The sequence below is a fragment of the Polyodon spathula genome, chromosome 5 (assembly GCF_017654505.1).
Source record: "Polyodon spathula isolate WHYD16114869_AA chromosome 5, ASM1765450v1, whole genome shotgun sequence".
Taxonomy (NCBI): domain Eukaryota; kingdom Metazoa; phylum Chordata; class Actinopteri; order Acipenseriformes; family Polyodontidae; genus Polyodon; species Polyodon spathula.
Genome location: NC_054538.1, coordinates 29,285,640 through 29,573,997, shown reverse-complemented (window position 1 = coordinate 29,573,997; position 288,358 = coordinate 29,285,640). Strand labels below are relative to the sequence as shown.

At 37.0% G+C, this 288,358-nt stretch overlaps 3 protein-coding genes, 1 non-coding gene and 1 pseudogene across 13 annotated transcripts in view; 1 reads left to right on the top strand and 4 right to left on the bottom strand.

Annotated features, from left to right (window-relative positions):
- The window catches only part of LOC121316393 (receptor-type tyrosine-protein phosphatase kappa-like), a 133,959-nt gene extending 87,558 nt beyond the window's left edge, over positions 1–46,401 (bottom strand). Inside the window, exons 1-2 of the mRNA XM_041251471.1 lie at positions 46,212–46,401; positions 1–71 (exon numbers count right to left, since the gene is read on the bottom strand). The exon at positions 1–71 is cut by the window's left edge and continues 52 nt beyond it. Coding sequence (XP_041107405.1) covers positions 1–71; positions 46,212–46,284 — 144 coding nt within the window. The 5' untranslated portion in view covers positions 46,285–46,401. The remainder of the gene's footprint in view (positions 72–46,211) is intronic.
- Positions 46,402–89,399: 42,998 nt separating this feature from the next.
- LOC121316392 lies at positions 89,400–92,599 on the bottom strand (annotated as a pseudogene).
- Positions 92,600–94,315: 1,716 nt separating this feature from the next.
- On the top strand, positions 94,316–212,804 carry lama2 (laminin, alpha 2). Of its 10 annotated transcripts, none has more exons than XM_041250260.1 (67): positions 94,316–94,484; positions 112,833–113,003; positions 118,118–118,230; positions 124,453–124,695; positions 128,390–128,569; positions 129,591–129,680; positions 129,801–129,918; positions 130,317–130,495; positions 130,681–130,780; positions 131,037–131,197; positions 132,638–132,778; positions 133,253–133,426; positions 141,950–142,051; positions 144,585–144,796; positions 145,517–145,628; positions 147,780–147,818; positions 149,073–149,186; positions 153,818–153,945; positions 154,992–155,078; positions 159,169–159,380; positions 160,106–160,212; positions 160,754–161,032; positions 167,179–167,359; positions 167,823–167,959; positions 168,576–168,812; positions 170,403–170,546; positions 172,848–173,027; positions 174,993–175,178; positions 175,261–175,388; positions 176,140–176,257; positions 176,668–176,802; positions 176,927–177,051; positions 177,154–177,240; positions 177,936–177,991; positions 179,918–180,060; positions 181,710–181,808; positions 181,971–182,082; positions 184,066–184,228; positions 186,145–186,355; positions 186,609–186,725; positions 187,264–187,427; positions 188,599–188,737; positions 190,528–190,630; positions 191,053–191,169; positions 191,429–191,611; positions 192,031–192,036; positions 192,442–192,596; positions 192,915–193,058; positions 196,106–196,239; positions 200,124–200,283; positions 200,557–200,681; positions 201,039–201,201; positions 202,035–202,179; positions 203,152–203,290; positions 203,621–203,632; positions 204,074–204,194; positions 204,446–204,622; positions 205,430–205,578; positions 206,293–206,469; positions 206,872–207,061; positions 209,445–209,557; positions 209,811–210,000; positions 210,405–210,563; positions 210,832–210,985; positions 211,093–211,223; positions 211,865–212,087; positions 212,578–212,804. In XM_041250260.1, exons 1-67 carry the CDS (start codon positions 94,418–94,420, stop codon positions 212,730–212,732), a joined length of 9,516 nt encoding a protein of 3,171 aa, XP_041106194.1. In that variant the 5' UTR covers positions 94,316–94,417; the 3' UTR covers positions 212,733–212,804. The 10 variants fall into 10 exon arrangements, with proteins under 10 accessions (XP_041106194.1, XP_041106190.1, XP_041106193.1 ...); XM_041250256.1 differs by having other exon boundaries at positions 177,936–178,129; XM_041250259.1 differs by lacking the exon at positions 147,780–147,818 and having other exon boundaries at positions 177,936–178,129.
- On the bottom strand, positions 104,133–104,241 carry LOC121316468. The gene has a single exon (XR_005950386.1). It is a non-coding gene; the product is annotated as a U6 spliceosomal RNA (small nuclear RNA).
- Positions 212,805–229,040: 16,236 nt separating the features above from the next.
- On the bottom strand, positions 229,041–265,495 carry LOC121315813 (rho GTPase-activating protein 18-like). The gene is made up of 15 exons (XM_041250255.1): positions 265,298–265,495; positions 251,738–251,934; positions 247,832–248,067; positions 246,923–246,992; positions 242,921–243,084; positions 241,954–242,119; positions 241,138–241,229; positions 238,665–238,742; positions 238,113–238,272; positions 237,790–237,872; positions 237,074–237,280; positions 235,645–235,791; positions 232,654–232,778; positions 231,291–231,346; positions 229,041–230,721 (listed from the first exon to the last, which is right to left on the bottom strand). The coding sequence occupies exons 1-15, from the start codon at positions 265,414–265,416 to the stop codon at positions 230,630–230,632; spliced, it is 1,992 nt and encodes a 663-aa protein (XP_041106189.1). The 5' UTR covers positions 265,417–265,495; the 3' UTR covers positions 229,041–230,629.
- Between the last annotated feature and the right edge of the window lie 22,863 nt (positions 265,496–288,358).

Genomic DNA, 288,358 nt, shown 5'->3' with positions numbered 1-288,358 from the left:
CCAGTCGAAGTCATCATACAGATCTTGCTGGTAATCGCATTGAGCAGGGCCATCATCAAAAGTACAGCCTCCTGCAAGACACAATACAATTTTTTTTTCCCATTAAGGATCTTTAAATTGTCCCTATGGAGACCACTTCTGCGCAAGCAGTGTTCATTGTGTTGGTTATAAACAATTCAAAAAAAAAAAAAAAAAAAAAAAAAAGGTTTTGGCCCTGGAGCAGAAATAGCTGTAGCTCTAATCAAAATCCCAGATTAGGTGAAGGTTGACAGGTAATATGCATCATCAAAAAGCCATCATGCTGTGATCTCATCAAGTTGTGTCCCCTGACAGTAGGCTATTATTATACTGTATGGCAGATATACACAACTACTACACAGATTCCCAGCTTTCAGTATTTTCCACAAAGAGTGCAAAGTTCATAAAATGTACATAAAAAGGTCAAAATACAGATTTTTGACAACTCAACCTTTAAATGCCTTTAGGTGGCTGGCATAAATAAAATTGCGATTTGTTTTAAATTGAGAGATTTAACAGACGCATATCCTATTGTAAGTAGTACAGCTTGCAAGCCTACTGTAAGACACAATATTACAAATGTATATGTAAATGCATCCTCCTACTTCACAAAATGTTGTGTATTCTAATCAGGGGTGGGAGGGAAGAGGAAACATCACCCAGTTCAGTGGCAGACAGACAGAGAGGTGTGTCTCTGCAGACCGTAGGCTCCAGCCCTGTCAGTGCGTGCACACCTCCTTTTGTCACGTCATCATTCTACACTACCCGGTCACATGAGAAAGGCGATCAAGCTTTATGTTGTGAACAAGCGTAATATTATTGTTTAACAGATAGGTTGGTGGAGTGAAGTAGGTTGTTGAAGACATTGGTAAGTGATAAATGTTTAAATAAGAAACAAAGCAAGCATATTTGACCATAGCTATTGTTTTGCCTACAATTATGCATGTATTTAGCTATCCAAACATGTATTTCCAATGCTTTTTTGGTTACATTAACAGACATATCTATACATACATTTACAGTGCCTATAGAAAGTCTACACCCCCTTGAACTTTTTTCACATTTTGTTGTGTCAGTGTCTGAGTTTTTCATGCATTTACAGTACATATCACTGTTGAAGGCAGGAGAGCTGCCTACATTAAAATGCGGCTCCTTTTTGTAAGCCATCTATAAACCAAGGGACCAATATAGCGTAAGGCAGCACTTGGACTGTACAGTATTAAGGTTTACTTCATGTTTAAAGTTTTAATTTATATAATATAAATTTCTTATGCTTTCACCTTAGAAGGAAAATAAGTGAAGTTATAATCTCCATTGTGCTAAAGAGACATATTCATTTTGGGACCTAATACAAAGTCTTTGCTATGGGATATGTGGGGAAATGGACAACAGGGAGTTTTGAGGGGTTTCTACAGTGAAGTGGAACACCCTGGCTTCTGTTCAATGGACTGTGTCCCATTTTCATGTTAAATAGCGTCCCCATTAAATACTATACTAGGGTTAGGGGCATGGCGAATAGGCTGATGATGTGACGTCACTACAGAGGTGGTTCATCAGCTGAGGCAAGTGAAGAATGACCTCACCAATAATTCTCAAAGGCTAAATAAATAAATAAATAAAGACAATTTTGTATATTCTTTTTATTTAATTGAGAAATATAAAACACATTTAAGTCCACGGCAGCACTAGTGACATTATTTAAGTCTCAACTCGCTTTCACCAGTAGCGAAAGCTCAACGCCAGAAAGTTGCAACAATAGTGCTGTCGCACTGCTGCATGAGGTACAAACCTTGAGCGCCTCACAAAGCTGCTTGTTACCATGGCAACTCACCACCTGGAGTCCCTTTCTAAAGGCACTGCTATGGTAACCACAGCTTGGTGAGGCACCTACTGGATTTGGAGCTGTTAGAACTTGTGCGATTTTAATTTGTTCAATAATGGCTTTGGTTGAATCAGATATTATATGCCATCTGAGGAAACTAAGTTTTACAGTAAGATCCCAAGAAAAGATGTTCAATTGTTAAGGACAGCAGAACAACATTAGCACTGGAGGTATTGAATAAAGACAGCAAAGCAAACCTGACAAGGAGTTCATAAAATGGAAGCCAGCGTTGTGAACAAAATATTGTTGGCCACATTTCCTTCTTTAAACTAAATAAGGCATGGTTACATCTCTTTTAAATGGACATAAAAACTGTAACTTTCTTGGTAAGTCATTTTTATTAATGATTTTGTGATATTGTATTTGTGTCTTTATAGTGAATGTTTGTAATAAAAAAAAAGTGTGTTCTAGAAAGTTCTAGAAATGCGTTCGAGTTCATCTGTGCCCTTGCCCTATAATAACCCTGTATCTTATATAACTTGTTTTTGTCATGTTTATATAACCTGTTTTTGTTAGAATGTTCTAGGGAAAGGGATGGTTTATTCAGAGGGCCGGGCCTCAAGGGAGTGATCTGGCCAATTACTCTCTCGCATGCAAAAGCCTAACTTGGTAAGTTAAAGGACGGGGTTCTCCCCTGCTCTGATGAGAGTCAGCCGTGAGGATTAGCGCGCAGTCCTGCTCGGTAATTTCTTGGAGACAGCTGCTTTCTCTTACCAGGGTCGAAGGGCTCTCCCGATCCGCTTGGAAGGGTAAGAATTAGTTCAGTTGCGTCTCATGGATTGTATTGATCTGTGATTAATATAATCTTTGTATGTAACCTTGTTGGGTTGTGTCCCGTTAGGGATATCGTTATTCGCAGTATAGCATCTGTGTATGTAACTGCGTGTGTGTGTGTGTGTGTGTGAAATAATAAAGGACCTTTTAAAATTACTCTGTGAAGTAATTGTCTTATTTACTTCCACATCAACTTCCTTTTAAATTTAAAGTAATTAAATTTCACACAACAATGTTCCACGCTGGAGTCACAGTGACTTGGGAGATGGTACGACTGGGATCTAAGGAACACAGTTCACGTGGGTGAAGTTAGACAACAAGAAGCGGAAGGGTTTCAGAGCATAGGCAGCAGTGCTTTACTGAGCAAACAAACTCTGGTGCTTTCAGTTTGGTCTACTGTCAAGGCTGTGGTGGGACTACGTACAAGGTTTTTTTGACAACAGTTGAGAAGCTGAAAGCTTTAAAAAGTTTATACGTCAGGAAATGGTTGGGAGTTTTATGCTGCCTCAGCATAGTAGGATTTATGGTAAAGGAATACTGCAGCTACCAGTCTCTGCTCTAACCGTGGAGTTTAAGGGCGCTAAGGTCCGAATGGAAATTATATTAGTAGTTTAACACAACAAATGTGCAAGGTAGACAGCACCTGTGTTGAAAACTAAAAGAAAGAGGTGTCAAAGAAAGCCGTGGAAGATGCAAAGGCTGCCCTTCGATACAATGATATTATGGGTCAAGTTCAGCATGGAAGAGGGGGTCTTCGTCTCAGTTCAGCTCCTCCTACATGGCACAAGGCAACCCCAGCTCATCGGAGGAAGCTGGCAGTCAATGAGGTGCAAAAGCAGTAGGACAGGATGAGGGGTGTAAAGGCCATTTCCCAGGCCAAGCAGGGAGAATGAATGAGATGGGAGAGTGTGGAACAATGCAAGATCGGCTGCCAAGACTTATGGACAATGGAACAGAACAGGATCAGTTTCCTCATCAGATCAACATATGATGTTCTCCCATCACCACAGCACCTAAAGCTCTGAGTGGGTGAGGATCCCTCATGTCCTTTGTGTTCATCACCTGCAACATTAAGGCACATTTTGACAGGATGCAAGGTGAGTCTTAGCCAAGGCTCGGGATCTCAAGCACATAGAAAAGCTTTGAGACGCTTGTATACAGTGGTGCCGATTGAATATTCTTCTTACCAGACCAAATCGTGAATTGTTTCATAATAATCCAATGACAAAATGATCAGATTATAGCCGTAAACAACCCATTCTACCTCTTTGGGTGCTTGTGCGTTATACAAATTTATGGTACAGTGCTCTACAAATGTTTATGGTGCATACTCTACGTATACAGTGCAAACAATATACTACATTAGCAAATTATCTAACATTAATAACTTGTGTCAACTCAGCACCCCCCCCCCCCCCCCCCACCCACCCCACCCAAGACAGTTTTGATCAGTTTGTTTAATTACATACCAACATGTTTTCATGACTGCATTCAAAACAGAGGCAACACCCTTCGTTCCCACACTTAACTCTCTTTGCCAGTTTACCTTGCTGTTACTTCCTGTTAAATACACTTCCTGTTATATTCCACAAAGTGCACACACATTGTCTGTTTACAATCCAAGGTAATTTGTTTGCTGTGAAACACTGAAGCTCGTCACAACAGACGCTTTTGTCCAAGTATAGAGTTTACCCAGCTATAAAAATGTGTGACAGCAGGACTGAAAACAAGATGCATTATGTTGGACAATATTGAATACAACATAAGTATACAGGGGTTGTTTATCAAATGAACAATCTGTTTTGTTATCTCAGTTGCACATTCCATGTATAGATAAGAGTACTTTGTTTGCAAAGGCAATGGAAAAGGGATGCACATGTTTGTTTACAGTATGCAGTAAAGAGTTCAATCATTATATGAGTGATCCCCAATCCAGTCAGCTTAGAGAGTCCACCAAGGACTAACATACAATAAAATCTGACTGTAAAATTTATGATGGTTGCAGTGCTGCCATGCCCATTTTATTAAGACAAAAATATAACCAGGGCTTGAATTTTTCTGTTTTTATTTTTTATTCAGTTTGGGGGAGGGTTGTCATTTTTTAGTATTTGGCAAAATCTGTTATTAAAAAAAAAAACACATCAACTTTCAGTTTCATACTATAGTGTTAGTCAGGTACAAGGGAAACATGACAGGATTGCAAATACAGGTTTATTGTTTGTGGAAACCAGTATAAAACAACAAATGCCTATATGGGTCAGGGGTCACGCCAAAATAAAAATCAAAGTAGCTTCTGTCTCCATCTCTCAAACACTCTTCTTACTCTATCCCCAACTATTTCACTGTCGTTCCCACTATCCAGACTCTCCTCGGGATCTTCCCAAACACTTCACAGTACAGGCCCCTTTCTCTCTGTCCCTCAGCATCCCTTCAGGTTCAAGTGTTAGCGTGGTTTATCGCTGCAGGGGCTTGCCCCTCCTATTTATAGCCTAGGAGGGGCCCCGCCCATCACCCAGTCAGGCCCATTCCCCGCAACCCTCTGGCTTCCACATTTGTTTTATTTGAAGTTTTAAAAGTTAAATTTCAGTTTTCGTTTGCTTGTTTAGCTACAAAAAGGTACAAATAAACCTCATGTTATTACTTTATGAAAATGTGTCAATGGCTACTGTACTGTGAAGAAACAGCAATGGCAAGGAATGAAAATAAATAAATAAAAATGCAGTGTCAACTTAATGTACCATTGATTTCAGGAATACGCAAAACAATGTTTAAACTATTAGGCAACCTTTGTTCTGTAGTTAATTCACGGGGGTAAAGGAAGTCCTTATTGTAAGGGATTGCTGTAAAGACACACACACATATACAGGGGCCACAGCCATGCCCCCTGCAACTGCTGTTATGCTGTGTTTACCTGTGTTCAGAGCAATATAATGATTTATTACTTTTTGAAAAATGAACAAACACCCAAACAGATATTTAAATTATGAGCGAATATCCGAAAATGAAAATCCCGTGTTCACCCCAGTGCTAATTTAAAACATACAAAATAATTTAGAATCAGGAATATCATGATTAATTCGGTAAATTTGTTATTGGTAAATGTAGTTAGTTTTGTTGATGTAGATTTATTTGCACAAGGCACAGTTTACGGTTTTAATTTAAAAATGAAAAGTTTTAAACTAAGTAAACAGAAACATAATGCACCCTCCTATCGGTTTACCATTTTCCTCAACATTATTGTGATCACAGTCTGTATACAAATTTGTCAGCCAGGGGTCTTTAAACTAAGTGCCATATATGTTCAGTTTTCCTAGTTAAGATTTATGCAGCTCCAGAATTGAAACATTACGGGATCAGTGGAACCTGATCCAGATCCTTGCAGTAAAACACCATCTCATGATTCGGCTCCAGTGATCCTTTGACTTTTACACTGACTAGCGATTATACCAATAAATTACAGTGAAATAAAAGTTTTAGTATTCCTGCAATGTGAGGAGGACATTTACCCCATCATTGAAAAAGTAATTGGGACATGCTCCCCGTGTAAATTAAGTCTATGGTTTCACTAATACATATACAAATGTTAACTGTGTTGACGTGTGGATGTCCACATTAGGATTCTGGCAATGTAGAACTTTGGATACATTTGGAATCGCAGGAAGTAACGGATTTCATTTTATGCCCATCCCACGTACCTATCACACTACAGTCGCTGTACACAAGAAAAACTTGAATATGCATTAGTAGAAGCATAACTGTAAAGCAGTTTTAAATTTACAATAACTTTTTTGTTTAATCACTGAATAAAACTAAAACACCATGTTGCTGGTTTGTTTGGGTCAGTGGTTGGTAAGCCCGTTGCTAAGCAAATGATGCATAGATGCAAATATCACGTATTACATAGTGCACAAAATTGATGATTGGTCAGTTGTAGATGATTAGTAAATGACTGACGTTTAAAATATTGCCAAAACCCACGTTCATCGTTTAAAAAAAAAAATAAAAACAATCTTCTAAAAATAGGCCTTCAGGGATGGTTTTTTTTTTTCGGTTATCAGTTAAAACTGAAAACAATGCCATATCTATAACCTTTTTAAAATAAAAAAGCAGACAGGAGTTTAACCCCGAGTGCCATTCCTATGGAATATCCCTTTCTGGTAGCTTTGCATTACTGTACATAAAAAAAATAAAAAAAAAATTAAAAAAAAGCTTTAGATTTTGGGTACAAAGGGACAGTACAGTTATAAATCAGAACGATTGATAAATAGTTAGATAGACAATAAATCATTTATAAATTCATATTAAGTGCATTGACAGAAGCAAAAATATGCATACTAATACAAAACTGGAGATTTGGGACCCTGTTAATCAAAGATAATTGACTAAGCTTCATTTACATAATTACAGTACTGCTGTTGATCAAGCTCAAGGGCAAAACATATTCCCTAAAATCGTAAGGGGTTAATAATTTGTATTCAAAACAAATTGCAAGACTGGTTTACGTTGCACTTTATATAAAAAGACTGCTTTTGTTAACCCTAACTTGCTTTATGAAATATACAGTCACTATAAAAAGTGGTTGAATTAACCGGATACTAGCACTGTAATAAACCAGTCACTGGTAACAGATCATCAATTCTTCATTCACACCAGTTTGATTTAAATGTTTGTTACGTCAGAAAAAAAATAGTTTCCCCTTTGGTGCCATTTGTTAGCGACATACTTCATACCAAGCCCCATATCTTTTTCCTTATAATGAAATGTGACTCACTAAAGGCATGTGGCTGCCTAAAACCAGCATCTTGAAAAAGCAAGCAAACACTGTGCTGAACCAATACACCACTTTCAATAAATACTATGCTGACAGAGAATTGCAAGAATAAAAGACTAAAAACGCAAGATTTTTTAATTTTTTTTTTATTGTAAATGCAAAAATGGGTCCTTTGAAGCACAAAGGCAATTGGTAATACCTAAACCATCCCTGACACAAAAAAAAAAACAAAAACAAAATCAATAACTGCATTAGTAAAGGTTCCCTGGTGGCAACAAGCGTTTTAAATGGTACCATTCAACCAACATGATTTACAATCTCTAAAACAAGTGCCTTCTGGAAACCCATTAGTCAATTTCATTGTTTACATCCCTTATTTAAACAAATTACCTGTCACTAGCAACCAAACCATTTGGCAAAGAAATGCAGCAGTTACCACCGTCAGGATTGTTCTTCACACAAAATCACGTGACACTCACATAAAATCATGTCAACACTAACCAAGTTTAACCCCTTGTCTGCTGGGGCCCTTTTGATGCTCTGTGCTACAAGATTATTTTTTTTTTTTTTTGTCAGTCTGAACGTTTTATTGCAGACACATTTTTGTGGATGTTTGGTCATGTGGCCACAAAAGTACAGCTATTGTATGTAAAATGCAACTTTTTCATAATGTGTTATACCTATATCATCCTTTGATCCCTAAAATCCTTATGTTTGATTTAAGATTTCAGAGAGTTAAGTTGCTCGATTTGCCAGTGTCTGTAAAAAAAATAAAATAATAATACTGGGTGTATTACATGCTCTAGGCTGAGCTTATACCTGGCCACTTTGACTTTTCCATTTCGAATTATGCAGCCCATGGTGTACATTACCCATTCCAATTTTATGTGCCCAGTATGCCACCAAAGAATGGAGATACCCAGGCAAAAGTACACAGTCACAGACAAAAGTATTTGGCTAGTATAAAAAAAATGAGAAAAACCAAAGTGATTTCTATCATTTCTATTTGTTCTACTGAAAGAAAAGTAGAGATTCAGCTTTATAATAAAACAAATTATTGCATAAAATGAAAAACATGCAAAAACAAAATTTCATACTTTGACAAAAGTATATGGGCCCACCCTTTGCTTCCTTTACAGCTTGGTCTTTTTTTTTGTATTTTGAAATCAGTCCCTGGAGATATTTTGCTCATTCTTCAACACATACAGCTTTGAGTTCTGCAATCTGCTTTGGTTTCCTTTTTGCAACAGCAGCCTCCAAGGTCAATCCTCAACATCCTAGTGGGATTCAAGTCATAATCCATAACTATTCTATTTTTTTTTTTTTTTTTTTTTTTCAGAAATTTCTTTGTAGACTTTGCAGAATGCTTAGAGTCATTATCCTGCTAGAATACAAACTTACGTCCAATAAGTCTACTAGCACTGGGTAACAGAGTGCAAAATGTCTTGATATTTCAGGCTTCTTCAAGTATTCAATGGAAATCGCTTTCTTTTGTGTATTATATTTAACAATGGTTTGCATCTTGGTTTTTGACCATGGACAGGGTTTTGACAGCATTCGCAAAAGAGACATGTGCATCTGTTAGGTTGTAAGAATTAAGTGTCGTTCCTGATCACTAAATTCTGTCTTGTGAAGTGAATACATAACATTGGCATCCACGCAAAGCACTGGGTGGAATTTCTTTATTTTATCTTTTTGGTAAGAAACTATATGTACATATACCTGTTTACACACTAGTTTCTTTTGAAATGTTTATTTTATTATAGATTTTCATTTTTAAGTAGTGCTTTATATGTGACAAGTTAACTGTTCATTTAAATAGTGCTTCGGCTGTGCAGATGTTTGATATGATGTGCTTGAATAAAGCTTTTGAATTGTATTGGATAGTTTGTCTTTCATTAATACTGATGTTTAAAATGTAACTATCATAATGACTGCTGGCAGTGGTTTTAGGTGTGAGTCTAACCATGGCGGGTCTAGTGTTAATCAACTAAAGAGTTGATTGCAGATTATTATTTTTTTTACAATTTAAAATTGTACAGAATTTTATTTTTGTATGTAAAATAAACCAATAGAATATAAGCATTTCCTCCATGGCAGTCCAATCATAAGTGAGCAGAGGCAGGACATACAGTTGAAGGTCTTTAGTAGGTTTAACCAATGGGAGAGTCAAAGATTTGCCCATTGTTATACAGGTGTCCAATCATTAGTGAGCAGAGGCAGGACATAAATATGCCAGGGACGTGGGTAACAGCAGCTGAATTTCGCGCAACATTGCTTATTATAGAGACTGTTATTGAGAATTATATTGAGAACTTGAGTAATATTTAGAATTGCTTTTTACAAATAAAAAAGTATACAGCTGGAACTGTATTTTGTTCAGTACAGAAAAGGTGGTATGGAACAGCACTGGCTACAGCAATCTAGGATGTCTATCAAAGTCAGCACAAAAGCATGAGCATTCTCAAAGTCACTTGTGAGCCACTGTAACACTCAGAACTTCTGGACAAAACCGGATTGATGCTCAACTCAATAAATAGAAGCGTAGGGATACAACACATCACAATGAGCAAGTAAGAAAAACATGCGAAGTTCTTAAACGCTTGACTGATTCTGTTTACCTTGGCAAGCAAAGAACTGGCATTCAGAGAGCACGATGAAGACACCAATTCCTCAAATAGAGGTAATTCTGTGGAATTACTTTCTCTGGTTTCTCACTACGACAGCATGTCAAGCAATCGCTTGTCAATAGCCACAGTGTACACGAGGACTCTAACAATATTCAGAACAAATAAATCTCTTTGGGCGCCTCAGGTTCTGCTAGATGCAGAGTACAGGAAGGAAGCCAAGTACGCAGCTATAAAAATGATAGATTAAACAACCAATGCTGGAAATGCAGCTCAGCTGTCTTGTGTGTTTTCAGGTACTAGTATGTGACAGTGGCCAGAAAGAACTGTGACAATGTGTTACATTTACTAAAATAAAAAATAAATTAATACTTTTAAAGAGACCAAATTCCCATTGGGCTTATTTATTATATTTGTTTCAGATTCTATTGATTTCTTGGTATTACTATGCAGGACAGCTGCTATAATATTGTTACCTTTATTAAAAAAATGTGCACAGATTAATCTAATCTATCAATTAAACTACTAAAGCCCATAAATTAACCAATCAAATTTTAAATCGATTGAGATCCATATTATATATTACATTACACACAGTGCCTATAGAAAGTCTACACCCCCTTTCAAAATGTTCACCTTTTGTTGCCTTGCACCCAGTTCACACTTGCTGTTTAGGCCGGCCCAGGGCCGTCTTATCTCATGTGTGAACTCTCGAAAAATGAAAAGACGGCCCTGGGCCGGGTGAAATTTAGACCAGCTTTTTGATGCGGCCTAAAGTACCAATGCCGCCTCAGGGCTGGCCTTTCTGCCTGTGTGAACCCAACGGAGGCCCTGGGCAGGCTTTAATGCGTCAGTGCGGTGACGAACTTCAAACCACCCCCCTACTAGGTCGAGCGTAGTAGATCAAAACAGTGACGGTTTTAAGGGGTAGCAGCTGGGACGATGCAGAAATTAACCCTTAGCTGTTCTTTTATTCAGTGCTTGTCAGACGCTTCAGGTCCAATTTATTTTCACATGCGCTGTTTTAAATACACCCCCCCCCCCCCCCCCCCCCCCCCCCCAAGAGTAAAGCAAGTTTAAAAGGTATTGAATCTCAAAAGGACAGTCCTACATCTCCAGCCTAGCCCCACCTCTTATTCGCTGTATTTTTCACATACCTCTTTACAGACGTAGATACTCTCCCAATCACTCGTTTTCAATAATGTGATCCAAGGCGTTATTTTATTACTATAACATCTCAAAAAGCTCTAAAAATGTCCGTGATATCTTTAAGCGCTGGATGCAGAAGCAGCTATCTCCTTTATGTCCATGTTATCTCTGGTGAAAACCTGCATGTTTGTCTGAGGTCTCCAGCCCGGAAAATAGCAATGGGGAATGCACTGAATATACAAACACTTTTGACGATGATGATGCTGGGTCAGTCATGAATGGTAAGTATTTCTTCATCGTACAGCTTTCATTAAAACGATAAAGCTTGTGTGCTCTGTGTGTGTGTGTGTACAAACACACATTTCAGATTGTAGCTAAGATTGTAAATCTCAATATTACATAGTCACCATTAATATAATTTGTATTGTGAGTAATGTAATGTACACGTCCTTGTTTGCTGCATTTATGCATGATACAACACGACTGCTTCTTTCCGCAGTAACCGACTGCACTGTCAACACACGCCTTTATCGTATCTTATGCAATAAGGATAGTACCAACAGTGTTGCAAAAAATAAGATTGCCATATTTATGTCTGCAAATTTCCCAGGTCAGTCTCTTATGTTGACTTCCGGGAATGCAGTGTTTACGTTACTGTTTACATTCCCGACAAACACTCAGCTGCAATTTAGGCTTCCTTGAGCCACATATGTGAACGCACTTAGGCCCCCTAAAACTTCAACAGTTAATGGAAAGTTTGAGGCGGCCCAAGACTGACTCAGTAAGTGTGAATGGAGTGTTATAGCCTGGAATTAAAATATAATAAATAGTGGATTTTTTTAAAAAATTTATCTACACATCCTACCCCACAACTTCCAAGTGAAAAAATATTTTAGAAATTTGTAGAAAATTAATTAAATAAAGACTAAAATAGCTTTGTTGGATAAATTTCCACTTCCCTTGTAATAATTCTAAATTAGCTCAGGTGTAACCAATCACCTTTAAAATCACACACATCAAGTTAAGTGGCCTCCACCCATGTTAAATTGTAGTGATTTACATGATTTCAGGATAAATTCAGCAGCTCCTGTAGGTTCTCTCTGCTGGTCAATTTATTTCAAAGCAAAAACTCAACCATGAGCACCAAGGCACTTTCAAAAGAACTCCGGGACAAAGTTGTTGAAAGGCACAGATCAGGGGATGGGTACTAAAAAATATCAAAAGGCCTTGAATATCCCTTGGAGCACGGTCAAGACAATTAAGAAGCAGAAGGTGTATGGCACCACCAAGACCCTGCCTAGATCAGGCCCTCCCTCCAAACTGGATAACCAAGCAAGGAGTAGACTGATCAGAGAGGCTACCAAGAGGCCAATGGCAACTTTGCAAGAAGCCATTACTCAAGAAAGCCCACCTTGATTCACACTTGAAGTATGCAAAAAAACTCAGGAGATTCTGTAAGCAATGTGGCAAAAATGTTTGCAGTCTGACGAAACTAAAATGGAACTTTTTGGCCTAAATCCAAAGCACTGTTTGGCACAAACCCAACACAGTGCATCACCCAAAGAACACCATCCCTACTGTGAAGCGCGGTGGTGGAAGCATCATGTTATAGGGATGTTTCTCATCGGCAGGGACTGGGGCAGTTGTCAGGATAGAAGGGAAAATGAATGGAGCAAAGTACAGAGAAGTCCTTGAGGAAAACCTGCTGCCCTCTGCAAGAAAGCTGAAACTGGGCCGGAAATTCACCTTTCAGCATGACAACGGCCCGAAGCTCACAGCCAAAGCTACACTGGAGTGGCTAAGGAACAAAAAGGTAAATGTCCTTGAGTGGCCCAGTCAGAGCCCCGACCTATATCCAAGAAAATTTGTGGCATGACTTGAAGATTGCTGTCCATCAACGCTCCGCAAGGAACTTGACAGAGCTTGAACAGTTTTGTAAAGAGGAATGGTCAAATATTGCCAAATCTAGGTGTGCAAAGTTGGTAGAGACCTATCCCAACAGACTCACAGCTGTAATTGCTGCTTCCACCAAGCATTAACTCAGGGGGGTGGAGACTTATCCAATTATGCTCTTTCAATTTTGTATTTAATATATATTTTTTTCTCGATAAAAACTTTTTCCCTTTAACAGTGTGGAGTATGGTGTGTAGATAAAATGGGAAAAATTCCTCATTGAAATGCATGCAACTGAGGCACTGACAACAAAATGTGAAAAAAGTTCAAGGGGGTGCAGACTTTCTATAGGCACTGTATATATTAATTTACTGTCAAGAACATAGTCTGTGTTGTTGCTTCTAAAAGTTACTGAGAATATAGGTCTATGAACAAATATAGGATGATGCAGAGATCAACAGTACCCTGCTACATTAATGTATTGTATACATATTTTGTTTTAAAATCAATGTAGCCGTCTGTCTTGAGCTAAACTAATGATATTTAACATTACTACATTTTTATCTTTTAGGTTTTGAAGCAATGCACTATCCGCAACCTTTTTCGGTTTTGATTGCTGCCTATCTAAATGCCACTGGATCGTAGTGATGTGATCCAATGCAAAAAAGTAAAACACATATGTGATCCAATGCAAAAATCTGCTGCAGTAATTACTGTTTCTTTTTTGTTTGTTTGTTTTTTTCATTTTGGACACTCGCAAAATGTTCACTCGCTTAACAATTTCAGTTGAGATCTCCTAGGATACTAAACCCGTCCCGGATGCCCGTATCTACCTACAGTTGCGGAACACTGGAATGGACTGCTGCTTTCACTAGCAGAAGATAGGCAAAATTATTTCCATGTGAAAAGGCCATAATGTTAATGCAGTTTTCAAACCTTGGTTTTTTCCTACTTTGGACAGTGGGGTTGATTTAGTTTTTTTTTCTTTCTTAATTTACCATTTACAGATTTTACACAAAACAATGCAAAGGCTAGTGACAGCAGGAATACAAACATGCATGAATACAAACAAATGCATTTATCAAATATGTCTTAAAATATTGGGATTTGTTTGAATGAGTTTCTAATACCACACTATAGAAAGAGGACTTTTTGTTACTTTAAACTTTTACTGTGAGGGATTTTTATTTATTTAAGTATTTTCACTATCAATTATCGTTAGAATTTGCATGATAATCGATGTCAACATCAGGGTTCGATTTAAGAGAGAGAGGTAAGCTGGTCCCAGCTTCCAGCTTACCTCCACCCACAATCACATTATTCTCTCAGAGAGGTCTTTAAATACAGGAAAACAGCATAGTGTTCACAGGCATACATGTTTATTGTGGCACTGGATACTTCACACACATTATGACAACTGATGCTCACAGACTCAGGTTGTACATACAATGACTTTTATGATACAATCTTACGACTGACTACCTGATACCCTCCTAAAGAAAGACATGGCATTAAATAATCCCCAGCCCCACCTAATAAACATGATTCATTATTCAATAAACACCCATAATCAAAAATAAACTATTGTTTTACACTCATTCCATTCACAACAAACTTTCATACTTTTTACATTACCCATGTTTCTCTCATTTATACATATTTGTTTAACCTGCATGAAAATAGTCTGTTTACAAACACAATTGTTAAACTATTAGATTGTTTACTCATTATTATCATTATCTAGACCCTAACTATTACCAGTAAAGTCCAGTAAACTATTACTGAACATTACCTAACATATGGCTATAACAAAACACTTTTCCTACATGTACAGCTACAGCAATTTCATTAAGGGATGAGCCTTAATCTAAATACAGCAATACACCATCACATATCAAATAAAACACACCTGCGCAACACATAATAAACCACAGCTCTATCGCCAGTAGAACAGTAACAATAACATACATTTGAATAATACAGTGTGGGTCTCGCCCTTACAATATGAAATATGTTTTATTTACCGCCAGTTTAATTCAAGCAGCATATGATATGATGCATATAGAAATGAACTTTGGGTCTGTTCTTGTTCATAATATATGACTTTCCCTAAATATATGAAATATAATTAAATATCCTGACAGCATTTGGTAGCCAGAATTGCCATGTGGGTCAATCTGACCCATGCATTAAAATACATGTGTTTTATATAACGCAATATTGTATTTTTTTTTTTTGTAAATGCAGCAAACACGCCTCCTCCTAGCACACTTTTTTTTTTTTTTTATTCCAAGCCTTTCTTTGTTTGTGACTGACTATGAGACAGGGATTGCTATGACTGTGGAATTGTCAATTGCACCAAGATGCCAACTCAATGAAAGCCTAGTTGCTTATTTTTCAATGTACCTGGAAGACAATCCTTCATTTTTTTCCAGAAATGCAACTGGGAATATATCAGAAGGAAATATTTAATCTTGAAAGTAGCACTTTGATTGCAATACGGCAAGCTGCACTCAGATGCATACAGCAAACTGAAATGACAGGTAGAATATAAAAAATATATATTTCGGTTTTACAGGTTTGTATGTCCCAGTTTGTATTTAACACATGCAAATTCTTTTGATTTCTATAATGCATATTACTTAAACAAAAGTTGTTAATAAAATCTGCTAACAAATAGTTACAAATTACGTGCTACTGGAGCAGGGTATAGTATCCAAAGCATGGGGGGGGGGTACCTATAGTGGTTGTAGTGCTTCAGTAAATTATGTACTGAATATCTAGCGTACAAGACATTGTAAGAGAAGTGCTATGGTAGAATGTTTAAAACATACAAAATATGTGAACACTAATCATTTGCCATCTTGACAGCAAACTGTTGTATAGTGGAAGCTGTATTTAAAGAAATGTCTCTAAACCCCTCTGCTGTTTGGAATTTTTTTTTGTTAAAATGCCCAGACAACCAAAAAAAAAAAAAAGTTGAATGCAAACTGTGCAAGCGACTCGTATCAGACACACATCCAATCTCTGGGGTCACTTGACAAGCGTAAGTTCATAATATTAATATTTTTAGTAGTAGTAAAATGTGACTGATGACACTATGTAACACAATTTTTGTTCCTGGGTAGTAAGTGTTATTTCCTAATTGCTTAGGCCTCAAAAGTATAGAAAATGGCTATTATTCCCCACAAACTTTGCTTTTGTGACCAGGACAGTGATTTCAAAATATCACTATTTCCAATGGGAAAATGGGCAAATGTGTCTTTTCGTTCACATAAAGTCAGAAAAAAACAACATATGAATCCAAATTAACATGTATTTATACTAAAGTAATACAAAAATGACTACAAAAGATTTAGAAGCAAGTAGTTTTTCATTCATTGCACTCCAGGATCTTCTTTATCTGTGGTCCGAAGACTACACCGGCTTTGACCTTTCCCTCAGACAGCTTAGGGAAGAAGTCTTGATGGCACTTGAAGTCTCCCACTTGACGTTGTTCCTCCCCACAGAGAACTCGTCCGTTGTGGCCAGTCCCGCCTGTGGTAGTGTGCCTTGGTGTCCCTGCTGTCCCAAAGGCAAAGATAGCAGGGAAACTTGGTAAAACCACCTTGGAGAACCATCAGGAATGCCACCATTGCAGCCCATTGCCATCTCAGAAAAATGCAGATATGTATCCACTTAGGCAGCTGGAACTAAACTGAACTGGTGGGCTTAAGGCCCCTGTATTTATACTACTATTTATATTACTGGAAAGTTCTAGAAATTACTCCAAGTTTATTCAGCACTGAATCTATCTGGAATGTTCTGGAAAATAGGTAAATTTCAAAATATCACTATCCTGGTCACAAAAGCAAAGTTTGTGGGAAATAGACATTTTCTATACTTTTGAGGCATAAGCAATTGGGAAATAACACTTACTACCCAGGAACCAAAAAAAAAAAAAAAAAAAATGTTCACGGTGTAATCTGCTTGGAACTGTGACTTAAATAAAAAAAAAACTGTCCGCTGCAGTTGGTGCTGATGCAATGCAAATTTACTGTATAGATCGCAAGCAGGCTCAATGACTTGAACATAATTGTATTTTTTCCTTAAATTATAAAAACAGGACTAGTGTTTTATATAATGTATTTTTAAACTACTTGTGAATGTTTTATTCCATTTGTGTGGATTACCTGTAATACGATTTTCAATCAAATATAAACAAGTAGCTATGGTGACGTCATCAATAAATTATACAAATGAGTACCACCAAAGGTTGGAACCTTCGAAGGTCAAAATGTACCCTTCATTGCAGCCCTTGCCGGCACAGATGCATATGCATGGAGTGCCATTTGTGCCAAAACTATCCAGCCGTTAGTTTGTCAATTTGTTTGTCAATTCGTGAATTTGTTAATTTGTCCAGCAATTTGTCCATAAGTTTGTCAGTTCATACAGTAATTCATAAACATTTTTTCATTCATCTAATAATTAATTTGTCAATTCATTAATACAAAAGACTGTACAGACATGCAAATTTCCAATCAACCAGACAAACTTCCAACTGTCAATCTCGCACTGTGCCAAAAACATTGTTTGCAAAATGTCCATACTCAAAAACTAGCTGTAAACCTAGGATGATTCTACCTGGCCTCAGTATGTTGGAGGTACAGTGGATTCTGACATACATGACATGACTGCAAAATCTAGATTAAACCTTCTGCTTCTCTCTTGATCTTTCCCATTTAATGAAATCTGGTTCCACTTACTCCCCTAGCAGACGGTGTGGAAAACCTACCTTATCCACATCCCAACGCTAATGACTCATGGCGATAGGCCCATTCAAACAAAAAACAAGCTTGATCGCTAGGCAACACAAGAGGGCCCACAGCCCTGAAGCTATATTGTATTAATTCCCCAAGTTCCTGACAGGTTCAACTCTGAAAACATTAAGCACAATCCCACTGGGTCTGGATCTGAGATTTTAAAAATAGAATGGAGACCTAGGATTCTGATAGGGCTGCATTCACTAATACATACAGCACTGGCAAGAAAAAAAAAAAAAAATAATAATCATATAGTGCCCTTTGAGTGTTTCTTGTTTAAAACAAAATCCTAGTGGGCTCAATTTTATCCATCTATAAACGACAACAGGTATGTGGCAAGTAATTAAATACAAGTATTATTTTGAGTGCTTGGTTACATTGAAGTCACCACCAACAGATTTTCTTAAACTCCCCAACCGACTTATTTCATGAGTGTAAAATCTGTACACTGAACACACTTACAACTTGCTGGAATAAACTAAACAGTAATTTTAGACAGGTAATCACTATTTCTACTTTGCTACACATGGAAGGAACAGATGTTTGAGCTTGGCTGCAGTCACTTGAGTCGAGAGCTCTTATATAATGTATGTTTCAGTGCCTAATTTCATTACTTGTAAAAGAACTGGCACTGCAAATGTCAGCTAAAAAATTACAAGGCTTCTTCTGTCAACTTGTCTGACAAACACATTAAGTCTAGAACAAACTGAACCCAATTGTGGCTTGACTGCCAAGCCGTTGGTTCACAGGCCTGCCCCACGTTTGGATGAGGGGGCTCATGACAGTATTTGTTGCTGTTTCCTTTTTCACGCTGTAATCGACCCTGCTGTCTCTCAGCTGGTCCAAACAAACACTGCAGAAGCTATAAAAGTTCTGTCACAGCAGAAACAAGTGCTGCAACTGTTAAATCGTACTAAATCAACTTTTGAAATGTATCTCACTATTTCGATGCACAAAAAAAAAAAAAAAAACTAACACTTTAAGCACTTTGCTGTCAGCTAATACAAGCAGTCTCGTAAAGACAAAATCTCCATATACAATGAGATACTTGTTTACTCTATCACATTTCAACAAGTTAAATGTCCATTATGTAGCTAGGGCCAAGTGTTTGCATCCTCTATACATTTAGGAGACTATTCAAAACATAAAAACATAAGTTGTGTGTAATGTTTATATGTATATATGTATATATATATATATATATATATATATATATATATATATATATATATATATATATATATATATATATATATATATATATATAGACACACACACACACACACACACACACACAATTAACCTCAGTTAACGCGACATCCCACGGGATGCCATTTAGTGTTGACTTATCCATGATGTAGAGTTAACCACACGAGCCATGGCATTAACATGCATACAAGTAACAGAACTCACGTTACAAGTTCAATTGTAGTTAAATGTCCTTCTGAAAACTGTTAAACTGCAGTGAACTAATCAACTACAGGATGCAGTACTGTACAAACTCGGTACAACTTAGTTTGACTGAATTAACTACAGCGTTATTTTTATGAAAACAATCCAACCAGAAACTGTTGACTACACTTTTAGGTATTGGCTTGTACCGTCTAATTTGACATCTTAAATAACAGCTAAAAATGTACATTATACAGAATGAACTTGGTGAACAAAAACAATATACAACTAAGTTTCACACAGAAATCAAGCATTGTCGATTGTTTTGCATTCAAAAACACACACTTTGAAAGTTCTGCTGACACGACTGTTATCCTGAATAAACTGAACTTTACAGCCAGTTGAACGAGAATTCATTTTTTGCTTCTCACTCACTGTGAGCTGATACTGTAACTAGCTGCACTTGTAGTTGCGAATGAATGAACGATCCGATTCTAGTCAGAGTTCAGTCACGTGAAATGACAGTATCGAGTTATCCACTAGTCTTGAATAGTTTTTATCCATATGGTAAGTGTGGTGTCGAATAAATTAAGAAGCAGGATGCATATATTTTATATTGAGAAAATCTAGGACTAAAATCGTTGGAGACTGAAGAAATCTTCAACAAGCTAAAAGGCTCTGCCGCTGAAAAACAAGCTTGTAACTAAAGTTTCAGCATCACTGTGTGTCTGAACGGGAGCTGTCTATTGACAAGGGAATGATCTATTAGGGTTCAAAAGGTATATGAAAGATAAGACTAACGTTTGGGATCAAATCTAACATCAGGTACATTTAAAACTGAGATTTACACTGGGGCTGAGAGAGAAGAATTTGGTCTTGTGGGAAAAACTGGTGGTGTGGTTTTACGGATTAGAACGTTGCCGTGCACAGCAAATTTGAACTTTATTTTCTTAACGTAAAAATAACATGTAAATACTACAAATCATGCAAAACAATCTACTACTGCATATAACTTGACTATTTAAATTATTTTTAGATGCGTTAATAGTCAATACATAATTACATTTGTTTACATTAATGGTTATTCAAGACAGACACATCACAATTATTGCAACTCATTCTTCTACTTGAATAATGGTAGTCACCTAACTTGCAGTCAGAATAGTATTACCTCTTAACTGGGAATGCCTTTCCAAACAGGTTCGAAGAAGATGCTTACTTCTTTTCATCTGGGCAATTCAAATAAGTGTTCTTTCCATTAAGCATTTACAGTTGCATCTTATTTGGCTCTGAACATTTTTTTTTTTTTAATCCCAGCTAAAACATCTGGTTTTGGTTTACATTTTTTTCACATTAGCAGACACAGCACTCTCATATCCAAAGCATAGACCTTGTAAGGAGACCTGCACCCCTTACACTCCCGCAATAGGAAACTGAAATACACCCTAACATCAGGCTAACATTAGACTCCTAAATGCATATCTATACACAAAATACAATGACATGTTTATTTTAAACCTTACAATATCTTGCTGACTGAAGTAGACACCTGGAGTGTGTTCAATAGCAGAGCACTGGTGCCCCATAACATATACATTAGCTGATAATGAACAGTCCGTTCGGAGCGAGCAGTTTCACAAGAGCAGGCAATACGTTTGTATTAAAACAGTTACTTTAAGCAAGTTTTGCAATTTTTGTAAATATATTTTAATGTAATTACTATTACTACTGTATTTTGGTAAAGTTGCTGACACTTTTGGTTTAGCATCTTGAGGCACGAGTCACATTTGTCAAGTTAAAATAGTCCATATTTCCATTTCTAATACAATCGTCACGTTAAAACAACATACCATAAATCAGTTTTAAAAAGGCAAAATCACAACAAAAAAATGACTTCACACACGTGTTGGTCATACAAATCCATATTTGACAAGTCAATTTGCAGCCACTGTACTGATAATGCAGGTCGGCCATTTTAACCTTCCAGCGAGACAGCTCTGAACTGGTGTGCTTATAGACTCATGCTATGTAAATACATTATTGTATCAAATTGTATTCTCTTACTGTCTGGAACATTTCACCGATTACAAAAGCAAATGCAAAAATCAGGATTTGTGACTTATCTTGATTTACCATTAAGAAAAATATGCACATATATGCCTGTTACATTATACAGTAGGCTACGTCATACAAAAAAGTTCATAGCTCCTGAAGACTGACTTGCAAGAGAAAGCTATTTTACCCCATGAAAGCCTTCATGATACAGGAGTACATTGAGACCAACACGTAGATGATCGAGCCCGATCCTGCATTTGTTTTAAGAAAGTGGGTACAACCGCAACGCAAAATGATGACTCATCTATCAAAATGACAGTATTGCAAAGACAGAGAAATTCTAAAAATAAGAGTCAAATGTGACTACCACAATCTCTTACAAGTACTAACTTGTAGGCACAAGATACAACCCTTATTTTTTTAATTCACACCATGTCCCTTGAGGGTTTCCATACTATACTGGTATTTCAAAAATACTATATTCTTAACCTAGTTACACATGAAACATTTGAATTCAATAAATACTTGATATGTAGATATAGTAGGTTGACATTCCTCAGTTAACCCTTTGGTGCTGAGCCATTCTAATTTCGGTGTTTAAGCACCAACGACACGCTCTCTCTTCCGAGATATCTCACTGCAAAAGTAAGCCGTGAGGGAAACAAAAATCAGTGTTTCTGAGCCTTGTCATTGAATAAGACTAGGTACTATGAAAAAAAAAAAACTGCATCCCTACACGCAAATTTGCATGATATTTGTCAACAAAGTGACGCACAGGAAACACATCTACGAGCACATATTTTGAAGTTTTTATTGCGTCACACAACTCCGGCCACAACAGAACAGACTCCTGGATCTATGGCTCTTTAAGGTAGTTGTCTCCAAAAATATAATTCAATACACATTTAGATTCAATGCCTAAAATAACAACGAATAGTATTACAATGTTTTTTTTTTTTCTATTTCTTCAGACATTTGAAAAGGAAGGCTGGTGCTGTTGATGGTATGCACACATCTTATTCATTTGTTTTTTATTTATTTGTTTGCTTGGTAAAGTGGTTGCCACATTCATTGCATTTGTATGTTTACTGCTTTATCACCACCATATTGTTTGTTTTTCTATAGACTTTTTTCTGCTGCTGTTGACTTCCTACTTTCTACTTCAAATGTATTTATTGCTTTACATGAAAAAAACCCTTAATAGCTTATTACTTCAAATTTGGCGCTGCTGCGTTTATTTTTAATTGATCAAAAGAACTGCAGCCCTTAAACTAGGGCAGTGATTATACGAGGATGGCCGTTAACAATACCATGCTTTACAAACGCTGGGCGGAGTCTATTAAAAAGCTGATATCTAAGTGAGGCGTTAATTTGAGGGCAGCGCTAATTCGAGGTAATATGGTGTATCTTATCCACGCATACCACACACACACACACCAGTCTCAGCTGACTATGTCCTACAATGAAGCATAAGGAGATTTCTAAACCAAATTTACACTTTAAAGCAAATGTTGCCTGCCAAAGAAATTCACATTGAGAATGCAAGATAAGAACACAAATGTCCACTGTACTTTGGAAAATGCTTTGGAGGGTAATAAACATAATATGACCTAATACAGCCCTGACTCCAGCACTGGAGAGTTTTTTCCTCCTGCACAGCAGTTTTGTTGTTCCTCTGCTGCTGTTGCTTTTATTCAGGTTCAGGCTATAGACGCCATCACAAAGAACTCCCTGGAACAGCAGAAACTAGTTACTGTAACCAGTGTTGGCTTGAATGTCAGTGAGAGAGCAGCCAAGCTGTTGGTTAACCACTGAACTTCTGATAAAGGGCTCTGTGTTTAATCATTTTCCTCTAGAATGCCCAAAATTACTTGTTTGCTTAACCTTTAAATATTAGTAAGCCAGACTCCTACATAACTTATTTAAAAGGCCAAAGGCTTGTATGTATTTGTAATTTTTTTTTTTTTTTTTTTGCTTAATAGAAGCAATAGTACAAAGCAATGGGCTCTGGCTAGTACCTCAGAAATTTCATGGGAAGGTTTACACTATCTCCACAAAACAAACATTTGGCACAATGGAGTTCACAGCTTAGAACTGCTGAGGTAGCTAGATAAAATGTCTACGAGCCTGTTCAACATCTCAAAGTAATTTATTCATTGATTGACTACTGCAGTTACAGTGCACTAATTTCAGTAATTAGGGTGGGAAGTCCATTAATGTGCCATCAGTTAAAAAAGCAATCAGCAACATTGATATCTAATTAAAAAAAAAAACCTGATTTATTCAGTGCACCATTCCTTTCCCGGAGTGCTTCAGAACGAGACTGGTCAAAAATACAGCCCGAGGACAAGCATCTTATTAGCCACAGTAAATGGTACAGACACTGCAGTCCAATTACTACAGTTGATAATACAATTCTTATCCAAATCTTCTGCAGGTGAGCAGGTGCAATTAAAACATACAGACTTACTGTGCAATATCTGGATTCTCACAACTTTTGTAAGGCGAAATAAACAGGATGTTTATTGGTAGTTTTTCACTGTTCAAGGAACATGGCGTCTCACTGACGTAACGTACAACTCACACTGCCTTAAGGCATTGTAGCTTAGCAACACAAGCACTACACACTCAAAACATAAACAGGATGCTGATGAACACTTAAATCGAACAACAGACATATTCCTTTTATACTTCATTTTATTACAAATGTAATGCAGTTTTCTAAAAGTGTGAATATTTCTCTTGAAGGAGTTGTTTATCTTCATTTTTGGAGGTGTAATCTTAACCTGAAGTTATACCAGTGACATCCTTACATTTGTGTGAAGCACGAAGTAGCTAAAAAGAAATTGTGTTATCTGCTTTGATTCTAATGGCTCATAATATAGAACTGTCTACAAAAGTTTAGTGATATTATAAAACATTTATATGAAGGGTGTAATTGGGGAAAGAGAACAAGCCCTGGAGGTAACTTGAGCCATCGTTTTGCTTGAGCAGTATCAGCAGGATTTGAAAATTCTGTGGTGGGAGACCAGGATTGTATCACAATACCCTATTTACACGGCTGGCTCAGTGATCTGACTAAATCTATTTAAGTCTGCACATCACTTTCTATTGGCACCATCTCCTTGAATTATGGCTGCAAGCAGGGTAGTTTACATGCCGATCCTCTATTAAAAAAAAAAAAAAAAAAAAAAAAGTGGGAACCTTGCATCAAGGAAATCCACTTTCACTGCACTATGCATTTTTAAAAAGGCAAACAATTTAGAAAATTATATAAAAAGGTCTTCAGTCAGTCCCAGTCTGAACAAAACAATGTGTTCCTTATATGCTAAAGTGCACAATTTAACAATATAGATTAAAATGAATTTCTGGGGATTAACCAAAATTGTGTTGCCGGAGGACAATTACGTAGCCTTGACAGACACCCTAGACATAAGGGGGAAAATACCAAAAGGGCCAAAAATTCAATCCACAAAGCTGTTTACTCTCCAAGCAATTGTCAGAAATAATTTCTTGTTTTCTTCCCAGAATCACATGCACTGTATTCATTTTGTGCTTGTTTATTTCAATTATTGCAGCAGGAAAGGTTTGTGCAAGTCCAGTGTTCTGTCCTGTCTGACTTTCTGCATTTTTGCATATGACATTGAATGTTGTCAGATCTTCAACCAAAATCCATTAGATAAAAGGGACCCTGAGTGAACAAATAACACAAAATTGATGCTTATTTCATTTATTTATTAAAGAAAGTTATGCAACACCCAATGCCCGCGTGTGAAAAAGTAATCGCCTGTTTACGCCACCTTTAGCAGCAATAACTACAACCAAATGCTTCCTGTAGTTATTGATCAGTCTCTCACAGTGCCGTGGAGGGATTTTGGCCCACTCCTTCATGCAGAACTGCTCAGGTCAGTGACATTTGTGGGTTCAAGCATAAACTGCTCATTTCAGGTCCTGCCACAACATCTCAATGGGGTTTAGTTCCGAACTTTGACTAAGCCATTCCAAAACTTAAAATTTCTTGTTCTTCATCCATTCTGATGTAGACTTGCTTGTGTGTTTTGGTTCATTGTCTTGCTGCGCTTCAGCTCACGAACGGATGGCCTGACATTCTTTTGTAGAATTCTCTGATACAGAGCAGAATTCATGGCTCCTTCAATGAATGCAAGTCATCCAGGTCCTGATGCAGCAAAACATCCCCAAATCATGACACTACCACCACCATGTTTGACCGCCGTTGGTATGAGGTTCTTACTGTGGAATGCAGTGTTTAGTTCTCGCCAGGAACTTTTTGGCAAACTTGAGACTAGCATTCATGTTCTTCTTGGTGAGCAGTGGTTTCCGCCTTGCTACTCTGCCATGAATCCCATTTTTGCCCAGTGTCTTTCTGATGGTGGAGTCATGAATACTGACCTTAACCAAGGCGAGAGAGGCCAGCAGATCTCTGGATGTTGTTCTAAGGTTCTTTGTGATTTCCTGGATGATTTTATGCCTTGCTCTTGGAGAGATTTTGGCAGGATGGCCACTCCTGGGAAGATTCACTACTGTCCCAAACTTTCTCTATTTGGACAATATGGCTCTGACTGTGGTTTGTTGGAACCCCAGAGCCTTAGAAATGGCTTTGTAACCCTTTCCAGACTAGGAAGGCAATAACTTTTTCACACCTAAAGATTGCATGATTGATTATCTTGCACACCAAAGCAAGTCTGTCTAAAATGAGACTGAAAAAAATTAATATAATAACCTGAATCAGGTTTACAGACATGCGTGTTATACAAATAATAAACTTTTACCAGTTTTACTTGACTTGAAAAATATCTTAAACGGTGCCGGCAAATTCCTACTTGGTTTGATTAAATGAGCAAAAAAAGCTTAATCTGAAATATGAAAATAAATTTTAATAAAGAACGACACGTTTAATGAAAGCATTGTAGCGTACTTCACTAAAGTGAAACCATGATTTTGCCTCCCCTGTGCTCTGAGTTAGGTACCTGCAAAAATATTTTTATAGTTTTTCACGATAAAACCCCCCCTCCCCCCCCCCCCCCCCCCCCCCCCCCCCCCCCCCCCCCCCCCCCCCCCCGCTTTTCTGGCAATGGTTAAGCAGTGACGTATATGCCTTCGTTACCAAGTTAGTTACTTAGCAACCACAGAAAATACAAATAAAAACAGTGGAAACAGCCAAGGAAACACAGACATAAAAAACAAAAACAGTAATCAAACATATATTGCAAACCTTTTGAAAGCAACTTTTTCATGACTTTTACAATACTTTTTCCAGGCCTGGAAATCGCCGATTTAAAATTCCTCGTCTTATCCATGATTTCCATGACCGTACAGACTTAACATCATTATTAACCCCCCCCTTACATTGTGTTAGGCACAAAGGACATTAAATGGAACAAACAACCAATCACAGAACTTGCAGTCTGGTAGCCACACCCCCCTGCTCCCGCCACAATTTTGACCGAGAGAGTGCTCTCAGCTGTCAGTCTGGTGCGCAGCAAAACAGCAGAGACTCTGTACAACTTGCTGAAAGAAACGTTATAGCAAGGTTGAGCTATATTTTTTTTTGGGGGGGGGGGGGGCATTGCCTGCTCAGCCTTCTCCCCTCTGTGCGCCACTGATACCAGCCTATCTAAGTAGGGGTTGTCCTTTGCAATATTGTAGTATGCCTGTAGATAAAACAAACAAAAAAATAATATCAGTTATTTGTATTTTTTTTTAGTTATTCTAACTGAAGTGTTTGACACTTAGGATACAAAATCACTAACATAGTAAAGATGTAGCTTGGTAGGTCAGTACCGATTTCAATGCGTCATCTGTAAGATTTACAAAAATGGTATGCTTCAGATAAATATATTGGTTTTGATAAAAACAAATAACAGGTCAAGTAAGTTTCAGCACAGAGTGCTGACCAGGCAAAATACAGCTTCACATGAAACAGCTGATCTGAGCTTTTCAGATTTAAAAGATTAATTTTCTAAATAGTGTTGCAAAGCACAACTGTACTGTAAATTGTCTCTAGGTAATAAAATTAAATGTCTGTTTTATTGCATGTACACCCAGAAGCATCTCCAACAGAACACTTATAATCAAAAAGCTGTTATTGAGGCAAGTTTATAAAATTGCAAGTATTTTTGATGAGCCATGAAACCACATTAGCCGTTACAAGGTTTTTCCATTGCATCGGATTAAAAGCTTACCATCAGGTTGTCAGACTGCAGTTTTTTTGTTTTTGTCCCCCCCCCCCCCAAGTAAAAATGTAAAGGTTAACATTTAGATCAGTTTAAATATTGACAAAATGGGAGAAAAAAGAAAAAAATCCACACACAAAATAGATTTATTCCCAACTTTATGTTCAGTTATCCTCCACTTTGGATTAGGTCGTTTAGTACGTACATTGATTAGATATGGGATGTTCTATTGAGGATGTATAATCATTTCTAAAAGAATCTTACCCCCTCAAGGAGAGAGATTATATGGCGGACTGTTAACCACAGTCCATCAATTGCTGCCTCCAGGACTTAATTTGCAGTAATGACCTAAAGGATAGTACAGCACACCATACCACTCATTATACTGCATTGATAGGTTCAATATTTTGCCAGAGGCAGACTTTGCCGAGACTCATTTTATTTTGGACCAGAGGCAAAGGGGAAGCTATAAACCCTGAAGATAATAAAGATTATGAAAAAAAAAGTCTGCTTACTGTTTACAAAAAGCAGTTTTTAGAGATTGCACACATTTCATAATTATTCATGAATTTGATAAAATATGCCATTTAAAAACCCAGCAATTGTCATGGATTTTTCCCCATCTGAGTTATTAGCCTATGTTACTGGGGTTGGTTTCAGAAAACAGGAATCATAAAACAGAGCAGCAGGTTAACCCCCTGAAATAAGATGGCAGAGTCACTGATCTACAGACATAAACTGGTCTGGAAAATAAATAAGTAAAATAGAATAAAATGTAATATTTTACACCAGGGATTAATGGATTTAAAAGCCACTTTCATGCCACTATCCACTATCACCATGATTTTTGATGTCCAATGAGTTTTCTGTAAAAACGAGAAATAAAATGAACAGCCAAGGGAACAGAACATACCATTATTACACACCTTTCCATTTACTTATTGATTTATTTTAACTGTGATAAATAAGCTCAATACAGTATTATTGATTCACTCATACCAAATATATTATACAATTAGACCATGTAGAAAAAATAAAACTCTACTGGCACACACATTGTTGTCAAGGTCAACTGTAGGTAGCAAATCATTTCTAAGTACAACTGCAGGTCATGGCTTTCGAAACTGCAATTATTTAATCGGTGCGTTGGCTTCAAAATGACAGACGTGTGACAGGATTTTTAAATAGTTTCTAATGAGGAAACACGTCTAATTTGTGACCTAGATTTGTCAGCAAAAAACAAAAGCTAGGACAAAAATAAAGTTTTCATGTAGTATACTAGTTTATCATAGCCCATTACTAGAATACATGACTATGGTAAGGCCCTTACACTTGAAGTAAGTCAATATGCTGATAGTATGCAGCAACAAAGTAAATCAGACAAATTAAACTAATTTCAATACATGCACGTGAATGAAACTACTTGAATTAAAAAAATAAAAACTCAAAGCATAATCTAATTTAAAGCCAGTTGCAGATATTTGTCTGCGGTATCCCTTTTGCTTGCTTTGCAACTTCACAATGGCTTGGGTTATCAACTAATATTTTATTTTCTTTCAGTACTTTTGTATTTGACTCTTAGTCAATTTAGCATCATTAACTGAATCCTGACTGTCTATACTGTAATTTAACAGACGCATGAACAAAATGTTCCAGAAACCTTGAGAACAGCCCTAGATATCTGAACACCCAGGCTAAGTATGAAGCTGCGGTTATCCCTCCTGAGGGCAATCAGGCAAGTCTTGTCATAACTTTGGATTTATGTTGCCCTATTAAAAAGGGACATTAATAGGAACCATCTACACAGAGCGTGCAATAAGCTCCCAAAAATGCCACTGGCTTACTGCAGAGACTGCCGATGATTTTCATCACACAAAAAAAAAAAAAAAAAAACACATAAATCTGTTTCGGTTTGGTTTTATCTTTTGTCACCATTGTTTAGTTTGGACTTTTATGCAAGGGTTAGTTTCAGTTTGCATCCCTAGTCTGGACCTCTGGCTTTATCTATTCCACTGTTCACTATCTTATCCTGCAAATGCCTAAAGTATTGAAAGTATGTCCCGGTGGAAAAGGACATTAAAACATCAAAGGATTGTGAGCTTAAAGAGGCAAGATACACAAGTGATCTCATGAAAGTAGCTACTCAGCAGAGTGAAAAAATCAAACCAGAATTAATTGTAAGACATTCACATAGAATTGAACTGTTTATTATTTATTTCACACATTTTGCGTGTGAAATAACTTTGTGAAACTTGATGAAGTAACTAAGTAATCTACCTCATTGTTATATGAAGAATTTCTTTAAAAGTAAACTTGCCATATACTTAATCTATATGCCATTAATAAGCTTAATGTGATATTCTTAAGATTGTCTGCATTCTCAGATGTACTCTGTGCTTGATGTGGGCAAGTGACTAGCTACATCACAGCCTGCTTGCTGCTGATGTGTTAGAAGACAGGCTGTGTCATATTTCAGTTGCGTGCTAGTCAAGCATGACTGCAGCGAGAGGTTTTGAATTGTGTTTTGTGCTTGGAGACTAAGAGATTTACTTTCTAACTTGTCTGATTTCTGTTTATTATTTGTGTACTTAATAAAATACTACTATTGATTTACCATTCCTTGTGTCTGCACGTGAATGTGTGTTCATAGTAAATCCTCGACCTTTTGAACACGTCAATTTAAATATTGTTAGTAAGAAGTAATCAACAGAGATAAATTATCAACTAGAATTGTTCTTATAAAATTCATACAAAAAGGAGGCAAATACAACTTCTTAGAACTTGAGAATTAAAGTTTAATTCACAGAGATCAAGGGTTCACACCTCAGCATGCAAGTCATAAGAAATTGGCCAGGTCAGCAGCATTTTGTGTGCAACACCATTGGTGCCACTAACAGTCTACATTAGCTTGGGAATTACATTTGAATTTTGGCCTGCTGCAAATGGTAGAGTAGCCAAGGTGAGTTATCCACATTACTTTGACTTTGAACAAAGCATCATCATTTTACAAGGTTACCAGGATTATTATTTGAACCAGGGTGTCATTTCAAAAAGGACCAATGGACCAATCCCTTATGCTTGGGTAGGCAATTTGAGCTTGAACCAAATAAAGCAAGGACATAAAAGTCATTATCCCTGTTAATCTCATTCAAAGTATTACCCCCTCCAGTATATTTTATAGGGACAAAGGGGGTTGTTAGTTATGGCCATACAGTTAGTCTAATTTTTCAGCTCAAGCTGATTAAAATCAGATTTGTTTCTCAAAACAGCATGGAGGTCCACATAAAACCAGATTACTGTTTCATTAAATTCCCTTCCGATTTGATTTGATTCTTCTTTTTCAGCTACTGTCACTGTTGTCTACTTCACTGTTCTGTAGGGTGGGGGGGGGGGGTTGGTTGATTATAGATGGGTGTAGTTTAGATTCACTAACTCCCTCAAAGCAACACAGGCACACAAACACAGGTCTTTAAGCAAATAGAAAAACAGATCTTCAATCCTGTAGGCTAATTACACCATCTGGCTGACTGCTGCAAGCAAAACTGTCATGGCTTATTAACTCCTCAATTCTACCACATGGTCCTACTGTACAAAGGAATGTCCTTGTACACCAGGATCTCAACCCCCAACAGTAAGCAAGAGGGAAGAAGGATCAGGGCAGTATCTCCACTCCTTGCATCATCAAGGACTATTTCAATTTGAGACACTTAAAGTCTATTTAAAAGAAGCAGAAAACTGTACAAAATACAATTCCATCACATTCCAAGTATGTCACATAAATCCCAAACATCAGTCTTTCCAAATTCTCAGCAGCTCCTTGCTTATCTTGACATGGAGTCCATTATCATTCTATGGAATATTGGAATAGCTTGCAGGTGTGAAGTTCATGCATACTTTTCCCACCATTTATTTGGCATTTAATATTTGACTAATATTTATAATCCCACTCAAATTTTGATATTTGCAGCAAGACATTCTTTTGCATGTATTTTCAGTGTCAACTTTAGAATCAATTTAGTGGGCTCAGGAGACACTGTGTAGCATCATACAATGCTCACTATCAATCTTGCTCCAGTACATGCATTAAAATCATCTAATAGAGAGGATACAAAAACTGAAAACAAACCAACATGAAAGGACTTGGTGTAACCCCCGCCCCCACCCAACACTGGTGACCTTGCTTCACATGGATTTTTTTAAAAAGGATCCCAAGACCAGCTCAAGTACTGTCTTTTTTTTTAAAAAAAAAAAAAAAAAAAAAAAAAAAAACTGATCCGACTATTCATTTTTAACCATCCATTTCATCCACAATCCAATTTCACTTCTACAACCCAATGTTTCAGAGACTCCACTAGTATCTTAAAGAGCTACAGCACCTCAAGCATCAAATTACCTTTTTCCAACACTAGCTGTGATTCTCTTTAAAACACAAAGCCATTGGTTCTGTTGAGCTTTTCAGGAAAGTCATATAAACACAGTAAAATAATGCACACTGCAGAGGCAGTTCTGGTCAAACGTTAAGTGATGGTAATTAAACTTCTTCGGGCCATCATTTTGTCAAAACCTGCCATCCGTGCTGCAGTGTGTTCAAAATAGCTTCAGCTAAGTGCGGCATTGTCTGGCACAGCTGAATAGCAGGAAAAGAAGATTGACATTCGAGTGTGGCATCTATGACATCGATGGTATGGTTGCTCCAGTTTTACAGTGGCAGATTGTTTGTTATATTATTTAAACCTGAGCTACATTCACACCAAACTAGTAAGGAAACCTAGTGGATAACTAGTCCTGCTTGAGTAGGAAAGATGTAACAGTAACCTGGCACTACAAAGCTACATTAAACACAGAACAGAAATGCAACTTCATAATGTAACAGGGGTATGATATTGCATTTAAGAGTTTAAGCAAAGCAATTATAAATGATGGGCATGAAATAGCATGTCTACCATATCCATTTTAATCACCTCTAATCAGGGTTAAGATGTTGCCAGTCCACAGGTACAATCGTAGTGACATTTGAGTAGTTTTCTTGGACTACACGTCAACTCTTTTTGTCTAATCTAGGTTGAGTTGATTGCTTTGAAAATGTAATTCGGCAAGTATCTGTTACTTACTACGAAACTGCATTCTAAGGAATTTTGCAATAGTTTTTGTGTTCTAACTGATTATAATATGTTATTTTATGTTACAAATTCAACAAAGCTGGGAGTGGTAGTTTGGGTTTTTGAGTTCAGGACTGTAAGGAAATGTGATAGTCCATACCCATTGTTAAAATATTTTGAATGTATGGTACTTTCAAAAGGGGAAATACTGAGAACATAACTTGGGTGGGGTATTTTGGAATGTATGGTCTGCCTCAATAAATTGCATATTGACTAAAGAGAGGGCAAATATGACCATTTATGGGCATTTGTGAAGAGGGTTCTGCTTGGTTGCATGGGGGGATGGCAGAATCTCAGGAGATAACAAGATGCAAAGGAATGTTTGTTAGGCTTGGCAACTTGCCACATACCCAGATATAGTGAGGAGGAGTCAAATGACATAATTAAAAGGGTGTGTTTTGGAATCTGCAAAACTAAAGAAAACATTGTTAGGGACGCAGTTCTACCAATCTCACTGCAGCCCAGAGTGACGCGACTCTGTTCAATACAATTTTAATTAACTCTTGTTTAAATAATGAATTACATACACTTCTAATGACTTACTACAAACCCTATAAGCACTAAAATAAATTTCTGGATAGTCGTTCTTTTTCTGTTATCGAGAAATATTCTGATGCCCTTCCCATAGATTAGAAGCTTGGTACCTTTTACTTCACTAACACCAAAAATTTTAATTAATTTATTTTTTTTAAATAAACAATGTGTTTAAATTATAAAAGGTATAATAGTATCCTATTGACTAAAACAAATGACATTTCTTAATTTCCTGTTTGTACCTTGTGGTGACAAATTATATAGGATGATTATGTTTTTGTCACAAAATACTCAAGATTACAGTACAATATACAAGATCCAAATTAGCAATATGTGTCTGTCTGACATCTTGGTCATGATAATGAGTTCATCATATAAGTCAATTGCAAAAAAAGCTAAATGTCTGCAATTACTAATCCTTTGTTTTCTTGTCTCCTGGTCCTAGTTGATCGGCAAAGGCAAAGTTCCCCCTACTAAATATTTCTGTAGCTGCCTCTGCCTCTTACCAAAAAGGACCCTGGTGAAAATCTGGGCTAATTCACAGCAAGCTATTTTTATTACAATAATTATATGCAATGAGCTGCCAGTTCAACAAAATCATAATGCTGGATCACATCCTCATACAACAACATTTAATTTCAGAACATAAAAGAAGACAGCCACTTGAAAAAAAATTTAAAAAAAATTGCCAAACGATTTAATACAAATTACTAAAATCATATCTTAAGAATGAATCCTTTTATAAAGCTATTTACTTTTAAGAAACTAAGCACCTGTGTCAGGGCTCAAGCTCTGGCAGTATAAAGTGTGTGTGTGTTGGGTTGACAGGGAGGGGTTTCAACTCAGAAAGCGTGTGGGAATGTGTTGGTAAAGGTGTGTTGCTGTGATACGTTATGTCCAGGAGTTTTTGTAGAGCCTTTTGTTTTGGCCCTTGTGCCTATTTGTTTAGTAGTGTTTTATTTTGTTATTTGTTAAGTATTAGTGGTTATTAAATGTGTGCACTAGCGCTTAACCTGCAGCTTTTTGCTTCCGAGCCTCTCTTCCTGCCGATAACAACGTGGCTGTGACACTACCCTGTCGCACATTCCAACTACATTATGCCCCAAATACTCCAGGTCCACAAGACTTCAAAAAGAGTTTGGGATCAAACATCAACTTGGGATTTCTGTGTAACTTTTTTTGTTTAATAAAACAATGGTTTTATAGACTTTCCTGTAGGCTATGCAGTCTAAGAAAGATAAGCATGCAGACACAGTGCATATTTAGTCAGACTGGCTGGCAGTGGGGAAACAGAGCGACAGACAAATGTAGTATTTAAAATATTTTTAAAAAAGGAGTAAAAAACTGGATTAGCAGAGCATGATATTGAAAGTCAGGACAGCATTAAATCAACTTTGTCAGTTAATTTCGATTAAATTCAGCACAGACCTAACACATTCAATCCCAAAAATGTAATTTGCTTTTTGCATTAAATATTCTTTAAAAGTGAAGCTTAGGTGCTTTTTCACCTAAACCGTTGCTATTTTTTTTTTTTATATTATTCTTTTAATAGTAATGGGTTTGTATGTTTTTAGTAGGTCTTGACTTAACCATTGCCTTGCATCTCTAGACAGACACCTAATGGATTGCATTATTTTTTATTAGTCTCAGTCAACAATGAGTTCATCAAAACTTATGGAACGTGCAATTGCATTAAAATTGCATGGAAACAATTTAATCCTATGGACAGTGCAAAACAAATACCACCTCTCAGAGAGATTGCAACACTAAAGCCAACTAATATTTTTGTTGGTTTTGAAACAGTCTTTAAAATAATGTCAACATTATTTGTCTTGTTCATCTCCCACATGGAGGTGGTCAGTTTTTAGTTTTACTACCCTTGATAACAGCTCTTTGGCATGAACACAGTGCCTACCCTAGAACAATTTTTAACTGATATAGAAATCCTGCAAAGAAAATATGTTTCCCTAACACTAATTGAAGCATGTCAGAGAGAAAGAGAGAAGACAGAGAGAGAGACCTTCACAAATGTTTTGTACTTTCACTCATCCGCTTGGCTAAAAAATAAATCTTAACTAATTCAAGCTTTAATTTCTACCCTGCCAAGACAATGGAGTTACTGTCACATGTGTTGACCTCACAAAAGCACTATTGCCTTGCCAAAGAGTTTTGTTTGAAAGAAGCACATTCCAACAGTTTTAGCCACATCTGCAAAATAGCAGTTGAAGTGTGTTGTTTTGCTATAGTGTTTTAACATGAAAAATCTTGAAAGCATTTTAGAACACATAAAATAAAACAAGATTAAAGCAATTTTAAATGCGTCAACAATAACACACCACAAACAACATAAAACACAAAACACACAGGAGTGGGGCACACTGCCACAGAATACAACTATTTTCTGCAAGTTTGTAAATTAAAAATAACAACTATTCAAAAAACTCTTTTAGGGGAACAGAAATAGTCCCACACACCTGCTTGTCATTTTTAAAATGCTTCATAAATTTGAAGCAGAGCCCACTGAGAACACATGACAGGATATCAAACCAGTAAGAATATTATGCAACAGAAGATGTACAGTTTACCCTGTTTGCCAACACTAAGGCAAGGATCATTAAGTTTTTATAAATTATCTTTTAAATTAAAAGATCATGACATAGAAATTGAATTTTTTTTACTTCTTCCTTGAAACACAGTAAATAGATGCTTGCTGATGTTCAGGGCACGGCTACTTTGCCTTCCATACAATAGTACAATTCTGCACTACTCCAGTGTGTACTGGACCTGTGCCAAAGCTCTCCCCTGACTACTCAGCTAGTTCAGCCTTCCCAGCTGTCCCTTGAGGGAATGAGCCTTGTTCTCCTTTCCATTGCAGCCCTTTGAAATGCTACCATGGGTACCGCAGCTGAGGTTTACCTTACCTTCCTTCATCTCCCGGGGATATAAGACCTTCTTAGTAATACGTTATTGAGTGTAGCTGGCAGTGTACTCAGGCTGTTTCCTACCTGGGTGAAGGAAGTTCTGGCTACCCAGGTCACACTCCTGCACAGTGTGAAACTACATATCTGGGTCATACCCGGGTTAACCCGGGTCCCAGCGACCCACCTCAGGATATAGGGGTTGAGCAAGACAAAATGCATGACAGCGGAAGAACTAACAAACAACTACGCCTGCGTGAAGGTTTCGCTTCCATAAGGAACGTACTTGTTTATTCTGTTTGACCATATTTGTGTTGCCCTGAGCCAGACTACAGCAGGAATGAAGAAACATTTGCTCTATTCAACATCTGGGCCGACGTCCAGTCCAGAGAAGATTGGATGGAAGAGTCTGCAGCAAGCTGCTTCTGGGGCATTGATATGCATTTGTTTACTTGTGTCTGTCACCCAGGTCAACCCTGCTTTATCAAAAGTGCGAAATTGCGTAGCCAACCTGCATGACACTGGATGCTGACCTAGGTAGGTTCTGACCTGGGTACAGGATGCCAATGTGAAAGGGGATCATACAAACATGGACTATTGGTCCACATTTGGACAAGCTCATCTTCACGATCTTTTGTCCAATATTCCAACATTTTGTCAAGTCACATGACAAGCCACATCACTTAAAACTGCTTCACCATTGGTTGACACCCTTATGACTAATCTGTCTCAGTCAGTCTTGTTCAGCAACAGACAGACTGATCACATCTGAACAAAGACTCAACATAAAAGATTCTGCATAATCTTGGTTTTAAGGGCACGCACACTACTACAATTCATCCAGACTGAGTAAGGCCAGTTGAGATGAGTCGGGGCGACTTGAGTCGGGCTGCGTGCAGAGTTATAATGTAAGTGATGCACTCTGAAAGCAGGAACCTCTGGCTGATGTTATTCATCCACTTACCATCCTATCTAGCTCTCTAACTGGCATGCTATCTTCAGGACCCTCTCCAGCTATCCCAGCCAAGTGGACAATTCATTGCATTGGCACGCAATGGAAATAATCCTGACCCCTGTGGTTGAAGGCCTTGAGGACAAGCTTTGATGAGGCAGGATGAGACTGCAGTGAATCTCCTCCTTGCGGATGATGACAAATACTAAGATAAGACACATATCTTGTCTTTTGTTTAATGGCAAGGCATCAGTCTTTGAACCACATGGTTTGTAGTTCATGTCCAGAACATGCTTTTCCATGCAATTCAATGGGCTCAGATGCCAACATATTACAATGTCTAAAAAAACATTAATCCAATTAAGAATCTTCTATAGGACTAAGAGCATCAGAATAGATGCAGACATGGAATCTGTCTCTCACTATCCCCATGTCACATTACGTTTTTGCATCTAAGAAACCAGTTTTGAAGTAATCTGGAAATACTTTAGTTTAGGCTTTAGAGCATCAGGCTCTGGGAGGCATGAAGGCATCTGTGTCTGTCTCTTTACATGTGAATATAGTGGGCGTATGTCATGGTGATTTTGTTAGTGATACAAACAACCCTGCATCAGAGCATGGTTGGCAATATTAACAAATCCTACTGATAAAGCATCACTGGGGACAATCTCATCAAAATGAACCTCTACACAAATGCAGACACAAAACTAAGTACAAATCCAGACACAAAACTAAGTACAAATCCAGACACGTCCTAACACTTATTCAATCTTTACACCTCTTAAGTCTCTAATAATTTCAACTGAGACGTACAAAAAAAAAAAAGACAAATGACAGCTTGTATTTTAATTTCCTCTGCTATCACTTGCAGACCTAGTGTCCCTAGGCTCTTCCTTCAAAAAAACTGGACTAATTTAAAAATGTCCTTTAGACAATCCCACATTTACTTTGCTTCCAGCCAAGAGCTTTATACTTAAATGTACTCATTTATTATAGGCTGTTGATTATATGTTGTATCCTGATCTTCAATGGAACATTGCATTGCCGACTGATAATGGCACTTGTCTGCTTGCACAATGCTACACTAAACAAAAAGCTTCAACTGTTTGAATACACACACAATAAGCAAGATAAGAATCAGAAAAGCCATCAAGCTATCAAAGTATCATGTGAATTTGTGATAGCGCAGTCTACTTAATTCCATCAACATAATAAAAAAATTGATTGGAACACAGTGCAACAGCCCATGATTGATAGGGGCGTTGAAATATCCAAATCTGATATAGGTTACCCTCAAAAAGATTTCTGCTTTTTAACCTTCATCTGTGCTACAGACACTGTCAATGTTCTTATTTTAAATTGTTTTGTCAAAAAAGCTCTGATCAACTGCTGTGTTACATTGACCCCAACAAAAGTTCTGAACTGCATATAAAAATGTCAATAATTGCTCCACATCAAGGCATCACTTAAGATTGTCAATGAGTAACAGAAAGAACACATCGATACTGCTACAATATATGAAGGACAACTGGCAACTCACTGCTGAGTCTCTGGTTGTGCAAATATAGATGATTTTTTTTACTACATCTTCCTGCATTATCTGCATATAGTAAAAAGCCAAACACATTTTTGGTGGGGATGTTAAATCCCCAGTCAAGTCTCCCAAAGAACATCATATCATAAGCAGAAAGCAAATACCAATATGTCACTAGCAAGGTTGTTACTAGTTACTAAAACCGACATTTCATTAAATGTAATTGCTTCAGCTTTATTTGACCCCCCCCAAAAACAGAAATCATAGCTACTACTTAAGAAAACATGTCCATATTTAAAACAAAGTTTATGCCCCTGTTAAGAGGACAGTAGTTAGGTGGAAAATGACAAAACTTATTCAAAAATGTGTTTCTAGCCACAGGAAGAGGCAATTCCAAATGCATTTTTTTACTATAAAAGCTTTGTATACTGTCTGAAAATGGCGTGTACATAACATTTGGAGAAAACCATTTTTTGTTTTTTTTTTTGTCCCCACTAGACCAGAATAAAAAAATCACTGACAAGGTCACTCAATGGTATTAATAAAACATGTTCTACACCTTGTTACAAATACAATGTATATAGACACATGTTACAGCTTCTAGACATGTTTTGACTTGGTATGTCACAAATCCACCAAGTTAACATCAAAACATTTCTATCTGACAGTAAAGCAGATCCACATTTGACAAAAGGGAATTGCCTCATTGAACCCACTTCTGTGCAGCTCAGTGTTTACTATTGGACCATACAAAATGACACAGTAGAACACTAATTACTGGTAACTCTGGTTCATTTCCAATGACTGTTTGATAATAATTTAGTTGAACACAATCTTTTCTGGGAATTCACTTAGAGTACAAATGCAGTAATATTAATCAGTTTACAAACTAACTATCCCTCATATACAAAATGTTTGATTTACTCAACATTTGTTCATTAAGAGAAGCATCAACCTTAACTGCGTGCATAAAGAACAAATCAAAAAAAGGTGAAAAGTAATTTACTAGGAGAGTGAATTTCAGGGTGCGTGTAAATTATTGTATGCAGTAGAGTTTAATTTGTACTGCCTTCCATGATACTACTTCCTCAATCCCAAAAGACATACCAGAAAAATGGCAGAGACGGTCTTTTCCCAGACAGTTCAGACAGTAAATCGAAAAAAAAAAAAAAAAAAAAAAAACACACACACACACACACACACACACACACACACACACACCTTGATGATATAGATTGGCAGACATGCCCAAGACTAATACTGCACAAAACTATTATCCGGATAAGCGTCCCACAGGTGAGAGTCATTGGTGTATATTGGGCTAAATTATCCAATTCCAAGTGAAGAAACAGCTGCTTGGATTTGTGATGACTGCTACTTTTCTAAGACTGTGGAGAACAGTAATCCAAACCAATCCAAGCAGCTGTTCCTTCACATAGAATGGTAAATTAACATACTCAACACCAGTGATCTTACCCAATGCTGCACTACCCAAGACTGTGGAAAAACTAATTCTGTGTAAGAGCACAGAACAACTTTTAAAGAATACTACTGTAACACATAGAAAAATTCTACTTTTAAGAAACGTTAGAGTGGGTTTCACTTGTACAGTGTAGGTTCACTATTGATATTGGCATTGCCAACAAACCAGAGTAGTCCGAAATGAACTACTTGTCCAATTGTGATAAGTTGCACTGTAATGCTATTTAGCTATGAAGAGTATCAGAAACTCAAGGGTATAAAAGGCAACCTATTTGTCTGTATGTCTGTAATAATCTACTTTTTCATGTTACCTAGCAGGGGATGAGTGTGGAAGTGTGCTTGTTTGGGCAGGTACATGGAAGAACTTAGAAACTGAATCTTTCCTGTGCCTCTCAAACAAGCATTCTCCAAATTCAGGTTCCATTACCAGAGGTCTGACTGCCATCACAGACAACATCCTCTCATACTGACAGATTCATTCAACAGAAACAAACACATGTTTGTCAACACATTAAGGAGCAAATTAAAATGCCTCAGAATTTCTGGCAAGTGATGCAGCTACCTGCCAACTCAATTTAGGGTTATGTTTGTTAATTACCAAAAGCAAAACTGCTAAACCTTTGCAACTTAAATGGCCATACACAAAACAAGCAGTCTACACCAGGACTAAAAAGAGGACTTTAAATGTATCAGAACTGTTGATCAAAAGAAAATACTCACCAAATACTTCCACATTAAACTCCTGAGTAGAAATGTATTTTTTTTCTTCCTGGGATTTGTAGGAATTCAATTACAAATCCATACCGCTAATGAAAACCCTATACATTGTCACATTGATTAATATTTGGCGTCTATGAATTTAAGAAAGAAGATTGCCAAGCCTACAAAAGTGTTATAAAAAGTACACATACCACATGTTTGACAAGAATGCTGTGACTTTGGGCCAACTTATGTCAATGGTGGCTGTAATCTTTCTCCCCAGTGTATTCACTCACACAACCAGGCACTGAAAATATGAAGTGGGTGGATCAAACTCAGACTACCTGCCCTAAAAGAAAACCTAGTAATTACTCAGCTTGTAAAGTCATAATTACAAAATTGTTAAGCAGGCAGAATTTGCTGGTTACCTGCAGAAAGAGAGAGGCTTTTGCCATCAATGAAAACTGGCAACTAACATCTTTTATGTTTCATAATCAATGAAAACTGTTCTTTTACTCAGGAGTTTTCTATACAGTGAGAAGTCAATATCTACCTATCGTTTTGAAGCAGTTTGGGCATGAAAGCAGCAAATGCTGCAGACTGCTTTTGATATAAGATTGAAACTAATTCAAACTGTATTCTGATGATGGAGTCTGTATTATCCTTTCATCAACAAACACCAATCAGTTAGCTGAATGAGGCACCATGCATGCTGAACACAGCTCACTAATTTAGGTACAGCCCTTTCTTTATCTGTGTGTATAATGTTATTGGAAGTTACTGTGGGATTTCAGTTAATGCTGGGCTAAGCAGTTTAAAAAAAAAATAATTGTAAAATAACTTCCAAAATCTATATCCAATAATTAGATATACAGTGGTGTACTCTATTTCATATACAGACACACTGCCATGCAATATGATTTGCAAGTTGGTTTTCTGGTTGAATGCTTTTCTGGGGCTGTGACTGTGGAGCACGCTAAACAATATGACTTCCCATTCTAGTTATATAACAGTCATTTACTAAACGGTTTCATTACCACCCATCTAAAAACTAATGGAAATCCAAAAACTATTTTTTTTTAAATTTTAGGAAATTGTTCAGCTTTGCAGAACTATCCATTGGACATTTGATTTGTTTAAACCAGGGGTGAGGAACCTACAGCCCGCTACTTAATTTCACCTGGCTCACAGCACACATTTGTAAATATGACAATATCACAAAAGAAAAAACAAAAAATTTAAAAAGCACTACAGCAAAGACTGGATTTTCATTGTTTTGGGGTTAGCGGTGGGGTTGTAGGTAGGTTAGATATGTGGCAACAAAGTTTCGAATTTTAGAACATCACGCACATGATGTGGTTGCTAGGCAACTTTATTTCTTGACACCGGTTCCATTGGCTCGATAACAGTTGTCCCAGGGAAAAAAAAATAATAATAATAATAAAAATGTTGTGCTCCTACTACTACCGTGTACTTCTTTTGTTAAAAAAAATGACTACTGCAAACAAAATAAGTTAAGTGGATGCAGAGTGTTGTCTTTGTAAAGGAATACATAGTTGCAACAACTGCTTTATTGGCACCTGAGAAACTTAACTTTTTTTTAGCTTCTCTCGCAGAACAGTGTCTGTGCATGCAGTCCATGTGACTGAACAACGTTATGTCTGTAGTAGTATTGAGCATTAACTTTATTAAAAATAGAGGATTAAATAGCTGACAGTTTACAGAGCTACTGATTCAATGTCTTTCAGAATATGGTGATTTAGATTATTATTGTGAAGTATGATGTCTGAGCCGAGGGAGCACGCTGAATCGGTTTCATGAACTGAGGGAAGCTTTTCATGGAGATGAAAAGAAAACGTGCTCGTCCTTACAAGTCTCCTTATAGCACCACAACAGCTCTCCACACAGTGTATCAACTACACAAGGCCTCTTGTAGTGAAAAGAGCAATGGCCGTTCGCTAACCAACTCTAATCAGAAAACTGACACGAGAATAAAGCAAGAGCACTTTAGACAAGCTCGAAGTGCGATTTTACTGTGGATTTGTTTTAAATTTGTGCATAAATCCAACAAATCAGCCAATTTTGGTTCTAGAAAGCAAAAGTTATCTATGACCTGTCTCAGTGAGATGAGATAAAATGGCGATGTGCTACTGTGAGGACGTCCCTCCTCAACAGGAGGTGGGAGGGACTTCCTCCTCACAGCAGGGCCCTGATAGGGCAGCTTTTGTATATGTCAATCACTGAGCAGAGTCAGAGAGGCTCTTCCCATTCGGTAATGGTTGTCATTCGAATTGAAAGGGAACCTGTGGTTGAGCTGAGTATCCCCAAGTGGCTGTGTGACCTGGCACTCATGTTTGACATAACACAATACCTTTCCATAACCTCTCTGCTAGAATTCTACAAACTGTACGTGGGTGCCGATGGATTTCCATGCTTGAGGAGACACATGCTGAAAATTGCAATGCTATTTGGTACAATGAACCGTTGTGAACAGTTCATTTCCAAGCTTACACTTGCAAACAGTGGCACTGGAATTTTCTTTTTTTTTTTTTTTTAAAGTGGGGGTGCTGAAAGCCATTGAACAAAACTGTAACCCCTGTACATGATGGAAGCCATGCAAAGCCAAGGGGGTGCTACTGCACCCCCGACACCCTTAGTACCAGTGCCCTTGCTTGCAAAGAACCGCCTGCATGCAAAATTAACAGACGACTATTTACAAAACCAGATGCGAGTGGCAACATCTTCAGTGCCAGCAGATAGCACAATGCTCGCCATGGCAAAGCAATCTCAACCATCACACTAAAAAAACAAACAAAACAAAAAAAAGGGTGAGTTTAAACTTTAAAGTTTTATGTTTAAAGAAAAAATAAGTCTCAATTTCTGTATTTTAAACTAAATTAAGTTGGTACTTTGTGTGTGGCACACAATGGATTTTTTCCATGAGCCAAAGGCCTGTGATAGGAAAAAGATTTCCCACCACCTGGTTTAAACCTTTCCAGGTGCAATATTTTCCTGATGATATTTAATTACATGGTCAACTTAGCACTATTTAAAATACCGTACCACCATTCTCTGAGATTGAATATGACAATGCTACTCGGTAACTCGTCTAATTCCAGCAGTTTGGTTGACATTGTATCCAGATTAAGTAAATAAAATAAAAATTGGATTAGCATAGATTGCTTTTCAATTTAGGACATTGCTAATAAATGTAATAGCTCAACCAGTTAATTGAAATATTATTGTAAGCATAATTAAACCTTTTGCCAAGTAACCTGAAAAAAAAAAAAAAAAAAAAAAAAAAAACTTAATTTATAGTTTGCGTTTGATTACACTTTATGTAATTAATCCAACATTAAGGTTTTCTAATTTTAATCAGCTATACTCAACAGATGCAATAATCATTTAACAAAGTGCTGTAATCGGATGAGATGATGCAGTTATTCAAAACAGCTGTGGGTTGTTGCTGGTAAGCAAATTGCTCTCACCATTTCGAAATGAATTTACAATTAAAATCCAACAGCCTTTATGGCCTTTCAAGAGTGCGCTGTACCAGGGGTCCCCAAACGATGTTGGCTCAAGGCCCCCCATGACATTAGACATCCTGACTGAGGACCCCCACCCGACATTTTGATTTGTACGCCTTTTGTGAGAGAGCTTGTTTGTTTGTACCGGTAGAAGTGTTACTGCTTTCATTATGTTCAGTGTCATTTCTGTGCCGGGGTCATTGCGTGCTTTTTATTGAACTGTCTGTTTATTGCACAACCCCAAAAAAGGTGGCTATTGAGTTTCCACCCTCCGGATCCCTTTAAACAACAGCATGCACTGTTTGCAGTAATATGTATCAACATGTAACTTGCTCATATACGTGAAGTTTCAGTAAGCATATTTCACTGTAGCTCTACCGACCTTAAGCCAGATATTCCTGCGAGTTTTAAAGATGAAAGCACTCTGTTTTTTTTTTTTTTTTTTTTTTTTTTTTTTTTTTTTTTTTAAAGGAACATGTTCGCGGTGTCTTGATGAATTGTGACTGTATATCATTGGTTTAAACAGTTTATAAATCTGGTTGTCTTTTTCAAAAAAAATCCGCTCTGCAGACACGGGGGCTTGTTAATTGGGTATTACAATTCCAAATCACCCCTGAATGCCGATAAGGATTAATAAAAAAACCCTCCCCCTGTCTACAAAAATAAAGAAATACATTTAAATCAGAAGTATAAATTTACACGATTTATATACGATCTTATTCCTGGTATTTAATGCGCAATACATTTCTAGCTACAATATACATTGAAATTCAACAGGTCTAAATCAGTACTCAACACAACTTGACAGAAAAAAAAATATGTTGCACAACAACGGCAACTACAATGCTTCATGTTCACGTATTCTTTTTAGAAATGTAAATGTTAAATTTGATTAAGTACTACACCACTTTGCAAGCTTTCAATCGATATTTCACTGTATCAGTAGATTGAACAAAGCAAAACGTTGTTACGAAAAAACCTCTTGCATTCTGTAAAACAGTAAACTTAAAGCAAGAATCTGCATCAAGTGTTATTAGAGCAGCCACGTAAGTGCAGTATATTGATTACTCTCACATTAAGAAGTGACCAAAACATTGTTGTACAATTATGGCAACTTCAAAATAAAACAAACTGCAAACAATCTGCAGCTCATTGTTTATTTAAGCGATATTAAGTATGACAATTATTTTTTTCCTTATTCAATTGAACTACCATTTACACGGAGATTATGTGCTGTTAGAAAGCCCAATTCATAAAAATATATTAGGGATAGTCTACAAAAAATCTCCCTTACGTCAAAACAGACTTAGCAAATGATTCAAGCATTCTGTTGAATTACAGAATGTAGAATTTGTCGAGTTTAATTGAACCATTCTACAATGGTCAGTAACCATTGCTCGACCAAGCAGATGTGCCTTTAAACACAACACTTTTTACATAGGTACGGATTTACAATTAATTAGCTTTTGTTGCAACTGCAAAGCAACTTATAATGTGGGATTTTTCCTTGATAACCCCTCTCAAAACGTAAAGTAAGAGCAATGTTCAAAGCCATCCTGGGAATTTGCGCAGTATTATTTTGTACAAATGTTTAACAATTTACATTAGAAAGGATATTTGACTAAGGTGAGCAGTTTCGAGACGAGCTACAGCTGTGCAGTAGTTATATGCAGAAATCGGGAGTAGTGTTTAGAAATTCATGCTTAACTTTTTCTTTCTTTCTTTCTTTATTTATTTTTAAGAGCGAAGGCACATATACACCTTGTCAGGAATGCTTCCAAACTACGCTTTGTAACTTTGCAGCCTGCAGAATCCAAGCCACACAATAATTAAAAACAGCTTCACTTACCTGCGGTAAACTGAGCCACAACTCTCAAATTACATGAAACAATAAGTATCAGAAGCGTGGAGATGGTATCCATTTTTGTTTGTTGAAGTTTTCAAAGTTTAAAAATGAGTTAGTCCTGCAGATTTCTGCGCTCCATTCTCACGGCTTTACTCACTCGGCTACTTTGTTTCTTCTAGTGAGTGGAGAAAAACTGTAGTGACGTCAGCTTCCAGATTCCAACGCCACTGTTTGTAGCCCACACAATGCTAAGGGAATATCAGCGCCCCCTGCTGGAATATATTTTTACTTCCATTCATTACTCATTAGAACAGGTTTTCCAGGTAAAGTTACAATTTATCCAAATACAGTGCAAGCATAACGGGGAATTGAAAAGTACGACAACACACTTTCATGTTGTTAAATACCGGAAAAAGAAAGACCATGACATCACTACAATTCTAATTCATGTTTCTAATGGTCTCAGGAGAGTTTCACTTTTTATCAGTAAACAGAAGTAATCATGATGGTACATATTTAACTAGGTTTTCGTTGGAGCCAAGCCTTCTTTCCTATTTAGGAACGTTATGTCCCATGAATTCAATTTACAGTACTACATTTTTTTGTCACGACGCTGACTTCAAAACAACAGCCAGAGACAGTCAATCTGCCCCAGGCTAGTAGCTCTCAATTTGAATCCCTGTCTGCCACCGGAACTACAGAGGCTACAAACTAGTGAAGTGTGATGTTTCCAGCACTGGTGGAGGAGGTGTACCTGGCTTAGTGAATCATTCACTTTGTCATTACATTACCTCATTCTGATTAGTCACTGAAAAGTTAAGGAAATAATAATAACAAAAATAACACCTACAAGTACCAGAGAAGTCTATCTCTAAGGTTTTAAACGTTGAAAAAATAATTAACCAATAAACAACTATCACTTTTTTGTATAATTAACCAATGTTTAAAAAGGTAAAGATATTAACTAATAATCATATTATTATTATTATTATTATTATTATTATTATTATTATTATTATTATTATTATTATTATTATTATTATTATCTATGAGGACCTTCAAAGGCAGTTTAGTCCCCAGTCTTATTTTAAGTTCTTATAGCTATATTTATAAGGAACACTGATTGATTGTACCTTGCTTTAGACTACATTTGATTGTGATGTAATAGGTTACACATACAGGGGTTAGTTACATAATAGAAATGCCTGCCACAGCACTGTTAATCAGGTGTAGGGCTATCACGGGAAGCCAGAATGGAAATGATTTAAAATTACAGCTCTCCAAGATGTTTTGACAGTTTGGGAGGAATACATAGCCTTTCCTCAATGATTACTGCCTGTAATTCTTCACGTATTGCAAGTATGAGGTTGAAGTCTTCAGCAAAGTCTGTTCTGCAGAATTGCCTATGCAAACACTTCTGCCAACCAAACACTTACCAACGCACCTCTGTCAAAATCTGCTGTCTGCTGTCAATGTCATATGAGGGATTAACCATTCACACACAAGTGTGTACTGAATATGTAGCTGTTTTGATGATATATATTTTTTGTTCAGTTCTTGTTTTAACAGTAGGAAATACATTCACACCTTACCTACACTTTACATATTACATGTTTGCTAACAACATTAACATATTTCTTTGGGCATGATCCATCTTTTGATACGTGGTGCAAGGTTAGTCCAAACTAACTTTGGTTTATCATGCTTAATAAAGCATGGTGGGGCAATATTAACTGTACTGCCCTAACCACACCTTTCAATTCTCTACTCAGACCAGCTAACTCCTTTTTTCTCCCGTTTCTCCTCTACTACATCTCTCTCTCTCTCTCTCTCTCTCTCTCTCTCTCTCTCTCTCTCTCTCTCTCTCTCTCTCTCTCTCTCTCTCCCTCCCTCCCCCCAGGTTCTTGATCACCACTCCTACCACAATAACTCCCCTCCCCCCACCACCTTTAAGTGCTATTGTTTTGTGAGAGAGCTTTAGGACTGAAATATAAATACAAGGGCTAACTAAACGCAAATAAGGAGTTTGTTCTTTCTCCTGTCTTTGATTTACAAATATATACACGCAAGAGCCCATACAACATTGTAGTACCAAATTCATATTATTAAAGAATTGGAAAACATATCTGTTGATTGAATACAGATCAATAACATATTTACCTCATTCTAAATATCAATGACCTAATATTAGTTACTAATACTTTTCGTAAATTAAAAAACAACACTTTAGTGATTTATTCTTTTCCGACTATCTGTAATAAAAGAGTTTATAGTAACATTAAATTAAGATTTGAAATGTTTCTGTATGTTCTGCTTGCTGTAGTGTCCCATACAATATGGCATTTATAAAACATTTTACTGGTGCAAGTACAGAAATAGCATGAGCAGGTGTAACAGGCAATGATGTGTGATGCACTGCCCTTTTGGATTTTGACCCCTGTAGGTGACATGAGAGAAGGTTAAAAGCTCTAAAATCAGATGGGACCGGTTCATGTCCAACCTCCACCTGCTACACATACCTTATCTAACTGTCCTGCTCGTGTTTTGAGTTTGTGTTGTACTGTTATTATTTATGTACTGTTTTGTGTTTAAACATAGTTTTATTGATATTATTGTTTTACAGCATGGATGGGGTTAAAATTCCCCATCCAGTTAAAACTTGTGCATAATGTGGCCATCTCCCAATGAATCAAGTAATTAACAATTGGGAGATGGCCACAGATATATAAGTGAAGCAGCCACTCCTGGGAGGTTGATGTCGGAGGCAGTCAGAGAGAGTTTGGAGAAAGGAGATGGAGAGACAGTAAGAGTTATAAAACTAAAAACAGTTGCTACACATGCTGGCTTTACACCAGCACGTTACTTGTTTTAATTAGTGTCTGTTTTGTTTTGGCCATCGAGCAGTTTAGTTTTTGTTTAGTGCTTTGTTTGCTGTTTTGCGCAAACCTTTTATTTAATAAATAAATACGAGAGCTTTTGCGACTCACCCCCGCAGTCCTTGTGTGTGCTTGTATTTCCTGGTCTGTGATATCACCATACTGATTGGAACCTTACTGAAAAACAAATAAAAATGCAAAAATAACTGGAAGAAGCTAATGTACTAGATTCCCAAGAACCAGAGTGAGATAAGTACAGTTCATTTAAATTGATTTAGTCGTAGCCAATGATTTTTACCCGGTTTTCTCCCCAGTTTAGACTTGCCAGGTGTGTTGTTATTAATCCTGGTTCATCGCTGCAACCCCCTGGTGAATAGAGAAATGGAGGCTGAAACACAGGTCCTCTGAAACGTGCTCCTGCCAATACATCATTTTTCGCACTGCGGATCCACAGCGAAGCCATCAGACCTATAGTGCTGGAGGACAACACAGATGTGAATGGCTCCACTGAGACCCAGATGCGCCCTATCAGCCACATGGGTCGCTGGTGCACAGTGAACCTGCCAACCTAAACCCTCCCTACCTGGGCGGCACTCGGCCAATTGTGCGCCACCACCTGGCAACCCCTGATCGTGGCCAACAATGACATAGCCTGGATTAGAACCTGTGATCTCCAGGCTATAGGGCACATCCTGCACTCCACGTGGAGCACCTTCACTAGATGCGCCACTCAGGAGCCCCCATTTATGTATTTTTAAAAGTGGGTTGATAAAGGAGAGGTGTGCAAACTATCAACAGTTTATAAGGAAGGAAAGCCATCCACATAAGCACTGACGGAAAAGCAAACAATTACAGTAAAGTGCATTTTGATGATTAGTTCTAGCATCATATTCAACAGATAATCAACCACAGACTATACTGCACCACAAGTTCAATCACTAGGTCTGTCTAGTTAAAATGCAGATGGCTGAATGTGCAAAAAAAAATAGCCAATTTATTACACATGATGGATCGATGTTTTACTAAACTGAAGTGAAAAATTGAAGTTAAGAAAAACAGCGGGGGGGGGGGGGGGGATCCAGTGTTTAATAGGAGGCAGAACTGCATGCAGCCCTAATAAACATTTTAAAACATCTGTCAGGTCATAGGGAAAGCCAAACGGGGACAGGGAGATCTAAGAGGTGTCAATTTAAAATGTTTAAAAATGTGGACTGTATACAAGTATTTCTTACCTTTCATCATCCGGTTTCCAAATAACATTGACAAAGCTTACTCTGGACTACCAGAGGGAGTCTCAATGACAAGTGTTATTGACAGTATAAGAGGGCATGCAATCGAAAAAAAACAACAAAAACAACAAGTGAATGTGTTCACAACGCTCAAGGCTGCAGGTGTGCAGGCAGTATTGGAAAAGCTAACTAACAAACGACACAAATAGCACATTTTATAATAAGGCCTAGGTGTATTCTTTCCCTTGGGGTGGGGGGTTGGGGGTGTTTATGGAAAGGGTTTTTACGCTGATAAACACAGGCAAGAGTGACTGATGTAATTTGGTGATAAGCAAAACTGGCGCGTTTTTAAATAATATGTTTGTTTTGCAAGCTAGTGGGAAACTGTTTAGAATCCTGTGTAGACTCTGTAAATGAAAGCAACAATGGGTTATTCAGACACTTTTAAAACCATTTGGCAATATGCCTACTTTGAGAACAGCTTTTCTCTATGTTGGGTGTGTCAAGCAACAGGGTCCCTGCCCTGGAGGTGTACTAGTAGTGTACTAGTGTTTCTTGCTATTGTTTATAATCGTTTATCTGTTTATCTTTTCAGGTCTGTTTGTCTTTCTATGTCTGTGTATGTCTGTCTTTACATGTCTGTCTCAGCAGTTCTATGGGGTTGCTTTGTTTTTGCAAAACAGTTGGTATACACTTTTGCCTTTTTTTTCTGTTGCTTATAACGGATCCCTAAGCTAAAGTGTTACCTAAATGTTATTAGCTGTGAAGCAAGTTAGTCAAAAGGGAGAAAATTATCAAGTACAATCTTCATGCTTAATATAAAAGCAAGGCTTGCAAACAGAAATGTATTTACCTAGTAACTCCGTGGTTTTAAAATCAAGGAAGGCCAAAGCAGAAACTGCATGCCATGCCCAAGGTAACAAGTTTTAGTACCAGAAATCATGTTTTAAAAAATGAATGAAATTACTGTTTCTTCAGACCTGCACATTTGAGACACCTATATCAAATGGAAGAGTGCAGAACATGTAACTAAATACTGCAACGTCTTGTAGATTCTATCCCATTTAAGATATAATATTATATATATATATATATATATATATATATATATATATATATATATATATATATATATGTGTGTGTGTGTGTGTGTGTGTGTGTGTGGTATATATATATATTATATCTCTATTGTTAACACTCGATGAAATACAAAACATATTGAATTGACATGTACAAAAATTGTCTTATTATGAAAGTATTAACTGTTTAAGGTTTACCTTACACCACATCGGACGTAAATCAAAATGTTGTTAGTTGTTAGACTGGTCATTTCCTTCAACATTAATCTAACCATACAAAAAGTAATTAGATTCATTAGCTTTTTCAATTCCTAGCTTTATTCGATATAATATATAGATAATATATATATATAAGGTTTATATATATATATATATATATATATATATATATATATATATATGTGTGTGTGTGTGTGTGTATGTGTGTATATATATATATATATATATAAATACCTATAATACATTCACACATACACATATATATATAATCACATACATATATACATACCATGGTAATACACATCCATACACATATATATGGATGGTATATATGTATGTGTGTGTATGTGTGTGTATGTGTATATATATAGGTTGCTAATAAGTGTGATCTCATTATAGTTTAGGCAGCTTATGCACATTGGGGCCAGAAGGTCATAAGTTCAAACCTGGACATACATGTATTCCATCAACCGGCACCTCATTATAGAGTGTGTTTAAGGGACAAGTGCTGTTTTTCAAATAAGATGTAACTTAGCCTTGTCAGCAGAGGATATTAAATATCCCACATTAGACTAACAAGAGCTGACCTTGATGCCCTAGCCATTTAAAAAAAAAAAATACAGGGAGTGTAAAACAGTCTTCACTGTTTACTAAATCTGTACTGTTATGCATATAGTTGTAATTCATATAAACATCTGAACAATTGCTTCAGCTTAACAGAATGGAAATCTTGATTAACAATAATGATCTGTAGAAAAAAATATTTCAGGTAAAATGTTCTAAATTTCATTTTATTTTTTTTTTTTTTACATAAAGTATACATACTAATATTGTATGCATTCTTCCAATAATAATTTCTTTCTTATCGTATCATGATTATTGTCATGTTCCTTTTTTTTTTTTTTTTTTTTGTTTTTTAAATCATTCTCCCATTTATCTTGCCATTAATCAAACTTTCAGTTATCCATACACAAGATCAGGTTGCCTTATTCAGACTACTGTCAATATTCTGAATTCTATAACCAACAGACATTAAATATATGCACAAGTTGTGTATTGTTGTAACCCTCTTAGTTTGACCTCAGAGTGAATCCTGTATCTTGCAATATCTAAATTTTGTACCTACTTTCTAATTATGTATATGAATAGTTAAATATTTGTTATGGAGTTTCCCTATTTTTACTCATCGATGCCTTCCTATTTAAAGCCACACTATGGCATATATAAGGGTTTGACTCGTCTATGTATCTCATTGGGTCTGTGTGCAAGATTTTTTCTTTGAAGTATGTTATTCCCCAGTAAGAATGTGTGTAAAGAGAGAGGTTGCCCAAATAACTTTCGAGTAAATTGTTTATACTTGAATATAGTTGTTTGTGCTTTTTGTATGGTCAAAGCTCACATTTATACATCACTGACAGGATCCGCCTGTCCATTAGTATTCTGTTTTTGGCTGGTTGCTGATAAACATAAAAAAAATATATTGTTATTTTGTATCTGTTTAAAAAATACATAACACACCCACAACACACATATCTGTATATATATATATATATATATATATATATATATATATATATATATATATATATATATATAGATTATATACTCCTTGCGGCGGAACGCCGTGCGTTTGTTTTTGTTATAACAAAAATAATACAAGACCGTGGCTGCTTTAAATTGGGGCAGGAGATTCTACCGTGTTGCTATTTAAAATCTTGTCTTCCCAGAAGGTGGCCATCTATTAATAATTAAGCAGTGTCCACATATATAAATCCGTGGAGAGACGTTTTGAAGTCAGGGGGCGCAGAGGAGAGATTAATTTAAAAACAGAAAGATATAGGAACAGTGAAGGCGATCGCCCAGCCTGACCTATATTTGTATTTTTGTGTTCGTGAGTTATTTTATTTAAAACCTTTTATTTCGCTCTGTGAGCAAGTGTTTCTTTTTGTTTAAATATTTTACTTATTTTTGTGTTCTTTAATAAACAGCACACGCCGCCCCTTTGAACTGCAGTACCTCCCTATCTGTTTTTGTTCCGCCTTCTGGTCTGACGTCACAGCAATGCAATTTCCTGCCACAACGGCACTCTGCATTCATTGGGAAATAGCATGCCAGTCTCACTATTTAAAATGTCAACAAAAAAATAAGAAAACTATTCTTGGTTGGAAGCCACAAAAAAAAAAAAAAAAAAAAAAAAAAAAAAAAAAACCTTATATATTGTTACTATGAGAAATATGGGTTGGATCCCCAATACGTTTACTTAACAGTGCTTAAATAAGTAACAGACAAAAAAACTGCAATTGTGGTTTCATTCATTATGAACAGTATTCTTTATTTTATTTTGTATTTTTTGAGATAGAAACCATGTAGATATGGACAATGTACAAGTCAGCAAATTCTTTGTAAAATACTCATTCAACAGTGAAGTTAGTTTTAGGTTCAAAAATAGTATTAATTAATTAATTTAAGAGATGGTACAGCCCCAGAATTTCATGCTGATAACTCTGTACTTTATTATAGTGATACATTACAAATTAAATAGAGTTGTCAGTCTAATTTTTAAAGTTAACAAATATTTCATAGAATAGTATCTTTTATTAGAAAAAATGCTATCCCTAAGTTACCAATTTAAATATTCACCTTAGTCGTTTATACCACTAATGTTTCACGGTATGGCGAGTCTATTACAGTACGTAAATATATTTTGGTGCTGTGATCCAACCAACCTGTTTTTAAATAAAACAGTATGGTCACGAGACTCTATGTTAATTATATCATCATTGTACAGTATGTACCGATATATTTAAAGGTATACTTGAATATGGCACCAAACTGCACTGTTCACTGTGCTGTTTCACCTGTTTTTCATTATGCTGTTTTGTTGTCTCTTTTCTTTTTCATTTTTCACACCACATTGATTTTATTATTACAACTTCAATCTTCTGTCTCCGACTTGCAATCAATGGTTCACTGTGCTGGGTTTTTACCATTTGGCTTAATATTTTGTACTGTGGGAATTCATAAATCCCTTTACAAGGGATAGGCTACTGTAATTTACACTTTATCTTGGTTCATTTGACTTTCATTTATTTGATATATCACTTGCAAGAATGACAGCCAACTCATTCAACCCTGTATGACTATACTGCACTGTACCCCAATACAATAATACATCAATACAACCAAATTACGTTTTCAGATGAAGATCCTTAAAAAAAAAAAAAAAAATTCTAAACAAAGGTAATTTTTAAATTATGGTTGTGGTGAATAAAAGACTGCTGCTGAAGAGTTTTGCCTCTAGTTCTAGGTTAATATACATTATGCAGATATAGATATAAAACTAATGTGGGAACTCAGTCAGACTCCCTTTATCCCAACACTTGGGAGGATAGTGTATTATAGAACAAAACGGCCATTTTTTCAGTCGTCTTCAGCTCCCAGAGTAGAATCTCACAGCCGCCATGGTTGGCTGTTCCAGCCCTGGCTGAGGCCACTGCAGTTTATAGAATGTGTGCTACTAAATAGTATAAGATCATTTCACTTTCTAGTTAACATAAGACTAACATCACTAGAAATGATTATGGCGGCAGATAAGTAAAGATCCCTTAACAACAGAAAAGTAAGCATTTAGGAAGTCTTAATTACGCCTCCCTGAAGCAACCATATCAGTCACATTACTGTTTATATGGATTTCATTACAACAGGCAGTCACCACTGAGAAGAGAATTCACGATCTAAGTTGAAACGCTTGAGTGCTTGATACACATTGAATCAATTCCAATAACAGGAGTCTTGACTTTTTCTTAACTGGCTGGCACTGGGTTAATCAACTTTAAAAAGTGAAGTCCCTAAAGCCAGAAAATTTTTGATGCATCAGGTTTTTTACTTATCTGTCATTCTGTTAGGAGATGTAGTTTCAAATTGACTTGTACCATTATATGTCTAACATGACCAGATAACTGTGCTTTGGAAGTGTAATCCAGGTCATTGTATTAATTTTCTAGTAGATGTCAGCCAAGTGTGATGTATAGGGAAATATCTGGCCTTCTGAAAAGACATAGGAACTAAATTAATATAGTCATCCTTTTTTATTAATACAAAAACAAATCAATTTATTTATATTCATAACACAAATTCTGAATAACATCAATACGTTTTATCTTTTCACTAAACTATTAATATTAATATAGTGTTTCAGTCAACAATTGTATTAGTAAACCAACTCTTGCTGGCATGCCATTAAAAGGTTTTAACTAACAATTAAATTCTGTAAATCATACCGGTTTTGCACTTCTATTTATTATATAGGACTCAGATGTGCAGTTTTGAAAGAGACACATATTATAGCAAAAATACTTAAAAAATGATATCTGGTATTACACTAGATTAAAAAAAATCCATGTTTGCAACCCATGCTTTCAGATAGTGTTGCACTTTCTTGGTCATTTCACCTAGAGGATGGAATACTCTTCAGCCCTTCAGCGGTTAGGTCAGTCCATGTCAAATCAATCACTTCAGGAAAGTTTCTGACCTGACCTCTTTTAATTGTGTTGGTGCCTTAGAGATATAAGATTTCTTCAAGTTTCACATCTCTAGGGCAAACAGTTTTTACGTGAGAAGTCACCAAATATTTGACCTGAAATGGCTCCCAGATCAGACCAATGATTTTTGACCTTTTGACCTTGAATTGTTGACCTTCAACCTCAGTTGACCTGTCAGCCCCAACTGGGTCAAGACTGGATACTGAAGTTCACACCATCCTCTAAGTTTCTACCAAAAATCTGCCTGGGATCTTGATGGGATCAGAAGGTATTCACTCATTACATTGTGTCTTTGTAGTTTCATGGGTGATAAATTTAGGAATGACGGGAAAGAAAAACATGTATAGGACACCTCCAATACCTACCAACAGTGCAGTGTGCTGATGCTGCATCATGTGTTGACTATTGGGATGGAAACCTGGTATAAAGTGTAATTATACTTATATGTAATGGAACATATAATGTGATGCAGACTGAGGAATTTATAGCTGTAAACTACTGATTGTCTGCTCTTCTTTCAAGATGACTTGCTCCACAGGAAGTTTCATTGAGGACATTTGTGAGTCAAGTAGCAGTGGACAGCTGTATGAGCTTCTACCAAGTGAACGGCAGCTGATTGAGCTATGGGTGAGGGGTTGCTGGAGCCAAAGTTGTTGTGTGTTGGCCATCGAAAAAAGTTCCTCACCAATTATGCCAGCCTCCAAAAAAAGTATTGTCACATACCCCACCAAATGTATCACTGATGAAACTACAGTGACACAATGTAATGAGTGAATGCCTCTGATTCCATCGAGATCCCAGGCTGATTTTGATACAAACTTAGAGGATGGTGTGAGCTTCAGTATTCAATCTTGATTTTAGTCATCCCTATTGGGCTGACAGTGCAAGAGGGCAAAGCTCAACAATTCAAGGTCAAAGGACAAAATTCTGTTTGATATTAACTATTTGGATAGAACACAAAGAGTGCTTTCCAGCAATAGCCTACACCTTTTACAGTAGCATTAACAATAGAAAGGTTATTGGTACTTTTATGTCATTGGTCTGATCTGGGAGCCATTTCGGATCAAATATTTGGTGACCTCTCACATAAAAACCATTTCATTAGAGACATGAAACTTGGATGAAATCTTATATCTCTAGGCACCAACATCCCTGCCAAACAGCATCAAAACCCATGAACCTTCGGTTTCAAGTGTGATTGACCTGACATGGACTAACCCTGCATTAACAACCATCTGCTTCAAATACTGACTGACATGCTTTCAGCCAGTAATACGATTTGCTGTCATGCATTAATCCTGTGACTGTGCAAGATGGAAATTTGGACAGCTGCTAAAATCAATCATTTGAATGATACTTTATGTATGCACATGCCATGTCTGTAAACGTATTATCACAGATACACCACAAAGTACAATATTAATGCTTTCCACTATTTTCAGACTGTACTATATGTGTTGCTTGAAAACACGTCCTGTATGCAGGGCTTTTAATTTCAGTAATCCAACCTCTCAGCTTTTGGAGTATAGAGAATTAAGCTGGGTTAATATATTTGTTTATAATAAACCAAACAATTTGGGCCTTCCGGGCCCACACTCTGCTCACGCTGTGCTGTCTTTGATCTAGAAGAGAATATAACCATTCATTAAAACAACCTCTGGAAAATTTCCTAGTTATATCCAGACTCTCATTGAGACCAGGCAATTTTACAGTACAAATTGCAACTCTTGTAACATAATATTACCAACTCTCTTAAGCCGGTACCCAACAAATTTGAAAGCTAATATATATCACGAGAGTTTAAAACATTAAAGGCCATCTGATAGAAAAGAATCCCATATGCATCTTCGGTGTAAATAATAATAAAGACGTTTAAGTTAGATAGTTGGATTAGTAAAACAATTGATTGTACTGTACCTGTTAGATGCTATGGCATTACTGAGCAGCATTGCAGATCAAGTTAAACTCAGCCGAGGTTATAATGGTCTTTATTACACTGCACATATTTGTACTGAATCACTCTGTTCATAGTGTTTTGCTAATTGATTCCTGTTAAAATAGTCTGTGTTAATTAAGCAGGTTCTGACTAATAAACAGATTGATTTTCATTTGCAATAGTACTGCAATTCAGAAACTCAGGCACCTATTAACACATCCAGCCACAGGCACTTTTTCAAAGTAGAGCTCATAGAACAATTAATTTTTGATATGGCCAGGACTATAAATATGTTTCCATTCCTTTGGCTACACTACATTGACTGAGGATAGGAGCTAGACAGAAGGCACAGTTGTTGTTGTCCATCAAATCAACAGTACGAAGGTCACTCTTGAAATCTGGACTTAAAGGATGTGTTGCAGTAAGAATGCCTCTGTAAAGAAAGGGGAACAAGATTTAAAGGCTAGAATATGCACAAGAACACAGAAGTTGGACTATAGAACAATGGTCAAAAGTGCTTTGGACTGTTAATGGATGGACAACAACACCCATGCCTTCTGCCAGTTCTGTTATCAATTCAACGCTCGTCTTCTTTCTATTCCTTAAGGATATTATCTTCGTATTGCTCATCCTTGTTAGACAACTTTTTGGGTCTTCCAGTACTGGGTTTGTCAATTACAGATGATGTTTCTCTGTATTTCATGATTATGAAAATCGAGTGATATAAGCTATTTCACTCAATGTTTTCCCTTCTTTATGCAAGTCAAGGTTGTTATAATAATAGAAAACACTAATGGAGGCTTTGAGTAAATCCTTGATGCTCATAATGCATCAGAGTAGAAAATGCAACATGTCTAAGACTTTTACACAGCAGTGTGTATATATATATATATATATATATATATATATATATATATATATATATATATATATATAGATATAGATATATAGATATATAGATTAGCCCTGGGGAGAGGTCTTCAAGGCGGTTCTCTAAATATCCCTCCAGCGAAGCAGCTAGTAGGGGCAGAACACCTTGGTACATTGCCCCACGTCTTCGCTGGAGATGAAGCGTTCCCTCTGAAGCAGTACCTGCTGAGTCCATATCCAGGAAGGAATTTCTCGGAAGTCAAGCGAATATTCAATTACCGCTTATCTAGAGCTAGGCGTATATCTGAAAATGATTTCGGCATTTTAGTCCAGCGTTGGAGAGTTTTGCAGAAGCGCATTAAACTGAGACCTGACAAAGTAGAGAAGATTGTGAAAGCCACTTGTGTCCTTCACAATTACCTGCAGGACGAAAACACAGAAAGAAGACGTGGATGATCCCCAAAATGATGATCCAGTGGTAGGTCTGCTGCGCATTTCCCACTTGGGAGGCAATCATCCCTCAGCAGAATCATGTCGTGTCCGAGATGCCTACAAACATTACTTTTCCTTTCCGGCTGGAGAAGAGACATGGCAGAACAAAGTCATTCATCCTCGTTTTAACTGCGCTGCCCCCTTATCCCAATGAGCTGCAACATTGTTTAAAGGATGAATAAATGCAGTGACAGTTTTTTTTTAAAATCATTTTTATTTACTTTGTTTCTCAGAAATAAAATACTGCGTAAAACACAATATAGAAAATTACTTTACAATAGGCCTGCATAGGCATATAGCCTAATAAATTTATCCAGTTAACAGATATATTTTGTCTTTTTTTATTTCATTTTGTATATATAGGTTGGTAAAGAAATATCTCCCTTCAACAACAACTAATACAGAATGTATTCACGACTCCACACTGCTGCCCCCATATGAATTGTAACACAAAAAGAACTTACAAATACATTATACATCTATGTTTGATAGTTAATTGTGATTTTAATTGTGAATGGATGCATGAATGTAAAACATTAACTTGAGTGCGACATTGTGTTCTTTTTTATATTAAAGGTCTAATTGAGATTAGTGTAGCTGGGATAAAATACAATTTGCGATTGATCGGAAAACTGAGGTGGTTGTTGATAAGCAGGCTGGGTTGGGGGGAATTCAGCCTTGTAGAGAACTTGTTGAATTTTTATTTTGACAAGGGATTTCTGCTGGAGATTTAGCCTTTTTAACGTGGGGACCAAGATCTGCTCTGTAACAGGGTCAGGACTCGGCTGTTTACAGAGCATCCTTTTTGAAGAGCTGCCTGTGGTGTTTGAGGTGTACTGGCCTGTGTTTCACAGGGGTGTACTTCATACTCAGACTCTCTTTCAGATATGCGTTCGTTTTCACCAGGTGTTGGAATGTTTGTGGTGATATTGTAAAATACAAACTCGCAAATGAGGAAAAAATACCTGGATTTTTCCATTAGTGGTTAATGCTGTATATTATTATATAAAATGTTTGCTTTTTATTTTATCAGGCATATTATTTTTTTTATTTTAAATAGGATATAATAAAATCACAAACACGTCTCTATGCAGCCTACATGTATTGTACTGTACATGTATTAATCTACAGAGATCCATTTCAAAGAGTATTGTAAATACACTTAGTATTGACCATTTACATACAAAGTGCAAAGTGTTTCCATTTATTTGTTACCTTCTATTTTCTGTGCACAAATTCAAGAACGCCATGCATGTTTCATACTTTCACTTTTTAACAGTCACTGAACCCTGCCCGCTGTTGGTCGCTCTTTCTTTCTTTTTTCTCAAGTAGGTGTCACGCAGGTTCTTCCAGTTCTTCTTTATCTCATCAGCTAAAACAATTGAAAACTACGCTAATGCAAAGAAGATGGCTGACTGATATGCATTTGACACAGTATTTTGGAAATCCAACATCCAATAACTATGCACTCCTTCCAAAACAACAACAGTTATTACTATTATTATCATCATCATCATCATTATTATTATTATTATAGTCCTAATGATAATGGCAATATATTAGGCAATACGCATTTAATCATGTATGAAATTATACAAACCGGGAACGCCCAGACCATTAGAAATCGATTCACATATTACATTTTTGGCTTTGGTGATTTTATAATTGCTTTGACTCTTGTCAAAAAGGTCAGGGAAATTAGATACTTCAAGTATGATCTTCTCCTCCATTTTGAGTGAAAGTGAAATAGGGCTTGATTTCAAACCACATGACATGAAGCTGTTCTGTGACTGCTCAGTTGTGTAGTTGTCCTGCAACAAATTTGTAAAAATAGGACCAGGTTCTATGGAATTTGCGTCGCGGTGATGTCGCTTGTCAAGAAGTTATTTTACTCTCTTAGAGAATGAGCAATCCTAATCACAGATTAAATGGATTTCTCAGGGTAAAAATAAATAAATAAATAAACAAGCAAGAGCTAATAAAAGAAAAAATCTGTCAAAATAAGATTGGATGCGAGTCATCCTTTTGGTAGCCTCTTTTCATGCCAGTGTAAATTATATTATCTTGATTATAATTCCACTGTACATTCGCTACACTCTTGGTTTTAATATTTTACATACTAATGCAAATTTTAACCCCTTTTTGCATTTGAAATCTAACTGTCATTTGGACGTTACAGCTTATTAATGTAAAAATTAAAATGTTTTCAGCAGAAGAAAAGGGAGTGGGAACTGAGATGCTAATAGGAGGTAAAAAAAAAGGTGTTTAAAAAATAAACCAGACCCATGTGTAAAGGACTGCATTGTGGAGGTGCTTTTATTGATCCTGGGTTACAGTTTATATCCTTACAGATCAAGGAAAACAATGACGCTGTTGAAGCCCCTATCACAGGGTTAATTCATTCATGAATGTTAACGTGAACAACTGATACATTGCTGAATGAATGAGATAAGTCCTCAAACACATAGCTTTATTCCTATTAAGCCAATTAACTATGAGATATGCAGGCTTCACTGTGCACCCTATGTACATCTATTTTTATTGCATCATTGGTGAAGAAATCTCACCTTTTTTTCTCACTCTACAGTATGTTGGTAATACTTTTAGGTTGTATGTGTTTTCATATATTTTGTTTTTTAGCCAGGGAAATTGTCGTCCCAAATGCAAATAACCTAATTAATATTAAAATATGGGAGGGTATATTTAAATGTTTGAATTTGGCCTTGAGTGATTGCTCATATTGTACAGTTTTATTAAAAAGGGTTTCCACAAAGTTAGCTATCTTAACTCAATAGTTTAGTGTAAATATAATTAGAAAAAAAAAAAAGATTGTGTACATTGTTAATACAAACTGAACCGTGTCACAGTCAACACTGTCTGTCTCGAGAAGTCAGCAACACTCAGCAAATCTATATTTACACCATAAAGGAAAATCTCTTGCTGCTATGATTTGCAATTTTTTGATTTTTTTTAAACGTATTTCATGTCAGAAATTAAAAAGATGTTCTCCCGATGGTGATTGGCTACTCTTGTAATTATGCTGTATGACTGTAAAATGACCAGCCACTACGTAGAAAATACATAGTTATTTTACATTTATTTAGAACACATAGTATTTTATGTATTTTGATTGGTCCAAATCAATATGTGTACTAAATATTTGAAACACGTAGTAAAAAATGGGTTTTTGACCTGGATGGCCTTCCATAGACTTAATCATAATTAAAAAAAATCCTTCTCAGAGCATTGTCGCTTGTCGCCTCTCCCAAGTCAGCACCAATCTTACTGTTGATACCAACGAGTCCTGGAAAGACTGTGAATGGCATTTCTGATCTGAACACATAGGGGTAGATTTTTAATTGATCACAAATTACCTTTACTTGAGTCCAAATAATGCGCTACACCTGCGTCAATACTGCGTTCACCTGCGGCACTGATATTTTGAAAGCGCAAGGTGGTTGCCTAAAGAGCAAGACAGGTGTTTGCGATCTATGCTGAGCGTCCCACGCCCAATTTTTGTATTTGTGTGGCTATTTAAATTAACCTTGCACTTCCCGTGCAATGAAGGAGATGGTATGGTTTTGAAGGGATGCTGGTGCAAATATGTCAGAGTTAAATATAAAGAGGTTGGTAAATCGGGAAATAAAGCCCACCAATAGAGAACGGAAAGTTTTCCTACAAGACAAGTGGAACTTCTAATTGAACTACTAACTGAAAAGCAAGCCTCTCTATTTGGTGATAAAATCAGTTAAAAGATCAACCAAAGAAATCTGTTAAAAAATGGGCAGATATAAAAAGTATAATTTAGTGTGGGATACATTCAATATGAATTAAGGTCCATGATACTACTTTTAGTAAATGTACTTGTTTAAAGTGTTATTGGACCTATTGTTATAGTGAATATAATAAGATCAATAGCCTATTTTTATTCCCACCCCTAGATAAAGATCTGACATCAGATAAGACAAGACCTTCTGCAGTGGAGAATTATGCTGGAGGACTACAGGAACCAGGTCCAACAGAAAGTCCAGACATGTTACTGTGTGATCCCATTCCTGTAGAAGTGGAGACGTCAGATGATATGGGTGTATTGGTTGTAAGTGCAGAGCCAGAAGTCCGCAGTGGAAGAGGATACATTCTATATGTTCAGAAACTCTCTAACAAAGCATTTAACAGAAAAATTGATTGCAGCTTTGAATGTTATAAGTAATACTTTGGAGGTTTTTAGTCAAACTCTGTTAAAACTGTTAGAGAGGACTTGTGGGAAGCACTGACAGAGTTAGCCATGCAAACCAACAATGTCAAACTGATGTACATATACTACTTTTTTCTTATGAATTATTTCCACTTTGAACTGTGCAGCCCCCTGTTTCAGTATGAAGTTGTGTTTTTTTATTTAGTTTGAAGTCTGTGAAAGACCATACGCATACACATGCAAGGCAGCTGTAACTTTTGAGATCACAGGAATTGCACAATTTCTCTTTGTTGGTGAGTCGAGATCTTCACCCAACATATCACAAAGTTCAACGATTGACTCTTAAATCGGTATTTTCGAAGGTATATATAGTCGGTTCGGGGGGGGGGGGGGGGGGGGTAGAATAGTCTATGTCTGTTTTGTCTTCGATATAACAGCAATAAAGGCATGACTGCTATTCCCGCGGATTAGTATTTAGCAGGGACACGCAGCAGTTGCATTTATAAATTGGAGAGACACAGGTGAGATACATTACTTTGAATATCAAGACGCAGGTGTTTACGTTGCAACCAATAAAGGTGTTAGTGCAGAGTATGAAGGTTAAAAAATACAAATCATAATGGGATGCAAATGGGGGTGCAAGTTGTCAGGTGCAGACGTAACTGACCCTGCGACCTATTAAAAATTTACCCCTTAGTATCCCAATCAAAAAGTATGGCAATTCGATCCTGTTGTCCAGCTTCCATGTGGTGTATCTGGGTATCCATTGGTGCATCTTTTTTTCGCTACAGTCACAGCAGACAAACACCTGCTATCCTGCAAACTTACTGCGAGACTGGATATGATGTAAACTAAATGTTGAATTCCCAATAAAAAAGGTATTGTTTTATCTGCAAGTCTGGGAAACTGACATTTGTTTCACTGTCATCATGAAGTCAGATTAAATCTTTCTTCCACTCCACTCAAATTATTTAAAATATAATTTCTTTCTTTATCATTACTGATTTCAATGCTTTACTTTTGGCTTATTGGTGCAGTTGTTTGCTTAGTTGTAAAAAAAACCCTGTAAAACATTGCCAAGTCGAGGGAACAAGTCTTACCAACAGCACTTCAGTATGTACTCTCAGGTTCTGACTGTACAACAAACATGACATGCGGCAGGAAAGTTTGGACTAGTTCAATTACGTCATTATAAGAGGGAAGGCTATGTTTTAAATAACGGGTTTGTAAATTAGTTTTTTCAGCTTTTTGGCACACTGGCACATTTTCCTGGGCTCAAAGGAAGCCATAAAATGGAAACCATGTCCACTATACCAGCAGTTCTCAAACTTCTCAGCACTCCACCCCTTTTCTACCAATAAAAATTACTTTGTGACCCCACTGCCCTGTATTACTGTAGAATAGTTAGTATTGATAAGTAAAACATGTATTACAAGGCAATATCAACAAAATGAAAATATAGCCATTGCTTATTTTATTCTCACTTCCTCGCTGAGCGCCAACAAATGATTGAGCACCTTGCCCTGCGACAGCCAGCAAACTTCGGTGTGGTTCTCTACTCTCATCTCATCACACAAAACTCCACGCAGACAGTCATTTTTTGGACGAGACTTGATAAAGCTGACATTGCATACAGCTCCGACATGAACTTGTTTTAGAACGGGTGGCATTTTTTTTGCAAAAAGGGCTTGACTTTGTATACTGCAGTGAGTCCAAATGGCTTGTGGTGCAAGAGCCTGCACTCTGGTGACTAACCTGCTGTTTTTTCTTGTCATGGCACGAGCACTGTCACTGCCAACGTCTACACAGCACTGCTTTGCCAGTAAGTGCTGCAACATTTTCGATGGTTTTAAGCTCTCCTTAGCCAGCACTTCACCACACACCACGCACAGTGGCTGTGGCTCATCTTCAGAACCAAACCAGGTAAAACTGTTTTCAAAATATTTTTTATCATCCTTTCGGGTTCTTGTTTTTTTTTTTTTTTTTTTTTGTGCTGCTGATTACACAATAAAATAAAAATGGTAAGGAAAAAAGTCTCGTACTACTACACTTTATCATTTTCCAATTGGACAGAAGCTCCTGCCAATCTCCAAACTAGCTTGTGGAGCACATCCCATAACCCCACCTCCCACCAAGTGCACCCCAAGTCTTGTGTGCACCCTTCCTGCACTGGCGAGGGGTCAGTCCCGGTGTAGAACATGCACAGCAAAAATAGTAGACTTGGCACTACAGAAGTGCATTCCACTCATTGGCTGACATGCAAGACTGGTACAGAAGTGCTGATTGGCTGACATGCAAGAGCGGAAAAAAGCCTTAGTTCGTTGCTAGGTAACCAGTTCACAACGTTCAGACAAAGGCAGGAAGAGAAAGTGAGGGCTAATTAGGAGTAAAAATTGTCAATAATAATAAATTAGTGTACCAGTTTCTGAAATGAAAAAACTATTTACTTTTAATTGCACAAGTATTCGTGACCCCATTAACCCACAGTTTGAGAACCGCTGCACTATACTACAGTATATATTATACAGTTAAAAAATGTTATTGGTCCAGTTGGGCCTGTGGTGCTTCATAACTATTGGCCAAACTGATCTCTGCCGGCCCCGGGCCGCTGGGCCATGGTTAATGTCGAAAACTGAACTATTTCAATACATGTAATGGTTGCTATGGGTGCTCTCGCTCTCTCTCTCTCTCTCTTTCTCTCTCTCTCTCTCTCTCTCTCTCTCTCTGAGAATGTATGTGTTGCTGCAAGTAGGAGGTGGGGTTTGTTAGGTTGCATATGGAACTCTATGAGAAACTCAGCATAGTTGGAAAACACAGGAGAGGGCTAACACTGGTAATTGTCCAGGGTTAAGTGTTTAACTTTATATTACTCTGTATCAGGGCTAACTCATAAACTCTAGTAATAGTACATTTCTCTGCATAATTATACCTCTAGTTAATAATAAAACCTGATTACTGTGATATGAAATTGTTTGTTGTGTCTGGTAATTTTTTCTCTCAGGTCTCAATAGATATTAAGAAAATATTAGGCTTTGTTTTCTTACACAAATAATGCAAAGATAGTACATTGAGCTTTCTTATGGAATGGAATATTAATTAGGTTTTTCGCATTTTAAATGAGAATTTCTGTGACTAAAAAGAAAACTGCATGGAAACACACACAACCCAAAAGTACTGCCAAAAGGCTGCCCTATGTTGGCTAACGCTACAGCATGTATGGATATACCCAAAGCAACTATGCCAAGTTTGTATGTTTGCAAAGCAATGTTTGGCTATAGCAGCTATAGTTTAATTGTGAAAGTTAACTATGGGGCACTGGGGGCAATAAAACTTGATTTATAAATCTCAGTTAATAGTAATACACCTTTAATATGAAAACTAGGGGGTTGCATTGATTATTACAACCTAGGCATTGTCAACTGATTAAAAGTACAATCTTCATACATTATTATTCCACTGAATTACAAAGATTTCCTGATTACTAATTGTCAAAATCCCTGAATGGACAGCATATTCATCCTCTTATGCCTCCACTGAACACATAATTGACCCCCTGAAACATTTATAATGAAATTAGTCCGTAGTTAAAGTGACTATGGGCTGAATGCCTCTTTGCATGCATGTCTGAATTTTCTAATTGAAATGTGATTTGTATGGTAATATAAGGTTAATAGGTATTTTAAACTGGATGTTATATATATATATATATATATATATATATTATATATATATATATATATATATTTCAAGAACTATTGTTAATAACCTAGATATGTGGAACCGTATGGTATTCTGTGAATTGCAATCTTATAGTCACCATGTGCACTACCAAACTTAATTCTGAGCAGTTTAGCATACCTTAGACCCATATGTTACCCACACAGTCACAATAAAGTAAAAAAAAAAAACACTTACGAAAAAAACTACACATGTAGAACCATAAAGCCATCAATTGCTTTGAATTTAAGTACAAAGTTCAAACGGTAACTTTTTGCTGCACACTCCATTGATACTTTGCAGTTCCCCATCAAGTATGAAATGTACCCATTACCTAATTGGTATTTAACCTAAAGACCATGATAACCTGATTAAGAAATACCAACACTGTAGTGCCTTTGATGCTGTCGAGCCCCCCCCCCCCCCCCCCCCCCCCCCCCCCCCCCCCCCCCCAGGCACCCCCCCCCCCCCCCCCCCCCCCCCCCCCCCCCCCCCCCAGGCCCCTCCCCCCCTGCTCCCCCCCCCCCCCCCCACCCCCCCCCCCCCCCCTCCCCCCCCCCCCACCCCACCCCCCCCACCCCCCCCCCCCCCCCCCCCCCCCCCTCCCCACCCCCCCATTGTCATCTTTTTTCCTTTTCACCGACCTGAAAGATCTACGAACAGATGAGTATCATTTGGCTTGCTACTGTTCGATTTTATTTTTTTTGCCAAATCAATGATTAATATCGATGTTTATTTTAGAAAGAATTTACCTGTTTTTTTTTTTTTTTTTTTCAATCTTTATTTTTCAATTTAAACAGAGAATGGGTAAAATCAACCTTTAATATGCTTTAAAAAAAAAAAAAGAAAACTGACTTTTTATGCCATTGAGCAACATCGTATTTAGCAAAACCCCTTTATCATATTCAACATGCAACAAAACCATGGTTATCAACATTCTAATTGAAATAACGTTTGGTCACAGCGGAGCTATACCTTATAAAGACAAAGATCCTACACAAATAAAAAAAAAATGTCTCAAGTAAACCACAGAAAATGCAGCATATAAAAGTGTATTACACACTTTTATAGCATAAATGTATGAGTAAAAATAATATGCACAGAACAAAACATTAGATAGTTGAACAGAACTAACTTGCACTTATTCTTCAGCACAGCTGGAACCACTGGAAGGTAAGGCAGACGGGCTCGCTTCGTCCTGCCGCGGAGATGTCGGTCAGGGGATTGTGCACATTACTCTTGTGTCACATTTTCAAATCAAACTAGTAACTGACACCGTATACCTAGCAAAAGTCTACCTACACCTTAACTGGCTAATTTCAAAAGTAGACGCTTTGAATGACATGTGCTTGAGCTGGCAAATGAAAGTGCTCAGTCGGTACAGGTTTTGATGATTGACAGTTATTTAAACGAATGAGAGCATTCTGGCGCTGCTTCAGTCAATGAGATCTGTCAGAACTGGGTGAAATAACAGTGACAGCCAATGCTATCCTAACAGACCACTGAGATGATTGACAGCGACTGCTAGCCATTCAGAGTAGAACGGAGATGGGGCAAGGTAAGTATAAAAACTAAACAAACTATAGATGATTTCTAAATTGTTATTTTTGGTATGAAAATAAAAAATAGGCAGTGGTTTTACCAACGTTTATCCTATATAAATTTATTTCAGTCGAACTCTTATTTTTTGGGAATTTGACGTTTAACGAGCTTTACCGATCTAATATCGAAAAGTAGCAAGCCTACTTATATTTTTTTATATTTTATATTTTTTTCACAGAAATACGAACACAGCTGCTGGGCTACAGCAGTCCTGCATTTGACCGAGACAGTCCTTCCCGCAGTGTTTCGTTAAAACAGTCCTGTCAAATACAATCTATCCCACATGAATATAATACAGTTTGTTCATTGCTCAATAAACAATTGACTTAATAGAAATTAATAGAAAGAAATGCAGCAGGGTGCATTTAAGATCTGACCCATGAAAGGCATACAGAGAAATCCCAAAAGTCTAATAAACCCCCTGTACAGATACTATTCTCTGGGTGGAAATCAGAGGAACATTATTTTTTCCATCTTTTGATGAGATGCCAACTGCCCTATTCATCTGTGATTTTATAATAATTAACTAAGGTACAATTATCTTCACTGCGACCAGAATAGCAACAGAATGAGGGCTCTGCACACTAAAAGGTGATAATAAAAAACGTCCTTTAACATAAAAAATTGAAGTGTAATTTGTTTTCTTTTTTCTTTGTCCTCTATTATCGCTATGCTTGAGTATTCTAATGAGCAGTACGGAAATGTAAAGAAGTGTTGCTGGTGCCTGTAACCTTTCTACTCAGACTACCTACCTCTTACTGGTTTTGTGTGTAATAGTGGACAATTTATACCGTTAAGCAGATAAAGTCAATGTAAATGTCTGGATGGGATATTATGAGGCTATATAACATGATCTATTTATTTCCAATACATATCCAAAAGAAAAGAAAAACAGTGTCACGGTTATTGGGCACGTCCTGTGGAACCTAACTGTCAATGAAAACGATATCCCTATTGTAGTGTAGTGTGACAAGCCCCTAAGGCTGTACAGGAATGTCAGCAATGTTGGCTGGGGTGTCCTAGCAGTCATTGGGAAGGGCTGTGATAGCTAGCTTGAAGGAATGAGTTTGGTTGTTTAGGGTGCTTCTTGGTTTAAGAATGAGGGGTCACACAGGGTTAGTTCCAGTGCAAGGAGCTTGGGCCTCTAGAGGAGCCACAAGGGGAATAAGGTTCAATATAAAACATCTTTAATATTTGTCCACTGTGTTTGTTTGGTTGATGTTTTACAGGCTCACATTGAAACTGTGGGCTATTCTGGACTGTGCTGCATATTTCCACCCTCAATTTAAAAACATTATTTATGTCTAGGCATAGTTAAAATCACTACTTGCCAAATGTGTATTTCCTTACAAAAATGTTCTTTGTGGACATGTCATATACTGTGGCATAAACAAATACGTGTTTAGTAAGTGTTTATGTAGGTTCACTTTAACAAAGTTATATTATTTTATTACTTCATGTAGAGAATACTGTTTTTGACGTTTTAATGAAGTCTACGTGGGATATCTAAAACTGTTTTAATATAGAAAACGCACATGTTTTTAGTGGAAGATGGTGTTTTAAGGTGTATATATAATTTGAGAAACACACAAAATGATTGGCTTCCTATACATACCGTCCTAAAGTGCAGTTAAATTATTTCATCTGTAAATTCAGATAGCTCTGCAATTTAATGTAGTACCCTGTGCTAATCTCATATCCTCACTTTTAATGTAGTACCCTGTGCTAATCTCATATCCTCACTTTTAGAATAAAATTAAGAATAGGAGTCCTGGCTCACCAGTCGTTGTATTTCTGGAATGTCATATAACAGGTTATACTTTTTATTTGTAGATTATTATGTTTTACACCAGATCTCATGAATCATATAAAGATATTGTACAGCATATCATTGCATACGCATATATATATACTTATGCGTGTAATATCTATATATATATATATACTAATATATATATATATTATATATAATATATATATATATATATATATATATATATATAACATAATACATATATATATATATATATATATATATATATATATATATATATATATATATATATAGATTTATATCTACATTTCTCAATAACAAAGATATTTTTAAAAAAATACACTTTTATTCAAACAAAATAATACACAGAATACATGTACACATTTCAAAATATACAATACAAAACAATATTTACAATAAAAACAAAGGTGTAAGGGTGGGTATGGGAAATGAAGTATATATTTACATAAAGTGTGGTTTAATTCCATGCTGGAGGTTTTTTATGAATACATCATTACACTGGATGGACACCATCCCCCCTAAAAAGCCCAAAATGATCATATTTAATTTCAACACATTTTAACACAATTATAATTGCACATCCTGGTTTCTGATATAGTATGTCAGGACAAATTATGTGTGTATTTATTTCTCTATTATTTTAGTTAGTTGGTGGTGCCGCAAGGACAGCAACAAGCTGTTTTGGGACATTTTGCAGTGGCAAAGACTGGGCTGGCTATGGGAAAGATTCTACTGGGGGCAGTGTAGGAGAGATGTGGAGACCCACTGCTACCACTGTGACACCTGCACCACTCTAGACCACCTCTGCAACAGTATCAGTTCAGGGTGCCCTTGGAATGGATCTTCATTGACATTCTTGTCCCCTTTCTCCATACTGACCAAAGCAATCAGTTTGTTGTGGTGGCCCAGGATCTTTTTTACAAAATGGCCAAATTCGGAGTTCCAAATCTTCAGGGAAGTACGTTGCCAGCTGGGGATTAGAAAGACCTGCACCACACTGCTATACTCACAGAGTAACTGACTGTTGGAGTGGTTCAACCGGACTCTCGGCACCCAGCTGGCTATCTGGTCAGACCAGAGGCAGTGTGACTGGGACCTGCATCTGCCCATGGTCCTGCTGGCTTACCGGTCTGCATCAGCAGACCTCCACACCAAGGGCAGACTGTCCTGCGTCCAGGGCTTCAGTCCCTAGTGATCACCCCGCAGGGATGCCCCTTTGGAGTACCACGGTGGCAAATCTCTTTGTTGTGGACTACAGACTGAGCCATCTGGACATTTGGCCTTTAGGTGGGGGCACTGTGACGGTCCTCTCTTTTACCTTTACCCTTACTGGCATTGTGCCAGCTCGCCTTCAGGGACCTCAGCTGACATTGTTCCAGTCTGCCATTTGGGACTAGAGGGTTTTGGAACCAGGTCAGTTGGGGATGTATATAGATGTTGTTGTTGTTGAATATTGCTTCTACCTGCAAGTGCCTGCAAGAATAAAGAGCCTTCTATTCTGTGATTACTCAAGCACAGCTTGCTACAATATTATACAAAATGTGGGTTTTTTTTGCTGCTTTTGTCAATAATACTTTAAAGGAACAATTACCTTAGAAATTTTATAATTCTGTGACTGTAAAAAAAAACCTTTTTATTTTGTAATTCAGTGATAATCGGCAGTGTTGGTCAAAGCAGTTTTCTAAAAGGGAAAACGGGTTGCATTTAGCTAGTTGTAAGTAATGCATACAGAAACGGTAGGCATGTCTATTACTTATTTCTAGTTTAAATTGAAATTTGCTGCAAATAGAAAAAAAGGAACTGAACTACCAACTGCTCGAAGCTTGGATCAGAAGAATGCTCCTGTTAGCAATGGATCAATGCTTTTTTTTTATTTTGCATCTATGGTGAAATAAACTTTGTAACTTTTGTAGAGTTGTAACTTCTGCATAATAGAATTTGGCATCGCCATAGCTTGTCAAGGCTGTGATCAGGGAAAATGGTACTATACTAGGTACAGGACCAGCTCCAAATTAAGTGTCCAGGCAGTGTAACTGGTAATATTGTGTGATGGCATATAATATTGCTGAACAAGGTGTGTGGAGGACAATGTAATGTTTTCTTTTTTTTTTTAATTTAAGCTTGTCTAATGGGATTTATCCTTTTGTAAAGTGTTTAAGATGCTTCACAAAGGCTGCCAGTTTGTGCCCCTTGCTCATCCCCGCCTGCTGTAGAATGTGCTTCTTAGGACTGCGCCCCAGCTGCATTTTCTAGTTATTTACAACAAAGGTAGCTGTTATCTTTCAAGCAGCTTAACTACATAATAATGGTAATAATTGCAATAAGATATTTCCCTTATCTCCATCTAGGGTAAATATCCTTTGTTACCATATTAAACAAGAAAGAAGGCATTTGAATTATAGTAGAGACCTAGCAATTTGCAACAAACAAAGAAAACCTGGAATTATGTGGAGATTTACAATTGGGATCATTCTGTTTCATAATGAATTCATTGTTTATGTTTCACTTCATGGAAATAGCAAACAGTTTAAAAACAACATCTATGCCTTAATTTAGTTGAAGGTTACTGTCATTTAGTATTACATTTTTGTTTGCTTTTTGAGTGTTATTAAACGAGTTTAGCACAATAAATTATATCAGATTTGCCTCAAATGAAAAAAACAGATGTTACTGTAAACACATATTTTAATAAAAATATACCCTTATCCTTGACTGATCATTTTCCCTAGAGACAAATTGTTCCCACTTTTTTAATGCCTGATTTCCTGCCATTAAACAATTAGCTTGTTAAAATTGTGACTAACATAATAGATGTAATGTCCCTTTAAGAAAAGGAAATTGCTACAAAGCCCGCCGAAGCAAGTTCAAAGGTTAATGAGAGACGGCTAAAGACAGCACACACATAACAACATGCTGTAACTAGTGAAGGGAAATAAAGTTAAGTTTACAACTTAAATTACCTGTGTCCGTCTGGATTTTTATGGCACAGAAGAGTATTAAGAAATACCTAAAAATACCAAAAAATTTGGCGACGAGGATAATACACCGAACTGACAACGAGCCATAAATACAAAATTAAAAGGAAGCACTACCTGAAACAGTGAAGATAGCTCAGATTGGACAGATGGCTGAGTATGGCGAGACAAAGGAGAATTTTGACTCCTACCCGGAGAGATTAGTGCTCTGGATGTATGCAAACGAGATTTCAGAGGAAAAATACATATGCACCTTTTTATCTGTCATTGGCTGTAAAGCTTACAGTCTATTTAAGAACTTAATAGCTCCAAATAAGCCAAGGGATAAAAAGTTTGAACAACTTACAAGCCACAGCCTTTAATGATTGGGAAGGGATTCCGTTTTCACAGACGAGACCAGGAGGGGGAAAGCATTGCTGATTATATCGTTGCTTTGAGAAAGCTTGCCTTGCACTGTGAGTTTGGAACTTTTCTGAGTGTTTCAGACTGCTTGTGATACTGCTCTTGCAATGGAGCTGGCTGTCAGTGAAAAGCCATTCTCAGCCAGCAATAGTCTTTCTAAGTGGATTGAAGTAAGGCCCCCTCACACAGCTTACCACTGCGAGTACAATTGAAAGTTTAAAAACATTGTTCGCTGCTTATGAAATCCCAGAAGAACTGGTGTCGGACAATGGTCTTCAATTCATATCGGCAGAATTTCAACACTTTACCAGAGGCAATGGTATCAAACACATTTTAATTCCACCGTATCACGCTGCTACAAATGCAGCAGCGGAACGCAGTGCAGATTCTGAAATGTGCGCTAGCCAAAGATGTGTTGGAAACAAACCAAATGAAAAAATTATCACTGCAACATTGCTTGGTTTACTTCATGATCACACATAGAAACACCCCTCACTCTCTGACTGGAAGATCACTAGCAGAAATGTTTCTCAAGCGTGAAATTCGCACAAGGCTTACTTTGTTGAACAGGAAATGGAAGCGAAACAGGACCAACAAAAAGCTTACCATGACAAAGCACACACCAAAGAACGGCTGACAGTAGAGAATGACAATGTGTGGATGAAAAACTGGAGGGTGGGGAAGTACAAGTGGATAAGAGGCGTGGTTTGCAGAAAACAGGGACCACGATCATTCCTGGTGAAAGTTGGAGACAAAGTGAGACTGATACATTTGGATCATTTGCTCAAAGCAGCAGAGGATATTACTACGGAAGTAGGGGGCGGTTATAAACCAAGTGACAGTCTGATCCTGAGATCCTGTGAGGACACAAGAAAATACAGACAGAAAGACACGCCATTTAAGTTATCTACAGGACGGCGTTACCCAGCCCGTCAAAGAAGATCACCTAAGAGACTTAACCTTTAATGGGAGTCGAGGACTGAACTCTGCATATAGTTATAACAGGAAATGAGTTCTGTCATCGGGGCAGAATAATCCGCTGGACTGAAGATCAAGGTTGGTGTAGTCTACCTCCACCTTGTTAGTTAGTTAAAAAAAATATTGTTTACTGGGGAAACTTCTTAGCTTAAGGTGAAGGAGCTTAATTTAATAGATTTAATGGCTCTTAAAGAAAAGGGAATTGCTACAAAGCCCGCTGGAGCAAGTTCAAAGGTTAATGAGAGATGGCTAAAGAGAGCACACGCATAACGACATGCTGTAACTAGTGAAGGGAAATAAAGTTAAGTTTACTTAAATGACCTGTGTGTGTGGGCTTTTACGGAACCGAAGAGTATTAAGAAATACCGCCGACATTATTTGCAGCCAATGACAAGCTTTTAATGCATGCTGAGATAAAATGACTTAAAAAAAAGCAAAACAATAACAGACTGCTGGAGGTTAGTTCCCATCAGATGAAAGGACCAAAGGAGGAGGGTGTGGTTTCAACTGAGGGACTGCTGTTAGATAGATCATATTTTTAAACTCCTTGTCTAGTTGTTTAAAGCCTCTAGATCAGGGGTCTCCAACCCTGGTCCTGGAGAGCCCCTATCCAGTAGGTTTTATAGTTGTCTTTACATCATCAGTGGCTAAAGATCTGGAACACCTATTACTCTTGACTAATTAAGCCAATAATTGGTTCAATTGAGTAACAGAGATTGGTTGAAACAAAAAACACAGCCTCAGTAGTTCTCCAGGACCAGGGTTGGAGACCCCGGCTCTAGATGGATCACAGATAAAGTCAATGTTGTCTCTAAATTGATTATATACAAATTTTGTAAAAGTGCATTAACTGCTGTTCTCACAGCAGTGCCTCAGTTGAAACCAAACTGAATATACAATCTGAAATATAGAAACGTGTCTGTAATAATAAGTGTTGTGACAGGGCAGCGTTGCAGGCCCAGATGATATCGGCAGGGACAGAGACTCAGAGACAAGGAAAGCTGCACACAGGCCAAAACAAAGGCTTAAACAAAACACAAAAACTATTCAGGCTGGGTAGAGCCTTCACTGAACTTTACCAAAACAAAGATGCAGAAACACAGTGTAACACACAGTAACAGTGTTCACTCACCAACCCCCTTTCCTTTAATGGAGCCTGTGCACTCCATTTATAGGATATGGCTGCTCCCAATTAGCACCAATTGTTCAATTAGCAGCAGCCACATTCTCACATGTTTTTGGCAGGGATAGGAAATTAACCTCATTGTTCCTCACTTGTTCCCTGAAAAAGGCCTTTTTGTATAAATCTGAAATGTACATTATTTTTCAGGTTTTGGTAACCTAAACTTTTTTTTAACCTCTGGCAGTTTACTGCTTACCTTTATACCATTTCAGGTTATTCAGGGGACTTGAACTGCTTAAGTTTCAATAAAAACTGGAACAATGGGGGTGTTCTAAAACTTTAGACCGGTAGTGTGTGTGTGTATATATATATATATATATATATATATATATATATATATATATATATATATATATATATATATATATATATATATATATATATATATATATATAATATGGGGGTATATATATAAAAAAGGCACACTTCACTTCGTGGGGGACTAGTAAATATGACTCCCTCTGACAGCTTCATAAAGCCCTGCTGCAGCACGTGGGTCTCAGATGCCTCATCTATCAGTCCTTCCGCCCGTCTGTCTTTGGCGCCGCAACTGCTCCGCTGTCCTGTCCAGTTAGGATTCTAGTAGGTTCAAATCGGTGTCGATCGCTCTACGGTAAAACGTTCCACTTTCATGCGCTTTCCTTTCCACCACTGCTTGGTTCTGTCTCAGTTGTTGCTCTTCTCCTGTTTCAAGCATGCTTTTAAGCACTATCACATCCAAGCCACTTCAGGTGCAGGTAATCAGGGCAGTAGTTTCAATGGTCAATTGGTGATCAGTTTCAGTTCAAATTAAAGTGCAATAAAAGAAAAACACACAATCAATTAAAAAATTAATAAAGAAAGTCAAAATCACAAGTGCAAATCATAATTCAGATAAGTGAAAAATAAAGTGGTTAAATAATAAAAACAGAAGATGCTGAATTAACTATACTTGCCACACAAGTGTTATTTTATATGTTCAGTAATTTTCAACTAGAAGGGATAATGCTAATTTTCAGTCTTTACTGGTAATAGTTAATGAGTAAAGAATAATGACAATTATAATAATAAATAAGCAATCTAATAGTTTAACGGTCGTTTGTGAACAAAGGTTAAACAAATACCTATAAATGAAAAGTAACATGTTTAACTTAAAATATATAACTGTTTTGTTATAAAAGTATGAATGTTAAATAATAGATTACTTTTGGATAAAATCATCCCAGGTGCAAATGTTTATTAAATAATTAATCCTGTTAGGAGCAGGCGGGGCTGGGGATTATATATTGCCATGTCTTTCCTTAGGAGAGAGAGGATGATTAAATCAGTGTCATAAAGGTGGTGGTAGGTGGTGATGTCAGACCGGAGACCGGAGACCGGGTTTGGTGAAGCTGAGCGAATGGTCTCACTCAGCATTTAATAGTGCAGACAGACAGACAGAAAATGAAATGTTGCAAGACAAACAAAACACAAGATACGGCACTGGTAGCCAAAACAAAGAGATAAAACACAACGGACTAACACTAAACAAACACGGTGAGCTGATATTTTAACTACTATTTATTATTGGTATTTATTATTATTATTATTATTATTATTACTTACCTTATTATCCAATCCTGTTCTCCACTCACCGAACACACAACACAGAGTGAGTGAAAACATGCTGCTTTTTTGCAGCTGTACTGAGACTTGATTGCTAATCAATCGCTCAATTGGAGTCGCGGTACAACTGCACGTGAATTAAAAGTGCAATTCCCCGTGCTCACATATTATTACTTTTTACTTGAACGTGAAGTGCTGTGCAATCCTTGTGCCTAAATACAAATATACATTTTAAACGTGTTACACAGACCTGTTTTATATCACGTGTACCAATGACTACACACCAACATTAACACACAACATACAACACAAAATACACACAGGGGCGAGCACTTAGCCAGTGTTTTAACAAACAAAATAGAGAAATTAGTAAATAATTTTGTATCATACTGCTAATATGTAGTACACATTGTGGATAAAGGTTATTTAGAATAAGGAGCTTAAATGTTTTAATTAATCACTTTAATTAAAAAAAAAAAAAAAAGATTGAATGAGTTTAATTCTCATTGCGGGCACAGCAATGACAGCATAGAATCACCACTTAATCCAGAGATCTGTTATAATATGACTCTGGCATTGAGGGACCATTCCAGATGGATGGCTCCACGGATGGCTCAATATTAAATTTCCATGCTTATTAAACCCAGAGGCTGGTAGTTTATGCCATATTGTGCCAAGTGTTGCGCCAACATCCTGTGGTGGCATTCATGCATTGTATTTGGATGCAGTCTGACATCTGCTGCCCCCCCCCCTCACGTTTTCATTTTGAATAAACATTTACTAGCCTTTTTAAAATAAATGATTTGGCTTGAAGATTTCGAATCATTCAATAACTGTGTGCCTGATGAGTGCAGCATCAACTCCCCTTTCCTTACAACCACCACTTCATTGAGTGACTGGAATTCTTGTGCACATTTGTCATCATTTTTTATGTCATCTCTTAATTACTAAATGGTTTCATCATTAGTGTTTTGCTGCCAAGTGGTAAGGTTTAGATCCGGGCATTTTGTGATTATAAACTACAGTCCTCTGTCATGCTCATTTCCCATTGGAGAAGAGCTCAATTCAAACACATGCCTTGAGATGTGAAAGATAGTGCTTTAGATTAACTCTGCTGCTCAGGCCCTATTCATTGTCTGGATGTAAAAAAATCCAATATCTGTCCATTGACTGGGAAGCCAAAGCTAACACTTAAAGTTTCAAACCCAGCTGAAACACATCCTTGTATAAAAGTGCCAAACAATAAGAAAACAATTGTGCAGAAGGCCTTTAATGGCCTCATTACCACTGCAAATTGAACCAGAATGGAAAGAGATATAGCTAGGAGGTTGAAAATTGAAACCTTGTATTTCTGCGCTTTCGTTTCTTTGGGCGAGGACCCCAATCGATAACTTACAACTAGGTTAATGCAGTCTCTTAAAAACGTACAATTATTCTTTGAACTGAGCTCAATCAGATAATTAGTTTTGGAGTCTGCATAGTGAGGAGTGGTGCGTGGGTGTTCAGTTTGTATGCTACTTGGTGCCCTCTGTTGGAGTCCTATCAAAGTACACTGGAAGATCAGGAAGTAAACACAACTTTGCATTTTAAGCCCTAAATTGAAGTGAACATTATTTCACAAGGTTGCTTTTTTAATTACCTGGAACAAGAAGCCTCATATAACAATTACCAGGCGAACAAAACTGGGATATTGAGAATCCATACAAAAACAAATGATTTACATTTACAACTGTTTAATAGGTCATATTCCAATGAATATAATTGAGAACCTTTTAATCTGAAATGTGGTTATTCCAGATGAGTTCACGTCGGAGGATATGCATTCTTACGTTAGTATAGTGCTTATTTAAAGCATTTTTTTAATGTGTTGCTATATGTTGTACTGTTGAAAGTCATACATATATATTTTTTTAAATAAATTATACATGAATAGAAATTGCATTCAGATGACACGTTTGAGTATGATGAAGCAGAGAAACCATCCTTACAGAAATCTAGGGGTACATCGGCAGTGGCATCAAGAAAAGAACAGCATGTGCCTTTGCTGTGCACTGGATCACATCCATACTGTAATATATATATATATATGATATATATATATATATATATATATATGATATATATACTATAATATGATATCTTCAATAATGTAAACGATGAGTGTTGAATATTTTTCTAGGAAGACAAAAATACTGTTTTAAAAAATAAACTAATATGTATGTCTTACTTTTAATTAAAAATATGACTTTTTATTCCTGTTGAAACATTTCCAGAGGAAATATTATTGTAAACAGTACAAAGAAAAAAGGTCAATAAAATAAGATCAGTTGCATGCCTTACTTTAAGAAAATGCCCCTGTGCATGTTTTTGTGTTATATGTTGTATATATGGTGTTAATGCTGGTGAATTGTAGTTGGTACACTGAATATAATATGGGTTATGAGCACAAGTATTTAAAATGCATATTTATATTTAGGCACGAGGATTGCACAGCACTTCATGTGCAGGTAAAATGTAATAATATGTGAGCACTGGGAATTGCACTAAATAAATTCACGTGCAGTTGTACCGAGACTCCACCTGAATGACTGATTAGCAATCGAGTCTTGGTACAACTGCGTAAAAGCAGCGTGTTGTCACTTTCTCTGGGTTGAGAGAGATCTTTTTTGTTTTCTGTTTGTTTACTTATTAAATGCTGAGCGCAAGTAAGCGCTCAGCTTCACCAAAAACCCCACGTCTGTGTATTGTCTCGCTTCTTCCTGGTCCGTGACATCACCACGAACCTGCGCACAAATTGTGTAGGCCCTACTCGGTGAAATTGGATTTAAAACAGGTTGAGGCTATACAAGACAGTACAACGTACCTTTTAAGATGCTTCAAAGGGATCAAAATCACCCACCGGTCAAGGATTATGAACTTGAAACAGTCATGACATTTAACAAATAAGGGGGCATTGAACTTGCCATTGTCATTAACACTTACAGGTTGTTATTATTATTTATTTCTTAGCAGACGCCCTTATCCAGGATGATTTACACAAAACTGTTACAAAATATCCCAGTGCAAAGTATCGCATTATAAAATATCACATTACAGAATATCATAGCAGTTATGAAAGTACAATAAGATCAAATTTAAGTAAGAGCAAAACGTTAGGTTACGGATGTAACCCTGGTTCCCTGAAAGAGAAGATGGTCACCGACGATACTTTTGGAATATTGCCTGCCTTTGGTAAGTATTTGAGCATTTTATATGAAAGCTACCCAGGTCCTGACTCCTGAGGGATCAAAATGCTCGATCTCTTTTTGCCTCGAAGCTGAATAAGCGACCTCGCTGGTCGCTGGTCATCTTCTCTTTCAGGGAACCAAGATTACATCTGTAACCTAACGTTTCCTATCAATTCGGAAACAACCACTGAAAACTCAAGAGAAAGAGAGAGAGCGGTTTTACACAGGCTTGATCACAGCAACTGGACAAGGGTGTCTAGCCTGGACTACGTGCAGTCACACAACCAGGGCAGCAAGTAGCCTACAGCGGAGTGGAGTACCGTCTACAGGTAGAGTGTATCAAGGCACCACGTGCACCAAGTACTGTGCACACCAGGCAACGTGTGATTCCAGGAAAGCGGAAAGCCAGCTTTCAGCACAAATGCAGGAGAACTGCAGTCAACTCAGAAACGCTCTTTTACACAAAACACTCGGTTCAACACAGAAATCTTACCTTACCGTCTTGAGAGGCAAAAAAAGACTGACCATTCTGCGCAGTGACTATTTGATCTCTTGGGAGGTGGGACCTGAAACGTCACTCCTCAGATGGGCCTATCAGCAGCTTTGACATAAAATGCTCAGAAATACCTACCAAAGGCAGGTAATATCCCAAAAGTATTGTCGTGGTCGTCTTCAAATTGAAAGGGAACGAAGAGTACAGTAGGTATAAGTAAGAGCACGTTTGACTAACAGCAGTTATAACTTATTGTAAATATTTGCTTATGAGATGCAAAACAATGGAGGGAAAACTGCCCTTTAACCACTTTGTAATTACCAAATGATAATGATAACATTTGACCAATATTAAATAGTCATAGTAATTGTTCTTGTAACCCCATAAAACAGCCAGCAGATACAGCTTTTGATAGATCTTTTGATGACAAAAATGAGTCTAATTTCTTTTGCTGCAAGGGAGAAAAGAGTTAAACCAGAGAATTTGTACATTTCTCTGTGTTCACCAACATTTCAGTTAAACATAACCAATGCACATTCTCAGCATAATCTAGTTAAAGCGTTGTGATTGACTGTGTGATAGCTTTAGGACAAAGAAACACTGCCTCACAGATGGTAGCTAGAGACCAGACGAGCTAAGAGTTTTGTTTTGATTGTATGGAAGTATTTAAATTGGCCCTGTGGAGTTTCCTTTCAATGCTTTATATTCAGCAATAGGTGGTAGTTATCTACATTTTGTATCTCCTTCCTACCTATACCTACCGAATTAACAAAACAAATATTTTTTTTGGTAACAGACCCTTATTTTAGTCGTCAATGCTTACTAGTGTCATTTCAGAAACTGTGCAGTGTATTGCAACATACAGCAAAACCATGTGGTATAAGTTAATTCTTCAAAAAGCAAACATTCCCTGTGTCTTTCTTGAGGTAATTATAGGGAAGCTCACATATCCAAGAATCGTGCGCCCAGTTAACCCTTTTTGGTCCTTGTTGCTTTACAGTAATTGTTGACATGGAGAATGACACAACTTCATTCTTTAGTGAGTGATACAATTTAACCTAATATTAATGATTCTAAAAATAATGTGTGTGTGTGTGTGTGTGTGTGTGTATATAAAATATAATGTGTATATGTGTATATATATATATATATATATATATATATATATATATATATATAGCACTGTGCAAAAGTTTTAGGCAGGTGTGAAAAAATGCTGTAAAGTAAGAATGCTTTCAAAAATAGGCATGTTAATAGATTATATTTATCAATTAACTAAATGCAAAGTGAGTGAACAGAAGAAAAATCTAAATCAAATCCATATTTGGTGTGACCACCCTTTGCCTTCAAAACAGCATCAATTCTTCTAGGTACACTTGCACAAAGTCGGATTTAGTAGGCATATAGTCAGGTGTATGATTTAACAATTATACCAAACAGGTGCTAATGATCATCAATTCAATATGTAGGTTGAAACACAATCATTAACTGAAACAGAAACAGCTGTGTAGGAGGAATAAAACTGGGTGAGGAACAGCCAAACTCAGCTAACAAGGTGAGGTTGCTGAAGACAGTTTACTGTCAAAAGTCATACACCATGACAAGACTGAGCACAGCAACAAGACACAAGGTAGTTATACTGCATCAGCAAGGTCTCTCCCAGGCAGAAATGTCAAGGCAGACAGGGGTTTCCAGATGTGCTGTCCAAGTTCTTTTGAAGAAGCACAAAGAAACAGGCAAAGTTGAGGACCGTAGATGCAGTGGTCGGCCAAGGAAACTTACTGCAGCAGATGAAAGACACATCATGCTTTCTTCCCTTCGCAGTCGGAAGATGTCCAGCAGTGCCATCAGCTCAGAATTGGCAGAAAACAGTGGGACCCTGGTACAGAAGTCTGGTCAGAAGTGGCCTTCATGGAAGACTTGCGGCCAAAAAGCCATATCTTCGATGTGGAAACAAGGCCAAGAGACTCAATTATGCACGAAAACACAGGAACCGAGGTGCAGAAAAATGGCAGCAGGTGCTCTGGACTGATGAGTTAAAATTTGAAATATTTGGCTGTAACAGAAGACAGTTTGTTCACCAAAGGGCAGGAGAGTGGTACACGAATGAGTGTCTGCAGGCAACAGTGAAGCATGGTTGAAGTTCCTTGCAAGTTTGGGACTGCATTTCTGCAAATGGAGTTGGGGATTTGGTCAGAATTAATGGTCTCCTCAATGCTGAGAAGTACAGGCAGATACTTATCCATCATGCAATACCATCAGGGAGGCATGATTGGACACTAATTTATTCTGCAGCATGACAACGACCCCAAACATATAGCGAAAGTCAATAAGAACTATCTTCAGCGTAAGGAAGAACAAAGAGTCCTGGAAATGATGATATGGCCCCCACAGAGCCCTGATCTCAACATCGAGTCTGTCTGGGATTACATGAAGAGAGAGAAGCAAATGAGGCTGCTCGACAGAAGAACTGTGGTTAGTTCTCCAAGATGTTTGGGCCAACCTACTTGCTATATATATATATATATATATATATATATATATATATATATATATATATATATATATATATAGCATGTGTATGTAGAGACACACACACACACACTGCTGTGTAAAAGTCGTAGACATTTTGGACAATTTGCGGAGTTTGGGGATTTATATACCAAAGAATCAACCCATGCCATCTACAGAACGTCATGTATACATTTTAAATAATAATAAAAAAAATGAAACATTGAGAACCACTGGGTAAATGTGATGTATTATCTACTACAACACTTCATATCAGCTGCTCACATATATTCTTTGAGTGGTTGTGATCCCAAGTTTTTTAAGATTCTGATCTATGAATTAAAGAATGAATGAATGAATGAATGAACTTGTTCTCTGATTCTGAGGTCACCCTTGGCCTGCCTGATCTTGTTCGGTCCTCATGAGTGCCAGTTTCTTCAAATCGTTTGGTCTCGGCTACAGCAGTTACAGACACTTGCAAAGTTCTTACGATTTCTCTTAAAGATTGACCTTCATTTCTTAATCTCTTTTTTCTTTGCTTAACTGAGAGTATTTTGCTATTTTCTGCTCCCTTACATTCAGGAATGACAAACTTGTGCCTATGCTACCTATATTTATAGTAATCATGGACCCTCACCAGTTAACAATAAATGGTGACAAAAGGTTAATTAGGTAACATGTTGGTTAACTCAGAGCACATCTAACAAAGACATTTTTACACTTAGGCCAGTGTTCTAACACCGTATTATACACATTTCAGACTTTTAACTGACTTGGGCTTCAGACTGAAATCCCCTTGCTTTGGGTGACCATTTCATTGAAATTGACAAGATTTACATTTTCATTTAAAAATTAAATTTTTGAATGCAATTCACTTATGACTATCAGCTTATATAAGTACACATCGTATAATGAAATATTAAGTGTTTATAGACAAGTGTATACAGTTAAAAGCATAATCATGAAAAACCTGGTTTCAAGCAGGTGTACTCAAACTTTTGACTTGTACTGTGTGTGTGTGTGTGTGTGTGTGTGTGTATGTATGTATATGTAAATACAGATGCTTTTTCAGTCAGCTACAAGAATGAAATAAATTTTAGTCCAAATGTTCCCAATGTTCTATTTTTATGATGCATGCTTTCTTGCTTCCAATTTTACAGACAATACAGTAGAATTGATTCAATATATTGAATGTTAGAGATTACATTTTTTTTTTCTAAAATAATTCACATTCATCTGTTGGCTTTTCGTTTAGATTCTGAAAAAAATACAAGCGTATTTACCTCATCATATTGCAGTGCATTCACTAAAAGTAAAATCAATATTTTGTCCAAGATAATTATTGATTTTTTTTTTTTTTTTTTTTTTTTTTACAAACCCTCTGTTTTCTTTTTGTTCTTGTACCAGACCTTCATTTTTAATAAACGAAATGATTGAGTGACAGAGAAAGAAACAGAAGACAGATAGCTTGAGAATATAGGTGTAAATGGGAGAGAATGCCCATGTTTAACTAAATTTAGTTATTAATCATTTCATATATTAAGAAACGAATGTCTGGCACAAGATGGGATCGAGCTGATTAATTATAAAGAACATGTAAGAAGGGGGTTAGGAAAAGTTTGCTGTACTGTATTTCTTTCCATCAAGCATAAATAATCCTTTCACTTACTGTATGCCAGTGATCCCTCTGCAAGTTGGTTAAGCAGATTTTTTTGTAAATATAATTGATAGCTGGAATAATTTACTTTTCAAGTTTTCTGGAGTGCTAAGTGCTATGAAGTATAAATATTTCATTATGACAGCATCCCTGAGCAGATTTATTAGTCTCACTTCACATCATCTTTGTGCTTACCTTCACACAGTAGAATTGTCAATATTACAGCAGCTGACTAAAAATTAAATTCTGGTGTAATAGTAAAGCCAAATATATTACTTGCAGGTCATAACAGGACTGTTTAGGGTTTCAGTATGTTCTAGAGATATTTTTAAACCTGTTTTTATGCCAGTACAGAGGAGAGGTGTGGATTGATACATTTGGATTGTGAATGTAACCCTTTCAAGGATGTTACAAGATTTACATTTGTATTGGGTAACCAGAATATTCTGGTTAAAACAGGAGCTGAGTGATTGCTAAGCACTGTCATGTGACAAGTGAACAAATACTGATGCTGCCTATCTAGAATCTTCCCCCCAACCAAGGTCTTTCCTTAGTTTGCTATTTCTCACTGCTTGTCATCTTCTCCACTGCTGTTTATATCATGTGTCAGCAATCCCATTCTGGCGAATTAAGAAACTGCCTGCTTTTATATTTTAGACTAGGTTTCTAGGTATAAATTCATCAAAAGGGTTTTTGGACTGTCCAGCTGTGGAGATATCACCCCATAATGAAAAACAGGGTATATGAATGGCATATGAAAATAATAAAAACAATATGTATGTGTTACAAACAAGTACTATACAAATGTAAAAATATACAATCACTGTTAATAGCTGACATATTAATGGTGGAAGGTTTACATGTGGGAAATTATATCAAGTGGTCTATAAAAACAGAGATACAAGTGATATACTTTCAAAGTGGTCTGAGGAAGATAAAAATTAAAATAAGGCATGCCATCTCCATCGGGGTTACTGGACATTACTGAATTCAGGTAGGCCTGGAAGGAACCAACCAAAACCTATGGTGTAACTTTGGTTTATCAGAACATCTTGAACTTGTAGACTATTACTATCCTGTTATTCTAGACATGTATTTAAAAAGGCGGTATAGGGGGTGGTATTATGAAGACTTTCTTTCCAAATATAATCATGATCAATCTAATATGTCATGTGTTTCATGAAGCCCAAATGATTCACATAATGACTTCAGATACTCTGGGTTACTTTGCAGATTTGCCTTGCGCATTGATCACAATAGATATTTCAATTAAACTCTACTGCTTACACTGTATAATCCATGACAGCATAATAAAAAATCCAAAAAATTATACCTGTATTCATAAGGACAAACTATGTCCTGGACAGGTGAAGGATTCAAAGCAGTTTTTTTTTTTTTTTTTTTTTTTTAAATCCGCAGTTCCTAGACTTTAAGTCTTGCACAGACGGTGCCTCTGTGGAAACTGTGAAGGCCAGTTCCTCTATCGATAACTGCATTGTCTTCACCAACATTATGTTTACTTTCTCAAGGTTCAACTTGCGCTGATGTACCTTGTACATTCATACTGTATGACTTATCATATACAGCTTTCACCAAGCTACCTCTTTATAAAATAGTGTGGCATGCACGGGTAAGGCAGCAGCAAGGCTGTGGTAGGTAACGTAATCACACAAGAAGACATAAGTCAGTTATACGCTCCTGACAAAGGAGCCGGCTCTTTTGTACAGCTCTTTCGGTACTATGCTTTAGTGCGAGAGGTCTTGGGTTTGCGCCCGCCCTCGTCCTGTGTGATGTGCCTGCCTGCCTTAACCGAGATCACTACAATATTAAAGCTAATGGTTAAGATTACTGTAATTGTGCATTGTTTTTGTATTCAGCCATCCCCTATGCTTATACTGTACATATTCTTGAGCAGAATGAGCCATAGCTATCTTCCTTACTAATATAAACTTAAGTGTGTGTGTGTGTGTGTGTGTGTGTGTGTGTGTATATATAGATATATATATATATATATCTAATATATATATAGATATATAGATATATATATATAATATATATATACATATATGTTCCCGTGATTCTTGATCCCCAAGAACTACCAAGGTTTTGCATGGTTCCCAAACATCAAAAGGGTTACAGTTTTGTTCAATGGCTTTCAGCACCCCCACTTTAAAAATTGTTCCAAGCCCACATGTATGTATATATATATATATATATTTATATTTATATATATATAGTATATATGTAATATATAGTAAATATTGGGGTTATGAAAAATATAGCGTTACACGTCACCTGTTGCTACAAATGTTTTAATAACGCACTTTGCATTTTTCTTTTCATTGTTAACATCCTGACAACCTTTTACTATTATAAGTTTAAAGTCTGTTTCAACACATTCTTTTCAAAATAACTGTTCTAGTGTACTGATAGTGTATGACTTACTGTCCACATTGTCAAACAGGTGACACAGCGATAGCAATCCATGATGTGGTACTGAAAAGAAAACCAGAGCACTTCTTGTTATGGTTTTTTTTTTGTTTTGTTTTGTTTTTTTAATTGATCTTCCTGCAGTGATTTAGAGGACAGATCTCACATCCCAGTACAACAGAGTGGTCATTTTGAAAAGAGCTTTGAAACAGACTTTAAAGCTATATGTGTAAAAATCACAGCTATCAGATTGTCTGTCTGGAGGTGGAACGCAGAGCAAGCGCTCTGGCAATAGGTCAATGTTAAGTTCATGTGATTTCTCTGCTGAGAGATGTGAGACTAATGGATGGTAAAAATTCAGTATTTAAAAAAAAAAATGACATGCTTTAGGAATATTAATTTGTTAAGTGTGTTCATAGAATCTTGTTTTCATGTGTGGGTTGTAAAAAATGCATTTGTAAGTTTTGAGATGTAGACATGTGTTATTTTTTTTTTTATAGAAATGTTTTCATACTAACTTTTGTACTTGATAACATTAATTTAAAAATCCAATTGGTGCCTACGATTAATATGTTTTTGTGACTAATCTGAAGCTTTTAATATGTTTCAATATTTAAAAAAATTGAGTTATTAATCTAATTGATTAATCTTGTTATATAATTAATTTATTAAAAGGTTTGGCTGTACTGTTACTTGATTGATTACTGTCTTGTTCACAGTCGTTTTAAAATATTGTTATAATATGTTTTATTGGAAAACAAAATAAAACTGTCTTCTTTAGGTTGTGCTGGGTGTCATAATTAAAAAAAATATATATTTCAGGTACTACACTACTGTATGTTATCTCTGTTATCTCACTTATTTACTTACTTAATTTGTACAACGCCTTCTTTCCTGTTATTAACCAACCAGCTGCTTCCTCTATTGAGTGACATGAGTAGCAGTCACTGACATGCTTTGATGCCAATGTCACAGATGAGGTGAATAAACAGTAACGGACTTTCTGAAAGCAAACCTCTTTAACCTAATGTAGTACCAGATTCCATGGTTTACATCTAATTAGCCAATGAACAGGGGCCAGTGCATTTTATCAACTTTTTTTTTTTACTTCTATGCAAACCAATTACAAGTATATTTACAGTGTTGCTAAATTGTTGAATCCCTTTAAAATGTAAACCCATTCATATGTTTCTAAAAGCCTCAATTAGCCCTTTTAATAGAACAGGCTAGACAAGCTACAATGGGTCCCCAAACCAAAATGGAAACATCAAGGATCTTAACCTTGCAATTTAGTTTCCTCCATTTTAGTTTCAGGTGAAAAATAGAAGGAAGAAGGAAGGTCATAGCTGCACCTGTCATGCTAACCCCATCAACAGGGAAAAGCGTAGCATGTATATAGCATGTGTTGTCGAGATGGAAAATACAGCCTTGTATGACTTCAGTGGCTGCGTAAAAGGGCAAAGGGTAGGACAAAAAGGGCATTTGCTAGCAAACACAGGTTAACCACTGTTCGGATGGTGGAATGCAAGTTATCAGTAATAATTTATTTTGTTTCTTTACTCCAAGTCAGGAAGGCAAGCACAGCAAATTAAGTCTTAAAGATGCAGGTGAAAAAGTGTGTCATCAGCACAAAACTGCCCACGTTTTCTATGTTTTTCACACAATTTGGGAAGTATAGCTGAATATGATGACCCCTGCAGATACAAGAAACTTTTCAAAAATCTACTGAGAACATCCTCCTCCAGGACCATCTGTGTATCTGGGCCAAGCAATACGCACTCACTACGAAGGTGATAATGAACTGCGCTAAGGAGCAGAGGAGGCTGAGCTTGGAGATGACCCGGAGGTTGCAGATCAATATACAGGGCATCAGTGTGACAAATACTATCACTGACCAGGGTGTCTGGGAGAGTGCCATGTATGGGAGACTGGTACATAAGATTTCCACTTACAACCAGCTACAAGATGTAAGTCATTATCACTTCAACCACTTGGGCCACGTTGACTATTTTACCGCCAAGTCTGGGGATAAACTGCTTGCAGCAGGCATTAGCAATGTCTTCATAAGTACTTCTTACCTGGATAGGCAGTCCTTCTTCATTCTCCTCATACAGACAGGCAATGAGTATTTTACCATTGTAGCAGCAGATAACTGCAGCCAAGATTGCAAGCCAAGGTATCCATTGTGTAGGAGAGCATATGGCAGTCCAAGAACAAAAATGCCCTAGGGAAGAAGAAAGTATTGAGTCTGAACTGGTAAAGCATCTTTTTTATTCTTTTATACAGACTAGTCATTTTGCCTCGATTAGGAATTAACTTCCTATTGTAAATTAATATGTTTGTGACATGTAGACAGTAAAAGATGTTCTAGACATTTGTCAACTACGTAATTGTGATTTGTTATTTATAATAAAATGTATACGAATACAATACCCCTATGAAAACAACATTTTCAATTGTGTCTATTTGCAACCATGAGTTAATTTAGTACTGGTAGAGCAGGGAGCTAATGTCACAATTAACAATGGTAGATTATTTTGCTGTGAAAGCTTTTCTCAATTGAATGTTTTCTGTTGGGATAGATAAGTTTGTTTTAATTAAATGATGCAGTTCTTTTACCAACAGACAATATGTTTGAATGATAAATGAGTACAAACATTAATGCATGGTAGAAAAAAATAAAAAATAAAATGTGGATTTGCTTAGAACTGAAATAGCTGATAAGGCAGGTTTCCAAATGATCCTTCACCTATTGTGCTAGTGTTGTGTGGAATGATCTGGCAGCATACCCACCTTTTAGTAGTCAAAAACATTGTATTTTTCATGCTTGTAAACTATGAAACACACTGCCTGCAAATCTATTTTTAGCTTTTCCCACATTCAACCTTCTTAAAATCATTTCTGTTAAAATGCATTCACAAGGAGGCTGCTGCAGAGAGTGAATATGCATCAAGATTTTTTAGAACGAGAGGAAAATTATTTCTGTCTGCTTGCATAAAGAAGTCTTTTTAAAATATGTCAGCCATTATCAGATGGTAGTGTGCAGTTAAACTGTGAGTCAATGTGTTTTTAATGAAGATCAAGTTCCTCTTTAAAAATATAGTGTTAGTATATTGCTTAGGTGCATTTGCTTCAAATACAGATATGGCAATAACCCCTTGCAGTACATTTCTATTAAAAAATGTGTAGTATCATAGTAACCAAACTACTAATTCCACTTTAAAAGTAAACCTTATATAATCAACAAACAGCTTGTAAATATCTCTTGCTTTATAAAGAACAATGGCTTTAGAGTTTCTTTATCTCTGCATGATAGTAGCAACAACAGGTGCCCTTATTATTTGTCCACCATTAAACAGCAACCGTTTTTACAACTGTTTCAATATTTTCTGCCTACCTCAAAAGGACACATTTTATTGTATGAACATTTCACTAATAGATTAATCTGGGATAAAAATGTAACTATACTGTGCTGAGTTATATTATGGTGTAATGTAACTTTTTAAACATTTTATATTGTAGACAAGAAAGAAATCTAGCTCTGTAATACCACAACAAAACAGCTGATAGTTACCTGGATTGTGTTGGTAACATTCCAGCCAGCCTTCCAGGTGGTGATCTGAGTGGCGGCACTTTCCAGGGCTGGAACAGATGGGCTAATAGCTAGATCCTCCAGGCACTGGGCACTATTGGGGGCTAACAGTCCATCTGGCTCCTCTTTGTCTTCTCTGTGAGTCCTGTCCAACTCAATCCTCCGGGGAAAATTTAAACTCTCCTAATCCACATCTTCACTAAATCTGTAAAATCCAGGTTCTTTCTAGATCTACATATAAAGAAACAGCTACCAGTACTTTTGAGATAGGTTGAAATGAATTTACTTTTCATCTGTAGCTCAAATTTGACAGACAACTCTTTTTGGGTCTATAAAATATTCAGTAAGTGAGGTCCACAGCCCACAAATAGACATTTAAAATTCAAATGTTGCCTCTTGCAGCACACAAATCCTTCACACCAATGAGTGCATGCAACAAGTGAGTGATTGGTTGAAGACCTGTAAGAGGTTGTTTTCGAAAAACTGTTTACATTGAGTTAACTTGAATACATTAAAAAAAGGCTCAGATATTGCCTCTATTTAAAGTATTTAATAAACATGCTGTACATGTAAGAAAATGAATGCTTATGGAAGGAATACATAATTTGTTTACAATGAAAATGTACCTGTAACAGGATGGCATCAGGCCCCAGCCAACCTGCCAACCCTATATTTCCAACAGACAAATATACAATTTATCTTTAGGGCTTCCACCTTGCCACACACTTCCCCTCATGTACGCAGTACAAGTGGCCGCAATCAGTCAATTCCATCCTTAAAACACCAAACCACCTCCCCCCATGTCCATCTTTACCCGTCTGTATGGGAGGATTTTAATCACCTGCCCGCCAACCCAATATTCCCAACAATCACAAATATCAGCATGTTTACACAGATAACCGCGAATAAACTAAAATAAAAGAGTGTAGATAGCGTCACGCTTTGTTTCCATTTTACAAATTTGTCAACACTACTCTGTTTTAAAGATCGCTCATCTCCAGTAAAATTACTCAGAGAAAGTGGATTCGTAACTAAATCTACTACGGTGTTTCCCTTGTCTGGTGAAATTTAAAAAAAAATATATATATTTATATTTATATATATATATATATATATATATATATAGAGAGAGAGAGAGAGAGAGAGAGAGAGAGAGAGAGAGAGAGAGAGATAATTAAATTCAAAATACTGAAATGTATTATTTTTCTCAATAACAGTCGGCGAAATTCAGTGCTCACCCGGCATATTAACACCCAGCCTCTGCTCACAAATGATTGGACAGCTCTCAGATATTTGACTCTCCTATTGGTTCAATAAGCACTGATGGGTTACTTTTTCAGATTGATTGCAGAAGTTGGCAGGGGTCATACACTTAAAGCAGAAAAGCATTTTTATCTGCTGACTAATTCTGTGCAAAAAAAACCAAACAAAAACAAAAACAAAAACAATGAAAAACAAACAAACAAAAAAAAAAACAACCTAAGACTTACATTTGCAATACCAGGTAAGGCATTCTAGGGTTAACAGGTGTAATCAAAGGATTTATACAGTAAGAGGATATGCTTGATTAATTTACTCAAGAGGTTTGTTTGTGAAAGAAGCACACTTTAAAAGATCATTAAATAATATACTGTACAGATCCACTTCAATTAATATTCCAAATTTCTGACAGGATGTTCATTATAAATGTATCATGACAGTGAGCATGTGAGGTCAAGGTAGGTATTTAGAACATTCGTTTTTAACGCTAGAGGGAGCAATAGAGCTCCAATTACCAATACCAAAATTTGGGTAAAGCTGGACAAGTTTGTTCAGTTTAGTTTTAAGAGAATCAGCTTATTATGACACTGCAGTTTGTAAAGATTCCTTTTCAAGCCGCTTATTCTTCTTAATAATCCTCATAATGTAGTACAATAATAGTTATAGTTATAGTTTAGTTTAACAAAATAAAATACCTCATTGTCTGATAGACATATTAACTAAATGAATAATTCGCTGATGTTTGATTACTTTCATCATCTGGGCAAGTTATAAATTATAAATATGTTAGCATAGTGCTAATCCTTAAATAAAATGAACTGACTTCTCCTTCTGCCATAAAAGGCAAACTATTCTGCAAGAGGTCATTAACAATAGTTAAATATTCAATAAACAAATAAATAAATAAATAACATATAAACTGTAGTTAATACACATTTTACGTGCCTCTGTCCTTTAAACCGCCTGTACAAGTTTTGCATTAAACAAACAAAGCTGAACATCTAACGTCTTTTAGTCCATTTTATAAAACAAAATCAACAGGGTTTCAAACACGGATATTCGTTGAGTTTAGGAGCTATTTTTTCATTTGAGTTATTGCAATATTTTACAGGGTTATACAGTATAAATACAAATACCGTACAAAGTGTTGATAGATTCTGTACTAGGATACATTCTGACATGTATTCAATCAAATTCTTTTTTTGGACCGATTTAGCGCCCCCATAGGGAGCGGTTCCAAAATACTTTGAACTTCCTAACGTCTCCATTTGACATCCCTGCATATTTGAAAGCTCGTGTTGCGCTGCACAAAAGTGTGTCTGTTTAGATAGATTTATTCTGTAATGAAGAAGTAGCAAAACTGAAAATGAAAAGTCTCTCGATTCTTGCAGTCATTGCGTTGCTATGGCAATGCTGTCGGGCTCAACAGAGGGGTGAGTGTGGAACGTTTACCATTATAAGTGCTTAAATTAAAAACAAATATAACGCATTAGTTTCGGTACAGCAGAAAGTACCATCCGTGTTTGAGAATAACAGACTATTAACAACTTTGCATTTATCTTCACAGTGTATATGTATTTCATTACACTATAACAACAATTTACGTGCAATTTAGTAATGAATTGATAAAACAAAAACGAAAAAAAGCAGTAGCAAACTTTTTTTTTTTTAATTAATCACATATTTATGAAAGGGTTAGATTGCAAGGTATGTTCCCTTATTATGTTAGGGTAAGTTAGTCAAGTTAGTAATGTTTGACACATATTCAAAGCATACTGTAAAGTTTAACATGTAAAATGCCCTGTTATAAACTTTAGTGCAAGTCTGTATACATTTTCTGCTGTATTCAAAAGGCACTGTTGTCTATAGTGCCCAACCTTTTTAAAATGCTATGCTGAGGTTACAAACCTTTGTGTTGCTTTAAAACTGCAACATATTTAAGTATAGTTTACTAATAAATTAAACGGGTAGCTAAGACGCTGAACTGAAAACACAAAGCAATGCATTATTTTCACACAGTATTTTTTTCCATCCAGTACTTGCATTCTGCTTTTCCTTTTTTTTCGTCAGGATCTTTTTTTCATTTAGCTACATTCAGTGAGTTTATATTTCGAATGATATTTTTCAGTATACAGGGCCTGCAACTTTATTTCAATGATATGTGTTCAATTATATTATGCTCTTTCATGTAAATGTGCATGGACATGACTGAATTAATACAGCATGTTACTCCTAAAATGAGATAATAATACTTGTTAGAGGGCAGTAGGTATATCAAGATGTTCTCAACATTTTATATTTCACCTTCCTACTATATATATATATATATATATATATATATATATATATATATATATTATATATATATATAATATATATATATATACGCATATATAATTACGCAATAATAAGTGGCCTTCTCTCAATATACTGTGATGTAAAAATAGGACATTGGCTCATCAGGTCAGTTTTGTTTAATTCAGACCAGTAATGAGGTTATAATTTACAGTTAAATTACCCTCATTAAACCACCATGGAGAAGGTTGGCAAAGAGATTTTAAAGATCTGACATTGGTACAGACATTCAAAACAGCTGGTGTCTTCTAATTTTAGGCAGGTGTAAATAGAAGACAGTGTCTATTACAGATATAGCAAACAGACATAGATGTGCATTATGTTCTGTTTTTAATGTGTGTTCAGTGTTTAACTAAGTGACAGCAGCAAGCGTATCACTGGGGAAAGATTTATTTAAGGTTACATAAAGGTGCCAGCTACCATGTTGTAAGTTCTGCATCCTGATTTTTTTTTTTTTTTTTTGTAAGGCAGCACAGCAACATCCATTATTCTATTGGTGTTACAAGAGAGGGGTTTCTTAAAGTGTCTTTTTTTTTGTGAGAGCAGCATGTTTTTTTAAAAAGCAGGTAGGGGTATGTAACTGTCCATATTGTGCTTGGACACAAGAATTCTGTTACAGAGATAACTGTTTATAAATGTTAGTGATGTTGATAGATGTCAACCCTTGTCACCATTTATCAAGTATTTGTTAATTGCTTGAAGTGCAACTGTTCTTTTCCAACACAAGCAGCAATACGTGCAGATCTGTGTAATTTTAAATAAGTGTATAGCACTCACTTATTTATCACTCAGTGTCAGAATAAAGGGTGTTCAAGGTCCATTTGAAACATCTAGTTGAGAAGAAGGTGATTGTATCCTATTGGATTTTTCATGCCACATTTTGTATGCTTTATTTACGTATTGTGTCATATGGCTTAAGTTTAAAGCTGTATCAGTGTTCTAAAACAACGAAAAGCTAACAATGTGTTCTGCTCTTCATTTCCCAGTTATAAATTAGGAGCACCAATGAGTCAGGTTGCTATATGGAAATATATAATTTGTCTGTTTAACATGTTAAAATGGTCCTTGTTTGATGTGTTTCTTTACCAAGGTCATATTTTTCCTTATACAATAATGCAGTTTCTTGTACTTTTAAATATTTACAAATCAGCTAGGTAGATTGTACTGGAGCTGCTAATTAGGATGGTGTTGTAAACAAAAAAAAACTGTCATACAACCAATATTCATGCATTACTAATTAACGCATCACTTATCTGGGATCCTGCAGTGTGCACTCGGGCATTTCCTAATTGCCTAATATGATATTTTGACAATAGGATTTTTTAAAAAAATCTTATGCTGTTGTACATATACACTGCCTTGGTATATTTTTTGCTCTGTAGCCTTTTATATACTTTTATTTCCTGATTACAATAACAAACCAGAGAACAAATGAAGGTTACAAAGTTCTTTTTGTATGTTCTATGTTTTTGTTTGCTTTGTATTGTGTTAGATTTGCATTTATAGTGACCTGTGAAGTAGTACAATATTTCAGTTTGCTTTATTGTCAAGACCTTAAAATCCTTTTTCTAACCTTTACCCGTTGGCATCACGTTCACTGAGTTAAAATGACAACTTGATGCTTTAAACATGTGCATGGCGCTTGCCTAAACAAACTGGTAAAATGGGTTTCACATAACTTTTAATTTAGCATGACAAGTTTATCATTAGCATGGTGACATTTTCACGAGACTATTCGAATACAAAAGGAGGAGCCATTTAAATCAGATAGGGCTCATTCATAGTTAGTGGTATTTACATGAGGTTTGTTGATTGAGCATGAAAACTGTTGTTGACATGAAAGCACTAATGATTCAGCTTCTTCAGTTATCCTAAGGATTGTTTATCATGTGATATTCACTTAAAATTGACATGTTTACTACTGTAGGTCTTTGCTGTATTGCACGAAAGTAGTTCATTATTTCATCACTACACGTAATGTGACACTTTGAACTCCTAGACCATGCATATTTGAGTTAACATGATTTTGTTTGCTTTTTTTTTATCATACACCTATTCTTAGACACTCAAACTGAATGCGTGATCTTACCAAAATCATATTACAATTTGCATGTACATATAGCAAAATATAACTGTGTAAAGAAGAACAAACAAAAAAACAGCTTCATTAACTGCAAAAGGTCTTCCATTTGTCAGTTTTTTGCCACACATGTACTGAATTATTACCTTGCCCTTTTGCTGGCACACAGGAGGTTTTTAGAATTATACACCCTCTTGCTTTGGCCAAAGATTTGGGGCCTGTAAAATTACAAATAGACATTCCTGTCATATTTAGAGCTTGTAGGCTTCTTGCTGATATAATCTTTGTTTTTGACAATGGCATCTGGCCACCCTGGTCATCTAAGCCCTGTTGTGAGAAACTGCTGTATTTAATTTGTGTGAATGTCAAAGTGTGAGAATCAGGTCAGACATGTATTTTTAAAGTCTCTTCCCATATGCTGCACAACAACATTGTAATGTCGCATTGAGTTCATTGTAATGTTGTAGTATCGTGTGCACTCTGTACACAATTGAGTTATTGGGTCAGATTTGCAAAGCATTTATTCCAGTCGGTAAGAAACACTGAATTAGTTATTGTATTTTTTTGTAAAATGAATAGGTTTTCTCTTTGAAAAATTGAATACATTACACATTGGAATAAATGCTTTGAAAATATTCCAATTATATTCTGGGATGAACAAAAATGTAATTCAGTTGCAACAATGTAGAAATTAACTTGACAATCTGAGAAAAGCTGAAGGTTTGATGTAGCAAAGTAATAAATATAGCTTCATGTTTTAAATAAGTGATCGATTTCTTGTGTAATATCCAAAGCACTGGCATCCAGACAATTGGCTCATGTGATTCAAATTGTGTATTTTGTCAGGGTTTCTAATGAGTGGTTTGTAGGATCTCACATGGGCAAACACAAGCCAATGGAAACTTAATGTGATTCCAGTTGTTTCACATTAGGGAACAGTGCTGTAAGAGCAAGTAAGGTGTTATTGAAATTAAAATGTAAAGTGCTTCTAGTTTATTGGGATGACAGGGAGTTCCCTGACTAGTGGAATGAACCTAAAACATACAACAAGTTTTTTCTAAAAAAGTTAAATAATAAGAAAAGGTGTGATAAGATTGCATATGTCGCTGTAGTTAACAAGGTTGCTGAAGCAGAATTGTCTAACATAAGCTTTTCAAGCAACACACTGGCATATAGTTCTAGTTGCCTGCCTTAGAAACACAGTATGTAATGTAGTCTAGATGACCAGTCTGATGGCAGTTTCTATATACAGTAGCAGTAGCTCTTCTATTAAAACACTTTGGCTGATTTACCCAGGTGACATACATCTATGGAAGGGAACCAGAACTGAAGAGCAGGTTATTTTGGGTGTAAATATATTTTAAGCTTTGTGTTCTTTCTCAGAGTATCAGGTATATGCAATAACTGTCAAATGCATGTAATGGTGGTGCCAAATTACAGAATCTTTGAGTTTTACACAGGTTTGTTTTGTGATCTGTATACATAACAAGTTATTTTATACTTGGTACTCTCATTAGTGCATAATGGATGGCTAAATCACCTTGGGCCCTATCCATAAAAGTACTTGCCGATCCCGATTCCCGATTCCCTGGGTGGCGTTGATAGCTGTTGCAAAAAGAAAAACGTAATCCACCGACAGCAGCCTACTACTGAAACCCGAGTCTGCAGCTGCCAGTCACGGGCAGTTTGGAAAGCCTGATTCCAATGCCCCTATCACGTCTGCCACAAATTCAGGACATGTCATAATTTAGAAAAAAAAAGTATTTTTTTAAATAAATACTTTGTATTTTCATTTTGTTTGGCAACACTGGTAAACACATTTCCATACAAGCACACATAAGATTTCCATTCTTAACTGCAGGACCAAAAAAAAAAGCTAAACAAAAAGCACTGTAGGAGGACGTTTGAATAATACTGTATATTTAATAATAATAATAATAATAATAATAATAATAATAATAATCATTTTGAAAACTTTAAATGTTAATCTTACAAATTATTATTATTATTATTAATAATAATAATAATAATAATAATAATAATAATAATAATAATAATAATAATAATAATAATAATAATAATAATAATAATAATAATAATTTTGAAAACTTTAAATGTTAATACTTACATATATTATTATTATTATTATTATTATTATTATTATTATTATTATTAATAAACCCTGCTTAAAGCAGGGAAGTTTCATGCTGTACTGCACACTGTACACAAACTGAATTGCTTTGTGGTGCGTGTAAAAAAAAAGACTCCCTTTCGAACACTGATCAAACCGTGCACTGAGGCTCAATCAGTGTTTTTTGCAATACCAAGCAAGCCCAAATTTCCCACCGACTGCATCAGCAGCACTGGAATACTGTATAGTGTAATGCTCCATGAAAATAAACAGGTTCACATTGGCAGTATTCGTCCAAACTGTTTATTGTGAACACAAGTAAAAGAAATAAAAAGAAAACGACCGCTGTTAGCGGTCAGATTTATTGTCAGATAAATAATAATAATAAAATAACAGTCTGTTCTCAATCTCTCACTTGCGTTCGCTTCACAGCTCTGTTTTAAAATGATTATGCCAGAGAATATGTTTTTCAAAACAGGCAGTGTTAATCACGGGGATGTCAAACTGTATAACAGAGCAAGTGTAGTATTGTTAAAAAAAAATTGTTTAGACTTGACTAGAAAGTGTTCAATTTTGCATTTTGCTATTGTTCACTCTTATGAATAGCAAGTTTACATCAGTTAAAATTTGTTAAAAACATGCCTTAAGACGAAAAGCGATGGAATTATCTCTTATGAATAGCAACTGCTGTTAAATAGGCGGCTATGGACTGAATCCGATCATGTGCTCCTGTTTTCATTTCGACAGGCGTTAACCCTTTATGAATAGAGCCCTTCATGCTGTACTGAACACTTATGTTTTTTCACAGACAGATAAGTAAGTCAATTAATTTTCTTTTACTTTTATAAAATACTTATTTTTTAAATGCACCGATGCATAATGCAAGCTTAAGTGAGGAAACAAGGAATAATAAGTTTACACATTTGTTCATAATTAATGAAGTACCGTACATGAAGAATAACAGCAAAAAAGGAAATAATCTACTTTTATTTTAGCTTTGCTGGAGTGTGACAGTGCTGGGTAACTCATCATTTGCACATTAAGCTATCTGGCCTTTGTACAGGAAAAAGTTAATTCACTCGAGGATGACTGAAAACTAACCTTTTGTAATTGAAATTGCAGATGTTGTATGGGGGTGGCATTTTATGTGAGCATAAGTGCTGCTTATTTTTGTGGAAGTAAAATACTGAGTAGACAATGAATCACAAATCAGAAAAGAACACACTGTTCAAATGATTAGACTGTCAGTGGATTTCTCAGTCATTTTTAATGTATTCTTGGCTGTCTGTTAGTAAGGAACAGCACATTCTGTGACTTCCAGGTTTTTAAAATACGTACACGGGTTGAAGAAGCATTAGCATGTATTAAGAATAAGCATGAACACCCCTAAGCTTGGAGATGTTTGCTGTGTTTATGAGAGCAATAAGGGAAGGCTGTCATTGTGTACAGCATACAGTTATTTGCATAGTAGTAAGACTTGCTTTTGGTAAATGTCACCAATGATAAATAAGTAATTAAATGGGTAAACAGAAAATTATTTAAATCTGTATCAGAGAGAAACGTGCGTGCGTGCGTGTGTGTGTGTGTGTGTTTTGATCACCTCCAAATATGAGCGCCTGTCATAGGACGGCTTAGGATAACAAAAGATTAGATAATCCCTTTAAAGTTTATTCCCAGCTTACTCTCTGGTCTTGTGATTGAAATGGACAATAAGAAAGAGAAAGCTGATGGATGTAAATGTGTATTGCATCTGGCTGTGGATTTCAACTTTAGTTAACTATGTGGAATGATGATGCTTTAAGACACTATTCTGCAATTATGTATAGGGCTTATATTACATTAAAGTGTCTGATTTTAATTGATGGCATGGGTTGTGGACAATATTATTGCTACAGTTTTTAATCTTTGTATCAAACATTTAGCATTGGCAGGAATGCTAAATAATGTTCTGTTTTGCAAATAAATAGTTAAAATCAAAGAATCACAAATAAAATGTAACATACCTCAAAAGATGCTCATAGGGATGGAGATGCAGGCATGCATCTGAAACGCATTACCTTGGTTTTGAAAAACATGTAAAACACCTTACTACCAAGAGAATTATGCAAGCCAAAACATTTTGTAGATTCCCTGGTAATATTAAAAGCCCCTTACCATATTACAGAGCCTGTGCTTTTTTATTATATTTTTTTGTTGGCAATCGAGGCAGGCTGCACTTGTAGTGCTTTAACATAACCTGAAAGGGCAGTGGAAACCCAGTTTGAGAAAGCGTACGATATCAGTAGTCTCGCAAGGCCAAAGTGTAATTAGGTTATTTGCTTTTCTCTGGCTAAAAGAAAACTATATGGAAGCACACACTAACCGAAAGTAGTATCAAAATAGCATGAGCAAAAGGTGAGACTTATTCTTTTTTCCATGGAAATTGCCCCATTGTTGGCATTCACCATTGCAGAAACATGTTTGGAGATAAAATGATCCACAAATCTCACACAGCACCTACTGTTCTATGTACTAACTGACCTGTGGGCTGTAAGTGCGGTTGCTAAATACCCTGATGCACAGGCGGTGCACATTGCGACCCTCATTATAATGATTGCAGCTCATTATTTGTGCATGCTCAGTAATTTGCATTGCTCTTAAGCTTACATGGGTCGCAGTGCAAAATAATTGCTTGTCTGCTAGGCAATTTGGATTTTGCAGGCACAGGTGTTTGCACTGTGCCTATACTTACATCAGCCCTTCAGTGAACAATGGGCCTGGGTGGGAAAAACTGGGCAATAAATGCCCCACTCCTAGTCGTTCTACATTCCTAAATAGATCACATTTTGAGTACCAGTGACCCGTGCAATGTCTTGATCATTAAAATCTGAATATTTAACAAAATCAAAAATGCTTAGTACTGTCAGAATGTCAAAAACAATTTATGTTAAATATAACAAAATGTTTTAAATCTAACACTTACAACAAGGATCATTGTCATAAAGCCTGAAGAGGAAACTACTCTTAAATCCAAAAGGAAATGAGTTCCACAGACCATAACCAAGAAGCTTTAGAACAGGGTTTACAGATGGATTTTCTATGGTGCCTTTACAATGAAGATTCATATATCTAACCAATTATATATTTATTAAAGTTCGATGCATTTATTGCCTGAATGTGCACACACCAACTAATACAATACAGATCTATATTTAGAAATAATTTATTTTAAGAAAACTAAAAGCTACTTGTACAAACACAAAACCAATATAAACCCCTCATTCCAAAAAATAAATATTGTCAGATGATCATATTGAACAGTTCAATACATTATTGTAAACTCATCAACTCAATCAATGCCATAGCAAGTTATAAAGGGTGTTAATACTTTTAGGTATATTATATCCTCTTAGTGACCACTGTTCTATCCCCAGAGCAGTAATTTTCCACAAGATACATGCCATTGGAATACTGTTCTGGACAAGGGTAAAGTCCATCACTCACAGAAATATTGGCTGCATTGGCAAGATCAAGATCTTTATCCCATCAAAGTGCAATTTGTACAATTTTTGTGAAAGGATAATTCAACTTTAACTCCAAAATTATAAAAATAAATAAGGCACACATTTAATACAATACGTTGTTTGTTAGTAGTGTTTTAACATTAATATGAGTGCAAGTTTTGGTGTAAAGAATAGGCCCAATGTGTCTTGTAGCAATATAATCATAAGTAATGTATTAAAAAGTTTAAAAAGAAAAATCTTTCTTGTCCTTGGATGTATGATACATTAATGGTATAGTCTGCACTCCCTGACCTGTATTTTAATAAAGCACAGATCAACACTAAGTATAAATCATTCCATAGTTCATAGCTTTACTGATCAGAATGGGATAGGAGAAGATTTAATGCAAACCTTGTGCAAGCTATAAATCATAAATTAACATTTAATAAGTATGATATTGAGTTTTTAACTTTGAAATGACACGAGTATCACTGCCACCAGCTCTGAATTGTCTAAAAAAACTGGGAACTAGAGCTAGAGCTCTAACCAGAAGTGAGTGTCTCCCAGGTCTGGTTAGTTTGACTTGCCATAAGCTCTGCTCTGCAAATTTACCATGGCAAACATTAGCTGGGTTTACATGCACATGAAAATCGACTCATGACTGTGTGGCATTGTCACACGAATATATCGTGAAACAGCAAAGGAACGTCCTTTGGTCAGCGTGACTTTAAGGGCAGGGTCAATCACTTTCTCATGATAAACTGAAGCAAGAATTGTGCTTGTGTCTCACGAGGTTTCAGCGTCAAGATCCCGTTTAACTGGCGGAATCTCACGTTATTTCTTGGCAAGCCCTACGAAAACACACACTCACACACACGCACACACATACAAGAAAGAACGCAAAAGACGCTGCAAATGTAGCGTATAGCCTATTATTAATGTTTGTATAAATACATTTTGTTAAGCACAACTAAACAAACTTTTAGCCTCATTGTTATTATTATTATTATTATTATTATTATTATTATTAGTAGTAGTAGTAGTAGTTCTCTTCATGAGTTGCGTGTCAGCCCTGCGCGGGGGCCATGCTAACCTTCTCTGTATTGAACCAACTTTAGAATGTGTGCTGCGGAAGCGAACACAATGATATACGCATTACGTGTAAATAAGGCCAGTTTCTTTATGCAACACAATACTTTTTGCATACAAACCATATACATATATGACAAGACAAGGGTATATGGATAGAAAAAGACAAGACATATTGATAGGCTGAATGGTTGCTCAGGAAGTTTATTATAGCAAAGCCCAAGTAGTAGTAGTTGTATTTTCTTTCTATAATTCTTTTAAGATGTCCCAGGAACAACAGAGCTCCACCTCTTCTTCCACCGGACAGAACTGAAATGAATTGTTAGCATCAATTGGCATATTGTGCAATAAGTAATGGATATAGTTAACAAAAAACATAAATGTACTGTATCGCTTTAAAAAAAGACTTTTGTTTGAATGTGTGTATTAAACAGATTCTGCGCCTGGCACTTCTACCAGCAGTCACTTGGCTTCTCGGAGCAGAGGCAGAGTTTAGCGACCGGCAGATGTGTACAGGAACATTAGGCTGCTCAGCCTGGTACTCTGTCTATAGAACTGCCAGTGCATGAAGCTGCTCAGTAACCTAGTATGTATTTTTACATACCCCCGGTTCTCAATCTTTTATTGATATAGGCCTAAGGATTTTACCTTACTGTTTTTTATTGTATTGTAGTGTAACCCTGTGCGTCCGTGTGTGCGTGTTGGAAAGGCAACGAGGCACAAATAATTTGGAATGTGAGCAACAACAAGTTAATTCTTTTAAATCTTCATGGCAACGCATGAAGCTCTCCTCACGATATTCAGAGTCATTCTTTTCCTAATTACTATGCAGACAGAGACATTTAAATATAAATTGTGTAACCTGCATTGGTACTGCTGACTTTTTGCAGCATAGCAGCGCATTTCCTGAAAAATACGGCAAAAACTGTGAAGAAAACTGTCATTACTTGTCAGTGTAAACACTGTCAATTGCACGTTACATGTAATCTATTGTAAGTGTGGAAAGTTTTGTTTCTATCACATTTACTCAATATCATTTTGGTTATTTTGAGATACGTAAAGATAATTGTAATAAATATCATAAATATAGATGAGAAAAAATGTGTTACTGTATATATTTTCAGATCAAATGACTTTAGAAATCACTGAATATTAACAGGATGGGAGATCTGTCACATTTGCTTTGACATTTCTCTTTTTAAATTCAATATAATGTTATCAAAGAGAATTCATTATATGTCTCCTTTTAATTTTTTTCAGATATGCCTGAATTAACCCAAGTCAATTTGATAAGTTTATGTCACATTATAGGTAAACAATCCAATTAGTTTGTGTTTCAGATCTCTCTTGCTGTTGGTCTTTTTTTATAATTATTTTTTATAAAATGCCCAGTGGGCATTCCTTCTTAATTATTATCTGAGGCTGCATTGAAAGACCATCAGACAATTTTGCCAGCCAAGGAGGAATACAGCAATAATGATATTATTAACCAAAACTATAGTTTGCTTTCTGGAACAGCTTCCGCCCTCAAAAGAGTGCATACAGATGTCCTCACAAAAAAAGAAAACAAATCTTGAATGTAGCCACAACCAATTTCCAAGTGAGTGTAGCTTCTCAGTTGCCAGCAAGTTTCTATTCAAACTAAATGTCCAACCCAATGCTGCCTCACGCTATAGAACAAAGAGCTCAGCCTGTTGTTTCACCCATAAATGCATTGCTTACTGATTTCATCTGGCAATTTCCTGACCTTTTACAATATAAATGGTTTGTTTGTATACAAGCATGATACAAATTCAATCACCTCTTCATTGTTACGTTTGGACTACAGAAGTTTGTGTAAAAATAGTTGTGACCTTAATATTTTGACTGTCCTGGACACAGAGTTCATATTTCTAGTTTCTCATGCAAACTATTCAGACTGATTGGATTTTCTTGGCAAAAGTGACTTCAGCTAATCCCATCACTGAGGTTGTATGTCTAGACAGTTGCTGTACTGCTTGTTTTAATTTCTTGTGTTGTTATGTTTTTAAGAGCTAGACATGTTTTCCTGTTTACAGCATGTCTGGATTGTGAACTTTTCTTTGTGTATACCCTTTATAATGTGTATTGGTTAAGAATGTGTCTAGCAAATTATACAATTAAGTAATAAAGTTTATATAACAACACTTGCAGATTGTTCAAATATATACCATTTACCAAAAATAACACAAAAAGTTAGAGATCATGTTCGCTTTCTCAGTCTGACATAAACTGACTTACATCCTAACTTAACTCCCTCCCCCTTGACTAACATCATAAATTAAGAAACCTGTTGCATTCAATCCTGAATCAGTCCACGTGTGCTCCACTCATGAATGATCCAATAATGGAAAGCAAACCCTAGGGATTCCTACAATACAGGTACCATAGCAGCTAATTACCCCTAAACACCTAAAGTGAACCGCAGTATGTTAGTTTAAATGTTTAAAATACAATTTTATCTGAAGTGCTGGGTATGACCTGGTTAATATTTGGGTGATTACTTAATTAAAAAAAAAAAAAAAAAAACCTGATCACAACAGTGCCACCATTGAAAACTGCCATAAATGCTGTGCTTCTTAAAGTTATATGTGGCATGATAAACAGTTTCTTTTTGTAGTGTGATTCTGGCAACGTTTAAGAAAGAGTCATTGAAATTGAAATGGTTGCTCTTCAGACAACTAATTAACAGAACTAAAGATTTTGGATTACGTGGGAGGACCTCAACATTTACTATATAAAAACATATAATTATTCAGAGCAGTTACCATACAAATTCAGTTTTGTACTACATTTTTTAACTAAACCTCACTGTCTAGTTATGACATTTTTTTTCTACAGAACCCTCTGCAAAAGTTATATAACAATATAGCAATAAAACAAACTCTTTAACAAATTGCCATGCAAACTGATGATCATTCTTCTTTTGAATGATGCATTTTCAATCCTTGCTTTACGTTAAAAAAAAAAAAAAAAAAAAACATACTCAAAACATCTTGCTGAAGGGATATGGCTTTACAGAGTTCAAGAGAAAACTTGTATGAAAAGAGATTTCCTGGTGATTTGGGGAAACTCAGGAGGAATTTGATGTTAAAACATCCTGTGCTGCAGGAGCTTCCTGTGTAACATTTTATTTCCCTAAACGCCAGTCTGTCTGAACTTCCAGCACCAAAGGAAACTCAGATTGTAGAGTAACCTTTTAACTTAATGACTTAATATTTGCAGATAATAAGGCTCTCTGGCACTTTTAAGGAGCCATTATCATCTATTAAGATGGAAACTTGTGTTAAGGGGTTTAATCTTCTTTGCAATATCAGTGGCACTGAGGCAAATGTAATAGACTAGTTCAGGATGGTAGCCAAGATGGATAATGTAGCACGTGCTCCTCAATCTTCAATAATCTAGATTTGTACTTCCCTAATCCTTACAAGGTATATCACAGAACAGGTTTCATTAAACATGTCTAAAAACCCTAAAGTGGTATTTAGTTACAGATGCACGCTAGACTCAGGTCTAATGCTCTTAAATTTATTGTGAAGGCATTACCGATGATCTTACCATGCAATGCAATGGTTACTACAGTACATTGACTTTACTACTCTGTTAATTTTTTTTTTTTAAATAAAACATGCTGTGGATGGGCACCTGTATAAAAATGGTTAGGGTTAACTGACAATTAAAAATAGACTGATTCTGACATAGGTGCTCAAACACTACACACAATACATCAGGCAACTTTTTCATTTTAAAGTGCAATTCGAGTGTTTCAAGCCTGTTGTCTTTTTCATAAATTGTGATATCCTTTGATGTTAAAAATAAAGTATGTTTCTTAACTGTACTGAATGTTCACTGTGCTGTTTCTATTACTAACACACAATCTTCATCCCTATATGAGAGAAATTACAGCTCCTTATAATATCAAATATGTTAGGGGGCCTTTCAGAGCTCAACCTTCAATATTAATAACTGACATGCGGTCAGTGCATTTCCCTTGTGACTATTATCCTTAAGGATGGAGTGATTTCCTGTCATGTCTTCATCAGAAGCAAGCTTAAGTGCCGAAAATAGCTGGAAAAAATTGATTCCTAAATACATTCCTAGCCTACGATTTATTTTTTCGAAATTCTTCTTTCATCTTACTTCTGTTCAGATGAAAGGCAGGAGCTTATTTCTCTTTTTACTTTACTGGTAAAATGATTTGGAGAACTGCAGGAAAAAAAAAAAACTTTAAAATATACATTTATAAAATAAAATATACAATAAAATAAAATTGGCATTACCATGTAATTTAATCTCAGAAACTCGTCAGCAGCCATTTTAAATGAAAACCAGTGCAGGTACATAATCATGTTATAAGTATGTGAAAGATATAAAGTTTGTCAAAGGCAGTCTGAAATGTATAGTGAAAAAAGTGGTGAAGAATGGTACGCAGTTAAAGCAGATGTTGTGTTTACCATGTAGAGCGTGACAGATGTGGGTCAGTTAAATAGTTAAATGAAATGTATAAAGTACATTTCAGTAATGCAAAAAATAAATCATACCAGATGGCCTGTTGTATTGTTATAGAACACTGATTATATCCATGTAAAACCTTTAAAATGTGTTTAGCAATCCACGTAATTCTCTGATATATAATAAACAACCTCTATGTAATCTTGCATTTCTTTTTCACACTCGTATGTTATTATAGTATTAACTTTGCATGCATGTGTGTAGGACTTTCTAAAAGCTAACGTTTTCAGCATCTCAGATGATATGAATGCATGGTGTTTTTTGGTTTTACATTGTTGAAACCAAAATCAAATGGTCCATAACTAGCTTTTCTGTGTTCATCCGTGTGTAAATAGTAAGGCACTATTATGGAATCATTTAAACATTATGAATTACACATTTTTGCATGCATTTCAAAACCAAGCAAGAGCACGTCTCTTTTATACTTTGTCTATATTAACTGTAGATGCATTTCCTTAACAAACTTTGTGAATACGCGTCTCCATCGGACATAGTAGCCCACTGCTGGATCCAGTAACATAAAGGCTACAGTACATAGCATATCCTGCCAGTAAGGACATTCTGTATGTGGCAAATAAAGAAAGAAACAAATAATACAATAATAGTTGGTAAATTACCACAATCTGAATAGGTTTAGATATAAACTTTCATCCTCTCAGTTATATCCTTTCATGTTATTATTTATTTTTAGCAGACTCCCTTATCCAGGACGACTTACAGTTTTTACAAAATATCACATTACAAAATATCACATCACAGATAAGAGCAGTTATAAAATTCAATAGTCAGTAGTAAATAAGAGCAAAATCAAATAAGAGAATATAAATTCAGTAAATAATTACATTTGAGAGCAATATCGACCAACAGCAGTTAAACTTGTAATAAAAATATTTGCTTATAAGAGTGAATTCCATTAAGAGCAAGTAGTATGTACAATAAATGGAAGAGAATGATTTCAAATAAGAGCCATTACAATAAAACAGAATACGGTTACCTTGAGGAGTAAAATCAAGTACAAGATACAGAAAGTATAATTGTGATTGAGAGCAGTAGTAGAATACAGCAAAGTGTAGCGCAGTTAAGTGCAAGTACAGGATGATGCAAGTACTGATACAATTGGGTGCCATATAGTCCAGCATATTCTAGAGTTGTGAGGTTCACAAATGCTGTCTGAACAGGTATGACTGAGCAATCCTAATATCTGTGGGTAGGTCATTCCACCACTGAGAAGCAAGGGTGGAAAAGGAGCGGACTCTGGAAACGGGGGAGCGGAGGGTGAGGGGGAGCAGTTTGGAGTTAAGGAAGGAGCAGAAAGGTCGAAACAGGAATAGGCGTGTGCAAAAGTTTTGAATTGGTTGTGAGCGGCGATAGGGAACAAGTGGAGCTAGTGGAGGAGCGGAGAAGCGTGGGAGAAACGAAGGGAAAAGACAAGCGGATGGATAGTGGAAACGGGGAGGTTGGCCAGGACGGAGCTGCAGTAGTCAAGGCAGGATAGTATCAGGACCTGAAATAGGAGCTGCATGGAGTAGTGGGTGAAGAAGGGGTGAATTCTGCGTACAGGAGAGATGTACTGAGAGCAGGAGAGGGAGGGGTCTAGGATGACACCGAGGTTCTTGGTGGATGAGGAGGGAGAGAGGGTGGTGGGTTCAAGAGGAATAGGGATCAATGGTGGAGGAGGAAGAAGGGGAAGAAAAGGAGGTCTGATTTGGAGAGATTAGGTTTAAGATGCAAGTACATCCAGGAGGAGATGGTCGAGAGACAGGTATACATATGGGAGGAGATGTCAGAGTCAGAGTGGGGAAAGGGGAGGATGATCTGGGCATCATCAGCATTGAAATGATATGAGAAGCCATGGGAAGAGATAAGGGGACCCAGGGAGTAGGTATAAAGAGAAAAAGGAAGGGTCCCTGGACTGAGCCTTGGGGGATGCCTGTAGAAAAAGAGCAAGAGGCAGAAGCTGAGCCACGCTAGGACACCCAGTATGTGCAATCGCAGAGGTAGGAGGAGAACCAGGCAAGAAAATTACCACAGAGTCCCAGGTAAGTGAGGAAGGACAGGAGAATAGAGTGGTCGACTGTGTCAAAGGCAGGAGAGAGGTCGAGGAGAATTAGGACAGAGGAGAGGGAGGCGGCATGGGCAGAGTAGAGAGTTAGTGATAGCAAGAAGAGCAGTTTCAGTGGAGTGTGCCGGGTGAAAACCGAATTGGTGGGGGTCGAGCAGAGAATGTTATGAAACGAAAGCAGAAAAGTGGCGATGTATCGCTCACTCAAGAGTTTTAGAGAGGAAAGGGAGAAAAGAGAGTTCTGGAGGGATGAGGGATCAAGAGAGGGTTTTTTTAAGATAGGGTGATGCAGGCCTGTTTGAAAGCAGAGGGGAAAGAGCCAGAGAGTAGAGAGGTATTGAGAAGAGAGGAAATGAAAGGGAGTAGAGCAGGGGTCAGCAGCCTGGAAAAATGTGAATGGGGGGAGAGGGTCCAGAGCACATGTGGTGGGTTTGTGGCCCTGGAGCAGGGAGCAAAGAGTCAGAGAGGAGAAAGTTAGATTGGTAGGGGTTGCAGAGGTGATGGTGAGTGAGTGAGCAGAGGTGTAAAAGCCGAGGAAATGGATTGCTTGTCTCACGTTCAGTTCATGTTCTTGTTTTAGTATTGTGTTACTTACTTTCATTCTGTCAACATGAACATGTACCGCAATGCATCAGTATTTGCAACGCAATGCATCCTCTGCCTCGTCTGGCCCGCTTCTGCTATTTGGCTTTTCGTATAACCATGTGCGACGTTTGATTGTTATTTGATCCTCTGTGTAGACGTACCTTCTGCATCCTAGGATTAAGCGTAGAGCTGCTTATTACAATGTCAGAGTCAAAATAAAACTGCACTTTAATCAAAATAGTGTGTATTTTCTATGTACCGGGAAAATACTTAAGGGCAGACAGAAAAATCGGTATAAATCAATAAAAAACGAGATTCAGTTAAAAAAAAAAAAAAAGAATCCTGAAATTTTTTGGTATAATTCAGAATAAAGCTGAAATGCAGAACTCTAAGTGTATTATATGTGGGCCTCTATAGTTCAATATTTGAGAATCCAGTTATTGTTGGATCAATGGTTTAGTTTCTTGGTCAAGTGTACTTTGAGTATGACAATTCTAGAGGCTATTTTGACCTTGTGATTTACGGATTTGCTTCAAACACAATAAGAACAAGGTTCGTAACTCTTTAACTCAGCGTAAGAAAAAAAATTCTCCTCTTTAGAAACTTACGGAGGGACATTTGCTTTCAAGAAACAAATTGGTTAAATCAAAAGTAGCAAAATCAACATTTTTCTTCCTGTGCACTTTCACAAAACTTGATTTTCTTTGCAAGATATTTTCCAAATGTTTTTTTTCAGTTCATTGCCATTCAACATCTGGATTGTAGTTTTATAGCCTGTGAAGAACAGCTGGAAATCATTTTAGTGCAGTGTTCCTATTCTTTGTTTTAGCTACAGTATTCCCACACAATGGCAAAGCTTAACCATAGAAAACATGCATCAAAGTAAAGTACTTCCTTTAGGGGATTAGCTCAGTCATCCTATTTTGGGGATCAAATGCAACCTTGTATGTTTGGTAGCTGACAGTTTATATTTGTAAGTTGGTAAAGTGTTTTTTTTTTTGTTTCATTTTGTGTTATTATTATTATTATTATTATTATTATTATTATTATTATTATTATTACCCCCCGTTTTTCTACCCAATTTGAAATGTTGTATTTGACTGTCGCCTCACCATTCCAATCCAGTTATTGATCAGGAAAGTAATGGGAAAATTAGGCAAATCCAAATATGTATTTTTTAACACCTAAAAGTGGGATACACTAACACCAGAAGTGTCTTTAAAAAAAGTGTTTTTTGCCACTTAGAACGTGATGAGTAATTGATAATAAAGTGATAAGACAGCGCTTTACAGTTTTTTTTTTATCATTGGAAGTGCTGTGATTTTTTTTTTTTTTTTGCATTCTGTTTTGATAAATGGTAGTAATGTATTCTGAATTAATCACATTGTTTGACTTAAAATATAATGCTTCTCGATTATATATCTGACATTACTGTGATGTTCATTCATTGTCTTCTTGTTTTCCCAGGACTGTTTCCCGCAGTGCTCAATCTAGCTTCCATGGCGGAGATCTCTACCAATGCCACCTGCGGTGAAAACGGCCCTGAAATGTACTGCAAGCTGGTAGAGCATGTCCCTGGACAACCAGTGAGAAACCCTCAGTGCCGTACCTGTAACTTGGCCAGTAATATTCCGTATGGTATGTGGCTCATTTGCTGTCAGTACTTGTTCCAAAGGGAGTATAATGTATTTAAAAGGTCACCTCTATTTGTTTTCTTCAAAAATCTCCTGTGAAATGCTTGCTGCCTGTGGCTCTTGTTACCTTACTGTTGTCAATTTAAACAAGATTAACAAGCAAATCACAGTTCTTCATCTCTAATAATTAAAAATAAAGAAATGAAAAATACACACATACAGATGTTTTTCAAATGAAAGCTGATTTTAGGAAGATGTTTACTTATGCATTGGTTTGCATTTGTGTCGAGAGCTTCTTTGACATTCATGAACTCAAAAAATCTCCATGAGAAATTTCTAATAAATCCTGAACATCATTAGTTGGTGTTTGATTTGCTGATGTGCCTAAACCTGAAATAATATTTATGTTCTGTTGGGTTAGCCTTCAAAGGTGCGAGCTGCAAGATTTGTTATTGTGGGAATATTGATTTAGTACCATGATATGTGGGACAAAATGGGGTCATGACTATGTTAAACACTTTACAGTGAAACAACAAACAGGTTATGACATTGGTGGTTTCTTGTGTCCAATTTTCTGCTTCTTCAGTGTTCGTTTTACAAAATCAGCAAATGGGAATGGCAGGTGCTGTTTTAACAAATGTAATCCCTTGAATAATCAAACTGTTATGTATTGTGTGTGTGTATGTGTGTGTATATATATATATATATATATATATATATATATATATATATATATATATATATATATATATATATATATATATATATATATATATATATATGTGTGTGTGTGTGTGTGTGTGTATATATATATATATATATATATATATATATAAGAAAACCTCAATAGGCTCTAACCTTTGAAATTATTGGCTCTGAACTTTTTTCATCCTCAGAGTAATGCAGGATACCAGGAAAGAACGTCATCCCCTACATAGACAGCAATTATATAAAAGATAGATTTAGCAATATTGTTTTTGAGCATTTGACCATGGCGGTCAGTCTTGAGCTTGATTTTCCATTCCTGATTATGCCGGTAAATATACAAATACACATTTATTTTAATCAAAAACACTTGTTTTATGCTGCACTGGGTGTACAAATAGGGTGATCAGTGAAGTGGTTAAAATATTTTTTAGAGCAAAAGCTTTAAAAGCAGGCTTCATTATTGGGTAATGATGTTCAACATCAGTGCTTTGACTTGTTGAAAGTCGTCAGGCAATAACTAATACAGTCAGCACTCGGGTATCCGTTACCCAGATACATGTCAGTCGTGTTTTGCCACTCTTGTATTAAGAATAAAATCAATCCCCATTTTATATATATATATGTATACATACAGTGGCTTGCAAAAGTATTCAGACCCCTGACCAATTCTCTCATATTACTGAATTGCAAATGGTACATTGAAATTTCGTTCTGTTTTGATATTTTATTTTTAAACACTGAAACTCAGAATCAGTTATTGTAAGGTGACATTGGTTTTATGTTGGGAAATATTTTTAAGAAAAATAAAAAACTGAAATATCTTGCTTGCATAAGTATTCAACCCCTGTGGTGTGGAAGCTCCCAGTTTGCGCCAATGAAAGAAATTGCCCAAACGAAGACACAATTACCTTACCATTGGCCTCCACCTGTGAACCATTAAAGTTGCTGTCACATTTTCTGGATAAAAACCCCACTGTTGAAGGATCATTGCTAAGGCTGCGAATCTGAAGGAAAATGAAGACCAAAGAGCATTCTACAGAAGTTAGAGATAAAGTAATACACATGCATAGATTATGGAAAGGGTAAAAAATAATAGTGTTTGGATATCCCAGTGAGCACAGTTGGATCAATAATCAGGAAGTGGAAGCTGCATCACACCACCCAGGCACTGCCAAGAAAAGGCTGTCCCTCAAAACTCAGCGCTCAAACAAGAAGGAGACTTGTGAGAGAAGCCACAGAGAGGCCAACAATCACTTTGAAGGAGCTACAGAGTTCAGTGGCTGGGAGTGGAGTAATGGTGCACCAGTCAACCATATCAAGAGCTCTGCATAACACTGGCCTGTTATGGGATGGTGGCAAGAAAGAAGACGTTACTCAAAAAGTGCCATCTGAAAGCACGTCTGGAGTTTGCCAGAAAGCATGAGAGTGACCCAGCTGCGATGTGGGAAAAGGTTTTGTGGTCAGATGAGACCAAAATAGAGCTTTTTGGCCAAAACTCAAAGCGCTGTGTGTGGCGCAAACCTAAAACTGCCCATGCCTCAAGACACATCATCCCTACAGTGAAGTATGGTGGTGGCAGTTCATCATGCTGTGGGGATGCTTCTCATCAGCAGGGACTGGGCATCTTGTTACAATTGAAGGAAGAATGGATGGAGCAAAATACGGGAAAATACTGCAAGAGAATCTGCTTCAGTCTGCTAAAAAAACTGAAGCTTGGGAGGAAATTCACCTTTCAACAGGACAATGATCCCAAGCACAAGGCCAAAGCAACATTGGAATGGCTCAAGAACAAAAAGGTGAATGTCCTACAGTGGTCCAGTCAAAGTCCTGATCTCAATCCCATTGAGAATCTGTGGCACTATTTGAAAATTGCAGTCCACAAGCGTCGTCCAACCAACCTGAACAAACTGGAGCAAATCTGCCAAGAAGAATGAGCCAAAAGCTGGTACATACTTACCCCAAAAGACTTAAAGTTGTTATTGCAGCGAAAGATGACTACCAAATATTAATGTGTGGGGGTTGAATACTTATGCAAGCAAGATATTTCAGTTTTTTATTTTTCTTAAAAATATTTCCCAACATAAAACCAATGTCACTTTACAATAATTGATTTTGAGTTTAAGTGTTTTAAAATAAAATATCGGACAGAGCGAAATTTCAATGTACATTTGTAATTCAGTAATATGAGAGAATTGGTCAGGGGTCTGAATACTTTTGCAAGCCACTGTGTGTGTGTGTATATGTATATATATAAAAACAAATTCATGCACTTGCCCATCCCACACGATTTCCGACTCTTACAGTTATACAGTTAAACCCGTTTCGTACAGTTACACAGCGCTTCCTTCAAAAACAAAGCAAGCACGACAAGCTATGGTAATGTAAAAGTGAATCATTAAACAGTTTTAGTTACTGTGGTGCATTTAATGTGTGATCTTTAGTTGCTTTTGTGCATTTTCATTTGCAAGTGAACTGTGACATTAGGGCCTTGTCGAGCACTATGTTCTGCAATTTTGAATACTGAGTTTGGATACTGTTTTATTTCTGGAAACTGGTGTTGTTTTTTTAATCTTTTGCAAAATTGCATTGCCTTTTACATTTTACGCAGTTCTGTGCATGGGTAACATTTTAATTTAATTTTGCTGTTGGGTGGTTAATGGGGAATTTTACACAATGTGGCAATACATACCGGATTTAAAAATATGTACTGTATTACAGTCCACGTGTCCAGTCGTCTCTTTTGGCAATTGATATTTTCAGAATCATATCTTTCTGAATTAAAATACTTCTTCTGTTGGAATTATAGTACTGTACTAACAAAACCAACTACAGAACGTCTGAAAGGAAGCCTATTAATTTAAAAATACAGTCCTTTCAGCTATGTATTTTTGACATTATATCTTTTTTTATGTGCCCTGAAAAGATGGCAAGGGTTGGAATGGGCTAAAATGAAATAATCGGATATGCGTCACACATGTTTAAACATCACTGAAGTCAACATTTTATAGGGTCGGATATGTGAGTGCTGACTGTATAAATGTCTTGTCATTCGGGCAAGTTGATTTCAAGGAGTGATAACCATCTTATTAGCTATTATAATCAATTCCCATTATAACAAAAGCCTATACCTAGTACAAATAACAAATTGACATAATAGTGTCCTTGAATATGTACATATGTTAATTAAGAAGACGAACACATCTTCTAATTGGAAGGAGCAGCACAATGATTTTGAAAGATGCTTGACAGATGAATTATCATTATCATTTAGGAAACTAAACAAGTGTTTGATACTGGTATTGAATGTGAATAAAGCAGCACATAATAAAATTAAGATGTAACCATTTTCTGTATAATAATATTTCATATGTTTAATGACATCCTTAGAAATGGCAAGACCTTAATCCAGCAATTAAGAAGCTCCATTACCAGGTGATACTTCACAGTAGATGACCTTGTAACATTCAGATAGATGGGTTTATTCAGTTGATCTAAATAACAACAATCTGGCTTTCAAGATTGGAGACATGCATCGCTGAGATCTGTGACCTCAGTACTTTTGATCCCTCGTGGGCGGGGTCATGACTGTGTGACAGGATCAAAGAGCAGCTTTGCTGTAAAGTATTTAGGATTCTGGTCTTTAGGAGGTAAATTCAGTAATGGTTACATTTCTATTTTAGGGAACCAGGGTTATGATAATAACCTAAGTCGGCATTGTATAAATTGTTTTTCTTCCACAAGCTCCAAAAAACAAAATTTATTTCAGTTTAATTGTAAATAACTAAAAACACGCTAGATGCTCTAATGAACCTTCCTGATTTGAACATTTTGAAATTTAAAATTTTCTGATATGGACCCGAAGATATGTGGAGACCACCCAGACGAAAGATGATGACCAGATAATGGGAGTTCAGTTGCATTAAATGATTTAAGATTAATGTTACAAATTCACTTCATACAGAAACTATAGTTTTGGGTACACTATGTGTTGGGGGACATGGTCCTCAATGGTCTCAATAATAAATAATAATCATTTTTATATAGTGCTTTTCATAGTGCACTTCCATCACAAAGCTCTTTACAAGATACAAGATGGGTGTGCATCAGTTGCAGAGTCAATTACAACAACGTCTCACCTGAAAGGCAGAGCACAAGGAGGTTAAGTGACTTGCTCAGGGTCACACGGTGAGTCAGTGGCTGAGCTGGGGACCTCCTGGTTATAAGCCCATTTCTTTAACCACTGGACAGCACAGCCTCCAATCCTTGATGGTCTTGCATTAATCCTCAATGGTCTTAATATTGAACATCTTCGATTGGAAAATGAGAGGCTGGAGATGGTACAGGACTAGAATACAAGAAATGGTATCACTGCCTCTCCTGATTTTAAACACTTTTTCTCTGTATTAACAGAACGTCATCCAATCACCTATGCCATTGATGGCACAAATAGGTGGTGGCAAAGCCCCAGCATCCAGAATGGCATGGACTTTCATTATGTTACTATTACCTTGGATCTCGGACAGGTAGGAATAAACAAATATATAGCCTATTTTGGCAAATAAATAAATAAATAAATAATACATTTTAAAAAATCACCTCTTAGACTAATTTAATATTTGTTGCATTTGTAACAGTTTGAATGAGACTTTATAGGTAAGCAGAACTGAATACTAATAAGCATAAGCCTTTTTAAAGTCAGGGATATTTGTATATAACAACAAACAATTGCAATTGAACAGCCCAGTTCTACTGTTGAAGCCAGTTTCTTTTAAGTTCACGACTAGTCTGCAAATTGGCAGTGTATTTGTATTAACTTGGCCTGATTGGCACTGCAAACACTTAATTCTGTCATAATTCCTTTAACTTCAACATGAACTGTAGAATTTGAGATCAATTAGACTTCTTCAAGCGCCACTACTGCTATGGAAATGTCCAGACAAGATAACAATATACCATGCATGTTTAAGCTAACTTTTAAATATTCAGTAAATCTGTGTTGGCAGTTTTGGCTTTTTCAAAGGACTTATATATCACAGCGACCAAACAACTTTTCAGTCTGCCTTTTCACAGTATCATGGCAATTAGTAATTGTTCTGTATGTGTATTCAAGTGAATTATTAAGTCCAGAGACTCATTGCCATCAGCAATAGGCGTGATGGAGATCAGAAGACAACTGTCAGTTATTACTTTTCTCCAAATGAGAAAAACAGGGCACCTTCTTCTTAACACTGCTGAAGAGAAAGTTTAATGTAATTTAATGTAGAATTAAGTGTGTATACAAAAAGAAGAATTCACTTTTATGTCCTAGTAAACTGTACAGCATGTAAATCATTTTGCAGCTGTTGCAATTGTCACAAACCAGTTGCAAATGAGTTGGAAGTCTAGTTTGAAATTCACTAAACATTCACAATGCTGTTAGAGAATAGCAGCAGTTTGGCTTTGCAGTTCATCCTTAGATGAATATGAAATTATGGGCGTTACTGCATAAATTCCCAAAAAGTGGGTGGAGATAGTGCAAATTAGGGTTCTCAGATATTACCCTGCTGGCAATTTCATCACTTACAATTGCATCAAATTGTTAAGAAATTTTGAAAGCATGTTTTAAACAGTCACAATTGTTGTTGGCATTTCCCAGTCTGCTTTTTCTAGTGCATTTCCAATTGTGCTCAATGCATTTTTTTGGTGAACATCCAAACAAGTCTTGAAAACACATTTCTATGACATTTCTGGTTTCCCCAACATGTTTGGAGTAATAGACTGCAGACATGTGCCGCTGACCCCTCCAGCTCAGTCTTTAAGAAACACACCTATTGTATTAATGTGCAGGTGGTTTGTAGTTGTGCACAATTTAGCACTGCACCACTGACTAACTTAAATAAAAATTGACTGTATACATTTGGATTATAAGCTACTCATGATAATACGAATTAGTGGTGTAGTGCAAAATTTGTTGCTGGTCCCTTGAAATTCGTATTAACGAGAATTGACTGTCCTCCTGTATGTATGTAAGTATCATAACTTGTCAATGCGGCACCATGATCTATTTTGTGTTAATTGTCTAGGCTACTAACTATGCCAAGTCAATAATAATAATAATAATTAAAAAATGCCAAAATAATTGAGTTTCATTTTAAAATAATTGTTTATTCGCATTGTACACAAATGTGTAGAATGCAGTAGCATGATTTCTTTTGTGTTGCTGGTAGCCTAGCTACAGGCAAAAGTAAAACAAAAATTGCGCTAGGTATTCCTTTAATTTTACTACTGTATTGTACTGTACAGATTTATATTTTTTGCATAGTGTAATGTGTAGCCTACCGAAAACATGCAAGAGATCTCGCTAAGATGACGCAACAGATATTTAAATCATTATATTGCGGCTCTCTTCATTAACATATTTTCTCTTAGTACATAGGGCAAAATGTATACTTTGCACTGCAGCTGGCCCATTTTAGTACATCTGCCCCTTAATGTTGTTATTTCTGGGTGAAGTGCTAGATTATATATAATGAAAGCAATTCTTGTCGCATGAAATTTAAATTGTTTCTCAGTGCATTTGTAGTGATACAAATCTAAAATAACCTGTGGTAGACTTTTTGACTGTGGGAGGCCCCTATCTGATCTAAACATCATTGTTTAGGAAGCTGGCTTATGCCTCTTCCCGCATGCATACACACAAATACACACCTGGAGACAATAGTTAAACCCAGCTTTTATTACTTAAATAAGGATAATGATTTACATCAAATGGTATAAACAAAAACTAAAAGATATGAAATACTGAATGTTCACTTATTTTGCTTAGAAATTGTAGTCGTGATTGCTGGACAGTGTACAGGCTTTAAGCTAAATTGTACTTATGGAGAACATTCAGTCAGCAATCATTGTGAGGAAATCAGCATTGGATGGATTCACTGTGGCTCGAATCCTGCTGTGGGGACAAGGTGTTGTCTGCTACCTTTATTGTCATCTGCAGACATTTGTGTTTGCCTGTTGTATGATCCATCAAATACGGTTGCATCTTATTGAAGCTGTTTGCTGTAATTTGTTTCAAAGGACCAAGAAGCTAACACAGGATAAAGGAACAAGACTCTTTGTGATGTCATTCACTGGTAATGCATCAACATCTCCTATTGCATCTGGAAAGCAGCTGACAGATAGTTGTATGCACCTTATGACCTCTGCTGCATAGTGGATGATATGTCACTGTAAAGAATTTGAATTCCAGTGATACACAAGGTTGTGCATCTGTTCAAAGTGGATTCTGTTATACTGGAATGTGTGTATGTACTGAATGATGCAATAATTGGAACAGTGGAGATCCATACAGAACCACCCCAGTTCCATGGAAACCTGGGGTGGCTGTCAACAAGCAAACTTTCAAGCATCACACTGACTGCTTGACCTGGCTATTTTCTGTCGAAGTGCTGCTGAGATGGGTTTCTCATCATTCGGACAAATATGAACGCACTAGACAGTTTCCTGTTGGTAACCAAGACTACACTGTACTGGAAGAAGAAATTGTAGTCTAGTCTGTATTATTCCTAAAATAGATCATGCATATTTTCATGTACCCTAGAATTAGTGGATAATCATCATGGTATGTACAGAATTGAAGAAACCAATCAGGTTTTGCCAGCTAACATTAGAAAGGTACACAAATCAAACAGTCAATTTTCTTTTTGATTACCTTTGTAATAGTAATACATTGGTGCTACATTGAGACAAACAAGAACATTTAATCAAATCATTACATTTACTAGCAGAATGAATGTGTTTCCATCAAATACCATACACTAGATGGATGAGGCAATATCACAGGCAGATAGAGAAGGGAGAAAAGTAAGAAAGGTGAGATTTATAAATTTGCATGGACCAAACTTCTGTTTGGAAGACTTGGCATAGAGCTGTAAAGGCTTATGGCCAACAGTTGACCGCTAACATGAGATTATGGTGTAACATTTGTTGGATACTTTTGAGACCTTGTCAGGACGTGGGTGGTGCAGTCAGGATAAAATGTCCACAAAGGGGTATTTGCAAGCGGCCCTGCTTGTATTTCTAGAACTATCCCCTCTGCCAGCAATGATATCGGGAATTACAGGATCGAAACAATAAACAATACATACAGTCCCAAAGTGCACACACGTACTGTGGGGGGTGTGCAAGGGCAGGTGCTCTAAGTGCTGGGACAGGTTGAAGTGATGTGGCAGTGCAGATGCTCTGGGCGGTAGTGCTGGCTCCGTAGCTTCAGCTCCCGAATCTGACTCCGGCTGCTTACACAAAAACAACAAAACAGCAGCGCTCGGCTTTGGTAACATCAGCTTAAGGGGCCATACTCACTTAGCTGCATCCCCTTTATACTCCCTATGATCAATACAGCGCCGCCCTCTGTCCAATCTCCACACGCAACACAGTGGATCACAAACGAGCTGTTCAGCAGTCCTACAGCTACAGCCTTTATCCAAGATGGCCGACTTCCAGTTCTGTTCCACAGTCGAGTTGACCCATCCCTTGAAGGCGTACCACCAACCTTACTTAGCGTCCTTCCAGGTCGGGAGGTAGATTTACTGTTCAGATTCATTCTATTCCGTTCACAGACCTCTCAAACCTTAATAAAACAAGTTTTGAAAGAGTCAAATATGATAAAAAAATGTATTATTATTTTCTAAAATCCTACTGTTACTTTACCTTCAATATGCTTGCTACCATTAGAAATGTACAACAAAGCAAGCGAATTACAAAACACATACAACTGCTACCCACTATGCACATTTTATGACAAAAAAATATACAATTAACATTTTGTCAATCAAAAAATCACTGATTAAAAACAAATAAACTGATAAATAATCTGTCTTAATGGAAACAATCAATAGGGTTCCATTAAAGGTAAACTACTAAATGAATTATAACATAAAACAATGCTTGTTTCATGGTAATAGACAGGAAGGAGTAGAGCTTTCAAAAGTAGTGTGTCAAGAGTTGTACTTAGACACTTTAGAAATGTTAAATGGCAAAGATGCCGAGTGCCTGGCACAATTTATGCTGGCTCACATTGTATAAATCACCATTAATTATTTAGATGCCCCCTTTGCAGGCAGACGAAACTCTAGCACAGTACTTACAATACAGGGGGTGGCTCATTAAGGGATCTATCCAAGGAACCTCAGATGTATGTAATTATAATATACTTCTATTCACTACATCTGATGCAGAATAATAGACATTTGGCATACCGTTCACAAACAGACACTATGTCACACTTTGATTACCAGGTCACATTCCTTCCGAACCACATAAAAACAGATGTGCTGCAGCAGAATGGACTCATTACTACATCTGCACTGTTCACAAGCCAGAACTTCAATCAGCAACATTTGGAAAGCAAGATCCCCCCTCCCTACTTTGTCCTGGAAAACGAACACAGAGACCCTTTATTGACTACCTGTATGGAATAATATTCAATTTCAGGCCTTGAAAATGATAAAAGGGTTTGATGGCTTAACAGCTATTGTGTTAAAGAAATGTAATATCATATTAGTTAAGATGAAGGCAGAAAGAAGCAAGTAGTTCATATTAGGGAGTATGCTGAGTAAATGAGTTAGCACTACCACTGTGTAGAGGAGTTTTGATATAAAATGCTACACCCTTCTAAATGAAGGTTTGAGTGCTACATTGGCCTAAAGCAAAATGTTGTGTATTTGACAGACATCTTATTTTGGTATTACAATGAACATTAATCTTGAAAGAGATGTTTAAACACAGCCGTGTTAGTGCTCAAGTGCATTATTAGTCTAAAACTGAAAACTGATAAACATTATCATTTGCTTCTCAAGTAAAATAGTTGGTGTGCTGGGAGAAAAATACAAAAAGCATGCTGCACATAGTTTTTTTGTTTTAGACAAGGAAGAGTGAGTCTGCTCTTCCTTGTCACTTAAGGATTATCATTTTTAGCAATGCTGAATTAATTGCCTATTAAATAACACTAATTATTTATTAAATAAATACAAACACCAATAACGAGTCATTGTTTCAAAATTACATTTGTTTGTCATCATTGTACAGTATCTTTGGTCTATGATGATCTTAAGCTGCTATCTCAGCTTATTGCATTTATTTCATATACCACTCTTTACCTGCTCTGGAATCTTCATATTTTGTTGAGGGTGCTGGCAGTCTCATTGATGACACCAGTGACAATGAACCATGGGTTGAGTGGAATGGGAATTCTAATTATTCAGAATTGATGCTTAGTTATGCTCTCTGCTGTGCTCACAAATTAAGATAAAACAACTCAAAAATCTTCCCAGTCATGATAGTAATTTAGATTAATTCCTTCTCAGATGTTTCCTTAAAGATTAATGGTTCCTGGAGACTGGACTCACCCAATGCAGTCATGAACCATAAACAACCAGAATAGCGTTTCCTTCCTTTCCTGATATTTCTTTCTTAGTTAAAAGGGCAATCAACGAAAATATCACCCATTTGAAAATGAAAACTAATAGACACTTAATTTAAAATACAGCCTGTGGGGGTATTGGTTGATCAAATCAACCCCTAAGTGCCATAAAGTAAGTTTAACACAGCTAGACACAGCTAGAAAAACACTGTAAATGCTTTGTATAAAAAAACAAATTATAGTTATTAAAACTACTGTTTTATTTGGCTGTTTGTGTAGAAAATTATTCTAATATTCCCACGTCTATAATTATCTATTAAATAAATTAAATGTTTGTGTTCCTCAGGTTTTCCAGATTGCATATGTGATAATTAAGGCTGCTAATTCCCCTCGCCCTGGAAACTGGATTTTAGAACGCTCCATGGATGGCGACACCTTCGAACCTTGGCAGTACTTTGCAATTACAGACACTGAATGCCTTACTCGCTTCAACATCTTACCCAGGACAGGACCACCATCTTATACCAAAGATGATGACGTAATATGCACCTCCTACTACTCTAAAATCCACCCATTAGAAAATGGAGAAGTAAGTATATTTATATTGGCAGAAATCATGAATAGCATGCAGATTCACTTATTAGTCACTGTAAAAGCCTATTCATTATCCAATCAAAAATTACGTAGACCTTCAGAACTGTACAAAATGAACAACTTAGAACAATAAAGAAAGCATGAGATGAAGCATTTTTCTACTTTGCTGTACTTTTAACTGATGGCTTGTGATTGAGTGTTTAATGTTACATAACAAGAGTGTACATTTTAATTCGCTTGTAAAATTCTACTTACAGAATTAAAATGAAGCTCACACAGCAAGTTTTTCTCTAACTAAGGGGCATTACAGGATCAAAGTTTTTTCCCCTAGACGTATTTTATTCATTCTAGTATTTACAGAGCAATACAGTATTTGTATTTTTATTTTAATATATCCCTGTTGATATTTATTTATTTATTCCCCAAATGAATGAGTTACACTCTCTCTCTCTCTCTCTCTCTCTCTCTCTCTCTCTCTCTCTCTCTCTCTCTCTCTCTCTCTCTCTCTCTCTCTCTCTCTCTATATATATATATATATATATATATATATATATATATATCAATTAGTTGCAGTTAACTTCTACGATTAATGTGTTAATTTCTTTGGAGATTTTTTTTTTTTAACTCACGTTAATTGCACTCCTCTGTCTTGACCCTCTGAGCACACAGAACTCATTCCCTCCATCACCATTTTAATGCACTCAAGCGCATGCAATGCAATGAGTGCAGTCGTCGAAGTGCATAGAAGGTTTGTCACATAACTGCATTACTGAGCAAAGTACTAAAAGTGAAGGACTTGTGAATGGAAAGGTTTTTTTTTTAATTTTCTGACGTATCTTCTGTCAAATTTGAAACTTTCAGTATCACAAACGTAGGCTACATCTAATCTGAAGCACCACCTGTGTGCTAGACATGCTTTCACTTCTCAAAATACACTTTCTAGCAGCAACACAACAACTGATGAAGCCCATCAGTTTCAACAGAGTAGACTTTTAGAAATTTAGAAATTCAGGATCGCTGCAAGCCCATGAATCAAACTAAGTATGATAATATATATATTTACAATTAAGTATTTAATATACAATTAAGGAGAATAAAACCATTACTCAATGAATACTTTGTTTTATTTAGACAATTTTAAGTTATTAATAAAAGATAAAAACATCAGTAACCTGATAAGAAAAGGTACAGTATGATTTGAAATGCATAAAGGTGAGTAATAAACTGACTCCATTATGATTTAGTAGTTGTTTCAAACCATTTAACAGCAAATTCTGGAATTTTTCTGTATAACTCGTTAAAATAAATGTTAAACTATAAAGAAGGGGTAACAATATTAATCCCGAAATAGGACAACATATATATTTTTTTATGCTGGGCTGTTTTTTGGGTGATAATAATAATAATAATAATAATAATAATAATAATAATAATAATAATAATAATAATAATAATAATAATAATAATAACCAACACACATTTCACCACTCTTCTTGCAAGCATTACAGGGTGCTTTACAAAATAAATATAAAAAAAGCCTGTGTCTAATATATAATCCAGCTACAAATAAACAGAGGTTTTCAAACAGGATTAAAAGATTTGGTTGTGCTAGCATTCCTGATATTAATCGGGAGCAAGTTCCATAGGGGAGGGGAATTATAACTAAATTCCTTGACTTCGACAGAGTTCAAACAAATTTTAGGGACTGTGTGGCAAAGTGCCCGCCCCTGTGTGTATTTTGAGTTATATGTTGTATGTTAATGTTGATGTATAGTCATTGGTACACGGGATATAAATGGGTCTGTGTAACATAAGTGTTTAAAATATATATTTGTATTTAGGCACGAGGATTGCACAGCACTTAATTAATTCACGTGCAGTTGTACCGAGACTCCAATTGAATGATTGATGAGCAATCGAGTCTCGGTACAGCTGCATAAAAGCAGCATGTTTTCACTCACTCAGTTGTTGTGTGTTCGGTGAGTGGAGAACGGGATTGGAGACGGAGATAGTAATAATAATTGTAATAATAATAATAGTTCAAATATCTGCTCACCGTGTTTTGTTTAGTGTTAGTCCGTTTTTGTTTCATCTCTTTGTTTTGGCGAATGTGCTGTGTCCTGTGTTTTTGTTTGTTTTGCAACCTTTTATTTTCTGTCTGACTGTGCACTATTAAATGCTGAGCGAGACCATTCGCTCAGCTCTACCCAACTCCAGCTCTCTGTCGTTTATTTCCTGGTTCCTGTTTCTGGTCTGATGTCCCCCACTCCGGCTGTCTTTGTGGCAGATTAAGATTAGAAAAGATTAGCATTTTCCGATCTCAGAGAGTGACCAGGGACATATGGGGTTAGCATAGCTTTAAGATAAGAAGTCCCAAGACCATGTAAGGCCTTATAGGTAATAAAAAGAACTAAATAATAATAAATAAATAAATAATAATAATAATAAATAATAATAATAATAAATAATAGCATCAGTAATAAAGCAAATTTGAATGAGATGGATGCAGTAATTGTATAAATTAAATATAAGAATAAAATCCAGATTAACTAGGTGTAAAATTCATGCTGTCTGATTTATTATTCATTAAGGTATACAGAAACAGTTTTTTTGTTTTTGTTTAAATGAGAAAAACACCCACCAACAATACTACTGCGAATCCAAAAGCTAATAAATGTTTCTACCAATTAGCTAATTAAACAGCAATGCAGTTTTTAAAGAAAGACATGTTAATGCTCAACAAGTATGTAATTTAACATCCATTAATGAGCTAGAGGCTGGGCGGGGATGAGAGAAACTTCTGGGGCCAAAAGGTTTCCCAATATGAGATTCAAGGTCCTATTTGAAAAATCTTCGATGGCCAGTCTCATGTCAACAAATATACGAGTACTTTAGATGGTGTAGTGCAGTAGTGCAGGTTATACTGAAGTTTTAGCTGTTGTAGTTCAATGGCCACAACATACAGTATGAAGTACTCTTTCTATGGTAGCACTGCTTCCATCTGACATTCAAGTATGTCGAAGCCTGTGAACAGACAGAGTTACCCTGGAGCTTAAGACCACATGTTATGATGTGCTGGAATGGAGCATTCGCTAGTGCCTGAACCAGAACACTCAGAGACTCGCCAAGTCACTTCAGCAAAAGTGGAACCATAATTGCTGTTGAGACCCTGTGAGATTCAATCCCATAGAAGCTGTGAGCGCAGCATGTGTAGCAGCTGGTTTTGGTCACACTCAATATCAAATTTCACTTCACGTTGATGTGGTATAAATAATGGTAATGTGAAGTTGAATTAAGCACTTTAACCATTTCTGCATCAATATTACCTCACTCCTGGTTTCCTTTAAATAATCATTATATGAAGTCCAATGCATGATATACACAAGGCAAATAAACCTGTCTCTGTAGTAACATATAGGAAATTGGATGTAGAATATGTTAAAAAGAAGTAAAAGCTACTTCTGACTGAGGACAGAAGTAAACAGTGGAGGTAGAATTATGTTAACCCAAGGTTTTTTAGTGAATCAAGATCTAGGGAGACTTATGGACTTATGCTGCCAAGAATGGCATTAACCTTCTAGCCATTCCCTGAATGGAGGTCAACAGTAGAAAGTATCAGTTAAGACAATGCTTAGAGTCTTATTAGTGCAATCAGATCTACTATTCTCTGTTACTGCTTGTTTGTTTAGATTCACACTTCCCTGATCAATGGAAGACCCAGTGCGGACGATCCTTCCCCTGTCTTGCTGAACTTCACGTCTGCCCGATATATTCGCTTTCAATTTCAAAGGATAAGGACACTAAATGCTGATTTAATGACATTGGCTTACAATGATCCCAGAGATGTTGACCCTATTGTTACTCGTCGGGTAAGATATTGGTAGCTCTAAGCGTGATTTAAGAAGAAATATAAGACATGTTAATTCTACACATACAGTTATCTTGCAAGGCAGAACATATGGCAGAAAGCAAAATGTGTCGCAATGGAATTCTGTTAATTTCCGAGAAACATTAACTTTATACAATTACTCTACACAATTACTACTTGTATTGTATTTCAGTATGTTACATGGCAATAATTGTAAAATATTACAAATACACATGGTTGTTCAATAACACACACAAAAAATCAAACAGCTTTAGATTTTTTCTGTTCAAACAAATAACAAATTTGAATCCTTTTAAAAATTCAGTTGCTTAGAAATGAATCATGAATATAGTATAATTTCCTAAACTACTAATTCAGTGGCTCAGAAATAAAATTACCACATACATCTACATTGTTTTCATTAATATTAAATAACTACTTTAAATATGATCAACTCTTAAAAGAGTATGCATATGCCAGTTTCATTTTTGCAGTTATTTAGCTGTTTGCTTGAATTGTATTTATTTGTTGATAGCTTCATGTAAGTTGTTTTGAGTACTTGTACCTAATATTCAGAATTAATGCAATTATCATATGAAAGTAAAATTATAAAATATATGAACAAATGTTTGTAGCAATTCACTCTCTAATGTTTTCAAAGCTGCTATAAAGAGATCAATTTCTTGGGGGGGAAAATGCCCACATTTTTTATATTCTTGAAATGGTTCATTTTGTTCTGAGTCACTGAATTGCAATACTGAAGTAGGTTTACTGAAAACAAATGTCAAAGCAAAAACTGGTTAGTAAGATAGTCACAAAAATGAACTCGGAAGGCAAATCGTTTTGCACAATCATGTCACAATATATTTGGTCACATTACTTTAAAAACATGGTTGAAATGCTTGTTTTGCTATGTTAATATGTTTAGTTCTGAATACAGGGATATTTAACAAAAGTGCACATATTCTTTGAAGTGTCATAGACCATTGATTCGTAACATATTTTCATTGTATTTTAAACAGTATTATTATTCTATAAAAGATATTTCGGTTGGAGGGATGTGCATCTGCTATGGCCATGCAAAAGCTTGTCCCCTTCATAATGAAACCAAGGTTAGTGTACTGTGTTTTGTTGTTGCCAGTGCCTTTTTGTGACTACAGTAAATTATTTGTTTTCATGTGCTTTTGATGATCATTATTCCAAAATATTAATGTGATTCTTTGTTTTAATAGAAATTCAGTTGTGAGTGTGAACACAACACGTGTGGAGAAAGTTGTGATCGATGCTGTCCTGGTTACAACCAAAAACCCTGGATGGCTGGAACATTTCTCACCCGACATGTGTGTGAAAGTAAGTTAATCATCAAATTTTTGTCAATGATATTGTTAATTACTTTTAAGTTATGTATTCACCACCTCTGGTCAACACTCCGTCACCTGACCAACATTATGGATCAGAAGTTGTAAAATCTTTGGCTTGAGTATCAATATGTCAATCTAATAACTGAACTGTCTTGTTCTTTAAATTGGGGACCAACTCATTACTAGTGATGTTCCTGTACAGTATATTTGATTGGTGAGATGTCACTTGAGGTATTTTTCAGTGTGCCAATACAAAACAATTCTCTTAGAAATGGTTTGTATTTTAAGGCATTTAAGGCAATCATTTCCAAAACAAACTGCCAGATCCACACTTTAGTCATGGACTGACTGCTCTCTAAAACATACTGTGGAATTATTTCTTCACAGAATGTAATTGCCATGGGAAGTCTGAAGAGTGCATCTATAATGAGACTGTAGCGAACAACAAGCAGAGTTTAAATGTCAATGGGGAATATAAAGGAGGTGGTGTCTGCCTTAAATGTATCAGCAACACTGCTGGAATAAATTGTGAGACCTGCACTGATGGATACTTCAGGCCAAGTGGGGTAAGGTGTTCAATCCTCTCTCTGTTTGTTTTAGTCTGGCGAGAAATATTCTCCTAAAATGATTTGTATTACCAATACTAAATGTGTGGGATTTAATCCAATAATTGTATAATCTGGTATAGTTTAACATTTTTTGTTGGTCTGTTTCAACTTGTGTCATTAAGAATGTATGCTAAACTTTACAGGTCACATCTTATGAACCTGATCCTTGTGTTCCTTGTTCTTGTGACCCAGATGGGTCATTGCATGACATATGTATAAAGGATGAAACAAAGGTTGAAGGAGGTAAGATACTTTTTTCTTTAGCTTCATTTCTTTGAGACCCTGACCACCCGATATTAATTTCAGCATTCTTGTTAGATCAGCAAATCCTATAGCGGGCGACATGTGTGTTCCCAAGATTTAGAACATCACCAAACTCAGGGGTATAGCTTAGTAATAAAACTCACTGACATGATAGGAATTCATGTTTTTGTTTACCAGTGCTTTGAATCGTTCAATGATCTGGCGTTATTAAGTTATTCTCTCATTTTCATGTTAGACCTGGGACCTGGCTCATGTCACTGCAAGCTTGGTTATGGTGGGAAGAAGTGTGACAGATGTGCCTTTGGTTATACTGGTTTCCCACACTGCATCCGCTGCAACTGCAGCCTCGATGGAAGCTTGAACACTGATCCTTGTGAGAAGCCATGCAACTGCAAGGTAGGCCAAAAATAATCAATTAATGAACATATTGCAGCTATAGATTTACGACACAACCAAACGTAATTATTGGTGTAAGGTTAAAATGCTAAGGCTGTAAATTCAAGCTGTTCGATTTCATTAGGGTAACTCTAGGCCTTTGGCATCACTTACTATAAATTAAACAATACCATCTATTACTGCTAGCACAGAATGGTTTACCGGCCAACGTAATGCCAAGTGCCTGTTAATACTTTAATAATCTATTTTATTACAATTATAAGCTACAGTAATGTGGTGGAATGGAATCTAGATGAATTGCCAAGAAGATTGCAAGACCCACTCAAGCTGAGAAGAAATAGACACAGTATTAGCTCAGATTGTTAACCATTCATTTCTTTAACTTCCTCGTCCAATTTGTTTGATTTGTTTTCTTTTTGCTTTGTATTTATGTTTCACAGTAAGAATACCCAGGGCTGATGCTCTTTTGCTCTGCTTTAATCAAGTTCAAGTAAATGTTTTTGCTAAATCTACCTTAGATGTAAACATATTATTATTATTATTATTATTATTATTATTATTATTATTTATTATTATTATTATTATTTATTATTATTATTATTATTATTATTATTAATTTCTTAGCAGACGCCCTTACCCAGGGCTACTTACACTTGTGTACAAAATAAAATACATATCAGTGCCTGCGTGTCTAGGCTCTGGAAACATTTATGCACAGACTGTCCCCTTAGCAACCATGATACATTCTTAGCAAAATCCATTTCTGCCCTCGCTGTTGCTATAGAACTGTGATATGTAAATATACTCGGAGCTCAGAACATGCTCAAGTTTCATGGCAGTCACTGACCCATTTTGTGTGACCTTGGATTAGTCAGTTGACCTCTTCCAGCCTTAGTTGCAGCTGTACATCTGGAATCTCCCCAGGAACCAGATGTATATCCAGTTCTTCTAAATACAGTTTATATGCCTCACTGGATTTTGAAATGTCACTCTCAGTGGTGACTGGCAATATATAGTGGTATCAAGATCGTCGAAAAGAACTTTACATGTTGGCTTGAAAAAAGTAATTAAACATAGGAAATGAGGAACACACAGGGAGCACAGTGCATTGCATGAAACAGGAGAAGGTAAGAAAATAGCAGACAGAAAAAAATAAATGACCATGTGTTCATGTTAAACATCAAAATGTTCCTCTGGTCTCTGACACCTGCAAATCTGGATAGAGCGCCAAAGCTAATAGTTGGGGTATAGGCAGACAGCCAAAGTGTAATACTTGTGTAATGAAAAGTACAACTTGTATTTACTGTTTATAGGAAAATATTTCTTGCTGACAGGGCAATAAAACATAAATTTATAAATTATTAAATGTGACAAATTAGCAACAAATGTGTGTTGTTTAAAGCATTGACATTTTCTGACATTGAAACCATTAAATTTCAGGAAAATGTTGAAGGGGAGAATTGCGACCACTGCAAACTAGGGTTCTACAATCTTCAGGGTGGAAATCCCAAAGGCTGTGAGAAGTGTTACTGCTCTGGCGTGTCCAGTGAATGCACAGAGTCCCATTGGACCTATAGTAATGTAAGAAATATGACAGGCTTAACTGTCTCATTTCCTTTATTTCACAATACATGTGGGGCTTACGTGGACAACTTTGCTTAACCCTTTCATGTTCAGAAAAATAAAACAAAACAACTATTTTATTACAGTTGTGAAACAGCTTCCAAAATATATTTTTGCGGGCAGCCTTACAGAGCTGTCATCTGATGTGAGCACACCTTGATTAATATTAGCATAGCTTGTTACTATGTGACAAAAGTTGGAAATGCAGTAAGAGGTGGGGTGGGAGTTTTATACAGCTTACATTTGTACAACAATATTATCTTTTTTAATACCTCATTGCTGAAGTGTTTTTTTTTTTTTTTAAATGTATTTGTTATTTTGTCTTTAAATTTCTCTGGAAAGGCAGCAGTTGATTTTGTTGTGAATAATGTAAAAGAATTTAGAAAATAAACAGTTTATATTCCAGGCATATCTTGTGATTTTAAATTGCAGGTGTCAGATATATCTGGCTGGTTTCTGACAGGACCACTGGGTATTAAGAAAGTCCATCCTGTCCAGGACTCGTATGATGGACTACAGCAACTCAGCATTAGCAATGAAGAAGCAAGAAAAGTGCTGCCACCACTTTACTACTGGAGTGCACAGCCTGCTTATTTGGGAAACAAGGTATACTTCATTTTTATTTCACAATCATTGGTACGTAGATTTTTAAACCAGAAAATGATTAATCACAGTATCAGCATTCTTAGATGCTAGTTTTCTTTGCGTAGTTAGTAATCGTGAGCAACATTATACTATTCCAGTACTAATATTAACATCTATTCAGCCAGTTTATCTATCTATCCTTCTTTTCTTAGGTCTTCTTCATTTACATGAAGGTAACAAATCCGATCCTCCGACTGAAATTATAGCCCCTTTCACACTGCCACTTCTACCCTGTAGGTCACAATCCCGCTCAGTTTGAAACTGTGTACCTGGGTCATACCCGGGTTAACCTGGGTCCCAGCAACCCACCTCAGGATGTGGGTTGACATGCTTTGACCCGGGTTGAGCAAGACAAAATGCATGACGGCCGACTAAATAACAAACGGCCACACCTGCATGGTTTCACTTCCGCAAGGAACATTTTTGTTTATTCTGTTTAGCCATATTATTGTTGCTTGAGACACAACATGAGCCAGATTGCAGCAGGGATGAAGAAACACTTGCTCTAATCAACATTTGTGCCCACGGTTCAATCCAGAGAAACTTGGATGCAAGCGTATCTAACAAGTTGCTTCCGCTTTTCGCGTAGCCGACCCACATGACACCGGGTCCTGACCCAGGTAGGTTCTGACCCGGGTAGAGCATGCCAGTGTGAAAGGGGCTTATGTCTGTCTCATAAAATGACAAATGGTAAAATTCAAAATGGTACTGCACCGTTTTTTGAACTTTATACAATATGTGGGCAGGTTTCTCATAAAAATAGTTTTCCATTTTAACATTTACTGTATTGTATGTGCTTTTCCTTGGTACTTTAACATTTTATCATGTTTTATGTCACTTCTTTGTTTATGCTACAGGGTTGGTAGTGAACCTGAAATAGCCAGTTGCTAAATATGCCTGTCATATATGTAAGTGTTGAAAAAAAAAAAATATCAGTTTACTGACAGAACTGCTAACTGCTTAGATTAATTGGCTGAGTTGTAGAATTGTAGAAAAGCATATCAAATTATTATATGACCTTAAAGCTTGAGCTTACATTTAAGTTAAACAATAAAATTAATAGGATTGACAGCTAGATATGTTTTTTTGATGTCTTAAAGAACATCTTTCTTGTTTCATTACATTATCAAATTTGGGAAAGAATGCCAAATGCAAATACATTTACTGTAATTCTTTGCAAATAGTGGAAACATGTGATGCTTTCTCCTGATGTCAAGCAGAACAATAATTATAACCATTTTATACTGTCCAGTTCTGCTCGGATGGCCTGTCATGATTTGTGTAAACTGAAGCGTACACATTTATTATGCTACGATAATGTTGAAAGCCCCAAACAATTACTTCTGTACATCTTAAATGCCATGTTTTATCATGTACAACTATAGCTCTTGTGACATTCATTACAATAAGCAGATTTATTTATTTATTATTTATTTTGTGCAATTAGGTTTGTTAATGTTGTGTAAATCTAAATGGTTTACAAATAATATATTTGAATCTGTTTGAAGTTTAAGATTGATGGATTTGGAAATGTATTTTATATTTAATATATTTATTTTTATAGAGTATTGTATTTTAAAGAATAAAACACACAAAACTTATTACAAGGTGCACATTAATTTCAGTACTTATTAGAGCTTATTAGGGCTGCAGTCTTTGTGAAAAAGGTAACTGCAGTTCAGGAAGAAAACCTCATAGGCTCATCACAATAGGATCTGGAGTTCTTTATTAAGTTGATTAAAATCATGTAAGCACTAATAATGAACAATTGCACCAATGGTCTAATTCTGTGATTGCCCAAAATGTGCTGCTCGGCACCTTCAGGGGTATCCGAAACGGAATTGCACCAATTATAGTGACTGACACTTCAGTGACATGTGACCTATCATGGGTAATAGCCTATTATGATGATAAATGAACCCATCTTTCAGGCTTCTGCCTGAGTACACTCTTCAGCAGTCTCACAGAAACTGGAGCTATTACCTCTCATCTTCAGATTGACGAGTGTGACAGCGGTGTGAGCAAGGTATGCATGGATAGATGCCAATGATTGTTTTACTCAAATGAATATACTTACAGTCGGAGAGGCCTGAAATGTGCTTTTCCGCCGCATTCTGACTTTCATTTAAATAAACACTATTCGCTCGAGTGTTGCTCCTTTCCTCATCATGTCCTGCTAATATGCTCATTACAGATGTATTCCTGAGGCAGCAATTGGAGAGGACCAAAGTCCAGGAAGTTTAACTGAAGTAAAATAGCATTATTGTGCCTTTTACTCTATTCTACAAGGTATTATCTTTTTGAAGGAGAAACCCGATCAGTGGTGCCCAAAGTGGGGGGGCACCCCACCCAGGGGAGCGTCAGTAAGGGAGGCACGACTATGACTGGAGGCAGTTCTCTAAAAAAAAATTTTTTTTTTTTAAAGAATGGAACATTTTAAATAAATACATAAATGACAGGTAATTAGTCCAAGTTATTACCTTTCAAATGAGCTGTTGACTCCAGGACTTGTATAAACAGATAAATTATGTTTGAAGTGGCAATTGTCAGTGAAACTGCAGTGAACAGAACCGAAATGGCAGCTTCCATGTATTTATATTTTAACTGTGTTTTTTTCCGGATTTAATGCAAATCATATTTTCATAGATTTAACTAAAAAAAGATCTGATTTATCTTAATACATAATTGTTAAGAGCAATTACAAAAAATGTGAATACAGATACGTTTAAGTACAATGTATAAAACATTGTTATAATTAAGAGCAGTAGTAGAATACCACAAAATATGGAGCAAGTACAAGATGATGCAAGTACTAGTACAATTGGGTGACATATAGTCCATTGTAATCGAGCATTGTGAGGTTTATAGATGCTATCTCAACAGGTGTGTCTGAACAGTCCCAATATCTTGGGGTAGGTTGTTCCACCACTGAGGGGTGTCAATCAGAGCACGTTTTGCCTGCTGAAAGAAAGCCCATTCATGACATCAACAGTATTAAGATTTTACTGTGCTTTATTCGCAATGTTTATTTTATCTGCTTTAAAAAAAATCATACTCAGGGCTCCGTTCAGAATTCCATGAACCTGCAACATCAAGTCCAAAATAGTGACATACTAATCAGCAACCTACCTCAGCCACTTGACGCTATTCTCTTCTGTAACAGGGCGAGGTGGGTCCTGTGTGTTTTGGACAAAAGGGGGGTGGGATATGTAACAGGGCGAGAAGCCCTGTACATGTATTTGTTTATTTTAGAACGGGGTACCGCTCCGCCCCTGTACAGTTTAGTATTTTGTGTTTGTTATGATTTATTGTATTTATATATGATGGCGTAGCCGATTGTTTTTTGTTTTGTTATTGTTTTGTTTCTGGCAGAAGCGAGATTAGGCAGCTCGTCCTCTGCCGGGGTGGAAATAAAAGCCTTGTGCAGAAGGTGGCTATCTCCCGAATTAATTAAGTGATCAATTTGTTACTAATCGGGAGATGGTCACCTGCATATAAACCTGCAGTGCTCTAAGTTCCGGGTGGCAGTGAAAGCGAACTGCCCAGCCTGACCTGTGTTTGGTGTTATTTGACTTGTTTTTTGTTTTTTGTTTTTATTTGGCTCTGTGAGCAAGTGTTTTTTTTTTTTTAATTAAAATATTTTATTTATTTTTTGTTATTTTAAATAAATGGCACACACTGCATCTTTTTGCAACTGCAGTTACTTTGTTTTTGTTCGTGCTTCTGGCCTGACGTCACCACACGGCTACCCTGTCACACGTGGTGTTCATTATTGGATCACCAGCGCCTCCTAGACTCAGGCCAGAAAAGGTACTGCAGTTTTTTTTTTTTTTTTTTTTTATTACTTGTGGAGTGAGGAAGAAGAGGATGGGGAAGAAGAGCTGCAAAAAGCAGCAGAGGCAACAGCAGCAACCACAGCAGAGAAAGAGGTGGTGGTCCTGGGTGCTAACTCAGTTTGGACCCCTGGACTGGGTGACGGAGCAGGAACAATGGAGGGTTGAAGGGGCCCCCATGTGCGGTGTCTGGTGGGGGGCGCTGAAGACTGGTTCTGGGTGGTGGACCAGTGGCCGTCTTTAGCACCCAAGAAGGAGGAGGTTGAGTGTCCACAGCTCAATAGCGGAGAGGCTGAACATCCACAACCCATGCCTCCACCAGCAGTGAAGGACTGCTTGCCGATCCAACATCCACCAGCAGGGGGAAAATACCTGCTAGTTCCGTCCCCCCTCCGTGGGAGGACTGCTTGCCGCTCCCACCTCCACCAGCAGAGGGAGAGTGCCTGCTGGTTCTGCCTCCACCCCCCACAGCAGAAAAGAGCCCCTGCCGCCTGCTGTGCCCAGCCCCCTCCACCAGAAGGGGAGGAGCCCTGAGTGCGGAAAGGAGAAACGTTCGGTCCCTTCCCTCTCCTCGTTGTTTCGCTCCTTTTCTCACTTTTTCCTCTCGTTCCTATCCTCCTCTGGTTGTGCCTGCTGAGGTGTAAAGAAACGTCGGTCCTCCATTTCCCTCCCCTCCTTTATTCGCCTTCTCCTCCTCTTTTTTTTTTCGGGGACGGCGGGAAGCGAAACGTCGGTCTTCCCCTCCTTTCGGGGCGGCGGAAAGCGTCGGTCCTCGTGCCAGAAGGGGAGGAGCTGCCATCTCCACCAGCAGGGGAGGAGCCTGCCGCCCTGCAGCCAGAAGGGGAGGAGCCCCTGCCGCCTTTGCAGCCAGAAGGGGAGGAGCCCCTGCCGCCTTTGCAGCCAGAAGGGGAGGAGCCCCTGCCGCCTTTGCAGCCAGAAGGGGAGGAGCCCCTGCCGCCTTTGCAGCCAGAAGGGGAGGAGCCCCTGCCGCCTTCGCAGCCAGAAGGGGAGGAGCCCCTGCCGCCTTCGCAGCCAGAAGGGGAGGAGCCCCTGCCACCTTCGCAGCCAGAAGGGAACCCTGACGCCTTCATCGTCAGGTGCGGAGCAGCAGGAGCTGCCTCTGTCTCTGTCACCGCCAGAGGGAGAGAAGCAGGGGCTGCCTCTCCCTGCACCCCTAGAAGGACCAGGATAGGATGCTGGCAGTCCTCAGCAGCCCCTACATATGCTGCTGAGTGGAGCATGGGGGAAAACCACCCGACCACAGAGGCAACGAAGAGGGTCAATCCCAGCACCCCAGCTAATCCTGGCTCCATCACAGGGAGAAGTGGAGCTCCTGTTGCCGCCATCGTCTTCCGAGGGTCCACTGCTGCCGTCGCCTCCCGAGGGTCCGCTACCGCCGTCGCCTCCCAAGGGTCCGCTACTGCCAGCTCATTACCGCCCAAGAATGCCTGCCTTGCACCGCTCAGGGTTGCCATGCTAGCTCTGCTCAGTGACGTCACACCCGTCCGCTCAGGGATGCCTGCTGCTCCGTATCGCCTGGGGTTGCCTGCAACTCTGCTTCACCTAGGGTCGCTCTCAGTTCCGGTGGGAGTACAGAGGAGAAGTACGGGAGAGCGAGAGGAGAAAGGAAACTGAAAAAAGAAAAACAAACATAGGAACAGTGAAAGTGAACTGCCCAGCCTGACTATGTTTGTGACTTGATTTTTGTTTATCTTTTTTATTTGGCTCTGTGAGCAAGTGTTTTTTTTTTTTTTTGTTAAAATATTTTATTTATTTTGGTTATTTAAATAAACAGTGCATACCGCGTCTTTTTGCAACTGTGGTTACTTTGGTTAGTGCATTCTGGCCTGACGTCACCACACGACTACCCTGTGACATCTTCAAAAACCTTTTCTCTCTTTTCAGTGAATATCACAATGGATTACATACATCTGGATCAAATATAAAACAAATATAGCTGGATTTACAGCAGTATATAATAGAGTTATAGGGCAGCAAGCCTCTATGTATGGGTTATACAACAGTTAAAGATTATTTCATATGAGATCAATATCAATTAAAGAATCTTGTGGGAAAAGTTGTGTTTTTTATTTGTATTTACATTATTGTTAATGCAACTTAAAATAAAGCAATACCAGAATATTAAAGCATCTTTTTTCTTTTTTAATGGTACAGCAGAATTTGGTGTATGTGCAAACAACAAATCAACATACAAAATTTAGCAAATAAATTGCAAATAAGTAGTGAATGATTTAGACTTGCTCTTGCTAAACTCTTCCATTGGGCTGAGTTAAAGCAAATGCAGACCTTTCTTTTGAGTCATAAAATGAACATTACTTTTTACATATTCATAGTTCCTAACATTAGGTAATTTCCTTTCACAAAAAAAAAAATGGTGCAATTGTAATTGGAGTAAAGAAAATGGAGATAGATGCAATTGCATGATGTCATGGCTTGATAAGATTTTGAAAAAAAAAAAAATATATTTGTAAAGAAAAGCATGGTGTAAGTCATTTAAATTGGAACAGATTCCTATTTATTTTGAAATAACTGTTTCAGTTAAGATATACTAAATCAGTTGAATTATTGCCCTCACCAGTGGCCCTGTTTCATGTTTATTGTACAGTATATTGATGTCCATTTTAATTCGTACATTCTAGTTTTTATTTCAGGATTATTACAACAAGCTTTTTCATTTTACTTTTACTTTAGACTAAATAGCACAGTGAACACGTTCCCAGTTGGTTATAGTTTAAGCAGGGGTAAAGAAAATCATCTGTTCTGTTCCTTTCAATATTAAAACAAACATGACATAGCAGAAAGGATGTTTAAATGTCAAACTTAAACCGAGTTGTTATAAATAAATATAACAACTGCATTGTTTTCAGGACCTCTTGGAAAAATCTTGGATCCTGTTTTCAGAAACTCAGCAGAGGGTCAGCTATACACTGCCTGATCCCAACTTTATTTCCACTTTTGCTGTGTCTTGTAAAGTACAATTTGGGTGGATCTTTATCCTGAGGAAATCTACCAGTTGTGGTGTCTGGAACATGGTTTCTAGCCTGTACTGTACAGAATATTTTATTGTACTTTACAGTTTATGTCATATCTAAGGGGACAATAGCCTCTAGATGTCATCAAGTTTTTCTTTGTACATTGCTAACTGTCTGTCTGCCTGTCTGTCTGTTTATCTAATACCAATCTTTGGATCGTAGATCTGATGTTATTCACTAGAATAGGTTGTCATGGCATGTTTTCAGATCTGACCTTCAAAAGAGTGTGAAGCCCCTTGTGATACATTAAGAAAGTTTGAGCTGAAGGTGATTTATTGTGTTTGCCAGCAGTTAATTATCATGTGTTTTAAAACATGTCTTAAGAACCTAATTAAAGGCTAAGGGCTTAACCTGAGAGCTGATTGTAAAAAACAATGTCTGTTCCTTATACAAGCATTGTAAAGGCAAGGTTGTAGCACTTGTATTTGTGTCATTTGCCAGTGCTAAGATTCATGAAAGACACTTTTCTGTACAGCTAACCTAAATATATTGTATACAACAATGCTTTGACGTCAGTAGAAATCCAAGAGATGTTATTTTGGGTTGATAAAACATTACTTTCACAAACCCCGCAATAATGTGTAGCTGAAATATGATCAATGCCAAACAAATTCTAGCATGCAAAAAATGTATGACTCGAGTCATGCATACATTTTTCAAATTTTAATCAAATGAGCAGTACAGTCGAGGAGCAATATGCGTGTGCGTTCTTTGTCTGGTAGGGTACATTTTATTATATTTTAATCAAAACTGTTTATGGGGTGTTTTATTTCTAGTGGCATGGCCCATTTAAGAATATTTGGGTCATCCTTGTTGCCAAGTCAGCAGCCACATGGCGTAACAATGATGATTACAGCTAAGGAGGTTTGCTTCTACTTCAAGGCAGATTTAAAATGTAGCTTTTCCTGGGTCAAATCTCACACTGGCTCTATTTATTTAAGGTGGAGATTCCCTAGAGCTGAACATTTGGATCCCAGCAGGGGTTTCTACATGTAAATAATGCTGACTTGAAAAGTTGCCTCCTGTGGAAATGAAAAATGAACTTCCTGCCCTGGTTAGACCAAAAACCGCCGTAGAGGCAAACTTTGATATGCTGTTTCGGCGGAAGGTTTTGCACTTACTTTTTGGAAGGGTATGAAAAAGAGGGGAGGGGTGGCTTGTCCTTACCCAGATAAAAGTTTACGTGTTGCTGTTTACCATGCCTTTTCCATTCCATTTGTACTACATACTATGCATTCCTGTTCTTTATAATACTTTTAACCTGATGTTAGACATGCCAAGACTCACTCATTTTAGGAACGTATTTCTGAGTTTCCGAGTTTTGAAAAATAAAAATGTCTAAAGCAGTAGGTGGATTTATAGTTGAAGCCTGTATTCTTTCTTGCATACTATTACAGTTTAAAGTAATATAATTCAATGTAGGACCGTAAGCAACTGCTTCAGCTTACACTATACCCTGCAAATTACACAGTGTAGTGATCAAGAGTTTTTACTTGGGCTTGTAACAAATTAAAAGTGTGTTGGTAGGCTGGAAGGGTTTATAGTCATAAACTGTTCATTGCTTGAAATATTAATACCTGAATTGTATTTCTTTGCAGTTAGCAGCATATGGTGGAAAGCTGATTTACACAGTCTCCTACAACATCGTAGGAGTGGATAAAGCAGTCCAGGCAACAACTCATACTGACGTTATTATAGAGGTGGGTACTCACGTTGTTTATGGTATGTAAATTCTGTAGGTACTACATCTCACATGCTTTCAAGCACAGTGATATTTGACCAGATAAGGTGCTGAGCAAGATTTGAAGGGGTTGTATAATCATTTGAGATTTTGCAATTTCCAAAAACCTGGTGGGAGGGGGAATGTAACAGAATTTCGTGTATAGGTTCCAGCTAGGTTCTAATGTGGTGTTATAAAAGTGATGATTAGGCACATTTTTTTTTGCAGAATTGATAATATAAACTACTGTACAGTTGGTATTTTTCCACAACATAGAGTAGATAACACTAAGTTGTTATTCACCTTTAATATTACAGGATTTTAATTGGCACACTAGCAGATCAAAGACAAAAACAAGAACTAATAAAGAGAATGACTAATATAAACAGAAAGAAATAGCACATAACTTATTTAAACCATTTCAGAACTACGCAATATTGTTTCAGCTAGGTAATTTAAAGTGATTGTTGCTGACAAAGTAACTCTGTAAATCGTACATGTTGTGCATTTTCTAATGTGTACTTTCATCATGTATAGGAAAGAGATATTAAGAAACAGAAAATACTACATTTTAATGCAAACTTTACAAATATAACAAGGAATAGTTAGTAAAGCACTTTTATATATTTGTTTGTTTATGTATTCTTTAAACAATGCATTTGCTTTTTAATAAGCAGGTTCAATACTCAGTTGGGCTGTTGTGTTAACCTACAGCTAACATGCCCTCTGACTAAAACTTCTTTAGTCTAATTTCAATCAATAGCATTTGGTATTTGTAAACCTAAAGGAGAATTTTCATAGCATTTTTTGCTAATAATAGCTTTTCCAACTTCTGTTCATTATGTTGCTTTTCCTTGTCAACCAGTGGTGGATAATAACAATGGCCCACTTGTTACTTGTATGTTATTTCAGTTGCTGTTATGCTTAACAAACATGTTACATATGAAATTGCTCATTGACTGGTTCTTATTAGTGCAACAGCCAATAAAACTATATTGAGCTTCTGTGGCAGGTAGGACATGTGAATGCAGAATGCAAATCACACACACACACACACACACACACACACACATATATTTATATATAGTATGTTTGCTGTTTCTCTAAAACAGTAGTAGTAATATTAATAATGGTAATTAAAAAGGTTAACAAGAAGAAGAAACATAATTATATATTACACTTTATAAGAATATTGACATTTTTGTTTATAATTTTTTAAAACAGATATATTTTTGTTTTGGGGGTTGTTATGTACTGTCACAATGTTGAAGTATAATAGGAAACAAGTCAGTTAGTGTGTCCATGTTTCCTGGCATTTGCCTGCAGCAGCAGTGCCAAAAAAGTGTGGAGAATCAGCAAACATAGTTTTTACAGAACATTTTAAATAAATAAATACATAAATGACTGCTAATTAGTCCAAATTATTACCTTTTAAATGAGCCATTTGTGATCACTCTAGGACTTGTAGAACTGGAGAAATAATGTTTGAAGTGGCCAGTGTCAGTGAAACTGCAGTGTTGGCTTCCTTGTATGGGGCCCTGTGGCGGGTGCCCTGCCCCTGTGTGTAGTATGTGTTATATGTTGTATGTAGTGTGTTATTGTTGGGGTATATGTATTGGTGCATAGGATATAAATTGGGCTATGCGTTGTAATATGTATTTAGGCACAGGGATTGCACTTCACGTGCAGATATAATGTGTATTAGTATGGGAGCACAGACTAGTTCTAGCACAAATTAGTTCACGTACTGGGATTCAAGTGAATGATAGTAATTGAGTGAGTAATTGAATCCCTGCACATCTGTATATATAGAGGGTTGGGTGTTCATGAACGGAGAATGAAGGAGAAAATAATTAAAAATAGAAAAACTAACAATTGCTACGCGTGCTGGAGCACCAGCACGATGCTTGTTTTGTTCAGTGTTTTGTGTTTTCTTAAACATTTTATTTGTTCATTTAATAAACCGGTGCCAGTAGCAGAGTCACAATTCATTCACTACTCTGTGTTTCTTCCTGGCCTGACGTCACTGCATGAGTCATCCTAGTCACAGACGCCAACTGAAAAAAAAAGCAAGAATATTTTAACAGTGTTTTTAATGTAAATCATGTATTTATTTTTCTAGATTTAACCAAAATAGTTCTGGTTTTAGCTTAATACATGCAATAAAATGTATGCTAAGTAAGGGGGGTGGCATATAAAAAGTTTGCGCACCACTGGCCTACAGTATGTGATTGACTGGTGTGCGTTTCATAGGTGATTTTATCATTCATGTTCCTGAAGGATCACACTCATTAAACTTTCATATATCAAGACTGGAAATGGCTTAAGCACCAACAAATGCACTGAGTTCAATAGTTTGAACACAAAGATGTGCTTAATTTACAGTAGGTTGGATCTTTAGAGTGGACTTCATGCTGAGCTACAGTTCTAAACCATTCATACTGAATAATCTGCCCTTGCATTGTAGTCTTTGCATTGCTTTTTAATTTTCAAAATTATTGCTGTTTATATAGGGCAGTGGGATGAGAATCATGAAGAGCCAGCATGGAATCCAGCTTTATCCATTTGAAGAACGAACAGAAGTAATTGTATTGCACCCTGAACATTTTAAACACCAGAGAACCGGCTTGCCTGTTAGCAAGAAGGACTTCATGATGGTTCTAACAAATGTGACTCATCTGCTGATAAGAGCCTCCTACAGCAATGAAAATGATGCCATATGCAGGTAAACAGTAGTTTGGATGTAGGGTGAGGTTTTGAAAGCGGGAGCGTGCAGAAAATACTAATGAGAGGTCTTTTTCTCCAGTTTCATTCCTGAGAATCATATTTCTATTATAGTAAGCACTTGAAATAATAATAATAATAATAATAATAATAATAATAATAATAATAATAATAATAATAATATAAAATGCTAAATACTTACTGTATAGGAATATGAAAAAGCAGACATAATTTCTAACCAGGGAACATTAATGTTTAGTGATTCATTGTAAGTAAATAAATAAATACATTATCATTGCAAACGTTGTGCAATGCGTCGCATTTTTACACAGTTCGGACTGTCATGCATATTACAGATACAAAGTAAAAGGGCTTGCATTGTACACATTTGCCGTCATTAAAAGCCTTATCGATATTTGTGATAATTATGAACTGAAATATAGGTATGATGCATTGTTGTCCATAATTAAGTGAAAGGTTATGAACTACAGTGTGCAACAACAAATACTTGATGTACAAAAAAGCTTGTATTAATGTTATGATAATATAAAGGGTAAGGAAAATATATTTAAATGTTTGTTATACATAAGCAGATTTTTTCTTTACCTTTTATTTGATAGCTTTTACCCTAGTCTCCAGGGCTTGGTCAATAGTCCAGATATTTTATTGTTTAATTTAATGATCATGTTTTTTTTGTTTTGTTTTTGTTTTTTCCGAACAGGTTAAGTTCTGTCAGCCTTGAAGTAGCTGTTCCATATTCAAGCGACACAGCTGTGGCAACAGCTGTTGAAATATGTAATTGTCCTCCTGGCTACACTGGTACTTCTTGTGAAGTGAGTGACCCCTACAGCCTGTTTTAAAAAAAAAAAAAAAAAACAGCAAATAAACATGAGGCACAATTTGGAAGAAAAGTGCAAAAGCATATTTTTTGAGAGAAATAAAACAATTACAATGCAGAACTAGCACGAATCAAACACATTGCAAGAAGTATTTTTTTTTGTGCTAGTTTTATACTGTTGAAATATATTTTATTCCTCTCAGTATATAGTCTGACTCTGCCCGTTTAAAAAAAAAAGATCCCTCAGACACTTCTGAAGTAATTTCCATCTAACATAGAATGTAATATTGTTTATTCTTAAAAATGTTCAAATAAGCTAACATCTTGCATGTAACTGTAATGTCACTCAAAGGATTATTACAAGTATTATGATTTTGCAAACCCACTGCAGCCTGTAATACTGCTAATATCTCATGAACCATATACATATACATACATACATACAGGTATACATACATATTCTATGATTTCTTAGGTCAAGTTCGATCATGGGTGTGCACCATTTACTATTGGGGGATGCTTTGTTTTTGTTCACAGAAACTCAGATTTATGCATCTGTAAGGCATAATGAATTTGTTCTAACAGGAAGATACTATGCTAAATTTATCAATGCTGCTTGATGATGAGATAAAACTGCACATTCATCATGTTAAACAAAAACAACAACAAAAAAAATAAGATAAATCAGTGTAAAACAGTAACATTCTATACAGGAAAAAATATGTACATTAATGCTAAAAATCTTACCATGTTGAAGAACAACAAAAGTATTGCCTTTTTATTAGGCAAACGACATTCACAAAATACATGTGTCTACATTTTTGCAGGTACAGAGTAAACAGGAAAATAAAATGTTCAAGGGTTGATGGCCCATTATATGATGACAGATCTTTCCTCTTTGGAGTAGTCTTCTGTAGTTTTATATAAAATACACATTTTTGGGGGCTCCCAAGTGGAGTGCAAGATGTGCCCTATAGCCTGGAGATCACAGGTTCGAATCCAGACTATGTAACTGCCAACCATGACTAGGGGTTCCTAGGGGGCGTTCCTAGGGGGCGGCACACAATTGGCCGAGTGCCGCCCTGGAAGGGAGGGCTTAGGTTGGCAGGAGAATCCATGGTTCACCGTGCACCAGCGACCCCTGTGGCCGATAAGGTGCATGCGGCTCTGCGGTGGAGCCATGGTTTAAATTGTGTTATTGCTTGACTGAAATAATACTATTTGTGTTATACTGTACAATTGTGTTTTATGGAGCAAATAAACAAATAACACAGTAAACCTGAAAAAATATGGCCAGAGCAATAAACATGAGCAAATTAGTTGAATTAGAAGCAATGATATGAGCATACAATGGCTGAAAAAAGGAAAATATCTAGATAGAGGCCCATACAGTATGTTGTTGGCCTATGTTGTTGTGGATACATTTGTTGTCCTTCATGTGTCTTTTGCTCATGGTAACTGATTTGGAACAGCTTGTAGACAGTAATATAAAATGCATGACCATCACCACCAGAAATTGTTTCTGGAATCTACAGGGTTCTGTGTGACCCAGCTGATTCGAAAATGCAGTGGCAATACACTGTGCAGGCACATGTTTGTTTTCCGGTTGTGAGAGTAGATAATCATCCTGCAGCTAGCATTTGAATGCTACAGTCAAGAACCAGCAAATGGATACATCAACTGGGTACATTTTAAAGTGTAAAATTCAAATGCTTGACCTTCGCTCTGAAAGGTATGAGGACAGGTCTTCATCACTCACTACCCAAAGAATTGGAAAAAAAAAATCTTCTCCCTCGTTATTTGATTTACACATCAAAAAGTGAGAATGCACCTTACACTGTAAAACACTTATACAAATTACTGCCAGTATGGCCAAATCATGAATAAGCAAATTTGTGGCTCTCATGATATTTGAATCAAGTGTTTTCATAAAATTTCACTATGTTAAGGACGTTCTGTGTAAAAAGGGGATTTACTGAAGTATTGTCACAGTCACTCAAATATTGGTGCCCTTTGAAATCATACGAGTTATACCCAATACGTGAATGCAGACAACTACTCTTCCTGGCTCTTTCATTCCTTTTGTCTTTTGTTGCTGTACTTTTCTTTTGCTCCTTCCTTTCATACCTTTGCTTTTCTTTCTCAGCAGAAGCAAACACCTGGTACACCTTTGAATAAAAGTGAGGTCAGTATAAATAGCATGCTTTGAGAAAGTAGGCTTATTACAGTACAGTATAGACCTTTAGCTTCATCATGAAGGTGTTGATACATTCTCACACAATGCAAAAAGTAATGTGGAAAGATCTCAAATCAGCTACATAAAAGTATAAAGAATAGGCATGCAAGTCAGAAACATTTGTGTGCTGTCAATAACAAGCATAACACTGTAAAGTAGTAGAATCTTACATCATTTTGCAGCCTTAGTACAGTATACAGTTTTAATAGTGGAAAACTGTACTTGATCGAGACCTTAGATGCCTAACCCATAGTGCACAGGGGAGGCAAAATTTTGCACCTTGCTTTTTTGGCTCGGTGTATACACTATTATTCTATGTTTTGTTATGGTTTTGCCTTTACACTGTTTAAAATGTAATAAAATGGAAAGCCAGTGAGAAGACAGAAGTATGACATTAATAACAAAAAAACCCACAAAAAACCCACAATAAAACACACCCTACACGAACATTGCTTTGACCCATAGCCTGCAGTATTTACAACAGCTAATATTAGCAGCAGTGCGACTGCAACAGAAGATGCTGAGCCTCTTGTGGAGACTACAAAAAATGATCAATTAAATATAGGCTAGGTAGGGTTAGTTTAGTTTGTTTTTATTATCTATTAATTAAATGACAAACATTGAACAAGATTGGTTTTGCCACAGGAATTTCAGTCAAAATGATAATTGACTACTTTCACCCATGTGCATATTATAATGCAAACACTATAAATCTACATGCACAGATTATCAACCAAACAAATAAATATGTTCATATGGACCAATTATGTGTATTAGTTAGTCTGGTGTTTCTTAGTCTTTCTTCCTGTTTTCTGTGTACAGTCCTGTAAACTTTGCTTTGTCTCTGCAATTTAGCTTTCTGGTTAATTCAGCTGCAAACACTTAAAAAATGAAGAGTGAAATGACATACCATGAGAAATGAGTACATACAATTAATCACATACTGTATGACGATGGGGATTAGTTAATTAAAGCTTTGTAAATGAATTGGTTCCTAGATAATAACCCACAACCAGATCATTAAACAGAATGAATTTGAATCTGGAAACATTACTGTATTTTTTTTAATTGAATTTCTTTGGCACACACTTTTTTTTTAACATCTTTATTTTTCTATAATTATTAATCAGGTTTAAAATGACAAGCTCCAGGACCTGATGCAGTATATCTTTTCATCATTACTACAACTCCCTTCTTTTTCAGGCATGTTTGACTGGTTTTCGACGAGCTAACAGCACCCTGTACAGAGGACTTTGTGAACCATGTCAGTGCTTTGGCCATTCAGACTATTGTGATGACTTCACTGGCGAGTGTCTGGTATGTTCTAGTTACTGAGAAACAGATTAGCAATTACTTGGTCTTCTATAATCTTGTAGTAATCTGGTGCACAATCTAATCTGGTTACCCTCCTTTTTTTGTCTTTGTAAACAAAATGTTTCAATTGCTAAAATATGTGATGTTTTTTTAAAGGAATTAAATAGTGCTAAATAGTCATTCACCATATGCACTATTGAGATGCTGAATCTATTTAATTATTTTTTAATTATATTATACATTAAACATAGAAGACAAGTAGGGTGGGATTTTCAAAAGGTCGTAAATGATAACTCCAGTGTTAATCAAGAAACCGGTTTGTAGCATTGATTTTGGCATTTTCAAGCAGTCATTATGCCTAATTCATTATTAACTATTCGTCCTAATGTGATTTGCGAAATTATGTTGATTTCCGAAATAATGTTAACTTCTTAATGAGCAGTGTACTTGCAACTGTTTCTTTCGTTTGCACGGGAATGTAAAAGCAAATCCATGTTAATTGTCATAATTTATCAGGAGTTAATTTTCACTTGGAAAAAGAGGGTTTTAATTAAAAAAAGTATATAACTCGCCTTGAAACAGACATTTAACAGACTGTGTCTGTGACACTGACGATATAGAGAGAAAGTGTACAGAACCAGGTTTCATTTCATACAGACTACATTATGATAATTCAATATTTGTAGTTATGACAGTATTTTAGCCTTTTCTGTACTTGTGATTATTAATTAGATTTATTCGCTTATTTTAACCATTTAGAACCTTACAGAATGTTTGTTTTATTACTAAAATTATATACCGTTATTTGTACCTAGTTTCTGCCAAGTAATTATCAATGCATCTGTAGCCTATTTGAAGTCTAGATGTATTTGTAATGTTGTCATGTACTTTATGTACATTATATAAAATGTTCTTATAACGCTGTAAGTGTTCGGTGGCTAATCATGTTGAGTTTATTTATCACAGAGGCCAAAGAGTAACAGAGAAAATGCATGATTAGAGGAATTCGTCGAACAATTAATTATAAGCAAATTGTGTGTTTGGTTAGTTAGGGAGTTTTATCGTAGTGTTAAAAGCTTAATAAATATATAATGAAGTGTTACATATATGGTATACATGTTTAATAACTAACAACTACAAACAACAATGGCACTTGAAATGTATGTATTTATATACAGCCTACAATCGTCCATACTAAAATATATACAGAAGTAGATTTCTTCACAAGAAAATAAAATCCAACCAATATACATAGATGGCTTACGGTATTTTTTTCTTTTTAACCAAAAAAATATTGCAGAATGCAAATTAAAAGATTAATCTCTACCCACACACCAGATCATAAACCAGCATTTTATATGTGAAGTGTTCTAAATGAATGTACATTCTGCATGGCAAAATGTACAATTTTAAATGAAGTTTAGAAGTTATACACAAAATAGATAGTCCCATTGTTTTTTATTTCCACTTGGCTGCTGCTCGCTGATGCAAGAGCCGTCTCCCTCTACGCTAGTAGTTACCATGACAGCTAATTATGCGTCCATTAATTTTTTTTTGATCCTCTTAACATACATTCTGATGAACGAGTTCCCCTTCTCAAGTCATTGAAACAGGAAGTGATGTACGTGACCTGCAACAGTTAAGCTTTTTAATGAGAAATGCGTTCATTAACGACCTCATCGACTCAATTTCAAAGCATTAACAGATTGATTTAATGAACACATTTAGTTTGAAAATCACTTGTTACTATAACACGAGTTTGATACAATAACACTGGTCGTTGACAGTCCTACGAGTAGTGTTTTACTCATAATTTTATGTCAAGCATTCTTCCATATGTATTGCAATACAGAGGGCACTGTCCACTTGATGTACTGTGTTGTCACAAGACTTCCACTGGGGAAGTTTCCATGCGTGTTCTAATTTGACTTATAAAATGGGTATTTTAAATACATCCATTTGGACTCTTATCTCCATAGTCCCCAGCAATGATCTCTTAATTATACGTATCTGATCCTCTAACTCTATCCTGACCTGGTTTAGTGTTTATATGACATTCACTAGCAAATCTCTCTTCCTTTTCATATCCCTTTATAGACCTGTGTAAAGGATACAGTACCCTGTATTCTGTACTCATATTACCGCTTACTAGAATGAAAATGGCAGAGAATAAAAGCCTCTTTTGCTTAACTCTAAAAAATAGCCATGTTACTCCTTTTTCCTCTTTGTCTTTACGTCTGGACCCATAAACCAGTAAGAACTTAGGTGTTTCTAGGGGATTTTCTGCAAACAGCACCTATCACCTTTTCAGAGTGACAGGAGCAGCTAACTGTTGTCTCCATGGCAATGTATTTCTAATCAAACTGCCTTCACCTGCTCAGTCTAAACTGAAAGGCAGCCCACCCCAGAGTTCTTATTATTTGACTTGCCTGTAGGCAGGGAACGGAACTCAATACTTCCCAATCCATCTAGACAGCAATGCTAAACACCAAGTTGCTTGGTTGGCTGAGCTTTCTTTAGACATAGATACAAGAAAAAAAAAAAGAATTATGTATTTTCTGTAGAACCTTTTTTATTTTACCTTAGGCAAGTTATGAAGGTTCTTTTTCCATTGTACTTGTCTTATGTGATTAAAAATAATAAGATGTGTACTTCATACATCAAATGTGACAACCAGTTATTGAATAATTCTATCTTTCATCTTTAAGCAGGATTGTAGCTATGCAACCTTGCAAGGAGGCAGCCAGAAATCATTCCTTTTTCTGAGATATTTTCAATACTAATAAAACCATTAATGATTTACATGAGAGGTAGGAAACGGTTTAAAAAGTAATTAGCATTGGAGGAACAGGCGAGCATTAAATACAACCTGCTGAAAAGGTGCAGTAATAAAGTAGTCTTTGGACACTGACAGTCCCCATACACCACTTAATAAAACTTTTAATCAAGAAATCTTCTGCATGTGGATAATTATGCTGAGTAGACATCTGCAATTAATTCAAGAGCATTTAAGTTTTATTAGGCCTGACGAAGCGTGTAGCTTAAAAAAACATTTCTCATTTAATTAGCATTGCATTAGTTGGGTTTGGGATAATGCCAGTATGCGTGCGTATGCATTATTATTTTAAATATTTTGACACCAGATTCTTTCATTCCCCCAGCAATTTAGTATATTTGATCTAATTGTATGGCAATTACACTTATTAAACTTGTTAGTGCAAAAATATGATTTCAAAATTCATGTTTTATTATGTAATTGTGTTTTTTTTCTTAATTTTTATTTAGTGAACCTGCAGTTAACTGATATCTTCTTATGCCTTGATGCAGCTATTTTTTTAGGTTGATCTGATAAACACACTGCAGCATTTCTGTGCACACCTTTCATATCATTCTGGCAGGTTCTTTCAGAGGGGCCGGTCTAAGGTCACTCCCTGTTGTACACAGATGTTAACACATTGCTATATCTCTGTAGAACATGGCACACAGTTGGCATCTCTGTCATCTTTTAGACTGTAAACACTACAGCTGCAAATAAAATGAGCCTGATCAACCAACAGGATGATGGCAGGTTGCATATTTATTGACGTGTCAATCTTGACCAATTCACTGTGCTTATCTTTTTCTGAGAAACAAAAAAAATACAGTATTATACTCCCCCCGACTGTAACCTTACAGTCTTATACTGTCGTTCTTGAATAAGAAATATATTTTTAAAAAGGAATAGACATTTTACTTTTTCTGTAGATATTTCTTACTTTATGATTGTTACATTATTATGATAATCTCAGACTTGAACAGTAATATCAAGTGTAAAAGTTGTTTGCTGTATCGTTTGCTACTCAAGAAAAAGAAAAAAAGAAAAAGCTTATAAGCTGGACGTATATGTCTACCAGTCAGCACTTTAGCCCCAATATGAACTTTAACCCCACATCTTATGCCCTTTCCACTTTAAATGTCTGACTGCCGGTCATGTCCAGTATTTGTAGCACCACTGTATATGCCTGTAACGCAAACACGCAAAGCCACATGCAGTGATGACTGCTAGACAGAAATATCATGTTTGTAGAAAAACAATATTTGACAGCATCAGCAACATAGAAGATTTTTGTGTAAAGAAGATCTGATACCAAGCTTTAAATAGCAAGTCCATAAGCTCTGTGGTCAGAGATTAAGACACAATATAGCCACACAGAAACCTGCCCCCAGCAAAACCAACAGCGACCTGCTGTATAGACTTGCCAGTGTCGGTGTGACAAAACAACTGGAGTGCTTGCCTTATGTTATGAGCCTGTGTTGATACAACTCAACCCATCATTAAAACATATTGTATGTAAGCATGGTAAACAGTTTGTGCACTAGTCATTGTGGTGAATGAATTATAAAATGTAATGAAATAGCTATGTGAACGTATTTTTTCCTATTTAAACTTCTGTGTTCTTTAATTATCTTCAGCAGTTTTGTTATTTAGAAAGATTCCCTATATTTTCCATAACCTGTATGATTGTCATTTTTGTTTTTTGCTGTGGTCACTTGTCACACTTGGAGAAATAAACATTCTATGTTGCCTGAATCCCAGCTAAGCCTTTGTACAGTACAGTACAGTGCAGTAAACTAAAGCATTTCTCCCTGTCTAGGGCTGCAAGCACTACACTACTGGCCCATTCTGTGATGTGTGTATTGCTGGATTTTATGGGGATGCTACAAAGGGAACCCCCAGTGACTGTCAGCCCTGCGCCTGCCCGTTGCAAATTCCATCCAACAAGTAAGCCAGACTTTACTGAATTGCTGTGTTATTGCTATTATTATAAAGTAATTTTCTGTTGAAAAGGTGATTAGTCTATTATTAGTGTTAGAAACTTTCTAAAAGGTTCTGGAGTATAAGTTGGAGGTCCATTGGTTTAAAAACAAGGCTGATCATGAGGCTTCTTGCAAAGACAGTTTTGGGAGAAATGAAAGGGCCTTCAGATATTAATACTGGCATTTTGTATCATATTCTTTCAAAGAAATACAAGACATTGAAGCGCTCCAACAGCTCCATTTTCACAAATCTCACATGCCTGTTTGCACTAGATAACATAAAACATAATTGTAAATAATACAAAATTATAGTAATATGTATTTTACAACTGTTGCATGAACCCTTACAGGACAGATTAATCATGATTTTGAAACATTTTACTGCTGAAACGATTAACAATTTTTTCATTGTACTAAAAATAAAAAGAGGAGATCAGGTGATACACAAGTATCTCAATCCAAGGATTAAAAAAAATTAAAAATCTAAGTGCGTACTTTGTTTGCTGATTTTCTGTTAAGTCTCTTTTCATTCCATTTGCTGTGATACTATATGTATTTCCAGTCACAAAACCTCTGCCTCAACCTCTTTAACATCATAGTCGGCAACTTCTAAGGTTGCAAAACAATTGCTCCACTGAGGCAGTCAATCTGGTCGGTAAAGCCCTGGCTGATGAAGCTTATCGCCAGCCCCTCAGGGCTAGCGACAAGCAGCTGAGCATTCCTGATTTTGCTGGGGGTACAGAGTGACAAGCTAAGAAGGTCTCATAACCACATTCCATTGGGATGCTGCCATCAACTACGCTATATCCAGTGTCGGCAGAAATAGCTAACAGCCATTCCAGAATCTTTTGGGTGGAACAAGATCTCAACTCTATCTCTGGTACCATAAGGGCTATACTTGTCCTCTTCACATAGTAATGTTCTCCATCCAGAGCAGGGAACCATGGAGTTAATATCCTTTACTCTGTTTTTATTCCTTGCACCCATTTTCGCTCAAAATCAACGTCGCAGTTTCAGCCCCACTTGTTACCTGGACACAACAGGAGAATTGATATGTGACCGATGTCCACCTGGATACACAGGGCCTCGCTGTGACAGGTAAGCACCATTCTTTTCCTCACTCTGAGTTAAATGACTAGGGAGCACTTTGTTCTGTTTCATCCACAATGCAACTGCTGAGAATAACATGGTCTTTTCTTTGTAGATATTATTGGCTATTAAATGACTTTGATATATGATGTTACTGACTTTTAGTCATGTATTGCCATGGATGGTCATCTACTGTGCTGGCATTCTTTTTAAATAAAATATTTTAGACTACAGTATGCACATGTTGTTGGGTATAGTGTGCTTACTGTCACACAATAAGACTTGTCTCTGTTAACTACATGTAGATACTGTTTTGATGGTCACTGTACATTCCTGATGAAACTCTTTTATTAAAACCCCATATAAATGCTGTAGACATGAATGAGCAATTTCCATTGTCTGATACAGTAATTAAACACCTTTTTTATTTTCCACAACAGTATTTTTTTAAAATATTTTTATGAAACTGAATTATTTTTTAAGTTTAGGTGAGGTTGATTTTGGACATATTCCATAAATCTGCAATGCAGGTCACAGACTAGATGTCCTGTGTTGGTGTATTGCCCTGTACAATAATTCAAAAATAACATGCAACCATGGTGTGAATCTGTTTTTGTCTAATTCCCTAACCACACCAATAGGTGGTGAACCACTGCAGTAGGTAATCACGCATTATTTAGGAACAGTGGATAAGGTATAGGTCAGTGGTGATCACTTTTGGCTCTTTTGGTCCATTGTTTCAACCAGGCCCTTCTTTACTTAATTGATCATGTAACTTCAGTAAAACAATTGTTGACCACATTTGAACAATAATGAAATTCAATAAATAAAAATGAAGGTGACGTGCATTCTGAGAAGCTGCAAGAATTGTGCAATTTTCAGTTTTGCAGTTTCTCTTTCTGAAATTTAAGGTGCTCTGAAATGGGAGTAGAGATATCACACAGGTATGTTTTACTTTGGGCAGGAACTGAAGTTTCAATTTCCACGAATCAGACCCCCTTTTACTGACATAAAAGAAAGGGCTGAAAGTGCACTAACATGTTAGGAGCATGTAAATGACAGAAGGGAAGCAGACATCACATTTCAAATTTTAATTGAGTAGGTATGGGGTCCGAAGAACTTAAAACGATGAATAACAGAAGTAGGTAGCCCTTTGAAATTATTTTTTTTTAGCAAGGGGCTCCATTATGTTCAGTGTGCTGGTTTACAAGTACTTTTCATGTTGGAACGTCCAGTTGCGCTTTAAATCAAGTTTTATAGTGGAGGGTTTCAGATGATTGGCCAGTATTTCTTGGTGTGCTGTGGAATCCACTTTACCATGTATTGGAACTAAATTTCCTGTGCCTTTAGAGGAAAAACAACCCCATAGAAGGATATTACCACCTCCATGCTTGACAGTAGGTGGTGTTATTTTCTTTGTACGCCTCACCAGACTTTCTCCAAACGTAACAACTATCAGTGTGACCAAATAGCTTTATTTCTCTTTCATCACTCCACAAAACCTTGACCAGAACTCATATCCATCATTAAAATGCCTTTTTCTGCAGTGATCAGTCGGGGCTAAATTAGAGATTTGATTACAAGTACTTTAAGATTTTACATGTCTTACGCATCGGACTCTCACATCAAGGCAAACACTAGAATAATTATGTCTTATCATATAGTTCCAAAACGGTATCTCTGTTCCAGCTGGTTGCAGGCTGGATCTCCAGATTGTCACAGTTCAGAGACTTGTTTTTGTATCAGAATCTTGGATTTCGGGAGCCCTGTTTGAGTGTCGCGTTCATACGTTTGTAATCTTCTCTTTACCCCGTGATTGGATAGTTTGGTTATTTTTGGCGTTGCTTGAGTCAACAAGGAGTGTTCCTCATTGGTTGTTCTCGTTCCGATGCGGCCCCTCAATTGGTCCGCTATTCCGCCCCCTGTCGGCTGGATTTGTGAGATGGAATGTTTTCTGTCCTGGGTGTCAAAGCACCCAGAACTGTCTGGTTTGCAGCGCCAAAGGAGTCATTCAGCAATCGTGAAGATAAGCCATAACCGGGTGGAAAACACTTTTTTGTCATGTGCTTTGTTTACTTTCAGCTTCTGTTATTGTGGTTCTGAGAAAAGGATACTGATGTTGATTCTACATCAGGATCGCAAGATCTGTGAATAAATTGTGGCTGCATACAATACATTGCTGAGATTTGCTGACTTTCATGAAATAACTTAAAGAATACACAATCAGAATCATCCCTGGCAATGCCAGAGGAATTGAGTTGTCTTTTTTTCATGACAAAATGCAATGAACTGTAGCTGAAGAATAAGCTTGCACTTTTGTCAGAAGCATTTTTTTATTATGTTTTTCCAATTTACTTTGCATTTATATTTGCTTTGGAAACTTTAGACTGCTTATCATTTATCAAGTCTCATTCTGGGGCAGTAACAGCTATTTATGCAGAGCACACAAAATACAGTGCCAGCTGCTATAATACACTGTACTGAAATACACTTCTATAAAAAGTTTAAATTGGAGCTGTAGTGTGGAGGCAGTCTTTGAAACTTGACAGTTATACTGTGTGGAGGCACCTGGCTCCAAACATCACTGCAGCTATGTGCTATTTTAGACAGTCTTTTCCTGTCCGTCTCAGTGGACACTGGCTGTGCAGTTAATGAGAACAAAAATAAATCTTACAATGTTGTTAAGGGCAGCTTGTCAATCCACCATGAATAAAAACACCTTTCACAGCAAAACTGGTGCACTGTAATGTATCATTAGTCAGCAATGTTTACTAAGAACCTTTACAACACATTTGTTTTTATTGTATGTGAAAAAAGGTACAAGTTAAGATATTGAGACACAAATGTCTCAGTTGTGGTTTGTTAATTATGTTTTGGCTGCATCATCACATACATTTTTGTTGTTGTTATAATCAATGGGCCATGTATTTTTGAAGTGACATTTCTTTTATAATAACTACTCAACATAGATTGTAGAGGCCTATTTAGCCTCAGATATTGTTCAGCAAGATCTATTTAGTTTTTTTTTCTTCTCATCTCCTTAAGAAGACAGCATTTGCTTGAAGGTCTTAAAAAAATTATGTTTTAGGACCAAGCCGCAATACTACCCCATTGGGACTGTTTCTACTCCATCGGCAATTGATATTTTTAGAACCCTGAAATCGTTTCGTGTTTGGCTTGGGGATGTCTTACGATCGACCCCATCACTATGCAGAAAATTCACTTGAGGTAGCCCCAAATGTGCCAAACTAGGCTACTTTGGAAACAAAAATAAATTAATTAAAAAAGACTTAATGCAGTAATAAATACATTGTAGACCTATGCGTTTAAATAAATTTATCAAACCATCTGATTTATTTATTTATTTATATATTTATATTGTGTGAAACTGAAGACAATTGTGTATGAAGAGAAGTGAATGACAATGTTTATTTTGTTTTTATCCATTCATGTAAAAGCAAGACTAGTTGGAATTATCTACAGGGTAGCTCCAGTTGTGTCAAGCTATTTGGTAACAAAATAACAACAACAACAACAAAAAACCTGAATGCAGCAGCCTAATAAATACATTGCAGACCTATGCTTTAAAATGGTCAAACAATCAGATTTATTTATTTATTTACATTTCAAAAGTATGAAAGCAGATCTTCTTCAGATTGGCTTTGGATAAAGTGAATTTTCTGCATCGCGATGTGGTCATTTGCAAGGCAACTCCAAGAAGAACACACACAGATTTTGGGGTTATAAAAACGTTATATAACCCCGATGAGGTTGACCCGATCTCGACGGGGTCGTATTTTGGCTTGGGGTCTTAACATATGTACTGTTCTACCATGGTTCAGACCATCCAAACCAATGACAAGTCAATTAATTTAACTCTGCCCCTTCCACATCAGCATTGCACTCTATCAAATCATAATTTTTTTTCATTCACTTTCATGCAAAAATGTAATTAAATGCAGAGAAGAACAGTGTACTTAATTTGACAAAATTATGTAGAATTAAGAATTGTTACTCTTATAAACTTGATGTGTTTATGCACTATGTGTGCTGTCCATGTACTGTGGGAAATCTGTGCTTGTCACTTTCTAAAATGCAGGTGCTCAGAAGGTTACCATGGTCACCCTACAGAACCAGGGGGCTCCTGCCAGCCCTGCTGGTGCAACGGCAATCTTGACCTATCAGCCCCAGGAAGCTGTGATCCTGTGACAGGTGCCTGCCTGAAATGTAGAGAGGGATTTGGTGGTCAGCACTGTGAGATCTGCTCAGACGGGTATTTTGGAGATGCTATTGTAGCCAAGAACTGCCAGCGTGAGTATTCACAGAGTATTTATTTTACTAAGCAGGGCTGTGTTTGCTTAGAGCTTTCAGCTCTATCGGTCCAGTCATGAAGAATGGCATTCAGGTTCAAACCCTTGATTTCCACTTTGTGGAGGACCTCGGCCAGTTGTCACATTTTACAGCCCTTTTTTGATACTGAAGTGCTATTTAAATATTTTGACAAACACTAGGAGTGATCTGCACTGCACCTCTTCTTAGTTATCCATTCATCAAACTGGTTTATTGTTAACAATGAATGCAGTTGATGACCTTGTGTAACATTTAAAAGCAGAAAGGAATTTTTTCTGGTAGTAATTTTCTGAATATCTGAATATGTGTCCTTTAGATTAAAGTACCTCTGATAAAAATTACATTTTCAAAATAATGTTAATAGTTTTATTTTTAGCAGGAACTTCCCCCCATGATTTAATTATAATTTGCTGTAATTAATTGATCCATCTATCCATCCGCTCTTCAATTGGATTTAAAAAACAATATCAATTAAACTGTAGTCATTTTTACTGGCTGGAAGTAAGAGCCATTCTACCCAACTACACCAGCTGAAGCGTTTGATTTGTTTACAACACACTATACTATACTAAATAATACACTGTGCAGAATAACTGTTCATATGCAGAATACCATGTGAGTGAAGCAACCATTTTAGGTTTGTTACCTCTCTGCCTAATAATGAGTGATTATCCTTTATTTTGCAGCGTGTCAGTGTAATAGCAATGGGTCCATGTCTGAGGTGTGCAACCCACAGACAGGCCAGTGTGAGTGCAGACAGCATGTAGTGGGAAAACAGTGTGACGAATGTATGGTGAGTATCTATTTATCATAAATGCATCATGCAGTTTATCATATAATTATTAAATTTGCAAGCTATGACAAACATTTGAATAATGCTATTGTAATAAATAAATCTGACATGATTTGTGGTGAGAATTGGTGGAACGAGGGCTTTGACGTGAGCCTAACTAGTCGTCTACAGTAACAGTCAGGTGCTCAGGTCCTTTCCATGTTTTTTTTTTTTTTTTACTGGCAGATATTATCTGAAAAAAACAACTGTAGTAGCAGTATTACTGTTAGAATATTTCATTTCATACAATGGGGAGAATTCATTTGACCAAACCAGTGGAAGATCTAAATACATCTGTTGTAAATATAACCCTCCCTGGCATTTTTACAAACATAAATGCAATAAAGAGACTCTTGTGAATTGCTAGATTATTGTTTTGTTTTTGTTTTTTTAAACAGCAAAATTGGATTTCCAGTAGTAACAGACCTTTTGGTTTTTTGATAGATTAAGGTTGTCATGCTTGTGATTCATTGACTCCCATTTTACCCTGTGACCTGTGAAGCCCAACTGCTGGTGGGACCCAGAGAAGCTGGTTTGCATGCCCTGTAACTGCAGCCCTGTTGGTTCTATGTCCCCTCGATGTGATCTGATGGGGAGATGTATCTGTAAGCCGAGCTTCTCTGGGAAGCGCTGTGACCTCAGTAGACAGAACTATGAGCGCAGGGAGACTAGGCGGCCTCTTCTTCAAGTGCCTCTGCAGCAGCAACAGCGGTGGGGAACTAGCAGGTCAGGGGGCTGTCCTCGGGGGGCTTACAGGCCCACCACGCTCCCTGGCAGTGGGGTAAATGCACTGCATGTGTGTGTGGACAAACTGCTTGAGGAGCTATGAGCCCTTGATCAGTAAATGATAAGAATGTGTAGAGTCTAACATAGATCTTAAACACAATTCAAATGTCATAATCACTTTCTTATTCACTATAAAATTTTAAACAGATTAAAATAGGCGCTAAACAGGGTTATTGGAACAGTAATGGGTTTTTTTGTAATCTTACAAGGTGTTCTGTAACATATTAAATCTCAACACGAAATAGCATAACCCGAAACTAGGCCCCATTGTTTTAGACTTACACATTCTTATCGTTTATTGAAGTGTGCTAAAGGTGTGTTAAAAATGCAACACTTTTACTTATATACTTTAATTTGAGTGAATTGTCAATACTAACGTTGGTTAATAATGAAAGAGTAGATTGAGGTTTCATTCTAAAAGATGTCCCAAAATAAAAAAAAATGTACACCAGCCACTCGATATGTCGCGGGTGTCGAGGTCCAATATAAATCCACTATATATCAAGGGCCACGATATAGCGAGAGACCCATAGAAAAACAAATAGGCTAATAACAAATACCGTACAACCACTCCCTCGTTTTATCGGGGGCGTCAGGGTCCAGTATAAATCCTCTACACAACCTGCTTTCTCATTTTTTGTATAAAAAGCAGCACACTGTTTAATTCGTACAGCGGAGTTCAATTGCTTCTCATCAACTTCAGTCTCCAATTAATTTCACGACTCTTCCTCTCCTTTCTCAAATGCACAAACCCACTGGATTGAAAGAATCCATTCCCAACATAGGAGGCTTGTTGCTAGGGAGCTGATGTCACTGCCCTGTGACTTTTGCTAGTGTATTGCAGCCACAGGTGAACACCTCCTTGGCTAAAATAAAAACTGCTTCAGCAAGTAGATATTTAATTTGATTTGAGTTATTGTGCAATACATGTGTATATGATAACAGTACAATATTAATGCTTTGTTTTTAATTGTTTTGTATATTGTTGTTTGTGATGTGCAGTACAAATAAAACAAACAGTAATTCTAAGTGCCTATGTATATTGCAGCGAAGGCATATGCAGTTAGACAGTAAAAATTGGGAGCCAACTCCAGGACCTCAATATAATATAACGAGGGGCAATGTAACAAGGGGTAGTAGAAAAACCAAAATCCGATTGTACACTAATTACTGGCTGTAACAATTGCCTTTCATTAAATGTTCCCAAAAAATGTTAAAACAATATTGGACAAACAATGCCTAGAAAATCTTTCCAACATTTTTGGACAGTGATTTATGGTTTTAATTATTTTGAAATGTTTTATTAATTGTGCTGCCATGGTGTTTTCCATAAACCTGATCCAGTGAAACAAAGTAAAATTGAGGGGCAACTTAATCCTCCCTTTTGAAGGAGTATGATACATTGCACATTCATTTAAGTGCTGCACTTCTATGCTGTGCTTAAGGTGTTGGTTAGGGTTAACTTCAACTATTCCTTTTAAGATTTTAAAGAGTTCAATCATGTCCCCCCTGATTTGTCTTCATTCTAGGCTAAATAGATTCAGTTCTAGCTAAATGTCATGTTGCTTTAAACCCCTAAAATATCACCTTATAATGCAGAATAGTAGTTACCAGGCATCCTGTCAACAAAGATTTAATAACCCTACTACAAACAGCATCTGGAGTTCTCAAAGAAATATTCTGCTGAATCAGCCACGTTCAGATCGGCTCATTTCATAGATGTGACACTCTTTCAGTAAATGAGAAAAAGTTAAAATCAACCACATCAAAGGGATGGCTGAAATTACACTAGCTGTTTTACAATGGTGCAATCTTTTTAAAAATATCTTAAATTTGTCATGTGGAAATAACATGCAGTAAGCTCCAGCTCCTGCCTGACTGTCCAGATACAAGTCCGAATCTAGATTTCATGGGTCCCAGGGCTATTTCATATTGGCCACTTATCAATGGAAGCCATTTGTTCAAGTGCTTGAAGCTTTTGTCAGTCTTTGAAATGAAGGCCCATACTCTAAGGACTCAGAAAACTCAAGATAACATTTACTTGTACTTACAGCCTCAATGGAATGATGTAGTCTTGATCAAATCTTTTATAAAAAAATATTGATTGCATATGATGGAAGCATGGTCTACTTCATTCTTGTTTATCTGATGGCTATGAGCAGAGTGGCCTTTTTTTTTTTAAACGTTTACAACTGACTGACACATTTGGCTATGAAAATGTCTTTTAATCATGTTTTTGCTTTGTAGCGGACTGCATCAAGATGTTTTTCTTTTAAATCCCCTTTAGGGTAGAGACCATCTAATGTGTAATAATGACCACTCAAATTGATTGGGACAATTTTCATAAATTTATTCAGTTTTATTGTTAAAAGGGTTTTGAATCTTTTATTTATATAGCAATATTATTAAACTGCCTCAGCTAATGACCATATAATAGCACTTCCATCAAATAACTAGTTGATCCCAGTTTTTAGTGTTGCTCAAATCCTGCGGTAATTAATTGTGCAGTCCTTTTATCCATTATGCACTTATATAAAGTGATTTTGATTGTGCCTATGTAAATGATACTGAAAGCAGTGTTACTGCAATGACACAGTTTTCTATACATTACAGTGTTACAGTGTTTTCTTTAGATGGTTTTGAGCTATGTTTGAATCAACAAACTCGACATACCTTTTTTGATTCTTCCAAAAAACACCAGCACTAAGATTTTAAATGTCTGAACATATTGCATATTCCTCTGGGGAAACTCTCATGAATCAGAAGCACATCACTAGGAACACACTAACATAGTGATGTGTGGAATAATGGAAAATGAAAAAAGAAGGAATTCACCGACAGCGAAGCAAAAAGCAAGCTTAAAATAGCATTATAAGGAGGCAGTGTGGTCCAATGGTTAAAGTCCAGGGCTTGTAACCAGGTCAATGGTTCAACTCCCACCTCTGCTATTGACTGACTCACTGTGTGACCCTGAGCAAGTCACTTAACCTCCTTGTGCTACATCCTGCCGATGAGATGTAAAATCAATCTCCTGTTGTAAGTGACTCTGCATATAATTCACAGTTCACAGCCTACCTCTGTGAAGTGCTTTGTGATGATGGTCCACTATGAAAGACAATATATAAAATAAAGATATTATTATTATTATTATTATTATTATTACTATTATTATTATTATTATTATTATTATTATGAAAGGACAGAAACTTTCAACAGTTAGTCCATTGACAGAAAATTGTCCATTGCAGGGGGAATAAAGCAAGATTAATGGGCTTGTGCAGTTGCCTTCTTATAATCAAATTCTTATTAGGCCATCTGTGATAGATTGGATTCATACTCAGTACTATATTTCAGTGTTTTAATTGTTCCTTATTAATTTTCTGCATGCTGCAGGAAATTGATTAAAATTTACAGATATTGCCCCAGGCCTATGTCCCTACTGGAGTGCAATTTGCTTTGAAGATTTTAATCTTGAAATGAAAATAAACTAGGTATAGCAGTCCATTTTGTTTATGCCAAAAACATGTAATGAATTGTAATGTTTAAAGTTAAAAAGTGAACTAAGTTAAATACTCAATGTAAGGCTGTATCACAATATCTATATGGAATTTAAATGTTCAAACATGTACTGTTAAAGAGATTAAGATAAAAATTATAAAAAAGAAAAAAAATAGTACACAATGAATTCAGTTAAAACAAATTCTGATTTAAGCAGCTAGTGTTGATTACATCAGAACTGATATAAATGCTGTATGACCTTTTTTTCTTAATAAATTACCCTTAATTCAATAGATTGCTACAAATAAGACTATTTCTTTATTGAACTATTGTCTCATATACTAGCTCAGTTTGGCATTGCTAATGTAATGTGTCTATTAACTTATTTTCTGTGAAACAGTCTATTTCTCTGATGCAAATAAAGTATGTATTATATATATATATATATATATATATATATATATATATATATATATATATATATACAGCTCTGGAAAAAATTAAGAGACCACTGCAAAATTATCAGTTTCTCTGGTTTTACTATTTATAGGTATGTGTTTGGGTAAAATGAACGTTTTTGTTTTATTCTATAAACTACTGAAACCATTTCTCCCAAATTCCAAACAAACATATTGTCATTTAGAGCATTTATTTGCAGAAAATGACAACTGGTCAAAATAACAAAAAAGATGCAGTGTTGTCAGACCTCAAATAATAAAATAAGTTCAGATTCATTTTTAAACAACACAATACTAATGTTTTAACTTAGGAATAGTTCAGAAATCAATATTTGGTGGAATAACCCTGATTTTCAAGCACAGCTTTCATGCGTCTTGGCATGCTCTCCACCAGTCTTTCACATTGATGTTGGGTGACTTTATGCCACTCCTGGCGCAAAAATTCAAGCAGCTCGGCTTTGTTTGATGGCTTGTGACCATCCATCTTTCTCTTGATCACATTCCGGAGGTTTTCAGTGGGGTTCAGGTCTGGAGATTGGGCTGGCCATGACAGGATCTTGATCTGGTGGTCCTCCATCCCCACCTTGATTGACCTGGCTGTGTGGCATGGAGCACTGTCCTGCTGGAAAAACCAATCCTCCGAGTTGGATAACCCTGAAGGCACTGCAAAGCTCCACAGCGGAGATTGGAGTATCTGTCCATAGGACCACTTTAAGCCGTACACTCCACAGAGCTAGGCTTTACGGAAGAGTGGCCAGAAAAAAGCCATTGCTTAAAGAAGAAAATAAGCAAACATGTTTGGTATTCTCCAAAAGGCATGTGGGAGACTCCCCAAACATATGGAAGAAGGTACTCTGGTCAGATGAGACTAAAATTGAGCTTTTTGGCCATCAAGGAAAACGCTATGTCTGGCGCAAACCCAACACCTCTCATTACCCCAAGAACACCATCCCCACAGTGAAGCATGGTGGTGGCAGCATCATGCTGTGGGGATGTTTTTCATTGGCAGGGACTGGGAAACTGGTCAGAATTGAAGGAATGATGGATGGCGCTAAATACAGGGAAATTCTTGAGGGAAGTTTCAGTCTTCCAGAGATTTGAGACTGGGACAGAGGTTCACCTTCCAGCAGGACAATGACCCTAAGCATACTGCTAAAGCAACGCTCGAGTGGTTTAAGGGAAAACAGTTAAATGTCTTGGAATGGCCTAGTCAAAGCCCAGACCTCAATCCAATTGAGAATCTGTGGTATGACTTAAAGATTGCTGTACACCAGCGGAACCCATCCAACTTGAAGGAGCTGGAGCAGTTTTGCCTTGAAGAATGGGCAAAAATCCCAGTGGCTAGATGTGCCAAGCTTATAGATACATACCCCAAGAGACTTGCAGCTTTAATTGCTGCAAAAGGTGGCTCTACAAAGTATTGACTTTGGTGGGAGGGGTGAATACTTATGCATGCTCAAGTTTTCTGTTTTTTTGTCTTATTTCTTGCTTGTTTCACAATAAAAAATATTTTGCATCTTCAAAGTGGTAGGCATGTTGTGTAAATCAAATGATACAAACCCCCAAAAAATCAATTTTGATTCCAGGTTGTAAGGCAACAAAATAGGAAAAATGCCAAGGGGGGTCAATACTTTCGCAAGCCACAGTATAAATAGTAAAACCAGAGAAACTGATAATTTTGCAGTGGTCTCTTAATTTTTTCCAGAGCTGTATGTATGTATGTATATATATATATATATATATATTATTATATAGATATATATATATCATATATATATATATATATATATGAACTTGAAATATACATTTTAGTCAATGTGCTGTAATTAGCAACACCTACAATATTAAATAAACTGTTACATATACTGTATATTTTTTCTTGTATAAAAGCACTGGATACAAATACCTATATTTACATATATCTATAGTTACTGTAGTACACAATGTCTCTATAAGAACATAGGTAAGCATGTTGTAGACAATTGTGTTAAAGCATGGTAAAAAGCATGGTGTTTATGGTAAATATATGGGATAATAGAATCTGCTGCCCATCATCAGTTTTACAGTGTAGGATTTTAGAGGCATGCTAATTCCAGTACTAAATGGCTTACTACTTGTGATTAAAAGCATTCAAGTAACCTGTGTCTAACCCTGAAGAAACATTTTGTGTTTGTTCCTTTGCCAGTTGGGTACCTTTGATCTAAAGCCCTCCAGAGGATGTGTGCCTTGTAACTGTAACTCCTTTGGATCCAAGTCCTTTGACTGTGATGAAGGCGGGCAGTGCAGGTGTCAGCCAGGGGTGACTGGGCTGAAATGTGATCGTTGTGCCAATGGATACTACAACTTCCAGGAAGGAGGGTGCACCCGTATGCATTTCACTTATTATTCCTTTTTGTGAAACGCATTATAAAATATAACATTTTAGAATAACTTTCTACTTATATTGTATTTGATAAGCAGTTAGTGTACTGGAGCATTACAGAGCAAGCACTGAGTACCTAATTTTCTTTTTTAAGGTGCACCCTGTATATAACACGCATACCAGAGTAGCCTTACAGCTCTTCTGTTCTATCCTATAAAAAGTCTACACACCAAATGTATTTATAATATGCAACTGATGTAAAGCATTTAAAAATGTAACATAAGGGAGTTCATCTAAAACAAACTTAGAACAAACCCACATAGTGTTGCTGTTCCCTAAGCATTACATATAACCACACCATCTTTTTCAACATAACTGAATACTTTTACGTAAAAGCTAACCTAAAGTTATGAAGTGAACACTCATAGTGAGCGAATATAGATTGTCGGTTTCTTGTCCTCACACAGCTTGCCAGTGTTCCCATGTTGGTAATAGCTGTGATGCAAGCACTGGACAGTGTATCTGTCCTCCTCATACAATCGGAGAGAAGTGTGATCGCTGTACACCAAATTACTGGGGTCATGATATTACCAGCGGATGTAAGGTAAGTACATGTGAAATGTAAATACTGTCATTGATTTTCACACATACCTCAAACAAATGACATGTTACCATGTTTGCATACGTTGAATACTAAAAGTGCTTAAGTCTGGGTTATTAAATATTTCACACATTTGAAATACAGGACTGTTGCAATATGAACAGACCTTTTAAGTGCAGAACTTGATGATTAATAACATCATAAAATTTTTGTAAGTTAGTGTGACAGGGTCTTGCTTGTGTCATATGTGTGGGTAGCCGCTGTTCAAGCACACAGAGAGACAGGCGTGGTGATATTGGTTGATATTGAAACCGCCGGCACAGGGGCGCAGGATTTATTAACACAAACAAAAACGAAAGTAAAATAAAGGTGGTCATGTGACGGCACCAGCTATGGCAACGCAGAGGACTATTACTGCTGCTCCACGCAGACGGGTAATTGTCCCCGGCAGAGCGCCACAGCAGCTAAACAATTAATTAAATCAATATGTTAACAATTGACCCAAAAACATACAATAAACTACATATTTCCCCATGTGCAGGGCTCTCGCCTTGCCACAGTTAGTCATTTTAAAAGACGATTTAACCCTTACATTGCTTTTTTTTTTTTTTATCTATAGCCTTGCGGTTGCAATGTTGTGGGATCCCTAACACTCCAGTGCAACTCAGATACTGGCTGCTGCTTCTGTCGCCCAGGTTACACAGGGGAGAAGTGTACTGGGTGTAAGGAGGGCTACCGGGATTTTCCACACTGCATTGCTTGTGAGTGCTCCCTGGCTGGCACAGCATCTCACACCTGTGACACAGAGATGGAAACATGCTCTTGTATTGACCGCACTGGGCAGTGCACCTGCAAGGTAACGTAGCTTTATTTCAATTGAAGCCGTTCATATTGATCACTGCCCTTCAGGATTCATTTTGAACTCAATCAATACAGTAGACCGCCAATACACTTTTAGATTAGAGGGTTAGTAATCCAGTATACACATTTATTTTGCTATTTTGCTCAAAGCTGTTATTTAAATTAAAAAAATAGCTTTTTCTTTTACCTTTTCAATTCACTTTTGTTGTATCTACACTGTAAAAAAAAAAGTTTGTTAAGGGAGGAGGTATTATCCACCACATTATTTTTCACACACAGTACTCCTTTGCATCGATTAATCAATAAATTGTGCTAAATGTATATGGGCCCTTTACGTTTTTTTGATGTGTGAATCAGGTAGCAATACAGGGAGTACTGTATTACCCATTGATATTTGGAAAAAATAAGAAACTATGAGATGGCTATGATTGTATATATGAGGTATACATTATACAAACGGCAGCTCTGTCATGTGCCATAGGGTGGTATATAAAAAAATTACAATAGTATTTCAGAGCTCAAGCAACACCTCAGTGCCTCAGAGATCAACTTATGATATTTGATATCTTGTCATATTTCCATCATAATCATAACGCTTTAGCATTGCACTTATTGATTAATCTACATGTGAAATATAGGATGACTTAATGGAAATAGATTGGCAAATGACATAAAAACAGATGTCACTTCAAGGTTGCTTTTCCTTTTCCAATCCAAGATGATAATGAACAGGTGGCTGTTTAGCCCAGTTTCTACCAGACAGGTGTCCATATTATAAACCATCCATTACAGCTGGCACCAATAGCTGCAGTTGTCTGCAGCCTCTCAAGAGTGGCCAAGTAACAGTCAAGCATGAAGTCTAATCTGCAGTATTTCCAATCAAAAGGTGATTATTCCATGACAGAGTGCACTGGAAATCATCCTAAAAATACAAATAAGTAAATAAAAATACTAGCACTGTAGGTTTTGTGGGTGTTCTAAATATAAATATGTTTGACATGAACATGGCTTTCAAATTACTGAAATCTTTCTCTCTTATTAGCAAGGCTGACTTTGACAGTTAACAATGCAGAGTGTGACATTTTGACAATCTGCCAAACAGCCTGCAATTATGAGAAGTGATGACTTTTATGTTTTGTTTTTTTATATACTGTAGCTGCTGTACCTAACTTTAAATGTAGTTTGAAGTTGCAGAACCAAGCTTGTAACCCCTTAAATGACAGACACATTTCAGCTATTAATGAGCAACATAAGGGTCCAGATAGTTTTACTATACTAAATGTATATTATGAGAGGATATGACTATTTACTGTAGTTTCACACATTTATCATTTTCCACAGCATATTATAAATTATTATAAACAGTGTTGACATATTGATAGGACTAAAGTTATGCCCCATCTTATTAGCAATAAGGTTGTACTTTGTCCCTCATCTTCTCTCCTAGTCCCCAGTTATTGCATTACTGCTTGTCTGCAACAACTTGAGTATACTGTACATTTACGGACTGTGATTGGCAACGAGTTAAACTGAAAACAAAACACATATATATATTCTTACTGTCACTTGTGTATATCTCTTACAGGCAAATGTGGAGGGTCTTCGCTGTGACAGATGTAAGACTGGCACTTTTGGCCTCAGCACATTAAATCCACTGGGCTGCAGTAACTGCTACTGCTTCGGCATGACTACTAAGTGCACAGAAGCAAAGGGACTGATTCGTATGTGGGTGAGTAAGAAACTACTGAAGTGTGTAATGTGTTATGTCATTTCCAGTAGAATCTTGTCAGTCGCTTAGAGAGGGGTTATTCAGAGCATTGATTGATTTACATTCACTTTGCTGTACACTATACGTTAATGAAGGCAGTCACATAAGTACAGTTGTAAAAAGATCTAGCTCGCTTTTTAAAGCACTACAAATGTACCGGAGAACCTCCATTTGCAACAGTACACAATTTGGCTGAATGGGGATGAATTTGTTGTTACATTTAAATTTGGCCTCAAGCCTTCTTGCCTGATGGGCTATTATTTCCTGGCAGGTAGCCTAAATAAATGTAGGCAATGGGTTTATATTTACAATTACCAGTAATTTGAAATAGTGAACTACATTAAATACTCACTGTAAGGCAAGCCCCCCCCCCCCCCCCCCCCCCCCCCCGGTCTCAGATGACTCCCCCCTATAGCCTAGGCTGATTTTGATTTTTTGATTTTTTGTTCAGTAGAACTGTGTTACAGCGTGGAGCTAGAATTCATATCAGGTTACTGTGCTCATGTAATGAATATAACAATGATGTAAGATACTGGGTTATCTTTAGTTCAGCCTGTTTTAATGTCTTCTTACTTGATACTGTAACTCCACAGGCAAATTGAGAAAATCTGTTTTTTTCTAAGGGATTGTGCTGCAGGTGTGAAACCCATGTTTAATACCAATTAATTAGAGTATTGTTGAATTAAAAAGCTTTGGGGGTATTTTATCAGTTCTTTAGGAAAATCACAACGAGGGTGCTCCTGCAGCGAGGGTGCTCATGCTTGCAAGGGGAGCCATACCTGCCTAACCTCTGGATTTTTCCCGGAGACTTTGAGTATTTAACTACAGTCCCTCCCTGCTAGCGTTATCATTGGCTGCTTCAAGTTTTTATTGAAAAATGGAGAGTGATAGGTGGAACCACTCCAGTTCATAACAGCAATCATTTTCTGATAATCATGATAGCACAGATCTCTATTAAGCTGTCCATTCAGAAAAGAAGAAAGCAGTTACAGGGAGCGGTATTAAGGAAGCTCATTGACTCTTCAATTCCCATATGCCTGAGATATTCATGCGTGAAGGTTGGGACTGCTGATATACTACGCCTGGGGTCCATACAGACCCCAAACCTAAAACTATTTCGGAAATTCAACCAGGCTACCTTGACTAGAATTATCCTTTTTAACCCGAGGTTACCTTATGAGGATTTAACATTGTATTAACCTGCAGTTCTACTTAGACATTCGGAAACTATTTTTGTTGTCTCTGACGCTGCCATCCCAATAGCTTGAACTGCCAGAAGATGAGGTGGAGCTAGACAGCAGCTTGGATCATGACCCCTATTTTGGGTGGATACCAAACCATTTCTGCTGGTACTCACGTGAGAACAAATTGATAAAAGTTATGAGAACCCCTGGTTATACTTCAAAATGTCCTAAAATCCCAAACCTCAAATCTCCCTATGTCTCTTGTCACGGTCAATCAAAGCTCTTTTTATAGGACGGCAAACTTCTGTGTTGGAGGGAATATCAGCACAAGATGTGAAAGCCAAGGTCTTTTAAGGTTTTAAGAGTGTTGGTATATAAAAAGGTTTTCCGTCCTACTAAACACTGCTTTACTACAAGTTGCAAAAACTTTATTTTTTATTGCTACTTCTTACTCAAAAGAAGGAAAATTTCATCAGAGCTGTTTCCATTAAGTGGCTGTGGTACATGTCTGAATTGACTGCAATTAAAAGGAATTTAGAATGAGGTTTATTTGTGATGTCATGTTTGTATTAAAAAAGGGAAGGATATAAAGCTCCATACTCTCCGGTCGAGAACATAATATTATCATATTTTCAGTGTATTATGTTTCTTGCTCTTATTCAACAGCATTACAATGATCTACCCTGTTCAATTTGCAGTTAACAGATACATGCTGTGGTAGTGTCTGAAGGTAAATACTGGCACTGTGTAAATTGTTTCTTTCCTTTTTGTTTTGTGCAATTAAGTAGGACTGACAATTTTTGCATATCTGTTTTTCTTTTTTTATGTGAAGGGCATGTTTTATTTATTTTTTATACTTTGACTCACCAGTCACAACTAAAGGTGAGTAAACACAAACCATATGCGCTCAGTTTTGGTTACTCAAGAGTCATCAACACTGGAGGTAAAAGACAAGACAAGATGGTGTGTAAGTACAACCCACCCAATCATGGTATAAAAACAAGACAAACCAAGGGCCTTGCTGTATTCTTGCAAATATGAATTTAGTTAAACGTTGTACTGTACCTTTTTTATCTAGTTGTCGCTCAAGCCTGACCAGATGGTGCTACCTCTTGTGGATAAAATGAATCAGAGAAGAACTACCAATGGCATTTCATTCCAGCACCCCGAGATTGTGGCCAATGTAGACTTGGTGTCCAGAGACCTTCTCTCTGAACCCTTTTACTGGAAACTACCAGAACAGTTTCAAGGCTCAATGGTAATTTTTTAAAAATTTGTATCAAATTGTATTTGCCAAGATTTGATTTGACTGGTGGTGCTTTTCTTTAATCTGACCTGTAACGCCTCCAGGTGACATAGAGAAAGCAAATAATATTTCAGGTTAACCTGATTTTGCTGCAACCAAGTTGTTAACTCTCAAACTGCTGAAAAGGTTTCTCTGAAATGACATAGAATTATGTACTGTAAACATTTCAGAACTATGTGTTTTGGAGGTGTTGGGGAGTAATGCAATACTGTAATCTCATTACATTTTTCAGTATCTTGTAACTGTAATGGTTCCTTTTTCAGATAGGTAGCTAAATGTGGTAGTGCATTACATTTTACAAGAAAAAAGAACCTAGTTTTAGTTACATTTAAAAACAAGCAGTATGGCTAATGCATAACTAGGGCTTACCACATAACCGATAAAAACCAATACAAGATACAATAAAATGAAATCGGTGTATATCCAATAAACTCCAGAAAAAACTCTGGGAATAGTTACTCAGTTCACGTTGACTTGACCCCTTTCCCCATGAAAAAAACAAACAAAAATACCTACAAATAAATAAATGAATACATAAATAAAAACTTTTCCAGTGCAGTTGGGCAATGTCCCACCTTCCTGACTTGTATCCCGCATTGATTTGTTCTGAATACTTTAAACCCACCCTTACTGCTGAGTGATAGTAAATTCCTACATTTGTATTGGAGGATTGTAACACTCTTGCAAGATTTAAAACAGGATTACAATTACTGTAGAAAGAGAATTGTTCTTGCTTGCGAGATTTAAAGCTATATTACAGTTTGAGAGAGAGAATTTACACGGTCATGGAATTTAAAGAATTGCAAATTGTGGCGAAATGTAAAAAAATGCCCAAACACACAAACCCCAGAAGAATATGTCTATGAACTTAAGCATTTCGTTGTGGAAGTCAGCAAAGGAAAGAAGGTACAATTGAAGTGTTCAAGTACTGTCAAGTTACTATAGATATTGTGACAGAAAAAAAAGCCCAGGAATTTTGGAAAGTAACCGAAAACCATAATTTCATACAGTGTGTGTGTGTGTGTGTGTGTGTGTGTGTGTGTGTGTGTGTGTGTGTGTGTATATATATATATATATATATATATATATATATATATATATATATATATATATATATATATATATATGTAAAATGAAATCCCTGGAATAAAAACGATTTTCATAAAACTCAAAAAAAGCTAAAAAATAAGCACCAAAAAATGTAATTAATAGAAACCGAAAAAACAGAAGCACCATGGATAACATCTAAATCAGAAAAAGCTTCAACAGTGCAAGACAAACCTTACACATCACATACACATGCTTTTTATATAATTTTGATACAAGATGGTTTCAGAGTGGGTTCGATAGCTGAATCTACAGAGAACATTACAGCTGCAGTCGGACCAAACTAAAAACAAATATTTCTGTAAAATGTAAACTGTGCCTGAGAAATTCATATTTGTAACTGTAACTGTAACTAGTTACATTTGTTCAATGTAATACGTTACTGTAACTTGTTACAACTGTGTTCAAGTAACTGTAACAGATTACTTTTTAAATGTAACTTCCCCAACCCTGCTTTTAGACAATGTATATTCTTTGAGCTACAAAGCCTTGATTGCACCAATTTTCTTTATTTTTATTTTACTTTGCTTTCCAGGTGGCACTGCATACATGACATAAAGCAAGTGTTTTTGAAAAAAAGTAATAAATAAATAAATAAACATTAGTTAGTCTGAGCTCATTTAGCCTATGACACACTTTTTCAGAGGTAGGGTTTTTATATAAAGTCAAATTTGTATGTTTTCAAAGAGTTGCCACCAGAAGTTTCATAGAAGCCACACCTTATTGTGATAATACACTGATATTCAAAGTAAGATGCCCACCCAGTGTGTTTTACATGTGTTTTACTAAGTTTCTCTTTTGTCCCCTCAGATCACAGCCTATGGAGGCAAGCTGAAGTATGCCATTTACTTTGAGGCGAGAGATGAAACAGGTCGTTCTACCTATGAACCGCAGGTTATAATAAGAGGAGGGCCCAATAAGGATAAAGTTATCGTACGCCACATGCCTGCGCTTCAGATTGGCCAGCTAACCAGACATGAGATAGATATGATTGAGGTAAAATAATAAAGACAAAAATGTCCCATAATAACAGCGCAGTGTGTAATCATGTAATATATCAATACCTTGTGGTTTTCAGAACAATTGGAAGTTGCATGGCACTAATGATGTCAGGACCATTACTCGGGAAGACTTCATGGATGTTTTGTTTAATATTGAGTATATCCTGGTCAAGGCCTCTTATGGAAACTCAATGCGACAAAGCAGGTAGTGTTATTTATTGTTATTTTTACATAAAGCATATATTGGATCTGTTGCATACCTGCAATACAAATTATTTAGCAATGGTGGACCCTTTTAGAAGTGTATATTTAGGAGCCATGTTATAGGTAATTAAGTTTTGTTTTCTTTTGGTATAGTGCAAGGTGTTTAAACTTTCCCCAGTAATATTGTGGATAACATAAGCCACGGTGACTTGATGTCATTTATGCTTTTTATTTCAGAAAGTACAAAACAAAAAACATGCATTTACCTATTCAAAATAATGTGAAAATGCTCCTGTAATCCATTCAAACCACAAAAACAGAATCATTGTTTGAACAGATCATCTATTAAAATGTACAGTATACATAATGTACAATATCCATGTCTACCAGTCCATGCATAAGTTATAAGGAGAATTTCTCACAAAAAGCTGTTTTCATTCTATTTGTTGTTCAGTAATTTGTTTTAACTGCCGATATACTCATACTTTTAATAGACAGATGATATAGCTGGTTAATACTACAGTTTATGTAATCTTCAACTATAACACTGCCTTGACTTCTTAAATTCTGTCAAATGTGACCCCACAAAGCATACATTTTCAAGTATCTTATCAAAGCATTTGTTCTTACTACAGTTAATAAGTATTCCTATTAAAATAGTGTACTTAATCTATTCAGCAGCTATAATGTGTTAACAAAGTATTTGTACACAGTAGTACTAATATTTCCAACAAAAACCTGTTATCATCCAGAATCTCAGAGATTTCCATGGAAGTAGCTGAGGAAGGAGAAAGCACTTTTGAGAGTGAGCGTGCCTACCAGATTGAGAAATGTGAATGTCCCCCGGGCTATTCTGGACTTTCCTGTGAGGTAACTGCAACTACACAAAATGTGCACCTTTCCATTATGCAGAACTTGATTGTCTGAACAAAAATGTACATCACCAGAGAAGTTTGGATAATTCAGTGTCAACCGTATGTCATTTGTGGCTGTCTTTTTCTCCAGAACTACTTATTTATGATAAACACAGTTTGAAATGTAGAAATCATACATTCAAGAAACTGAACCATTTTTTTAAAATCCATATTACTGTATATATTATTATGTGAATTTTAAAAATAATTTTAAATGATTAGTGAACTCCCTGCCTAATTTCTAATCCTACCCATTCTACTAAGTTTGTGTTGTTTGTCCCATTCATCCTTCTATGTCTGTTGGCTCTTATATTAGAACCCTGAAAAGCAGTGTAATCAGATGCATTTGATGTTGTGTATACACAGGAATGTGCTGCAGGGTATTACAGACTGCCTTCGAGAGTCAGTGGCAGAGCATCCAGCTCTGGTATTGGGAGCTGCGTCCAGTGTCAGTGCAACGGCCACAGTGAAATGTGTGATCCCGAAACATCCATCTGCCAGGTGCTTATTACTGTTCCTTACTTTCCAAATGCATGCCCTGGTAGACAATCAAATGTCATGTGCTGGATGCTGAACAAGACATTTTATACGAATGTTTACTTTTATTATGATCGTTTCTCCTCAGAATTGTCGCCACAACACTGTTGGGGACCGCTGTGAGCTATGTGCCCCTGGATTTTATGGAGTAGTGCGAGGATCCCCTGATGACTGCCGCCCCTGTGCCTGTCCTCTTCCCATTCCCAGAAACAAGTCTGTGTGGCTTTATGAATCATTGCTGTTTGTCACTGTGTAGTCATTATGGCATATGGCTTAGCGTGTTTCCACTAACTCACCTGTTATTATCATTTTTAGCTTTAGCCCAACCTGTGTCATGGAGGGATTTAATGATTTTCGTTGTACTTCCTGTCTATCAGGATATGAAGGGCAGTACTGTGAGAGGTAAGAAATAGTCAGGCCATCACCACAGGAAGGATTTGGTATTATAAATATGTATATATGTGATATTTCAACATATTAACAACATATCAGAATACATACACAAAGAGTTATTAATTGACTTTTGTTTTTTTGGTTTACCTGTCACTTGCTAATTAAAGATATGTAGATACATCTACAATGTATGAAAAATTCAATTAAAAAATACATATTGGCTCAGACAGTTACAAAAAGAAAAAAGCCTAATAACAGTAAAAGCAATATCATTAGAATGCATTAGCTAAAGGAAGGACTCAAAATGAAATTTAAATTTGGCAAGGTTCCAGTGTTCTTCATTTTCCAAGGCATCACAGTCTATTTTTACTTTTAATACATTGAAAATATAATTGTTTTATTAATGTAGTTTGTTATTTAACACTCTGCATGACACCAGTATTATTTAATTTTGAATGTATTATTAATGAATGCTATCTCTGAAAAGATCCTCAGGCATTATTCCTAATAGGACACCTGAACCTTAAACTTGTCTAGCAGCAGCTTTCAACATGTAATGAACATATTGGCTCAGACAGTTACAAAAAGAAAAAATCCTAATAACAGTAAAAGCAATATCATTAGAAGGCATTAGCTAAAGGAAGTGTTTTAAAAACTTAAAATCCTGTAGTATTTATTGTAGTATTTATCTGTTCTGTACCCAGGTGTTCTCCTGGTTTCTATGGTGACCCCAGGAGTCCCGGTGGCTCCTGCCAGGAATGTAAGTGTGACCCCACTGGTTCCCTGCCCCTGCCGTGTGACCAGCTCACTGGCCAATGCCAGTGCAAACAAGGAACTACCGGACTGACCTGCGATAGATGCATGGAGCGGCATGTGTGTAAAGCTCAGCAGATTATTTGTACGTATACTAACAGCATTAACAAACTGGGGGTTCAGTCTATGGTTATAAGGGCACAATTAGATATTGTTGTGACTCAGCTTACACAAATACACAACAAGGCCTTTTGTGGAGAACTGGGTTGTAAACCCATTGTAGTGATTTTGCACCCAGTCTCCATCTGTGTATTTTCTTGCCTCTCCCTGACCCTTTATACAGTAGCTATCCCTGACATTTTTGGATCCAATACAGCACTATTTACTACTGGCTAGCGGTAGGAATAGAAGAGGAGTCAGGTGACTGCTGTTTACGTGCTTGGCAGCACACTTATATTTGCAGTAATTAAACAAAACAATTAAACAAAACAAAATGTAAAACAAAGAAAAACCCAATTCCCTCTAATCAGGGTTTTTAACAAAAAAAAAAATCATGCCAATAAGTGCAGCTGATTTGGATTGAGTAAATTTCTTCCAATTGGTCAGTCTTCTCCAGGTCTGTAAAGACATTATAAACACCTGATATTGCTACCTGTTGGAAGATGCCATAATGGCCACAATACTGTACCTTTCTGAAATCCTACTGCCCTAGTGGTTCAGATTGCATTTTCATGTTTTATGTTTTGTACTTATTCTTTATTTACTAGGTTTTAGTTTGCTACAACCAGAGGTATGTTTTGTTGATATCTGCATGTGTTTGAAAACTGTGTTTTTAATCCAGTTTGTTCAGTTGCAGCTTTACCATTAAATGGCTCAAATAAGCCTATTTAAAAATCCTTTAGTGAAAAATGTGCTAATTATTTTCTGGAAGAACACCACTGCTTGTAAAGTTACTAAGTAAGTTAGAAACCACTGAATTGTCTATTTAAGTCACTGTTCAATTAAGTTATTTCAAGTGCAGGTTAGAATCCTTAAAATTATGAGTAGCCCTAATCTTTCTCTAGGTGTGTCATTACTATATGTAAGCATAATTCTGTATTTTGTAAAATATCATATTTCTATAGAAAAAAGGTGCCCATTTTGTTTGGCGCTAAATGCACCAAACTGTGCATGTCTGTATTGCTGTTACCTAGTAAGTGATGTTGCCTTGTAAATGTTACTGGGTTATTGCTGTTGAATACAATGTTGATAAGCAGGAAGCAGCAATTATTTCTCTGTGCAAATGCATGTGTTTCAAATGACCTGTCATGTAATGATATCCTATACTGCATCATCAAAAAGGCTGATTAGGTGATTTATAAAAACAAAAGTGATCATTTAACTGCATATTATAAAAAAAAAGATTTTCACATCAGTCAAGGTCAGAGCAGCCAGTGGCAATGTCACTCGTGCAAAGCAGCTCTGGCCTCTCGTGGAGAGGATATTGTGGTTCAGATTGATTCAGATTCTCAAAGTGTGTAGGGAGCTATCAATGAAATCAGCGCACATCTCTAATCAAAACATTCCTTCACTTACATAAGTTGTTTTATCTTGAACGCACAGTGTTAATTAGCCTGTTTTGTAAGCAGTGGCCATTGCTCCCAAAGCAGTACAACTGGATGACAGCTGTTGTTCCTTCATAGGACATGTAGTAGAAATGTAGCTCCTAAGGGTTTTTTGGTATATAAATAAATCTGACAAGGTGATTCTAACAACAACACAGCATTTCAGCGAAACAGGTGGCCAGCCTGCACAATTTGCACATTTTGTTAAATTAGTTTAATAATTGATATATGTATTCCCTGTTGTATTTATGTATTAAATGACACATTTGTGTGTGTGTGTGGTTGGTCTGTACCTACACCTAACATTCCAACACATTCCTTTTTATTAGTTTGCGATGACGAATGCACTGGACTTCTCTTAAATGACTTGGACAGTCTTGGACACGTGGTTATGAGTGTCAATCTGACTGGACCGCTGCCTCCCCCATATAAAGTGCTGTACAGATTTGAAAACATGACACAGGAACTAAAGGTACATTCATTGATATCAAAATTGTGAACATGTGACCCAACTAAAATCTGTATGTTTTTTTTTCTTTCTGTTTTATAAGCCGTGTTGGAGAAATTCAAATCTAATTACAATAAGGAATACTTTAAACTCGCTGGATTTGTATTATATGCATTTTTTTTATCTGTCATTTATTCCATTATGTGTTTACCTAATCAGCAGGGACCCTAGTTTTCACAAAAAAAAAAAAATCTCAGATAAAAAAAATATAAATATGCATTATTCCACAATTAAAATACTTTAAAAGGCGAAAATTGAGCGAGTCCGTCCGTCCATGTGTCGTTGACCCCCAGCCCCCCACCCACCCCGTTGTCACAATAAGATACAGGAGGTATTTATTGGTACAATTTTAAATTCTAAGTAAGTTACAAGCTCATTAGTGCCATCAATCAATAATATAAACAAACTTACCATTTAACTTTAAACATTACAAATACTTATGTGTAGTAATAATAAAAATCAAAAAATATTATTCATATTAGTTTATCTCGAGTCAGTCTTTGTCATCTGGATGGCTATTGCCAAACTCATTGACACGATCTTTAGGGGTGATTTTTCTCATTTTCGGCATCTTTAAACAGCTTGTTCAGTAGTAACAATGCACTGAATACTGAATTAAACTCCAGCTACTGTCAGAGTGCGCCTCATTCAACTCTGACCTCTGTTCACCAGAAGTAGTTTTATTGAAATATGTTTATGTAAATGTAAAGCAACATTGCCTGTATTTATGGTTATATATGAGAAGTTTGTTGATTTGGTTACCAAACAAACAAAAAAAGCCTTGCAAGTGTAAAGCTGAAAATTCTCAGACAGCGTAAAAAAAATCTGGGTTTTTCCGTGTTATTCCGAAGCAAACTGATTTCTAGGATCCCTGCTGATCAGTCTCTGAGCAAGCCTGAGTAAGGTGGAATTTCTGCAGTTAGGCCAGTATAAAAATGACCACTAGGTGTGCATTGGTAATTTCTTCCCCCACTGTAACAGTGAGTTTGTTAATGAATCGTAGTAAAGTGATAATTAAGAATGTGTATAATGGTACAGTGAACACATAAAAAACATGTTTTATTCAAAAGTTTACTGTTTGTAAAATGTATTACAAAATAAGAAGTAACACTTGTTTATACAAAGAATGTTTTTTAGTAAATAATAATAATAATAATAATAATAATATAATAATAATAATAATAATAATAATAATAATAATAATAATAATAATAATTAAACTAAGACTAGACAGATACTGAAAAAAAAAACTGAAAGCTGAATGCTAATGTAAACTGAGATTGCTTAAAAGACATCACTTGACAATGAAAACATTATAGATTGATTCATATCAAAAGGCAGATATTTCTAGAGCCTGGGTATTACTACCAGTCACATGTAAGATTCCCTTTCTGTAGCCTGTGTGCATGGACTGTGAAATGTTACTGGCAGGAGCTCCTTAGGCCCTCCTTTGATGAATGACGGTTTAATCAAAAAGCTAAGTGAGAAGAACATACCGGTGACTCTTTTATATCAAGGCTTCATGGGGGTGTACGGACCATGTATGTCAACCCCTGTGTGGGACCATAAACCCGAAAATCTGACAAAACATGCTGAGCATTTTTCTTCCATAGCATCTGCTATCACCTCAGCGGGCTCCAGAGCGGCTCCTGCAGCTGGCTAACAGTAACCTGGGTACACTGGTGACAGAGATGGATGAGCTTCTAAGCAGGGTAGGTCAAAATAATTTCAGGTTGTTTTGCTGTCCCTTTTAGCATTACCTGTCCTACCCCCTTTCCCTTCTCTTCCCGCTCAATGAAAGTAAGCTTTATTTTGGTATTTCCTCAGTGCTGTCAGACCTTCTCACATACACTGCCATTTTCATTATTTGACAGGCAACCAAAGTATCTGCAGATGGAGAGCAAACAAATGCAGATGCTGAAAGGACTCGCAAAAGGGCAGAAGACCTGGACAAATTTGTTAAGAACAGTTTGCAAGCTGCTGAAGGTACACCGAGCCCCAAATCTAAACTAATTAAAAACACAGGACTACATTCTCAAAGCCAAATTAAATATTAGCATGATTTTTTCAGAGTTTAAGGCTCCAAACCAGGAAAAAACAACAACAACAAAAAAAAAAAATAGAAATAGATTTAATTTTAGTGGTTTGGGTGTAGTCTGAAGTTATTTGTTATATGTGATGGTGTTTTTTTTGTTTTGTTTTTTTCCCCTTTGAGACAAAAAATGCTTTAATGACAATTTGCTGTAATAACTAAGATTATTCTAAATAATCCTAAAACCAAGTTTCATGAGAGTTGAATAAGCGGTTCTACAGATATTTGCCAAAATGTGTGACATACAAGAATAAAGTATACAAGTGCATCCTGCCTGTAGGACTTCATAGTTAGTTGTTTGTGTATTTTTTTTAAGTTTAGCTCTGATAAAAAAGATGTTGCAGTTAAATCTGAATTTGATCCTGATCGGCAGGAATGGAAATCAGTGGGGTGCCTCTTTTAATTTTTGCAGTTGCTAATACATATTCCAAACTGATCCAAACTGAAAGAATAACAACAAAATGTGCGCCACTGAGTGAATGCTTAATTACCTTTAGCAAAGATAATTATTGTGAGTCATGCTGTTTGAAGAGATGCAACGATTGTGGTCCTTTTAATCACATTAACTTTCTTTTTTTGAACAAATATAAAAAAAAAGAAACACTTGGCATGTAATGCTGCTATTTGTATTTCATTTTCATTTATATTTGGTGGTTTATATTTAAATTAGAAACAACACAGATATTTCTCCCTCCTTTTAAAACTGATTTTTTTTTTTTTATTTCAAAGGAGGCTAATTTAATTTGATGAAAGTAAATCATCTGCAAAGCACAATTGTAAAAAGTCTTTGAAATAAACTTTAAATCAGCTTTGGTTGCAGCTAGAAAATAAATACTGTATTTAGCTTTTGTTGTATCCTACTTTGTACTAGTTTTCTTTGAGCTCTCGCTTGTGCTGGGTGGTGCTGTAGGCCTTGTATGTAAACCTGCTGTGTCATTAATGTGTTTGATAAACCGTGCTTTGGCAAAGTAGGTTCACTATATATTTATACATTATGTGTTTACATAATGTAGTTGTCGAACTTTGAAGAGCAGACAAAGGTAGAAAGCTTTCCATGACAGTCACAGTGGCAGCTGGCGGCAAAGAAAAAAGGCAAAAATTAAGCACATCCTATCAACTTACTTTGCTAAATTTAAATAAATGACTAACAAAATAATCATATACTGTTCGGTACATATGAAGTGTATCTATTTAATAAAAAAAGGAAGCAATTCAGTCAAACTTTAATTTTAGAGCAAGGTGCATTACACTTCAAAGAAACATTTCAATGAATTTATAGGCATTCGCTAGGTCCTTACCATGCTTCGTTCCTTTCACTCTCGTCAGTATTAGCATCCGAGGTCATCAAAGGGTCAGGGCGCACGTCTGGTGATTGGCTAAAACAGGCAAAAGTGAAGAGGAGGCACGCCAATTTTTACACTGCTGAAATGGAAGAATGTGATTGGCTAATAGACGTGTTACTCATAACTACAGAGGCGACACGAGCGTTGAAGCTTTGTATTTATTCTTATAGCACATATTACATATAAATAAATAAAAAATAATAATTTTAAGATTTTCAAGCTGGCAGTGCCTCCTCTGACGAGCTGCCACTGGACAATCACAATACGGAGCTGGATTCACCTAAAGCGTTATGAATTTCTGGATCTGAACCCTTGGCTAGATGGCATAGTAATGTGAACTGCAGTACCCTTTTGGTGAAATGAATCAAGCTGGCCTAACTGGTTAGATATACAGTACTATGGGCATGCAACTAAAGCAATTTGCAGGGCCTGCCATACACTGGAAGCTCAAAGTTGTCTCTACCAGCTGGAGTCACTATAATTTCAAGTGTTTATATCTCCCATGGGGTGTTTAATATATTTCCAATATTTCAGCTCTGAAAGAGAAAGCTCGGAAACTGAATGAAACTCTTGGCTCCCGAGATGGTGTCCTGGAAAAAAGCCTTCAAGAGATGCATACTGATATTGAGAAAATGCTAGCAGAGCTTCGTAGGAGAAAGCTGGGCAAGCACCAGCAACTTGCAGATGAAGAGCTAGGGTGGGTGTCTGATCTGAATTTTAAGTGTTTGTTTGTGTGTGTTTTTTTTTTTTTTCTTTTTGTTTTATTCCTTTGTTAACTGAGAGCTGTTTCATAGTTTTGAGTACTTTCACAATACACAGAGATTGTCTCTTAACTCTCTCTTAAGCCATAACCAAATGTCAGCCGTTTCTTTATAATTAGTATTTGTAGATGTTGTTTATTAGTGTTTTCATTTTTAAAAACCTATTCAATTCTAAACAGCTAGTGCTTCTAGAACAGGGTGATATAAGTGCAAACAGCACCATCTAGTGAATCAGTGATGGAAATGATAAGAAATTTACAAGGCCCATTGAACAGCAGAAGAAATGAGCTCATCCTTTGTGCCCTAGAAATAAGAAATAAAAGAGCCTCTCTTATGAAGGAGTTTGCTTAAAAGCAATCTGAATGTTTTAACGTTTTGGTTTTAGTGGTTTCAGGGATAAACTTCTTATGTAAATGTATTTAAAAAAAAAAAAAAAAATCTGCCTATGTATTCTATATGTCTGTTTGTCCTGTACAATATATAGCATATATACATTTTAATCGTGACATTTTCTATTGATCGAATAATCATCCGATCTGCATTACCGATGGAACACAACTGTTTGCTGGTGATATGAAATTGTATTGAAAGACTATTACACTTACAATAAAGACAAGTATTAACATAATGGTATTTACTGCAAATGTTTCATAATGCCAGATAATATTTAATAGACATATTTACTAACATGTAATTTGACAGTTTGAAAATATTTGATTACAAGTAATTGACATTTAGCCAAAGCGTGTCCTTTATAATATGAACTTGGTTTATAATTGCTGTCTGTGGTGTTTTTCACACCTGGCTGTTTTTAATTTGAACGTTTCATTGGGAAGGGAGGGAGAGATAACTACAAATAGAAGGGTTTCTTTTTAATCAGTGGTGCTGAGGATGGGTTCAAAAGTGTATAGTGCTTTTAAAAGAAAAAAGGGGGAAGATATGTGTCCGATTGTTTGAATTGTCAAGATGCATTTGTTTATTTGATTAACTTTTTTGCACATTTTTAACGGTTGATTAATTGCGTTTTTTTATTTATTGTAATAAACATTTAAAAGTAAAAAAATTTAAAAAAACGTGTCCTGCATTGACATTTCTTTAGCTTTCTTCAGCTTCAGTTTTAACGCTCCTAACAGCAAACACTAACTATATACCCGGTAGTTTAATCACTAAGACAGCAAGTTTTTCAGACAAACAAGCTTTTCAGTATACATTTTCTGATATCCTTTCAAAGAAATACATTCAATAAAAAGAAAAATCAACTTACTTGAATCTAAGATGGTACAGTAAACTTGTAGTACTCCCGTGAAAGGAAACCACCGATAAGCAAATGTAGCAAGTCTTTTTTTTCTTCATTATGAAATATTGTGAAATATTGGGGATACCTTCCATTAAGTACCCTCCATTTTTCAAGATTTCTTTTTCGTGCACTGTTTTTTGATACGGCAAGATCAATTAATCAATGTTTTTTTCATTGATCAAAGCCCACAGTAGTGATTATTTGATTAATCATTAATTGACTAAAACCCTAATATATATATATATATATATATATATATAGAGAGAGAGAGAGAGAGAGAGAGAGAGAGAGAGAGAGAGAGAGAGAGAGAGAGAGAGAGAGAGATGTCATATTCCTTAGAATTTAAGACCAATTTTTAAACCAATTTGGGAAATGTGGTCTGCGTCTTAAGTTTGAGGGTGTCTTAAATTCGAAGGAATACGGTATATATTTCTCTTCAAAATATGCGTATATTCTGCCCCACCGTATACGTTGAAGTTACACTCATTATCTTGACAATCTGTTGGCCTTAGAATTTACTGAATGATCAATTCACTTTTTTCTGTTGGATTTCAGTGCTGCTGATGCCCTTTTGACAAAGGTAAAGAAACTCTTTGGAGACCCACATCAAGCAACTGAGGACCTTAAACTGGAGGTGACAGACAAACTGGCGGATTACAAAACCAAGCTGGATGATGCCCAGGCATTGCTGGCAGAGGCAAAAGGAAAAATCAGAGAAGCTAACCACTTATCTGCTGATAACCAAAGAAACATGACTGCCGTAGAGGTCAGTACACCATAACTTGAGATTATCCTTTTGGACTCCTGCAAGTTTAAAACATTTAAAAAGATATAAAGCTACCATATCTGGATCAGGTCACAGGTCACATGCTAATATTGTACGCAACTTATCATTTTTATTTTGGACATAAAAATTACATTTTAGTTTCTAAACTTGCTTTAAAAAAATGTGTACTTTTATGTTACTAAAGTTTGTAAAAATAAAAGTGTTACTGTTGTTCTTTTTGTACTTACTTCAGAAAAAGAAACAAGCTGTTAATGGTGGAAAGAAGGACACAGAAGGTATCCTGGCTGAAGGGGAAAGTATTCTCGGTGAAGCCAGTCGACTGCTGGATGACATTAATCAAGAAATTGAAGTAAGCATACATATAAACATGTATACAAAATAATCTTTATTGTTTTCCTGTGTGTTCAGAAAAAAGAAAAATGCAGTTTTGGGGTATTTTTGAATAATACCTTACAATTTGAAACATGCTGTTTTCCGTTTACTCTCCATCAAAATCTGTTTAAAACCCCAATAACTTCTTAATTCACGATCAGGCATTTTAGTCTTAGCCAGTACTATATGCAACTGGTGATTAGTGACAGATAATATACTCCTTGTTCTGCTTTATTATCTTGTGAACACAAGCATTCAGATAGCGTTTCATCTTTTTGTTTATTTCAAATAAAGTCTCAGGCTTATACAAAAGGAGATCTCTTAGTTTTATTATTATTATTGTAGCAGCAGCACAAAGGAAATTGCTTAAGAAAGATAAACAGCAGGAGTTCCTCTGTTGAGGATTTGGTTTTCCCAGTGCTTTCAAAGCATAGTTCTTTGATAGGCTTCACATGTTTTTAATCAACCACATTTGTAGTCGATTATAGACACACAATGTTGCATGTTTTTTCAAGGATCTCGAGGAGATCGGGAGGAATATAGGACCACTGAGAGCACAACTTGAGTATAAAGTAGAAGAACTAACTGAAGGTCTGACTGAGAACAATCTCCCAGAACTTGTCCTTCAAGCTGAGAACCACGCAGCCCAACTCAACGACTCTTCAAGTATCCTGGATGGGTATGCTGTTCTATTGCACTATGGTCCTACAAATTAAAGGGATTGTAGCTAACACAATGATTTCATAAATCTTATAGGCCATGCACTTCCATTCATTATAACAGTCTTGTGCAGATTTTCATTTTAAAACACGACATGTGGTATTATACTAGGTTAAATACAGTTTTAAGTTTGCTTGCCCTGCCTTCCTGGAAGTCTTTTATTGCTTCACTTCCTTGGACATTTCACCCCAGCAGTGTTTTATGGTCCAAAGCCTGTCAGTCATTAGGGGGGAAACTACCCTTATGGAACAAACGTATATTTTTAATATATGGTAGAAAAGTATGATCCTTATACTTTTCATATATAGAAATTGCCCCTTTTTTTATATATTTAAAATATATTTTAAGGGCTCCCAAGTGGGCTCCCGCATATGTGCAAGATGCTCTCTAGAGCCTGGACGTCGCCGGTACGAGTCTGGGCTATTCCACAGCTGACTGTGGATGGGAGTTCCCAGGAGGCTGCGCTCAATTGGCTGAGCATCGCCGGGGGGTGGGGGGGGGGGGGGGGGGGCTTATATCGGCCAGGATGTCCTCAGCTCACCACACACCAGCGACCCCTGTAGTCTGGCCGGGCGCCTGCAGGCTTGCCTCTAAGCTGCCCAGAGCTGTGTTGTCCTCCGACACTGTAGCTCCTGGGTGGCTGCATGGTGAATCCACAGTGTGTAAAGAAGCAGTTGGCTGACGGCACACGCTTCGGAGGACAGCGTGTGTTCATCTTCGCCGCTACCGAGTCAGCACAGGGTTGGTAGCGGTGAGCTGAGCCTCAATAATCATTTGGTAAATTGGGAGAAAGTAACAAAAAATAATTGACTAATTACTAATAACTGACAAGATTACACTCACTTATAGGAGGCTTTGTGGTCCAGTGGTTAAAGAAACAGGCTTATAACAAGGAGGTTCCCAGTTCAAATCCCAGCTCAGCCACTGACACCCTGTGTGACCTTGAGCAAGTCACTTAACCTCCTTGTGCTCTGTCTTTGGGGTGAGCCGTTGTTGTAAGTGACTCTGCAGCTGATGCATAGTTCACACACCTTAGTATCTTGTAAAGCAGTTTGTGATGGTGGTCCACTATGAAAGGTGCTATATATAAATAAAAAATATTAATAGTATCATTCTATTCAATTCTACAGAATCCTGGCTGAAGCTAAAAATCTGTCATTTAACGCTACAGCAGCATTCAAAGCCTACAGTAACATCAAGGATTCAATTGAAGAAGCTGAAAAGATTGCAAAGCAAGCAAAGGCCAGTGCGACAGAAGCTGTGCAGCTGGTAGGGACATACATCTCTTTTATTCAGAATGTAATTTCACAGTTTAACCACAATGATTTACTTTATATACTGTTTCAGCCAATTCTTTATGTTGTGAAGATTTTAGCCATTCTGTTTTTAAATCATTCATTTTTAAATCTTTCGAAAGGGGAAGCTCACTTAGAAGAAGCATCTCAGATATTTGAGTGTCCTGGGATGATAAATGTCCTTGGTTCTGTTTAATCATTTAATCATGAACCATATTTTAATCAAGCTCAATCAATTTTTGTGTTTCTTTATTTGTGGACCTGCTTTTTCTTTTCTATACCACTTATGTTATGACTGAAAGCGTTAACGAGGTCTAAAGCAATTAGTGGTGATTTTAAATTGAAATAGATAAATATAGATATATTTGAAGAAAAAAATATCAAAAAGAAAATGAAAGGGCTAAATAGTTGATATTCAATTTATAATGTAGCATCAATTGCCAGTTGCTACAGTGGTGTGCAGAAGTGTTCACCCCCCTACCAATGTCACATTTTGTTGAATTACAAATAATCTATGCACAGTTTCTCAAACAAACTTTTTTTTATTCAAAGCTGTAGTGGTTAAACTGAACACTGTTATATGAGGAGCAGGTTAAATGTCAGCAAAACTTGCAAAGAAAATGTACAAAATGAAATTTACTGGTTGCATAAGTATTCAGCCCCTTCAGTTAGTACTTGGTAGAAGCACCATTTGCAGCAATTACTGTGATGAGTCTTTTTGGATCGGTCACTACTAGCTTTACACAGTAGGATGGTGAATATTTTTTACCATTCTTCACAGGAAAATTGCTCCAGTACTAATAAGTTTGTTGGGGATTGTCGATGGACTGCAATCTTCAATAATGTTTTAGATTTTATAATATTTTATGACATTTCCTAAGTTGGGGTCATGAACTTATACACAGAAAACAGAACCTTTGAGGTGTTTATTTTTTTTAGAACAGGTCATGTATACAAATAAGATGTTTCGGGTCACTGTGACCTGTGGCATTTTTCTTTGTAGATTTGTGTGCAGGGATAAAACAAACTTCTTCAATTTGTTATTTTATTATTATTATATTTGTATTGTTATCTCTGGAAATGGCTGCACATGTCTGGAGATATTTATAAACAAACAAAAAAAAAAAAAAACTATATATATATATAATTATATAAACTTTATAATTTTCACTGACAGTATTGCAGCAGCATCTCACTGGTAAAGACACTCCAAAATGAGGAGCTCCCAGGTTGGCAGTCAAATAAGTTTTATCACAGCTCCTGGACTAAAAGAACATAAAAGAGTAAAACCTTTGCAAATAAAAACAGTTAATCAATTTAAGGCTGTTTAAATTAGTTTGAAATTGCATCGGGTCAATATGACCCAAAACATAACAGATGTTAACCTCTCAGTACTGGCTCTATTAAATAAGACAATCCTTTGTAAGATATTTTTAGATAGACCCTATATGTTTATCAGATGTTCATTCTTGGTTCCTTGAGTTTTCAGAACATCTGCTAATTCAAGTCTGAAGAGACAGAGAAGGATTTCTGAATCACTGACTTTATTTCAGCCTCTACAGAGTTAACACCACAGTTCAATGACTTCATATAGACCAAGTTCAATCTTATGGAGTGCAATCATTTATCTATTTGCCTTGTGCTCCAATATGTATACAATATATTTTTTTGAATTCTTCAAACACGTTAATAGTTCATAACCCCCTCAGCCGCAATACTTGATGTTTGTTATTAACATTTATGTTTTGCATTTTCCATCCCCAGGCTTCCAGTCCTAAGGGCTCCTTAAAGGATGATGCCAAAACCTCACTCCAGAAGAGCTTCAGGCTGTGGAATGAAGCCAAAAAGTTAGATAATGTTGTGAAAGGTACATTTTCAGATTTTGTAAGAAAGGTGCCTCACAAAAATCAGCTTTTTTCCTAAAATTAAAAATAACGCTGCAATTTCTTGAGCATAATAACTACTAATTTCTCATGGATTTAGGCATTATTATCTTACAAGCCTGTCCATTGTGGAGTAATAGCAGTCATTTTGACAAGGCTAACACATAAAATAAAATAAAATAAAATAAAGAACTTGAGTTTTAATGGTTGGATTGGATAATTATACAATAAAACCTGATAAAGGAAATCATAGTCAATATAAATGTGGTATTTGCACTTTCAGTATAATTATGTATTTTTCTCTGTGGGAGTTTTATATATTCTTTTTTATTTACAGTCCAGACTAAAAGCCTCTGGCACAAAGAACAAAGATATGAAGTCACTAAATGACACTTTTTATTTTCAGAAAATGGTGACAATCTTGATCATTTACAGTCCAGACTAAAAGCCTCTGGCACAAAGAACAAAGATATGCTGAAGTCACTAAATGACACTTTTGGAAAGCTTCATTTAATCCCCAATGGCAAGTAATCAGGCTGAAACATTTCCATCCCTTGTCCTCTGTTATACCTCCAAAAATAAGAAAGAACATGTTGGTAATGTATTGATGTAAAAAAATATAATAATAATAATAATAATAATAAATACTTAAATTGACAGATAGACTTAGAAAACATACATTTTTGTATTTATTTTGAGTGTAACATTTAGGCATATGGAAATGATCAAATCCTAGGATCGGTTTTAAAATACAGCTGCTTAAGTTTTGGTTTATCTTTCAGACACAAGTTCAAAATTACAAGCAGCCAAAGACAAGGCCAGGCACGCTAATGAAACTGCCGGTGATGTGCTAGGAAGAATTAAGGATATCAACATGAACCTCATGGGGCTACAGAAAAACTACAGCAAACTTGAAGATGATGTGGCCCGGGCAAATGCTATAATACAGGATCCAGTGAAAAACAGTAAGATTTCACCAATATGTATTTTTTAAGAATACCTTTTCATCTAATAAACTTTAAATTCTAATATATCTTTATGAATCCATAAACCACTGTACACTAAACAGCTTTTATTTCCTTAGAAGTGGAGCAACATGTACTTTACTGTTCTCATTTCCAACTTTACCCAGATAAACCCATTTAACTTTGACTTTACAAGTCTACAGAGAAATTTGCATAAACCAACACTGTGAACTTTTGATGCACTAATATAAGAAATGTCGCGATGCATCATATATTGAAACATCACATACTTTTTCAGTAACTCCCTTATCTACCTGCTGTCTTCATTGTTGTGTTACGCCTGACACTGATGCAGTTACATGAACACTTGCAGATACTGTTTCCTTACATGTGTTTTTCTTTTTTTTTCCTTTTTTTAGCAATATGTACGTATCTCTTTTACCTTTTAAGGCACACTAAAGTTAATGCATCGTGTCGTATTGTACTTTGATGCTGCATGTACGCTAGTTGACTATGATAAAAGCTTTGTAAAAAAATGTTATCCCTTTTTGTTTAACTTCAACAAGATTAAGCCTTTCCTTTGTAAGATTAACAAAGCTTATTCTCTAATGTATAAAGATTATGCAATTTTTTTTCTCATTCCATGCAATTATTTTCCTTCACTAATACCATTTTCCTTCTTGCATAGATGGCTCCTAAACATTTAATTAGGTTTGACACTGCTTTCTTTTTCTGTCTGTTGCTACCTTCTGTTGCATGGCTCCAAAAGATACACTGGCACAGTACACAGTTATGCCAACTAATGAAACTTGTTTTCTTTTTCTATAAAGTTAATGCTGCCAGTGCCAAAGTTAAGGATTTAGAGGATGAGGCTGATCGATTACTGGAAAAGCTTAAACCAATCAAAGAGCTTCAGGACAACTTGAAAAATAACATCTCTCAGATAAAGGAATTGATCAATCAAGCTCGAAAACAGGCAAACTCAGTGAGTAATCTCAATGGCATGTATTTCATTTATACAAGCATCCCAGATCACTGAAATGGAAAACATTAACTACAGTAATAGCTTTATTTACAGTCTCTTGAACTAGGTGAACATTTGCTGTTGCCAGTCAGTAAACCTCAGAACATATTTTCAGTTTTCAAAGCCAGTTATTGAGTGTGACTCCATGAAAAGACCAGAAAGCTCAGTACCTTTGGCACCAGTTCATTTCAGGTTAAACCGTAGTCTGCCATTTTACATGCCACCTCTAATGGTTTAATACAATAACTGCTTTAATGTTAAATGTTTTGATCAATCCAGATTAAAGTCTCTGTCTCATCTGGAGGTGACTGCATCCGTACATACCGACCAGAAATTAAGAAGGGCAGGTATAACACCATCGTCCTGAATGTCAAGACAGCCGTGCCTGATAACCTGCTCTTTTATCTAGGAAGTGCCAAATATGTAAGTCTGTTAGAAAGGTGTGCTATAAGATATGTTGACTTCATAAAGTAAATGGTTCTCTTTAACATTCTAAAATGTTGACAAAATATGAGTTAGGTATGTGTGTGTGTGTATATATATATATTATATATATATATATATATATATATATATATATATATATATATATATATATATGTGTGTGTGTGTGTGTGTGTGTGTGTGTGTGTGTGTGTATATATATATATATATATATATATATATATATATATATATATACATATATCTATATAGATATTATATATATATGAGGTGCTGCCTTGCTGCTGCGTGTTTGACTTACGACACATGGCACTTACGACTCTTTTGCATTATTACCCTGCTTTGACTTTACAACATCGACATGGCATTTACGACACGGCGAGACCTAAACCATGCGTCATATGCGCATGCTCGGTGTCTGAACCGCAGTACCTGTCGTGGTCACCCTGACTCCGTCACTTAGTGTTTGTTTTTTTTTGTTTTTTTATTTGCCCTTAACAATGTGTGATAAGAGCAATTGACTCAAAACGAAACCTAAGCTGTGAACTCTGTCACATGATGAGGGGCTTAACTTCAGGCGATCGTATTTGCTGCTAGGAGTACCGCATACTTCACACTGTACTCCAGTACTGCACACTGAATATGTCATTGTAAATATGCGCGTAACCACTGGGGCACCACCGCCCTGAAATCAACTGGCTCAACGAGTGTAAAAAGTTAAACAAATATTTGCATTAGTACAATATAACAGGTCATTTTTGTAATAATATATTATCTGGCCAAATAGAGTTAGGAACGTAACGCCAATTTATAACATTGTTCCTATGGGAAAATGTGCTTCGACTTACAATGCGACTTTCAGGAACCAATTGTATAGTAAGTGTGAGGACTGCCTGTGTGTGTGTGTGTGTGTATGTGTCTATATCTATATCTATATATATCTATATATCTATATATATATATATATATATATATATATATATATATATATATATATATATATATACAGTGCCTTGCAAAAGTATTCAGAACCCTGACCAATTCTCTCATATTACTGCATTACAAATGGTACATTGAAATTTCGTTCTGTTTGATATTTTATTTTTAAACACTGAAACTCAGAATCAATTAATGTAAGGTGATATTTGGTTTTATTTTTAAGAAAGAATAAAACTGAAATATCTTGCTTGCATAAGTATTCAACCCATGTGCTGTGGAAGCTCCCAGTTTACACCGATGAAAGAAATTGCCCAAACGAGGACACAATTACCTTACCATTGGCCCCCACCTGTGAACCATTAAAGTTACTGTCACATTTTCTGGATAAAAACCCCACTGTTAAAGGATCATTGCTAAGGCTGTGAATCTGAAAGAAAATGAAGACCAAAGAGCATTCTACAGAAGTTAGAGATAAAGTAATACAAATGCATAGATTAGGGAAAGGGTACAAAATAATATCCAAGTGTTTGGATATCCCAGTGAGCACAGTTGGATAAATAATCAGGAAGTGGAAGCTGCATCACACCACCCAAGCACTGCCAAGAAAAGGCTGTCCCTCAAAACTCAGCGCTCAAACAAGAAGAAGACTTGTGAGAGAAGCCACAGAGAGGCCAGCAATCACTTTGAAGGAGCTACGGAGTTCAGTGGCTGGGAGTGGAGTAATGGTGCACCAGTCAACCATATCAAGAGCTCTGCCTAACATTGGCCTGTATGGGAGGGTGGCAAGAAAGAAGCCGTTACTCAAAAAGTACCATCTGAAAGCACGTCTGGAGTTTGCCAGAAAGCATGAGAGTGATTCAGCTGCGATGTGGGAAAAGGTTTTGTGGTCAGATGAGACCAAGATAGAGCTTTTTGGCCAAAACTCAAAGCGCTATGTGTGGCTCAAACCTAACACTGCCCATGCCTCAAAACACACCATCCCTACAGTGAAGTGTGGTGGTGGCAGCATCATGCTGTGGGGATGCTTCTCATCAGCAGGGACTGGGCATCTTGTTACAATTGAAGGAAGAACGGATGGAGCAAAATACAGGAAAATACTGCAAGAGAATCTGCTTCAGTCTGCTAAAAAACTGAAGCTTCGAGGAAATTCAACTTTCAGCAGGACAATGATCCCATACAAGGCCAAAGCAACATTGGAGTGGCTCAAGAACAAAAAGGTGAATGTCCTACAGTGACCCAGTCAAAGTCCTGATCTCAATCCCATTGACAATCTGTGGCACTATTTGAAAATTGCAGTCCACAAGCATCGTCCAACCAACCTGAACAACCTGGAGAAAATCTGCCAATAAGAATGGACCAAAATCACTCCGACACTGTGTGCAAAGCTGGTACATACTTACCCCAAAAGACTTAAAGCTGTTATTGCAGCGAAAGGTGGCTCTACCAAATATTAATGTGTGGGGGTTGAATACTTATGCAAGCAAGATATTTCAGTTTTTTATTTTTCTTAAAAATATTTCCCAACATAAAACCAATGTCACCTTACAATAATTGATTTTGAGTTTCAGTGTTTTAAAATAAAATATCGGACAGAATGAAATTTCAGTGTACCATTTGTAATTCAGTAATATGAGAGAATTGGTCAGGAGTCTGAATTCTTTTGCAAGGCACTGTATATATTGGATAAGCGCAAGCCTTTCTGCTTCAAAGAAACAATTAACCATCTTGAAAGTGTAAATAGTTATGCATGATGTACACTATCACCATGTGTGTGGTCCAAACATATTTAGTAATTATAGCTTGTATCAAACAAGGCCACAGTTTTCCATTGCGAAATAAATGCCAAAATAAAAGTGTAACTGTACTTGATTTCTGTAATCGCATAGCCTTCTACGGGGTATCTCATCTCAGAGTTAGAGTGAAAAGCTATCCTCTTACTAAAAAATAAAAAAAAGTTTTTTAAGTAGCACAGTTGGAGCTAACCTAGCAAATATACAGTTGGTCCCACAAAAGAATGAGACTGTCAAGATAATGTTTTAAAGCAAATATCCTACACCAGATAGTTATTTTCATTTGTTCTGTTTTAGTCTGACTTCTTGGCCATAGAGATGCGTAAAGGAAAGGTTAGCTTCCTTTGGGATGTAGGCTCTGGGGTTGGACGTGTGGAGTATCCAGACATAACCATAAGTGATCAGAACTGGTACAGAATTGAAGCTTCACGGTAAGTTGAACACTTTATCTTCTTACGCATGTCAAAGCCTGTTCTGAAACAACTGTGATACGAGGCACTTTATAGTTTCAACAATCAGCTTGTTTTTGTTTAAAATGTAAGAAATAAATTCCCAGCAGCCATTTCGCTGTTGTTGTCCATTTTGATGAACCCTATACGACCTTAATAAATTCCACATTATTATAACAAAAGGCAGGGCAGCAGTTACATGATCACCAAGCTAGCCAAGAACTAATTTAATAAAATCTTGAGGTTCATATTTAGAGGATTTTAATGTATGCTGTAAGGAGCTTTGGTAAGAACTAACTTAGGTAAGAAAACAATTGCTGATATGCAATCTTTTTTTAATCAAATTTACTGTAACAAGCTCAGAATATATTTCCATAAATGAGTTCTACCAACGGAAATGTATTAAACTCTTCTGTGCATATATTAAACCTTGAATTTAGTCATCAGTGTTTTGCATTTGCATAAGGCAGCATATATACTAAGCTAGTGTGGCTTATCTTTTGGGAAAGAAGATTTCCCCAATGGCTTAATGTCATTTGTAAATGTGTAAATTGGGAATGCCCGATAATCTTTATAATCATCTTATGAACTCCCACACTCCCACCACCATGCTTGACGGTTGGGATGAGGTTCGCCTGTTCTAACACAGTATTTGGTTTTCGCCAAACATAATTTTCTCATTGAGGCCAAAAAGTTCTACCTTTGACTCGTCTGTCCAGAGAACATTGTGCCAGAAGTCTTGTGGATCATCTACGTGCTCTCTGGCGAACCTTAGATAGGCAGTAATGTTCTTTTTAGAGAGCAGTGGTTTCCACCTGGCTATCCTTCCATGAACACCATTCCTGTTCAGTCTTTTTCTGATAGTTGAGTTATGAACACTCACATTAGCCGAGGCAAGAGTGGCCTGTAGATCCTTGGATGTTACTCTGGGGTTCTTTGTGACTTCCTTGATGATTTTCCAGTTTGTTCTTGGAGAGATTTTGGTAGGACGACCGCTCCTGGGTAGAATGACTGTGGTCTTGAACTTTCTGCATTTGTAGTGTCTGACAGTGGATTGGTGGATCCCCAAATCCTTAGAAATGGTTTTCTAACCCTTTCTAGACTGATGAGCATCAATAACTATTTTTCTCAGGTCCTCAGAGATTTCTTGTGAACGTGCTTCCACACACCTGTATGGTGAAGACCAAACTCATAAAGTTTCTGATCTTTATATAGGGTGGGGCCTCCCAAACTCACCCCTGAAGATCTGCCTAATTATTTAAACACCTGATTCTAATTATCCCCTTAATAGAGCTGATAAAACCAGGGGTTCACTTACTTTTTCACATACCCTGAATTTTCATTAATCATTGATTCAAGAAGGCTATCAACGTAAAACTATGGAATGTTCATAATTATCATTGGGGGTCACAAACTTTTTCTGAGACACTGTGATAATATATATATATATATATATATATATATATATATATATATATATATATATATATATATATATATATATAATGCCTTGAAAAAGTATTTGCCCCCTGTCTGATTTTCTGCATTTTTGTATATTTTTGACACTGAATGTTATCAGATCTTCAACCAAAATCTAATATTAGATAAAAGGGACCCTGAGTGAACAAATAACACAACATTTTCATACTTATTTCATTTATTTATTAAAGAAAGTTATGCAACACCCAATGGCCCCGTGTGCAAAAGTAATCGCCCCCTTAGACTCAATAATTGGTTACACCACATTTAGCAGCAATAATTGCAGCAAATGCTTCTTGTAGTTATTGATCAGTCTCTCACAGCGCTGTGGAGGAATTTTGGCCCACTTCTTCATGCAGAACTGCTTCAGCTAAGTGACATTTATAGGTTTTCGAGCATAAACTGCTTGTTTCAGGTCCTGCCACAACATCTCAATGGGGTTTAGATCTGGACGTTGACTAGGTCATTCAAAAACTTTCAATTTCTTATTCTTTAACCATTCTGTGCTTCAACCATGCATTGCTTGTGTATTTCTGATCATTGTCTTGCTGCATGACCCAGCTGTGCTTCAACTTCAGCTCACGGACGGATGGCTTGACACTCTCCTGTAGAATTCTCTGATACAGAGTAGAATGCATGGTTCCTTCAATGATGGCAAGTCGTGCAGGTCCTGATGCAGCAAAGCATCCACAAATCATGACACTACCACCACCATGCTTGACTGTAGGTATGAGGTTCTTACTGTTGAATGCAGTGTTTGGTTTTCGCCAGACATAACAGGGCCCGTGCTAGCCAAAAAGTTCCACTTTTGACTCATCTGTCCATAGAACATTGTTCCAGAACTCTTGAGGATCATCCAGGTGCTTTTTGGCAAACTTGAGATGAGCATTCATGTTCTTCTTAGTGAGCAGTGGTTTCCGCCTTGCCATTCTGCCATGAATCTAATTTTTGCCCAGTGTCTTTCTGATGGTGGAGTCATGAACACTGACCATATCCGAGGAGAGAGAGGCCTGCAGATCCCTGGATGTTGTTCTAGGGTTGGAACAACGATTTTACGCCTTGCTCTTGGAGAGATTTTGGCAAGAGGGCCACTCGTAGGAAGATTCACTACTATCCCAAACTTTCTCCATTTGGACAGTATGGCTCTGACTGTGGTTTGGTGGAGCCCTAGAGCATTAGAAATGGCTTGGTAACCCTTTCCAGACTGATAGGCATCAACAACTTTTTTTTCCGGAGGTCATCAGGAATTTCTTTTAATCGTGGCATGATGCGTCTCTAGAACCTGTGTGCTGACAACTTCACTCTGATGGTAATGGCCAAAGTTAGTCAGATTTATATTAGGCAGGGCTGGCCCAAATCAGACCTGATTGTTAACCAAAGTATTCAAACAGCTGACCCTAATTATCCCTTTAATTGGGTTGAGTTAACTAGGGGGACAATAACTTTTTCACACCTGAAGATTGCATGTTTGATTACCTTGCACACCAAACAAATGAAAGAAGCTCCAAACTTTGGTGTCATTTTTTCTCTGACTCCCTCAATATGCTATTACAACCCACAAAAAGATCTGAACAAATTCAGTGTGAAAAGTGTGCAGAAAATCAGACCGGGGGCAAATCCTTTTTCACGACACTGTAATGTATGTAATACAAGAATAAATGTTACTTATCTGTATCAGAGAATTTGTAGCTATTGCAGTAGGTAAATCTCCCATGATTGCTCCAGCTCAGTTTAAAATAAATGACATTTTAATACTACAGTATTTGCATATGTCTCTGTGGCAAGGCGGAAGAACCCTGCGTGTAATCAGTGGAGAAGGGCAAAGCCCTGCTGATAAATATATTGCTGCAGATGTAAAACTCTTGTGCAAAATTTGACCATCTCCAAATTGATGAATTTATTGCTAATCTGGAGATGGCCATGTGTATAAAAACCGAGTGGTTGTACAAAGAGGAGGTACTTGAGGGAGAGAAGAAGAAAGAAAATTTAAAAAGTAAACATTGTTACTTGTTGTGTTTGTATTTGTTGTGTTCGAGACTTGCTTTTGTTTAACCTTTTTATTTCTTTTTTGTCTTTAAATTTATTTTTGAATAAATACGCGCACCAGCGCATGACCCAGCTGTACTTGTCTCTGTCAGTTTCCTGGTCTGGGGATGTTACCACCAAGCCACCCTGTCACATGCCATGTTATTTACTACAACTAAACGTTTAGCCATTCACAGAACATTAAAACTAAACTATTCCCTCAAATAAGTACATTATTACTTTGGTTGGTTGTTACCTGAACAGTTTATTGTATTACATTCTGTATTGCTTATTGTACTAAAGGGGGAGCATTGTTTATAAGGCTGCACAATTTCTAAATGTTTTTGCTTTTTCTTTGCTAGCATTGGACGTAATGGCACCATTTCAGTGCACGCTCTGGAAGGCCCTAAAGCTGGCATAATGCCAAGCACCTTCAGTGGAGTATCGCCTGAAGGCTACACTATTCTAGATGTGGATGCCGATGCTTACCTGTTTGTTGGGGGCTTAACTAGCAAAATAAAGGTAGCGTTCATATTAAAACACAGTTTACATTATGAAGCCTTTTTTTTTGTATTATATTAATTTTTTTTTAAATTGCTCACGTGAATAAATGTGACACTTTGTTCTGAATATGTGAACTCACAAACTTTTTTTGTGAAACTTTATTGTTTCTTGTCTCTTAGGCTGCATTAAACAATATACTATAGATACCACGTTATTTGACTGAAATTATTGTGAATGAGACAATTGCAGTATTTTGATTTTGTTTATTTATTTTTTATTTTAAATCTGCAGAAAGCAGATGCTGTTAAAACAACCACATTCTCTGGATGTATGGGAGAAACATATCTGGACAGCAAACCTATTGGACTGTGGAACTACGGGGAGAGACAAGGAAACTGTAAAGGATGCGTTGTGAGGTACATACAAAAACATGTAAAATAACATAAATTAAATAAATAAATAAACTGTTTCATCGTTGCATTTCCTAACATCCCTTCCGCCTCTGTCCAGTACAGCAGGTAGGTCATTATTATAAATATCTACTGTGTCTGTTTTATTTAAATTTTCTTCCAAATAATTGACAGTAAGGAGCTTTTTCACCCTGAAATTACACATATCATCAATAGACTTTACCATGCATTTTGTGGACTACTGAGCTATAAAATGTAAATAACTTCATGGTCTGTTATATTAAAAATGACTTTAACATAATTAAGAAAAGTGCTGCCAAACACCCTCCTAAAAGTGATATTTTTTTTATAATGAATATGTAGTCCCCAGCCTCCTGACACTGAAGGGACTATGCAGTTTGATGGAGAAGGATATGCTGCTGTTAGTCGACCAGCTCGCTGGAATCCCAATGTCTCCACAGTCATGTTCAAGTTCAGGACCTTCTCGACAAATGCTCTTCTCATGTACTTTGCTACAAAAGACATGGTAGTGTACTTTTAAGTTGTTACTTCATAACTTCTGGGGTGTTCAGTCCAAGTGCAGGAAATCTTCGCGTTGAAGTGTAATGATCATTTCCCATGCAGGGTCTGAAGGAGACATCATGACTAGGGCCTGTAGTTTTGCAAGACTTGTCTGCTTACCTGTCATTTAGTCAAGTGCCACTAACTGTCCGTTCAGACTCAACAAGTAATTAGCAATAATTAAACAATCATCACATTTCTACAAATTTACTGTTTAGAGACTTGATCATCTCTTTTTACAACAAACTACCAATTCAGTTATCAAATTCAGTTCATTTAAATTTACATAGGTATATAGATTGATTTGTATTTATTTTTTTATTTTTTTACCGATTTATAGATAGTTCACAAGAATGAGTAAATAGTTTATATTTTTTATTACCAATGTTCATCCACTTTTTTCATTTTGAGCCGGTTTCACTTCCGAAATTATTTTTTATATGTATGCATTATTTATATGTAAAGTTTTTAAAAATCTTATTCCATTCAGAAACTTGAGCTGTTTTGAAGAAAACATAGATTGTAATAATTTGTTTATTTTTCAAGAACTTTGTAGAAAGTTTTTATACACTGCTCTTAGCTCACTGAGAATCAATTTAATCCCCAGTTAAAAAAAAAAAAAAAAAAAACAGCCTTTATTGGTTGGATTATTATCCTCCACAGGGGATCTAGATTCTCATTGACAGACATGGTGAAGACACAGCTGTGGCAGAGAACATATCATAGTTGTATTTATTTTAAACGAAGCAGATTCTAAAGAAAAAAAAAAACAACATTTATTTCTCTTTGAATCAACAGAAAGACTTCATGAGCGTTGAGTTGAATGACGGCCGAATCAAAGTCAGTTATGATCTTGGTTCAGGCACAGCATCTGTGAGCAGCACTCAACGTCACAATGATGGAAAATGGAAATCACTCACCATGTCACGGGTTCAGAAGAAAAGTGGGTTTTCTGGCTGACTGCAAATAAATAAATATACTGTCTTTGTGGTTATCTGAATTAAGAAGTCACCTGCTCCTAAACAGCAAGTATATTACAGCTATGGACAAAAGTTTTTGAAACACCTAGAATTTTAAGATTGAGATATATATTTTTTTTTATTTAACATCTGCAATTAAAGAAACTACTAAATGATATCACAAAAGTCTACCAGAAGTCATAATAGTAGTACAGTATTTCATTTTGAAATGTCACATTTTTTAATTTGGCAGTTTTTCGTTAAGCATATTGAAAACTACAAAGCAGTATGTATTTCAGTATGTTAACGTAAATTATTCAGCAGGTTTCACTCAACTTTATGAAGCAAAACGTGTTAATTCTGTTAGGTAATGCAAAACTTTTGGCCATAGCTGTAAAATCAGTGCCACCTAGTGACCGCCGGTGGTCCAGTCCTCGGGTCCACGTGACCATAGCTGCACATCATGTTACAACAATGCCTGTCTCACTTAAAATACCTTTCCTTATTATTCAGATTGACAACTTAAACTCTGCTCACTCCTGAAGCTGGTGGTGCAGTGTTTACATTGGGACTGCCATTCTGTTATCATTCTTTTCCAGTGCATTGCACCTTCAAAGTTTTATCTCATCAATAAATATCTCTAATGTGCTATCTGGTCATTGAAACTGGTACACACTGCACTGTTGTACACTGTTTGTGAGCCACTGTATAGCGAAACATCAAAACACATGTCTTTTCTATCTATAGTGAAATAGAACATATTTTCAATACACAAACTGAAATATTGTTTTTTCTACAGTTGTGAGTGTTTGTATTTCATACATACAGTACCACACTAGTAAAAAAAGCAAGTAGCTAACTATCTTTAAAGAATCTATTTGCCTCGCTTTATGTGAAGTGCATTGTCACAAGAATGTGTGCATTATGGTGTTCTAACTACTTTTTCTCCTCCACAGCTAATGTGGCAATAGTGGATATAGACACCAATAAAGAGGAAAAGATAGAGACTGTTTCTGGGGGCACTAGTTCTGGCCTGAATTTGAAGGACAATGAGAAGATTTACTTTGGTGGTTTGCCAACTCTGAGAAATCTCAGGTAGGAAGATTTCCAGCTTTTAGTTAAATATTCAGTGTAGTTTATCCAAACTGTACCATGTGGTGTTATTGCAGGAGAACAGTATTTGAAAAGTGAATGGCAGATTCCACTTGTCATAATGTATAATGCAAAATGTTCCTGCATGTTTTTTTTTTGTTGTTTTGTTTTAATAAATCTAAAATGCTACAATTATAATGCTGTGTAATTATATTGTACTGATCTACTACTACAATTTTTATTGCAATAATATTTGTGTAATTATGAAAGATATCATTTTAGTACATTACTAAACTTTTTTAATTTTATTTTTTGTACGTTTGGTTCTCACAGTATGAAAGCCAGGTAAAAACCCATTCATTCATGCATGTATTGTGCAACTGCATGAGTTTAGCAAAAAAAAAAAAAAAAAAAAAAAGCTTTATTGTGCTACTTTTAAAAGTTTTATGTGCAGCCTAGTGTACATTAGTTAAGCCGATTTGCTTATTGGCGCTGTGATGCAAAAGAGCTTCTATGCCTAATAAAACTGCCTTTTAACAAGGCCTTTTGCTCCTGCTTAAGTTTGACATCTAAAAATGCTACATAGTTTAAATATTTTGATTTAGCTGAATCGTTTTTGAAGAGGTTCTGAGAAGCAAGATTAAAGAAAAAATCAGCAAATGTTTTCTGAGACTTTCAATAAATATTTTATATTCTCTTTAAATACCTTTATGTTTATATTTGTTTGACTATAAAGATGTAATTATTTTTGTGTGTGTGTGTATCTGTGTGTGTGTTTTAATGCAGAGCGGAGGTGACTCTTAAGAAATTTGCTGGTTGTCTCAAAGACATTGAAGTTTCCAGAACACCCTACAACTTGCTAAGCAGCACTGATTATACTGGATTGACCAAAGGGTGTTCTATAGAGGTTGTTAATGCATAAAACATTGCTTTTATGTTTTATTTCTATCATGCTGTTACCTCAATGCTAGTTAAACTAAAAGATATGTTTTATACAACGTCCTATCATGTGTGTTATTCTCTATTGTTGTTTCTATATAGAACATTATTTACCAGGCTTATATTATATTATTATTATTATTATTATTATTATTATTATTATTATTATTATTATTATTATTATTCAAATCCTAAACTCACTTGGTTTCCTTTTGACAGAATATCCACACTGTTAGCTTTCCAAAGCCTGGGTTTGTGGAGCTGAATCCATTCTCTTTTGATGTGGGCACAGAGATAAGTTTCTCCTTCAGCACTAAAAATGACACTGGCATTATCCTCTTTGGCAGCGGGGGAGCCCCAGCTCCACCCAGGAGGAAACGCAGGCAAACCGGTCAGGTGAGTTAACTGAGTCATATTGAGTTGTGCTATTGGAATTCATTTTGTAAAGGAATTCCAAAAAATATATGTATTGTCCCACCTGATTAGAGCACTGGATTATTAGAATTCCAGCCTCCACTGTGTTATATCATGTGTTTTTTTTTTTTGTTGTTGTTGTTGTTTTTGTTTTTTTTAACGTTTTAGAATAATATAAAACTTTTACCTCAGTGTAACAATGTTGAACACACTTCACCAAGCATTTCCACTGCAGTTCTGTCTCAGACTAGAGCAGTTTGTCACTAGTGCTGTACATTGTGTAGTAATTGCAATCACATTTGTATTACCTTTTAAATAGGCCATTTTATATTGGTGTTAACAATGCCTTAAACAGTGCTTTGGGGCATACATTAATTTAAGTTAGACAACACCCAGTTAAGAAGATAATGGTAGCTTTAACCTCTAACATTAGTGTAAAAATACATTTTAACATATCAGTTCTACTAGAGCTGTGATAGTTATTAAAGACTAGTTAAACCCAAGGAAAATATTATAAAGTCTAGTTAAGCACTTTAGCAAGTCTCAGCCATTAAAACAAGGCATGTTGTTTAATGGATTGTTCTTAATATTTATACCATGCTGTGTGTAATTTACATAGAAGAAAGCGTCCATGTAGTTGTCATTATTCCGATGGATTTTATTCTGTAGATGCTCCTTTTTTATAGATTCCTAGAACAACCTTGCAGCTAACATATCCATTATGGAGTAAACAGACACAGCATTGCTGTAATATTCGCTGTGTTCATGTACCTGCAATTCCCTCTGTAGCCCTACACTGCAGTATTCCTGCACAAAGGTCGTCTGGAAGTGGTAATTTTCATTGGAACTCGGGATCCTCGCAGAGTAATGATGAAACCAGAGGAGGGAATTCTGCACGATGGCAGAGAGCATTCCATCAGAATAGAAAGAACACGGGGGTGAGGAACACAAAATGACAATGAAAAGAAATAGTACATGTGTTGCTTCATTACTGTCTTGTATCACACAGATAGCCATATTTGTAGAATGTGTTTGTTGGTCTTGATTTTTATTTCTAAGAAATAGTTGCCTGGCAGTTATCTTGGTGTTTTTTTCAGTTACCACAATTGCTTCAAATCAACTGAATGAATTTTCTTGAAATATTAGTGACTGATTGTCCTTGTTTGTTTGTGTATGTGTGTATGTTGATTCGAATTTGAAGAGAAGCAAAAATTCTTGACTGATGGACATCTTTGGCTTTTTGTTCTATTGTTTGTGATGGCCCTATTTTGAAGCAATTGCATATTTTAAGAGAAAGGTCATGCAGGAAGTAGCAGACACATTATTTTTCTTGCTAATGTATCTGTTACTTTCTGCAAGTTTTTGCTTCTAAGTTTTATATCTACACAGTGGTTTTATTTATCTGAAATATGGAATGGTCCTCAAAGACCCATGCGATTAAATGATGTTCAGAATGGTGTTTTGTTCTTCAGTATGAATAAATACTGTTACTGTTTATTAGATAATCTTTTTCATTGATGGTTTCTGTTAGTACCGAAACAATACAATACACAGCTTTAAAAGTATTGTACTTTAAAATACAGTAGGTGTGATTTTGATTGCAGTGTTCGCTCCCAATCTGAGTTCTAACTGTGTTACTTCTGTGTTTCCAGAAAATATACAGTACAAGTGGATGAAGAGAACAGGCTGGAACAGAGGCTGCCCAATGACCAGTCAATAAACATTAAAAAGCTCTTTGTTGGTGGCATCCCCACATACGTCCAGGCCAGCATGCTTCGGAGCATTAATCCCTTCGAGGGTTGTATATGGAACTTAGTCATTAATACCCTGTAAGTGCTTTTAGACTTTTTAAATTGACTTTATTGCTACAGTACATAACTAATGTATTGTTTTTGACTCTTATGCTTTAAAACAAAACTTTAATGTACTGTATATACATTTAAAATCTGTTGACTGGTTACTTGCCAAACTCATTGTTTAAATATTATTTTACCTGCATTGTACTTTCTGTTTTAATGACCTGAGATGCTGTATTATCAGATTTAATATATTTCCTGCAAGTGATGATAATGCCCAATTATAACTATACCCTGCTGATCATTTACATTTCTATGATTGAGCTGCTTCCAATTCATCCACAATTACCAGCTCATCCCCAGCAAGCATAATCTTTAGCACAGTATTCCTTTTACAGATGCATCCAACCATGGTAACTCTTTCTTTATCCGTAGTCCTATAGACTTTGCTCAGCCTGTGTCTTTTGAGAATGCAGAAATTGGACAGTGCCCTACCCTGGCACCCCCACCCAAGCCACTGCCAGAAGAGGAAATAGAAGAAGTTACTGAAGTCCCTGAACTATCCCAACCTAAACCTGCTGGCACCACAAAACCTGTTGCCAGGCAGCCAGCCACTCCAGCTTCAGTAAGTGCTTCCTGTTCTAAAACATATTAGTTATACAAACAATCAAGTGATGTGAAACATTCAATACAGGAGTTAGCTAGGTGGCATAGTACCTCGGCGCCATAGGAGGCTGTGTAGTCCAGTGGTTAAAGAACAGGCTTGTAACCAGGAGGTTCCCGGTTACTGACCCACTGACTCATTGTGTGACCCTGAGCAAGTCACTTAACCTCCTTGTGCTCCGTCTTTCGGGTGAGTTGTTGTTGTAAGTGACTCTGCAACTGATGCATAGTTCGCACACCCTAGTCTCGTAACTTGTAAAGCTCCTTGTGATGTGATCCACTATGAAAGGCTCTATATAAAGATTATTATTATTATAGTACATTAGCTGTATAACCCAAGTTTGTTTTTCTCAGATTCAAGAGTATTGTACCTAAACTCACTGTTCTTCTGTCAATGCTGACACACAGAAAAATACTTGAATCCATTTGTAATACTTTACCTTGAACCATTCTGCAAACAGTGGTTCTTTGAAATAATGTTATTTATTTTTGCATAAGTGGTCATATTCCATTGCCATTGCATGTTTAGAGGTTTCAAATGGATTATAAATTATATATGTGCAATAATAATAATACCGCACAGGAGGGAAACTGGGTGGAAATATAGCCAACACTGTTGCTGTTTTATATATTAACAAAACAAGGATAAGTGACAGTGATTTAAAATAAGAAATGGAAAGTCATTTCATACTAGCTAAATTAAAAAATAAAATAAAATAAAAAAAAATCACAACAGCTACCAGGTGGAGTAGGTTCTTAACAAAGTACAGTATTGTTGCCTCACATCTGAAATATAAAGCATTCTTTATATTTGCTGTGGTTATTAAATGTATATCGCTCTGTCTCCAGTACCCAGAAACACTGTTCAGAAAGAGGAAACATGTTATGTTCTACATAAAAAGTCAAATAATCTGGATATTTGTTTGTAAAATAACAAACTAATCATTTAAGTCCACCATTGAGATGATATATGAAAAAAATTTAAAAAATGAAATTGGGTCTTAAATTCAGAGCAGTTAACATTGTTTCTCCCTTCTAAAACACTTCAGCTTCAATAATTCCATGGCTGTTTAAATAAAGGTTATACATCGCATAACACTTGCTTGACAAAACCGTGTTTTAAAGTACTGTATACATACTTTTCTTCTGGCTTCTAAATTTTTTAATTAGAAAATGTAAAATCAGTGTGGTGTCTACCATTTCAGAAAGATGTCTATGTGCCTTGAAAGCAATCATTCTACAACTAACTAAAGCTTTGCATTCCAAAAGGTTTCTAAACCCTTTCATACAATCTCAAGCATAATTAAAGCGTTATGCATACTGTTACCAATTGTACCATTTGTACTGTATCATACAACATACAGTATGTTTGTGAGTTTTTTTATCAATATGTGTAGCCAGCCTAATTACGGTTTGCCATATTTTGCTGCTTGTAGGATTTCCTTGTATCTGAACACAGAGGCTTCAGTGTTGCTACTGACATTCACTCCATGCCAGTACTTTTTATCCCCAAACTTTTTTTTTCCTATGTGGTCTTTCACAAGCTAACATTCTCTTTTTCACTGAATTGTATGAAATTATACTAACAATGCAGCCTTCATGCACCGCTGTACAGTATAATATTCTTTAAAACTGTACTATGTCACCGGACTGTACTTCAGCCGTCACAATGGAGACGCAGAAGCAGGCTTATACAGGCGCTGTAACGAATTAAATACATTAATAATCTGCATGCCTTCTTTGTATGGTTTTCAATGTGTATTAGAGCGTAAGAAGAACATCTTATTTTATAAAACAATGTTATCCAGATTTATCTTTATTTGTATAATATAATCATATATATATATATAAAAAAAATATATATATATATATATATATATATATATATATATATATATATATATTATATAATATATCCGATTTATATTCCAGGCTAACAAATGCACTTTTTTCGTGAATTATGCTAATATTAGTTATATAATATATATATATATAAGTCAGTAAGCATTTTTTTTTTTTAGTAATCTTGCCGTAAGTGCCAATTATTTTTCACAGGTTTCTGGCTTGGTGCAAGGTACATTTGAACAAAACAACCTGAACGTCATATGCAACCAAGGTCCAGAACCTTATTAAAAAGCAGTTGGATCTTAAGTTTGTAAGTGGATCAAATCCAATGACGTGCTTTGCAATAACAATAACTGTCCATCTGTTAGGTGCAGCTGACTCTTTAAAGCAGTGAAGCACAAACTTGTGGTTTTAAAGTTTGTTTAGAAATTAGTGGAACAGATATGGAAGAACATTGGTCAAGTATTTACCTACACATGTAATGATTCTTTCCTCCACAGGTTACTTGCACTGCTGAAACAGAGCCAGTGACTTTGATGAATGCCAAACAGTTTGGCCTTTCCAGAAATAGCCATGTGGCTATGGCTTTCGATGACACCAAGGTTAAGAGCAGGTATAGATGGACTTGAATTTTGAATGTGAATGAGGAATTACTAAATATGAGTCATGTATTGTTAATCCTTTATTATGCAGCGATTTAAAAAAGCCTTAGTACAGATTACAATTAGGTGAGAAAGGGCACCAGTCACTGTAGCAAATCAATTTCATATAACACAATCATTCATTTATAGTTTATGCATTATTGCATATTTTAGTATGGTATGTGAATGTGTGTGTGTTTATTTATATATGTATTTATTTTACAGACTAATAATAGAGTTTGAAATCAGGACAGAGGCTGAATCTGGTCTGCTATTCTATATGGCAAGAATAAACCATGCCGACTTTGCAACAATCCAAATGAAGGATGGAATAGCGCATTTGAGCTTTGACCTAGGAAGTGGAAACACAAGCACATCAGTTCAACAGAAAATCAACGATGGCCAGTGGCATAAGGTAAAAATGTATGGGTTATATCCAGCTTGACTACTGTTGTGTTATATTTTATTTTTCCTATAAACAATTCAACTGAAAGTATTTGTGTCCCAACTCTAATGCAGTTTTCCCGCACTAAGGGGTAAACTACCACCCCTACCAAATTCATAATACTGCTATATACAGTATTTAAACTATCACCTTGTGGGCTGCATTTGGCTTCATAAACATTTACAAAATGTTTTCACCACACACTACCTTCTCCATCCTGTTTACCTATTTTTGCAGACAACCAAAAAAAAAAGTTTGCCAACGTTTGCAAATGTCTGCTAAGTTGAGCACAGCCCTAGTGTATTAAAGGGGAAGTCCTGTAGTTCCCAGCTTTTTTAAGTTTTTGTCATTCAGTTTTTTCTTTGTCCTTGCAGGTTAGGGTATTGCGAGACAAGCAAAGAGGAATATTAACAGTTGATGGACGTTATTCCAGCCAAACCACAAGCCCTAAAAAGGCAGATATTCTTGATGTCGTGGGCATGGTATACATCGGAGGTGTGCCAGTGAATTACACAATAAGAAGAATTGGACCTGTACGTTTATTTTATTTTATCATCAAAAACACTATATTTAACTCTTAATGTAATATATACAGTAGGAAGTAGAAATATATCTGGATCTTTTAAGGTCCATAAAGATGTGTGTTTAGTGAGTTTAATTGGATGGAAAATAAACTTGCCATATTGAAATGGCAGGGGGTAGCAGAAGTAAAAAAAAACGTAACTCGTTTGATAATGGTTTAAACCTATTGGGTTTTTTTGTAACATGCTGTTTTTTTTTTTTGTTTCTTTTTATAAACAGGTAGTTTACAGCATTAATGCTTGTATCCGCAACTTTAAAATGCTGAACTCAATTTTAGACTTGGATAACCCAACCTCCAGCTATAATATTGGTAACTGCTTTGTCAATGCTGAGACAGGCACCTACTTTAATGGAACTGGATATGCAAAAACAGGTATTTCTAAAAGTCTAAAAAGAAAAAAAAGAAAGAAAAGCAAACTAATTTATTTAAAAGCAACAAAAATGACACAATATCTGTTCCTTGTTTTATCTCCATTACAGTGGGAGCATATAAGGTTGGTACAGATTTGTTAATAGAACTGGAATTCCGCACATCTCAGAGGAGTGGCGTGCTATTAGGAATAAGTGGTCAGAAAATGGACGGCCTTGGAATCGAACTGGTCAATGGGAAAGTAAGTTGTAATACTAACATTTGCAACATTCACAGATGCACACTGTAAAACTGTATTTTGCTTTTTAAACACACATCTTTGTAAGCAAAACAGGTTTAGATGAGTGTTGGCAAGCGAAACATGTCAAGAATTTCAGGTCAGGAGTCCCTGATCGCAGTTTATAGCGCTTTAATATAAGCAGTAGGGTCTGAATTCAGCACCCCTTTAAGCCAGCTAAGCCATACATGGCCCTGATAACACAAGGATAATTAAGATATTTGTCAGAATCTGAGCAAACTCAAGATGCCTGTCAGTCTGTGCTTCCATACATTTTTTCTACATACATTGTATAAAAAGTGCATCACTCACCAACTTTTAGCAACAAAATGCTTTCAATATATAGTCATTTTTTTAGATGGATGATGGTAAGCTAAATGTACAGATCGTGACACACCGTGCAATAGACATATCATCTAGAGTTTTTCATCCATCACTGAGGAGGTTAATATAGCAAGTCATCTGTTATTGCTACTACCATTTTCTTTCCTATTTTTTGTTTTAAAAAGTAACCAGTATACAATAACCAATGTGTTGTCGTGGCTTCCATATATCTTGTTAAATTAGATTGTGCTGAATATCTGTTATTTGTAATTGATTTCCAGATGCTGTTTCATGCCGACAATGGTGTTGGCAGGTTTACAGCCACCTACGAGCCAGATTCCCAAGGCGGGCTTTGTGACGGGCAGTGGCACAGAGTGGTAGCCACTAAACTTAAACATCGTCTGGAGCTCACAGTAGATGACAGGAAGGTGGAAGGTCAAAGTCCCAATGCTCGCTCAGCTTCAGCCGATACTAATGACCCAGTCTTCGTTGGAGGATACCCTGGTATGTGTGGATATTTGTGATATTGGCTATTCCACTTTTTACTGTTTAACAATTTTAAAGTACAGATAAATAACTTCTACAGATGCCTCGAAATTATGTAATATTGTGAACATGTCCTTCCGTAGGCCAGCACTGTTTGTGCTGCAGTGTCTAAAAATCAAGTTCAGTTTTACATTAGAAAAATCTTCTATAGCTTTATAGTTTTATACTTTGTCAATAAGAATACTTTAATCAGTTCCCCTTTGAAATCTGCTTGCCCCTACATCTCTGAGCCCAGATAGTGTCATCCAATATGAATAAGTGTATTGCCTTTTCAACATGGGACCATATGGTCAGAACCACCCAGCCAAAATATATATATTTTTAATTGTAAAGCCCAGTACAATGGTTTTGTTTTTATTGGATTATAGCAAGATAACCAACAACTAGTTGTCCGTGAGTAGTATTACATGCATTTAAAGTTAAATAAATCCAATGATGTGTCTTTCAGATGGGCTGAAGCAGTTTGGATTAACGATTAACACCCCTTTCAAAGGATGTGTCCGGAACCTTAAGCTAACTAAGGGCCCCAAGCCTCAGGAAATTAACTTCAGCAAAGCTTTGGAACTGCAGGGCGTGCAGCCTATGACATGTCCTGCAAACTGAACATGAAACAGTCTTTGTTTTAGAGTTTGAACCTGTTAAAACAAATAATAAAAATATTAAATATGAAACTCATTCTCATAAAGGTGTGCTAACAAGTCATGTTGTTTTGTTTGGTAATGGATTCATAATGTCAAGGTTACCTATTTAGGCTTAAAGTTGCAGCCTTGTGAAATAAAAACTAACCAAGTTTAGACTTACTGTTTTGGAACCTTGAAGAAACATATATAATGTGGTGGTTTGAATCCTGTTAGAAATATAAGTAGTTTATTAAAATACTATGCATGGTGTAATGGAGGCATCTGAAAATTATTTTAATATCAGAATTGCCTGTTCAGAATTTTAAAAGCTACAGTATTAGCTCCTTATAGCTTAACTGTAAAAATATTAAATTACAAAACCATTCAAAATATATGTGGATTGTTAGATGTGCATACTGTGTGTGTGACTTCATTTCAGTACAATCATTAATATCATTATAATGCAAAGTGACAGAGGTCTCTAGAACTGTTGGTTGTTTCATTATATATATATATATATTATAATATATATATATATATATATATATATATATATATATAATTTCACATTTATCGACTGTATTGTTCTTAAATGAGTCAGTCAAATGGAAATCATTCAGTTAAATACAAGTATTCACCTAAAGGGTAACAACTTCGATTATTTCAGCATCCATCTTCCAGACTATATATCTTTAATAAACTCAACATTGGAGAGCAGACATGTATATAAGTTGTGTGTTTTTTATTTGTTGCTTTGCACTTCACCTAAAATGTAACCCCCCCCCCAAAGTTTACATGGAGCAATAATATATTATTATTTATAGTGCTTGTCCTTTACCATGCTTTGATACTTAGAAAAGTATTCATGCTATGATACTTAGAAAAGTATTCATTCCAGTAATAGAATAGTCATTTCTGACCGTACAAATCACCCATTAGAACTTGCTACCTTTGTTTCATCAAAAACAACAAAAAAAGTAGATTTTAATTTCACAGAGAAACAATTACAGTTAGAATATTGCCAGATTTGTGATACTGATCACTCACATTACACCAATTCCACTTTGTGTTAATTATTAATGTTGAAGCAGCTCTTGAGACGAGCACAATATGGAGAACAATATGTTAAAAGTGACCTCACAGGTCTTGACATTTCCTTATTGAACAGGTGTTAAAAAAACAGTGCCAGTATTTTCTTTCCATACATGCTAATACATTTTGTGTATAAGACACAGTGGCAAAGTAGGCCACAGTGGGCATTCTGTGGTACCCTTTCTAAATACTGCAATGAAGACATTCATGCAAACTTCAAGATCTTGTTCACTTAAATTACATTTTTACTGATGTGACCGAAAAGTCAAGGATACTGCAGGGGAAGTGCAAGCATTATAGGAGACACAAAAGGAAGCAACCCCAGTGGGTCTTCACCAGGGGCGTAGCTAGGAATGGAAATTTGGGTGGGCCCCAACATCGGGTGGACGGGCAAGTACCAAAGGACTGACATCACAGGAAATACTTTATATTACAAACATGATTGTAATACATGTCTTCCGCCTGTACACTACACTCTCCCCTGCCACCCTCAAGTCCTACTCAGACTTTCTCACCAGGCTACAGTCTGACGAGTACATGCCAGGGTACTAATGTGGCACTGTCAAGAAGGATGCCAGACAAGGTTTCAAGGCTAAACTTTTTATTTGTTTTAGCCTTAATCTTTGCTTTAAGAAAGCTGCTGTCAGCCACATAGTGGCTGGGTTTTAGTGACGTACCATATTGAAGCTCACAATAATGTGGCGTAAATGCATGTCTAATTACTATCATATTTCTTCAAGACAAACGATCAGTCAAGGACCTACAACACACTGTTGTAGCTATTAGTAGTAGTAGTAGTTGTAGTAGTAATGGTTTAGTTCCTGATTTCTAAAGCACAGTGCATGGAAGATAGCTAAAATAGCAAATATAGTAACTGATTAAGAAATGAACAAGGCGTGAAAACAACAGTGCAATAGGTTACAGTTTAAAGAATACATACAAGTGTCAAATGTTGGTTAATAAAATGACTTTTATAAAATGTCAAAAGAGAAATATTTTGCCTAATAGCACACTATTTTCTGAAGCTTGAACAACTGTCATTTTCTTTTTTGCCCAGAGTTAACCTTCAGGAATTAGTGACCAAGCTGCAGACCCTAGGAGCTTGTTGGAAAACATGGATCGAGAATTGATTAGCAGTTTGCTACACATGTGGACTGGCAGAGCTGTACTGGTGTTCTTTTCTGAAAAGAGACTAATATTGCAGATAGCAGACTGTTTGGTTCAAATTGCATGTTCAGAGGTTGTCACACTAGACTACACACACACACACACTCACACAATTAATTAAATTACCTTTGCAATTGGTTAAGTGTCAGAGAAAGGGGAGGTGGACCATCTATACAGAAGGGTATTTAATGTCATGCAAACACTGTAATGATGAGTATTCTGTTTGTCCTGTACCTGGGACCAGACTCCCTGCATATTTCAATAAACCTGGCAACTGATTGAAGAAAAGGACTCTGCATTTTCTTGAATCTACTTAATCACCATCATTTTTTGTAAGTTACTTCAGAGCTCATTATGTTATTACTGATGAGGCACAGCAAAGACCTAATATGGACAATATATTTCAGGTGAAGATGTCTGATAAACATTTTTACGATGTGTGTTCTTCTTACAGCCCAGCACAATATGTCAGTTATGTATAACAGATTTGTTTTGTTTCTGAAATACAATATACAATTCCTCTAAAATAAAATAACAATAGTGTGCTGAAAACCTTTTTCTAGTGTGGTTGTGGTAAAATTTACAAATCCATTTACTCGAAACTATCATAAGCACCTTATTCTCTAAAAGGAGAAAAGCTGCAATTTAAGTTACAAAACTGAATAAACTCAGGGGTTTAATTTAATTGTCTTAGGTACAAAAAACATAAAGACAGTTGCTATTTATAGATCAAAATATTCTTTATGATATGTTTTATTTTTTACATTACAGTAGGAGAGACCGGGGACAGATGTACCATTTTTAACCTTTCTTTCCTTAATGTGCAGATGATTTGAGCTAGTTTGACCAGACTGATACAAACAACTTACATCTGTCCTCAAGCAATTCCCATAGTTATCCTGTTTTAACACTAGAACGACCATGTTTACAGGCATACCTAGAACAACTGGTGTATCAAAAACATAAATATTATAATAAAAGAACAAACAATTGAATATAAGTTGTAATTTTATTCAGGAGTATCACATAAAGCACCTACACAACCTAAACATTGTAAATAAACATAGACATTTGAACAGAAATGTTTATATACAGACATATTACATAAAGCGCAACCTCAAAAAAAAATGAAATAAATATTTGAAAATAAATTTGTGTATATAAAGGTATATCATGTACATACAGAACATACACTGAAAAGAAGTATAAAAAATAAAATAAAATTAACGGGTATTTATTGCCTACATAACAAAGCGCATATACACAACCGAAGCTATGCGTTTATACAAAGACAAACTAGAATCGAAATGACATAAAGACTGGCTGCACATTTGGCACAGCTATCAACAGCATGGTTGCCATTACATTTTGTAATCTGGCATTGGTGTCTCTTGCAGTTGGCATTGGGTTGCCAGCTGCTGGTTCTGGGTTATCAGTCTTTTGCTGAAAATGCATCTGGCGAAGCTCTTCGGATAACTTCAAAATAAAGTCTCTCCTTCCTATGTTTTCACTAGTTCATTCTTTGTAGAGAACAAAGGCAATGATATCTGTGAGATCCAGAACATTGTAAAAAACTTGGACAGGCCACCAGCGAGAATCAGTTTTTACAGAATATTTCCTTTCCATCTGATCTAAAATGTCAACTCCATACTTTGTTGAATTGTAGAACTCAACAGTCTCTCTTTTTTTTTCACCTGTCCTGATCGCAACTGATGGATGAAAGGAGTTGAGAATAATCACATTCTTTCTCGGCTTGCGTTTCTAACCAGTCAGTGTTTAAGGATTTCAGTGGAGTGCTGTTGTGTTTGTAGGTGTTTTGCAGATGCTTGTAGTTCTCTTCTTTGCTTATTCAATGTTGCAATTAGGCTTGGTTTTTTTTCCTCTGCAACTCTTTTGCCAACTGCAATGAAGTAAAATAAAATGTTAGTGGTAACATTCCTCCCTTTCCCTAAATAAGGTCCAAGTAGCCCAAGTATCACAAGTTCGCCCAATCTTTGTCCAGCTGGGCGTGTCTCATCCTTTCCCTAGTAGGGATAACCATTTACCAAACTTGATCTGAAATTTGTTTGGTTTATTAGCCATGTACAGCGACCCCTTGTTTTTGTTGGGAAAAGCTGCTCTTCCACTGTAATATTCTGTCTCGGTTTGTAGCAGAGAATGCTATTGTCAATGAAACAGGTCCAAATGCAAACGCGTTTACAACTCATAAAGGGCTGTTTCACTTTAAAACCATGCCGTTTGGGCTACATGGTGCGCCCTCTTCCTTTCAAAGACTGATGGACCAGGTATTATGCCCACATCGTGAGTATGCAGCAGCATATATTGACGATGTGGTTATTTACAGTTCCACCTGGAGTGAGCATTTGGATAGGATCACGGCCATCCTTCACTTTCTAAAAGTAGCCTGGCTGACAGCCAACTTGAGAAATGTGCATTTGCCAAAACAGAAACTCAATATTTGGGATTCACTATGGGAAATAATGTGGATTATTTTTCCCTGGCGGGGGGAGTAATGGGAAAGGTAGATTCAGCCAAGTGTTCCTTTAGCTCTGGGTGATGGGATATGTGACAGAGACAGATTAATTCTTGATGATAAATCTCCCTCCTGACCTGTGAGGGCACTATGTAAAGGAAACAGTGTGCCCTGGACTGGATGGCCAGAAAATGTATTCCCAGGGTTAGGTGGAAGTCAGCCATCTATAATGGGGGCAGAGTTATGGTACACCAAATCATCGACCGATTTCCAATGCAGTGATTAAAAAGAAACCAAAAACATTTCATTAATGTCCATGATTATATATCTTTTTTTTCAAAAGTAACAGTAATAAGTTTCTTTTGATGCTCAATATATTATATATATATATATATATATATATATATATATATATATATATATATATATATATATGCTGCACATGCCTGGTTGCCTATAATTATGGCTAACATGGCTGCAAGAGGAGACCTCAGTGACTTTGAAAGAGGGGTGATTGTTGGGGTGTGTTTGGCAGGAGCTTCAGGTGACCAAGACAGCGCAACTTGCTGATGTTTCACAAGCAATGGTGTCTAAGGTGATGTCGGCATGGAATTCCAAGGGAAAGATATCATCAACAAAGGGCAACAGTGGACGGAAGTGCATACTCCAGGATTGTGATATCCGTGCATTAATTGGAAGTGCAAGGCAAAACAGGTAAACAACTGCAGATCAATTGACTATAAATTTCAACCTGGGGAGCGAGCAACCAGTTTCATCAAAAGTGGTCCGCCGAGAACTCCACAGAGTGGGATACCATAGTCAGGTTGCAGTGCACAAACCTCTCATCACACCTGGCAATGCACGTTTGCAAGTCCAGTGGTGCAGAGAGCACAGGCAAAGGACTACCAAGCAGTGGAGAAATGTGATATGGTCAGATGAATCATTCTCCACCATGTTCTCGAGTGCACGTGTGCCACCAACCTAAAGAACTCTACAGCCCTGAGTGCTTGGTTCCAACAGTGAAGGGTTCTGGTGGTTCCGTAATGCTGTGGGGTGCATTTTCCTGGCAAGGTTTGGGTGCACTCTTAGATGACAAGGTCAATGCTAATCGCTACTAACCCCATGTTGCAACATTTTTTTCCGCTGAGGGGTGTGGTGGGGGGTGTCTTTCAGGATGACAATTCCCCCATCCACAGAGCACGCGTGGTCGCCCAATGGTTTGATGAGCATGACAAAGTGATGTTATCCATATGTCATGACCTTCTCAGTCACCAGATCTGAACCCAATCGAGCAATTATGGGATATTCTGGAACGACGCCTGAGACAGTGTTTTCCACCTCCAGACGTGATTTGATTGACTTTCTCATGGAAGAATGGTGCCCATCCCTTCTGCAGAGACTGGTAGACTATGTCATGGCGCATACAGGCCGTACTGGTGGACCAACGCCCTATTAAGTGACTTTACATTGGTGTTTCCATTTTTTTGTCCACTACCTGTGAGACGTACCTTTGTGTCTTCAAACAAACTGCAAGCAGGCAATGGGCGTGAGGAGCAATCTACACTGGATAGTTTTCAAGAGAAAGGACATGTAGTTACTATATTTGTGTACATTGTTTCCTTTTTCATTTATTTACTGTTTTCTTTTAAACATATCTGTAGCAGGGTGATTGTCTTAACCAGGGGGAAATTAGTGTTATTATATGGAGTTTGATCAAATTATTGTTTTTAGACAGGTGCTCGATTGAGACTTGCTGCCTGCTAGCTTTGGTTGAGAAGAAGGGCAGCGAGTGATTGGCTGTGTCAGTCCTCAGTTAGGTGTAGCAGGTTCCTGAACCGGGATGTCTCGTTCGGTAAGGCTAGTGCTAACCCTGTGTGGCACCTTTTATTTGTAGTTTTTGTACTGTGTTTTATTTTGCCTTTTGTATAGTCTTCTACATGTGTCCTCTGTGCGTTACCATCGTTGGTAGCGTCACATGACCTGTTTGTTTGTTTACTTTCTGTACTTTTTGTGTTTAATTAATTTTGTGTTTAATTAATTAAAAACTCCCATGTCTCTCTGTCTTGCAATGCGGTTACCCACACATGTGACACGAGTACCTTGTCAGAATACCGCTTAAATGTTGATCAATGTGAAGGAATCTTAATAAAAGTACTATATAATGAAATTCAATTCAAATTTGCTGTTTTGTCATTATTCTGATACAGAAAAATGTCAAACCCTATTATAGTGAACAACTTGATATAACAAACATTTCTCCAGGTCCCATGGGGGTTGTTATAGTGAAGTTAGCCGGTATATGTTGTGAGCAGGGATAGGGTTAAATTCCTCCCTGCTGAAGAAAAAGCATGTGCAAATGCACATTGGTTTAATTTAATTGTTTTGTTTAATTATATTTGTTAATTGGGTTTATTATTAACTATCCCTGCACCTGGCTATCATTGTAAACGACAACTGCTTTGCAAGGTGAAAATATCAGTTTCCCAATAATCAGTGGAGGACAGTTTGGAGTTGAAGAGGACAGAGCCTTACATTCCATGTCGTCTACTATCACAAAATACATTGAAAAGAATACCCTGTCCACCCTTAGGATCATCACGATCATGGTTATAACAGAGCCCTGGTAGAACAAGTTTTTCAAAAAGCGATAGCGCAAAATAACGCAAAAGAAAAAGATGTGTTGATTTTAAATAAAGCACTATATGAGTTTAATCAACAGTAATGAAAAAGCTATCTCACATACCAGGAGTAATAAATTACATTGATTATATTTATTTCTCTCATGACAGAGAGACAGAGCACCTTGAATGCCTCATTCAAGTACTAGAAGAAATGACCATTGCTGGTTTTATAATAAACATTAAGAAATCTCAAATTGCGCATTCAACCGTGATTTTCCCAGGTATGGAAATTAAAGACGAAGGCTTAAATTTGAGCAATACTTGAGGAATACTTTTAAGGAAAAAATAACCTCAGTGACAGCGCCAAAAACAACAAACGCAACTGTAAGCAATACTGGGCTTGTTTAACTATGCTAGAAATACCGTACTCGGCTATTTGGTTTGGCAGCGCCTTTGTATAAAAAAGTAACTGAGCAACACTTTGCCTGGGGACCTGAGGATGAAGTAGCCCCGACTCTTTTTAACTTAGCTCAGGACGATCCTATTGTGATTTATACTGACATACCGGGTATCAAAGTGCTCACTAAAGGAAGTCTAGTAAATGAAAGCCTTACAGCCCTGCTGGAGTAAGTGGAAATCCCTACTCCAGGACAATAGGTTAAGTTTTCTCACAAACTGAAGTGAAATAGATTTCGAACACCTACTGCAGCTTGACTCGTACGAAGAAGCTCCTAATATTAGTCTAGACGTAACCCCGGATTGGTATCTTTTTTGTGACGGTTTGTGTCAAACAATAGAAAACACAAAAATCTGCGGAGCTGGGGTTGTTAGGGAACCTAAGGACCCTACTCTGACCACCACAGGGGGAACTGTCACAGAATTAATCAAAACCCTTGAGCCTGGCACGGGGTTGAGAATACATAAAATAAATACTTGTGTTCAGGTAGGCTCCTTGTCTGATCTGTTGTTGCAAATACCGACTGACTGTGGCTACAGCACAGAGGAGTGGAAACTGGCAGATATGGAGGCAAGTCCATATTATATTAGAGACATTAAATTGCTCATGGTGTGCCCAGATTAGTGTATTTGTGTGAGTAGATTGAGATGGATAAGTGTGGGACTTTCCACAACTGTCCAGTAGGGGATTCCACAAGGTTTGGTTTGAGAGTGACAAATTTCAAGAATAAACAAGCTTCTCCAAGACACCCCGATTGTTGTTGTGACACGTAACAGTGAAGACAGGGTCCATTTCAAAAGAGTTTGTACAGTTTGCTCCCCTGGAAGGTTGTGTTTATACTGAGGTTAGTTTAGGAGAGCCAGTGGTTAATTTAAATGGAATGAAAACAATAAGAGCAATCCGCCTTAAGTGTAAACAGCCAGTAGACTGGGGGGGGCATGGGAAGCATGATATGTCTGCAGTGTAGGGATTTTACTGATGGAGTTGCAGTGCATTACAGGTGTCAACCAGAGAGAGATCATCATACCTGTGATGCATGATACTGGATGCCTGGCACCAGCCTTGCTGTTTGAGGGAGAAGAGAAAAAGATGGGGTCCCTCTTGACCTGAAGAGAAGAGCTTGCTTGCTGCTAAGTAGTTTTTATCATAAAGTATAATTGCATACTGCACTTTCTGTAATTAAAAATGAACTTACATTTTTGATCACTAGCACCTGTTTTTCTTTAGAAATGAATTATAGTTGTTTTTTCTTTTAACACCTTTTCAGCGAAGCAGCAACACCTCAAGTATCAATAAACGAGGCCAGAGCTAGGGGCTTTTTCTAACTAATTACTTTTTCTGACAAATGAACTTATACTCAGTAAAGGCCATCCAGACAGTGTATTTTTATCGGTCAAAAGGTCAGGGTGTTGTTTGGTCTTGCAGTATCGCTCGCTAGAGTTTTTAAGGAAGTAGGCTGAAGTCTATTTTCTGTGAAGGTGTTAAGTCAAGATATATTATTAACATGCTAAACTTATTCATCAACTGTGATGAGCTTTTATAGTTACTTAAACTAATGAGTTATAATTATATTTAGAGTAGGTTGTGTATTTTTGCTTGAATGTGCTTAATATTTTGTAGTATGAATCTAAACATTTAGGTAAGCTTCATAGCTAGCAGACACACTGTAACCACATACTGTATGAGCAGGGGGGGTTGTGGTGATGACATGAATGGTGGGTAGACAACTGAAAAATTGGACATAAAAACTTTATTCAGACGATACCAAAGGGTTCTTTTTCTTACCTCTGATCCTCAACTGAGCTCATGAGAACCTGAACCCAGCCTCTGCAGTGTAATCCTGATTTGAGACTGCCTGAAAAGCCTTTACCTACTGATTGACATCCGCTCTGAAACAATTGCACCTCAGAGGAGGGTAATCATTGCCTGAATTATAGATGTCTTAAGTACAAGTAGAATTAATACAGCCATGATGTACGGTGGTTGAGTTAGATTAGTATGCTTGACTGAAAGCAGTAATTGGAGTCCACTAGGAGTACTAATCCCTCCTGAGTTTTACCTTCAAAAGACTCGAATGTGACAACATGTTGTCAATAACCCTATTCAACAGACCCACACAGCTCAATGCTGCCATTCAGGGACCAGACCCAGCACTATAAGCTTGATGGGTCACGGCACTTGGGCAGTCTCCACGGCTGACCGCTAAGGAGCTGCATCAGGGTTTAGACCTGGGCCAATAAGGTACCTGATTTTCTCCACACACAGCAGCAGCAAGGCGAGCGGTGAGAAGGCATATAAGAGTTGCTTTGGCCAAGGGTGTTCCAAGGCATTTAACATCAGGAGGTCCCCGGATCCTATTATGGAGCCAAAGGGGACAGTGGGTTGATTCCTGGAAGGCAAGAGATATATCTCTGTTCTCCTGAAATGGTCACAAAAGACGCTACCACCTCAGGGTTCGCCTCCACTCGGAGGCAATGGGACCCTCCTTGAGAGGAGGTCAGATGTACTGCCCGTAGTGAGAGTAGTGAGAGTCTAAAACATTTCTGTGGAGTGCCATTCTACACAGTGCCCCAGCCCAGGTTGGACACCAGGTTTGCTAGATTTCTGCTGGGTTTATAGCCCAAAGTTACTTTAAAAATAGCACAAAAATAGCCCAATTATTTGTTTTAACGGAAAGCAAGCTTATTATTAACACACAGGCCTATGAATAAAAAATTATAATAAAAAAAACAATTAAAACCTTCATAAGAAAAGATATCGAGTATAAATTTGATAAAAACTACAAGCCCCAGTACAGCTCATCCACACGTCACCGTCAACAAATTCATACGGAAGCTCTGAAGGGACAAATCAACGTTCATACCAGACCAGCAACCGAATTACAGCGCGATCCCTTTATTGAAACCCTAATGCTGGTACTGTATCCCTGGTACTGGTACTGTGTTTTTAAAGTAACTCAATTCCGATAGAAAACTGCGGACCTGGCAACTTTGTTGGACACGTCTGTGCTAACAGCCTCTCTTCTGGTGACACTGCCCAACGCTGAGGTGCAGATTGGGCTGATGGCAGCAGCATCTCAGATCCTCCCTTTGGGTATGCCAAAGGTATGCCCTGGGACCACAAATTTTTTTTATCTGGATCAAAGTTTTTGTAATCCCATATTTTATGATTGAGATTACTTTTATCTGGATCATTTTGATCCGGTTTTTCAGGAAATGTCACTGCTGGATTACATTTATCCAGATAACAAATAATCCCAATTACGAAATCCAGTATTTTGAACAGGCTAGTCCTTAAAAGGTTTTTTTTTAAGAGGACTTATTCATGATATAACCTAATTTAACAAAATAAATAAGATTATGATAATAATGATCAATAATGATTTGTTTTATTTTTTATTTTTTTACAAAATCTAAATTACTTTTTATGTTAGTGCACATATAATGTATGCAAATAATGGTTATTTTATGTATGCTTGCTTAGCAGAAATTAAATTACTAAATCTAAATTGAATAAAAATAAAACTTTTGAAAAAATAATATGTGCTTTTAGACATCTTCATCGCCTTCCTCGTCAGTAAGGGAGTCCAGCATCTCTCAGACAGGAGGTGTATGTAAAGGTGAATGCATATGCTTTTTTAAATTAAAACTATACCACATTTTCCTTTTTGCTTGCATGGATACAAAACTTAAATAATTCTGTAAATATTATATTCTAGCACTCTATTTGGATATGTATTGTGTGTTTGCTATGACAATTCAAACAAAATATCAAAGTTTTATGATCATTTAAAATCTAAATCCACCTCCACAGTAGGATCATAATAATCCTGATATTTTGGATCATAATAATCCTGATATTTTGGATCAGAATAATCCTGATTTCCTCTTTAAATTCTGAAAAACCAAATTGCAACATTTAAATCGTGATTAAAATTGTGATCGGATTACCAAAATGAAATCCGGATCACAGTAATCTCGATCGCATTTCGATGTTTTGAAAAACCCAATTGCACAATATAATCCAGATCAAACGTTGGAATCCAACTGCCAAGGTTTTAAAAAACCAGCCCCTGGTGTAATAGGGGCATCCAACAGCGGTGCTTTGTCCCAGTCAGGCACACGTGCCTGGGAAAGCCAGAGCTGCCTCAGTGCAGCTATCAGCACAGCCAGGTTCCTGCCTACAGCTTGCCCGTTGAGCTTTGACACACGGAGCAGGTTCTTATTAACCAGGTGCAGCTCATCCAGTTGTTGTGGAGATGAATGTGAATGTCAGAAAGGGGCCTCAGCAAATAGGAATAGTAGGCTACCAGAATACTGTTATAATTTCCCAGCTGTGCAGCAAACACACGCAAGGAATAGGCATGCTTGAGGATGACCTCAGAGACCCGGAGCTGCTTGTTGCGGCAGGTAGTGTCCTTGGACAGGAGGGCTAAATTAGGCACCTGTACCAATGCAGCAATTGAAGCCTCCACATGTGGAAAATCTCTGCATAATGCCATGGGTGTCCATCGACCGGGAAACAGCTAGAGGTGTAGCCGGATGACCCCAAGATGACTGAATTTCAAAAAGAAAATCCAGGTGCACTGGGGGTGGTGGTGGGGATACACACGGGAGAGGTGGTAGGCTCATGGTCAAAGATAGACTGCCTTGTTTCATCTTCTGTAGGTCAGGGCACTCGCAAGACTGCAGTAGCCCTCGAGTAGCTTTGCCGAGAGAGAGAGTTTAACCGCAGGGGGTGTGTCCTTAGACGGGAACATCAGCCCCTGTTCACCAATCTCATCAGAGGAGGCGATGGACAGTATGTCCACCTGATGCCAATCTGCCCTTGCAGCCTCCTGGGGCCCCAAGGGGACTGGCAGCACCGAACGCCATATATATATATATATATATATATATATATATATATATATATATTCCCATATACCTATTCATAAAAATAACGGTTACTGTTTTATACAGTGCACTCACAAACTCACACAAACACAATTTAACAAAACTACTATATTCTATATACATGGACATTTACATTTACGTTTCTATTACACTATGTAACACAATTTTTGTTCCTGGGTAGTAAGTGTTATTTCCTAATTGCTTATGCCTCACAAGTATAAAAAATGGCTATTATTCCCCACAAACTTTGCCTTTGTGACCAGGACAGGTAAATTTCAAAATATCACTATTTCCAATGAGAAAACGGGCACTTTTGTGTCTTTTCGTTCACATAAAGTCAGAAAAAAACAACATATGAATCCAAATTGATATGTATTTATACTAAAGTAATACAAAAATGACTACAAAAGATTTAGAAGTGAGTAGTTTTTCGAGATTTAAAATTATACTGTAAATTTACAATAATAAAAATATATTTTTTCAGACAAATAAGAGCGATGTGGAAAAACAACCTATCTACACCAAGTACATCACAAACTGGGCAGTAGATTGCAGTGACGGCGGTTTCTTACATATGGACTGACCCACGTTTCTAAAATAAAAGAGTTATCTGTAGCGTCATTGAAGATAAAGACAAAATATATACAACTGGGGGGCTATAAACATTAATTCAGATAAGAGTCTTATTCTAGAAACACTGGGTTTTGTTTTTGTTTTTTTCCCCCCCAATGGAACATTGCTTTCTCCCTATGACTTTTTGGATCAGTCAATCAGCATTCCTATTAGTGCTTGTCATTCCACTTGCTGACCACAAGAGGTCGCACTAATATATACAGTATATGCATTATTTCGACGAATACGCTGGTGAAACTACAACCCTGCTACACTAGCACATGGTGCAGGTGATCAATTAAGCGTTTGCACGGTCATCTTTGTTTTCCAGAATTCCCAAATTGAGTTAATCAGCTCTAGACGTGTTTGATTAATTTAATACATCAGGATTCGCATGCTTGATAGATGTTTTAGAGTTAGTTTGGTTAAAAACATTTTGCTTTTTTAAAAGAATACATTCATAAAAACAAAAATGGGCAGACCAGACCACAGCAGCATGATTTTGGGAATAGGCACAGTCAAAATTGCTAAACAAAAGGAAGTTGAGGATGGAACTGCATTGTTTTCAATGAATTTATATGAAGTGGTTTGTGGATTTTGTCATAGTGGGTGAACAGATCAATTATTAACCAGTAAAAAAAAAAAAAAAAAAAAAAAAAAAAAAAAAAAAGTGTTTACGCTGCTGGGGTGTTTTGCATGTGTTTATGAAACAGTAGCTATAATAGCAGTCAATAGCTACTGGGGTTATTCAAAATACAATTGACCTCGTAGTATTACTGTACGTTTGCACATTTTAATTACATTGATGATTTTATTTAGACAGACCACTGGAAATTTATTGTGCAAGTATAGGTAGTTAAAGGGTTTATGGTGCAATGTGTTCTGTGGGAAATATTTTCGCCATTTTGTTTTGCACGTATTAGTGAACAGCCGTTTATCTGAAAATAATGAAAATTACGTATTTTGTAACACACATTATTATGCTAAACTCTTAGCCTTTTAAGATACATTATGTAATGTTAAGCAAATTAGGTTTAGTTTATTGATTTTGAACTGGAGAATATACTGTATGTGCCAGTATGCAATTGTTTTAACTCTTATTTTGCCTAAAATGCATTACTTGGACTGTTTTCCTTTGTAGTTGCTTTGTTTTAAGGTCTAGAAGCAATATCTCTATATCAAATATCAAATTAAATGCCAAATATCAAAATTTCCTTTCATATGGTTAACATATTTGGGGGAAAAAAAAATTGTGGTATCCATTACTGTACATCCAACCCAGTTGAGCATAGGTAAAAGGGCCTCTGTAAAGTCAACAACAAAATCTGCTTATAAACAGGCCAAGCAATCGCACTGAAATGGAAACAAAACACAAGGCAGAAACCGTGGACCTTTAATGGTGAACATCAGTGGGCAAGTATGAGCACATTATTGTGCCTCTCAATTTGTTATTTTTAATTGACATGTTCTTTTCTTTTTACTCCTGTCTTGAACAGTCATAACTAAATGACTCAACTCGACTCGAGCTTGGCAAGTCAAAAACTTGGCTTGATTCGAGTCTTTACCCCGTGACTCGACTCGAGTCCCAATTTTTGGTGGGTGGTAACAGGCTGTCGTGTACAAATGCGCGTAATTAGCAAAACTAATACAGCGATTATTTTTTTATCACATATAATTTGTGTAAAAACACAATAAATGCGAATATACATAGTAGAAAAGGTAACACATACTTATCTGAACCAGGCTCTCCTGTCAGGTCAGCCTTGAAAGGAAAAATGACACAGAGATCTGCGAGCGGTCTTTTTTATGCCCTCGGGGGAGGGGCCACAATTGCGTCACAGGCTTGTCGAGCAGCTTCGATATAATTTATTCAGATTTCGGGTCTTTAGGGGGTAATGGTTACATTTTGTACTTAAAAAGGCACAGATAGTATTGCTGGGTAAAAACTGCTATTACTAAACTAATTTAACCACCCACTTAAGAGAAGCAGTTTTTAAAGATGTCTGACACCGCCCTTAATCCAAATGGTATTTAACAGCTTCTTAAAGCTGTCCCCTGCACTGTGCACACAGGTGACTTTTGACCATTACAGAACAGCACTAACAGCCACAACGCAATCCTACCAAAGCACCAAGCACGTTCTTATTATGTAACTTTTTCAAACAAGGGCCACAAATCCATATGAATTCTAATAGTTTCATGGGATTGCATAGGAGTAACAAAAAAAAATTGTTACCTCTATGCAAAAAAAAAAAAAAATTGTCCTTAATACAATTTTTAAAAATGCCCACGAATTCAAGAACACTACAGGAATAGCAGATCATGCACTGGAATGTGTGTCTATTATAAGTGTAATAATTGTATATAATGTAGATATATCTTCATATGGATCTGCACAGTCAAGGAACTGACTCCATCAGTCAATCTGACACTTCCCATCAATTTCATTAAAATGTTTATCAGTGTTTTGTTCCGTTTTAAATAAACATGAAACACTTCACTTTTATAGTTACAGAAACCCCAAAAGAAAGTAAAAACAAATGTTTGTTGTTATTTTAATTATAACAGCTACAAAACAAATGTACAGCTTGTATATGGACGAGCTCGGTTTTGAGCATTTTAACATCCTGCATAGTGGTTACATCTACAGCAGTTATAACATACATGTGTTAAGCGGACCTGATTTCTCAAACATATTCACAGCATGATCTGAATATAACATTGCAGTTCAGTGCTGCTTCAGAAAAGCAGTGTTATACATATAATTTCTATCAGTCCACCAACCCCCCTAGCCTCCTTATCTCCAAAATATCTGCATTATTGAATGTTATCATACATGTAAAGATTTGGCTGTGAATGTTGAGGGACAGATGTAAAATACATTATATATATATATATATATATATATATATATATATATATATATACACACACACACACACATATATATATAAACAAAAAAAAAAAAAAACAGGGTAATCAAATATTCAAATTTTCAGTGGGTAGATTTAAACTTGAGTAACATAAGCATGTCCCCTGGCTCAAGACATGATAACATTATTCGGAAGATCAAAACTCTAAATGTTACTTTAACCCAAAAAATTAAGAAAAAAAAGAGGGTGAAAAATAAACAAAAACTAAAATAAAAAGAACTCTGTGGGAAGTTTAAAATCAAATTTTTTTTTAAAACTGTAGATATTTAAGCTGTATTTATTCTGCCTTTATTTCGCAGTGTATTCCTAATATACCTATGGTGGCTGCCTTTTTTTCCCCACACATGGTTTTAATACATTTATTTGTCTTGTTTATGATATTTGCACCTAATGTACATCTTAAAACAGAAAACCTTGTGATTCACTGTAGCCTCTTAATGCAAACTTTACATCCAATTAAAGAAACAAAGAATGTGCCACATTGGGATCTGAATCTTGGTTTTCGTCCACCGTCAATATGCCACATTTCATATTGTATAAACATAAAAATCAAGATACTTGTAAATCAAATATTGACTAATTTATATTTATAGCATGCATATTTTATTCATTCTGTTACCATGGCAACAAACCCCTAAACTGGAAACAATACATCCTGATATTAGTTACTAGTTACGTTCCTATGTAGGAACGTGGCTAACATTTTGCTCATATTAGACTCTTTATGTCATCACCTTCTTCAGTGTGCAGTGCCTGTCCACAATGTCAACAGCTGCCCTATCTATCAGTAATTAAAACAAGCACTGGAAAGCGGACAATAGGCTACATTCAAAACAAAGATATGGACGATTAAAAAAAAAATATGAGGTTCACAGCAATAACAGGGAGTGGGAGAAACAAGTGAACGCCACCAGATCCCTGAAAAAGACCTTCGGAATTTCATCTCCTCAGTTAAAAAAAAAAAATAAGGGGACAACTCTGAACCAAGTTCTCTCCGAAGCATTAACAGTGTTAACCGTTACCTGCGCAGACATAATGAATGCAGCATTTCCCAGAGCAGCCCAGTACAAAAGAAACTCTCAGCCAAACAAAATCAGCTTAAGAAAGAAGGTAAAGACAACCAGGTTTAAGAAGCACAGAATATATAAAATAATATAGGTCAGAATATATAACCACACAAACTAATGTCTCTGGTTGATTCTGAGCTAGTACTGCACTCATGGCTGTGCTTTATTCATTATTCATATATGTGCCAGAAGCCCAGCAATGCTTGTTCTGGAACTGCAGCATGATTGATAGAACAGGATTACGGGCAGTTTAAAGCCCCACATGACTTCAATGCAATGGAGAATGACTCCCATTCTTAAACACACAAAGACTTTACAAACACAGCTTCCAGAATCTTAGTGGACACATTCATTCTCAACAGGAAAAAACAGTTACAAGCACAATTTGCATTGTCTTACATTATATAATAATCTGACTTTGGCATTTACTGTTAGTTCAGTTTGCTTGATCAAGTCGTGTCTTTTCCTATTTCCATTTTGTACACAACAATTGCTCCCCCCCCCCCTTTTTTTTTTTTTTTTAAAACGGGACACCGGACATTTTCATATTTGCAGCCGTTGTCTTAGCGTGACCGAGACTTTATGACCCACTCTGCATTGGGATTCAAGTGGTACAGATCCTTCATGTAGGTTTCATCATTCAGGCAGCGCGCTCCTGACGGAAGAGCAGAGGAAACAATTAATAAAAAAATTAAAAAAAAAAAAACACAGCAGAGGCTTAGGCTGGAGCATAATTATCTAGTCCAGTGGTTCTTTTTTTTTTACGAGAATACTAACATTTTAGTAGAACAAAAGGACATAGATTCAAAAAGGTTGAGAATCTCGTAAGTGGAGATGTTGGGGGGAAAAAACTGCTTCTGTACAGGTCTTGGTTAAATGATTACTACACTAAGGGACGGGGGAAAAAATCCTTTTCAGCTCTCATTCCCTATTGTTTTTAATAAGGCTTCTGTATGATTCTAATTAACCTGGAATGGCTCAAACTGCTATAAAATGGGAGTCTTATTTCCATCCCTTAAAACAATGTTGCAGAGTATTTGGCACAGTTCCAATTTGAATGTACAAAATAACCGGTGCAATAACTAATGTATCTGTGTTAAGTACTAAAATAGCACCTACATATTTTAAAATACTGCATATAGTCATATACAATAATTTGGTTGTTGAATCTCGGCACTGGACAACAGATTTCAATAGCAAATAATTACAAAATAGCACACTTACCAATATTGCCTCCTATTTCATACAAACATAAGTCTTCCCTCTTGATGGCAACAGTTCTGCAATAAATAAAATTGCACATTTTGATATTTTCTTATTTATAAATGGATTATTAAAACATATATAATAATTGGAACTTTGGATTTTCCAAACTGACTTTCTAATTCTCACAGATGTGTAAATTCCTCATTTTTCTCAAAAGGTAAAATAACAACAACTTTTGAGGGTGAAAAAAATGCCTTAAAAGTTACATACCTTCTGTGTTCCTTTCTATTTTTGTAAATTTAACAGGTGTTTTTTTTTTTCCTTAGAAAATAGTCATTAACCTTAATTGGACTAAAAGGTTTTGAAAACCTTTATAATTGTAGTATTTTAAAAGCATCCTGCTAGTTTTCTTGTTCATTTCTCAAATAATGGTGATATGGCTTCGTGGACATATCAAATGGTTCATTGTAAAATCATTCATACAGTTATCTGACTTGGCAGTCTGCCACAGCTGAAATCACTCATTTTAAGGATCATGAAAAAATAGAACATGATCCTTTAACTCAATAAGTGACCTAACCAAGTTTCATTACATAGTAGTAAGTTCTCTAAAGTAAATACTGTACATTAAAAGTCTATACTACTGGTGTTTGTAATAACCAAAGCCATCATTATTATGAAGAAATAGATTACCATGACCTACATCTACTGCATGCAAGCATATACTGTGTGTGTGTGTGTGTGTCTATATATATATATATATATATATATATAATATATATATATATATATATATATATAATATATTTATATATATATCTTCCTGGACCTATGAATCATTTCCGGAATCTACTGATATAGAATTCCACAGATTCCTGGAACTCTCAATAATTTGTGGTAAAGACTGTTAGAACAGTGTTTAATCACAATTCTAAATCATGGAATGCCCTTCAGCCAATCAGCCTAATTTACAAAACACTAAGCACCTATAGGTTTGTTGACAATATAATACAACAGTTGAAGCAAGGGGGATTGTAAAATAAACTGTATCTTTTATTGGAGGCATTTATATGCTGTAGAATATGTTCATGTGGTGACACCATAAGTTATAGACATGGTCAGAAAACGTAATATCTTACTAAAAACCATTACAATTCCTTGAATAAAAAAGGCACAAGTGACACAACTAGGCTTCAATTCTTTGTCCTTATAGTAGATAAAAACACCTGGACTCATTTTCAGATGGCAGAAGAGCTCACAGCTGTTCCTATTATGGCAGTGTAGGCTCCAACAGAATACATGTTGATAACAAACATAATTGTGGTTTAAGGCATACTTTTACCTTAAATAAAAAAGAAAGACTACTTAAACCAATTCTGACCTGATTTGGCTGAGAAAACTGGCCAGTACATCACTAGCTTTTAGATCCTCCTTCAACTGTATTGCCATGGAAACCTTGGAGAACTGTGGTGCCTGCACCTTTATAACTCCCTGAAGAGTGTCAGTCTACAAAACAGACATTTAAAAAAAAAAAATCAAAACAATTATTATACAGTACCGGTGATACTTAAGTTTAGGGGGGAAACTTATTTTTAATCACATAACAGATAAGATAGTGAAGGTTCTTTAACACTGTTCTTATATGATTATTCTGAATTTGAGAATGTCAAACAAGACATGTTCTGAGTAGTTTTAACCTGTTTCTGTGAAACCAACTGATCAACGAATGTATCCTCTTTATATGTTGCTTATGGGAGCATTCCAAGTTCCTATGTAACAGAAAGTAGCCATATACCTGTCACATTTCAATTTCACCTTTTGTTGCCTTATAGCATGGAATTAAAATGCACATATATATATATATATATATATATATATAATATATATATATATATATATATATATATATATATTTAATATATCATATAAGTAATACTACCTCACAACTTCTAAGTGAAAAGAATATTCTAGAAATTTGTAGAAAATTAATTAAAAATAAAAACTGAAATAGCTTGGTTGGATAAGTGTCCATACCCCTTGTAATAGCAATCCTAAATTAGCTCAAAATTACACACCAAGTTAAGTGGCCTCCACCTCTGTTAAATTGTAGTGATTCACAAGATTTCAGGATAAATTCAGCAGTTCCTGTAGGTTCCCTCTGCTGGGTAGTTCATTTCAAAGCAAAGATTTAACCATGAGCACCAAGGCGCTTTCAAAAGAACTCTGGGAGTTGTTGAAAGGCACAGATCAGGGGATGGGTATAACAAAAAAATCAAAGGCCTTGAATATCCCTTGGAGCACAGTCAAGATGATTATTAAGAACTGGAAGGTATATGGCACCACCAAGACCCTGCCTAGACCAGGCCGTCCCTCCAAACTGGATGACCGAGCAAGAAGGAGACTGATCAGAGAGGCTACCAAGAGGCCAATGGCAACTTTGCAAGAGCTACAGGCTTTTATGGCCAAGACTGGTCAAAGTGTGCATGTGACAACAATATCCCAAGCACTCCACAAATCTGGCCTGTATGGTAGGGTGGCAAGAAGGAAGCCATTACTCAAGAAAGCCCACCTTGAATCCCATTTGAAGTATGCAAAAAAATTCAGGAGAAGGAGATGTGGCAAAACGTTTTGTGGTCTGATGAAACTAAAATTGAACATTTTGGTCTAAATGCAAAGCATTATGTTTGGAGCAAACACAACACAGCGCAAACCCAAAGAACACCATGCCTACTGTGATGCTTGGTGGTGGCAGCATCATGTTATGGGGATGTTTCTCATCGGCAGGGACTGGGGCACTTGTCAGGATAGAAGGGAAAATGAATGGAGCAAAGTACAGAGAAGACCTTGAGGAAAACCTGCTGCCCTCTGCAAGAAAGCTGAACCTGGGAAGGAAGTTCACCTTTCAGCATGACAACGACCCAAAGCACACAGCCAAAGGTACACTGGAGTGGCTAAGGAACAAAAAGGTAAATGTCCTTGAGTGGCCCAGTCAGAGCCCCGACCTAAATCCAATCAAAAATGTGTGGCATGACTTGAAGATTGCTGTCCATCAACGCTTCCCAAGGAACTTGACAGAGCTTGAACAGTTTTGTAAAGAAGAATTGTCAAATATTGTCAAACTTTTTTCACCTTAACAGTGTGGAGTATGGTGTGTAGATAAGTGGAAAAAAAATCTCACACACCTTTGTTTATATTTGTGATTGTACAATACAAACTTATTACCCACTGACACAACCGTTGCTGGAATATTGTAATTTACTTATGTCGTTTCTATAAGGTTGTGTGCAGGCAGCTTTTTCATGATTGCATCTGTAGTATTTGCAGATATTAGTGATCTTACATAATAAATGCTGAGTCTACTGGTAAATATTATAAACGCTGGGGCAATTTATTTGAAGCGTTATGGTATGTACATTTACGCCCGATGTGCACAGACCCTGTCTGTTTCGATACGCAGCTGGTCAGAAAGCCTGCATAGTACAGTATTCTAAAAAAAAAAAAAAAAAAGAGAAGAATGCTACGTTTGTGTGAAAGGACCTTTAAGTTGTGTACTCTAAAGTAACACTTAAACTTGCCAGTCAAAAGCAATAGTCTTTATATTATTGGTTTTGGTGTACTATTTAAAAGCTCTTGTGGACATTATTTGGTGACCTTTCCGTGAATTCTTGTTTTTTTTCCGGCAACTCACCTGTGAAACGTACAAATAAATCACTATGCCAAAATCGTATCCTTAGTCATGATAAAATAGGCATGTTAAAGATTTGTGAGTATAGTAACAAACACAGTACCACATTCCTCCACTAGATGGTGGTGTCCTTCCTCAGACTTCACAAAGCAATCCTTTGACATTTCACCTACAGTATAGAACTAGTACCTTTCTCTGTGACACAAACTGTCTAACAAGATCATTTGTAATATATTGTGATGATGCCAAGCAGGACACATGGTATTGCTTTTTTAAATGGTTTTGGTTGAAACAGCAATCTCCATTCTAATTTGAGCCAAACTATTAGTTTGAGAATGCTTTAAAATCACTTTGAGCTAAATACACATTTACCTTTGGTATGGCATATTCTCGGTATTCTACTGTGATTGAGATGATATATATATATATATATATATATATATATATATATATATATATATATATATATATATATATATATATATATATATATATCTCTCTCTCTCTCTCTCTCTCTCTCTCTCTCTCTCTCTCTCTCTCTCTCTCTCTCTCTATATATATATATATATATATATATATATATATATATATATATATATATATATATATATATATATATATTACTGCACATAGTACTTTACAACACATGTTAGATGTTACCATGTATACGAAACTAAATTGGCTCACTTCGGTTGTGCTCCTGTCCTGTTTCTCATGCTTCTCCCGATCATAAGCCATCTTCTTCAGCAATTTCTTCATAGCTTTATCCTTGGACATTTTCTTCTGGTTTTCACTGTTTTGCTTTCTTACTTGATTCATAAGAAATTTGGGTATCTAAAATACAGGAGACACAAACGCATTACACATATTGCAGCTTGGCTACAATACAATGTTCTGAGGAAGGTTTGTAGCCATGATAATTATTTTGAATCCTAGCTCAGAATTAGAGGTATTTACAGTATAATGGGTGGTGTGTCATTTGTAGCACCAAGACTCGAGCATAACCTCACCCTCCCAGATACTGAAAAGGCAGCCCCAGACCAACCTAGAAACAAGACTACTGTATATACCCAGCCACCCCTGTTTAGCACTCTTAAAAGATGCCACTTAAAAAGGTATACTTGTTTGCTCTGTTTTTGTTTTCAGAATGCAGAATAAAATCATTTATTAAATTTTCAGACTGTATGGAGCTGGCCTAAGATTTACAAAAATATGACACGCGGTTCCAACAAGAAACGGGCTATGAATCACGTAATGAGAATGCAAATAGATTCATGTTTATTGAAATAATGTGCAGACCATCCCCCTGGTATTGAAAAGAAAAAAAAAAAGCCATGTGTTTTTCTGAGTACTCTGTACTCCATCACAGAAGCACCCAAGTGCAAATAACGCATTTCATGTTAATTTACTTCAAGCAAGCTCTGACAACAGCTAAAAAAAGACCAGTAGCTAGTCTCCCCTGTCCAAACTGGCATTGCCATAGGCACGATGAGGTATGACCCTTAGGCATAATTTACACTGGAGACATGTTGCCCTCACATTGCAGCAGAGATAAAACCTTTATTCCTCAATCACTTATTTGCATAATCCCTTTTTAGTATAGCAGTCTCTACTAGGACCAAGCGGAAATGACAATCAACTGTGGCAGCATTGGTGGAGCTGAAGCAGAGTCTGGTTGTAAAGAATGTATTTTTTTTTTTTTTCATTGTGAAATTTCTCAATCATGACAGTTTCCGACATCTACGGTCTCAGTACTATAAAAAACATTTTCTAATTTGAACATTGGGATCATAGAGTGTCTGCGAAATGCCTCAGAAGGAGGACTTCAAAGCTGAAAAGGTGCAAATCTGAGCTAAATTACATTTTTTAAAGTTTATTTGTAATTGTATTATTATATGCAACTTAGATAGAATAATCTTTATGCATGCCCCAGCTACAGAAACTCCCCTCCCCCACTTCTGAAACAGAAGTTATGCCACTGGTATGATCAAATAGGCTTGGCTCAAAGGGAAGCATTTTTTAAATATGCTTTTACACAATGCAATACATTAATGTGTTTCAACTTGGTCTTGACATTAAACACGAGGACATATTCTGTTTTTGTACCACTACTTACCAACCAGAGAAGGTTCTGGTATCTTATCAGCAAACGCATGAGGTTTGCTGTTCCGGTAGCCATTGCAAACTCCTGTTGTTCTCCGCCCTTGGAACGAAATCCTTTGAACATAAAGAGGTTGGGTGCCATTACAACAGCAATGTTGTTCAACGTCATTTTATTCTTCTCCTTGTGGTCTATTACTCTCTGGAGAAATTCCAGCAGGGTCTAGAATATAAAAAGACAAAAGTATTGCATTAGGTAATGACACTTCCTCTGCAGTTCTTTCATGAACTTTCAGTTTTGAACGACCACATTTTAACTAATCATTTTTGGGTGGAAATCCTCCGAAACAAGCTTTAAAAAAACTAGAAATGGGAGTTTTCGGATTGTCATGTCTGATTTGATGGTTTGTAAACAAAAGTAAAATGTTTTATGTGAAAAAATATTCATCATTAATCTGTATCAGGAGAATCATAGAATACAGCTATGTACCAGCTGTTAATAATCTTAACATGTATGGTCTGCATCATTGATATAGCGAAAGAATAAACCATTTTTACTTGACAACACTGGTAATCACACTAAAAAAAAAAAAACTAGTATGAAAAGACACTAATTCAAAGCTTACCTCCTCAATACCCCAAAAACAAATGACAGCAGTATGGCAGCCAGGTGCTTATTGAACGCTAAGGGCAGTTAGGATTTGATTTACTGAATCCTAACCTGTGTAGTACCTTTAGAGTGTCCCTATTTGGCTCTGGGAGAAAAAGCACCAGAAGATTCAGGGCCTGAAGTTGCTGCTTTCTTGTAGGTAGTTCTGTTAAGAAAATGCAAATTTTACAAGCATGTCATTCAATTACAGGTAGTTCACTATTTGCATATGTTTGTTTTGTACAGCCTAGGCAAATGAAAGCCTAAAAAAAAAAAAAAACATTTATCAACAAGGGCTTAAGGTTTACAGGATGTCCAAATGTGTGTGTGTGTGTGTTTTAAACTGTACAGGGCACTATGAAATAAATGGCAATAAATATAAATACATACACAAAAGTAACCTTACTTTGCACTGTAATGAAAGCGTTGAGGTATTCAACGGTGAGAAGTGGGTGTGGCAGTTCCCGGATGAATAATTTCAGTAAACTTGCCGCATCGTGCTGCTTTACACTGTCCCAGGCAAACGTCCCTTCATAGAACTTAGCTTCTAAATCTTGGCAAAGACTCTAGGAACCATGATTGATAAAAAAAAAAGAACACATTTATTTTATTGCTATATAAAAAATAATCCTGAATACCAGTCAAAATGTATCTTTTTGGTTTACAAATAATACTACTGTGTTAATTCATGCTTAAAGTGCAACTTGGTATGGGTATGAAATATCACATCAATATTAACCAATTAATTTTCCTCATTAAATTCACTTTGTACAAAACTTTCATGCATCCCACCTCAGTGAATTATTATATTTAAAAGCAACCTTGTGGCCTCTTTTCTTCTCTCAAACATAACCTCTCCTGCGTAACCATCAGCCCCCCTGGTTTAATCTTCCAAAAGGGAAATCGCTTTTGAACAAATCTTTGGGCCCCATTCACAAAGTAAAAACTGGTAAAATACCTTGACTCTTGTTGCAGATCCTGGTATTCGCAGGAGGCCTTCTGTATCCAGCCCCTCCTCTTTTATGTGAGAAATGAGCTGAGAGGTCAAACCACAGTAAGATGACATCACTAAACTAAGTCAAGCATACTGAAGAAGATAATATCTAATTAACAATCTAGTTAAGAGAAATGTGGGACTTTAATTAAAAAAAAACACCACCACCACTCACCACATCCAGACATAATAAAGCAGTTATTAATTGGGGTGTTCAGAGTAACAAGTATAAAGAAATATCTATAATGAGTATGTCAGTTATTTCAGACTACAGTAATAGACAATTACAAAGCTTATTATGACATTTCTTTCAGGGCACTTCAAGGTTTACCCTTTCCACTTGAAGTTTATATAAAAAAAAAAAAAAAAAAAAAAAAACAGAAACACTTTACGGCATCAAAACGTTAAAAAAATCCATTTACTTAAATCTCAGGCGGAAAAGTCACTCCCCCCTTTTTGAGATTTCAGTTTTAGGAAAACACCTTTTCTGTGTTTAAATACTTTCTTTTTTTTTTCCCTACATGCTCAATACCGATAAATAAAGAAGGATGCATAGGCTTAGTTTCAAAATAACTCTTGTTTGCAACATTTTGTTCCTTTAATAATTTTACAGTGTTGATTTTTGTTTGTTTTTTCAACTCCTAGAAACTCTTCAGTTCATAAAAATGTCAAAAAATGTAAAAAATAATAATTAACAGAGCGTTAAATCAAGTCACCCCACATCACATCTGTATTAACCTACCAGTATTTTATAATAGTGTATCAAGTACCAAAACAAGTTCAAAAACATTTCTTTGCTTTACTGAACATTTCTTTCCAAAACCATACATAGACAATAGTTCCCGCTGTATTGGCTTTTACAAATGTGTTGTATTAATTCAAATTTAAAACAGTGCTGCTTGCATCAATTAAAAAAGCAAAAAATAAATAAAAGTAAAACTAAACAGTGCACCATCTAACCAGTAAACAAAAATTTTAGTGTTACACACAGTGCAATACAATTGCATTCAATTTCCAGCTGTACAAATACATTCATTTAGTTTTGTTAATCAGAACCCTAACCATACACATACTTAACAAGTCTACCACTTATAGAACAAGTTACAGTATGTATTAAAGTCATTCAAAGAACTCCATTCAAACATAATGTTTTCTGCATCGGGCCATAAACACTTTCCTCCTCTATCGCCTCGTTTTTCTTTTGCGATTTTAAGTTTGTCTTTGTTTCCTCCAGTCATGCTTTGTGATTAACATGTACTTCGACAAATTTAACAACCCACAATTTCAAACCTGTTGAGTAGCATTTTCGTTTTTTGTCTGTCTGCCCTACTTTATCCAGTCTCAGCTACCTGCATTAGCATTGCAGTTACAACCAACGGAAGTGTACTACTCAGCTTTCTAAAGTATAGCGGTTTGCTATGGATCCCAGGGACAGGTTAAGTCTGAAAGTTGACAAATCAATTGCTCGGGAGGGTGGGAATAAGGAAATTCATAAAGACTAACAGCTATTACTACAGCCATGGCTGTAGTAATCCCATTGTGGCACTGATACAGTTGCACCGGTGTATTAGTCGCTCCCCCCTTTTAAAAGCTTTAAGACTTATGCAACTTTATTTTACTGTATTTGATAGGATGAAGAAATCCACATGCAGGCTACCCCAATTAAGTGTGTATCATTTAAGTATATACCCTGCCTAAGTGTATTAAATTCCAAAATCATTACTAGTGCTGCACCATTAAATTTACCCCGGTTAAGTGCAATACTTTAAGTGCATATCCCAGTTTTATTGTATAGTGGTATACTTTTTATACAGTTAACTGAGCATGTGGATTGCGAACAGATGCTTTCAATACATTCCCACACTAAAATGGCTGTATAGAAGGAACCTGAAAGACTTATGTTTCATTAAGACTGTAAAGGACTATGATGTGTTTAAATGGACACACCATTTGTTAAAAGGTACCGCCATAAGTGTTTGTTCAATTTTCAAGTAGGCTAAAAGTACATTGGATATGTGAAGAGACTATCAGTGAATACAGTTTTCAGAGTGAATATGGTAAATTATCTGCAGCGTACATATAGCATTTAAGTAACAACTATGTCCATTTAATTATTGAAAGTAAAAAGGGGATATTTTGTGAAAATGCATCACTGTGCATTGTATATCATTTACTGTACAATTAAATAAAATTCATTACACAATTATGGTTCTGTTATTTCTTATTCAAGTAAAATAACTGTTGGCCTGATTTATGTGAAGCTTCAAAGAAGTGGTAAATACATGTATAGAAATATTCGTGAAAAACAGGTTATATACACTTAAGTGGGTTAGATACATATTATCCAAATATACAACATTGGGACTTACACACACACACACACACACACACACACACACTCTCACAAGTGACAGTATTTTTAATAGCAGGCACTTACTTTTTGCAATATAAGTGGGACCTTGGTACCTGGCACTTTCTTCTGATCCTGCTCAAGTAAAACTGTAAGTGGAACACCGAACAAGCCAGATTCTACAGAAAAGAAAACCAATGCATTGTAAGATGCAATGTATTGTACTGAAACACAGCAGTAGGAATAGCTGGTGCAATTAGTAAAGCTTTAAGCAGACTGTTTTCATAAATGACACACTATCTGGCCCAAAATAATGGCCTTAATAAAATGGGAAGGGCCACATATTGTGGCTCTTGGCGCTTTGAGTGGACACAGGCTTTTCCAGAGGTGAAGGTTTCTGAGATTTCAACTGCTGCAGCATATCTGTTGCTTGTTACAATACTGGATGTACAGAAACAATGCTGTCACTGAGATCTTTCTGCTTTCACATGAAATGTTAACTGAGCTCATAACGTAATTGTGCAAACACTGTAGACTACGAGGTTCACATTTTACTTATATTCTGTAATATTTTTCATGGTCAGTATAGAACGTTTAATGTTCATGAAACCTTTTATATATTGTTGTTAAAGATGCAATTAAACAGGAAATAATTCCCAAAACAGCCCTTTAAAGTTTTTTTTTTTTTGAAAAGAGCCAAATATGCAATTATTGTAAAATCTTACAGTTACCATGACTTTATTGTTTGCATGCTTTAACTGCTTTTTAAAACTGGGTCTTGGAATCCTTGTGTATGTGTGTATATCTCTCTCTCTCTCTCTCTCTCTCTCTCTCTCTCTCTCTCTCTCTCTCTCTCTCTATCTATATATATATATATATATATATATATATAAAATGGTTCACCTTTGATTTTAATTTTCACAGCTTTGTGAGATTTGAAGTCAATTCCAAATGTGTCAAAGAATGCAGTCAGTTCAATCAGTGCTAGAGAGTGGACCTTCTTCATGTCCTGTGAGGCCAGGTCTCCAATCTTTGTTGTACCAGTCTTGTCTTGTGGTATTTTGAAATTCTGTAATAATAATAATAATAATAATAATAATAATAATAATAATAACAACAATAATAATAATAATATACAATGGGCAACCATCAGAGAACAAACATTCCCAATCTCTAATTGGAGACTGTCACACACCAGTTAAACCAGCCAACATGTACAAGAATGAATGTGCAGTGAAAACACACTTGCCATCAACCTCACTTTACCAGCAGGTGTCAATATCAATCCTTTCATACAGGTATACTGCAGAAAGCTATGCATGTATACCCGATAAATTTCCCTAAATACAACATTTCTTGAGAGAGAAACTGTTCTTGACAGCTAGATTAATTATGTAATGCGTAGATAAGTAAAATAGTTAAGTAATAAGAATGAAGAGCCTAATACATGTGCTTATGTTCATGATGCAACTCTGACTACCCCAAGAACAATACCAAAATGACAAGACTGCTGACATTTGTATTTATTGTTTTTAACATAATTCCCACCAACCAAACCCACAGTAAGGAAAATATACTGCATAATACATCTGTAGCAGCCATGAGAAGTGATACGGATTTAAAAAAAAAAAAAAAAACAGAACAAACAATATTTACTTATTTGAAAACTGACAGGTTTATTGAGTGTAATGGTCATAAGGACCTAAGTAGTTTACAAACTACTTAAGTATACTGTATTTTGTATACAGGGCCACTCAGTTTTGTACTGCACCACTCTGTGATTCAATCATTGTTTTGGAGATGAGTTTTGGTACACTGCAATGGAATACTGTTTATCAACCTTAGTTTCCTGGGATGTTGTGCTACTTACAGGTAAGAATGCGTCATCCTCGTTGCCTTGGGGCGCGTTGCTCTTTGATTGATGTTTGAGGCCGGCTGCCTGCTCCGAGAAAGAAATCTCTAAATTGATATCGGTTTCTAATAACGCTGTATCCAAGTTGCTTTTGTCATCCCCACACGTGCTTATCGTTTGTCCTGTGAGGAAAGTAACACAAGTGTATTTGTTTTTGTTGTTGAAGACATTGTTTACCACACACTGTTTTACAATATAGGCCAAACAAAGAAAAATGGTCCTAAATACAATACATTTTCTTACAGCCAGTGCTTAATACAACTCCCTGTGTTGCAGATATGATATCAATAAATACGTTGTCGTAACATTCTTTTTTATAGATGATAAAAGAAATAATACATACAGTTCATCCCAGTACTAATATCTAAATCACAAGCAGTGTGCAATTGACCAATAGTCCTCAGAACAGAAAACTGAAGTGGCAAAATGTCTCTGCTGCACTACTCTGCCCTGGTCCCTGCCTACACACAATGCAAACTCAAGAAGTAACATTATTTAAAATGATGGGTGCTTAAATGGATGAATTATTTTAAACATAACCCTACATACTGTATACCTGCTCTGTCTGTCGTGTTTGTGTTATTTTCAGCAAGAAATTTGACTTTATTTAAAAACACGTAACCATGGGTATTGTTTTTTTTTGTTTTTGGTGTTTTTTGTAAAATTCACTTTGGAATAAAAAACCTTTTTAAACCTGACAATAATATAAAGCATTAGTAAATCATTTGTTAATCATCTGACTGATAGACTCTACATGTATATATGGTAAGGTATGTGTTTATGTAGTAAGTGTTAAAAATGTACAGGCAAGAGGCTTGCAGAAGAATATATTCATACTTTCAGAAAGCATAAGTGGTATAATAAACTTCACAGCCATCCCAAAAACACAGATGACAGTCCTCGGCAGAGCAACCACGTTTGGACACTTAAGATAAATCTGTTCTTACTTGAATAAGGCATAAAGCAAAGGACAGGATTACTTCTGGAACAAAGTTAGCACTTCCCATATTTATTTTTTGAAAGATTGTCTAGGAAACAAACCAAAACAAACAAAGAGATATGGAAAAAGATTCAGTTTCATTTACAGGTTTATTTGGCATTTTAACACTGTAAAAGAAGTAGACACGCGGTGTCATCTGCAGTTAATCATGCATTGCACTTTGGATACTTATGGATGAAGCACTACTTTTGTCTAGGGAGATGAACAAAAGCAGCAGTTTCTTAGCAGCTGGACATTCAAAAGGTCACTACTGCTATGCAAACTTCAGCTTATTCTGAACTTCCCTTTCTGCCCTCCCATTATATATAAAAAAAGTGTCACTTCTAAAGTTATTTACAGCGCAGCACTATTCCTAAATGTAATACTGCCATACTCAGACTTTGTGTAATAAAACTAATTTTAAAACCAAATGAAACATGATGCGATGCCTATACTCCTAGAGGAAAGATGAACAATTATTTAAGTTAAAAAAAAAAAAAAAAAAAGTTTAAGTTTGGGCAGTTAAAACAATATGAATTATTAATAATAAGGTATAACTCTATTACAATATAATTTAAAGGACAGGCTACTTGTGGAAGCTTCACATCACAAAGTAACTATCCTCTTACGACCCAAAGTGCATATAGAAATAATTATGTGTTAATAATGCTTGCATCTTTAAATACATACATATTTTAATCATTGATATTGGAAACTACATTGTTATATATGCAGCTATGCCATTCCTTTTGCACAAAATCTGGAGTGATTATAATTTAAAGAAATACTACTAGGTCACGACTGGAATGGCAATTTCTCTCCGTAAGAAATAGCAAAACTACCATAATGTTCAAGGCCCCAGAGGAGTTCTAAAAAAGGTTAGGATTAATAAAGTGTAGCCTTTTCCACAAATATGTTCCCTTTTGTAACAGCTAAAGACACATACAGATTACACAAGCAATGCCCTGAAAATAATTCAAGTACAATTCTTTGCCGAGGTTAACCAAAATTCAAAAGAACTTTGTTCATTTTTTTTTTAATGATTTTAGGCATCGAGATTTAAAGAGCAAGTAAAAGTTACTTATGTATGAAAAGTAATTACAAAATAATATAGGTAGTTATATTAGAATTTTAAAACCACAAACTTGTCTTAGCACACAGTTAATTTAAAAGTAAGCAAACAGTTTGGTTTTGCAATAATTTATTACACACAAAGAAAGTTGTGAAAGACAGAACCAAAGGAACAGAGACATTATATTTCAGGCACAAAAACAAACAAAGTGTCACAATATATAGATACCATAATAGCAAGTGAGACAGAAGAGCAAAATGTGAAGGGATTTCTAAATTAAAAGTCAAAAGAGAAGCAGTATTACTTGGTAGTAAATCTGAATACAAAAAAGGTATGCCATTAACTCTATTTTGTTTTCTATATGTTTCTTTTGCACTTTGTACCCTCACAGATTTTAAGTTCCTGAGAAATATTCATGGAACTAACCAGTCCTTACATTTATTTTTAGTCTTATAAGATTCTAAGTATATATACTGTAGCAATCTTGGTTAATGCTGGCAGGGGCATCACACGGGGGGAGGGGCAGGAGCGAACCCGCGACCTCTCGCACTAAAGCATAGCGCCGAAATTGCTCTTTTGTACTTTCCCATGGCGCCGTTTCTCATTAACTACCAAGTCCGAGAATAATCAAGGGCATTAATAAATAATACATTTAAAAAAAACTGTGATTTCAAACACTGCTGATTTTACAGTTTTCCGAAGTTTGTTTGTTGCATTTTCTGTAAACATTAATGCAATTTCTCCAGTAATTTGTATTTTCTTTTGTTTTTAATATTTAAGTCTGTTAACTGTTGTTTGACTAAAATAAATACAAATAACAATAATGTGTTGGCATTTACTTGAACAACATAGCTTGAAAGTAAAAGTCCAGTACATAAATATCAAGTAATACGGATATGAAAATAGAAAAACATGGAAACTACTTCAAATTGAAAAAAAAAAGAGTAATGCTGAAATAGAAAATCACTTTGGTGTACAAATTACATACACAAATGGTTTTGGATATTTCTTACTCATTTTATTAATACAGATTAGCACAAACCGACATACACTTCTTTAGGAGATTAGCATGAGCTAAAACAGGAATTCCCTTTTTGACTGGTGCTTGCAGTCTGCCACAAAACACTGCAATACACAGGACTAACTAGAAATCACATAACTAGAAATCACATCAATGTTTGTGTAGTACCCTGGACAAGGGTAAAAGTTATTAACGTGGATTGTATACACTCTATTTAAGACCTTCAATGTAATACTGCTGTAGCTAAATTTTGCCAGAACACGGTCACTACTACCGATGAGACAACTATACAGATGGTGAGTGTGTGGGAGTAAAATGTTTCAATGTGAAAGCAAACACAGAGTTAACCCATTCATTAATGCCTACACTTTTATACTGTGTATCTATCTTTGCACCATGCCCTTTACCACCCTAAAGGGCCTGGATACATAACCGCTTTGCGCAGTAGACAGTTCCACAACAGCGCATCTATACCCATGCATCAGCACGAAAATACCCCCCCCCCCCCCAAGAAGAGGAAGATATTCGTACTGTACATACGTTAGAACACACATTTCCATTTGACTTGAACTTTTTAAAAAGTGAACTTAGACAGTCTTCTAAAAATAACGAACTTAAGTATTTTTACTCAGATGGATAATCCCATTATGTGCTTGAGTATTGTGCATGCATGTTTGTGTGTGTGTGTGTGTACTTTTTATCTGTGGTGCATTTTGTTTGTAAACTGTCAATAATATTACTTAAACTCAGTTTTCCAGCAACCAGTACATCATTTAGCGTAGCTCCCAATGCTGTACAGTTGAAGAGTACTTGACAAAGGTGTATTGCAAGTCATTGTATCAGTTATACCTCAACCATGTCAAACAAGTTTAGTGACGTCCTACATACCATCTGATTTAACATCCTGTTTTCCATTTTCACGTGTCCCAGCAGGCTGTGTTTCCTTAGCATTAGAAATCTTCAAAATAAAAATCAAGCAAACTAGTTCATATATCACATTGGCATTGAGGACATTCTTATTTTGTAAATTAAAATGATCTTTTATCTCAAACATGGACTGTCCTAAATATTTCATCATTTTATTTAATACTAGAACCGCCACAGTTACACTCATAACTAAAACCGCTGCCGAGAGCGATTGTGACGGTCACATTTTATAATATATATATATATATATATATATATATATATATATATATATATATATATATATATATATATATATATATATATATATACACACACACACACTGTAGGTTATATGTAAAATAAAAACATGTATTGTAAAAGGCAGTCAAAATGATTGCTTTGGAGGTTCTTGGTGGGCGGGATTATAACTTTGTTATTTTCATGATCCTGCCTTTCAAATGCTGTCAGGGTATTTAATACATGTATTTAGGAAACATTATTAACAGACATCTCTATAATTATAGACACGCAAAGTAATTTAAATTTGAAAACTTCAAACCGTCAAAATGACTGCCGTGGCGGTTCTACTATTAAGCTAAAAGCTCAGTATGGGCCCCTCTTGGAATGAATCTGTAAAAGCACATAAAAGTTTGGATGCCTCTGGGCTTAATATGCTACTTAATTAGGTTTATTCCGATTTGAGAATGTGAGAATTAAATGAGACAGGTTTTCACATCACTTACAGTAGGAACGTGCCAATTGTATCTGAATTATTGAATATATTGTTCAAAACTTTGTTAAAGAGTTATCTTTTAGTTGTCAGAGCTGGATACAAAAAGTGAGTAGTTTTGGCTACTACGGTAAATGAGCACCTTGCTGCTACTGTACCTTTCCTATTTGTGCACTTGGCAAACCAAAGATGTCCCTGACGTCTGGTACTTGGTGATGCCTGTTCTTTTTCCTCAGGGTCTGAGTAACAGTCTCCACCCTCTTTTGCACAGCTGCCGCCTGTGTGCGGGTTAGTGTGGACAACACGACCATACTTTCCTGAAGATCTCCTGCTGAATCACCAATAAGGTCCGATAGGCCTGCTTCTTTCAGCCACTCCTCCTCCAACTCCCCTTCTGTGCTCCATGCAAGACAAAAGCAGCACATCAATTTCAGTAACGAATGTTACAGAAAATAGGGAACGCCGCTTCACACATGAATACATATGAATATTTAGAGGTTAGGTTATGTATGAAACACAAGTTAAGTAGAATCTAAATAAAAAGAAAAACATGCTATCAATCTTTAAACAATTTTCTTACTTCTTCTTATCAATTTTCTGTGTAGTTCAATTTTCTGTACATTATTTCACTCAGGCGTGTCATGGAACTTGACTTTAAATCTAGACTTTAAACTGACGTGGTGATTAATCACATATACACTGCCTGGATATAATCCTTATTATGGACTTGTACCCAACTAATGGTTGTACCACCACCACCTGTTCACACTGGACAAGTGCTTAGAACGTGTAAATGGGAAATTACAAAATTTAGTCATTCACGTGTCTACATCTTTACACTGAATCTAGTGTAGGTTAGTAAGACAGACTTATCACCAATGCATTCATTTAACATACTGTGAGACATATTATCTGAATATGAAAATAGATGAACGTGTATTTACTTTGACACACTGGATTCATTAATGAAACTGTCCGTCTTGAGCGCACAGATCAAGTCTAAAGAAAAAGGGCTGTTTGAACTTCTAATGACCTACTGATTAGGACTGGCTTCTGACTAATCTCCTGACGACTCAGACTTTACTTACAGAATTCTGATGTGCAACAACATCGTTTTGACGCAACGGAAGACATAAACTACGATTTCCCAGTCACAAAAGGACTATTAAAACATAAAGGACTAGTTTGTTAACCGGCTACACAAATTTTTTCCGTGTTATGTGTTTACTACTGTCAAGAGACTACAAATTCACTTTCTCTGATGTTTATTGAACATCGCGATGTGTAACACATCGAATTTTCTTTAATAAGCTCAAATTTTATATATTCTAAGATTGTCTGCATCATCTTAGTTGAGGAGGAAGCAAGCTGCAAGCGAGTCAACGACCACAAGCGTGTGTGTGTGAGACTGAGGCCCGGCTGGAGGACTGCCGTAAAACTTACAGCGACTGTTATCAGACAAACCAGTCTGGGTCTGCTGTACACCTAAAACCACAGTATCCAAAAGAAACTGTGCCCTGCTACCTGCGTAGCTAAAAGATTCAGCGAAGAGGACAGAGCAGACGGGCGCTGTTGTGGATCCTATACCGAGGACTGAAGACTTTGTTGCAGCTGTTTGTTGATTCTATCGAGAATTGAAAGCTTTGTTGCCGAGTTTGATCCAATGTGGGATTGAAGACTTTGTTGCTGAGAGGAGAGCCTTTTGTACTGGACACTTCAACAGATTGAGTTTCCAAGCCAGCAGACCAAAAGGAACCATTGAGTATAATTCCAGTTGCATTCATGGAACTAAATTAATTAATTGTAACACATTCACATAGAATTGAACTGTTAATTATTTAGTTTGCACACTTTGCGTGTGAAATAACTTTTAGTGAAACTTGATGAAGTAACTATAAGTAATCTACCTCATATTGTTGTATGAAGAATTTCTTTAAAAGTAAACTTGCCATATACTTATACTACTATATATATATATATATATATATATATATATATATATATATATATATATATATATATATATATATATTAATAAGATTGTCTGCATCATCTTAGTTGAGGCTGTGTGCTTGGATGTGGGCGTGTGTGTGTGAGAGAGAGCAAGCTACTAGTCACAGCCTGCTTGCTTGCTTGCTTGCTGCTGCTGGTGTATGAAGTGACAGGCGGTGTCATATTTCAATTGCCTGCTAGTCAAGTTAAGGCAGTGAGACTTCTGAATGGTGTTTGTGCTTAGGAGACTAGATTTACTTTATGACTTTTCTGATTTCTGTTTATTATTTTTGTACTTAATAAAATACTACTATTGATTAACCACTCCTTGTGTCTGCGCGTGAATGTGAGTTCATAGTAAATCCTCCATCTTTGTAACAAGTCAATTAATAGTTAGTAAGAGAACTAATCAACCCAGATAAACACTAAATTACACGGTGTAACAATTTTTTTTTTTTTTTGGTTCCTGGGTAGTAAGTGTAATTTCCTAATTGCTTATGCCTCAAAAGTATAGAAAATGGCTATTATTCCCCACAAACTTTGCTTTTGTGACCAGGACAGTGATATTTTGAAATTTACCTATTTTCCAGAACATTCCAGATAGATTCAGTGCTGAATAAACTTGGAGTAACTTCTAGAACTTTCCAGTAATATAAATAGTAGTATAAATACAGGGGCCTTAAGCCCACCAGTTCAGTTTAGTTCCAGCTGCCTAAGTGGATACATATCTGCATTTTTCTGAGATGGCATCAAAAGGCTGCAATGGTAGCATTCCTGATGGGTCTCCAAGGGACCGAGTTCTCTGTGGGGAGGAACAACGTCAAGTGGGAGCCACTGGTGGACCCCCGGAAGGTGCTGATGCCACCACTGCACATCAAATTGGGCCTTATGAAACAATTTGTCAGAGCTCTAGATAAGGAGTCGGCAGCCTTCAAGTACCTTCAAGACTTCTTCCCTAAGCTGTCTGAGGCAAAGGTCAAAGCCGATGTCTTCGTCGGACCACAGATAAAGAAGACCCTGGAGTGCAATGAATTCCCCAAGAAGCTCACTAGTAAGGAGAAAGCAGCTTGGAACAGCTTTGTTGCAGTGGTTCGGGGCTTCCTGGGCAATCACAAGGCCGAAAACTATGTGGAGCTGGTTGAGACTCTGGTGAAGAACTACGGCACAATGGGCTGTAGGATGTCCCTCAAAGTCCATATCCTTGATACTCATCTTGATAAATTCAAGGAGAACATGGAAGCGTACTTGGAGGAGCAAGGCGAGCGCTTCCACCAGGATATACTGGACTTTGAACGCCGCTACCAAGGACAGTATAACGAGAACATGATGGGAGACTACATTTGGGGGCTGATTCATGAAAGTGATTTATAGTATAATCGTAAATCCCGAAAAACTACTCACTTCTAAATCTTTTGTAGTCATTTTTGTATTACTTTAGTATAAATACATGTTAATTTGGATTCATATGTTGTTTTTTTCTGACTATGTGAATGAAAATAGGAAAATTGAAAATAGGTAAATTTCAAAATATCACTGTCCTGGTCACAAAAGCAAAGTTTGTGTGGAATAATAGCCATTTTCTATACTTTTGAGGCATAAGCAATTAGGAAATAACACTTACTACCCAAGAACAAAAATTGTGTTACACATTGTTATCAATTATTGAATTGTTCCTACAATGCTCAACTGTATTGTGATCCTGGAATTATAGTTGCTATGGAAGATGCCTGAAGCCTCTGCCCTCCTCGCACGATGGATGGGTGCATTCTCGTCTTGAAAATTGCCAGCCAGAGTAAAAGAGCAGCATTGTTGTGTAGACTTGATCCAAATTACGCATTCCTCCGGCCCACCAGAATAATCAAGAGACCCAGGGTAAACTAGGAGAACCAGGGTAATGCAAAACACAAAATCGGATGGACAGGCTTGCATCAAGTGGTAAGGTAGTGTATGTAGCTCCCCATTTTTGGAACATACATTAAACTTTACAGTAGTTGGCAAGCAGAGTCAGTAAGTCTACTTTTGAGACAAAAAGCTGATTCAATACTAGCGTAAGAACAGTGATCTGCACATACCATCAGGCACTTTCATTAGCACTTCTTCAGGCTGTTCCTGGTCATTGCATCTGGTCTTCTGGATGTGCTCCAGCTCAGTCCAGTAATCATCCATTGACAGCTCATCAAGAGAATCCTGGGAGCTGGAGCGGTTGCAAGGTGGATTCCCTGCATCATTTTTAGCACGACTGTGAATGTTGTATTGGCCAGTTCTCCTGCTGTAAGAATTTAAAGAAGTCAGATATAACATTTAACTAAATTTGAATGCAAATATCACAGAAAAAAAAGTCAGCTTTGTACACCCTCTTGAATATTGCAAACAGGGCCTATAATTGAAACTAAAACAAGATTTGATGATTGGCATATTAGGAGCTGAACTCCTAAAGTGAATGCAAATTTGTATGAAGCCATTTACATAAAGCTTTACAAATTTGAATTGAAAACCTAATGCATCTCCTACAACAGATGATATTTTCAACGGCACTGGGACACTTTGTAAAGAAGTCCAAGTAAGTAGGTCAGTGTTCCTTCCACAGCAATACTACTGTTACTTGAAATCTTGACATTCTATGTCAAATTCATTCAACTGCCAGAACATACCTACCACAAAGCTATAAATGTTCAGCAGTGGGGATAAAACATGTATTGTGAAACACTCGTAGTCTGTGGGATATAATGCAGGTGCTTGTTGATATGTTAAGTCAGTCATTTTTCTCTCAACCTACCAAAACTAAAAATTTAAAATCACATTGTATGGTAGACTGCAGTAACACAGCATATGACAAAGGTCTAGAAGCAGGCAAGAGTGAAGGTCATGCTTTATCTATAGAAGTCATGATTTGCATGTCTGTAGAATGCCAGCGAGTCCACAAACCAAAAACGTGAACTTGCTCAATGTAATCACTGCTGGCTGACTCTAAAGAAAAACTTCTCTACAGCATCTGACATTTTTATTACACAGTAAACACAACCACCTTTGAAACCTGTGTTGTTTATTGCAGGGAACTAAGTTCTCATTGTTTAAACTGCAATCTCTCCTGATAGAAGTGCGCTCAGTTACAGAAAAGCCATGCCACGTCTTTAACTTAACCTGACACAGTGGCCAGTAAGACAAGCCCAAATATTTTTTTTTTCTGAAACCCAGCCTTATGGGGTAAAAATCACACATGAAAATCTTTTTTAGAGCCAAAATGTTTTCCGCATGCATACTCAAGGCTGAATGTAGAGAAATGGTGGTTGTTTTCACTGTGTCAGTTGTAGAAAAAGGAAAACTTACCATTACTGTGTACTGTATCTTATCTTTAACGAGCGAGGGATGATTTATGGGTATTTCAAAAAGGTTAGATAATAACTTAAAATCTTAGTTACACGCAGTATTTCTTTGCAGTTCAGACCTCGTACACAAAGGTGAACATGGTTTGTGATCGGTTTGTATTTTTTTTTTTTTTAAATACAAAGTAAAACATGTAAAAAGTTACTTTTTAAATTAGGATTTGAATGCAGATTCGTGTATTTAAGCTACCAATAAGTATTCGCAAAAGTAAAAATAAGTTTCAGTATTAAAAAAACCTAGTAGCCTACACGTTACTGCTGATAGTGTTGTTTTTAAATGTGTTTGTAAAGTTTATTCAAAGCCTCCTGCCTTGTTTGTTAGAGAAGAGAGTGCAATGCATGTTATGTGCTGTAATAAAATTGCTGAAAAGTAATCAGTCTGCATCTAGTTTTGATTTCTATAAAACCATGTCATCCAAACTGGACACTGGTTGCTATTGTTGTTGTGGTTACTGTATTACTGCTGACTCAAACACTACACTTTTTTTACTTTATTTATTAAACTCAAAAAAATCTATGACACCGAGGAAGCAGCCAGCTTAAATCCACAAGATCAGAAAGACAGAGGGAGGGTACGAGAGCAGAGATTTTCTTTTATCAAGCAGAAAAGTAAATAAAAAAAAAAATCTATATTTTCCAGTGGATTGAACTGGAATAGAGATTAAACACGGTTTGAATGATAACATTTAAGGCCCTTTACTTAAACAATAGAATCCGAAGAAGTGGGCTTTACCGTCTGGTAAAGGCTTGTTTAGATTCCATTGTTTGACCGTCATTAAAGAGCAAGGTGACCGGCAATCAACGCTGTTGCATCACTGGGCAGTTCATAGTGTTGTCTGACAAATCGCCCTGCTCGAAAACGACAGTCGCTCGTAGCGTCGCTGACCACGTCGCTAAAACGGAACGCTAAAAACTGATGACAGGCTGTTTGTTGAGAAGCTGCTCAGTATAAATTACTGGCTATCCCTGCCTCTATGCAGTAGATTGAGCAGATTATAAAGATCAGCAGAAAAAAAAGATAATGCTCGTGAATCTATTCCTGAATAAATGCAATCAACTTGTGAGTATATTACCCTCATGGCAAATGACAGGACTCAAGATTGTGTCTCATATCACACTATATAATATTTACCAACCTCAGTGCAGAACTATAGGGCTATAAAATGTAATTTTAAATATACTCTTGTGAATGAACTAAATGATATTGCTGAAAGTAAATCAAACTGCATCCAGTTGTTTGACATTTTATGGATCAGAGATTTCCTTAAACCGGATTGGTCAATAAGAAGTCCTTGAATGTTACTGTTCATACATTATTTGTTCACTTTGCCTTTGTTCTGCTTATTGAAAGAAAACCAGTCCTAGTACACACCCTCTGAATGTTGTCTGTTAATGTAGACTTAGTGTGCATCCTCACTAGCCAATACATTCAATCTAAAGTAATTAGATAAATAAAAAAAATGAGAGAGAGAGAGAGAGAGGGGAGAGGGGAGAGTTGCTCTCAGCGGCAATACAGTAACCACAACTCTCTTCTCTAACAAAGCCAGGAAGGAGGCTTTGAATAAACTGAAGTTACTGAAGAAACAGCACAATGTAAACTACTAGATACAGTATTTTTAAATTATTAAAACTTTATTTCTCAAATACATTTCAGGACCCAACAGTAACTTCAACATTGAAAAACCTAAACAAATCTGCACTTAAATCCTAATTAAAATATAAACTGTACTTTTATTATTTTATATGTTTCACAAACAGTTCACCAGCCAGGTTTGCTTTTGTGTACGAGGTACCTGAACTGAAGAACAGTACTGAGGTGTTATTTAGGCTACTAGAAATACCCACAACTCAACAAACTGCATTGCTCATGAAATGTTGAAGAAAATGTTTGTATTGATTAGCAACAAACTAAAGCTGCACAAAATCACAAAAAAAAAAAGAAAGAAAACTTAATGTTTTTTTAGTTTTTTTAGTTTTTTTTATAAACCATATCCATTTTCTAAAAGCAATAGAATAGCAGATGATAAAGCCCTCTTTGGGTTCTGTGAATAAAGTAGGAGACACCATATTGAACAATCAGGTAACAGAAATGTATTCAAGCTGAATTGACATTGTACTCCCCTCTCAAGACCAATCTGCCAATTAAGATCGGAAGTGCAGCAACTACAGTGCCATACAGTGCAGTGGCTGTGGTCCTTATTTATTTTTGAATATATGCACATAAAAGTATTTAATTACCGTATGCTAAGGGTAGTCTTTCTATAATTATGTAGTGTTGAAATAGTATAATGTGATGCGTAGAGGGTTTCACCCTGCAAATTGCATCTCCAAAACACACTGGTTTTCTGGTGTGTAACTTATAACCCTATAGTGACAAATGCTGTTTTCAGACAACTCAATTATTTATTGGTAGATGACCACCACTGGTGTTATGCGTCCTGAGCCATAGGGTAAGCTTCCGCCGAGGAAAATAGTCCCTAAAAATTAGAATAGAAAAACAACATAGACGTAGAGAAAACAGTTTTATTATTATTATGACATTGCCAGATGGTCTGTGTAGTATAGAGTCGGACTCAAAACTTGTTGTTGGAGGCAGGGCGTCATTCAAGCAGGCAGGGACTGGATTGGATGGTGCGGAAAGAACTGAAAAACAGGCTTGGCAGTCTGACTGGCTGGTTTTGAGTGAGGGTGTTGTTTGGATCCAGCTGATGACAGAATTGTGGACCAATCGTGTCCCCTGTTGATTTACTGTCCAGTAGCTGCGAATTGGGTCTTCATTATGGTGTTCTGTCACAGAGATGGTCCTGCTTGTCTCTAGACCAGCATCAGAAAGTATGTTTAAGCAGCTTTTTATGTTCTCAGATTAGTTGTAGATTAGAATGTTAAGGGAAAAGCCGGTACTTATGCGCGGATTAGTTTAAAATTTAATTCACAGTTAAGCACTCAACGTTCCAGCGGGGATCTATGCAAAATGAGGGTCAACTATTCTCTCTGAACAAATGTCACCAATATAAAAACTATTTTTACCCGTTATATCGCCACCCCATCCGCCAACTTCCCATGCCAAGCAAACGTAAATAAAAGCATTGTAGTTTCCCTCATTTATAGCACTGAACTTGTGTTTTTGTGCTACAGCAATTTTGTTTGGCATAATTATTTACATACCACAGTTCTCGTCTGGTTCCTCAAAATACTTCCAAACGTGACTTCCTTTGTTTAGAAATGCCATTTTAACAATAGAACAAACTCATAAAAAATGATTGTCATTATCCTTATTACCTGTCCGTGGAGTTGATACCACAACTACTACAGCATGAACAGCAAGCGTACCAGTAGTGCTTTTTACCTGCTTTGATTTTGGTTATGTAAATTTGAAAAATTGAATAAGGGAAAGGGACATGCTTTCTGAGACCAGAACAAAGCATATCACTGTCAGGTAGAAACTCAACAATGCAGAAAATTAGAAATACTTCTAGGATGAGACCAAAGTTCACCCTGTATCTACGGAAACAGTCATGCAGTGCAGAGATACAGTACAATATGATTTGAAGCACCATTATAAAACCAAATATCTTAAAATGTAATTCAGCACGTATTTACTCAATTACTTTAAACTCCTGCATCCCGACAGGAAGTAATACTGACTGGAAGCGTCTCTAAGGATATACAGATGTGCTAAAGTTACACAGGTGTTACAATTACTGAACATGCAGTTTCAATACTAAGATTGATAATGTTAATTTATCAGGTAATATTGCATGCATTTAACTTGCATTAGATGTAAAATACTACTGTATTCTTGTCTGCTATGTATAATTACTTGCATGAATAAGTGTATTAAATGGCTAGTCAGGTGAAAACATATACAGGTGGCTCCAGGGATATACAGTGCAGTTTCCCTGGAAATCCATTATTCAGACGGGAAAATCAAAAAAGTACTCAAACACTACGTCAGACTAGACCTTGCTGAAACATAAAGGTCACATCATCAGTGACTTTCAGCGAGTATTTAATCTCCAGTGAAGTCTGGCTAAGAAGAGAAATTGAATTCTGTTTAAAAAAAAAAGCAGTTACTTCTCTGTGACAAAAACAGAACGATTCTTGGCAATAAATCTCTCTCCCGATCTGTGAGGGCACCGTGTAAAAGGGAACACAGTGCCCTGGACTGGATGGCCAGACAATCCATTAGCATGGTTAGGTGGAAGTCGGCCATCTAGAAAGGGGGCGGAGCTACGATACACTAAATCATCGACCCGGAAGGAAACTGCATGGTAGCAGCGAATTGGAGAAGCGGTTACACAAGTTAACCAAGGTGTCATGATTGACGGTACAAAAGGGGCCGTAGCAAAGTGATCTGTTCCTTGTTATGGTTAAGCTGAACCAGAAGGAAAGACCTGTGTTATTATCATGAGTGTTTCGTTTGTTTTGTCGTTATTAAATTCGGAGCTGTCGCCAGAGGCCAGCACAAACCCGGACTACACTGCACTTTGTTTCACAAATAACTGTATTTACACCACGAGCACTTCAGCACTCACTGTGGACTTGTGTTTGTGTTTTGTGTTACGTGTGGGTGTACAAGATTGGGGACTACTATTTCAGGATCAACCAGTGGATTAAAACAGTGAAATACATGCCGCTGTATTGCCTGTTTCTCATTGTTATTGTTAACAGCTTTTCTGTCATCAGACTTTAGATTATAAAAATAAATAACATGGCACCTGGATTACCGTGGTCTGTCTGTTCATTGATCACTGCTGCATTCCTGCAACTGCACACTATTAACCACTTTGCCACATTCTCCCATTAGATTCCCATATGGTTTCCAACAAGTACAGATGAAAATAGTTTGCACATGCTAAAAAACAGGTTTAACAGATGAGGTATAAACCTGTGTGGTTCATTACAATAGTAGAAAAATGGTTTAATAGGACCTTAGTTCTATGTATGCATATGATGTATACACAGTGGTTTAGCTCGGCAACACATTGTGTAGCTTTAGAATCCAACAGATTTACATAAGGTTTAAATATTTATATATATATATATATATATATTTATATATATATATATATATATATATATATATATATATATATATATATATATCATGAGAAGGCACTCTAATAAAGCCAAGTCTCAGGTAGTAATTGTGCGTGATGCGCTTATTCTTTAAATAATTTACATAAAATACACAATGCAAATATTTTTCAATAGCATGTTTACACAGATAACCATGAATAAACTAAAATAAAAGAGTGTAGATAGCGTCTCGCTTTGCTTCAATTTGACACATTTGTCAACACTACTCTGTTTTAAAGATCGCTCATCTTCAGTACAATTATTCAGAGAAAGTGGATTCGTAACTAAATATACTACAATGTTTTCATTGTCTCGTGAAATAAAAAATATATAGAGATAAAAAATTAAATTCTACATACCAAAATGTATTATTGTTCTCAATAACCGTCATCAAAATTCAGTGCTTACCCAGCATATTAACACCTCGCCTCTGCTCACAAATGACTGGACAGCTGTCAGATCTTTCACTTTCCATTTGGCTATTCACTTGCCTTCAATTTTCATGCAACCGTGAACGGTCTTGGCTTGCTTATGATTGGACAGCTGCGGAAAACTTGGAAGATATTTGACTCTCCAATTGGTTAAACTTACAGCTAGTACCTGCAATTGAAACATTTATGTCCCACACAGTTTATGTCCCACCCAGCTAACTTATGATTGGGCTACCGCAAAGACAATATTCAGATATTCAATTGGTTGATCGTAACGAAATGAAAGCCATACAGGAAAAAAAAAAAAAAGTCGCATATGTACAAGCACAGCATAAGCGAGCAGCGCTGTCAACAGCCTGCTGTGGCGCTTTTGTTGGAAAACGTGTTTAAAGCTTTCTTTATTTTCCCACGCTACAACCCACCAGAAATGTGTTCACGACCCACAATTTAAGAACAGCTGCCGCTCTTAATTCATAGTCTTTTTTTCTGTTTCCTCTATCAGCAACTACTCGCTCCGTGTATCAGGCTGCTTCTCTTCTGTCTGTCGTCTTTTAGTCGACTACCGGTAAATACTATTGTTAAGAACTGTGTGTGTTTTTCACCCCTTTCTTACTTGGGAGAGCGCTGTTACTCCACGGGGCTAGCCCTGCCTTGTCCCCACTGTCGAGTTAGCCCACCAGCCGCCTTTGGGCCGCCGGTCCTGCCTTGTTGTTTTGATTGTAGCTGCGAGTCCCCGTGCTTGCGCAGAGGACTAGCTGCAGCGTGGCTGCTTACAGCCGGACCAGCTGTATACTCCTCACCAAGGCTTGCCCCATTGTTGAGACGTACGCAGACTGTTGGCTGTTGTTGTGTTGGCCTTTCACTATGTGTGTAGGCCTTGCAATCAAACAGACAGTGTGCTCTCCCCCATCTGTACTGTAATATATACTATTATTTTATATTGTATTTACTGTGTTGTAACAAGTCAGTCACCCACCGTGGCTTCAGCCCTGCCCCCGTTGTACGCTACGCGCTGCTCAGGTGTGTGACCACGCGGTATAGGCACTGTGCATAGCTGCCTTCGTGTAATTTTAAATACCCGGTGCGTGAGACTCAGCCCGTGCTACTTCGGTACCACGGTGCGCACAGTGCTTATTGACTCACAGTACCGATACAGGCAAGTGCGCCGGTGCTTCACAGTACTCGGTGCAAGGGGTGCACACGATACTCGTCGCCGTGCACCACGCTGACACAAAGCCCCTCCAGGGGGATTCCTTTGTGCACAGCCGTCTGTGTCCACCTGCAGCGGCTCCCCATCGCTTATGGCTACACGGGTGAAGAAGTCCCGGCCCTTTTCGAGAGGCAACAGGCCCCACCGGCTCCAGCCGTGGGCCCCCGTGTGGTGCTCCCCTCACCCCCTGTGCCGACCGGCGTTGCTGTATCTCCCCCTCACCTCCCTGTGGGAGAGCAGGGCAAGAGGGTCGACCGGGTGCTTTGCTCTGATAAGGACGCGATCTCCATCACCGCCTCATGGGGGGAGTCCACTTTTCCAGCGGAGATGGAGGTTGAGGAGGAGCCCGAGTTCCCTACGGACGCGGTCCCTAGTTCCGAGGTTTCCTCGCTCACTAGCACAATGCAGCTGTCAGGGTCGATGCATGCACTCAGGTGGCGCGCGGCAGTGTACCTGCAGGTCCCCTGGACAGCAGAGGCAGAGCCACGTCGCTCTGTCTTTCGGCTGCATGACGTGGCTCCTCGACCCCAAATCTTCCCCGCTTTCCTTGATTTTATGGAGGAGGTGCAGTCCTCCTGGGACCACCCAGCCACAGCGCCGGCTCAGTTGAGACACGGTTCTCAACTGGCCTCACTGGAGGGAGCAGAAAAGCTGGGCCTGGTGGGGTTTCCCCTCGTAGACTCCTCCATCGCAGCCCACCGGTGGGAGGTATGCGGACACCCCGATGCGGACAGTCACCAGGATGGTGCCAGTTCCCACAGCCCCGCTAGGTGACCTTAGGCATCGCCTACAGGCCTCATCTCAGACAAGGGACAGGACTCTCCCGCAACATAAAGGGTGTGGCCATGGCCAATCCACACAGCAGCACCCTAGAAGGCGGTTCCAGTGCACTCGCCCTAGGCAACTGCCACAGCCAGCCTGCCCTCAGCCGCCCCAGCAGGGCCTCTGAGGGCTTGGGGCCTCAGACCCAGTTCACGGCACAACAGCTCCTCTACTGGCGCACTTGCACCTCTGACCGGCTGAGTGACTGGTTTACCATGGTGGACTTGCGGGCCACGTATTTTCACGTCCCCATTCGTCCACAGCACAGGAAATATCTCTGCATTGCCTTTCAAGGCAGCGTGTACGAGTTTTCCGTGCTGCCGTTCGGCCTCTCCCTAGCTCCCCGTACATTCTCAAAGTGCGTAGACGCTATCCTCGCCCCCTTGCGGCTGCAGCGGGTCAGAGTGATGAACTACCTCGATGGCTGGTTGACATGTTCTCAGTCGCGGGAGGGAGCAGTGGCCCACACGGCGCTGGTGACGGAGCATCTAGTGAGGCTGGGCCTCACCATCAACGATGCCAAGAGGATTGAGAGTGTCACTTGTTTTGTGCCAGAAGTTACTGGGTCTGATGGCAGCAGCAATACCAGCCATCAAGCTGAGCTTATTGCGCATGCGCCCACTGCAGGTGTGGCTCAATGTGTTCCACTTACATCCCAAGTGCGACAGGCACAGTCGGCTGACAGTGTGTCTTGCGTGCGCGACGGCCCTGCGCTGGTGGAGGATTCCTTCTCACCTGCGCCAAGGATTCCGAATGCGAGTGGTCTACAACCGCATGGTGGTGACGACGGACGCCTCCAACTCAGGTTGAGGTGCGGTATGTGAAGGCAGAGGAGTCAGCGGACCCTGGTCGGGCTATTGGACTTCTCTGCATATCAACATGCTGGAGTTGCAGGCAGTGTTCCTTGCCCTCCACCGTTTCCTACCCGTACTGCGGAACAAGCATGTGTTGATCCGCACAAACACCACATCAGTGGTGGTGCATGTCAACCACCAGGGTGGCCTTTGGTCCCTGGGGTTACATCGCCTAGCCTTCAGGCTCCTGATTTGGGCACAACAGAACCTGCTGTTCCAGGTATGGAAAATCAGGCAGCGGACCTCCTCTCGAGGGAGGGCCCGCATCCGTTGGCGTGGTGCCTCCACCCTCAGGTGAAAGAAAGAAAGAAAGAAAGAAAGAGAAAAGACAAAAACAAGTTACCACCCCATCTCTTCAGCAACTCTATAGCCAAGTGAATGATTTGCATCAGTTTTATTTACACTGAACAAAAATATAAACACAACATGTAAAGTGCTGGTCCCATGTTTCATGAGCTGAAATAAAAGATCCCAGAAATTTTCCATAAGCACAGAAAGCTTATTTCTCTCAAATTTTGTGCACAAATTTGTTTACATCCCTGTTAGTGAGCATTTCTCCTTTGCCAAGATAATCCATCCACCTGACAGGTGTGGCATATCAAGAAGCTGATTAAACAGCATGATTATTACACTGGTGCACCTTGTGCTGGGGACAATAAAAGGCCACTCTAAAATGTGCAGTTTTGTCACACAACACAATGCCACAGATGTTCAAGTTTTGAGAGAGCGTGCAATTGGCATGCTGACTGCAGGAATGTCCACCAGAGCTGTTGCCAGAGAATTGAATGTTTATTTCCAGCCCAGGACCACACATCCGGCTTCTTCACCTGCGGGATCGTCTAAGACCAGCCACCCGGACAGCTGATGAAACTGTGGGTTTGCACAACCGAAGAATTTCTGCATAAACTGTCAGAAACCGTCTCAGGGAAGCTCATCTGCGTGCTCGTCGTCCTCACCAGGGTCTTGACCTGACTGCAGTTCGGCGTCGTAACCGACTTCAGTGGGCAAATGCTCACCTTCGATGGCCACTGGCACGCTGGAGAAGTGTGCTCTTCATGGACGAATCCCGGTTTCAACTGTACTGGGCAGATGGCAGGCATCGTGTGGGCGAGCGGTTTGCTGATTTCAACATTGTGAACAGAGTGCCCCATGGTGGCGGTGGGGTTATGGTGTGGGCAGGCACAACCTACCGACAATGAACACAATTGCATTTTATCGATGACAATTTGAATGCACATAGATACCGTGACGAGATCCTGCGGCCCATTGTCGTACATTCATCCGCCGCCATCACCTCATATTTCAGCATGATAATGCACGGCTCCATGTCTCAAGGATCTGTACACAATTCCTGGAAGCTGAAATGTCCCAGTTCTTCCATGGCCTGCATACTCATCAGACATGTCACCCATTGAGCACGTTTGGAATGCTCTGGATCGACGTGTATGACAGCATGTTCCAGTTCCCACCAATATCCAGTAACTTCGCTCAGCCATTGAAGAGGAGTGGGGCAACATTCCACAGGCCACAATCAACAGCCTGATCAACGCTATGCAAAGGACATGTATCGCACTACATGAGGCAAATGGTGGTCACACCAGATACTGACTGGTTTTCTGATCCACGCCCCTACCTTTTTTTTTTTTTTTTTTTTGAGGTATCTGTGACAAAGATGCATATCTGTATTCCCAGTCATGTGAAATCCATAGATTAGGGCCAAATGAATTTATTTCAATTGACTGATTTCCTTATATGAACTGTAGCTCAGTAAAATCTTTAAAATTGTTGCATGTCGCGTTTATATTTTTGTTCAGTATATTTTATTTTTTTATGTGGACTGACATAAGGAAAGCGCTTTCAACAAACTATCTTCTTTTAGGGAGTTCTGTAAACTAACCACATGTCCAGTTCCATTTTAAATGTGTTTAATATGTATCAGACACCCGTCAAGGAGAGGGTTTCTCATTCCCTACCTACTGTAAGGTGTCATCTTTCAGACAGCAGTACAGTAGCAGGTTAGTGTTACAAGTGGCTTGGCTTGCTTCAATTGCATCCTTAAATGTTGAGAAAATAGATCCAAGTAACCACTGCATGCCAGATAAATATCTGAAGGATGAACAAGCTCTGACAAGACTCAAGTTCAACAGATGCAAAGACGCAAGTTTATAAACGCAGTACAAATCTGAACCTGAATACAAATGCAAAGTTAGCTACTTCATAGTGATAGTTCTTAAAAGTTAATATCCAACACCTCATTTTCACAAAATATACTTATGACTTTGCTATATATAAATTCATTTTGTATTTAAGTGTTATCTTACCAATTTGATTTATGAATACTGTACTTGTTTTAGTGTTAGCTAAATAACAATAAACCAGAACAATTCCAGTGGTTCAAACTACTCAAGTGTTGGGGCTCAAAGTGCAAAAGTCAATGTGATTTTTGCAACCAGATCATTTATTCTGAATCTATTTTTAAGTGGGGCTAGTTAAGCAACAAAAAGGTTTACTGACGTATTACACTACTGACTCTGGACAACGAAACCAATTAGAAGATGAACTTTTGTTTTCCAAATCTTAATACAAAAAGGGTTACCCATAAAAAAGTTAACTGTTGATTGCCACAGTTAAAGTATAAATATGTTAAAAAAAAAAAAAAAAAAAAAAAAAAAAAGTATAAGTTTAGCAAAGCACTGTCAAGATGAGTAAAGTATAGATAAGAATGAGAAAGCACTGCACAAACTATGGTTTAATGATCTATTTTGTCATTTCACTGTGGGTTAATGCTGTACGTTAGTGGTGCTGGTATTTTCAGCTTCCCTAGTTACTTATGAAACTTTGGAAAACAGGACATCACATCGACATTCATCTCCTCCCACTCTGTCAGATGGACAGACAAACAGCCTCTATGTTCTCAGAGATTAGCAAGTTTTGTGACAATCAGACTTGCGGTCAAACAGCCAAACATTATGTTTCATGTTAGAAACAAACATATTGTTCATTTAAGGACTCTACTGTGGGCCTATTTTTATGGTTGGTACTGTGAACAGTTTAGCAGAGTTGTTAAACATACTCAAAGAAAACAATGGCTGTTTGCTCACAAGTCATACACATCATAAAATTACAACAGTATAATAATAAAAAAATGTCAATTAATTTTACTCGGGTTACAAATATTCTACAAGACAATTATTTTACATGCCAATAACTATTGTAATAAATAAAGATTATATATAGATATATATGTGTGTGTGTGTGTGTGTGTTTCAAATGTAATTTTAAAAACAGACACATACATACTCTATATAGATAGAGAGCGAGATAGCGCGTAACTTTTTATAATTCTTGTAATCATTCTCAGTAATTTCCTGATCCAAACTTGATGTATTCTTTCACGCCATGAGTAGGATTAGTGCCAATTAGAAGATCCATCGCCTCCCTTAATCTATAGTTCAAATTTATACAAGACAAAGCACCCAAGAGAGCGCCTGTTAATTTGAAACACTAATATAATGTGTTTATTACAAAACGTGTGTATTACACGTTTAACTAAATGTAGCTTTCAATTGATTTATGGGGTTATGTTTAAACTTTCCACAGTTTACCTATGATATTATGTCGACAAGATGTGCAACTACCGGCTCTAGACAATCGCTGAACAACAACAGTATTACTGTTACTGTATTACAGTATGACTTGTGATCAACTGTAACAGCCCTTTGCACTTGGGTACGCACTGGTGGACCGGGACTTGCAGTGCATACTGGCATGTCTTCGCAAATATTTTATCATCTGTTTTGCAAGCTATTTATGTATACGAATAGACGCGTTAGAGCTACACAGACTCTCTCACCTTAATAACGACGTTTGTGCTTCTTCATTCTTACAATTGATCAACACAGGTAAACCCTCGTTGTTCTGATAATAGAACCCCGTCAAAACAACTCCCTTGGAATCTTGTTGACTGCTCATGATGTATGCCACATAATTCTTGAAGTAGTCGCTCTTTAACACTTCTGTTCAGGGCTAAAATAAAAGACAGCAGTAAGCACTTCCCTTTCTAAGTAACGTGAGTTTTTGTCATATGTCAGCTCCTCCCCAGCTGTTTTGTGTTTAACTTGGTGAAGCGGGCGGAGCTAATGTTTGGAAGGGTTTGTTGGGTCACAAATGAGGATTTGCAGTACAGATCTAGTGTAAGGCATAAAACTAAACAAAGCGCGATGAGGAGCTGTCGTTTCTGAGTAGTTTGCTGAAACGGAGGGATAAGAGTTTGGCTTGTGAAAGGGGAATTTAAACTGTCTTTTTAAAAGCACTTTTGAATCGGAAGAGGGCATGCAGTCTGAAGTAATACAAATCCTTGATGCATTTCGTGTGTTCTCTTAAGATAAATTAGTATTGTTTCTGTTACTGTATTAACAAGCATTAAACATCTTAACAGTATCCATACAATTCGCTTTTTTGTGCTGATTTTCATGTGCCTTGACTAATACTTTGCCTTCCTTGAGCAGTTAAGTGAAGTTGTTCACATCTAATTTGTTTTAGCACGTTAGTTTAATTATCTTGTTTGCGGTTTCAGTGTAGCTTAATTGTGTGCATTGCTCGTATTATTGGATCCTCTCAACCTGCCTGTCCAGTCGCAGTAGTTATTTGAAACACTTCGAAAAATAACACAGACGTCAGTGACATTCATCCGCCGCCACTCTGTGATATACATAGGAGGCTGTGTGGTCCAGTGGTTAAAGGGCTTAGCCTCCTTGTGCTCCATCTTTTGGGTGAGACTGCAGCTGATGCATAGTTCACACATTCTTGTCTCTAAGTCGGCTTGGATAAAGGCGTCTGCTAAATAACAATAATAATAATAATAATAATAATAATAATAATAATAATACATATACAGTAACTTGTGCTATTGTGTTACTTTTTTGGCTATGCAACTCTGCACCAGAACTACTACTACTGAGCACTGCTGTGGAGTCAGGGGATGGTTGGGCACACCTGGCTGGAACTAGGGAGGATGGCAGACAGCCTCCTGATTGGGCAATATACTTATTAATGTACTACATTTTTGCAGTGTTGTGGGGTCTGAGGGGGGTAATAAAAATAGCAGCTAGTGTGTTAGAGAAGTGCTGTTTGTAGTTGCTGTGAAGAACCTGCTGAATTGCCGTAACCAACTATAACAACAAAAGCGCTATTGTTTGGAAGATTCCTGCTGCTGCAGTTTGTTCCTTCTTCGCTGTTTTATTACATTGGTGATCAGCACTAGCAATCCCCTGACATACAACAGGAAAGGACGCCTTCCAAGTCCAGTTCGAGTTTGTAGCACACCTTGGTGGGTGGACTGAGCATGAAAAGGCCCTCCAGCTAGTGAGCTGCCTCACAGAAGATATGCTGCCCTGTCTCCTGACGCTTACCCCAGAACAGCGACTGGACTATGCCGCATTTACAGAAACACTGCAGCCAACAGCCCGGCTGTTGGGGTACAAGCTCCATAACAGGGACAGAAACCCTGCGGGAGCTAGCAGCAGCAATAAACGGACCAACCAAGAAAGCTTACGCCCATATGCTGCTGGAGGTCCAGGAGAAGCTTGCAAGGGACCAGTTTCTGGATGCCCTGGGAGTCGGGGAGCTGTGCATTCAGGTCCGCTTGGCCTGCCCTGGAACACTGCAGGAGGTGCTGGAGTTGCCAGTGGAGAGGGAGAGTGTCTGGGCCAACAACTGACATGGCAGTGCAGAGAAGCCAGAGAAGAGCTGACCAGCGTTCTGCTAAGCAGAGCCCTGCGAAAGCAGCATGCCTGCAACATCGGGACGCTCTCATAACCGACTGAGGGACTAGTGAGCCCTTGGAACATATCGACACCGGTCTTCATCAACGTAGTGGATAATTAAAATCCTAACTCTGTGGTATTTTTTTTTTTTGCGGATAACACCGTCCCGTCCTTTACCGCAACGCAGAAATGGAGACTGGTCCTTCCTGTTTGGTGTTTCCATTGACGTCAAGAAGTTTCCGCGCCGTACGCGGGAAATAATTTATTGTTTTAATTTACTTTTATAAATGCGTTTGTTTTTCTATGAACGACACACAGATTTTCTACATTTGTTTTGCATTTAATACTTGTGTGTTATCTGGATTTCCAGCCGACCCGTCATCGGAAGTGTCTAGAAATTCAAAGCTAAAGTAAAAATTTACCTTAGAGAGGAGCGCGAGAGAGAACGAGAGAGTGAGAGGCGCATGTCGGTGGGTCTCGCAGGTCTCTCACGACCATAAATTTTGTCCACTGGTACCGGTGGAAGACGTGTTCAAAGTGATGGCCACCTTCTGCACAAGTTTTTAAATTAATGTGGATGGGGCTTCCCATCCACGCTGCAAAAACAAAATATACACAAAAACAATAAAGAAAACACACGGTGCTCGCCCTGTTACATATCCCCCACCGTCATATATACACATACAGTAAATAATAAATAAACACAAAACACAGTACAGGGGCGGAGGGGGAAACCCCATCTACTGCATTTGACGACAGCGGTCCCGACGACGGAACAATGCAGGGTGGAACACGTTTCGTGTGTACCCCGGTGGAGGGGGGAGTCAAGCTACAGGGCCTATATCCCCAGACCTTATTAGGCGAAAGTGGTACGATGACGTTCTTTTCAAGCGGCCCCAGGCGAAGCTGAGGAGAGACAGGCAACCCCAGGCAATGCAGGACCTTTGGCAACCCGAGGCGAAGTGGGACTCCTGCTGCTCTGCTCCTGGCGAAGGCAGTAGGGGCTCCTCCCCTTCTGGCGGCAAAGGCGGCAAGGGCTTCTCCCCTTCTGGCTGCAGTGGGGAAACCAGCAGGCATGCTCCCTCTGCTGGTGGAGGTAGGAGCGGCACATAGTCCTCCCACGGTGGTGACGGAACCAGCAGGCATTCTCCCTCTGCTGGTGGGTACCTGGGCTGTGGATGTTCGGCTCTTGGGCTGTGGATGGATTCACCGACTCCCCCCCCCCTCTTCTTGGGCTGTGGATGCGCCGACTCCCCCCTCTTGGGCTGTGGACGTTCGGGCTCCTCCCACTCGGGCGCAGGATATTGGGGCTCCTCTCCTCTTGGTGGAGGTGGCAGAACCAGCAGGTATTCTTCTAGTGGGAGATGGTAGTTGAGTTGAAAGTGCCCCCACTCCCCACAGAGGTAGCACTCCTGTGTCACCCCTATGGTGTGGAGGAAGGCTTCCCAGCTACTCTTCTCCAGTGGCTATGGTGGGACCAGCAGGCACTCCTCCGCTGGGGCAGGCTTGGGCTGTGGCTCTTCGGGATCCTCCCTCTTGGGCTTTGGCTGGGTCTGGTCTCTCGCCTAGAACCACTCTGCCGCATCCCCAACCAGACCCTGGTTCCAGGCTTCCTCATATTGGGGGGTCGCCATAGGGGCAGTCCTCCCAAACGTGCCCAAACTCACCACAGGCTCCACACCATTCTTCCTGCTCGGCTGCCCAGTCCAGGGGTCCAAACCGAGTTGGAGCCCGGGTCCAGCACCTCTTCTGCTGCTGCAGTTGCCGCAGCTGCTGCTTCTCCTTGCCCTTTCCTCTTCTTCCACCTTTCTTCTTCTTCCTCCCATCTTTTCTCCAAAAAAAATTATAATAATAAAAAAAATGAAAACTGCAGTACCCTTGTGCAGTACCTCTTATGGCCTGAGTCCAGGAGGCGCTGGTGATCCCACTCTGAACACCACGTGTAGCAGGAAATGGCGTTGCGGTGATGCGCCGTTTATTAAAGAACACAAAAACAAATAAAATAGTTAAACAAAAATAACACTGCTCACAGAGCAGAGAAAATAAATTATTAAAAAAATTAAATCACGAACACACAATAGACCTAAAGGTCTGCCTGGGCAGTAGCCTTCACAGATCCTTTAAGTTTCGGTTTCGTTTTTAAATTAATCTCTCCTCTTGCTGTTTCGCTGTCCTTCGTACAGCCACCCAGAGTGCAGAGAGCTACAGGTATTTATACAGGTGACCATCTCCCGATTAGCAACAAATTAATCACTTAATTAATTCGGGAGATGGCCACCTTCTGCATGAGTTTTAATTAATGTAGATGGGGCTTCCCATCCACGCTGCAAAAACAAAATATACACAGAAACAATAAAGAAAACACACGGCGGTTTGCCGTCATATATACACATACAGTAAATAAAAAATAAACAAAAAACACAGTATAGGGTCAGAGGGGGAAACCCTGTTCTAAAATAAACACTGTACAGGGCTGCTCGCCCTGTTACATATATGAACATAATTTAGAGATATTATACTTTTATTTAACATTATGTAATTTTTTAATTTTAGTATATGGAAAACCAATATGTTAACATAACGTTATTCAGCAGGTTTTATTCGACTTTATGAATCAAAGTTAGTTAATTCTATAGGGTAATGTAAAAATTTTGGCCATAGACAGCAGGCCTGCCTGAAGCACACCACGGTCCATCTACGCACTGGGGAAACTGCTGCCTATGAGGGGGAAAGGGGCACCTCGATGTGGGGAGTGGCAGTACAGGACCCCTGCAACCTGGGCCTTGATCTCTAGAGGGCGCTCCTCAAGTTCCAGTGGGGCCTGACCCTTACTCTTATGAGGACTGTCCTGTGAAGGGTGGGCACACATCTCCCAGAGTGCAACCACAGGAAGTCTGCAGAAAAGCCTGGCCCTTGCAGTCCACAAACCAGGGGAACAAACCAAACCCACAGGGCAACTCCAGAGAGGCCGGTGAGCTCCATCACCAACCACCCCCAGCCTGCGGACAGCCCGGCGCAGGCCAGCATCTGGCCAGGCTGCCAGCCCGGCACCGCCACAGCAACCTACTGACCAAGAGACCACTCCAGCAGCAGTCAACTTCAGAATTCTAAATGTGAATGTGACCTTGAAATTGACCTCTAACCTAAAATGGCTGCAGTTTTAAGATTGTGTGACTCTTTAGGCTTTTGCTTTATAGCGGCTATTCAGTTATTGTGTTCATATTTGGTACACATACATAGCAGTATTTTGTGATTGTCTCTTAAGTTTCATTAACAGTGTTCTCCAGTAACAATTAAGCCTTTCACTGCCACATTGTGTTAACCTCTGATCACATGCTTTGAGATAGTGGCTTATCAGTTAGTACATATCTCTGTTCTCTCAATAAGGTGGAGTTGAATGGGTAACTATTGGGTCAGGAGGTGTGACAGAAAGATAATGATTCTTGATGGTATATCTCCCTCCCGACCTGTGAGGGCACTAAGTAACAGGAACAGAGTACCTTGGACTGTTTGGCCTAACACTTCATTGCTAGGGTTAAAAGGAAGTCGGTCATTTAGAAAGGAGGCGCAGCTTAGGTGCATTAACTCATCGACCCGGAAGGGAAATGATGTGGCAGCCGCGGATTGGAGGAGGTATCAATAGGGAACCAAGCGACGTGTTCTGTTCCTTTGTTTTGGTTATAGAACAACCTGGAAGGACCTGTGTTTTGTGTGGAGAAAATCGTGAGTGTTTTGTTTGTTTATTGCCCCGTCGGAATAATCTATGATTATTTAGACGGCTAAACACGATCCAGGAGCTGTCGCTAAAAGCCAGTGCAAACCTGAACAACGCTGCACTTTCTTTGCTCTGAAGTACTGTATTTTGTAGTTTGTGTTTGTGTATGTGTTACGTGTGGGTGAATTAAAATGGGGCTGTTATTATTTCAGGGCCAACCTGCGGATTACAGATAAGCAACACACACCGCTGTATTGCTCCTCGTTGACATTGTTATTATTTACTGTTGTTTGCCATCGGGTAGTTGGATTACAAAATTTAACCACTAAACAACATTGCACCTGGATTATAATTGTCTATTTGTTTATTGCTCACCTGCACCTGCACATTGTTAACCACTTTGCCACAGGAGGTTAAAATGTTCCCAGAGGATCTGTTGAAAATGTACTCCACCAGCTGAGCCACTGGCTGTGACAAATACAGCAGTCCCAGAGGAAAGGGAATCCAATTTTATTTGTATATATATATATATTTTTTATTTACCTAGATTTTATCTGAGACATATTGTGATAGGAGAACAGAAATAATGAATATCTCAGCAACTTCACTACGTGTGTCCTGGCAAAGGCCAGCTCATGCATGGATACCTTTACTGTAGTGGTATATATGGCAACTATGGATAGTCACATATCAGAAAATAATTGCCCCCAAGGGAGGGTGTAATCATTTTCTGATATAATGCGAAAGTGGAAGTCGATATTTGCTTCATAAAACCTTTTGCAATTTGTGACTAAGAAAGAAACAAAACAAAAGTTAAGTGAAGAAGGTGTTTTTCTGGCAGCCAAGATGAGCAGGAAGCAAAAATGACAGTCAGGACGTTATTGGGAGGGAAATACATTTTGAAAATACTTGGAGGAAGCAAAATGATTGTAAAAAAAAAAAAGAAAAGTTAAAAGGTTTCAATGTTTCAATTTGGTTGTCATGTTATTTAGCGCAGCTTGATTGGGAGGGAAATAAACATTGATAATGCCTATAGGAATGGAAACATTTTAAATAAAAAAATATGTAAAATGTACACTTGCAGGGAAGGTAAGGTGTCGTGCTTTCCTTTTAATTGATGAAGATATGTTGCATATTTTTTAATTAACCAGTAGAGGTAACTACCTCTGCACAGATGAAGCAGGAGAGTACAGTGGGTGTTCCCTTTCAATTCGAAGATGACCAACAACTATACTTTTGGTATATGCCTTGGGGATATGCGGGGTATTTACTGAGCATTTTATGTCAGAGCTGCCAATAGGCCCCTCGGGAGTGATGTCCTCAGTCCCGCCTACCGAGGAAATAAGTAGTCACTCCGCAGAGATCACGTTCTCTTTTGCTTCTCAGAATCAGGTAGGTAAGGTAAGTATAAACTAACTAACTAATAATAATAAGAATAAGAATAAGAATAAAACAGAGAAAAGAGAGATGTATTCCTCCACCGAGACCCAGCTCTGCCACACCCACTGTTGAGTCAACGCTGCTGGGCCCACTTGTTGTGTGTGGCCTAAAAAAATAATAATAATACCCGACCCTTCAGCTTCTGCTGTGTGTGAGTGCGTGTGTGTTTGTTTTTCACTGTTTTAAAAAAAAAAAAACAGCGTGTGCTTCCTCCACTGGTCTTGTTCAACCCACTGTAGAGTAGACTTGCATACAGTGAACACCCGCCTCTAAAAAAAACAAACAAAATCTCTCTTTCATTCTTTTTTTCTGTATACTGTCTGAAGGCTGTGCTCCACTCAGCTGTAAGCTACGCGCTGCTGTGATTGTGTGACTGCACACGGTCCAGACTGGTACTGTCTGTAGGCAGTGCTCCACACCGCTGCCTAGGTTGTGTGACTGGACACCTGGCCCAGTAACCACAGTGTTTATGCCCCTGGTGTGCAGTGTCCTTGGTGCTTTGGCACCCTTGGTGATCAACCCTTGGTGCCTCGGTGCTTCGCTGCCTTCGGTTCTTACAGGCTCCCTGCATCGGTGCCTTCGGTGCATCCGTACCTTTGAGCCTCAGCGCCTCAGTGCTTCGGCGCCCTCTGTGCTTAGTCACTCTCTGCATTGGTGCCCTCAGTGCATAGGTGTCTCAGAGCCTCGGTGCTTCGACCCCCTCAGTGCCCCAGAGCCTCAGTGCTTTGGTGCTCAAACGCTTCCTGCATCAATACCCTCTGTGCCCTCAGTGTTTCAGAGCCTTCGTACCTCAGTGCATCAGTGTCTTCGGTGCCACAGAGCCTCAGAGCCTCGGAGCCTCGTGTTTCGGTGCCCTTGGTGCTCAAACACTCCTTGCATCAGTACTCTCGGTGCCTCGGTGCCCCAGCTCCGCCTCCGGCACCTGCCCTGATACCAACCCCACACTCACCAGCGGTCATGGACTTCTTAGAGTGAGACAAGGCGATGACACTGGTGTTAGCCCTCCCTCGAGCTCAGTTCGAGCACTTATGAACCCATGAGTGGCTCAGGACGCTCTTATACACATACCCGCCTATGAGAGGGGAGGGATCTGGACTGGCCGTCAGGCACATGCATGAGCTTCTAGGGGGTTCAGACACCCCATGTACTCCCACGCTGTCAGGCAATGTCATCCTGCTGCGCCTGGATCTCCTCATTCAGATGAGAGGCACTCTCTGGCACCCAGAACCGGGCAGACTCCAACTGTGGGTCTGGGCTCCTGAATGGGACCGTCTATCCGCCTTAGGGCTCTCAGATGCAGTTGTCAGTACACTGCAGAATGCTAGGGCCCCCTCCACAAGGTCGCTGTACACCTATAAATGGAGGAATTTCCAAAATTGGCCAGAGGTCATGACCCCATTTATTGCCCTATAGCAATCATCTTACAGTTTCTGCATGACTTGCTAGAAGAGGGTAGATCCCCATCTATGCTGCTAAGTGTACCTAGCAGCCATATCTGCATGCCATGTCCCTATTGACTCAGTGTCCCTGGTATGCTCATATACCATGTGGGTAGGATGAGATTGCTGTGTCAGTCTGACCAGTTGTTCGTCCGTCATGGTGAAAGGACCCTGGGGCAAGCCCTCTTGAAGCAGCGACTGTCCCACTGGATTGTGGACACAGTTGCGACTGCATATACTAATGCCGGCCTACCCCAACTTAGGAGGGTGGCCACATACTCTAGCAGAGGTGTGGCTACATCATAGGCCTTCTTTAGAGGTGCCTCATTGGCTGATATTTGCAATACAACTAGCTGGGCTACTCCACATTCATTCACCAAGTTCTACTGAGTCAATGTGATAGATCCCACTATGCCTTCATTAGGCAGAAGAATCCTTGAAGTTGCAAGCTCACACCACAAAGACTAGTTAGTGGTAGTGAGATGTCCCTCATCTGCTATCCACTCATGCTCCCTCACGACGACTTTGATATACTTTCCAAAAGTGTAGTTGTTGGTCGTCTTCGAATTGAAAGGGAACAATAGGTTACAGACGTAACCCCGGTTCCCTGAAAGAGAAGACCACCAACAAATCTTGCGATGTCACATTCGCGAGTTCGATGCAAAAGAGAACGTGATCTCTGCGAAGTGACTACTTATTAGAACATAAGAAAGTTTACAAATGAGAGGAGGCCATTCAGCCCATCTTGCTCGTTTGGTTGTTAGTAGCTTATTGATCCCAGAAATTAGGTCATCGCATAGTCTTCTTTGTTCAAGACTGAATAGATTCAATTCTTTTAGCCTGTCTGCATATGACATGCCTTTTAAACCCAGAATAATTCTGGTTGCTCTTCTTTGCACTCTTTCTAGAGCAGCAATATCTTTTTTATAGCGAGGTGACCAGAACTGCACACAATATTCAAGATGAGGTCTTACTAGTGCATTATACAGTTTTAACATTACTTCCCTTGATTTAAATTCAACACTTTTCACAATGTATCCGAGCATCTTGTTGGCCTTTTTTATAGCTTCCCCACATTGTCTAGATGAAGACATTTCTGAGTCAACAAAAACTCCTAGGTCTTTTTCATAGATTCCTTCTCCAATTTCAGTATCTCCCATATGATATTTATAATGCACATTTTTACTTCCTGCATGCAGTACCTTACACTTGTCTCTATTAAATGCCATTTGTCATATGTCTGCCCAGTTCCGAATCTTGTCTAGGTCATTTTGAATGACCATTGTTGCTGCAACAGTGTTTGCCACTCCTCCTATTTTTGTGTCGTCTGCGAATTTAACAGGTTTTCTTACTATACCAGAATCTAAATCATTAACATAGTTTAGGAATATCAGGGGGACTAACACTGAACCCTGTGGTACTCCACTGGTTACTACACTCCATTCTGAGGTTTCTCCTCTAATCAGTACTTTCTGTTTTCTACATGTTAACCACTTCCTAATCCATGTACATGTGTTTCTTTGAATCCCTACTGCGTTCAGTTTGAGAATTAATCTTTTATGTGGGACTTTGTCAAAAGCTTTCTGGAAATCTAAATAAACCATGTTATATGCTTTGCAATTATCCATTATCGATGTTGCATCCTCAAAAAAATCAAGCAGGTTAGTTAGACACGATCTCCCTTTCCTAAAACCATGTTGACTGTCTCCCAGGATACTGTTACCATATAGGTAATTTTCCATTTTGGATCTTATTATAGTTTCCATTATATTTATTCCCTCTGTAGGCGGAACCGAGGATGTCACTCCCCGGAGGGGCCTATCGGCAACTCTGACATAAAATGCTCAGTAAATACCTGACCTGTGGCCGGAATATCCCAAAAGTATAGTTGTTGGTCGTCTTCTCTTTCAGGAAACCGGGGTTACATCTGTAACCTATCGTTTTCTCTGTATGAGAATGCGTGCCGAGAACATTTTGAAGATTGGTTTAGGAGACAGTGTGATGATGTAATCACATTCAATATTTGCCTGATACATGTAAGATGCAACAATATAGACGGTTCTGGCAAGTCCCTTTTTTGCTACAAGTAATTAGTCTTTCAGCTATTGACCTGGGTAAAAAGGAGACCAGGAAGGCCTCGATTGCAAGGGTGTTCGGTTCTCTGATGGACCCAAATTCAGTTAAAATGTGTTTGCTCACTGACGATGGGAATGAGAATGTAGAGATGGAAGCCCAGCTAACAAGATTGAAGTTTTTGCAGGTATCAGGCTTTTAAAGTGTCACCCACACCTGTGAGCAGAAACTGACTCACTGAGAGCAAAAACTGACCCAAGACTGTCACAGCTACTGGAAGCAGGCTGATCTCTGGGATACAAATTTGTGAAACTGCAACAAATAGTGTAATGACTGTAATGTGTTTTAAAGAGTGTAAAACTAGTAGAAAATATTATTACTAGATCTGTGAAGGAACCTGCTGGAAGGAGTCAAATTTGGCAGGGTCTTCTCAGGAGACCTTATTAGCATATTCCAGTTTTATGAGAACAAGTAGCCAATTTATTTTGTTCCTTTCATTACTTTCGGATAACAGAAGGTAAGAGTATTAGAATATGCTTACGATAGTGTGTCATATTAATCAACATCAAAAAATTGGCCAAAAGGGGTTCAGGCTTAGTTCAGTCAGAATAACATTATCATAGTTGAAAGAACATATTACAGTTAAAAACAAAAGAAGTTCAGTACTAACTGACACTGTAGGAATATTGTAATAATTGTACTTTGTTTTAAAGAATATAAAATCAGCATAAATAATATTGCAGCAGATTGTGAACAGGTTACAATGATTTGAACTAAGAAAACTGAACAAGTGTTAATATTAGAAAAAGAAAAGCTTGTCTATGTGCCTTTGTCATTACTGTACATACAGTCTTGGAAGCCAGTCAGACGATTGCGCGTGGAAGCCTGTAACCTTGAAAGAAGTAGGCATCTGGAAGAACTAAAGAGGCTAGGTATTGCAAATTAACAAAAACAAAAGGGTAACCCCTTTTAGATAGAATGATATTAGAAACTAAAAATACATATTTGATTTTATTTGATTGTGCTATTACTAAGTATAGAGGTTTTATATAAATAAAATCTAATAATAGTTGTTTTAAATAATGTGATCTAATAAGAAACATAATATTTAAACTAACAGTGTTTTTGCTTGTTTAAGGATCTACTGTAATAAAAATAGACTGTAAAAGCAGGACCAAGCATTTCATTTAATCAATTTAAAAATTAGTTCAGATACTTTCTCCAACAAATTAAATCTTTTAGATATTACAATATCCATTAAATTAAAGAATATAAATGCTAAGTTTATATAAAGGTTTTACTGCAATAAAAAAACAGGAACTGTTAGGTTGGAATATTAGACAAATAGAGTGTAAACTGCATTCAATAATTTTAGTACACAAAAAATAAACAAGCCCAGAGCAAGACCCCATTCTATACCTCTGAAAAACGGATTGCTATTTGGTCGAATTTAGAAGTCTCTACCTTTTGAAGACAGTTCTTATTTTTTCTGTCCTTATAGCATATTCTACACTTCCATATATTTTGGAAGGTAAGAACTATTTTTAATGGATGTCTCTTTTATATTGATGTATTGCTATAAGGTATAGAAATTATGTTTTAGTCTTGAGAGTAATATACTTGGGATTCTAGAATTTACGGTGGGCTTGATTGCCTAGATTAAATATGTCTTTGCTATCATATATTTTATGGAAACGTTTCAAACTTATTTTTTACTTGAATATGGACCCTTATGTGAAGGTGCTCGAATAATGACCTTCTGCACATACAACGTTGGTTGTAGAGTTTGTGTCATATGTCCTTTTCTTTATGTTCGGTGGATTTCGGTTCAATAACTTCTCACAGGAGACTCGCCATATATATATATAATATATATATATATATAGAGAGAGAGAGAGGATAAAGAGAGAGAGAGAGGAGAGAGAGAGAGAGAGAGAGAGAGAGAGAGGAGAGAGAAGACAAAATTCTCACAGCCTCTCGCGGCGTAATATATATGAATACTATTAGGATATAAATTTTATTGAAATACTCTGACTTGCTCTCCTAGCACTCCGTATAATCTAATTGTTTTATATTATATCCCCTGCACCTTCCATTGTAAATTTTTGGAAGGTAAGAACTATTTTGAATGCCGAGTGATGTCTCTTTTGTGTTGATGCATTGTTATAAGGTATATGTGTTATGTTTTAGTCTGTTCTAGTGTGTGAGCAGTCGTTACAAAGTGAAGTGCTGAGTATCCCGTGTGGGTGTTTTTATGGCTTAAGTACTGCGTGTTAGTCAGGGATATACTGGTTGAGAGCTCCAAAATTGAGTTGCATGCATAGCCTGAAGGCTAAATATATAATAACCATATTCGTGTATTACTGTATTGAAGTACTAATGCTAACTAATACATATTGTATATATTTATATATGTGTATGTGTGAATCTGACTATATATGTGTGTGTGTTGATGATTGCTTTTTAGTGTAACAGTTTGATGGTCATGGCATAGTATCTATATGTGAACATAATGACAGAAAAGCTGACGAGAAGTACAGGCTGACATTATAAAGTATATTGTAATGCTTTTTTTCCTTGTAAGAACTTTAACTTTGGTTTACCTAAGCATAATCAAGTACAATAAAATGAGAAAATGTGTGCAATTACCATAGTATACCATTTAGCAACATGTCTAAATGGTAATGATAATAGGTTGGATCACATTTACAGAAGGTGGAGAATGTTTTGCAATTGCTCTTTCTACTCAAGATTACCAACTAAAATCTGTAAAGATGCAAATGTGTAAGCGAACCAGAATACTTCATTTACATTCTGTCAGGCTTTTATTTTATTGTAAAAGCAAAAGTTAAACAAAAAAAGAAATTGGAAGGAAAAGTCAGCCTATTGTTATGCAATATGTTTACTCACATCTTTTGCAGTCCCTATTCCCTAATTGCCACCAATTAAGTCACCTTCGATATTAACTCCACACCTGTATTTAGCATCAAAGCAATCATATGCAGTCCTAGATGTATCAAACCTCTTGTTTAACTGAATAACAAAAATAAAACTGAAATAGTAAACTGGAGCAGTTTGCATAAATAACATTTTATAATCAATCCATTCAGTGTTTTACTGTAATAAACACTGCCACCTGCTGTATATTACCCAGAAGATAATTTTTACAGTGTTCACAACTTTACACGTTTACAAATATTGCTGTTAAAAAGTTGTAGTACAAAAGTGAAACACCTTGATTTATTGACAGGCGTTTCATTATTACCTTATAACTTGTCAAGGCAATGCCATCACATAATCTTTGGATCAAAATATGAGAAAAGCTATTTCAGACATTTCAATACTTTTCATATACTTTTAGAACTGCTCAGTGCACAAGAGCACATTACTGTATCATACTAACGTAGACAGTTGTGTTTTCTTAAGTTGTTAATAAGGTACTTTTACTTCTTGGTAAGAGATACTTTTACCTCTTACCCAGAAGTAGGCTTATACTGTAGCCTTGTGGCGGGAAAAAAAAAAAAAGAATTTTTTAGCCTGCTTGACAACATCTGTCACACTTTCTAATTGAAAAAGAAAAATGGAACTGAGAAGTATAAAGTGTCAGTGTATAAAAAAATGTTCATTATCTTCCATAACACCCTGAATATGCATGTAAGGAACGGATATGCATTGTGCAGTAACCCATGTAATATGTTTAATTTAAATATATTTTATTCAATGACAGTTTAACTCCTGTTAAACATCAGCTGTTTTCTGTCAACATAAAAGTCAGTGTAACACCTTTTTAAATGCATGCTTTTCCCCTTAACGATCTAGTTCTTGCAAATAAACTCATATTGCTGCAAGTTGTGCTGTAGGATGAGCATCTATATTTGGCTCATAGAGTGTTGTACTAGCTGAAAGATTCACTGCTGATATAAGAGTTAAATTGAACAGGCGTGTGGAACACTGCATCTAGGTATCCATGGTGAATTTGGTGAAGTTGTCACATATTGCCCAACAGTAATTCAAAGATAAATACATTAGAACATGACCAGTAATGCAGAGTTTTTTTTGTTTGTTTGTTTTAACATAAAACGACTGATTTGTGCGACCAACAGGGTGCAAAAACACATTTACAGTAAAAAAATAACCTTCCCAATAGTATCAGTAAATGCATTTTATTTTTCCCCCAAATTAGAAATGTTTGTTCAAATTTACTATTTTACTTGTGTTATAAGATACCGAATGCCGATTGTAATTTTTGGCAATAACCTGCCAAAAAAAAAAAAATAGTGTAATGTTCTTCTGAAGCGAATAGGAAAGATATAAATTAAACTAGTTGTATATTTTTTGGGGGATCATTTTATTGGGTGCCTTTTTCCTTTCTAAATAAATTGGAGCTGATAAAGATTCATATTCAAGAATTTTGAGAATCTAGCCCTTAGATTGCCTTCTACACTTTAAACCATCTCAAGGTGTTAGAAATCAAACATAATTAACAACCTACTTATCTGAAAAAATAATATACAATGTTAACAACAATTAAATGAACAATACTAATTAATAATATCTAAAACTTCTGTCCCCAACACCTCCTGTAGGTAACCTAGGTTGTTATATTGTATTTTTCCATCACTCACTTTAAAACAATGAGTTATTTCCATACTCTCTTTTTACCTCATTAATATAGTGCCAGCCTAGTTTGATAATGCATTTAGTGTGGTTATCATATCTGGAATGCATGATACAGAGTGAGACAAATTACTTTATGTTGGTGGCCATTTGGCCACTAGCTTTTAAAACCTGGTGGCCAAGTTAACTTTTATGGTGGCCAACATTTTCAACTAGGGACAATATGAGACAGGTAAATGTTGCACACACATTGCTTTAGCATTCTTGGTTGTTGTTGGGGTGAGAGGAATCTAATTGCTTTTAAAGTTTTTTAGTTTCTTTTTTTTATTGGTAATAGCCATCTCTACCCAAATGCAGACAATGCAGAATTTATCTGCAATGATAATTTCTGCTGTTCTACCTTAACTTGACTAGCTGGTGCACATTACTATGGCAAAAAGAAAAGGGGTCTGGTTCCACAAAAGGATTGTCACTGCAAAGTCAACAGGGCAGTGCAGATTCTGACAAGTAGTTCTATTGTACATAAATGTGGCAGGCTGGCTTTTTGAACTGCAGTTCAAAAAAATACTAATTTTATTATAAATAACACAAAAATAAAGTGCACAAGGGCAAAACAAAATGATTCAAACAGAAGTAAAGCAATACAAAAAGCAAACTTACAAAATTAAGGTTTCCAGGCTGGGTGATGCCTTCACTGGATTTAAAATTTCAAAAATACAACAAACTAAAAACCCCACCAACCTGCTTCCTCAGCTCCCTCCTCCCAACTGAGAGGTAGAGGCCTCCTTTTATGTCAGGTGGCTGGGCGCTGATTGATCATTAATTAAGCTAATCATCTAATCAACTAATCAACCCCAGCCACCTGAACACAATGAACCCAGGCAGGTAGGGGAATTAACCCCATCCCTGCCAATTTCTAAACGGCAGAGCTTTGCTCTGCCACAATACTTTAAATGCTTAGTCGCCAACGTGGTAACTTAATGGTCAAATCTACTGGTCACATTTGGCGACCGAACGACCTGATTTGAACCACCATAGGGTGACAGCAATTGTCTTTCTTTCAATGTCCACATGTTCTCTACACAGCCGCTACACCAGATCTTAGGTCTGACATTGTTAACAACAGAAAAATCTATCTATTCATAAAAATAGCTCTCAGGTACTTTCTCTTGCGCAATTAGTAATCCATATAACAGAACATCTATTCTGGTTTCAGTGTCTAGATTATAACAGCTACCAGGGGATTGCTCCCAAAGAGATTTCACTGCTGCCCACCACTCGTCTCCATTCTGCATTCAATGTCATATTGCATTATTTGCAGTTTCTTTCACTGGGACCAACTAAGGAAAGTGAACGCTAGGTCACCTAGAGAAGGGATCAAAGCTTCTAATATAACATATAGCTCTCAATATTATCAATGCTGTTCCCAAAAGCATACAGTACTTCAAATAACATTCAAATATTCACAAATATTATGTAAGATTCAAATGAGGGGAGCTACAACAAAGCCTAGCGGCACACCCTGCTAAACCACTAAAGAAGCACACAGTTAAGTTTATTGCTTTACAAATAGTTGTTACATATCTTTGGAACCACTTGCTGACATTGGGGAGTTAAATGGTAAAGCACAGTTTATTTTGTTTGAATTGTGTCAGAAAATGAATTTTGAAATACAATTTGTATCGACTCCTCATATCTTCTTTTGAGATTTTGTATTTAAATATACCTTGATGTTTTGCTGCTGGAAAAATAGACAGTTTATCTGCGAGTGAGAGTTTAAAATAGCCTTCAAAAATGTCATCAGCAATTGCCATTTAAAAAGACAGCCTACCCATTTTTTTAGGTACAGTGTTTTATATCCAGTAATTCTGTTTGTATTTATTTTTTACAGCACAGTACATACAGTATAAATTAGCATTAAATGTAACATTTCGTGTTTTTAACCTGTGAAATGTTATCACATGTAACAAAAACACCATGTAGAAAAAAAGACACTCCTCTCATTCCTGGATTGCATGTACCTGAATAATGAATGAAGTGTCCCCTGTGAGCAGGTGTTTTTATGAGTTGCTCCTGTTTCTGTGTTGTTCCACTGCTGTACAATGCACTGGTTAGTTCACAAACTCTTAACATTGCAGGTATAAAATACTGCACTCCTTTAGATAATTGTTGGGTACCCTTGTCCTCTTACTCTGCACAAAATGGTGCACGGTGCAATGGCTACATTTTCCTTTAATTAAGCATTGCAGAACATGCTTGATAATGAAAATATCCAATTCTGAGGATATTGAAAACAGGGCCCAAAACAGCTGAATGCCTATTTTTTATTTTCCTTTTACATTTATATTAAATCTTGCACAATTTATTTGTTACACAAAGAGCGAATAGATTGTATTCAGATTGAAGTACATAATTACACTTTATTTAAATGCTAATTCCCTGTGATATGTATATTCTTGCTGACAGGGGCATACTGGAGGTACCTTTCCGTTTATTTATTCATACTCCATTTGTTGTACGGTTCGTCGAGTTTAATAGGATGATTAAAACATATTTTCTTTATGTAGATACTAAACTTTCTGGTAATAGCATTCTACAGCCTACCATATGATCTACAGTAAAGTTAGGCTGTGCTCACATTGGGTCAGTTTAAAGGGTTATTCTGCACTTGGTACAGTTCTGTATATTACTGCCATTCTTGCTTATCAGTGGTATTAACAATAATGCTGTAGTGTTGCGTGGAAATAAAGGCAGACACATCGGGTTTTCAGGCTTTTGAATGGAATAGTTTATTACAGCAGGGACAGGTAAAGTGTGCTGCTTTACCAGTCAGTGGTACAACTTCAGATGACCAGTGCAGTGCTACTCAGAATGTGACAAATAATAAAATCAAAGTCTAAGGCACACTGTTTTGGCCTAGTGCAACAGCCAACTAAGTCTCTGCTTTCTTTTCCGGTTCTCTTAATCCCACTTCTCAATCTGGCTCTCCTTTGCTGTTTTATCTCCAATTCTCTCTCTGTTCTTCATCTCTTTCATCTCACACCACCCTGTTCGTCTCAGCAGCCCTCTACGTATCCCCCCCCTATCCAGGCTACGCTGACGGTGCACCAGCCACCTTTCCCAAACCTGCCTGGCTTCCCGCTCTCTCGATCACTTAATTGTTGCAACATCTTATCTCCTGGTCTGTGACAACAACGTTGCAACCGTGTCCCACTCGCGCAGCAAGCCAAGCTTCTGATTGGTGCCGATTCTTTTGTCTCTGATGTCCCTGAGCCCCTGCTGTAGCTGAACCTCTGACCCTGGATCACATAATCTTTCCTAGCATGGTTACAGAAGACCCAAGGTCATTACATACGTCTGGTGTGAAGTGTGAACAACAAAGTCCACTTGGGAAACAAACCGTACCAAGTCCACCTAAAGTGGTATTCTTGGTCCGTTTGGCAAATGCACCAAGTCTGGTTCGCTTGCTAAACCTCAATGTGAACAACTGCTGGACTCGGTCCTTTTGGACATATGAAAATGAACTATACAAGGTAACCTGACTAGAAAGTAAACATTTTGTGGTTTAGTTCATATGCTTAGGAAACAAGTAGAGCAAAAAACAAAGAATGTCTCTGGGAATTACATTAGGGTCACCAGACTTCCCGGGAAAATTAAGATTGTTACAGTTTTTTGGAAACAGTAAAATTTGCAATAAACTGACACGATGTTTCATTTTTAAACTATTATTGTGTTATTTTATATACTGTTGTTTTTGTTAAAGGCTTCAGAGTTGCTACGGCATCAGTCAATTGAAAAAAAAAAAGTCCCAAAGTGTAATCTGCATTCTCTTACTGTAGGAATTCAAGAAATGTATTCATTAAATTATCAAAGTGCTCCCCAGTGCTTTCTTCCACAGTAAAACGTAAGAAATTAAAACATGCTACATTAAAAACCACAGCACTGCATCAATAGCTGCCATCTTTCAGTATGCCTTGAAGGATATTGTAAACATCCAGCTCATACACCATATAAACAAACCTGCATTGAAAACTGCATTGTGAACACAAACAAACCCGGTCCTGAAAAAAATGGAAAAAAGAGCAAAAAAATAATAATTATAACTTTAGCTTGCATCCAAACAATCTCAGTCCCTTTGCTAGCAGATAAGTGTGAACAGAAAGCACATTGATACATTGTTTCAAACTAAACAAATCTCATCGAGTCTGTTTGAAACGGACCCAGTGTGAAAGACGTCTTAGATTGCCAATGACTGCATTGGGCTGTCATTGTAAAACAACCATTTCTTTGCCATAGCCATGTTGCTTAACATAACAATAGCCGTTATGTATGTCCTTCAGGGTGCCGCAGTGGATGAATGCACTAAGATGTGACACAGGAGCTGCTTTATTTTTGTTCTCAATTGTAGTTATAACCTCTTACTGCTAAATGTAGTAGCAGGTAAATGCCCATTGACTCGTAGAGTAGCAGAAAGATTACTGGAAAGTAGAAATGACATGTAGCTTTCATGTAAAGTATTAGGTCTGGGGTTTCTTAATAATTAATATGCACGCACATTTACTGAACCAAATTACCAACATTTGATCACAAGTTAAATTATGGGAAAATGATGATGCAATCCTGTTAAATATGCTATTAATAGTTAATAACGCTGGTAATGTTTTTACATTTTTTATTGTAGCTTTTGCTGCTACTAATACATGTACAGTGTGTAAGTGGCATTTCTAAATTCATTTTATTTGAATATTGAAAATAATGACTGAATATCACTCTTTTAAATACAGAAGGAACTGATTCAATACAACTCTAAATTACACAATAATATTTTCTTACCTCAGGAGCAGATAATGAACAACTTTCGCTACCATGGTAACCATCCTGTGTGGGTCCACCTTTTCAGCCTCAGCAAACAAGAAGTCTCTTTTCGAATGTAGTTTCTTTCTGGTTTACTAAAAAATACTTAAAATGAGCGTCTTTTGCACTGTGCATTGTTGCTTTTAGCTGTTGATTTCTGTTTCTGCATGGCCCCAAATTTAAAGGGTATTGTTTCTGCTCCTTCCTCCAGGTTCTTCTAATCTTATTAAATGATTTATAACCCACTCTGACGTGCAGCCATTAACTCAGTTAATGTGATTCTCCGGGATCTCTCCTCAGGGACTCTGTTAAAGCAACAGTAGCTTGTTTACTGTGGCATATAATGGGGTTGAGAGTAGGAAACATACACAATATAAAAGATACATAACTGCTGTATGCCTCTGTACTGTGAATATTTTATAACTTTTTAGTGTAAAGGGAATCTTCTCTTGTAACAGTGATATCACAGCAAAGGTGAGGTACATTATGATTTTTTTTTCTTTGAAAGAGCCTCACTGTATATGTTGTATTCTGAAAAATACAAATGTAATCTATAACACACTGATAAAACCCATACCCACAGTGTGTTGTGAGAAACAAGAAGTCAGATGGTGTGTCATCAACCATCTGAAAAGTGGATTGTATCAGTACACCCTCCATGGGCCCAGTACCGTTGTGAGGTTCAACAATTGCTTATATATGATATACAGTGGTAAGACCTGGGATAGCTTTGAATAGCTTTGAACTGTGAGCAGGGCGTCACAGGTTTATTCTATTTCAGTACAGAGAAATGGCTACAGCACTTGAGCAGAATGGATCAGCATCATAGATTTCAAAACATTCCCCTCATTGACCCATAACTGACCAAAGCTGTTCTTCTGTAGGCCATTGATTTAGGTGCTGGATCATTACTGGCAATGTAATCATTTACTGTAACTACTGTTAAGACACTGAAAAGGAGAAAATAAAAGGTAAATCTGTGCAAACTTACTATCAAATACAGATTGGCCTGACAGAGCCACCTCAGAGGACAACTCTTTGGACCTGGGTGTGAAGAGATAGCATCAAATGCAAAGGACGCAAGACATTTAAAGGGAGGGCTGTGAATTAATTAAATTAGCAGGGTAATTCATTCTATAATTATTTGGCCCGCGCTGTGCAATGAGCACAAACAAATATTCTTAATGAATATGACCATTTTTATGAGTTTGAGTAATACTCAGGTACTTTTGCTATTACTTGTACTGGGGAAAAAATATATACTGATGCACAATGAAAACACAACAGTCTAAGTTTTACATCAATAGCTTATTGGGCACATACATAATGTTATTTACATTTTAAATAGTGAGCAGATATATTTGTTGATTGTTTGAGTAGTATTGTTCCTTGGGATAACAAAATACTGAGCTCAAGACATGTGATTTCATAAAAGCGCCAGGCGCTCAGTGTTTGGTATTTAAGTTGAGTTAAAATTGCCAAATTGAGTTGATTAAGAATCTGTATAAATAGCCATTAAAAAAGACATGATTTGAATTAACACAAGAACAGTGAAATATATGACCATGCTCCGCTTGAGTGATGAAGATCGCCTGACTGCTATCGGCATGTTTGAAGGTGGCCTGTCTGTGAGAGAAGTTGCAGAGAGAATGAGATGTTCTGCTTCAACAATCACCAGACTAGTCCAGAGAAACCAGGAAACCGGCTCTGTGAGGGACAGGCCACATCTTGGAAGGCAGAGGGTCACCACACCGGCCCAGCACCGTTATGCTGACTGTTGTGTTGTTCAAGCCAACCGGTGGGGTGGTGGAAGTCTGTCCAGAGGCTGATGAGGTCTATGCGTCAACGTTGTCAGGATTGTATTAATGCTCAGGGAGGTCCGACCGATACTAACTTTGTAATGTTTTTATTTTCACAGTGTGTCATGTTTCATACTGAAAACTTAACATGATTCTTTGATCTGTATTTTTGTTCACATTTTCTGTGATTTTGTTTGATATCTATGTTTAAAATATTTGATTAAATCCATTAGACCCGAGTGTTGCATTTCTTTTGTATATCACTAGATATATAAAAAAAAATTACTTATTCAGCTTGGTTTCAATAGGGAAGTGATGACTGTCCATCTTAAATCTAGAGCGAGTCCAGCAGGGGAAAGAGGAGGGACCGTTAGCACAGCAGTCTAAGCAAAACACTAGTCCAATATTGTTTCAGAGCAGCTGCAGTTGTTGAATTCTTACATATATCCACTTTGAAAAGGGATTTTCCAAGGATGTGCTTTTTAAAAACATCCTTTTTTTAATTTATATTCATTTGGGTTAGTCCTTGTGTCCATTTGCACACATCTGGGAAAATAATGTTGTATTTTATTAAAAGAAAAACAAACAAAGGTTCAGTTGTTTTTTGAGTCTGTGTGTTATTTTATTGTAATTGCCTAGGCTAAGGGTTAAAAATAAACAGCATGTATTTTACTGATACTGCTTTCAATGCGTTATATTGAAAAGTAAAGCAATTGTATATTGTCATTCTCAGTGGAATGGTACCCGACGAATCAAGTTCAGGGTTTTAATGTGTTTTTTTTTTAAAGATAATAATGAGGAAAAACAGTTTCTAATAGCGGTAGAGCCCTCTCAATGAAGACTCTAACGCAAGGCGTGGGCAATTCCTGTCCTGGAGGGCCGATGTCCCTCCTGGCTTTTATTCCAACTGTGCTCTAAATTATTTAACTAGACCAATAATTGGTAATAATTGATCCAATTAAGTCATTTAGGGTACAGTTGGAACAAAAGCCAAGACGGAGATCGGCCCTCCAGGACCAGAATTGTCCACCCCTGTTCTACCGCGTGGTAGTTGAGCTTGAACTTCGTCAGCAGCTTTGCCTTCAGCTCATGATGCATAACTCCAGTCGCAGTCAACTACTACACAGAAGAGCCTTCATCGACGGGCACTATCGCTTAATTAAATAGCAGCACATTTTCAAAGAAATTGTCACTGCCTATATTGAGTCTAAA

What these genes read in the sequence shown, in the direction of transcription:
- LOC121315813 (XM_041250255.1), bottom strand. Translation starts at nt 265,416, where the DNA reads ATGAGCAGTCAACAAGATTCCAAGGGAGTTGTTTTGACGGGGTTCTAT. An exon ending in CGCTTTCATTACAGTGCAAA is followed by an intron (nt 237,873 to 238,112) that starts GTAAGGTTACTT and finishes TTTTCTTAACAG; the next exon opens with AACTACCTACAAGAAAGCAG. An exon ending in AGGACAGGAGCACAACCGAA is followed by an intron (nt 232,779 to 235,644) that starts GTGAGCCAATTT and finishes TCTGTTTTGTAG; the next exon opens with ACTGACACTCTTCAGGGAGT.
- lama2 (XM_041250256.1), top strand. Translation starts at nt 94,418, where the DNA reads ATGAAAAGTCTCTCGATTCTTGCAGTCATTGCGTTGCTATGGCAATGC. An exon ending in CCCATTGGACCTATAGTAAT is followed by an intron (nt 132,779 to 133,252) that starts GTAAGAAATATG and finishes TTTAAATTGCAG; the next exon opens with GTGTCAGATATATCTGGCTG. An exon ending in TCTTCAAGTATCCTGGATGG is followed by an intron (nt 187,428 to 188,598) that starts GTATGCTGTTCT and finishes TCAATTCTACAG; the next exon opens with AATCCTGGCTGAAGCTAAAA.